General features: G+C 38.2%; 11 protein-coding genes and 1 pseudogene across 16 annotated transcripts in view; 4 read left to right on the top strand and 8 right to left on the bottom strand.

The window, feature by feature from the left end:
- Positions 1-12,107: 12,107 nt before the first annotated feature.
- Positions 12,108-21,178, bottom strand: txn2 (thioredoxin 2). The gene is made up of 4 exons (XM_056272382.1): positions 21,060-21,178; positions 19,432-19,679; positions 14,664-14,787; positions 12,108-12,545 (listed from the first exon to the last, which is right to left on the bottom strand). The coding sequence occupies exons 2-4, from the start codon at positions 19,677-19,679 to the stop codon at positions 12,429-12,431; spliced, it is 489 nt and encodes a 162-aa protein (XP_056128357.1). The 5' UTR covers positions 21,060-21,178; the 3' UTR covers positions 12,108-12,428.
- A 9,496-nt stretch (positions 21,179-30,674) lies between these two features.
- LOC130106308 (nuclear factor 7, ovary-like) lies at positions 30,675-45,701 on the bottom strand (annotated as a pseudogene).
- A 3,052-nt stretch (positions 45,702-48,753) lies between these two features.
- Positions 48,754-63,198, bottom strand: LOC130106309 (nuclear factor 7, ovary-like). Of its 2 annotated transcripts, XM_056272378.1 has the most exons (6): positions 62,677-63,198; positions 60,343-60,438; positions 59,637-59,867; positions 59,528-59,550; positions 59,334-59,452; positions 48,754-49,315 (listed from the first exon to the last, which is right to left on the bottom strand). In XM_056272378.1, the coding sequence occupies exons 1-6, from the start codon at positions 63,073-63,075 to the stop codon at positions 48,831-48,833; spliced, it is 1,353 nt and encodes a 450-aa protein (XP_056128353.1). In that variant the 5' UTR covers positions 63,076-63,198; the 3' UTR covers positions 48,754-48,830. The 2 variants fall into 2 exon arrangements, with proteins under 2 accessions (XP_056128353.1, XP_056128354.1); XM_056272379.1 differs by lacking the exon at positions 60,343-60,438 and having other exon boundaries at positions 48,755-49,315; positions 62,677-63,197.
- An 8,189-nt stretch (positions 63,199-71,387) lies between these two features.
- LOC130106310 (nuclear factor 7, ovary-like) lies at positions 71,388-84,030 on the bottom strand. The gene is made up of 6 exons (XM_056272380.1): positions 83,633-84,030; positions 83,428-83,523; positions 80,774-81,004; positions 80,657-80,679; positions 80,463-80,581; positions 71,388-71,884 (listed from the first exon to the last, which is right to left on the bottom strand). Exons 1-6 carry the CDS (start codon positions 84,026-84,028, stop codon positions 71,388-71,390), a joined length of 1,362 nt encoding a protein of 453 aa, XP_056128355.1. The 5' UTR covers positions 84,029-84,030.
- Positions 84,031-86,634: 2,604 nt separating this feature from the next.
- Positions 86,635-91,225, top strand: LOC130106307 (von Willebrand factor A domain-containing protein 7-like). Its single transcript, XM_056272377.1, has 5 exons — positions 86,635-86,694; positions 88,630-88,723; positions 88,789-88,905; positions 90,685-90,862; positions 91,079-91,225. Exons 1-5 carry the CDS (start codon positions 86,635-86,637, stop codon positions 91,191-91,193), a joined length of 564 nt encoding a protein of 187 aa, XP_056128352.1. The 3' UTR covers positions 91,194-91,225.
- A 12,692-nt stretch (positions 91,226-103,917) lies between these two features.
- si:ch211-106h11.3 (CCN family member 1) lies at positions 103,918-114,627 on the top strand. Of its 2 annotated transcripts, none has more exons than XM_056272400.1 (5): positions 103,918-104,157; positions 106,949-107,162; positions 108,868-109,272; positions 111,229-111,407; positions 113,659-114,627. In XM_056272400.1, the coding sequence occupies exons 1-5, from the start codon at positions 104,101-104,103 to the stop codon at positions 113,959-113,961; spliced, it is 1,158 nt and encodes a 385-aa protein (XP_056128375.1). In that variant the 5' UTR covers positions 103,918-104,100; the 3' UTR covers positions 113,962-114,627. The 2 variants fall into 2 exon arrangements, with proteins under 2 accessions (XP_056128375.1, XP_056128373.1); XM_056272398.1 differs by having other exon boundaries at positions 103,927-104,157; positions 113,656-114,627.
- A 3,157-nt stretch (positions 114,628-117,784) lies between these two features.
- Positions 117,785-131,700, bottom strand: ddx39ab (DEAD (Asp-Glu-Ala-Asp) box polypeptide 39Ab). The gene is made up of 10 exons (XM_056272395.1): positions 131,582-131,700; positions 130,147-130,355; positions 127,390-127,517; positions 123,154-123,430; positions 122,956-123,074; positions 120,816-120,947; positions 120,601-120,710; positions 118,617-118,761; positions 118,392-118,539; positions 117,785-118,004 (listed from the first exon to the last, which is right to left on the bottom strand). Exons 2-10 carry the CDS (start codon positions 130,352-130,354, stop codon positions 117,988-117,990), a joined length of 1,284 nt encoding a protein of 427 aa, XP_056128370.1. The 5' UTR covers position 130,355; positions 131,582-131,700; the 3' UTR covers positions 117,785-117,987.
- Positions 131,701-134,854: 3,154 nt separating this feature from the next.
- Positions 134,855-142,910, bottom strand: si:ch211-106h11.1 (volume-regulated anion channel subunit LRRC8D). Its single transcript, XM_056272403.1, has 5 exons — positions 142,702-142,910; positions 140,234-141,100; positions 137,779-138,029; positions 136,621-136,998; positions 134,855-136,081 (listed from the first exon to the last, which is right to left on the bottom strand). The coding sequence occupies exons 2-5, from the start codon at positions 141,098-141,100 to the stop codon at positions 134,974-134,976; spliced, it is 2,604 nt and encodes an 867-aa protein (XP_056128378.1). The 5' UTR covers positions 142,702-142,910; the 3' UTR covers positions 134,855-134,973.
- A 13,511-nt stretch (positions 142,911-156,421) lies between these two features.
- LOC130106306 (zinc finger protein Gfi-1b-like) lies at positions 156,422-162,524 on the top strand. The gene is made up of 5 exons (XM_056272376.1): positions 156,422-156,605; positions 158,286-158,440; positions 160,084-160,215; positions 160,933-161,098; positions 161,823-162,524. Exons 1-5 carry the CDS (start codon positions 156,422-156,424, stop codon positions 162,020-162,022), a joined length of 837 nt encoding a protein of 278 aa, XP_056128351.1. The 3' UTR covers positions 162,023-162,524.
- Positions 162,525-163,629: 1,105 nt separating this feature from the next.
- Positions 163,630-166,698, top strand: LOC130106305 (interleukin-7 receptor subunit alpha-like). The gene is made up of 6 exons (XM_056272375.1): positions 163,630-163,708; positions 165,009-165,120; positions 165,292-165,440; positions 165,526-165,657; positions 165,772-165,930; positions 166,619-166,698. The coding sequence occupies exons 1-6, from the start codon at positions 163,630-163,632 to the stop codon at positions 166,696-166,698; spliced, it is 711 nt and encodes a 236-aa protein (XP_056128350.1).
- Positions 166,699-168,894: 2,196 nt separating this feature from the next.
- engl (endoglin, like) lies at positions 168,895-184,370 on the bottom strand. Of its 2 annotated transcripts, none has more exons than XM_056272404.1 (16): positions 184,267-184,370; positions 182,969-183,129; positions 182,757-182,894; positions 180,350-180,524; positions 180,005-180,173; positions 178,562-178,706; positions 178,288-178,483; positions 176,892-177,013; positions 175,842-175,991; positions 175,276-175,365; positions 172,942-173,139; positions 171,616-172,167; positions 170,372-170,441; positions 170,228-170,269; positions 169,185-169,280; positions 168,895-169,096 (listed from the first exon to the last, which is right to left on the bottom strand). In XM_056272404.1, exons 1-16 carry the CDS (start codon positions 184,325-184,327, stop codon positions 169,017-169,019), a joined length of 2,445 nt encoding a protein of 814 aa, XP_056128379.1. In that variant the 5' UTR covers positions 184,328-184,370; the 3' UTR covers positions 168,895-169,016. The 2 variants fall into 2 exon arrangements, with proteins under 2 accessions (XP_056128379.1, XP_056128380.1); XM_056272405.1 differs by having other exon boundaries at positions 169,185-169,274.
- Positions 184,371-199,991: 15,621 nt separating this feature from the next.
- Positions 199,992-223,356, bottom strand: part of pkn1b (protein kinase N1b) — a 43,399-nt gene continuing 20,034 nt past the window's right edge. For 2 of the 3 annotated variants that reach the window (XM_056272386.1, XM_056272384.1), the window contains exons 2-22: positions 221,916-222,213; positions 220,209-220,354; positions 219,882-220,002; positions 215,105-215,253; positions 213,286-213,727; positions 212,715-212,900; positions 212,495-212,604; positions 212,024-212,167; positions 211,783-211,858; positions 208,038-208,167; positions 207,882-207,963; positions 206,942-207,036; positions 206,655-206,727; positions 205,539-205,630; positions 205,251-205,427; positions 204,830-204,892; positions 204,665-204,741; positions 203,811-203,953; positions 203,107-203,214; positions 202,911-202,991; positions 199,992-200,796 (exon numbers count right to left, since the gene is read on the bottom strand). In XM_056272386.1, coding sequence (XP_056128361.1) covers positions 200,593-200,796; positions 202,911-202,991; positions 203,107-203,214; positions 203,811-203,953; positions 204,665-204,741; positions 204,830-204,892; positions 205,251-205,427; positions 205,539-205,630; positions 206,655-206,727; positions 206,942-207,036; positions 207,882-207,963; positions 208,038-208,167; positions 211,783-211,858; positions 212,024-212,167; positions 212,495-212,604; positions 212,715-212,900; positions 213,286-213,727; positions 215,105-215,253; positions 219,882-220,002; positions 220,209-220,354; positions 221,916-222,213 — 2,997 coding nt within the window. In that variant the 3' untranslated portion in view covers positions 199,992-200,592. The remainder of the gene's footprint in view (positions 200,797-202,910; positions 202,992-203,106; positions 203,215-203,810; positions 203,954-204,664; positions 204,742-204,829; positions 204,893-205,250; positions 205,428-205,538; positions 205,631-206,654; positions 206,728-206,941; positions 207,037-207,881; positions 207,964-208,037; positions 208,168-211,782; positions 211,859-212,023; positions 212,168-212,494; positions 212,605-212,714; positions 212,901-213,285; positions 213,728-215,104; positions 215,254-219,881; positions 220,003-220,208; positions 220,355-221,915; positions 222,214-223,356) is intronic. The other variant, XM_056272385.1, reaches the window with a different exon arrangement.

Below are 223,356 nucleotides of genomic sequence, written 5' to 3'. Positions count from 1 at the left end.
ACACACAAACATTAATGATACTGATCGTTCGCTGAGATTTATGACAATATAGTTACAACAATATATTACATATACACATGTATAATAATGAATTTACAAATGCATTATAATTAATAAAATCATATTTTTATAATGTGCAAATCGTTGTTTTTTTACATATTAATAATACATCATACATGTGCATTATAATAAATAAAATAATCAAACCAATATTTTGTATGCAGATTAATTTATTAAGTATTAATTAATTTAATTTAAAAATACAGTTAATTAAATAATATACAATGAATAAAGTATTTATAGTTTAATGCATAGTTAATACATGTATCCATTACATTTTTAATAATAATACAATAAATAATGCATACACTAAATAATAAATATAAAAATGTATATTAAAATACTGACAATAAATAAAAAACGAATCTAGTTTATTACACATACATTTATTAATAATGATAAATTTGCATTAATTTATTATTTATACGAATGTAAATAAATCTACACATTTATAATTAACAATAAAATAATGACATGAATTTTTATTTCAACATTAAAATGTTTTATATTCATTCATATCAATAATAAATGAACATTCATTTATTTAAGAATAAAATTGTTTATAATTAACAAATAATTATTATATTTAATTAATAACAACAATGCATATAAATATATTACACAACAATACATATTAATATTTATGATTATTTTAAATATAATAACCAAAAAAAAATAAAAAAATATTTGTTATGTGCACATTAGTTGATTAATTTGGCAAATATTGGTTCGCATTTAACAGGTTTATTTACACTGTGGGGTTTATTTCGCAGTAATAATGACCTGAGATATATTTATTCGGTATATTATCCCCCAGATCTGTTTATCTCTATAGCTTTATAACATCAGGAGATGTTAATCTCTGGCGGGACTGGTCAATATTTACGAGTGTGTGTTTCATTGGCTGGTTCTGCATCTTATCTCACTCTTATCTGCGTTTGATGACGCCACACCCAATCAAATCAAAGCTCAAAGTCTACGAGCTCTGAACGGACCCTGACCCGTCCCGGACCGCGCCATCATTTCTGCAGCAGGAAGTGACATCGTGAGCCTGGCACTCAGCCAATCAGCAGGGGGGAATGAGTCTGCAGTGCATCATAATGCAGTCATGCAGCAAATCATGGACGGAGGAGGAACACATCATGTGAATGCGCTCCGCAAACAGCCGGGACGTGCAGCGCTGTGTTCGTCTGGACGGCAGCTCGTTTCCTGCGATTGTTGCGCTCTACGATTACGCAGGTGCATTGTGGGAGGGGATGCTCGATAGGAAAGAAAAGACAACCAAAAAAGGAAAAGGAGGATGAAGAGGAATTGTATGGACACTCCCGAGAGCCTGGAAACGACGACAGCGGTGGGACATGTAGAAAAACCAGACGGGCTTCACTGCGGAAACACTTTCCCCATTCATTTACATCAGGGACGACAAAACAAGACACAAGAATATGAATATGATATCGCATAAAGTGATCATTCTGGCATCATGCCCTCGTGTTGATCCATGGGCAAAAACACTGAGACATTCTTCAAAATATATTCTTTTGTGTTCAATTTAGTTAATAACAAATGTACATTATTCATTTATTTAGTTTTACATACATTTAAAATTATTTCTTATTAGTTTAATTTAAAATATTATTTATTTATTATATATTTCTTAATTTAATTTTAAATAAATTTATAATTTATTAATTTAATAAAACATTCATAATTTATTATATGTATTAATGGTATTTAATAATAATAAATTATAATACATAATATAAATCAATAATAATAAATATAACATGTATTATTATATTAAACTGTCAAAATCTGAAACAGACTGAAGAGTCTAATCAGCAAAAGACAAAACAAAAATAGATATGATCTCTGATATTTCTAAATAATAACGAACGATAAATGATAAACATAACAGAGAGAGACATTCTCCAAAATGTTCCACTGAAGTCATTTGTTTATTAATAATAAATGTCCATTAATTTATTTTAAAATTAAACATTTATTATTTAAAAAGACACATTTAAATTAAATTGTATTCATTTAATATATGTATAGTTTAATTTATTTATTCATTATTAATATATAATATTTTCAATCATTTATCAACAATTTACTTAATATTAATTTAGAAATAAATTAATATTTATTTACTACTAATAAAATACATATACATAATAATGAATACATATAAAATATATTATTATACTGAATGTAATAGTTAATAAAATAATCAAATTATTCAATATAATCAGCAAAGACCACACAGAATCAGGCATGATCTTATTTCTAAAAACAAACCATAATAAATAGCCATAAATATTAAAAAACAATTGACATTCTTCTAAAAATCTCCCTATGTGTTGAAAGAAAGTGACCCGAGGGTCAGAAAATGCTTCCCATGAAGCACTGCAAATGATGTAATCCCATAAAACAACAACGCTCTATGGAGAGAAACAATGGGATTGTGACTCCCAGAGTTCAAATGCAGACAGAAAACACAGAGGATTTCAGGATAAGACCAGAGGAAATGACATGAATCAGGTGGATGACATCATACAGGCGAGACGTTCACTCATCATCGGACCTCGCACCTGAACATGACCTCATCATCGCCATCAACCCTGCGGCGCCTCGCATACTTTACCCACAATGCCACGGGCTCTGAGCGCAGGGTAAACAACACCTGAAGCTGGATAAACCCTGCAGGTCCACACCTGTTCCTCCTCACACACTATTGTGCCTGTGGATTAACATCTATCCGCCGGCGGACATTTTCCCTCCGCTGATCCGGCAAAGCCAACAAAAACACCTTTTAAGCACGTAACGCTGCCATTAAGTTATGAAAACATCATTTCGGATTGATCTCTGAACGTTCAAAGTGTTTTAAAATGCTTTTTTCTCTGCGATTTGGAACGTTATGCGAACATTCCATTTTGCAAACATTATTGGAATGTTGCTTTTGAACATTCTAAAACAAATTTAGGGACGCACCATATATATCGGCCACCATATCGGTATCGGCCGATATATCTTCATTTTTAACGTTAGCGTTATCGGCCCGATAAGAACATTTGTCCGTTATATTAAAGCCGATAAATAATGTATTATTTCCTTCAGCTCCGCACTGTTCAACATGAGGGTTTTGAACAGCTTGAAATATGATTGGAATCACTTATAAATGGAAAATACAGTAAAGTGGAACATGAGCAGAGCAAGTCTGTCATATCGGCTACATAAAATTATAATTGTGTGTTTGGACATGAATTTGAATGGTGAGACTTTTGTTTTTGTAATCAGGCTCTTAAAAATAATATAAAAATGTGGATTAATAAATTTATTGCCCAATATATCGGTTATCGGCTTTCAAATATAAAGAATTATCGGTATCGGAAAATTTTCATATCTGTCACAAAATTCCAAATAAAACGTTTCCATGAATGAAGACCAGATAACATTGAACAGACGTTTTATTAATGTTACTGGAAGAGCGTTTGTTCATAACTTTGTCTTGCCAGAACGTTAGCTAAAGTTATGAGAGCGTTCCCTGTTCGCTGGGACATTTCTCAGGAAACACGGCTGTTTAACTCGCGAGTCTCCTGAGGATGCAGAAAGATGGCGGTAAAAGATCAACACAAAACTCTTTAAGAGATACACAACAGCCACAGAGGCGGAGTTCAATACAATTGGTGTTACTAATTAATGCAACGATTTATTTTATGAAAGAAAGCAACAAGTAACTCAAGTTACCGTGATGTTACCGCACTTTGCATTGGGACTAAGACCCTCAGCACACGGTGAAATCACTGCTTTTTTTCTGCAATAAAGCTGAAAATGTTTTAGTTTGTCACGTTACAATGATTCCAGTGGAGTATGGCTATTAGCTTACTTAATTAAGCTTATTTGTATTTCAAAATGTTCTAATCTATGAGTGTTTGATGAAATAATGAGTCATAAAGAGAGATAAATATGGTGAATGTTATTGCCTCTGGCTGTATATACTGTACATTTCGGAAAATATTTCCAGGTATTTCATGCGTATGGTTGTGTTTGAGTCCTCTTGGGAAGCTGGGAAGTCGTTATATTACAACATTGGGTGCGTTCAAAACACTTTTCAAAAAAAAAAAAAGTCATTGCAACAAATGTACTGTAGTTGCATCCAATTGTGTGCGTCCATCATATTTTCTCACTGGAAAACTGTTTCCCACTCGCAATTACGTTCAGCTAGTAAATATGATCTTTTGACAGAGCTTGCATACACTAGTAGTATTCCCAAACATAACAACATGTCAGGGTTAACAAACGGGAACAACTTAAACAAAATGCAGAATAAGACCAGCATGTGCTTTTAATGGGTCACAGCGTCCTAGACACACTCTCCCTCACAGGAAACCAGGTCACACACACACACACACACACCAGACGTCCTCTAAGAAAGCGAAACTGGTTAGTCCATGTTAATATTTGCAGATTTGTGTGATGTAAACTACACCACAACTAAATCAAAAGCAAATCAGTACATGAGCATTAAGCTGACGTCATCGCGTGAACTAACTGTCAATCACTCAATGCCTAACTTCAGTTCTTCATGAACATCCTGTTCATTTTCTGGTCGTCGTCGTGTAAACCATAAATATGTACATCCATGGTAAGTTATAATGAATAAAGTTAAAGTCCGTTATGCTATTTTACATACAACCTTCCTTAAAGTACAACACAAACCAATTTATTTTTAAAACTTAAGAGTTAAAACTGTACTGCAAAGTAGGCCTAAACAGCACGAGCTCGCGCAGCGCGCTCCCACGGACGCCCGTGTGCGCGCTTTACAAACATGAAAAATATAAAATAATATAAACTGTCAAATGTACGTTTCTTGCACAATCTAATATATTATACAGTTTAAGGTCGCGAGCGCGCGCACGCAAATACAGTAAATACGCTCATCGAAGTTTGAGAGCGCGCGCGCGCTCCGCGTAACCTATTTGTAACCGTCACTTGCCCAGAACCCCCTAAAAAGTGTCAAAAACCGTTCGGGACCTCCCTTGTGCACGTTAATGTTCCCACCCCGGTAATAATTCGTTAATTCAGCTTTATCCTGGAGCTCGTGCGGGAACGGAAAACGCACCGCTCGGCCCAGTCCAACGCGAGCGATGACGTAATGAGCGCCCGTGAAACGTCTCTCGTCATTATAAGTTACATCAAGCTCACTTCGCACTGCACAATAACGGTTTTATGTCCGGTTAACGCATTTCCGCGTGCCCGAAGACCCCGTTAAGGCCCGCGCGAGCCGGTGAGCACGAGCACTTCCTGAAACTCACCTCGCGTCTGTTGTGGCTGCATGATCTGATCTGACGCGGCGTCACAGGTTATCAGCTCCCACTCGCACAGAATAAAGAAGAAGCGTTATGATTTCTAGCTATATAAGTTTGAAAGTGCAGTGAAATCAGGTCGCGTCAGTGAGTGAGTGAGGTCGCGCGCTGCGCGCTTCCTGCTTCTGCGGAGCGAACGGTTACATTCAAACCGGTACCGTTTAGGAAGGTTTACCTGCTAATCAGATGCAGACGCTCGGAGTTCGGGAGGACGGTTGTCAAAAACTCCAGAGATTCAGTTTGGATTCGTGTCGCTGCGCTCCAAACTTCAATATTCAATCCACAGCAACTGCGCACAAGTTTTCTCTTTTTTTCCTCCTTTCTTTCTCTTCCCTCCCTCTTCCACTCGCTAGTTGAACTCCGTCCTGCTGTAATGGTTCGGGGTGCGGTCCCGGTTGGGGGCGTGGCCTGTACTGCGCGTCACCGCCCCTCGTCAAATCACAGCCCGCTCGCTCTGCATTCTCAAGGGCTTCGGCCAATCACAGGCGACGTGTGGGCGTGACGAAGCGGCAAAGTTCGCGTCAGAGGGTGAACTTGAAATAGTTGGAGCCGCAACCAGGGTCCCGTATGTGTGTTTAATGACTGAGGTATGTGCGCGACTTTGGGCTTTTGTGACCATATAAGTCGCCGGACCGTGTTTACACACACACACATACACACACACAAACACACACACATAAAGGAATGTCTGGAATCAGGAAATTTCTTCACAAAAAACTTTCTTTTAATAAGTAATGAGTGGCAGTGTTGACATGCATTCCACGATATGAAGCGTTTATTTTACTATTTTAAAAGTTTATTTTTTGTCTTGTCACAGATCTCTCTGTCTATCGTACATCTTATGGGTTTGTATGTATTTTTTTATTGAAACACAATTTAATATGTATAGTTCAATCTATTTAATATCTGTAATATATATATATATATATATATATATATATATATATATATATATTATATAAACATAACATAAATATATAATATATATTTAATAGGTTTTTGTTTTATTAGCATGTTATTAATTTTATTGTCGTATTCATTTCTGAATATTTTTTTATTTACTATATATGTGTGTGTGTGTGTGTGTGTGTGTGCGTGTATTTGTCTGTTTTATTATCATGATATTAATTTTATTGTCATATTAATTTCTGAATATTTAAACAGGGTGTATTGCCATCTCAGTGCTGTGGAATTCAAAAACAAATCGGAACTCATTCAAAACATCCCAATATAAAAGATAAAATCACGCAAACACGTAAAACCTGAATGATATCTGCACATCTCTGCAAATATGTACAAAAATAAATGCAGAAGCTTTGATCGGTTATCTGCTCTAGCTATTATATATATTGAGTGTTTTAAATATTATTGTCTAATTTATTTATTATTTGCATGTATTGTATTTGCAATATACAACACAACTGTTGTAAATGAACCATTGGAATATTTCTCATGTAAGTTGCTTTGAATACAAATTGAATACAAGCAAATTCAAATGTGTGTTTACAGGAATCAAAGCGGTGTAAAAGCGCATGCATGAATGATGGCACGCGGGAGTCTGGAGAGTCTCGCTTCACTGAAGTATCCGAGGAATGCGGGATGATGTCCAGGGAAAGGGACGCGGGACCTGCCGGGAGTCTTTATCAGCACGCCAGGAATGTTTGTGGAAGAGCCTCGCTCGCCCTGAATCATCGCTGACTCTCTCTCCGCTCGGGAGGATCTGTGCTGAGTCTCTCTGCTGATTGGCCAACTGGAGGAATCTCGAACGCAATGTCAAAGGTCTGTAACACACACACACACACACACAATCAGTCACACACACTTACTCACTCACACACACACACACACACTCGACTCATACACACACACACACACACACACACACACTCGACTCTCACACACACACACTCACACACACACACACACACACACACACACACACTCGACTCACACACACACTTACACACACACACACACACACACACACACACACACAGTCACACACACAGTCTCTCACACACACACACACACACGCTGAGCGATACCAGATGCAGAGAGACAGACAGAGAGAGAGAGACAGATTACCAAATAAGGTCACTTCTGACCTCTCTCTCTCTCTCTCTCTCTCTCTCTCTCTCTCTCTCTCTCTCTCTCTCTCCTGCAGATGTGTGTGTGCCGCCCTGTCTGGGTGTGTCCCGGCCGCTGGGTGTGTTTCCCTGTGAATGCATTCATGCAACGTCTGCAGTGTGTTTGCAACCTTTGTGCTTTTCTTTATTTCTGAGAGACGAGTTTTAATGTCTGTTGTAACGCGAGCTATTTGTGTGGCAGAGCTGTGTGTACGCCGCTCCCATGTTCCTTTCTCTGTGTGTGTGTGTTTCTGTGTGTGTGTTTCTGTGTTTGTCCTTAAGTGGCTCCAAAGAAAACCTCAGAATAATTAAAAACAGCAGCATCAACAGAAGAAGAGCAAGAGCAGGCCGACGCATCCTGATCTGTGTGTGTGTGTGTGTGTGTGTGTGTGTGTGTGTGTGTGTGTGTGTGTGTGTCCTCCCGCCCGCTCTCCTCCAATCAGAGCGCAGGAAGTACCGGTCGACCGGACGCTTGTTGACTCACTCGCATCGGGAATGTTTTTGAGAGGTTCCCTTTCTTGTGAAATTTGGCCCTTGCCGCCTCCCTCACAGTGAAATCACACATCACACACAGCGAAGAGAGAACAGTGTGCGGTCGAGCGAGTATCAGATGTAAGGAGTGTTTAAATGACAAATAATGCATATGCAAACAATATATTTTCTGTAAACACAGAGAGGAATTTAGTGTTTTGCACACACACACTCACACATACACACACTCTCACTAGCACACACAGACACACTTACTCACACACACACTCATACATACACACACTCACTAGCACACACAGACACACTTACTCACACACACACTGTAAAAATGATTGTGATTTTACTGGTAAAAGACGGTAAAAATGCTACTGTGAAAAACTGTTAATTTGGTTAACAGAAAGTTTATGTACTGTATATACGGTGAATAACTGTGATTTTACCGTTACATGTACAGTTTTTGGAAGAGAAAAAGAACAAGTCATTGTATAATTTACAGAGAAACCTGTAAATTGACATTCCGACGATTCCCTGCATGACACTTCACATTTCATGTATTTTTGTTGAAATTACTGTTTCTTCATAGTTTTTCTTGTTGTTAAATTAATGTTTAATGGTTGTCAGTGTATTTCAATGGTACAAAACAGATATAAATACTGCACTAGGTCGCTAAAATAACATTATATCAGATAAAAAATGTTTACTGTAAATAAGTCTGTAAAACCTAAAATGTTGCTAACTTATTTTTTTATGGTAGATTTCTGGCTTTTTTACCGTAAATTTACACTCACACTCACTCACTCACACACACACATCGCACACACACACACACAGACAGACACACATTCACACACACACACACACTTCGCTCAGCTAACATTATTTACTTTATTTATAGATCATTTATATATATTTTTGTCATCAATATTGAGAAAGATCTTATGATATTTTGTATTTATCTATATATATATATATACACACACACACAAACTTCTATGTTATATGCGATTTATGTTCATCGCTATTAATCGATTTGACAGTTTTTAAATAATAAAAAAACAAGAATCATAAACTTGTTGGTCCCAGATTTTATTTTCTGCAATGATCCAATGGGATAAATCCTATTGTCCACGTCACTGCAGCAATCATTGGCGGTTGTTCATTACTTCTCCTCAGTCTCTCCTGTGCACACTTACAGACTGGTCAGCTTCACACGAGTATGAGAAGAACTGTCGTAAAGTTGTCCAAGTGTTGAGTACTACTTGCCAAAATATAATATTAAGCTCAAATGGGACGGGCTTGAGTGCCTGCCAAAATATAATATTAATCTCAAATGGGACGGGCTTGAGTGCTGAACGTTGTTTTCAGCAAAACACACACACACACACACACACGTTATCACTAGCATCTGAGGTATGTAGCATAGCAAGAACAACGTGAATAAGCACACTTCTCCTTTCAAGCCAAATAGCCTGAGAGAGAGAAAAAATAATTATACGTGAGAAAGGGAAAAGTGACGGAGTGTGAAAGAAACGAGAGCGCGGAGGAATTCTGTTCATGCTCTGTGTTTTTGCCTTATATGGTCACAGAGAGAGAGAGAGAGAGAGAGAGAGAGAGAGAGAGAGAGAGAGAGAGAGAGAGAGAGAGAGAGAGAGAGAGAGAGGTGGAGAGAGAGAGAGAGAGAGGTGGAGGTGTGGTCTATTGTTTCAGAGCGGAAGAGTTATTGAGTTTCTCACTCTATTCCGTCATTCTTTGTGGTTGAATGACGGAATAGTTCACACTTCTGCCCTGTTGTTTGACGCTCGCGGACAACGCGTCTCAGTAACGCGAACAACGCGCGCCTCCCAGCACCTCATCTCTTCACAATCGTCCAGATACTGATCTGTGGCTTTATCCAGCACTTTCTACACTAAAGCGTCGGGTTAATCAGCTCTTCTAACCTTAATGATGTATTCATTGTTTCACCTCAAAATAAAAAGATAAAAACAATAAATAAGTCGCATATGTGTGACTAGTTTTGATCTTTTTTTTGTAGGCTAATTAGGCGCGAGTGTCGTTAACTAAAATACACAACTAAAATAAAAAAAATATTTAAAGAGATATATCAAAAACATATTAATTATAGCAACTAATTAAAATATGAATCACTTCACAGTCATCCAGGATAGGCTACTGTAGATGTGGAGTTCAGAGACTTTATCCAGCACTTTCTACACAAAAGCGTTGATCAGAAGATTGCTCCTCTAAGCTCATGGAGACCTAATGATGTATAAATTGTTTCACCTCAAAATCTAAAGATAAAAACAAGAATTTATGAATTATTGAATTAGAATTTTTTTACGCGCGAGCATTGTTAACTAAAATATCTATAAAACTAAATATATATATATATTATAGCAACTAATTAAAATCTATAACAGCATCTCAATGATAGGCTACTAAAATAACACTGAGCTCTTTGGAGAGGAAGTGCTCGTGGCGTGGCTGATGATGTGAGGTGATGATGTCATGTGCGGTCAGGTAATGGCAGGCTGTCATTGGTGGGCTGGAGTTCTGCTGGATGACGTCATGCGGCGAGATCGAAGAACCGCAGCGCAGATGTTCGAGGAAGACGGACACCGTGACGTCATGAGAGAGAGAGCTGCCTTAGCATGAAATATAAGTCACTTTTAAGAGCCCTAGAAGACCAAAATGTGGGTCTGGATGGAGTTTGAGTCATGAAAACGCTCCAGTTGTTGATGATGATGTAAGGGCAGCTGCTGCAGACCGTTATGAGTTAAACACACCTGTTGACTTGCATCATCACTGCTCTGCTGTTAGAGAACATGGCGTTTGGCTTCAGATGACAGACGGGTATATGAATTAACCCCACAGGCCACATGTATTTGGGTTATGAATCCTTCAGCTAAAAAGAGCCTCGGGCTGAACTAAAACAAGACCATTATCTCTCTCTCACACACACACACACACACACACGGGAAGATGCCACCTTCAGATCAATGTGGATTTACTTTTAAACAGTAACATATTTAGATACCAGTTTAGCATGTGTGCTAATGTGTTATTATAGGAAATTATTTGAAACATTTGCTAATTTAGTAGTTATTATAGCACAAAAGGGTGAGAAGCCCCAGGGCTAAAGTTTTACAGAATGTATAAATTACTTCTGATAGAATTCTTATTAATATTTATATATTTTCTAAAAGTGTAATTAATGTAAATGCTAAATCATCTGTATTTTGTCAATTTAGTTGATAATGATTTAATAATAACCGATGAATCTGACAAATCTGAATCCTAGTAAAAGATATTAATCTGAAAGGTAAAAATATTTTATGACATATGTACAGGCACATGGATATATACATATTTAATTGCCCATATTTTAATTGTAGATATGTAATAATAGCAACACTATGCAAATCTAATGAACTAGCCTAAAGGTTTTAATGAAAGTGAAGATGTCTGAAATGTACATCTAGTTCATAAAAATATTAAACAATAACCCCATTAATTGCAATGAGTATTCAATTTTAAAATAATAACACTAGTAACAAGATGCCGTTTGGGCCCTTCTGTGTGGCACATCTTACCCCACACCTCTAATTTGATCTTTTCACTTCAAAATAACAACGTTTACTCCACAAATCTTAAAACATTAATGTGTCCACAAATCCCTCATTAACAGACACATACAACTTAGATATTCAACATATTATAATGTCATAGATCACTATATTTTCCAGAGACACAAAATTAGATAAATTAACCTTCAAACTGTTTAGACAGACTAAATGTTGATATTCAGATGAAATCACCAAATAAAAAAATAGTGTTGCCATTCATCGAAAGTGCTGAGATGAGATTGTGTGTCATCTATGTTATATATATATATATATATTTAACACCAGCCATCAGTCCGAGTTAAATATTGTACAGTTGCTTTATTCATAATTTCAATTGACTAGTTGGTTATATTACAGTTTATTTGAGTTAAAGTCTAAACAAAACCATCATCAATCCCATGCATTCTGCACAAAATTCACAGTCATATCCCCCCAAAAAAGAAAGAAAAGCAAACAGAGACACACACACACGTCTGTAATCATCACACACTTTCACATTAGTAAGCCTTCAGGTGTGAAACGCTGGAAGGTCGCCCTCGTGTGGCCCGGATGAGTCGATCAGTTCTCCGACAACACTTTACTACACTTGTACCGCGGTGAACACGGTAAAAGCACATGACGACACAGACACAGTTAATGAAAGCAGGAGAGATGGTGAAGCGAAGATGGTCCAGGTTGCAGCAGTTGTCCGTGTTCGTGATCAGATGTAATGGCGTCTCCAGAGGGAGGTGGGCGGGGCTAGAGGAGCGTGATTGACAGCTTCACTGTCCAATCAGCTTCTTCACAAAGGAATCCAGCTGGTCCTCATCTTTGATGCCCACAAACTGGTCGATGACATCACCGCCCCGCATGGCGATCACCGTGGGAACGGCCGACACCTACACAGCACATCAGGAACAATCAGCATCCCATAATAATCGAGGAATCATTCCCGTGTGCTGTTGAGATACATTTATTTTTCCTTTTTGTTTGGCGTACGAGTCAAGAATCAGAAACATCTGACTGCCGTGATTGACCAATCAGAATCAAATATGCCAGAGATATTATAAAAGACATCTGGAAAAACACGGTAGTGTATTTCTATAAGAGAAGATTATCATGTGAAAAAACAATTAATCTATTTAGATTTTATTTCTGTGGTCTCTGAGAAACACTTATTTTTGTATCATTGAGACATTGATTTATAATTTATATTCATATTTAGATTTTCTGATTTCATTTTTATTTTACTTCAAGTTTTAGTCAATTTGGTTGTGTGATTTTGTCATTTGTCTATGTTTTTATTATGTATTTGGGGATCAGTTGTAGTTGGTTTAACTTGAACTAGAGTTACACTGCCTTGGCACTAGCTGAATGAAAATACTTACATGCATCATTTTGTTTGTAATGTTAGTAATGAAAGTGTGTGTTTTTTTCTGAGCTGCCAGTCTCATGCTAGTGTTATTATTAGTAATATTAATATACAAGGATATTCATATCTAAATAAATAAATAAAAAACTGTATATGCTGTATATATGATATATGCACTATATGTGAAACACCTGCAATTCAACTGACTGTAGTCCCGGGAATATAATAGAATATAATCTAGTGAGTGTAATGTTGTAAATAAGATAGAATAAAATAAAACGGTAAAAGATCTAATGAGTGTAATGTTGTAAAATAAAATAGAATAAAATAAAACAGTAAAAAAATCTAATGAGTGGAAATAAAATATAAAATAAAACAGTAAAAAATCTAATGAGTGGAAATAAAATATAAAATAAAACAGTAAAATATCTAATGAGTGGAAATAAAATAAAACAGTAAAAAAATCTAATGAGTGGAAATAAAATATAAAATAAACCAGTAAAAAATCTACTGAGTGGATATAAAATATAAAATAAACCAGTAAAAAATCTAATGAGTGGAAATAAAATATAAAATAAAACAGTAAAAAATCTAATGAGTGGAAATAAAATATAAAATAAAACAGTAAAATATCTAATGAGTGGAAATAAAATAAAACAGTAAAAAAATCTAATGAGTGGAAATAAAATATAAAATAAACCAGTAAAAAATCTACTGAGTGGATATAAAATATAAAATAAACCAGTAAAAAATCTAATGAATAAAATATAAAATAAACCAGTAAAAAATCTACTGAGTGGATATAAAATATAAAATAAACCAGTAAAAAATCTAATGAATAAAATATAAAATAAACCAGTAAAAAATCTAATGAGTGGAAATAAAATATAAAATAAAACAGTAAAAAATCTAATGAGTGGAAATAAAATATAAAATAAAACAGTAAAAAATCTAATGAGTGGAAATAAAATATAAAATAAAACAGTAAAAAATCTAATGAGTGTAAATAAAATATAAATAAAACAGTAAAAAATATACTGAGTGGATATAAAATATAAAATAAAACAGTAAAAAATCTAATGAGTGGAAATAAAATATAAAATAAAACAGTAAAAAATCTAATGAGTGGAAATAAAATATAAAATAAAACAGTAAAAAATCTAATGAGTGGAAATAAAATATAAAATAAAACAGTAAAAAATCTAATGAGTGGAAATAAAATAAAACAGTAAAAAATCTAATGAGTGGAAATAAAATATAAAATAAAACAGCAAAAACATCTAATGAGTGGAAATAAAAACAGTAAATAATCTAAGGAGTGAAATTTTGGAAACAGTAATATTAATACACTAAGAGTATACATAATGTTTTTTAATTCACTTTTATTTTTAATTTTAGCATAAAAGTCATTTGTTGTAAATTGTTTTGTGCTTTGGTCATTTTTATTATAATTTTTTTAAATATTAATAATAAATAAATAAAACAAGTGAAAAAACACAACAAAAAAATTCATGTTAAACTTCTTTCAGTAAGTCACCAAGGCAACATTTAGTTCAGTTTAAGTTTTTCTAACCTATATTTATTTTATTTTATCTCAGCTTTCACGAATGTGTTTTTAATGTGTGTTAATAACCGCGTGTCGTACCCCGTACTCGATGGCGAGGTCTGTGTGTTCATCGATGTCCACTTTGGCCATGGCGACTCGGCCCTCCTGTTTGGCGATGGCCTTCTCCAGCCGAGGGCCGAGGATTTTACAGGGGCCGCACCACCTAAACACACACACACAAGCAGTCAGATTATCTGACGCTTCCTACCACACACACTTTATATCTACAACTGCGAGAACTAGGGATGTCCCGATCAGGTTTTTTTGCCCTCGAGTCCGAGTCATTTGATTTTGAGTATCTACCGATACCGATACAGAGTCCCGATCCGATACTTATATAATACATAAAAAAAGAATAAAGAAGAGAGAAAAAACAGATTTTTATTTAATTCACCTTATTTTAACATTCAGCACTTCTGTGAGGTAGCTTGAACAATCAAGTAATAAATAACATAAAATCTTCACTTTTGGACTTTAGTGCAACAGTCAGTGTTGGGGAGTAGTTAACTACAAGTAGCGACGCTACTAACTTAACTACATTTTTCAGTAGCTTGGCAGTAGCTCAGTTGCTTTTTAAACAGTGTAGCTTTTCCAGTAGCTAACTACTTTTTGCAGCAAGTAGCGGTGTAGCGTGAGCAAAAGCTACATTGTGTTTTGTTGAGCCTGCGCGAATCAGCGCGATGCAAGGATATTCTTCTTCTTGTTAGATTACAAACTAATTTGTTTTGCCATTACCGCCACCTGTTGTTTATTCACGCATCTTGCGGCTAACGGTTCACTGACGTACAGAAGACCTCAAGCACAAATTTAAGGACGCACATACAGGTGATTAATGGCCATTTTAAAATGTATTAATTATCCTGCTTTATTGCTCTCTATGTTACATCAAACTTCTATTTCTGATTTAATTACAATGAACCCCCATGATCTGTCCGCGTTTGGTAATGAACATAAAAGACCACTAAACTAAAGTTTGCGCCATCGTGTTTCAGTTGAACAAAAATGTAATCTTAGTTTGTTTATCGCACGACAAAGGCTTTGATCTAATTAAATTGGTGTATAGATGTGTTGTGACTGGATCCGGAGCGAACCGAACTGTGCTCACAAGCAGCTTGTGATTCAGGTTCTTCTTTCACAGTAAATTCTGCGAGCTCCATCACTGCATGTGAGCGAGTTTAACGTGCATTGTCAGAGCCACATGTGAGCGGTTGTTCAATGTATTTTGCAATGTAAAATGCAACCATCTCACAGTCACAATCGGTATTTTTGAGAAAAAGTCTATACGTGCAATTTACGTTGGATGTATATTTTGTTCTTGCAATGTTGTATTTGTTACAATTTTGCACTTTTGACAAACAGTCTGAGATATTTGAGTGTTGTGTGTAATAAAACAATAAAAATCATAATTGTATTGCATTGTTTTAAATACTAAATATTTTACTTAAAACATTTCTCAGACACTTATTCAGTTATTTATAATATATGTTGTTCAAAAAAAGCAAAAGTAGTTTCAATGTAGCTAGCTACTTTTTGATCGTAACTTGTAGTGTAGCTAACTACTTTTCCAAAAGGGTAGCTTGACTGTAGTTTAACTACTTTAACTAACGAGTAGCTTGTAGCTTGTCAAACTACAGTTTCAAAGTAGCTTCCCCAACACTGGCAACAGTAAATATTCATTCACGGCACAATGTTTCTCCTGGTGTCCACGTCAGCGCTGTTTGATCTAATAGAGATCTACGGTTAATAACGGAGAAATTTGAATGCTTCTCACTAGATCTCGCAGCAATGTTATTACTTCAGTGGCGAATTCAAATGTTTTCTTCACTGGATCTCTTAGCACAGTGTCGCTTGATCTCGCGCTGCACAGATGTTGCTGGTCCGAACTGATAAACGGTCCGTGAAGCACAATATGATGAGTAGCGCAGTTTCGTTCCGCTTTCATTACGTTTGCCATTTGATGTTGCTCAACGTTGTGGTGATCGCGCCAGCGCGGATTTTGTCTGCAGGAAAAATGGTCCTAGGAATCGTTCAGTTTGTATGCGGACCGAACTGGAATACTCGTACCGAAACGGTTCAATAATTACGAATACATGTACCGTTACACCCCTAATTTACATATATCCGAGTCCTGATCGGGAGGTAACGTCCGATTCCGATCGAGTCTGAAACCATGTGATCGGGCCCGATTTCCAATCGTGTGATCGGATCGGGACATCCCTACCGAGAACTATCATCAGACTGAGGCTCGCAGAAACTGACCTGAGATCAGCTGACATGATCTCTGAATGAACACAAACCTGTGTTGTCATAACTCCATATAACTCCTCCTCATGACTGCTCCTCATAACTCCTCCTCATAACTCCATATAACTCCTCATAACTCCATATAACTCCAAATAAATCCATATAACTCCTCATAACTCCATATAACTCCATATAACTCCAAATAAATCCATATAACTCCAAATAAATCCATATAACTCCTCATAACTCCATATAACTCCAAATAAATCCATATAACTCCTCATAACTCCATATAACTCCTCATAACTCCATATAACTCCTCCTCATAACTCCTCCTCATAACTCCTCCTCATAACTCCATATAACTCCTCATAACTCCATATAACTCCAAATAAATCCATATAACTCCTCATAACTCCATATAACTCCAAATAAATCCATATAACTCCTCATAACTCCATATAACTCCAAATAAATCCATATAACTCCTCATAACTCCATATAACTCCTCATAACTCCATATAAATCCTCCTCATAACTCCTCCTCATAACTCCTCCTCATAACTCCATATAACTCCTCATAACTCCATATAACTCCAAATAAATCCATATAACTCCTCATAACTCCATATAACTCCAAATAAATCCATATAACTCCTCATAACTCCATATAACTCCTCCTCATAACTCCTCCTCATAACTCCTCATAACTCCATATAACTCCAAATAAATCCATATAACTCCTCATAACTCCATATAACTCCAAATAAATCCATATAACTCCTCATAACTCCATATAACTCCATATAACTCCTCCTCATAACTCCTCCTCATAACTCCTCCTCATAACTCCATATAACTCCTCATAACTCCATATAACTCCTCCTCATAACTCCATATAACTCCTCATAACTCCATATAACTCCTCCTCATAACTCCTCCTCATAACTCCTCCTCATAACTCCTCCTCATAACTCCTCCTCATAACTCCTCCTCATAACTCCATATAACTCCTCATAACTCCATATAACTCCTCCTCATAACTCCTCCTCATAACTCCTCCTCATAACTCCTCCTCATAACTCCATATAACTCCTCATAACTCCATATAACTCCTCCTCATAACTCCATATAACTCCTCATAACTCCATATAACTCCTCCTCATAACTCCTCCTCATAACTCCTCCTCATAACTCCATATAACTCCTCATAACTCCATATAACTCCAAATAAATCCATATAACTCCTCATAACTCCATATAACTCCAAATAAATCCATATAACTCCTCATAACTCCATATAACTCCTCATAACTCCATATAACTCCAAATAAATCCATATAACTCCTCATAACTCCATATAACTCCTCCTCATAACTCCTCCTCATAACTCCATATAACTCCTCATAACTCCATATAACTCCAAATAAATCCATATAACTCCTCATAACTCCATATAACTCCTCATAACTCCATATAACTCCAAATAAATCCATATAACTCCTCATAACTCCATATAACTCCTCATAACTCCATATAACTCCCAATAACTCCTCCTCCTCATAACTCCTCCTAACTCCTCCTCCTCCTCATAACTCACCCTCCTCCTCCCTCCTCCTCCTAACTCACTCCTCCTCCTCCTCATAACTCCTCCTCCTAACTCCTCCTCATAACTCACTCCTCCTCCTCCTAACTCACTCCTCCTCCTCATAACTCCTCCTCATAACTCACTCCTCCTCCTCCTAACTCCTCCTCATAACTCACTCCTCCTCCTCCTCATAACTCCTCCTCCTAACTCCTCCTCATAACTCACTCCTCCTCCTCATAACTCCTCCTCATAACTCACTCCTCCTCCTCCTAACTCCTCCTCATAACTCACTCCTCCTCCTCCTCATAACTCCTCCTCCTAACTCCTCCTCATAACTCACTCCTCCTCCTCCTAACTCACTCCTCCTCCTCATAACTCCTCCTCATAACTCACTCCTCCTCCTCATAACTCACTCCTCCTCCTCATAACTCACTCCTCCTCCTCATAACTCATAACTCCTCCTCCTCATAACTCATAACTCCTCCTCCTCATAACTCATAACTCCTCCTCCTCATAACTCATAACTCCTCCTCCTCATAACTCCTCCTCATAACTCACTCCTCCTCCTCCTAACTCACTCCTCCTCCTCATAACTCCTCCTCATAACTCACTCCTCCTCCTAACTCCTCCTCATAACTCACTCCTCCTCCTCATAACTCCTCCTCATAACTCACTCCTCCTCCTCATAACTCACTCCTCCTCCTCATAACTCCTCCTCATAACTCACTCCTCCTCCTCATAACTCCTCCTCATAACTCACTCCTCCTCCTCATAACTCACTCCTCCTCCTCATAACTCACTCCTCCTCATAACTCACTCCTCCTCATAACTCACTCCTCCTCATAACTCACTCCTCCTCATAACTCATAGACTCCTTTACGTGTGCAGTCCCTGAATCAGATTATCTCTCTCCATCAGAGTGTGTCTGTGTGTGTGTGTGTGTGTGTGTGTGTGTGTGTGTGTGTGTGTACGTACTGTGCGTGGAAGTCTACGAGGACGGGCAGCTGGCTGTTGATGACCCTCTCGGTGAAGTCGTCGTGGTCCTGCACGCTGAACGACACACTCCTGCGGGAGGAGAGAAGCGGGAGAGGCGGGAGCGAGCGGGAGAAGAGCGCAGGAGACGGGGTCAGACACGAGGAGAACGACGACACGCTGGCCGGCAGACGCTGGAGATCTCGCACAGACGCTCCACACACTCTCCGCACCAGGAGCCTGAACGCCATCTGACAACACCGGAGCACACATTCAACATATCACTTTACAATAACTGTTTTCTGTGTGAATATAGTTTATTCCTGTGATCAAAGCTGAATTTTCAGCATCATTACTCCAGTCTTCAGTGTCACATGATCTTTCAGAAATCACTCTAATATGATGATTTGATGCTCAAGAAACATTTATGATTCATTATTAGTGTTGAAAACAGTTGTGCTGGTTAATTTTTTTATGGAAATTGTGATACCATTCAAACATTTGTGGTAGAATTGTGAGAAATTAATACTTGTATTCATCAAGGACGCATTATAATGATCAATAGTGACAGTGATGACATTTATAATGTTACAAATAATTAAATAAATGTAATTAAAAAAATATTGTAAATGCAAATAAATGCTGTTCTTTTTAACTCTCTATTCATGAAAGAATCCTAAAAAAAAAGCATCAGCATTTCTGCATAAATATTAAAGCACAATTGCTTCTGGTAATAATCATAAATGTTTCTTGAGCAGAAGATCATCATATTAGAGTGATTTCTGAAGGATCATGTGACACTGAAGACTGGAGTAATGCTGAAAACACAGCTTTGATCGCAGGAATAAATTACATTTGAACATACATTAACATAAAAAACTTATTTTAAATAGTAATAATATTTCACAATATGATATTAATATTAAATTAAAATAATTTTATATTAAAATATTTCATAAGATTTTCATCAAATAAATGCAGCCATGGAGAGCAGCAGAGACTTCTTTCAAAAACATTAAAAACAAATATTTCCAAACTTTTGACAGGTATTGTGTATATATAGGCCTAGCCTACACATTTTATAGTGTATAATGTTATATTATAGGCTAATATTTGTATAATATGTCATATTATAATTGCGCAAAACACACACACACACACACACACAAAGAGAGAAGCACTAAACATTGAACCAAAACGATTTCCTTTCATACATACTACCAATTTAGCGTGTTTTGGACAAATATAATGTAGAAATTAGAAGCAAGTATAAATTCAATGTAACCTCGTGTGAGTGTTGTTATGAATGTTTCAGACACATTGTTGACAGTCTGACAGACACTGAGCCTTTATATATCCATCGCTCTTTCTGTGCGCGTATATTTGCGTCTGTTTGGTTTTCATGTTTTAACTGCGGTTGTGTAAATCTGTGTGTTTTTAACCTCCATGTGACTTTGAGTTTCTGATCTGTTACGTGTGTGTGTGTTATACAAAATCTAGTGAGTTTATGAACGCGTATGTAACGCGCCAAATCGGATTATTTCAGCTTCAATGTTGTGTTATGTGTTTATGATAGTTATGAGACATAAAATTTTGGAAATTTTATAATGTTATAAAATAAAAACTCTTACCGTGAGCTCTACAGTCCTCTGGTCACACGGACCACTGACGCACTTCCGCTCACGTGGAGGAGTGGATGCGTCACAGCGAAACCCCGCGGCGCGGAGACGAACTGCAGCAACCACGACCAACTACAGGATGATATGTGCATGCGATTAACCTGCAACTCTAATCTAATGAGTGTAATGTTGATTATTCGCTTATTTGAAATTATCCTTACGCGGTTAATGATCATTCCGTTTAGGATTTTAATTCAGTAGTCAATCAATCATGAATTCATAGTAGTGGTCTATGCAAATGTTACATTGAAATGAAATGAATGAGCATGTGTGTTGGCATTAGCTGTTGGATCGCAGGAGTTTATCCGAGGATATGTTACCATGGCAGTTCATATCCAGCGTGGTGTTTTGAAACCAGTGAAAATTGGAGGTTAGTAGCTACCATTCGGATTTTTTTATTTTAAATGATTAAACCTTGTTGTCACCCTTGTCAAAAAATCCTTGGAATGTTCTATTGGATCTTACTGTATTTAGATCTTAGAATCCTATTGGACATTCAGATTTAATTTCATGGAATTTCAGTTTGTCCTGTAGTATATATTTTTTAATTCTCTCTCTCTCTCTCTCTCTCTCTCTCTCTCTCTCTCTCTCTCTCTCTCTCTCTCTCTCTCTCTCTCTCTCTCTCTCTCTCTCTCTCTCTCTCTCTCTCTCTCACACACACAAACACACACATTATATTATTATAAACTTAATAATTATATTATATTATAAACATTTATTCAGCTAGATCATTTTAATCATTTCAATTCAGAAATTATATACATTTTAGATAGATTCATAAATAAAATAATATAAATAGGATATAATTTAGATAGAATGTCATATAGTTTTTAACTTTGCAAAGTTAGTATTGTGGCTTTATGTATTATTAGACACTTGTGGGTTGTCATGATATTACCTTTTTTCACTGACCAAAAATCAAGCTCAAATGGAGGTTTTTCACCATGCAGCGGATGTCAGAGATGTGTGTTTTGTCCGTCATTAGAGGCCGCAACTGCTTCACATTAAGTTCTTACAGGTTACAAAGGTTATTGTAGCTATGTGGGCACTCTGTTTTACTGTCTTTTAATATATTTGGCAAAAAGATTGTGTGAAGACAAAGTGTTACGCACAGGCTGTGTTGTCTATGACTAGACAGCAATTAGGCAAACTAAGACAGTCTTCTCTGCCACACAAATACATAAAACATTAGCCTTTACACACATTGTGTTTTCAATAAATAAAACGCTGTACTTATTTATATTGTATTATTATAATATTATATTTATTTACCCTTGCACTGCAGACTGTCTCCAAAAATGCATGTTGGATTAATTTACAAGTGGAGCTACTGTGTGAGGTTTTGGCAACAGTTTTAGGATACGCTTGAGTTACGGGGTTTAGGCAGACTGTGCGCGTACAACAGCGCATAAGCAAAGACAGAAGAGACAGAAGAGTCATAACAATAGTTATGCTCATCTGTGGTTGAGTATTTTGAAAGCTGTGCAGACACGGAAATTGAAGTACACCCGGTCTTCTGGAGGATTGGCTGGCTTGAGAACGTCTGGAGTGCCGGCTAGACTGACTTGCTGACGTCTGGAGTGTCGATTTCGGCAGACCTAATGAGACAATAAGACCAACAGAGAGTTCAAGGGCGACCAGCAAAGCTGTAACGAGGGAACTGTGACTGGAGCCAACACCGGAGCGGACTCGGGTGCTGGAGCCGATACCGGAGCGGATTCAGGGGCTGGAGTGGACTCAGGGGCTGGAGCCAACACCGGAGCGGACTCGGGTGCTGGAGCCGACACCAGAGCAGACTCAGGGGCTGGAGCCAACACCGGAGCGGACTCAGGGGCTGGAGCCAACACCGGAGCAGACTCAGGGGCTGGAGCCAACACCGGAGCGGACTCAGGGGCTGGAGCCGACACCGGAGCAGACTCAGGGGCTGGAGCCAACACCGGAGAGGACTCAGGGGCTGGAGCGGACTCAGGGGCTGGAGCCGACACCGGAGCGGACTCGGGCTGGAGCGGACTCAGGGGCAGGAGCCGACACCGGAGCGGACTCAGGGGCAGGAGCCGACACCGGAGCGGACTCAGGGTCTGGAGCGGACTCAGGGGCTGGAGCCAACACCAGAGCGGATTTAGGGGCTGGAGCCAACACCAGAGCGGACTCAGGGGCTGGAGCCAACACCAGAGCGGACTCAGGGGCTGGAGCCAACACCGGAGCGAACTCAGGGGCTGGAGCGGACTCAGGGGCTGGAGCCAACACCGGAGCGGACTCAGGGGCAGGAGCCGACACCGGAGCGAACTCAGGGGCTGGAGCCAACACCGGAGCGGACTCAGGGGCTGGAGCGGACTCAGGGGCTGGAGCCAACACCGGAGCGGACTCAGGGGCTGGAGCGGACTCAGGGAATGGAGCCAACACCGGAGCGGACTCAGGGGCTGACTCCGGTGCCCTGACATTTGTGCTTTTTTCAGTTGCTTATAAACATTACTGGCACAGGTGAAATTACACTCTATTTAGCACAAACAGGGCTACCATAATATGTGAGCAACATGTATGTACATGTTTGTATTTTTGAGAGAATATTGTTTATGCATGGTTATTGAAAAAACTAAAAATTAAAGTTTCTGAAATAAGGCCACAAATAAGGTTGCTTTAGTTGAGCTGGAATGATCCACACTGGGACTGGAATGATCCACAACTCCCAGGTGAGCTTGGACAGACTGGAAAGGGGAGCTTAAATTTCTATCACAGGTAACAGTCCCTTGGTGCTATAACGCCTCCTATATGGATAAATCAGATGTACGCCGTCGCCGGGAGATTCACGTTTTCAGTGATGCCTCTGAGAAGGCATATGGGCAGTCAATACCGAGGCTCGAGTCTGGAGGATGTGGAAGATTCTGGATTTTCCTTCTCTTGAACGGAATTTGGGATTTCTTTTTATGGAACGGACTCTTGAATCTCTTTTTCTGGAACGGACTCTGGACGTGGCACCTGAAGAGTGGAGTAATTTCTCAGGGCCACCCTAACGGACATGAGGGGAGGATCCGCACTGTTGGACACAGCCTTCCATGCCCGGGGAAAGGCTGGAGATGTTGCTTTCCTGGATTGGGGAATAGTGGGATACTCTTCGAGGCGGCCATAGCGGCTGGAGACTGGACGGGTGGAGACAAGGGAGCACACTGTAGTCTCAAAATGATGAAACCAAAGATTCAACTGTATATGATGCACCACAGTACGAGGTCCAATAATTGTGTCACACATCAGTTTTTCGCTCGCATCAGTTTGCATGCAGACATTGTCATCTAATCCATCTTGGAAGCAGTTGATAAGTATACGATCATCCCACACCCTCAGGTAACAGTACTTCAGGAATTCCTCCACATAATCATCTATCTCCCTGCCATTTTGCTACATTGTGCTGAGGAAAGACTCAGGTTCAAGTTAAACTCCAGCTGAGTCCATTTTTATTTGGTTCTGGTCGTCTGTCACTATCAGAAGAGGAGACAGCAGATTCAAAAGTTCTTTATTGAAACGTGCAAACACAAGGAATGAATCAGGTAAGCCAAGAGAGTCACCACTTAGCCGGTAATTGTAAGTCTCTCCCTAGCAGGTATAGATGAATGAAGATTGTCAATGCAAGGAAGATTAAAATAGTACATATATATAAAAAAAAAACTAATGAGTGTAATGTTATTATATAAAAAATAATACATGTAAAAGAAAATAGTGGGCAGTGACTGTTTTTAATTTTCTCTTTAATCTGTTCCTTGACTGAGATCATGTGGATGTCAGTCGGTAATCATGTGGATTTTGAGTGAGTTCACTGTGTTGGTCAGAGCTTCTGTCCTGCTGTCTGTTTCATAATTGATGTACAGACAGAGAGGCGAGCTGCACATGCTTCATGCTGGTGAAGGGCACGACATGAAAGAGAGACAGAGAGAGAAGGGAAGTTGAGAGATGCTGATTGGTCTTGCAGGACTCCATGGCAACAGATGCTGAGTGTGTTTGATAAGAGATGAAGCCGTCGGGCAACAGATGCTGAGTGTGTTTGATAAGAGATGAAGCCGTCAGACTGTAAGTGGCTCTTCATGCTGGTCTGTGTGTAAATCTGACCTCATCATCATCAGGTAGATGTTGGATTCTCATTCAGCTTCCCTTTCTAAACTAAACTATTTCTCTCTTGATTTCATTGTCATCTATTTCTGTGTCTCTCTGTTTACTGTTTGAACCTGCTTTATTTTTGTCATCATTGATGATGTTCTTCCAGAACAATTTAATTCAGAAATGTCACACCACTTTACTAAAAATGCATGGTAATACTATGTTTACTTTAATATATACCACAGTACTGTGTGGTTACCATATTTATATATCATTGTTTTTACATTATTACCATCAGAGTCTAAAAATGGCTTTAACATTGTATGACAAAAAAAAAAAAAACATTGAAACACCATGGTGCTTTTTTTTATAATTGCAAATAAAGACAATCTAAGAAAAGTCCTTTCCTTCTTTGTTAATCAGAAATAGAAATTTATTTAATAACAAATCTATTTTTTAAATGATAGTTTATGGATGTTGCAAACAGTTTGACCCAGGAGTTTTCAATATTTTAGATGCCAAACATGATCATCCTCGTGCGACGGACCCCCAAATTTAAAAGACATACTGTGTGTGTCAAGACCCAATTTATACTGTGAAAAATTTATATTATTGTCTCGATATTATATTGGTAAATATATTCATCATAGGGGTGGAACGGTACACAGAAGTCACGGTTCGGTTCATACCTCGGTTCAGACATCACGGTTCGGTACGATTTCGGTACAATGGAGGTAAAAGCAAAACAAAAATGCAGAAGGCATTGTATTTTTTAAATAAGTTTTATTATATAAAGGCATAGAACCAGTTTATTTGTAGTGCACTGACAATAGTTTTATATAATTAGTTTATTAATTAAATTAATGAAAAGACAAAAAGACCTTGCGATATGTTTGGTAATTGTACCTGAATTAATTTAAAATTAATTAGCTATATTTCAGATCAATATATTTGTTTTCCTTAATTTTAATTAACATTATTAATTAACAATGTAACATTATTCTCATCTGAATTATAAATAATTGATTTCTGTTAAAATAATACTACCATTAAAAACACATTCGATTTTCTTTTTTAATCAATGTAGAATGTGTAAGATTAGTGCTCCGAGGACAAGAAATGGAAACCAATGCAATATGATGAGTGTCCAAAAGATGGGACCAACAGACTGTTTTGAAATGGAGTCGGATAAATATGTTTTTCTTTTAAAACAGTGTGTGTGTGTGTGTGTGTGTGTGTGTGTGTGTGTGTGTGTGTGTGTGTGTGTGTGTGTGTGTGTGTGTGTGTGTGTGTGTGTGTGTGTGTGTGTGTGTGTGTGTGTGTGTGTGATTTTGGTTGAGTGACAGTTGTAGGTTACAGTTTGACAAGAGTTTACAGTGTGACAAAAGCACAATGTTGTGTTTTATTGCGAGTGTACACAAATATAAGTAAACACTTTGCAGGTTTAATGATCTGTATGAACAAAATTACGGAGTAGCCTATGTTTTTTTTTTATGTTTCCACTGTTCGGTCGCGCGGCTCTCTCTCTTTCTCTCTCTCTCTCTCTGTCTCACACACACACACACACACACACACACACAGTTCGATCTCGCCTCTCTCGCGCGCACACACACACAGACACAGTCCAGCATTGCAATCTTGACATCGCAGCCTTCATTATGCGGTCACACCAAACACGAATATCGCGTCTAGTACGACGCTAGTCCAAAGCGAATAGGACGCGCGTATAAAGCCAACGTTTGAAGTGAACGCGCGTGCAGAGCTAGCCGATGGTTATGTGTCCCTAAAGAACCCGCGTATCTAACAGTAGTTCCGCATTACATTAATTAATTTGCACGCGAGTTTTATTTATTTTTATACCGTGTATTCTCCGTGTAAATTCGTGCACCGAACCGTGACGCCCGTACCGTTTCGGTTCGATACGAATACATGTACCGTTCCACCCCTAATCATTACGCACTGTTATAGTACTGTACTTATTTATTAAGTACGTTTTTTATTTATATGTTTATTTTAGTCTAATGTTTGTGTATTTATCAATGTGTAACTCCTTTATGATAATATTCGTTTTAATTATTTATTTTACTTTTTTTCACTTTTTGTTTAAACATCACTCTAAAAAATGCTTAGTTAAAAACAACCATTTTTAGGATTATCTATATACACTCACCTAAAGGATTATTAGGAACACCATACTAATACTGTGTTTGACCCCCTTTCGCCTTCAGAACTGCCTTAATTCTACGTGGCATTGATTCAACAAGGTGCTGAAAGCATTCTTTAGAAATGTTGGCCCATATTGATAGGATAGCATCTTGCAGTTGATGGAGATTTGTGGGATGGACATCCAGGGCACGAAGCTCCCGTTCCACCACATCCCAAAGATGCTCTATTGGGTTGAGATCTGGTGACTGTGGGGGTCATTTTAGTACAGTGAACTCATTGTCATGTTCAAGAAACCAATTTGAAATGATTCGAGCTTTGTGACATGGTCCATTATCCTGCTGGAAGTAGCCATCAGAGGATGGGTACATGGTGGCCATAAAGGGATGGACATGGTCAGAAACAATGCTCAGGTAGGCCGTGGCATTTAAACGATGCCCAATTGGCACTAAGGGGCCTAAAGTGTGCCAAGAAAACATCCCCCACACCATTACACTACCACCACCACCACCAGCCTGCACAGTGGTAACAAGGACAATCCAATTTTGGTGAGCTCTTGCAAATTGTAGCCTCTTTTTCCTATTTGTAGTGTAGATGAGTGGTACCCGGTGGGGTCTTCTGCTGTTGTAGCCCATCCGCCTCAAGGTTGTGCGTGTTGTGGCTTCACAAATGCTTTGCTGCATACCTCAGTTGTAACGAGTGGTTATTTCAGTCAAAGTTGCTCTTCTATCAGCTTGAATCAGTCGGCCCATTCTCCTCTGACCTCTAGCATCAACAAGGCATTTTCGCCCACAGGACTGCCGCATACTGGATGTTTTTCCCTTTTCACACCATTCTTTGTAAACCCTAGAAATGGTTGTGCGTGAAAATCCCAGTAACTGAGCAGATTGTGAAATACTCAGACCGGCCCGTCTGGCACCAACAACCATGCCACGCTCAAAATTGCTTAAATCACCTTTCTTTCCCATTCTGACATCCAGTTTGGAGTTCAGGAGATTGTCTTGACCAGGACCACACCCCTAAATGAATTGAAGCAACTGCCATGTGATTGGTTGATTAGATAATTGCATTAATGAGAAATTGAACAGGTGTTCCGAATAATCCTTTAGGTGAGTGTATATAACCAGCACCTGGGTAAAAATATTAAAATAACCCAATTGTCACGCTGTTGCTGTAATAATCACACAATGCAGGAGAATCCAAAGAATTCTTTATTATTCTACAAAGTATGATCGCAGGAGCAAACTAACACACAACCACATTAAGCAAAGACAATACCGGACAATGAAACAAAGGAAACTGAGGACTCAAATACGGTCACCGTGATTTTGCCAAGTAAGACATGTTCCTGGATCAACATATTTTGTTGATACTGGATCAACATTCCTGTCCCAAAATGTAGTCCTTACCCAATCCCTACCCCTACCCATAACTTTTCCCTAAATTCAGAGGATAATGAAGGGTCAATAACACTGATGTTTAAGTACTTCACCCTGGTTCTAAGCCTAAACTTGACATAAACTGTAAACTTGTCCCTCAAATCTGATTGGTTGATTGGAAAGTTGGAACATGTGGTACTTGGTGATATCACGTTCACCGACTCAAATACACCAGGAAGGTAATCAACTGAACAGAAACAGGTGTGTGGAACTAATTAACAACCAAGGAAACTAACTAGGGAACACAGGCAGGCAAAATGGGGATAAAAAACTGTGAAATCAAAACCACACTGAGCATACACATAACAGCAATGAAATTATCATTTGGGTTAAAAAAAAATTAATACTGTTTTTGGCGCGAAGGAGAACCCCTATTTATTTTAATCTGAATAATTTTAATCTGTGAACATGAACTTTGTTGATTTGAAAATGTTGATCTCTGCTCTTCCTCCAGACTCCAGCATGGATGAAACAAGCGAGGACGGTGGAAAGCGTCACATGGTTAACCTCCGGCCCGCTCTGCTCTTCCGTACGGTGGGTCTGACGGGTCTGTCTGCTAGTTTACCACCCCATCGTCGCCTGCGTTCAGTCTTAAACACGACCCGAAACATATCGGGTCAATCTGTTGACCGTTCTGACCCGTTAACAGGTGGATCTCACCGAAACACACCCTTAAACGGACTCAAATGCATTCAGACACGAGACAGGCAATTACCTAAAATTTCACGTGCAAAACCTCAAAAAGATGATGAGACATCCATGAATAAACAGCCGCAAACAGTCAGCGTTCAGCGCTGGCATCATGACGGACGGTTAAACGCTACAGCGAGGACCCGCGGCAGAGACATTGGAATTAGGACTGAAAAGGAAGAGTACTTGTTTGAAGAAGTTTGGAGGGGACAGACACTGAAGATGACGAGAAAAAACAAAAATAAACTCGTAAAAATCAGAGATGAGGCATCAGAGCTCAGCCAGTGGATACACAGTTTAGAAATAACAGACAGGAAGAGGGAGCAAACCACAGAACAACACTGGAATGACTCTGGTGGGCGTGGCTTCAGGGCGGAGCCAGTATGTAAATGGGAGGAGCAAAAGAGGAGAGACCGACGCCCACACTTCCTGCCGCCCATCACTCAAAGCGACTGTTTGCTTAACGTCCCTCTGCTCCTTCCGGACAATTCCCCGCCCCCGACGCCCTGCTCTCCGTCAGACATCCTGTTCTTTCCTCTATCTATTCCTCTCATCCAGAGGAGAGGAGACGCACCAGCTCAACATCACTGACACTGTCTGTCACTTACTGCAAGTGGAATATATGACATAAACATACAGGCAAAAGTTTGGACACATCTTTTTGTTTTTTTATTATTACCACATTTTAAAATAATACTAATGCTAAGAAAACTCTTAAATCACACAAATGGAAGTCTGGGAATGATGTACGGATCAAGACATATGAGACAAATGTAAACTCTCTTATATATGAGTTTCTTTTTCATCTGGATTCTCACTCTAAACATTCACCAATCAAACTTCATAAACACTATTGGAGGAACATGTGTGATTAGCACTTCATGTTGCTTTATAATTCGTCCCCCCCCCCCCCCCCCCAAAAAAAAATAGCATGAAATAAAAATAAACTAAAAAAAAAGTTAATTACCAAAATTCTTCAAAATATATATTTTTATGTTCAACAGAAGAGAGAAACTCATAGATTGTAACAACATAAGAGTAAATGATTAAAAAGTAAAAAGTAAAGAGTAAGAGTAAAAAGATTTTAAATTTGGTGATAAATCCCTTTAAGAGCATTTCTGAGAAGTTTTACACATACAAATACTGGAAACATGAAGACTGTAAAAGATGAAAGCAGCTCAATCCAGACTTACAGGAGTAATTTTTACTCACTATTGACTGGTAAGATCCTCAGAGAGTCAATCCAACACCAAAAGAATGGAAAGAGTGTGTCAGTGAAGGTGGTTGTGAATGTGTGTAGATGTGTGTTAGTTACAGGATCAGAGAATAACACTGTTCCTCTGTCATAGTCCAGATCAACTCTCACACGCTCAAGCTTCTGTACAACACAAAAACCACGCGATAGTCCATACGGATCATACTCCAGACTCCAGACATCAGTGTTAAAGAAAACCCATCCCTTCCTCTGGTTTGATGCTGTAGTTACTCCAAGACTCCAGTATCGACTCTCTTTGACCTCCACATCCCAGCTGTGTGTTCCTGAGTTAAAACCCTCTGAACCCAGAACACAGTAATGCTCATCAAATCTCTCTGGATTATCAGGAAGAGGTTGTTTGTTCCTGCTGTCTCTCACACTGGTCAGATCATCAGACAGGACAAGACGTGGATGAGCCGAGTTTGGATCCAGAATCACAGGAGCTGATGAGACACAATCAAAAGATGCTTTTATTCTGATGTTCATTTATTGATCAAGAGTGAACCATACACAGATTATTATGAGTTATGACACTCGTCTTATTGATCAAACACATCAGACGTTTTCCTCTGATCACTGTCAGTGTTTTAAGTTTCACACAAATTTTTAATATCAGTGTTTATTAATGGGATTAGCGACGAACATTAAATGTGTGATTCAAATATTTGTGTCTCATCAAGTTAAAATCAGAAACAAACAATCAGAGCGCTTGAGATGAAAAACTATCTGTAAAAATTCTGATGATGTTAATGTTAATTAAATGTCTTAATGTGTGTGTATTTGTTTTAAATACTTTTAAATCAGAGTGATTGAACAGCGCTCTCTTCCTCTTCCTCTATCACTTGAACAAGGCACTTTAACCTCCAATCGCTCCTCGGGCGCAGCAAAAAGAAATCCAAAATGTGAGAATAAAGGAAAATGAGGATACGCTTAAAGCAAAATTGCAAGAAATACTGCAGCGTCATGAGGAAGTTTTTATGGAGGAATTAGGAACTCTCAAGGGGATGACAGCGACAATACATGTTAAACCTAGGGCGGTGCCAAAGTTTTATCATCCCAGATCTGTACATTTTGCTATGCGGTCTAAGATTGATGTGGCAATGAACAGACTGCTGAACGAAAACATAATCACCCCTGTGAAGTACTCAGAGTGGGCAGCGCCTGTCGTATCCTCAAGCCTGATGGTTCCATTAGATTATGAAGAGATTATAAACTCACTATAAACCAGGCTTCACCTTTGGAACAATATCCCATTCCACGTGTGGAAGACCTCTTCACAACCTTGTCTGGGTGCTCGTCTTTTTCAAAGCTGCATATGAGTCATGTCTACCAGCAGATTATAATGGGCGAAAACTCCAAGCAGTATCTCACCATTAAAACCCACAAGGGGATGTTTACATACAATCGTCTTCCATTTGGACTGGCTTCTGCACCAGCCATATTTCAAAGGACCACGGAAGGGTTACTGCAAGGATTAACTCATGTTGAAGTCTATCTTGATGACAAATAGGTCACAGAGCTAACTGATGAAAAGCACTTGCAAATCTTAGATGCCATGCTCACTCAGCTACGACATGCTGGGTTACGCCTTAAAAGGGACAAATGTGAATTCCTTCAAAAGGAAGTGCGTTATTTGGGTCTGTAAGAGATGGCCCACAGGTCAGAGGGATTCATTTTAAACAAGCTGGACAGAGGTTCAGTGGATCCCCAAAAGATGGTAAATTATGATGAAAATATATATATATATATATATATACACTCACCGGCCACTTTATTAGGTACCCCATGCTAGTAACGGGTTGGACCCCCTTTTGCCTTCAGAACTGCCTCAATTCTTCGTGGCATAGATTCAACAAGGTGCTGGAAGCATTCCTCAGGGACTTTGGTCCATATTGACATGATGGCATCACACAGTTGCCGCAGATTTGTCGGCTGCACATCCATGATGCGAATCTCCCGTTCCACCACATCCCAAAGATGCTCTATTGGGTTGAGATCTGGTGATTGTGGAGGCCATTTTAGTACAGTGAACTCATTGTCATGTTCAAGAAACCAATTTGAAATGATTAGAGCTTTGTGACATGGTGGAAGTAGCCATCAGAGGATGGGTACATGGTGGCCATAAAGGGAAGGACATGGTCAGAAACAATGCTCAGGTAGGCCGTGGCATTTAAACGATGCCCAATTGGCACTAAGGGGCCTAAAGTGTGCCAGGAAAACATCCCCCACACCATTACACCACCACCACCAGCCTGCACAGTGGTAACAAGGCATGATGGTTCCATGTTCTCATTCTGTTTACGCCAAATTCTGACTCTAACATCTGAATGTCTCAACAGAAATCGAGACTCATCAGACCAGGCAACATTTTTCCAGTCTTCAACTGTTCAATTTTGGTGAGCTCTTGCAAATTGTAGCCTCTTTTTCCTATTTGTAGTGGAGATGAGTGGTACCCGGTGGAGTCTTCTGCTGTTGTAGCCCATCCGCCTCAAGGTTGTGCGTGTTGTGGCTTCACAAATGCTTTGCTGCATACCTCGGTTGTAACGAGTGGTTATTTCAGTCACTGTTGCCCTTCTATCAGCTCGAACCAGTCTGGCCATTCTCCTCTGACCTCTGGCATCAACAAGGCATTTCCGCCCACAGAACTGCCGCTCACTGGATGTTTTTTCTTTTTCGGACCATTCTCTGTAAACCCTAGAGATGGTTGTGCGTGAAAATCCCAGTAGATTAGCAGTTTCTGAAATACTCAGACCAGCCCTTCTGGCACCAACAATCATGCCACGTTCAAAGTCACTCAAATCAACTTTCTTCCCCATACTGATGCTCGGTTTGAACTGCAGGAGATTGTCTTGACCATGTCTACATGCCTAAATGCACTGAGTTGCCGCCATGTGATTGGCTGCTTAGAAATTAAGTGTTAACGAGCAGTTGGACAGGTGTACCTAATAAAGTGGCCGGTGAGTGTATATACATGGTCACATACTAAAATACCTGACTTGATAAGCTCTATAGCTTCCTATTTATAAGGGCTAGCTACACCCTAGGCCTGTACCAAATGAACAAGCAGGGACCAAACATACAAAACATTATACACACATATACAAAAAATGAAACACTAAACATATAAACAAATAACATTGTGTAAACCCATGGGTACTTAACCACACACAAAATATAACAACAATAATTGTTTAGCTCCTATTCCCCCTCCCCCAGACAAAACTACAAATGGTTCAGTCCAATTAGGGGTATGCTAATGCTACAAAAAACTGTTTGATCCAGATGGACCTTTGATAGTGTAACATGAGACTGGAAGGCTAACAGCAATAACAAAAGGTTTTGGGGGATTCCTCACAATAAATAAAAGATAATTCTGACTGAAATTAAACTGGGTTGTGAAGTTTAAAAACAAAAAAGAGGAATAATTGAATTGAACAACAGGAAGGTAACAGACAAAAAATATATACCAGATTCCAAATAGAGAAAACAATTACACAACACCATTCTGGTTTAAAAGATGGTAAATGCCGGCATAATCAGGTAGTGATGTGTACATGTGTGTCAAGTCCATGTAGTTCCTTATTTGTCACCAAGCTTAGCTTTTGACATTTCTCCCCCTTTCTCCAGACACCTCATGAGGCGTCCATGAGAGGTAGTCAGCAGTACAGTTTTGGCTGCCTAAAGGACTTCAGAAATCAAATAGTTGAATAGCTAAAAACTATTGTGTATTTCTAGAATTAGTGTCTCTCATTTGAGAACAGGGACAGGATGCTCAACCAGGACAAGGCCCGATGCTCAGTTTCCAGCCTAAATTTGCGGCCCAGCAAATAATAACGTAGGGAGTCCAGGGCCCATTTGGCCAAACACTCCTTCTCAACCGTAGAGTATGTAGACTCAAGGGGAAGGAGCTTTCTACTAATGCAAGCTACTGGTCATAGTTGTCCTGACTCTCCCTGCAACAAAATGGCTCCAATACCGTGCTCGGAAGCATCGTTTTTTTACAGTAAAATCCTGTTCAAAATTAGGAATCTGCAGTATTGGCTCTTTGCAGAAAGTCTTTTAAGCCCTGAAAAGCAAGTTCACATTCATCAGTCCAGACCACCCTGTTTGGTTTGTCCTTTTTGGTAAGGTTGATCAGTGCAGCAGCTCGTGCAGAAATTTTGGTACAAACCGTCTATACCACCCACTTAGCACAAGGAAGGACCGCACTTGTTTCTTAGTCTGTGGCCTTCCAGCAGACTTAATAGCCTCAATTTTGCTGACTTGAGGCCGAATCACTCCATGAACCAAAACGAATCCCAGGTACTATGTTTCTCGCTTGGCGAAAAAGCACTTGTCAGGGCGAAGGGTGAGGCCTGCACTTTTAATCCTCCATAGAACATCCTTCAGGCAAAGCAGAAGTTCTTCCCATGACTGGCTATAGATGACAATGTCATCTAGATAGGCAGCTGCGTACCCCTCTGTACCTCCATCATGATCCATCATACATTGGAAGGTGGACGGCGCACCGTGGAGTCCAAAAGGTAGTACCTGGAAATGGAAGTGTCCAAACAGTGTTCGGAAGGCTGTGAATTCCTGACTTTCTGGGGTCAATGGGACCCGCCAATAGCCCTTACATAGGTCTAGGGTGCTGATGTACAATACTTAGCTCGTTCCACAAAGGTAATCTACCCTGGGCATGGGATAGGAGTCGAACTTACTGACGCTGTTTACCTTCTGAAAGTCCAAGCAGAAACAAAGGCTGCAATCCTTTTTGGGCACCAAGATGACTGGACTACTCCACTCACTGGCAGATGGCTATATGACCCCCAGACTCTGCATGGTTTCCAACAAGAGTCGATCTGGTATTCTGTAAACAGTTTGGCCGAATGGGTTTAGAACTGTGTAGGGTAATGTGGTTTAATACCATGTTGGTCAGACCAGGTGTCTCTTTAAATAGGGTCTCTCTTTAAACAGGTGTCTCTCGCGCATATTAATCAAAATCAATTGAGACAGGATAGTAAAAGGTCGGAAGACCGAAAGTTCACGTGGAGCATTCAGAGATCTTTTGTCCTGAATTACTGCGGGGTGTGAATTGTTCTAAAAAAAAAACGTTTACCTTATCTTCTCTAAAAAGCGTTCCGCACATTCAGCTGACATAAACCACAGTTTCAATAAACGAAATAACCTATCCAGTGATGAAATATTTCTGTGTTGAAACAAATCTTTTGCTATGTCCTAAACTGCTGGGATAATCACACATCGCGTGCCGTAGGCTACACGTTCATTAATGACACGTCTGATTCGCGAACTAATGACTCCTTTGAACTGATTCACTTTAATGAATGGTTAAAACAACTGATCTGTCCAACACTGAAGTCACGAGACGTCTGAATTGGTGTATAACAAATCGGTAACACTTTACAATAACGTTCCATTTATTAAACTCTAGTTAACTACATTAGTTAACATTTACTATTAATAAACTGCACTTCTACAGCATTGTTAATGTTAATTTCAACATTTAGGCTACTAATAGCCTACATTATTGAAATCAAAAGTTGTATTTGTTAACACAGGGGTGTCATTTTTGTTTAATGTAGACCCTACATGATTGTATAATGTAATTATATCAGCTCTAAAGGTTCCAGAGTGAAGAAATGTAGGCAGTCTTGAAATATAACACAGACTCAACCTTGATGACTCGACTTGGACTCGAACACTGGGGGCTCGAGACTCGACTCGGACTCGAACTCAGGTAATGGTGACTCAACTCAGACTCTTCTTTGGGAACTCGGACTTGAACACTGGGGACTTGAGACTCGACTCGCACTCGAACTCAGGTAATGGTGACTCGACTCAGACTCTTCTTTGGTGACACGGACTTGGACTCGGACTCGAACACTGGGGACTCGAGACTCGACTCCGACTCGAAAGTTGGTGACTTGACTACAACACTGCCTGGTGAAGGGTGTTGCTCATGAAATTTGGTCCTTGATCTGTTAGGACTTCTTTAGGTATGCCTACTTGAGTGAAAAGTCTGAGAATTGCAGTCGCTACTTGCTTAGCAGGAATTTCTCTGAGAGGATAAGCCTCAGGGTACCTAGTGGCATAGTCACAGATAACAAGAATGAATCTGTTCCCTGACTGGCTCCTTACTAGTGGACCTTAAATGCCAGCATAATCAGGTAGTGATGTGTACATCTGTGTCAAGTACATGTAGTTCCTTAATTGTCATCAAGCTTAGCTTCATCTTGTTGATGCCCAGGGTTTACAACCACTAAAAGACAAGGTGCAAGCTTTGACGGAGGCTCCGTGTCCCACTAATAACAAGGAACTGAAAGCCTACTTAGGATTGCCGAACTACTACAACAAGTTTTTACCCAATTTGTCCAATATCCTAGCTCCCCTCCACTGTCTGTTAAGAAAAGACACTAAATGGACCTGGGCTGTATCATAAATCAAAGCTTTCCAGAAATCAAAGGAACTCCTGCAATCCACAGATGTGTTGGAACACTATTCTTCAGAGAAAGACCTAATTCTCTCGATGATGCCTCTTCTTATGAAGTGGGAGCTGTGCTTTCACATCGAATGAAAGATAACACGGAGAAACCTCTAGGTTTCGCATTGCGTACCTTGACACCAGCTGAGCGACGAAATTCCCAATTGTACAAAGAAGCTTTAGCCATCAATTTTGGAGTTCAAAAGTTCCACAAGTATTTATATGGTCGCAAATGTACTATTTGCAAAGACCATAAACACAGCAAAATTCCCAGTGTTAAATTAACACTCTCGGTGTTCATATAGGTCCAACTACAGGGTGTTAAAAATGAACACTGAAGCAGTGTTGAAGTTAATGAGATAATTAAGTGATTAATTAACTGATGATTGGCCATTAGTGGTGACACCCGATGTTAATAAGCAGAATTATTGAAGGAAAGAGAAACAACAAGAACGAAAAAAAGAGAAACACAAGAACTACTGACTTCGAGCCTTTTCACATCATTGCACTTATTATTACCAGTGTGACTTTATTTCTGTCATACAAAAGTTATTGAGATTCAACAGAAGTTTAGACGGCAATGTTTTATGGAATTTTTCATTTCAAGCCACCATTATGGTGGTCAGTGTTTGCTTTAGTTGGGTTCTTGACCCTTTTCATTTTTTATTGTTAGTTTTTCTCTGGCTGCTCCAACATTGTGTTTATAAAGCACATTTGATATTGCACGAGAGAACATGCCAACAGTATGTTGTGATGATGACATTATCATCACGTAGTGACCTGATTCACTGATGTCATTCAGAGTCTAGATCTTTGACTATATGATTGATGTTGTGTTTTAGTATGGGTGATTGTAGCCCTGAGATTCTGCAGTTTGAGACCCAACAGCAATAATAACAATTTTGAAACTTTTTTGTGCACTGGAGCTCTTGTGTTTAGACACACAAACATCAAGAATCAGCATATGAATCACAACAATGGTGACAATAAACAAACTAGTGACACACAGATCAACTCTGAACATCACAAAACAAGCTATTAAAGTCATAACAAAACAATAGCAAAATAAAAACAAACAGGAAAAACAATGAAAATTACAGGACAATTCAGCTGCATAATTTATTCATACTGCAATGCATGATGGGAGCCATGGATGCATTTCGATTGGTGGCTCCCAGCATGCACTGCAACATGAATATTTTATGTGATTGTCACCATTGTTGAGATTCATATGTAGATTCTTGATATCTATGTGGTATTTTAAAACCTTCAGATTATTAAAGCACTGCTGGAATTAGTTACTTTAATTAATATGAATAGAAGCTTTGTATAATCATTTTATAATGCTGGTTGAGTGAATCAGGACACTACAGGATGGTAATCTCATCATTTAAACATAAATATCATGACCTGGGCTGTGTTTCCCAAAAGCATTTTAAACCTAACTTGATCGTAGAATAATTGCAACAAAATGTCTGTACAATCAAATTAGGCTTACGATGCTTTCGGAAACACAGCCCATGTCATGGTTTCTCCTGCAATAACACATGTGCTTTATAAACACAGAGTTGGAGCAACTAGAGAAAAACTAATGTTAAAAAGCAAAGGGTCAAGAGCCCAACTAAAGCAAACACTGATCGCCAGAATGGTGACAAGAAATGAAATATTCCATAAAACATTACCATCTAAACTTCTGTTCAATATAAATAAGAATGTGTGTAGATTTATGACAGAAATACACTGGTAATAATAAGTACAATAATGTGTAATGGCTCGAAGTCAGTAGTTCTTGTTGTTTCTCTTTCCTTCAATGATTCTTCTTATTAACATTAGCTGTCACCACTAATGGCCAATCATCACTTAATTATCTCATTAACTTCAACACTGCTTCAGTGTTAATTTTTAACACCCTGTAGTTGGACCTATATGTACACCGAGAGTGTTAATTTAACACTGGGAATTTTGCTGTGAACCCCTGATTTTCTCTTTGCAGAAAAGAAACCCATTCCGCAGATGGGTTCCCCTCGAGTGCAAAGATGGGCTCTGCTGATGAGTGCCTATGAATATACAATGGTGTGTATATATATAGGACAGATGCCTTAAGCAGACTACCCATTTTGGAAGTGGAACAAAATCAAAGTCATGTCAAATTTTGATGTTGGACATGCTGGAGTTGAACCAATCAGTGCTTCGCAACTCAAAAGTTGGACAAATAAAGATGCACTACTGTCTCAAGTTCGCAATTATGTGCTGAGGGGATGGCCAACTCGAGTGGATCCACAGTTCAACCCCTACCACAAAAGGAAACTGAAATTAAGTGTGCGTGATGAATGTGTACACTGGGGAGCCAGAGTAATTATGCCCAGTCAGGGTCGGGCAATGCTTTTGAAACTGTTACACCAATCTCTCGCAGGGATGGCAAAAATTAAAGGCTTGGCTCGATCGTATTTTTGGTGGCCTGGGATGGATATGGAGGTTTAGAAGGAGTCCCAACTTTGTGAAGAATGTATGAAGCACAGTAAAATGTGTCCTGTAGCGCCACTGCATCCATGGGAATGCCCCGAGACCCCTTGGTCCTGTATTCACGTGGATTATGCAGGCCCCTTCTTGGGAAAGATTTTTTTTGGTGATTGTAAATCACATTCTAAGTGGATAGAACCCATGAACTCATCAACATCGCAAGCTCTTATTGAGAAACTTCGCTAAAGTTTCAGTGTTTTCGAGTTACCTCAGATTTTAGTTTCTGACAATGGCTCCTGCTTTACAAGCATAGAATTAGAAAAATTCATGAAAAACAATGGGATTCGTCACTTGAGATCTGCACGCACCCTTCCACTCTTTTTTAGAACGGATTAGCTGAGCGAGCTGTCCAAACGTTCAAAGAAGGCATGAAGAAAGTGAAGGGGGACACCTTGGAAACTAGATTGTCACGATTCTTATTTAACTATCGTATCACCACAACAGGCGTGTCCCCGGCAAGGAAACGGATATCTCATTTCGATCTTCTCTTGTCAGACATTAAAGCCAAAGTGCAGCAAAAACAACGAGAGAGTCATGACAAAAATGCAAATTTGATAGTTTTCACAACTGGAGATGTCGTGTTACAGCGTAATTACAGTTTGGGTCCCAAGTGGATCCCTGCTGTCATTGTGAATTCCTTGGGTCCAGTTTCCTATACAGTAGCTGTTGGAAGAGGACAAATCCTGAAGCGGCATGTTGATCATATCCGAATTCGACATACGGACAAGTTTCAGGACTCCACCCAGTTAACAGTACCCTCTGACAAAGGGTCCCAACTGCCTGAGATTCCCTGTTCTACTGAAACAGAGACAGTTCCTGAAGTAGTAATTTCAAGCCAGAACACAACAGAGCCAGTTGCTGAGGATGAGCTTTACTCGCCTGACAAGTTAGACACACCAGCTGTACAGTTACGTCGTTCTACAAGGGAAAGACACACACCTAGTCATCTCCAGCACTATGTTAAATAGCTGAAAACATAGCTGTAACGAGTTATCAGAATATTTCTGAGAAGCTATTGCATTCTTATGTCTTGAAAAAAAACTGTTCTGTTCTGTTCTGAGGAAAATAATTTCCTCTTATTTCTCAAATAGTAAAGTTACTTCTGGTGGGTATTTTAGTTTAGTAATACTCTACCATCAAACCCTATCAAAATGGGAGAGGGAGGAGTAAATGTGGTATCCTTACTGCAATACTTTATATTGGAGTGCAGTTCACATAATGGCTACAACAGGGGAATATAATATTATAAGTGGGCTGTTTTATTTAGTTAGCTTACTCTTCTGAGTGAGTGCTAAACTGTAATCTTCTGTACACTGTAAAAAATATTTTAGCAATTTAGTTATTTCAACTTATTTTTTTGAGTAGAGATAACTAGATTGTCCAGACAACAAGAAATTTTAAGTTTTCTTGTTCTCAACTAGACTGAAAGTTGAATGAACAAGTCAAATTGTTATTTTAACTCAAAAATGTATGTTTAAACAACTGCACTAGATTTTCTGTTGAATTAACAAATATACTTGTTATTTTAACTTATAAATGTAAGTTGAAACAACTGCACTACATTTTCTACAGGTTTTACTTCAATTATACTCTAATGCTTTGATATTAAACTAAACTTAATTTATCTATCTATCTTGCTGTCTGGTAGACTGTATGGTCTTAAAACCTAAACTTCAAGCTTTTAAAACCGCTTCAAAAATAAATCCTCAACTTCAACAATGTTTTTACAATATGAGCACAGATTCATTAAATTACACAAAAAAAATTCTAGCCGCTTTAGTTTTTATTCATGGTCAGATTTAATCCATAATGGGCGGATTTGAGCGATTCGTTAAAATGAACCGCTCAAGATGATTCGCTGAATCATTTTTTTCTCTGAGAATTTTCGAGAGAAGCCAGTGGAAACCGGATGATTTTCCATGTTGGACCTTACATGTGTCTTCAGAAGAAATACACTGATACAGAGTAAGTGTGACATTTTATATTGTGAAAGTGATTGTTACGAGTTTTTAGTTCGTAATAAGCGTTTATAGTCTTGTGTTAACAAATAATATAAAAATAAATCATACATTAAATTCATAAGTGCAAATGAACATTAGTAAAATTATTTTTTTCAGAATTATTCACAGCAAAAACTCCACTGTTAAATGAACTCTCCTGGGAGTTTATATGGCTTGTTAAAGTTGGGAGTGTTAAAGTTAAAGAGCTAATTAAGTGATTAATTGAGTGATGATTGACCATTATTGAAGACACCTGATGTTAACAAGCAGAATCACCAAAGGAGAAAATCTATTTTTTAAGCCACCATTATGGCGATTAGTGTTTGCTTTAGTTGGTCTCGTGAGCCTTAAACTGTTAACATTATATTTTGTTTTGGCTGTTGTACTTGAGTTATAACTGCCAGATGATCGAAGAGAAAAGATGATCTGACGGTGTTGGTTATGTTTTGACATAATCATCACTTGACTTGCATCACAAAACTCATTTAGAGCCTAATCTCTGACTTTAAATGTATAATGTTGATTACAACATCACAGTGATTCTACAGTACAAGATCTAGAAATTTCTACACAATCCAAAAGTTTTCTTAAAAGTTGTTTTAATAAAAAAAAGAAAACATTTTGTGCCAAAAAGAAAACATTTTGTGCCTAAAAAAAACTTCTTTTTTTTTTAGGCACAGACATAAAGAATCAGTGTATTAATCTCAACAATGGTGACAAACTGAATATTTAATTAGGAAAAGGATATTACTAAGACATTTCAGATCATAATTTATTCATACCGCAATGCATGATGGGAGCCATGAGTGAGTTTTGATTGGTGGCACCCAAAATACACTGCAACATGCTTTATTATTGTCACCATTGTTGAGATTCACAGGCTGATTATTGATGTCAGTGTGTCTAAATAAAATGATTTTTCAGAGTGTTTTGATCAGAAAAACTTTTAAGAAATATTTTGGACTATATTGAAAATGCTGAAAAACGTTTGTTATAGAATCACAAAAAAATTCTCAAGTGATGATTATGTCAAAATATATCCAATACCATCGGAATCACCTTTTCTCTTTGATCATCTGCCAGTTATAACTCAGAAACAACTCCCAAATAAAATCTGATGTCAACAGTTTAAGGGTCACGAGCCCAACTAAAGCAAACACTCATCACCATAATGGTGGCTTAAAATTCGATTTTCAAAAAACACTTTAGTTGGCTGAACTTATTGGATGTAGTTTAGAAAACGTAACTTTAGTTGGCCGAACTTAGATTCAAAGTTTACTTAACTAAATTAAATCAGTTCATTGTACTTTATAATTTGTCAGGTAAACCTTTCCAAATTTGTCAGGTACACTTTTCGAAATAAGTTAGTTAAACTAAAAAAAAAACATGCAAAAAGATAACACAAAATAATGAGTTACGTCCACAAACATTTTTTACAGTGTATTCACTCTTTGAGATTAAAAGTTCCGTTTTTGTGGAGCACGACACCACAAGAATCACAAATGCTGCCTCAAGTATCGTTTCACTTTTAATCTTTTTAGTTTGTTCTGGACTTAAGGAGATGAAGAAAGAAGAAACATTCTTCTTTGAAAAACAAGTCATGAAAAACCTGCCCAGCCATGTGTGATTTCCAGTGTGTAACAGCACAGATCTTCTCCAGACTCACTGTTTTGGACGATGTCCTGCATCTTCTTCCAGACTCTGAACGGCAGGTTTCCCAAGTATCGTGACACATGAATCAAAGCTCCAGAAGCCATCTGTGGATCCAGCTGTAAGATCTGGACTCTGGAGGAACATTCAGGAGTCAGAACTGCAGTGGATCAGAACCAGAGAGACCAAAGACACCAGCAGATCACTCACCTTTCCATTGAGACTGGAAACTTCTGCAGAAAAAAACACAATTTATCATCAAGAATTCAATCAATCAATCAATCAATCAATCAATCAATCAATGATGTGAAATCAAACCTTCAGAAAGCAGACGTCATTGGCTTTCATCATCTCCTCCATGTATTTGATTGTGTGTGAAAGAGCTGAGATGTGTCTGTCCATCTCCTTCAGCTTCTCCTTCATCATCTGCTTCTTCTGATCCTCTTCCTCCCTCAGTGCAGTGATTGTAGCTTCTTCTTCATCTCTGAGGAACTGATGAAGCTTCTCAAACTGCTGTTTAATCTGATGCTCTGTGTGCTCAGCTTGAGACTGAAATCAAATCACATTCACTACAATCATCTCAAAAACACAACTGATTCTGGAGCAGCGTGAAGAGTGAGTGGGGAAATGTGGGGTTAGTTAAATACAACTTTAACTTTCTGAAGTACTAGCACGGTAGTAGTAGATGTGCTGTAGTGTGAAAATACACATTATCAATCAAATAATAAGGTAGAAGCATAATGTCAGCAGCTCAGTGACTGTTGTGCTCATGAATATTAATCATATTATCTGCATTCAATTAAACTGAATTCACATTTATTTGTTTAGCGCTTTTCACAATACACATTGTTTCAAAGCAGCTTTACAGAAATGCCACATTACCATTTAGAGTGGTCTGTTTTCAGAGGTAACTGTCTAAGTTATGTATTTCAGAAATGAACATAACAGTAAGCTAAAAATTATTTATTAATTTAAACAATGTAATAATTTAGTATGGAAACAATGAGCTCATTGAAGCAATGAATTCACCCAAACTAATTTGATCAAATGAAAATGTGGAAGGTGAGCGCTAGCCAATGGGATTAGGGCTGGAACATTAGTCCCGCCCACTGCTGAATAACCAGCTGACAGAGAGATAAAGATCATCTTTATACACAAACGGTTGTGTGTGTGTTTGTGTGTGTGTGTGTGTGTGTGTGTGTGTGTGTGTGTGTGTGTGTGTGTGTGTGTGTGTGTTTCAGTCAATAACGGAACATGTCGGACAAATCAATTCTGTTGTTCTAATCAAATTTGTAAATATGTCAAAAGAATCAAGCCGCACCTTGATGTGTTGAACGGTTTTCTTTCTTGTGAACTTGTCTTTAATGTTTTTATTGTGTTGAAGTTTCACTTGTAAGGACTTCAGTGCTGTATTGAGCTCCTCCTGGAATTTAAAGAGAAAATCTGTAAGACACCAGATATTTCTTTAATATGATCTTATATTTAATACATAAGCTTAAACAGGTGTTTATCCTCATCTTTAAATCCGTGTTACCTTATATGATGAAACCAATTCACCGATGGGTCTGAATGTGTGATTGAGGTGTTTCTGTGAATCTCTGCACACTAAACACACAGGCTGTTTGTCCTCCAGACAGAAGAGTTTGAGTTTCTCACTGTGTAAACTGCAGATCTCCTCAGACACTGATGAACGCCTCTCATTTCTCTCCTTCAAGAACGACTCACACAAGTTTTTAGCACAAGATTACATGGAGGATCATCTCTTGAGGATCTTCTCCTGCACACAGGACACTCCTGAGTGTTCTTGGTTCTCCAGAACTGTTGAAGACACTCTTTACAGAAACTGTTACTACATGAGAGAAGAACAGGAGCGTTGAAAATTGCATTACACATGCGACAAGAAAAATCGTCTTCAGATAGTGAAGCCATTTTCTGTCAAGGTCTCAAAATTAACGTTTTAAAAAATGAATAACCATGAGAATCACAAATATCTGTTATCTGTTCTGAAACAAACATAAATCCTGAAGAAGTTTTTGTTCCTCATTCTTTATTGACCACTGATTCTTTATTGCTTTTGTCAAGACAAAGTTAGTGACAGAAAGGAGAATTAAGAAGTCAGTCTCTTCCTTGTAAGTGTTGTAAGGGCCTGGAGTTTCTGATTATGTGAGTTTGTTTGCTTAATCTTTCCCCTCACACTGACTAGTTCCCTTTTCTTCTTAAAGTCCACCAAAATCACCACTATCATCCCTTTTCCACAGAAAGTCTCTTGTCTAAATGCCTGCCGACCCGCTGCGGTTCTCATGAAGTGTTTTGAAAGATTAATTAAGAAACAGAAGCCCCAAACCAGAATCCTTTGACTCACTACAGGTTGTCTACAGAACAAATACATCCACATAGGATGCTATTTAATTTACCATTTACTGAATTCTAACCCATTTAGTAATTAAGGAAAGTTATGCCCGATTACTTTTTTTTTTATAGTTTACAGTTTGGCATTTAACACTATCATGCCCTCAAAACTAATAACCAAGCTGCATAACCTGGGGCCACATAACCTTCTGCACTGTGTAACGGGATACTGAGCTTCCTCATGGCAGATCCCAACATGATCAGAAAACACTCCTCCAGCCCCCTTGTAATGAACAGAGGCGCACCTCAAGGCTCTGTACTTGGCCCTATGCTGTTCACTCTCTTCACACACAAGTAGGTTGCTGCCCAGCTGAGCAACATCATCATAAAGTTGACAGAGGACACCACAGTAATTTTTTTAATGATAGTTTATGGATGTTGCTGACAGTTTAACAGGAGTTTTCAATCTTTTGGACGCCAAACATGATTATTCTCTTGCGACGGACCCCCATCCTACAATTTAAAAGACATTTAGTTTTGTGTTTAAAGACCCAATTTATACTGTGAAAAATTCATATTATTAATATGTCTGAATATTGTTTGGTAAATATATTCATCATATCTTACTGTTATAGCACTGTACTTATTTATTTAGTTTTTTAAAATTATATGTTTATTTTTATATAATGTTTGTTTATTTATCAATGTGTAAATCATTTATAATCATCTTGGTTTTTATTATTCTTTTTTCACACTTTTTCTTTAAACATCACTAAAAAATGCTGGCTAAAAAACAAACATTTCTGGGTTATTTATATACCTGAGTAAAAATATTAAAACTAACTTAGTTGTCACGCTGTGGCTGTAATAATGGCACAACGCAGGATAATCCAAACAAACACATCTTTATTATTCCACAAATGAACATAAAGAAGATCGCAGGAGAAAACTAACACACAACCACATAAGACGATACTGGACAATGAAACAAAGGAAACTAGGACTCAAATACACGGGGAAGGTAATCAGCTCAATGGAAACAGGTGTGTGGAGCTAAATAACAACCAAGGAAACTAACTAGAGAAGCAGGCAAAACAGAGATAAAACACAGTAAAAACAAAAACAAACTGAACATACACTATATTGCCAAAAGTTTGGGGGACGTCTGCCTTTACATGCACATGAACTTTAATGACATCCCATTCTTTATCCGTAGGGTTTAATATGGAGTTGACCGACCCTTTGCAGCTATAACAGCTTCAACTCTTCTGGGAAGGCTTTCATCAAGGTTTAGGAGTGTGATTATGGGAATATTTTACCATTCTTCTAGAAGTGCATTTGTAAGGTCAAGCACTGATGTTGGACGAGAAGGCCTGGCTGCCAGTCTCCGCTCTAATTCATCCCAAAGGTGTTCTATCGGGTTGAGTTCAGGACTCTGTGCAGGACAGTCAAGTTCCTCCACACCAAACTCGCTCATCCATGCCTTTATGGACCTTGCTTTGTGCACTGGTTTGCATTCATAATGGAACAGGAAGGGGCCATCCCCAAACTGTTCCCATAAAGTTGGGAGCATAAAATTGTCCAAAATGTCTTTGTATGCTGAAGAGTTAAGAGTTCCTTTCACTGGAACTAAGGGGTCAAGCCCAACCGCGGAAAAAACAACCCCAAATGATAATCCCCCCTCCACCAACTTTACACTTGGCACAATGCAGTCAGGCAAGTCCTGTTCTCCTGGCAACCGCCAAACACAGATTCGTCCATCGGATTGCCAGATAGAGAAGCGTGATTCGTCACTCCAGAGATCACGTCTCCACTGCTCTAGAGTCCAGTGGCGGCTGCTTTACACCACTGCGTCAGACGCTTTGCATTGCACTTGGTGATGTAAGGCTTGGATGAAGCTGCTCGGCCACAGAAACCCATCCCATGAAGCTCTCTTCACACTGTTCTTGAGCTAATCTGAAGGGCACATGAAGTTTGGAGGTCTGTAGCTATTGACTCTGCAGAAAGTTGGCGACTTCTGCGCATTGTGCACCTCAGCATGCGCTGACCCCGCTCTGTGATTTTACGTGGTCTACCACTTCGTGGCTGAGTTGCTTTGTTCCCAATTGCTTCCACTTTGTTATAATACCACTAACAGTTGACCATGGAATATTTAGTAGTGAGGAGATTTCATGAATGGACTTTTTACACAGGTGCCAACCCATCAAGATACCACGCTTGAATTCACTGAGCCCCAGATAGCTTTCTTTCACAAATGTTTGTAGAAGCAGTCTTCATGCCTAGGTACTTGATTTTATACAACTGTGGCCATGGAAGTGATTGGAACACACCTGAATTCAATAATTTGGAGGGGTGTCTCAATACTTTTGCCAATATAGTGTATATGTAACACCAATGAAATGGCACAACAGGCTAAACCCATAATTTGGATTTGGATTAAAAAAATCATGTAGGATGGCTAAACACTACAGCGAGGACCCTACGGCAGGGACGTGGAAATTAGGACTGAAAAGGAAGAGTCCTTGTTTAAAGAAGTTTGGAGGGGACAGACGCCGAAGGTGACACGAAAAATCTAAAATAAACGTGTAAAAATCAGAGACGAGCATCAGAGCTCAGCCAGTGGATACAGAGTTTAGAAATAACAGACAGGAAGAGGGAGCAAACCACAGAACAACACTGGAATGACTCTGGTGGGTGTGGCTTTAGGGCGGAGCCAGTATGTAAATGGGAGGAGCAAAAGAGGAGAGACCGACGCCCACACTTCCTGCCGCCCATCACTCAAAGCGACTGTTTGCTTAACGTTCCTCTGCTCCTTCCGGACAATTCCCCGCCCCCGACGCCCTGTTCTTTCCTCTATCTATTCCTAACATCCAGAGGAGAGGAGACGCAAAAACATTTTTTTATCTTCAACAGAAGAAAGAAACTCATACAAGATTGGATCAACATGAGAGTAAATGATAAAATAATTTTCATTTTTGAATGAACAATCGCTTTAAGAGCATTTCTGAGAAGATTTACACATACAAATATTGGAAACATGATGAGTGTAAAAGATGAAAGAAACTCAATCCAGACCTACAGGTGAAACTTTTACTGACTTTTGACCGGTAAGATCCTTAAAGAGGAAGAACAACAGAAGAATGGAAGGAGTGTGTCAGTGAAGGTGGTTGTGAATGTGTGTAGATGTGTGTTAGTTACAGGATCAGAGAATGACACCGTTCCTCTGTCATAGTCCAGATCAACTCTCACACGCTCAAGATCCTGTTCAACAGGAAAACCAGACCCAGACAGTCCGTACCGTCCACACCAGACATCAGTGTTAAAGAAAACACGTCTCTTCCTCTGGTTTGATGCTGTAGTTACTCCAAGACACCAGTATGAACTCTCTTTGACCTCCACATCCCAGCTGTGTGTTCCTGAGTTAAAACCCTCTGAACCCAGAACACAGTGATACCAGTCAAATCTCTCTGGATTATCAGGAAGAGGTTGTTTGTTCTCGCTCCATCTCACACTGGTCAGATCATCAGACAGGATGAGAAATGGATTTGCAGTGTTTGGATCCAGAATCACAGGAGCTGATGAGACACAATCAATAGATGCTTTTATTCTGGTGTTCATATAATGATCAAGAGTGAACCATACACAGATTATTATGAATTATGACACTTGTCCTATTGATAAACCCCGTCAGACATTTTTCTCGGATCACTGACACTGTTTTTAGTTCCACACTAATTTTTATTAGCAGGGTTTAATGGCTTCAGCGACAAACATTAAATGTGTGATTGAAATATTTGTGTCTCATCAAGAGAATCTGATAAACTGGAAAAGTTAAAATCACAATCAAACAATCAGAGCTGTTGGGATGAAAAACTGTATCTGTAAAAATTCTGTTCAGCATCATCTTTCATGTTCATTAAACTGGGTCTTAATTTGTTTGTATTTGTTTTAAATAGTTTTAAATCAGAGTGAATGAACATCGCTCTCTTCCACTCTCACTTGGCTGTGTTCCGAGTGTGTGTTCCCAGTGTGTGTGTGTGTGTGTGTCCACTTGGATGGTGTCACTTTGAGTGTTTGTTTGTTTTGAGTTTGCTTTTTTTAATCTGTTTCCTTTCTTTGATTGTCTGTTTCTAGGTTAATTTGATCCCTTTCACCTGTTGTCTTGTTAATTACTCGTTAGTTAATTTGCCCCAGTTGGGTCTCGTTTCCCTGATCTATTCTGAGTATTTAAGCCCTGTGCTTAAGTCTGTTTCTTGGCTGTCGTCGCTGCATTTTAGTAGGTTGTTCTGTTCATGTTTCTTTTGATCCTGTTTATGAGTTTTTGAGTTTGTTTAAATAAACACTGCTGCAAATTAGATCCTGCATCCTTCCCTGCTTCAACATGCTTGTGACAGACGGGTGAAATAAAGAGCACAAATTCCAGGTACATGTCATGACACTTTCACTTTCTTAAATTCTCAAGTTCTCAAATATACCAATAACAACATCTTAAGAAATATTTTCTCATTATATCCCTTATCGAAAGAAAATATAAATGTATTTATGATCAATATATTAAATGGTTTAAATATTCAGAAAAATATTTAGAATCGTATATTGTGTTTAATATATTACAATATATTTAATACATAAGGAATTGCCTCTTTTCAACCAATTATGGTGCTTCGTGCCAGAGCCCGCCAGAATGGACGTGGCTACTGGTTATAAAAACGGGCCATTTTGCCATAGGAGTCAGGTTAAAATCGACTGAAGCGAAAGCACCTGTACCAAATGTAATCGCACAGCAGGGTACGCAATACTCGTTCCCTTACTCTTAGGGAACTGAGGTTACGTTAGTAGCATTACGTTCACTTTCGAGAAGGTCTCTCGTAGTGCGTAGCTATACGCTATGGGAACCCATTTCTAAAATGCAGTGCTATCAGCTTAACACTTCGTCCCTTAAACTATAACCTAGGGCTTGAAGAACGAGGTTAAATAGTAGAGCTAAAGTCAAAACCCCATGGGGCGAGACCATGTCGTGCCCAGCAGAGGGGTAATTAAAGGCTTGGGCTCCCCCAAGGCCAAGGACTTTATAAAGAAGGAACTCGAGCCTGCATCTCACAATTGTGGACGGTAAGGACCATCCGGCCGCTGCACAAATGTCTTCAATTGGTATACCACTGGACCAGGCCCAAGATGAGGCTATAACTATTGTGGAATGAGCTCTAATGCCAATAGGGCAAGGATGGCCCATAGAAGCGTAGACTAAGTGATAGCATCTACTATCCATTGAGTAGTCTCTGCTTGGTGACTGGAAGCCCTTTGGTGTGGCCGCCGAAGCATATGAAGAGGTGTTCTGACTGTCTGGATGTGGCAGAATGCTCTAAATAGACTCTAAGGGCCCTGACAGGGCAGAGTAGAGATACATCTCCATCGTTTTCCGAAGGTGGAAGAGCTAATAGAGAAATGACCTGAGCTCTGAACGGAGTCGAGAGCACTTTAGGAACATAGCCATGTCTTGGCCTGAGGACAACTTTAGAGTCGTTGGGCCTGAAATCAAGGCAGGAAGCACTCACAGAGAGTGCTTATAAATCACCAACTCGCTTGACCGATGCTAGGGCTAGCAGGAGTGCGGTCTTCAGCGAAAGAGGCTTTAGGTCAGCCGACTGAAGTGGCTCGAAAGAGGGTCCCTTCAGGGCCCTGAGGACCGTGCAAAGGTCCCAGGCCGGTATAGAAGGGGGTTGAGATGGGTTCAGCCTCCTGGCCCCTTTAAGGAAACGCACAACGAGGTCCCTATGGAACAAATAGGCACAAATAGGAAAAAGAGGCTACAATTTGCAAGAGCTCACCAAAATTGGACAGTTGAAGACTGGAAAAATGTTGCCTGGTCTGATGAGTCTCAATTTCTGTTGAGACATTCAGATGGTAGAGTCAGAATTTGGCGTAAACAGAATGAGAACATGGATCCATCATGCCTTGTTACCACTGTGCAGGCTGGTGGTGGTGGTGGTGTAATGTTGTCGGGGATGTTTTCTTGGCACACTTTAGGCCCCTTAGTGCCAATTGGGCATCTTTTAAATGCCACGGCCTACCTGAGCATTGTTTCTGACCATGTCCATCCCTTTATGGCCACCATGTACATCCTCTGATGGCTACTTCCAGCAGGATAATGCACCATGTCACAAAGCTCGAATCATTTCAAACTGGTTTCTTGAACATGACAATGAGTTCACTGTACTAAAATGGCCCCCACAGTCACCAGATCTCAACCCAATAGAGCATCTTTGGGATGTGGTGGAACGGGAGCTTCGTGCCCTGGATGTGCATCCCACAAATCTCCATCAACTGCAAGATGCTATCCAATCAATATGGGCCAACATTTCTAAAGAATGATTTCAGCACCTTGTTGAATCAATGCCACGTAGAATTAAAGGAGAACTCCGGCGCAAAATGAACCTTTGGTCTAATTACACATTGTTACCTAGTCAACCGTTATCTGAGATTTGTTTTCATGATTATCGAATGTAAATAGTTTTATCTCTACAAACAGTTTAGCCTATAAAGCTAGTATAACGCTAGTATATTGGGCATAGTGTAATGACAAATAAAAATCGCTTGTTAATACCACTAACAAGGCTCAAAATAGCCCCACACTAGCACGGTAGCATAATGAGGGTCCCTACCTTCAAACCGAAGCATTGAGAACTTTGTTAGTGTCCAGACAGTTTAACCCCTTAAGTGTCACGGGCCCACCGGTGGGCCCAAATTCTTTACATTTTTAAAACAGTAATATCCTATACTAAACCTAAACTAATCTTGACAAACTATATATCATTTGAAAGCTTACAATCTCTAGTTTCCATATTTGGTGATTGATTTTCAAAATAAATTACAGAGGAGCCGTAATTTATCAATTTGCAACAATAATATTTTCATACTCTTAGACCTTTATTTTGAAATAGTGATGAACATGAAAAATCATGAAAGAAGGGTAGAAACCTCAGTTTGTTTTCATTCCAAGAGTTCAAAAGATAGCATCCATTCAATTATTAAAAAAAAAAAGGTCTGAATTTTTTTTTTATATATAAAGAAAAAAATTATATGATGTGGCAGGAAGCTGAAACGCACATGCGTGTTCTTTTTATGTTTCTTAGAGGTTGAAATCATATCAAAATCTGCCAAACTTCTCATATTACTTCTGAATAGGATGTCTACTTCATAAATTGTATGAAAATTGTGGAAATAATGGTTCATATCACTCAAAACACATATGGAAATGGAGGGGCCCTTATATGGGCAGTGATGGAGTCTGGTTGTCATCTAGTGAAAAAGTTTGGTACTGCGCCCAAACAAAATCTTACTGAAAGCTCATTTTTTGAGATATCAACCTAAAATTTGAAACACAACTTGTTCAGATTTTTGGCTTTGATTTTTTTGCAGTTTTAGAGTCGCCCAGGTTTTGAAAATATATATTTTATATAAAATATGAATAATTAAAAATTTTACATTGTACATTTTCATAAACTCAAACTTCTATAACTTTTTTTCTGTTTCACTTTCTTAATTTATTTCACTTCTACAAGAATCTGCCAAATGTCTTCTTTAAAACAAGACCAATCTTACGTCTATATTCCAAAGCATTCTTGAATTACAACCATTTAAGTTCGAAATGTGCATTTTCATGTATATTCAAAAAAAGGGGGGTGACACTTAAAGGGTTAATAAGAAAAAGAAGATATTTTAAACATACAGTCAACTTCGTGTATACAGGCAGAAGCCATCTTTGAAATACCGTCTTTACCAGTCGATCTACGAACGCCGATCCAAGCCTGCTGTTCGCGCTCACCTTATCACAACTCATAGCTCGTTCACATCTCACCAGCGCACTTGAATCGGCGTTCGTAGATCGACTGGTAAAGACGGTATTTCAAAGATGGCTTCTGCCTGTATACGCGAAGTTGACTGTATGTTTAAAATATCTTCTTATTAAACTGTCTGGACACTGACAAAGTTCTCAATGCTTCGGTTTGAGAACTTTGTCAGTGTCCAGACAGTTTAATAAGAAGATATTTCTTCAAGGGATGGCCACTGACAAAGTTCTCAATGCTTCGGTTTGAAGGTAGGGACCCTCATTATGCTACCGTGTTAGTGTGGGGCTATTTTCAGCCTTGTTAGTGGTATTAACAAGCGATTTTTATTTGTCATTACACTATGCCCAATATACTAACGTTATACTAGCTTTATAGGCTAAACTGTTTTTAGAGATAAAACTATTTACATTCGATAATCATGAAACAAATCTCAGATAACGGTTGACTAGGTAACAATGTGTAATTAGACCAAAGGTTCATTTTGCGCCGGAGTTCTCCTTTAAGGCAGTTCTGAAGGCGAAAGGGGGTCAAACACAGTATTAGTATGGTGTTCCTAATAATCCTTTAGGTGAGTGTATTAATCCAGCGGTCCTCAACGAGTCCTCAGCGAGTTCCACTTTCCTGCAGAGTTTAGCTCTAACCCTAATCAAACACACCTGAACAAGCTATTCAAGTCTTCATGATTACTACAACGTTACGGGTACACAACAAAATCCCCAGTATTAAATCAACACTGCTCAGAGTACATATTGTCCCAATCTATAGAGTGTTAAAGTTAATGAGATAATTCAATTATTAATTAAGGGATGATTAAGCATTAGTGATGAAAACCTGCTGTTAACAAGCAGAATGACTAAAGAAAAGAGAAACACAAGAACTACAACTGACTTCAACCACACCCTTAGTTGAAATCAACTGAAGATAAAAGAAGACATTAGCCCTTTCACGCATAGTGGTCACTACAGTGGACAGCTATTTAAAAAGCATTTTCTTGAATTTGCAAGGGTTTTGATGGCAAATGTTGCACATCAATCTCTTCAGTGGAACCTGGTGCATCATACCATACATTGCAACCAAGTTGTAAGCCATTGTGTTTAGATTTTTTCCCCCTCCAAACCAAGATGGCCAATGGTCAGTAAGACATGCCAAGTTGCTCCGGAATACCCACCCATTCCTTCTATCCTAGGAGACTCTTGTAGGTAAAAAAAAATATTGCAGCATCAAGCAATATCTAATGAGTCATATCACAGTACAATTTTCCAAGTTTTGGATTGGGAGAAAAATCTGATGAATCACCTGTCCACTATAGTGGACCTCATGCATCAATGGCTATATTTCAGCTACATTTCATACATGTTTACGTAATGAATGTTGCTTGTAATGCATTTATTTATTCGTAACATCAAAAAATAATCTGATTACGTAATGCATGTTACTTGTAATGCATTACTTTACTTGTTAGATCAAAAAGTAATCTGATTTCGTAATGCACGTTATTGTAATGCGTTTCTTTACTCGTAGCATCAAAAAGTAATCTGATTACGTAATGCACATTACTTGTAATTAATTACTTGTTAGATCAAAAAGTAATCTGATTAGGTAATGCATGTTTCTTGTAATACATTTCTTTACTCATAACATTAAAACAAATCTGATTATGTAATGCATGTTACTTGTAACACATTACTTTTCTTGTAACATCAAAAAAGGTTTTCTCAGAAGAGGGCTATGCTAGAAATGTGTCCATCTTGAACATAATCAGAATTATCAGCTAATAAGGGTAAATTGACATAATCTGGCACACTGGAGGGAGCATCTGAGTGGTTTCCACAGTTGTACCTTGACAGGCTGTAGAAAATTCTGATGGAATCACGTCCTCATGTTCTGATATCAAAGATACACAAAGTGCAATTTGTATTAAGGTCAATTGCCTTTGCAATATTTCGGATTTATATATATTTTTATATATTTTATAGTTTTCACATGATTTGATATAATTGTATTGATTAGTTTGTTAAATACACATACTTTATCTGTTTGATTATTCTGTTATGTTTTATACAGTATCTCTTCAGTTTAAACCATAAATGCATGCTGTCCACTCAAGTGGACATCTGAAAATCTCTTTGAAAAATTTGTTTAAAAAAAAAAAATCAAATCTTGTTTTTCATGCCCAAAGAGCAATAAAAACACTAAAAAAATCATCATTGAGGTTATCATAATTCATGCATGAAAGGGTTAAATCTCTGAAGATCTCAGCAGAGGAGGATTAAACAACTCCACAAACAGCATTACCAGCTTCACTTATTACTAACCAGACTGACTTTATTTCAGTCACAAGTCAATGGAAATTATTGTTGAGAGTTGATGTTGATGTTTTAGTGATCAAAAAACGTATGCCACCATTATGCTTTAGTTGGGCCTGTGACCCATTTGTTTTTCTAAAGCAAGCTTCTTTAAGCATTTGCAATAATGTTTCATTATAAACACTTTGATAAACAAAAGGTTCAAAATGCAAATCAGCTTTAATGCTTGCAAGAGTTTTAAATGAAAATCATAAAGTGATCTTTGTTAATGGTCAATTGTCACTCAATTTTTTTTGTTTATAGACTGAGGTTCAGGTATAGCAAATCTGTAAAAAACAAACTAAAATAGTTATATTAAACAATTAATAGTTTTCTATCAAACAATTGTCAATGCTAAAAATTAACAACCACAACCTCTGAAAATATACACTTAGGGTGCTTTCACACTTGGGTCGTCCAAGCCCGAGCGCGTTTGTTCCCGGCACCCCCTGCAGCGTTGGTCTGGTTTTACACTCAACTTGATTCTATCGAACCCTGGTGCCTTTGCGTGCATTTTATGTCATCGCAAACGTGCACGGCACATGATAGAAAACAGATCGTGGGTCAACATAGTGTTTTTTATTTATTCTATGCTATTATGCACAGCTGAGTGAACAACACAGGTTTACTGTGTGTGTGTGTGTGTGTGTGTGTGTGTGTGTGTGTGTGTGTGTGTGTGTCGCATAAGGTTGCTTTCTGCTGCTTGCAAATGGACTCTTTTGAGGAGACTGTGGATTTCCATTAATGTGTTGCCCTGATCACCCGCTATATGCGAATACACTGCAGGCTCACTACGTATCCAAGGTAAATCATCAACACTATCATCCCTTACATGTGTTTTATTTAACTTAATGCATCATAATCAGCTAAAACGCATGCACAGGATACTTTTCTTTCTGAACAAGTGCACACCCCGAGTCCGTGTTGCTTTCACATTCACATGAATCGAGGTACAGTTCGGGAGCAACCGAACTGAGACCACCATTTTTGTAATATGGTGATACCCAGCATGCATTGCAGAATGAAACTTTTTGTTTATTGTCACCATTGTTGAGATTCATATGCTGATTTTTGATGCCTGTGTGTTTGGTTAAAACTGGAGATCAAAATCTTTTATGCACTACACAGTTTGAAAATTACACACGATAAATGATTGGTGCCAAACTTATTTCTCGTGCTGTAGTTTCATAGGGTAGGCAACGCAAAACCTCAAATCTATTAATGACAAAACATTGATTAGTGACTTTAGATGCAATAAGGCCAAGTTCCAATTATATGCTATAATAATAATAAAAAAACGAACATCTTCTGATTTTACTGCTAAACAACATCATATACATTGTTGCAGAGAAAATCTAATATATATTCAGGGTATATCTGAACAATATATTTTATAATATAACTATGATTTTATGAACATTCTTTTCAAGAAGTTTTGTCTTGAGAACAATCTTAAAAAAACACATGTAGTAACTTTTGGAATACAAAATATTCTTAACTTTTTACAAAATAAGTTACAAAATTAGAAGAAAATGATTGTACACATAATGTTTGTATCCTTGTACCCAGGGGCGGACTGGTCATCTGGAGCACCGGGACTTTTCCCGGTGGGCCGCTGGCCAATGTGGCCCGGTACACATAAAAAAAAAAATATATATATATATATAGCCTATATAAAAAATTACGGAATATTACATTTCTTTTCTATGCAAATGGATGAGGGAATCGATCGCGCGGGCGCGGCAGACAAGGAGTGTGTTTCGTGTGTGTGTATTGCCCTCCCTCCCTGTTAAGTTTGGTCTACTCCATTGTGTATCTTGAGAAACGCCCTCTTTCACGTCCTGGAAACACACCAAGCCAACGCCGATGAACTAGCGCAGATGAAAGCCGACTGTGTTGTCGCCTCGCCTCGCATCGCCGCGTCGCAGGAAAAAAACTGCACTTGAACACACCGAGAGAACTACTGCCGACTGTTAGCTAGAATGAGCGTTCTGCACCTGCGTGTAAATGAGACAACTGTCTATTTCTGAAGATATATTCGTCTATATTCGTCATACAAAAAGAGAAACCTGGCGGCTGCACACCGTAAACAAAGCAGTGCGTGCTTACCGTTCTGAAAATCAATCCTGCTAAACACTTTCTTTATTCCACTCCTCTCATGTTAAAATTTAAATATTCGCCAAGGTACACTCAGGTAAGATGACATAACATTAGAACAGCCTTCTATCTGTGCTGTTTTGACTTCTTTGCTCGCTGTTTTGCTATTATTCTCGTGCAGTGGACTGACTCGTTCACTATAAGCTGAACAGCCAATCAGAGTTCCCTCTTTCACCGACATGTCGAATCGACCGAAAAAAAGCCGGCGAGGACAAATTTCAGCCGACGGTGCGGAACAACTGAGAAAACTTAGTCGGCCGACGCACAAAAACTGGCCGATGGCAGACCGCCGGCTTGGTGTGTTCCGGGCTTAATTTACAGAGAGAGAGATTGATCCTTTACATCGAACTTCTCTGAGCAGATAATTAATAATAATTGTCCATGGATGAAAAGGGGAAGAAAAGAAAAGGTGGAGCTGAACAGTTATGCATTAAAAAAACATTAGAGGTAGATGCTGTGAAATGCTTCAAATTAACAGATTATACATTTGGCGCGAAGAGTAGCAGTTCAGCAGGCTCTGATGGCTCTAGCTCCCCCTGACTAGCTGATATGCTGTCTTTATAGTTTTGTATTAATAATGTTGTGTCTTAATGTTCTTCTTTTTGTTTCCCATTGGTTTTACAAATATGACCTAATATATGTTGTGTTACTTAAAAAAATTGTTTAAATATAATTTATTTTTGTATTGTGTTATTTATGCTATAAGGGGTGTTAAAAAAATATTCTGCACATTAATGGGCCAATGTGTTATGATTTGGAATGTGGTGGGCTGCTGTGGGCCAGAAAGTCCAGGGCCGCTTTTTGGTCCTAGTCCGCCCCTGCTTGTACCCTGTACCCTTTCTGAGGAGATTATAAAATTAATAATTTTCTTCATGAACTTGAGAGACTGTCAATAGTTCCTCTAGTAACACATTATAATATAAACTCTTTGAGGATCTTGAAATATATATTTAAGATCTTGAGTTCACAATATTATTTTGAGCTTCAGTGTTTCAGTCTGAAGAATCACAAATGAAGCCTCAAGTATCTTTTCACTTTTACTCTGTTGAGTTTGTTCTGGACTAGATGAAGAAAAGAGAAACATTCTCAAAAAAAGAGTTAATATTCATTATATGCCAGTAGTATGATCTTCATTTGCTACAAACTGAAATAATCTAGTGCTTTTGTGTCATAAACCCATGCCTGATTCCCAGTGTGTGTGTGTGTGTGTGTGTAACAGCACAGATCTCCTCCAGACTCACTGTTTTGGACGATGTCCTGCATCTTCTTCCAGACTCTGAACGGCAGGTTGCCCAAGTATCGTGGCACATGAATCAAAGCTCCAGAAGCCATCTGTGGATCCGGCTGTGAGATCTGGACTCTGGAGGAACATTCAGGAGTCAGAACTGCAGTGGATCAGAACCAGAGAGACCAGAGACACCAGCAGATCACTCACCTTTCCATTGAGACTGGAAACTCCTGCAGAACAAACACACCATTTATCATCAAGAAATCAATCAATCAATCAATCAATCAATCAATCAATCAATGATGTGAAATCAGACCTTCAGAAAGCAGACGTCATTGGCTTTCATCATCTCCTCCATGTCTTTGATTGTGTGTGAAAGATCTGAGATGTGTCTGTTCATCTCCTCCAGCTTCTCCTTCATCATCTGCTTCTTCTGCTCCTCTTCCTCCCTCAGTGCAGTGATTGTAGCTTCTTCTTCATCTCTGAGAAACTGATGAAGCTTCTCAAACTGCTGTTTAATCTGATGCTCTGTGTGCTCAGCGTGAGACTGAAATCAAAATCACATTCACTTTAATCATCTCAAAGACACAACTGATTCTGGAGCAGCATGAAGAGTGAGTGGGGAAATGTGGGTTAGTTAATTACAACTTTAACTTTCTGAAGTACTAGCACGGTAGTAGTAGATGATCTGTGTTTGTAGGGTGAAAATACACATCATCAATGAATCATCAGGTAAAAGCATAATGTCAGCAGCTCAGTGACTGTTGCAATAAAAGTTTGTTGCGCTCATGAATATTAATCACATTGTCTACATTCTCCCAAACTAGCCAATGGGATTTGTGCTTGAGCATTAGTCCCGCCCACTGCTGAATAACCAGCCGAGAGAGGCGTCTGCGCTTGATCATCTTTATACACAAACGGTTGTGTGTTTCAGTCAATAAAGGAACATGTAATTATGTCCGACAAATCAATTCAGTTGTTCTAATCAAACTTTTGCTTATGCCAAAAGAATAAATTCTCACCTTGATGTGTTGAACTGTTTTCTCAAACTCTTCTTTAATGTTTTTATTGTGTTTAAGTTTCTCTTGTAAGGACTTCAGTGCTGTATTAAGCTCCTCCTAGAATTTAAAAAGAAAATCTATAAGACACCAGAGATTTCTATAATATGATCTTAGATGTACCCACATAGTAATGTTTCTGGTTCAGCTCCAGTCCTCACAGGCCCTTTTCCCTCGGCCCACATGTTGCACAGATATGGGCTATAGACAAGGGCCACACATGAGCCATAAATAGCCCAAGTCTCAGCCAATTGCTGACCCATAACTGGGTCTGCACTGGGCCTGAATAGGTTTTAGTGTTGGTACCGATTTTCAGCCTTAAGTAAACCAGAAACCCCAAAACTGAGCCACACCTGAGCCTTATCTACACTGAGAAAAAGCTGTATTGACTGTCATTGACTGTCAGCTACGGCTGCCAAACAAAACACTTACAATTAAAGTAAAATATCCTAATTTAAAAAACACTGTTATTTTACAGATATTTCCTGAATTATTACTAACAAACATATTCACTGTAAAACGAGAATCTCTTGCAGTTAACATGCATGAATTAATCTAACTATTTGTCACTGCATCAGCAACTACACAATCACTGCATGTTAAATAAAGCAACATGCTGGAAGTAACATTATTCAAGAACCGCTATAACGCCAAAACAGTCTGTTACCTTAAATTATATGTTTATCTCTGTAAAGCTGCTTTGAAACAATTCATTGTTAAAAGCGCTATATAAATGAAGATGACTTGCAGCATAACACCAATGTTTTCTTGCCCATCCTGGACTGAAGCACAAGCTCTACTCTTCAACACAATGGTGACCCACACAACCTTCTAAATCAAAACATTAAACACTAACCGATCTCTCAAGATCTCAGCATCTTCACTTATTACAATCCAGACTTTATTTCTTTCATAGTAATGTTCTAATTGAGAATTGTTGATTGTTTTTGAGAGTTGATGTTTTATTGAAAATAATAAAGTTTGAAACCAGTGTTTGCTTTAGTTGGGCTCTTGACCCTTGACTTTAAAACATTAGTTTTTCTCTGGCTGCTGTAACTGTATGTTGGTCACTTTTTAGTGATGGTATAATCATCATTTAGTGGCTTGATTCACTGATCCTAGAGTCTAATCTCTGATTAAATAATTTGATATTAGTTGTTAGAAAACCAGATAATACTGATACTACAATATCAGAAGGATACTATAAATCATGTGAATTAAACCGTTAATGCACTCAGAGATTTGACTTTAAGTGATATCAGTAAATCAGGTTACTACATGATGATGACATCATCACCAATATGTGACCAACATCCTCTGATGAGATTTTCTCCTGAATTTTTTCCATAACAAACATGTATCAGAAACACACAGGTAAAGCAACAAAATAAAAACTAATGTTAAAAAGTCAAGGGTCAAGAGCCCAACTAAAGCACATACTGATCATCATAATGGTGACATCAACATCTAAACCTCTCAATAAGAACTTTAGTATGAAATAAATAATTTTGAATTTCAATAAATTTCCTTGTGCTCCCGAAAAGTGAAGATGCTGAGATCTTGAGAGATCTGTTAGTGTTTAATGTTCTGTTGCTGCCAGTAATTTTAATTTATTCGGGAAATACCTGTAAAATAGCATTTTTTTTTCTGTAAAACATTTAAGGAAAATTTGTGTTAACGTTTTTTGCACTTTATTTAAAATTAGGATATTTTACTTTATTTTTATGGTTTTTGTTTGGCAACAGACATTTGTCCGTTTTTTTCCCCGATCAGTAGTGAGAAAGGAAATAAATATCCAGCACATGAATAAAATACTGTGTATTTCATGACACCATATTAATAAAATGATGCCCCATGATAAACAAAATTAATGAAATATTGAATGATTGGTTAAATGATCACAGAAATCTTCAACTAAATATTTTAAACTGTAGTATTACTTAAAATTAAACTTTGAAATGCCAAGTCATAACAAATTAAACGTTATAATTTCAAATGAAGTAAATTGTAAGTCAGTTAAGTCAACTGCATTGAAATGGACTTAATTGGCCTAAGATCACAATCCTGATTTGGAGCAGATGATCACTGGATTGATCTGGGACACACTCCTCACACCAACAATCGGCCTCATGTTGTTTGCCGTGATCATGCTCTGCCATCATTGCCACACATGAACCAGATCTGGCTGACAGGAGGCCAACAGTGCCAGCGTGAGGACACATTCGAGCCAAGATCCAAGACGTGGGATAATACATAAGCTAAAACAAGTGTTTATCCTCATCTGTAAATCCGTCTTACCTTAAAAGCTGGAACAACTTCACCGATGGGTCTGAATGTGTGATTGAGGTGTTTCTGTGAATCTCTGCACACTAAACACACAGGCTGGTTGTCCTCCAGACAGAAGAGTTTGAGTTTCTCACTGTGTAAACTGCAGAGCTCCTCAGACACTGATGAACAACTCTTCTCATTTCTCTCCTTCAGGAACGACTCACACAAGTTCTTTAATGCAAGATTTAATGGAAGACGATCTTTTGAGGATCTTCTCCTGCAGACAGGACACTCCTGAATTTCCTTGATTCTCCAGAACTGTTGAAGACACTCTTTACAGACACTGTGACTACATGACAGAAGAACAGGAGCGTTGAAGATTTCACAACACACGGGACAAGAAATATCATCTTCAGATAGTGAACCCATTTTCACTCTTTGAGCTTCAGCAATATAAACGTTACTTTCACTTTGTGAACGATGGTTTCAAAAATTAATAACCACAAGAATCTCAAAATCTACTGTCTGTTCAGAAACAAACTTTGCAAAGATCCTGATTGAAAGAGTTTCTGCTGATTCTTGTTTGCCTTTGTTGAAAGAGAAGAGAGTCAGTATGACACACAGGTGAAATAAATCAGTCTTTTCCTGGTTAGTGTTGTAAGAGGGTGGAGTTTCTGATCACCTTTAAACAGGTCAGAAAGGAACATCAAGGTTTCTTCAGGTTAAATTTTAACAAAATGCATTCAAAGTTAACTCACATTGAAACTATCAAGTAATAAACACACGTCTGTTTATCATGCTGATTGTCAGTGTTTGGAGACACGAGCAGAGCTGAGTTGAGTAAACAAAAACTGTACTCAAGTAAAAGTAAGAACTTATAATTACTCAAGCAGAAGTAAAAATTGTAACGTCAATAACTTGAGTAAGAGTGAAAAAGTATCCAATGAAAAAAGCAAGATAATAATGATGGTGAATCAATGTATATCAATAATGTTGATACAAATTATCTTTTTTCATATTTTTTAATAATGCTTCAATTCCTTAAATCATCAATTGCAGAAAAGCAGTAATTTGTCTGATATTTAAACAGACTTGTTGATCTGCTTTATCAATACAGAAATATTCTCAAAAACACTTGCTGATAAATACCAACTTAATGAAAGTCAATGGTCAAGACCCCAACTAAAGCAAACACTGATCCCCATGATGGTGACCTCAAATGAAACATTTTCAATAAGACATCAACATCTAAACCTCTGTTAATTCTCAATAAGAAGAATTCTGTATGGATGTGACGTAAATAAAGTCAGTCTGGTTAGTAATAAACATAAAACTTAATTAAACTTCCATTTTTAATTTAATTTTCCTAACATAGAAATTTAGGTTTACAAAAAGTTTAAGGCAACCACCTTCAGAACTTTTTATAGTTTACTCAACCTCATTTGTATTGCTTTTACAAACTTAAAGTTGGTGTTAAAGTTCAACCAACCTATTAATTTCAGCAAAGAAATGCCAATCTAATATGAGTGAATTAATTTAATAAATGCTATTCAGTAGAATAACAACATTGGTTTCAGAACCAAGCTGCATGAATCATTTCTGAATAACTTTGAAAGTCCAAGTTACCTTCCACCTCTACATCTATGCTCCTTATGTTCGAATTGCAGTTAACTGTCGTCACATCGTCTTGAACAACAGTGGGCACACCAACTTTGAGTCAACTTTTAAAGTAAACTAGACATCAGCTTATATGATGTTCAAACTGTTTGATGTATAGTAGAAGAGCTCAGTTTTACTTTAAATAGCATCAATATAATTATAATTATATTTACTGTATTTAAATGTCATAAGTTTAAATATAGTGAAATTATTTAAAATTGCCCTTTCACATCAAACATGTATGATACAAACACAACAGGACATTAACAGAGCATTCTGGTCAGTTTCAAAATGCAACAAAAAAAATATTCTCTTTTGGTTAAACCATACTTCATGAAATCAGTCAATGAGACTTTTACATGATGATTACATCTTTATCATCAATAAGTAGGCAACATCGTCTTATCACATTTTGTCTGGCGTTTCTTGCCATAACAAACACAATTACAGCTGCCAGAGAAAAAAATACATTAAACTAAAGCAAACACTGGCCACCATAATGGCGACTTCGAACAGTGGCGAGTGGCCCACCCCATCAGAAGTTGGTAATTTTCCAAACTGATGTATAAAATAATTTCATAAACAACAATAATAATAGGAATAAGAATAAACATCTTATCACACTTTGTTAAAAGAAAGATTAAATGGATGTTTCGAAGTTTTCCCTCTCCCTATCGGCGCATACCATACACTTGTCAAAATAAAAAGGTGAATAGGCGGTACTAACAGAAACTGATGAATCAATGTTATCTTTATCACGTAAGGACAACTGAAAAAAGTGAAACTACTGTGTCGTTCATTTAAAGTGCATTTTTATATTGGCCTAAAGTGAAAATCACAATTTCTGATTTAAACCTGTTTTGTTCAGTTTTCCTTAAAGCAAATAACAAACACAAAAAATTATACTTTGGACCAACTTAAAAAAATTACTGTAATTTGTTACAGCTAAATGTATTAGTTTTTCTCAAGCTATATTTTTGATTTGGTTTAAACTTTAAATTTTAATTTAATATCAATCAAGTTATTCTGCTCAACAAAAAGTTAAAGTAACACCGAAGCAGTGTTAAAGTTAATGAGATAATTAATGAGATAATTAAGTGATTAATTGAGTCATGATTGAGCATTATTGAAGACACCTGATGTTAACAAGCAGAATCACTGAAGGAGAAAACCGGAATTTCTATGTCACCGTTATTGAGATCAGTCTATGTTTTAGTTGGGCTCTTGACTTTTAAATCATTAACTTTAGATGTTGTTTGCCTGCTGTACGTGAGTTAAAACAGCCGGAGGAACAACTAGAATAGGTGATCTGATGGTATTGGTTGTGTTTTAACAATCATTATTTCACAATCATTTGACCTGAATAACTGAACTCATATTGAGTCCAATTTAGGTTTACTTTATTAATTATAGCAGCATTGGCCTTGTAGAGCATAATATTTTTACCTTTTACAATGAAATCCAAAGATATTTTTTAAACATGTCTCATGTACAAAAAATAATTTATTGATTCTATTTCATTTTTAGACACACAGACATCAAGAATCACCCTGTGAATCTCATCAATGGTGACAATAATAAGCATGTTGCAGTGCATTCTGGGTGCCACCAATCAAAACTTCATGGCTCCCAGCATGCATTGCTGCATGAATAAATAATGAGCTTATGTTCAGAGGTGATCTGTTTCTCACCATTGCTGAGATTCATACGCTAATTATTGATGTCTGTGTGCGCCAACATAAGTGGTTTTGAAGTTTTCTTTTTATTGAATTGATAATTTGGATTTCATTGAAAAGGCTAAAAACATTATGCTGAACAAGGCCAGTGCTGCTATAATTAATAAAGTAAACCTAAATGGGACTCAATATGAGTTGATTCAGGTCAAATGATTGTGAAATAATGATTATGTTAAAACTCAACCAACACCATCAGATCACCTTTTCTAGTTTTTCATCTGGCTGTCAGCAGCCAAACAACATTAAAAGTTAATGATTTAAGGGTCAAGAGTCCAACTAAAACACACACTGATCACCATAACGGTGATTTAAAAAAAAAAATTTTCTCCTTCAGTGATTCTGCTTGTTAACATCAGGTGTCTTCAATAATGCTCAATCATCACTCAATTAATCACTTAATTATCTCATTAACTTTAACACTGCTTCAGAGTCATTTAACTTTTTGTTGAGCAGAATAACTATTTTGATTGCTATTAAATTAAAATTTAAAGTTTAAACCAAATCAAAAATATAGCTTGAGAAAGACTAATAAATTTAGTTGTAACAAATTACAGTAATTTTTTAGGTTGGTCCAAAGTATCATTTTTTTCAGTGTAGTAGGATTTGCGCGTTTGTAGATTTGAGTTTGAAAAATGGCAACGCAAATACCAATCAGTAGATTTTTTTAAGAAGCCTAAATTGGATATTTCAAGTGTACTACCTGAGGAAACCAAGTCTACCAATGAATTTGGGCAACCTACAAATAAAGCAAGACCACCTGCAGCTGAATCTGAATCTCCTCCTAATGAGCTTTGCACGTCACCATTAATTAAAGACCGGGCATCTGCTAATGAACCAACAGCGTCTACATCAAATGTTTCAAAAACCCCACCACATGACCTGTCTGACCTGGAAGAGCCCCCCATGCAACCCAAATTGCAACGATTTGGATCGACAAATCATGGAGCTGAACAGCTGTTCCATGACGACACCTATGGCTTCATGCGTGCTGCTGTTGACTTTTTACCTGGTACCCACACTTTTGGAGATATTGACTCACTAACAGTTGCATGCAAACATTTTAACATAGACATTGGTTATGCTGAGCTTATAATGTTCATGTAGCAACCAAAACGGTTGGCTGATACTCGACAGGGCTTCACATCACTCATGGACGTGTTGGATAACAGTCCTGAGGACATCTTTCCAAAAGGTAACAAAATGATCCGAGCACTGATTACTCTGACAATAACATCATGCAGTGTTGAAAGACTGTTCTCCACTAAAAAACACATAAAAACATGTCTATGCTCCTCAATGACTGTTAGACCTTATCAGTAATTTACGCTTAATTGTACATTTCTTTACTGTAATCCATGTAATCCAATCTTAACTGTAATCTAAATACTGAGACCATGCACTAAATCAAAGCTTGAGTCAACCGACTTCCTTAAAATGACCAACTGCAGTTTAAATTTATTAATTAATATTTATACTGCACTAATAATGTGAGCAAAGTATTTCTGAGAACTTATTTCGTTTGAGACCACTAAAAAATTATTTAAATAAAGAGATTTCCATTGGATCAGCAACTACATAATCACCTCCTCTTAAATAAAGCAAATCATCAATGTTTCTCGGTCTTCTCCTGGACTGAAGTACAGGCTATACTCTTTAGAAACACAGAGATATCAAAAATCAGCACATGAATCTCAACAATGGTGGCAATATATATATATTTTTATTCATGCTGCAGTGCATGCTGTGAGTTTTATCCTGGAACCCAGCATGCATTGCAACATTAAACTTTTGATTTTTACCATTGTTGAGATTCATATGCTGATTGTTGATGTCTGTGTGTGTCTGAGTCAAGAAGGAGTTCAAAATGTTTTAATGCATTATATGATTTCAATATCCTTTGGAATAACTGATTATAGAAACTAGGGTTGGTCAAATGAAGCTTCATGAAGCACTGATGCTTTCCCCTGAATGTTTCGGGCAAAAATTCAAAGCATCAAGAGTGTTGAAAACAGTCCCATCTTGTGGCAGGTCAAATTTATAGAAGCCATGTACATGAGCAGCTGAGTGCGCAGCGCAGTTGTTTTATCCATTACCCACAAATAAAAGCCTGATAACGCTACATGTTAATTTTTCTGATAATATAATTAACTTTTTAAAGTATGGCAATAAAATAAATGTAACAATTATATTAATACTAATTATAAAAATACCAACAGAGTTGCTTGATGCAAGTAAATATTGTTCTAAATATTTTATGGTTTCTATGTTGTTTATGTGTCAGAATATATGATCATGTAACATAGGCTATAGGCTTATTTATATATATATATTTTTTAAATTGTAGTGAATGGACTGAAACTTCCAAAAACCTGTAGAGTCTAGGTTTAAACATTCCGACACACAAAGTGAAGCATTCACGTGACTGGAAAGAAAGTGAGGCTTCGTTTTTCGTTGATCAGGTGTTTCTCTGAAAACAATACGCACTCTGGCACGGAGCTTCATGGGAAATTGCGCTGCGTACTTGATACACTCTTTGAAGCTTCAGTGTCAAATGTAACATCATTAACAGAAAGATTGCTATATCTCATGCTGTAGATTCTCAGATATATGATTAATACAATTTTAAACACCCATAAATTCAAAGCTTATACACAGGATGAGATCAGAGAATCAGACATGTCAAAGGCATTATCATTACAGCCAAAAGCACCTGATCAAATTCCTCTTGGTGTTTTCTTGCCATAATAAATGTGCTTTATAAACACACAGTCACAGCAGCCAGAGAGAAACTAATGTTATAAAGTCAAGGGTCAAGAGCTCAACTAAAGTATATACTGATCACCATAATGGTGACTTTATTATTTTCAATAAAATCTATGTAGTTTGATCAGGGGGCAGCGCTTGCAGGTTCACTACCTGGTCCGCAAAGGGAGTGGCAGGAACCTTGGGCACATATCCGAGCCGGGTCTCAATACAACGTGAGAAAAGGCCGGCCCGAACTCCAGGCACGATTCGTCGACCGAAAAAGTAAATCTCTGTTAATTCTCAACAAGTACTTTTGTACATGTATTAAATAAATCATGTTAAACTGGTTTGTAAACTGTTTTCACACTTAGTGTGGCTGGAAGTCAGTTGTAGTTCTCTTTTTGATTCTCCTTGACACTTGATTACGATGAGAACATCTCCGTTTTTAATCAAAAGCCCCGTCGTCTCAGACAATTGTAGGAGGACATGTAAAAGGTAAATGTACATGTAAATACAAACATTTTCTCAACGTTTTTAGTAAAGAAAATCTAAACATTAATTCATATAGGCAAATATTTATAGGCCTACTTGACAGAAAATAGGATGAGTATTGTGTTTGTTGAAGTGTATATATAGTGAGTATATATGTTGTTAATTGCTATTATTAAATGTTGTTATTTGCTGTTATGGAGTGTTATGCTGCTGCGTTGTATTTTTTTTGTTGGTGATTTGGCATGAAGTTTTCATAGGCTACACTGACCACCCTGTTTTATGGAGACCCACTTGAATATTTCTGGCCTCGCCACTGCTTCAAACCAAACTATTATTTAAAAAAAAAAAATCAACATCTAAACCTCTGTTAATTCTCAAAAAGTCTTAACTAGTTAGTAAAAAGTGAAGCTGGTAATGCGGTTTGTGGAGTTGTTTAATCCTCTGCTGAGATCATGCTAAATATTGAAATCTGTGCGTATATTGTTACAAATATAGAGGGATTGTCAACCCAATTTCACAAGGTGTGTATGACCTACATTTTAGCATTTTTTAAAAAAAAGATAATTTTTTAGGAAGTGTAAGAATTGAGAAATTAGAAAATGGCGGGCAGTCTGGTTGAGGAACGACCACTCCCTGAGAAGACAAAGGACCTTCCTGGAAATTAACATTTGACTCTCTCTTGAGAAACTAGCATACCCGAGTCAATCACCTCCCCTGTGTCATCTCAATCTCACACTGAGATCACCAGATATTCACCCAAAAATCGATATGGTTTAATGTGAATAATTATCATACGTTTTATACATGTTTGATATCATTTGAAATGTCTCAGTGCAACTGGTGCAAAGGTCTCATCCCCAAAGAAGTAAAACAAAAGGTAATAAAGTTCGGGTTTAAAGATAACTTGCACACAGAGGAGGGTGTGTCTTCCAGGCAAATGGCCTCCCGCTCCCAAAAGGTGTAAACTCTGAATGCAAATTCCCATTGTTAGCAAATGTTTCAATGTGAAAGAAGTTTCTGTCTGTCTGAGTACTTAAGGAAATGCAGCGAGAGGCTCAGGGTGATTCTGTAACTCAGATCAGCCCATAATGTTGAAGGACCTCAAAGACTTCAGCATCATGTATTTTCTAATGTCAGGTTCGATTCTTTTCTCTTTATTCCAGAGCATTTGATGTTTTGTATTTATTATCTTTGAACTGATTATGAAATTGGCATGATACATTTACCTGACATAAATTGTTACATTTGATTTTATTCTGACTGACTCTGAAATTTGTTTTCCCAAGCAGATTAAACCAATTCGTATGTTACCGCAAGACTGTGTCAGATTAGTGACGACTAATATTTGGCACTAATTCAAGTGCACTTGGTTTGCAAAGACAAGAAGTGAATTTCCGTTTAGGTCAGCAAAAATGTTGCTTGACCAACCTAAATTTGGGTGTGTCTTACCTCTGTTTAAATTAATGTTACTTTAGATAAGTGTACGTGGGAAACCACGGCATGGCCAATCCAAAGCTATTATAAGAGAAGTAAAGTTGGTTGACTTACATCTATAGTAGTGGTCATACCTCTGCCTGAAGCAAACGTTACCTTAAATTCAAGTGTATGCAATTCCATGGGGGCTACACCAAAGTATCTTTCATTGTGTAAGCGTGAATGCGACCATCTCAGGTATTTAGCCAATTACCTCTTTTTATTGACCGAAAACTGACGAGTTTGTGATCGTGAGACCCATGTTAAACAGAAGGCGTGAGGACCTCTGAGAGCGACATAGATTCCTAATGAACGAGTAAAATATAAAGTAAAGAGTTAAACAGAACAATCAAATGTATTACTAAACTATATAATTGACCAATAACCAATTGGCAATCTAACTTAAATTTGAGGTCATGATAAAATGGATTCAGATAAGTTTAATTGGAACTAAATTACTTTAAAGACAGTAACGCGCAGAGACCTTTGAACCCCGCCATTGGACAGATTTAGATAGGCTTACAGAAGAGATAGGAAGAGAATTAAAAAAAAATTAATGAAGTTCCAAGTGCCTAACCAAATGGAACACCAATCACCATAATGGTGAGTTCAAACTAAAATATTTTGGTGTGACCTTTACTGACTATTTACCGGTAAGATCCTCAGACGAGAAAACCAATCACAATTGAAGAATGGAAAGAGTGTGTCAGTGAAGGTGGTTATGAATGTGTGTAGAGGTGTGTTAGTTACAGGATCAGAGAATGACACTGTTCCTCTGTCATAGTCCAGATCAACTCTTAAACGCTCAAGATCCTGTTCAACATGAAAACCAGACCCAGTCAGTCCATTCTGATGGTACCACACACTCCAGACATCAGTGTTAAAGAAAACACCTCCCTTCCTCTGGTTTGATGCTGTAGTTACTCCAAGACACCAGTATGAACTCTCTTTGACCTCCACATCCCAGCTGTGTGTTCCTGAGTTAAAACCCTCTGAACCCAGAACAGAAAGAAAGTCAAATCTCTCTGGATTATCGGGAAGCGATTGTTTATCCCAGCTGTATCTCAAACTGGTCAGATCATCAGACAGGGCGAGAGATGGATGAGCAGTGTTTGGATCCAGAATCACAGGAGCTGATGAGACACAATCAACAGATGATTTTATTTTGATGTTCATATAAGGCCTAGGCGATAAAACGGTAAAAAATGATGTTCATGATGTTTTTTTTTTTTTTTTTTCCTTTATTTATTTCACCAGGAAATACCCATTGAGATTAAAAATCTCTTTTGCAAGGGAGACCTGGCCAAGATAGGCAGCAAAATTACATCACATCATTACATACGTACAAAGACACACAAATGAAATCCAATTATGCACTTACAATGAAATCTCAATGAAAACATTGACATGTGAGGGAGTCCAACTCAAAGCATCTCATTCTTAACTTAAAAACACTCAACGGAATCAATTTACTAAGTTTTATGTTCATGAAATGATTCAGAGAACTGCTCTTAAAAAAAAAAAAAAAATGTTATCTTAAGAACAATATTTGCCCTCTGGTCCTCTTCGTTTGGGGGTCAAACTTGGCATGTACAGAGGCTTTTACATTTTCTAATGTAAAAGCCTTGAAATTTTACTTTTTTTTTCAGGAAAACTAATGTAATATATTTTTGTTCAATAACATTTTTTTATTATTATTTAGAATTTAGAGAGGATTTTATGATACTATGCATATGCAATATTTATAAAAAATGTATATGCTACTTTTCCTCATTGAAAATTAGACATTTTTATTTGAGACATTTCATTTAATTTTTAGTTGAGAATTTTTTTTAGTTTTTAGTTGAAATGTAAAATAATTTTTCAATTAAAGCATTATTCCATGCACTCAAAAAAATTATATGTTGGCTTTAATTAACTTTTTTATGTAAACAGGTTCCACATAACGTCTCGGTTACGTATGGTAACCCTTTTTCCCTGAGTAGGGAACGGAGACGTCTCGTCGGAGGAGTTTCCAACGAATTGGGATCCCGCTAGGGAGACCAATTGCCTTCGAGTGAATTAAAACGAGCCAATGAACATTGGCATGCAAGACTTGCATTCCGCGCCCCGCCTGTCAGTGCGGGTATAAAGCGGAAGCAAGCGCATAGACAAAATGCTTTACGCTGAGGAGCCGAACGGAGTCCAGTCCTCCGCGAGGGTACAGCAAGCATGGCGACGGGACGAGACGTCTCCGTTCCCTACTCAGGGAACGAGGGTTACCATACGTAACCCAGACACGAGAGGTAGTAGACCTGGCGCCGGCGATCTGCCTCGCCTGGCGCCGGAGGGGTGATGGAGGAACTCACGAGGTTAACCGTTTGTTGGGGAACCAACGGAGCAAAAAAGACGCACGTATCCGGCCCCTGGGGCGGGAATGGCGTAGCAAGCCGACATACCTAATTCCTCGCGCTACTGGCCGTAGCGAGTACACGGGAGGAAACCGGTACAACACGGAGGCTATAAAATCTAGCGAACGTGTTAGGTGTCGCCCAGCCCGCAGCTCTACAGATGTCTGTCAGCGAGGCGCCTTGAGCCAAAGCCCAGGAAGCAGCAACACCTCTAGTAGAGTGAGCGCGCAACCTGGGAGGACAAGGCTCACCCAGAGACTCATACGCTCTGGTGATAGCATCCACTAGCCAGTGGGCTAACCTCTGCTTGGAGACGGCCTTCCCCTTCTGCTGGCCTCCGTAACAGACGAAGAGCTGATCTGAGGTTCTGAAGCTTTGCGTTCTGTCGATATAAACCCGCAGAGCGCGGACGGGACAGAGAAAAGCTAGGGCTGGGTCTGCCTCCTCCAGGGGCAGCGCTTGCAGGTTCACTACCTGGTCCGCAAAGGGAGTGATAGGAACCTTCGCCAGCAGGGCGTTGATCTCTTTCCTCAAGACAGGGGCATCGACGCTCCGCACACGGGTGAAGTGGATGCCCCTGTACCTGGGAGGCCAGCGGGCAAACTGAATTGCATAGCCGAGCCGGATGGTATGGATGAGCCAGCGGGACGGCCTCGGAAGCGCTAGCCAGGCTTCGAGAGACCGTACCAACAAGCCCACCCGGACCACCGGCGCACCCCCGGAGGGGCAGCGAGGTGGAAGACAGGGACCGGACTCCGGAGGCATTGCTGCGGCCGAGAGAGGGGTCTGAGTGTGCGGGGCGACACCAACCTGTTTCCACCGGGGGGCAGACAGCAGGGAAGGCCCGGAGGCGTTCGGCTGCTGGCTGACCCGAGGCGAAGGAAGGAGGGGAAACGAGGAGCGAGGCCCAGGGGCGTCGAGTCCTGGTTTCCGCACCTCCTTGCCCAGCGAGAGACGAGAGTGACGAGGCCGTAGCGGTGTCACTGACATCTGAGCGCTGGGGCGAGGGGAATGAGAGCGGCGAGGCAACGTGGCGGCGCACACTGTCATTCTCCTCTTGGACGGAGGAGACTGGGAGCGGCGAGGCAAATGAGCGTTGACCTGGACTGCCAGTCCCGCCCGTGAGTGACCCAGAGGAAGTAGAAACTGCTCTTTTATTGAAATTTTGGGTATCGCTGACCGACTGGCCAGCGGCGGAACAGAAAGAAAAGGAAAACAAAGATTCTCCACCCAGCCCTCCTACGGGGGAAGGAGATGTGCAGAGGCACCCTCCCGAAGAGCAGCTCCGACGTCCTCTGGGTCGCCCGTCTCAGGGTCGCTTACCTCTCCTCTTGCTGGGGGGCTTCGACGAACCCCGAGCGGGCTGGGCACCTCTCTTGCCAGCACGGGCCGCCCCGAGAAACCAATCGTCGAGCCGAGAAGGTTCGGGACGCGGTGGAGGGTTCCACACGAGCCCGACCTTCTCGGCCGCCCGGGCGAGCAAAAGGGTCATCTCCGGGTCCGGCTCGGACAACACTACCACACCCGAAGGGGGCAGTGCAGCCGGGTCGTCATCCCCAGAAAATGACCGATCTCCCTCCGATGCAGCGATCGACATCTGATCCTCCGGCGGAGCCCTGAAGGAAACGACCGGGACCACACGAGATGGCCCAGCGCGCTCCTCCCGGGGCTCCAATGGCAGCGATGCAGAGGAGTGGGAAGCCCGCGGGGGTCTTTCACCCGGCGGGTCATTCCTCACTGTAACCCTTAGACTACCAATGGGATTAGCCGAAGTAGCCTTCTTCTCGAGTGAACCAGAAGGAGAACTAGATCGGGGAATCTCCAAAGGGACTTCACCTCGTTGGAGGGCTCTTAGTCTCAGTCTCAACACCGCGATGGTCATGCTCCCACAGTGAGAACATGACTCATTCATAAACGCTGCCTCAGCGTGCGCGAGGCCCAAGCACGAGAGGCAGCGATCATGACCATCAACCAGAGGCAGAAGTTGACCGCACCCAGAAACACACGGATGAAACATCATCCTGAAAAGGACGCGATCTTCACCCGTGTTGCTCTTTCACAGAAAAACACTCTCTTAATTGTGCTGAAGCACACAGGGATAACCGCGGCAACACAGCGGGGAAACTGCAAGCCCGCTGTGCGCACTCAACCGAATACCAGCTGTGACAACAGCTCTTTGAAAAAAAGGCAGATCGCGTGAAGCAGCAGCTGGCACCCGGGAGATCGCGAAGATCGCTGAAGCGCCGTCACACCAACACAGAGAGGTCTCGGAGAAACAGCAGACTCGTTGAGCGTGAAGACAAACACAATCTTGAAGCTCATCACTCAGAGGACACTACCGGTCGACTCCGAAGGTAAAAGCATTTTGTCTATGCGCTTGCTTCCACTTTATACCCGCACTGACAGGCGGGGCGCGGAATGCAAGTCTTGCATGCCAATGTTCATTGGCTCGTTTTAATTCACTCAAAGGCAATTGGTCTCCCTAGCGTGATCCCAATTCGTTGGAAACTCCTCCGACGAGACGTAGGAGTTCCCTAACGAAAGGGAACTGGGTTACGTTAAAGGTGCTCTATGTAGCTTTTCTTCTAAAATGAATCCTTCTTTATTGCCTGTGTGTGAAGGGGTTGTAATCACACATTGCAATGATCCACTTGTCGGTTTTGCTATTACCTCTGAAGGCCAATATTCATATTTATATGTGAAGTCTCCGGGTCGGATTTACCGCGAAATCCAACGGATGTGACGTGCATGTGCGCTCCCGAGCCTCTCTCCTTATACAGTCTATGCGACCGACGGCACTTCAGCTAACGACACGGAGTCTGATAACACCCCAAAACGACCTGCCTCCAGCACAACACAGACTCCAACACAAACTCCACAAAAATATAAAAAACAAAAAAAAGTTTTATCTGCTGAAGCTCGTCAGGCCAAACGTGATTCTGATCGACTCAGGACGAAAACACGGATCAACATCGGCAGAGCTTTTGAATTATTAGTAAACTCTAATGAAATAGCAAGGTAAACTAAATGAGACATGAAATGAATGCAAAAGACTGTTCCAGGATAAGAAAAAGTAGGTGCTTTAGGATGTATACTTGTTTTATGTACTAGATCTACTGTCTAACGTTACTCTTCCCACTACTATCATATTGTTTATAATAAACATTTCCAGACACGTTCAGTACAGTAATGTTACTTCCTACTGTCTTACTGTTACACTGACATTGTTCAGTCTAGTTCACCGTTTTCGTTATCATATTATACATTCACCTATGTTGACATTGCTGATTGTGAAAGATACACGAATAGTTAGTGAAATGCCTTATGCTAGATAACATCACATGTCGGCTAAATGCAGTCAATGTAACGTTATCATGGTACGAGCATGGAGCATTAGTTCAACGTCAAGCTGATAAAAGTAGCCTATTATTGTAACGTTGCAGTGGGAGTTTACATGAGTTTCCAGCATGTTGTGAGATGCTTTCGCCGTTGCATTGAAAGTCTCCGTGTGGCCGGTAGTGAATGCTCGCTCTTGAGATCGCACACGCACACGCACACGAGCACGAGAGCTCTTGTTGCAATCTGAAACATCACCACTAGAGGCCGCTAAAAAGTACATAGAGCACCTTTAAACAAACATAATTTGTTCATGTAACTTCAACATAATGGAGTTAAGTAATTTTAAGCGACCCAATTAAACTCTGAGCAGAGTGTTAAATGAACACTGAAGCAGTGTTAAAGTTAATGAGATAATTAAGTGAATAATTGAGTGATGATTGAGCATTATTAGAGACACACCTGATGTTAACAAGCAGAATCACTGAAAACCGAAAAAATCGCCATTATGGTGATCAATGTGTGTTTTAGTTGGGCTCTTGACCCTCACATCATTTACAAAATTAATGGAATGCATAGCTGATATAAAAATTTGGATGGCTAGTAATTTCCTACTACTTAATTCTGAAAAAACTGAGATTCTAATTATTGGCCAAAAAACTTCCTCACTTAACCTAGAATACTGTCTAACACTTGATGGTTGCTCTGTCAAGTCTTTGTCGTCGGTCAGGAACCTGTGCTCTTTGATACCAATCTTTCATTTGAAAGACACATTTCTAGCATCTGTAAAACCGCATTCTTTCATCTTAAAAATATATCTAAATTACGACATATGCTTTCAATGAAAAATGCGGAACAATTAGTTCATGTGTTCATAACATCAAGGCTAGATTATTGTAATGCTCTACTGGGTGGTTTCCCTGAACACTTAATAAACAAACTACAGCTGGTCCAAAACGCAGCAGCTCGAGTTCTTACCAGAACCAGGAAGTATGACCATATTAGCCCGGTTCTGTAAACACTGCATTAGCTCCCTATTAAACATCGTATACATTTTAAAATATTGTTGATTACTTACAAAGCACTAAATGGTTTAGCTCCGCAGTACTTGAGCGAGCTCTTAAAGCATTATAGTCCTTCATGTCTATTGCGATCTCAAAATTCTGGCCAGTTGATAATACCTAAAATATCAAAATCAACTTCTGGCGGTAGATCATTTTCCCATTCAGCACATAAACTTTGGTACAGTCTCCCTAACATTGTCCGGGAAGCAGACACACTCTGTCAGTTTAAATCTAGACTAAAAACACATCTCTTTTACCTGGCAGTCACATAGAACATTATACATTTCTATTTTTCAAATCAGTTAAATGATTATTAGGCTGCATAGATTAGGTCAGCCGGAACCGGGGACACTTCCTACAACATCCAATGTACTCGTTACATCATAAGAAGAATGGCATCTACGGTAATGTTAGTCTTTCCATTTATTCCGAGGTTTACTGAAGTCAGCCGGATCCGGCCGTATCTAGAACAGACGGTGAACCTGCGCCTTGACACGACCACAACGCATCCCTGAAATGCCAGCCTCATCAGCCCTGTGAAGGCCTCATGGACACCTCAACAAACTCGGCTCCATACCGGCGTGATGACTCCAACCTCCAACCAGATGGAACCACCTCCAACCTTGCCACTGTTGCCTTGGCTTTTGGCTTGCTTAGTTGGGGACATTTAAAATTCAACAATATTATTGATCTGCATTACTTCAGGTGGACGATGACACAATTTTCTTCTAGGAACAAACTTGTTGTATTATTTTCATGTTACTGTGAAGCTGCTTTGATACAATCTGTATTGTAAAAAGCGCTATATAAATAAAGGTGACTTGACTTGACAATAGGTATAGCTCTATATAAAGTGGATAATAAATTCTCTAGTGGTTTTTGGACATAAATACTTATTTTTATTAAGCGGTTGATATGTATTTATACTTAGACATTCTCAAAGACCACTTGTTGTCAAGGTTTAGAATTTTTTTTTTTTGAAATGTTGATTTGAAGTCTCAATTTTTGCATTAATTTTACTAAAGTCAAACCTGAACACAGAGGAGGACATTTTGTTACACATAACATCACAATCCAATAAAATAAAATAAAAACAAGTATGCTTTATCATAGCTTAATCAATCTAGGTCTGTCACACCAGTTAATTTGTGTGTATAATAGTGTGTGTGTGTGTGTGTTAAATTACTGATTTTTTTTCACACATTTACAAAAATTTGCTTTGTGTTATAGTAGCTCTAGTTCATATTTTTTTATATATATATATATATATATATATATATATATATATATATATATATATATATATATATATATATATATATATATGTATGTGCGTGGGGGGCGTATTGTTCTGAGGATGAGGAAGGATGAACCCAATAGCAGACAGTAGTCAAGGCAACACGATTTATTAAACAAATAACCGGGAAAACAAAGCCCACGAGGGGGCAAACAAGACAGGACTATGAAGACTATTGGCGCTTTTCCATTACCAGTACCAGCTCGACTCCACTCGACTCGCCTTGGCTCGCCTCGACTCGGCTCGCTTTTCGCTCCGTTTTCCATTGCAGAAAGTACCGCCACAAATAGTACCCGGTCGTCATAGCGTCGCATTTCGTTCCTCGTTGCCCCATCAAGCTCTCGCTGGATCCTCTCTTCGGCAACCAAACAAAGGAATGTCTGCACCTCCTCGTTTGACCACGGCGTATTCTTCCGAGTTGCCATAATAATAGTAGTAAGTTTAGTAACTATCTCTGGCCAAACTTTTTAAAAATGGCGGGGTTATTCTGGATACTCCATCTGGCGCGTGCAATGATGACGCAGATTCTCTGTGACCAATCAGCAGTCGGCATTGTTTTCACGTCACATTTTAGTATCGGCTTAGCTCGCCTCAGCTCGCTTAGAACCTCGCCGGAGGTGGTACGAAAAAAAGTACCCGAAAGCAGGTACAGGTACAACTTTTACACAGTGGAAAACCAAACAAAGGCGAGTCGAGTCGAGCCGAGCCGAGCCGAGCCGAGCCGAGGCGAGCTGGTACTGTGTAGTGGAAAAGCGCCATAACTAGACTGAGACAGATAACTATAGGGACACAAATAACCTTTACAGGCAATAGCGCAACAGGACTAAAACTCTTGACGAGATACTCACAGACTCTGACAAAGGTTTGACAAGGATTAACACTCAGGTAACAATCACAATGAACCGACAAAAGACAGCAGATACAAGAGGATTAAATAGGGAACACTAATGACGAGGACAGGTGAAACTGACTAGACAATAATCACAAGACGAGGATAACAAGGGGGCGGGGTAACGAGACGAGACAACGCAAGCACATGGCCAAAACAAATGGCCATGTGCTGCACATGAAACATGGGTCTGCCATGATCCTGCCACAAGACCAGTGAAATCAAAGACAAGATGGCAGAATCATGACACGTATAATGTGTCTATTTTCATATTTTAGAGTGTCACCCCTTCATTGGTGTGCAGAACAAAAAAAAAAATTTTATACCACCAAAAGATTCTCTGAATTTATTTTATTTTATTTGTATGTCGGTCATTTTTGACCACGAAGAAGCCAAGTGTGACATTTTTTTTTTTTCACGACTCTTTAACATATCCGAATCATGTCCATGATTTTTTTGTGTGATCAAATAGCTAATGTGACAAGTCACCAAGTGTCAACCCAATTCGATTAAGCAAAAAAAATCTTAAGAATTGACTTTGGGAGACCAACATTTTCTTAGTAAATCATATTCATTAAATTCCTTGATCATATTCATGACATACCAGAAATATGATGATATTCACTTACTACAAATTATATTAAATAATCTAGTACTTTTGTGTCATAAAAAACCTGTCCACCTCTGCGTGATTTCCAGTGTGTGTGTAACAGCACAGATTTTCTGCAGACTCACTGTTTTGGACGATGTCCTGCATCTTCTTCCAGACTCTGAACGGCAGGTTGCCCAAGTATCGTGACACATGAATCAAAGCTCCAGAAGCCATCTGTGGATCCGGCTGTAAGATCTGGAATCTGGAGGAACATTCAGGAGTCAGAACTGCAGTGGATCAGAACCAGAGAGACCAGAGACACCAGCAGATCACTCACCTTTCCATTGAGACTGGAAACTTCTGCAGAACAAACACACCATTTATCATCAAGAACTCGATCAATCAATCAATCAATCAATCAATCAATCAATCAATCAATGATGTGAAATCAGACCTTCAGAAAGCAGACGTCATTGGCTCTCATCATCTCCTTCATGTCTTTGATTGCGTGTGAAAGATCTGAGATATGTCTGTCCATCTCCTCCAGCTTCTCCTTCATCATCTGCTTCTTCTGATCCTCTTCCTCCCTCAGTGCAGTGATTGTAGCTTCTTCTTCATCTCTGAGAAACTGATGAAGCTTCTCAAACTGCTGTTTAATCTGATGCTCTGTGTGCTCAGCGTGAGACTGAAATCAAAATCACTTTCACATTAACTTCAAGGGTCAGGGGTTAGTTTATTGTAACACTGGATTAATGGTAAAATACTGGCAACTACTGTTACTATTAGCCTACTATAAAATACTGTTGCCCAGCAATTTATTGTTAATAGTACAGTTCTTTACTGTAATCTACTTTACAGTATATGTTGTTGTAAATATGACACTAAATTAAAGTTAATTCATCCCATTTGCACACCGACTGCCTTAAAGCTGCAGTCCGCAGATTTTCCTCTGTCGCCATCTCTGTTCGAAATCTGCAATTGCAGTCAATCGCGGAATTATCAACTTTACGTGAGTTGTACCTCGGCACGGCACAGCGCGGATGAACACAATGTTTTGAGGAGAATGTGCAGCTGTCAGCCGCCCGCCGGGTGATACTGTCATTCGCAATCACAGATTCTACTTTTGGGAAGAATGACCAACATAAGAATTTTCACCCTAAAATGTCATCTGAACAAGTAAATAACATCGACTTTTGTTCTGACCAACTAACTGAAAAAAAAAAGCATTACAGTAAATCGCGCTGATTAAATCTAACGATCGTTTATCATATCACGTCAAACCGTGCAAATTATACTTTGTTCTCAAATTGTTAATGTTAACAACATCAGTATTGCGTGACTACATTTAATGTCCTTCCAATATCTATCCTTGTTTTCGCATGGGCCGGTTTCAGTCTCTTTTTCCAAACTGTCAGTCCAAAGTCTTTTGCATTTTACAGCGGGTGAATCTCTAGTTGTCACTGGTGATTGTCGTTTGAACCTTTCTGGATCCGCCATGAAATTAAAAAGTTGAATTATATTAAGTGCTGTGAGAAAAGGCAATAAATCTCCACCTCCAACATCCTCACACGCAATTTAGCCTACTAGCCGAGACTCTTCTTTATGTGTACAGATGTGACGTAATGATGCAAAGACATGCTCGAATCTCCCGCGGAAATAGTATAGCTAAGGCAAGCAGATAGTTTTGAACACTGGCTGGTAATGTACTTGCTCAAAAATTTATTTTGGATATTTTTAACCCAAAAAAAGTTACGGACTGGAGCTTTAAATTGATATTTATAATGTGCTAATAATGTGAACATAGTATTACTGTGAACTTATTTATTTTGAGTTCACTAAGAATACTTTAAGTAAAGAGATTTGCATTGCATCAGCAATTACACAATCACTGCCTGTTAAATAAAGCAACATGCAGCATAACATTAATGGTTCTTGGTCTTTTGCTGGACTGAAGCATAGGCTCTACTCTTCAAAACTATGGTGACACACAAAACTCAACAGAAACCCTTTAAAACCCAACAGAACATTAAACACTAACAGAACTCTTCTATGTGCAAAACATAAAATGACACTCCATTTCAGCATTTACTGTCATTTTATTGAGTTCAAATAAAAAAAAATCTACTAAGTGCAAGGAATATCTAAGTGAAATTAACTTGTTTTATTTCGTATATTTGACTCTTAGGGTTTTACAGTACATTAGTGTTCGTGGGTTTGTCGTTTTATCTTATACCTTTAACCCTTTCAACCCCACAGGAACATCCTGTAGTGTCCACACTACAAAGAGTAAAAGTATAATTTATGCAGTGTTTCAATGAGATAATAAATTGAATATGTAAGTGATTTTTGAGCATTAGTGATGAACACCTGCTGTTAACAAGCAGAATCGCTGAAGGAAAGAGGAACATAAGAACAGAAAAAGAGAAGAGACGAGCAGAAACAGAACTACTACAACTTACTTCAAGCCATTACACATTATTTAAACATAAGTTTGACTTAATTCTTCTCTTTTTTCTGTTCTTGTTTCTGTCCTTCAGTAATTCTGCGTGTCAAGTGTTCATCAGTGTCTGAATTCACTCACTTCTGTTTATTCACTATGTCAAGTGGATTCAATTAGTGTACTAGGGAACAGTGAATGAGGCTATAGGGTGTAATTTGGAACACAGCCACTGAGTGTCGACTTTGAGTGCTGTTAATTCACAGTATATTCCTGTAAGCTATTTTCTTGAAAACGACAAATATTACCAGAAATACATGGTTTTCTATGGTATATTACTGTTTTGATGGAAAATGGTATGTTATTGTCAGAATGTGGCCTTTTTTTGCAGCAAGGTTTTACATTGTACCTTTTGGCACAACCATTACTCCAACGTGCAACTATCCCTCAGATGAAAACACAGAAAGTGAGCACTAGCCAATGGGATTAGCACTGGCACATTAGTCCCACCCACTACTGAGTAACCATGCTGACAGAGGCATCCACGCTTGATCATTGTCATATGTGAATGACTGCGAACATGGGTGTGTGTGAATATATTTTGTTTCAATATAGAAATGCAATTATGTTAGTATCAAATTTGTGAATATGTTAAAAGAATCAATCCTCACCTTGATGTGGCAAACTGTTTTCTCCAACTCTCCTTTAATGTTTTCATTGTGTTTGAGTTTCTCTTGTAAGGACATCAGTGCAGTATTGAGCTCCTCCTAGAATTTAAAGAGAAAATCTATAAGATAACAGACTTTATTATGATCTTATACTATATAATACATAAGCTTTAACAAGTGTTTATCCTCATCTGTAAAACTGTCTTACCTTTAAAACTGGAAAAACTTCACAGATGGGTCTGAATGTGTGATTAACATGTGTCTGTGAATCTCTGCACACTAAACACACAGGCTGTTTGTCCTCCAGACAGAAGAGTTTGAGTTTCTCACTGTGTAAACTGCAGATCTCCTCAGACACTGATGAACGCCTCTCATCTCTCTCCTTCAGGAACGACTCACACAGGTTCTTTAACACAAGATTACATGGAGGATCATCTCTTGAGGATCTTCTCCTGCAGACAGGACACTCCTGAGTGTTCCTGGTTCTCCAGAACTGTTGAAGACACTCTTTACAGAAACTGTGACTACATGACAGAAGAACAGGAGCCATGAAGATTTTATTACACATGCGACAAGAAAAATCGTCTTCAGATAGTGAAGCCATTTTCTCTTAGATCTCCAGCAACCTTCACTTTCTGAATCAAGGTCTCAAAATTAACGTTTCAAAAATGAATAACCATGAGAATCACAAATATCTATGTTAAGAAACAAACATAAATCCTTGTTGAAAGTTTTTCTTCTTCATTCTTCAATGACTACTGCTTCTTTAATGCTTTTGTCAAGACAAAGTCAGTGACAGAAAGGAGAAATAAGAAGTCAATCTTTTCCTGGTAAGTGTTGTAAGAGCCTGGAGTTGCTCAATCTTTCCCCTCATACTGACAAGTTCCTTTTCTGCTTAAAGTCTACCACAATCATTCCTGTTCCACAGAAAGCCATGCTCTCTCATTCCCTTTTATGTTTACATGAGCAGGTACCCAGCATAATCTCACATCTATCCTAAGCTTCCACAGTCTAAATAAACTTTGATGAATTAACATTAAATCTTCTCTGTTAGATTTCATATTTTTAATACTGTATGAAGCTGCTAAAGGGTCAACACAACAAATCACTTTGTCTGGTTTCACTTCCTCCACCCCCTACAATAATCGCCATCATCTCTGCCGTATAAACTGATAATTGATCAGATAATCTTTTCCCAATACTTACATTAAATGTTGGTTGGTATGTATATTCCTATGCCTACCCTCTTTTCTTGCCCCATCATTTTTACCCAAAATCTTCTTTCTGATAAAAGTCTAGGACCCAATTATAAAACCTATCTCAAATTCCTATCTTATTTAAATTAATTAATAACATGGAGTCATATCATGGAGTCATACACAGTAAATTCCCCGGTGTTAAATTAACACCACTCTGTGTTTATATGGGAACCACCAGCAGGGTGTTAAAACAGTGTTAGAGTTAATGAGGACAGTACCTAAGAGTGTTACCGTTTTTTCTTTTTTTTTGCATTCTCAGTGTAGTTCAAAGAATTTCTTAAAAGTTGTTCTGATTCAAAAACTTTATTTCTTTCTTTTATTCAAACTCGTCACAGACATCAAGAATCAGCCTGTGAATCTCCACAATGGTGACAATTGTAAAACATGTTGCAGTGCATTATGGGTGGCACCAATCAAAACTCATTCATGGTTCCCATCATGCTTTGCTGCATGAATAAATAATGAGCTTAATTGTCTTAGTAATTTCCTTTATTCTTACTATTTTTTTTATTTTTGCTGTTTTACATGACTTTTTAGTAGCTTGTTTTCTTGTGTTCAGAGTTGATCTGTTTATCTAAAAATGCTGTTTGTCACCATTGCTGAGATTTATACGCTGAATCTTGATGTCTGTGTGTGCCTACATGAAAGATTTTGAAGTTATGTTTTTTTTTATCAGATTGACTTTAAAGAAATTCTGTGGAAAATTATAAACATTACTGTACAACAGGGGTGCCCAACCCTGCTCCTGCTGATCGACTGTCCTGCACAGTTCATCTCCAACCCTAATGAAACACCCCTGCCTTTAATTTTCAAGTGAATTTAGCATCCTTTTTTACACTTTCTATAGTCGTGTTCTCCTTCGAATTTAGCGCACCTTTGTCTCCATTTACATTGTTGTGCTGTTTGTCCCATTCTCTGACATTTTAGCGTTTGTGGAATATATATTCCCTAACTTTGTAGTTACTTCATCCCATTTGGACTTCAAAAGGCATTATCTTTTCAAAAACAAGTAGCACAGACAAGCAATCTGTTTTAACACCACTGTTGTTCGTTTGGAGTCTTTTAGCTTCTAGTACTTTTCTACCTTTTTATCTCATTCTTCACATCCTCTATGGACATTTCCAGCGGTACATGTGAAATCACTCTTCTTGATTTTGCAGCCATTCCTGGTATGTGCACTTTAATCTTTCCACCCCCAAGGTTATTAATTTGCAGAGTCATCTCCTGCTGCTTCTTATTTACTGTTGATATTAGAATTATTCTATTACTCAGCAATTTAGCATATATAATTTTTTCTCTTTTCCTCAGCGATTCTGCTTGTTATTATCAGGTGTCTTCAATAATCAAACAATCATCACTCAATTAATCAGTTAATTATCTAATTAACTCTTTAACACTCTGCTGGCGGCTCCCATATAAACACAAAGCAGTGTTAATTTAACACTGGGGATTTTGCTGTGTGAGGAAGAGTTGAGAATACTGTGTTGAGGTAAATATAAATACGCTTGAAATAATCTTTGTATTTTCACATTTTTCTGCACTGAAAAAAAAATTGAAGTACAAACCGCTTTAAGTCAGAAATTGCTAGTAGTTTTCGCAAATAATTACAATGAAACCACAAATAACATTGAAGTAAACACACTTTTTTTTAAAGTAGAAAGATTAAAATAGTATTTTATTGTAAAATGTTATCAAATCTTTGTTTTATCTACAACTTTTTACAATGTGTAAGGAGCACCAACAGTGTAAAATATAAATGAATGGATTAAAAAGAAAATTGTTTAAAAACCCCACCCACCATCAGTTGTTTTTCAGAACATCCGTGATATTGTGAATTGTTAATCAACTGAAAATGAGGAGCACATTTCTTCTGTTGAGTCTTCTGATTGGTGCTCAGACCTTTCATATTCTACAAATGCCAAACTCTAAAAGTCATCAGGACATCACAAGAATGGCCATCCTACGTGCGACTGAAAAGGTCTGCGAGAGTGTTGACACAGCCTTCAAACCGGTACGAATATATGTATATATTGTACAGAACAATGATTGTATTTTGTTTTTAAAGTTAAAATAGACATAAGCTTCTATCATAATATTCAAACTGTTTGATAGCAGAATAGGTCAGTTTTACTTTAAATTGCATCAATGTTATAATTCTATTTATGTAATATACTCCTGGTCACCTTTACTGTTTAAGACTGTTTAATGCCCTATTTAAGACAAGATTTCACAGAATCCCAACATGTTTGATTTGAATCATTTTGATTATCATCATCATCATCAAAAAAAGGGAATTATTTCAAAGACTATAGATATACAAAGATGGTGCACTCATGAATGGGAGAAAGTGCAACATGCAATATGGTGGAATAATGGTGCGTTCACGTGCTATGGAAAATATGATATTTTCCACTTGTGAACTGGTATTTACCAGTGTGTTGCGTTCAAGTGCTTTTGTTGTTGTAATGTGGTAAAAAGATGGAGATCCAGACCTGTTATTTAGCTAAAACTATTTTAGATTGCTTAAGTCATCTGCTACAGCAAGAAAATGATTTATCAAAACTCAAACGGTAAATAATATGCTGAATATTTTCTAGATCATGAATAGTACATGTTTTTACCATTCACGACTCTCGCGTTGCTCTCCGCCATTTTGAAAAGGTCAAAGGTTATCTCATCTCGTGCATCAAAATATTCTACAAGCTGCCCAGTGGAAAATACCACATGAGGGGGTGTTCATGTGCATTTTCCACGTCGGCTTTTGGTATTTACCATAATTACCATAGAAGGCTGGACTACTGGTGTGTTCACGTGCTAAGTAAAAGAGCCAATCACTGATTGGTAAAGTCACTGCAGCTGCCGTTAGAAGCTCTGGTTGCTATTGAAACAGTCAAGCTGCGTCCGAAATCTCGTACCTACTGTCCGAGTAGGTACTACATTTGTATTTGAACTTACTTTGTGGCAGTTAAAGTATGTTCTATATAGCATGAAAAGGTGAAGTATGAATGTAATCCGGATGCACTACATTCCGCCATGTTATTATTACGTGACATTATCATGTGACCTACCAGCGACAGTTGCGTCCTTTCACCTACATTTATAAATCCTCTCCTGTGGCCTCATAGGATAGTAAAGTGTCCATCGAATGCACACTTCAGAATCTCGCCGGAAGTAGTAGGTCATCCGGGGGCTTTAACCTAGTTTTTTTCAAATACTGACCTCCTACTTTCAAATATTTTGACCTCCTACTCTGTTGGCGTACTGTTTTTCACGCAGTGTTCTGAGACGCACGCTTGCGCATTAGCTTGGTCCAGTCTAAAAAATGCAATGTTTTGTTGTTTTTGTCATGATTTAAATGTTTGAGAGATTTCAGATAGTCAAGTTGTCAGATTTCATTGGTGATTTCAAATATGAAATTTGTTCATAAGCTTGGAGTAGGCAATGAACATATAGTAAGAATGTGTGTTTGTTTTACTTTCTTGAACACAGCCACATCCACTGGACTCAAAGACACTGGCAGAGGCCTGCAATCGAAAAGACTTTGCAAGTAACTTTGAAACAGCCATAAGAACGATCTCATATTACAATGTGATGAGAGATATAGCAAATATTCCTGGTAATCATCCGGAAGAACATTTTGACAATGAACTATTTCAGAAGGGAAAACAATCAATAACCAGTCGAATTAAGGCTATCACAAAATACATAGAAAAATATCAATTTGATGACGCAAGAGAGGAGCTTGGGAAAGTCCTCCATACTTTACAGGTGAGTGAAATCTGCATCATTGCAAATATGAAATAGAAGTATTAATTTATTCAATCAATATGACCAACAGATTTCAGTTAAACTGGAGAGATAAAGATTGATTTATACTAAATTGATCATATGAAATGAAATTTTGAACATCTATTTACTCACACTTGTGTTGTTTGATAAATGAAAGGATTTCTACAGTCACAGTGACTGGATTGAGCTGAATTACACCGATCCCTTCACTGCCCTGATCAATCCAGAAGAAAACATACCCAACGCTGCAAGTAAGTGTGTGCGTGTTTGCTTCTGAAACATGTAAAGCAATCAAACATTTTAATTTTTCTCCCAGAAGAGGACATGGAGACATGTGATGACTTTCCCAATGGACTTTCTGAAAATATTAAGGAAAGCATTATTAAGGGGAAGTTTCTGACATCAGGATACGCTCTAAAATCCAGACCAAAAGGTAAGACTTTTAAATTACAGGTGTAGAATCGAGTGACATTTACTGAATGAACTACACAGAGTGCAAAGTTTCACATTAAGCGTTTTCTTAAAGGGGTCATATAATGCCATTTTTGTACAAGTTAATATGAATCTTTAGGGTCTAAAATGAAAACATTGTAATATACTTTAATTCTCATTAGTATTGTAAGAAAACACTAATTTTACCTGGTCAAAAACAGCTCTGTTTTCAGCACGCCGTTTCAGTGCATATGACTTTAAATGATCATGAGCTTTGCTCAACCCGCCTCACTGTTCTGTGGGGCGTTTTGACCAACGCACGTGGAGTGTTGCCTTGACAACAGTTGAGGGTATATTTTGGAGAAAGAATGGCAGTGGGAGTCTCTGAGGACACATCTGTGCAACCGTATCAGTTTGAACCGGAGTCGGACCCGGAAAAAGATGACGGCCCGAAGAAGTTCGACAAGTAAGGCTCGAACAGGACGTTTCTGAATGGTTGGTTAACGTAATGTCACTTTGATCTATCTTTGTATGTACTGGCAGGATAGAGTAGTGAGATACGAACGCTAACTTATGTGTTTACTGATACGTTAGTTCATTGACAGATTGATGTTACAGCTACAACTTTTTTTCGCGATTTGCAAAGATTAATATAAAGGTTAATAAAACTTTACACTCACTTCTTCTGGAGGTGCAGCGGGGACACGAATAGTTGGTACCGATTCTTTTTTCAGGAGCAGCTTCTTAGCAAAACCAACTTTACACTGACCCTCTTATATAAAGCAGTCTGCTGAGAAATGATTCGCGCAAACATGAAAACAGTGACGTTGATCGTGGGGAATATTCCCTTCGAAAACAAACTCAGCCACTGCGTATTCAGCGGTTCGGATTTAGGAACATTAAAATGACTGTGTTCGTTATTACACCCAAGAACAGAACACCACAATCGCTTAGACGCCATTCTGCTCCAGCGCATCAACAATGACGGACTATGATGACAGCTCGCTCAGGGCGGGGGTGTGTTGAAACGCTGCTGTCAATCAACAATCGTGGGAGGGGCGTCCGACAGTGTGACATCACAAAATCGAACGGCTCAATTTGAGGGAGGGGAAAACATATAAGGAGATTAAAACAAAAACACTGGATGGATTTTTATCATTATATGATGGTTGTGTACAGGCACTGCCAACACACATTTCAGTACAATCAACTTGTAAAAGTGCATGTACCATTATATGACCCCTTTATATACCTCAATATACTTTGACTGTGTTCATATTCTGGGCTCATCTGCTTGTTTATACACATTAATTAATACCTTATTTACTATAAGGTCTATACTGAATATCACTGTCTTGATGTCACAATCTGTTGTGTTTTCAGTTTTATTTTCAAGGACTTTGTTTGTTCTTCATTTCCTGTGTTTGCCTTTTTTCATCCATTGCCATGGTTACTCATTGTTTCATTGATTACTCTTACCTGTTTCTCATCTGTTCTTGTCTATACATTCCCCTCAGGTTCAGTCCCTCGTTGTCTGTGCCAGTGCACACTGTTGTTGACTTTCTCTTGTTTAGATTACCTTTGCTGTCAGTTTATACTCTTTTGTTTTGTATAATAAAAAACAACGTTGCATTTTAGATCTGCTTTGCCTCGCATCATCTTCAACCTCAGCCCACTCGTGACACTTAATATCAAGGAACATTTACAATAATTTTTTTTTTTTTTTTTAAACAATGGGTTTCTATAGGAGGAAAAGGTTAACGTGATTTCATTTTGACAGGAAAGTGCAGCCATGGAGGTTTTGCTGATTATCCAGATGGTATAAATAAGGATTACAGTGATTCCAGTCACGGTTCACTCCATAATAAAGCTGCAAATGTTTCCATTAATGCCAGTGTGCAACTGCTGGGGAAGATCTGGAGGAGCTTGAAAAAGGACCCAGCTCTCAACTTCTTCAGGTGGAGGATTGATCAACTTTAAAGAGTTGAAATCTTTTAATGATGACAATTCAGGCATTCTGAGAAGTTCTCCTTAGAAACAGCCAATTAATGATTTAAAAAATGAAGTCTATTTACCTTTCTATCTACCTTTACGAAGTTAGTTACATTATATTAATTGACAATCTGTACAGACTTGTTACTTGTTACTGACTGTCTTTGTTTCTTCTTTCTCAGACTTATGGGGCTTCATTCAGAAAAGCCAAAGAGTGCATGGAAACCTCTAATTTCTTTCTTTGACTTCAAACTGAGATATCCGGATGCAAGTGAGGATGATTATGTAGAGGTTTAATGCCAGTGTGCGAAACGGCACATTTAACACGTGTGCATTAAATAATGTTTTCAAATCTCTGTTTCCTGTCATCCATCTTTTTCCTCGTGTGATCCGTGGGTAACACTTACAATAATAGTACATGAAGAATCATGTACTAATACCTGAATTAATAATTACTTTACTATTAACTAATCATGAGTTAAGACATGTAATGAGGAACTAACCTTAACTACGACATGCATGAGTCATATGAATTCCTGCTTGAATATACCATATTAACTACACGTTAGTACATGCTTGTTGTTAATTAATGTATTAATTAACATTTCGGGGTAAACTAAATCAAACTTGCTCTAGTCTAGACAATGGACACATTTTGTGGCCCAAAAGAAGAGCAAGAACCCTACTGACTAACATCCAACTCCATTATGATATAAAGATAGTGAGCCAACAGAGGTGGAAAGAGTAATAAAATATTCTACTCAAGTAAAAGTACTACTGCTTCAATGAAATTTTACTTAAGTACAAGTAAAATTACCGGTCTAAAAATCTACTCAAGTAAAAGCAAAAAGTAGCTCATTTAAAATTTACTCAGAGTAAAAGTTACTGAGTTAATTTTTTAACAGCGGGGGTGGGGGACTCTCCCGTGTAGGGTTGTAATGGTAGGAGATTTTTACAGTATGATAACGTCTCAGAAAATATCACGGTTTACAGTATTAATCAATTATTAAATAAACTGTATTATTAAATTATGGTTATTATTATTATTATTATTATTATTATCATCAGTTAAATTAATGAAACAGGGTTTTTTGGTTGAACAAATGCTTTTAATTATAACAAACTTGAAACCATTTGTTTGTTTTGTTTATTACAATTTCAATAAAACATGTCTAATCAATTCAATTCGATAATTGATAATGAATTAGATTAACAACTTATTTTTAACATTATTTATTACAATGTTCTAAACAATTCAAGTTTGTACTGTTGGGTTACTTTTGAAACATTTGATGAAACTGAAATTTAAAAAGAAAAAATGTAAATTAACAATTTTTTGCAAAGATAAAGGCCAAAATTAATTGCAGTTAAATGTTAACAAGGTCATACTCAGGTATATTTAGGCTAAAAACAAAAAAACAAGAGTAACACAAAAAATCTAGCTTGTATATTTTTGTTACTTTTGACCCACCCGTGAGTTACTTTTGTCCCAACTGACGGGGTCAAAAGTAACATGAGCAGTCTTAAGGCCTGTTCACACCGGGACGAATTTCACGCGCGATATTCGCCGACGTTTAACGCCTCGTGACTAAACAAAGGGCGCCAATGTGAGTGTGCACACCGACACGAAAAACGCCACGCGTAAAGCGTCATTTTTTTTAAAAACGCCTCGGGTTAGTTTTTTTAGTTTGACGCGTGTCTGGAGCTTCTGAAGTTACAGTAAAACAAAACTTGGGGGCGCTCAAACACAAAACGGTCTTGCCGAGCACACATACGTAACGGCGAAGAAGATATACGCCAAGATGCGTCTACACCAAGCGGCAACCTCCCTTGCTGCGTCCCAATTCGCATACTATCCGTCCTAAATAGTATTCGAAAATAGAATTAGTACGTCCCAAATCGTAGTATGTTGAAATGAGTGTCCCAAAGAGACCCGGATGGTCTACTATATCCGGTCAGAATCCGAAGTGCAGATCGATGCGCACTCTAACGGCTGATATTGCCCACAATCCCATCGCGCGTTGGACGAGGATTCGGTTAGAACTACAAACACGAATGAAAAGTGTTCAAAAACTACAGACATGGAGGACGCACGAGTCCGGCGGTTGTGTAGAGAGGTTTAGATAAAGGGGTTTGAGTGATTAATTATCAGTATCTAACCTGACGAAAATGTATTTATTCAATGTTGTCCACATTATATTGCATCTGCAGCAGCATTGTGAACTTTTGCAAAGATACGTTTAGCCATTAACTTTTAAATGCATTATTATATTCAAATTCCAAACACATGAGGGGAGTCTCCGCATGAAAGACCCATGACTGGCAGATGAACGTGCGACAACAATTCTCTCCGAAATGGTAAGAAGTTATATTAGATTGAATGGAGGATTTTAACTGTGACGAGATGATTGACAGGGCAGCGACAGATCTGTCCGTTAAAGATGACGAAGTAGTATGTCCCAAAGATTGCCTACTCTTTTGCTACACACTCAAAAGTATGTACTTTTTCTTCACAAAAAGAGTACATACTTTTAGGGCGTAGTATAAGTAGGCGAATTGGGACGCAGCACCTGTCTCTCTCTTGAAACCAACACGGAAGAGAATTAAACTGCAATTCATCAACTGACCGCTGGAGGCAGGCTGCAGAAGTGAGTCAAATCTGCATCTCCCCCATGTTAAAATGCCCAACTTTACAGCAGAAAAAAACATGTTTACAGCCTGGAGCAAAAAGTGGTTTTGGTCTTTATAGCTTATTTTGCCCTTCATGACAACTGTGAGGGGGGTGAATTTTTTTACAACTCATCCGTTTAAATTATATTAAGCCTGCTTAATTAAGGGCGTGGCCACTTGAGTGACAGGTGGATTGCGGCCGTTTGTCTCTGTCTGTTAACGTCACTCTCAGCTAATTCCAGCAGCTGCTGTACTTGCCATCTCTGCCGTGTTTGTGCTTTTTTCGGGATTATTTCATACAATTTAATACACACATTATACCTTCGCCCACGCCGTTGGATTCCGTTGTTGTCGTCGAGTATGGAGCATAGACTGGTATGGAGAGAACAACCAGCGCTGTATTTCCAGTTGTTTTCCTCGCATGCACTACGTTAATGAATGTCTGACAATTTCCTTGCTAAAAAAGTCTATAGATAGAGAGACCACACTCGTTATGCGGTACTGTTGCTCTCACGGAACAGATGCTTATTTTACTTTTTAGTGTTAAATAAAAAGTACCGTCAGATGAAATCCTGCAGGTGTCAGTGCTTTCTCTCCGTCCATGCAGTAGATGCACACCCTTGAATGAGCGCGGATTTCTAGTGCATTTACTTGAACTTCTGAGGTAATATCTTTGGTGTAACCCATTTGAGAAAATGAGAGGCGGCCAAAAGCAGATTTTAAAATGGACTGAATAAAGCTCTTTACGGACTTGACGTGCGATGCCATGCTGACTGACATGTATGCGCATGAATCACTGTCACACGCAAGCTCAGAGCAATATTGTAAGTTACTGCATGATAATACATTTTTATAGCAGAATAATAATACATCACGATACACAGTCTCTTTTAGTTATGTCTTTTAACTATTATAATATTTCAAAGGGCAAAAACATGAACTTTCACTATTGGCTTTACTTCAAACAGCTATCACTTTAGCGCGAGGCCAGTAGCATATAGCATTAGCACCTCAGCTCCACCCACGGCCCGCCTCTTTGCCCATTCTGTTATCCGGTAGTGACGAGAGGTGACGCGCTGCCAAGATGGCGACGGCCGGCCCCGCCCACTTTAGGCTTCAAAAACGCTCTTCAGAAACCTACGGATGACGTCACGGACACTACGTCCATATTTTTTTTTTTTTTTTTTTTTTTTTTTTTTTTTTTTTTTTTTTTGAACAATTATTCATGTACAAACAGTAAGGCAATAGTAACAATTCTTTACATAATACAAACAAATAATTACAGCACAGGTGCATGAAATAAAATAAACTTCAAATAAATAAATAAAATAAAAATAAAGTAGGGGCTAAGGTTTTTTTGTTAAATCATACTCTTCTATGACAGATAAAAGACTAATTGCATTTTTCTTTTTTATCACTTTGAGGGCTTTTGTAAAAGAAACAAATTCACCATGAAATGCACAGAACATTGGTTTCACCTTAAGGTATTTTGATTTGTGTACAAAAAATTTCCCCAGCATAAGGATATTATTAACCAGGAAGTTATCTTTGTTATTATTCATTAAACGTCCATAAATAATGTCCTTTTCAGTGAGGTCTTCGAGGTGAGGTATCTTTGGGTAGAGCCAGTCGTAAATATCAGACCATAAGGCCTCCACAAACACACAGTGAAAAAACAGATGCTCCAATATCATCACAAAATAAACATTTATTTGAGTCAAAACCAAATCTATGTCGCAAATATTCACTCGATGGATATATGCCATTTAAAATTTTAAAATGTACTTCTTTAACTTTGGGGGGTAACGGGAATTTTAAATACCCAGTTCTAAGTCTGTGAATGCTTGTCCATATTTTTTTACAGTCTATGGTCTACACTGCCGGGAAGAAATAAGACGAGGAAGATGCAAGGCAAGATGAATGTAGAGCTGCTGGTCTCGTTGGTGTCGGAACATAAAGAACTATATGACAAACGCGACAGCGACTACAAAAATCTTGATAAAAGAGAATGTTATGGAGTGGTATTGCAGAGCAAATGGGCGCCATCTAATGTCAGGGAATGAATTTGCATGTTCACTCGGCTCATCGTCAGCGAAAATCGCTTGGGTGTGAACACAAAAAACGCGTTGAAAAACGCTGCCGAATAACGCGCGCCGATATTCGTCCCTGTGTGTATGAGCCCTTAAGTTCAAAGTGAAATTATACTGAAGTTGTTCTACATTTTTACAAAATGCCACCTGGTATTGATAGACCACACTTGTGACTGACCACAGCAAAAATAGATCTCTGTCTAAACCATCATCTTTTAAAATTATGTTTTTCTGAAAAATGGTACTTTCGCCTCTGCTCTCCCTACTTTTCTTCTGAAAAAAAAAGAATACTGCTAACATTAATTGTGAACATTGTTATACGGTGCTGAAGGAGAAAATTAAGTAATATGTTGTTCATGCTGTTATTTAGCACGTTTTGAAATGCACTATTCAAACTTAAATGATTGCAATTCAAGAATGCTTTGGAATATAGACCTAATTTTGGTCTTGTTTTAAAGAAAACAGAAAGCACTTTAAAAAAATGAAAGTATGAAAAAGTTAAGGAAGTTTAAATCTTACATTAAATCAAATATACTGTACTTAATATTTATTATTTTTTATAAAATATGTATTTTACAAAATATTTTTTACTATAAAATTACTATAAAATCAAAGCCATATATCTAACCAAGTTGTGTTCCAAATTTGAAGTTGATATCACAAAAATTGAAGTTCCCGTGAGATTTTGTTTAGGCATAATACCAAAAATAGCCACCGGGTGACTTACATTAATTTAATTGTATGCATTCTGCCATAACAAATTAATAAAATTCTGTCTAAATATCACTTCTGTCACAAAATATGGAACCTTGAGACTCAGACCTTTCTGACCTTTTTGTGTTTTGTCAAGATTAGAAAAGGTTTTGATCATAAATTATGAAACATGACGATGCCCAAAAGGGGAGGAGCCCATTAAAAGAATTTAGAGGATCGTTTCTATGGTAACACAACGTCCAATTTCAAAACGCTTCACAGGCTGAATTTTGAGTTCGTAAGCTTTCGAATGATATGTAATTTGTCAACATTAGATCAGGTGAAGTATGGGATATAATTGTTTTAAACATACAGTGGCAGTAACAGTTAACAGATTAATGACTTGGTCCTTTTTTATAGCCTATTGTGATGTATTATATTAAAATACTTATACTTGGTAATTCAGCATCTTATTTCAAATAATATGGACTCACTAATTTATATGTTTTATTTATCTGTGTGAGACAGTATAATGTGGATAATTTAACATCTTATTTCATTTAATCCATATTTATATGATTATTTATATGCAATGCTTTTTATTTCTGAAAAAACCTACTTTGTGACATTTCATCTGATCAGGAAGATTTAAGAGTCTGTGTCATTATCCAGATAGACGCATAGCGATCGACTCATTAAGTTTAACACATGTTAAAACTTACTTTTAAATATATAATGAATGAAGTTTTATTTTATAAACTTTATTTGTTATCAATGCTATTTCTTTAAACTCATTTTGTTTCATTCTCTCCCACAGACAATATGGATGATGCTGTGCCGGCTGAAAATCATATCCGCGGATCCTCTGTTCATAATTTCAGCGTTCTGTGAACATTATCCTGATATAATAAAAAGTAAACTTTCCCTGAAAACATTCCAGTCACACCAAGCAGATCGGGGCGTCATAAACACACATCATAAACACACCGAAACCAAGCACGGCCAAAAGGTCACACAAACCACCTGATAGTCATAAAACCCTCCCCATCCTCAAATCCTGTCATAAAACAGCTGTCATAACCATAAATCAAGGGGGCCATAAATCATTTTTGACATAAGCTAAAGTATATTCACTACTCATAAGGCCCTAGAACTATGATATTCTATTCTATACTTTTACGAATTCTATTGAGAAATCATGAGAAAAAGGTGAATAAAGACTGAGGGCCCTATCTTGCACTCGGCGCAAATGACTTTGTTCACTGACGCATGTATCATTCCTATTTTGCACCCGCGCAAAGCGGACTTTTCCCTCCACAGACACACGTCGGTTAACTAAGAAATACACTTGCGCTCCCCGGGGCGGTTCAGCGCAAAGAGGAGGCGTGTTCCGGCGCAAACTTTCCCTCATGCTATTTTGCTGTTCTATAAAACAAATGCGCCACTGACCAGAAAAAAACCTAGTCTAAAGTCAGTGGCGCGTTGTGCGTTGTTCATTATGCTATTTTAAAGGGATACTCCACTTTTTTTGGAAATAGGCTCATTTTACAACTCCCTCAGAGTTAAACTGTTGAGTTTTACCGTTTTTGAATCCATTCAGCCGATCTCCGGTTCTGACGGTACCACTTTTAGCATAGCTTAGCATACATCATTGAAGTGGACGAGACCATTAGCAGTTCTCAAACAAAAATGACCAAAGAGTTTCGATATTTTTCCTATTTAAAACTTGACTCTTCTGTAGTTACATCGTGCACTAAGACCGACGGAAAATGTAAAGTTGCGATTTTCTAGGCTGATATGGCTAGGAACTATACTCTCATTCCTGCGTAGTAATCAAGAAACTTTACTGCCGTACCATGAGTGCAGCAGGCGTAATGATATGACGCAGCGCCTGAAAATAGTTCCGTTGTGTTGACGGAAGGTGGCCTATTTTCAGGCGCTGCGTCATATCATTACGCCTGCTGCACTCATGGTACGGCAGTGAAGTTTCTTGATTATTACGCAGGAATGAGAGTATAGTTCCTAGCCATATCAGCCTAGAAAATCGCAACTTTACATTTTCCGTCGGTCTTAGTGCACGATGTAACTACAGAAGAGTCAAGTTTTAAATAGGAAAAATGTCGAAACTCTTTGGTGATTTTTGTTTGAGAACTGCTAATGGTCTCGTCCACTTCAATGATGTATGCTAAGCTATGCTAAAAGTGGTACCGTCAGAACCGGAGATCGGCTGAATGGATTCAAAAACGGTAAAACTGAACAGTTTAACTCTGGGGGAGTTGTAAAATGAGCCTATTTCCAAAAAAAGTGGAGTATCCCTTTAAGGGCGCATGCTTGACCATAATCAATGTAGCGTATGCACAACGCGCATACACTCTGATTATCTCATCTAAGCAGCAGTTTTCATTTTTGCAAATCATACATTATTACGATAGATAGATAGATAGATAGATAGATAGATAGATAGATAGATAGATAGATAGATAGATAGATAGATAGATAGATAGATAGATAGATAGATAGATAGATAGATAGATAGACAATTTATTATAAAAGCATACATGTAGCTTACACATTTACCCAAATTATCATACGCCTGTTTAACAGAAGTTAATTTGGATGGGTTTCTCCATCCCCAATGTCACTTCTCTGTGTTTTACGGCCCTGACGAGAACGTTGCTCTCCTCGGCTGTGAACCGCTCCTGGCGCGCGCCTGGCAAATCCGCCCTTATAATAGGAATCCGCTTTAGAACAAGCGCGCCTGCTCTTAAAGGGAATGTGAGATGACGCTCTGATTGGTTTATTTCACGTTACGCCCAAACCACACCTATGAATAATGAAGCTACTTCAGACCAACCCCTTTTAGATTTGCGCCAGGCGCAAGAGGCATTTATCCCGGCAGGAAAATAGCAACAGCGCCGGGATCCGCCCACAAAGTTACTTGCGCTTTGCGCTTTGACACTTGCGTTTCAGATCGTTAAAATAGGGCCCTGAGAGTCAATGTTCAGAAATGACTAATTATTAATATGTTTTGAACTATGTTGTATAGATGTGTTTTCCTGTGTTTGTTGTCAGACACATAAATTTGTTTGTTTTTAATTATTAAAAAATGCCATTATTTTATATGAAAAAGGTAATAATTTTATTTTATTGAGAACATATTTTAGTTTGTTTGATTAGATCAGATAACATTTTAATATGTCATATCATATGGTCATGTTACAATGTACCCCACCTATGGGGCATGTTGTCACATGTCACATCCATTCTTTCGGGTATCAAGAAAAGAGTATTCTGTATTAATAAAACAAAACCACATAATTGTAGCCTACTAGACATGAGTGAAATTAATGTGGGGGGGGGGGGGGATACTCTGAACCCTAGATTTACACAAACTGAGAAAGTCAAAAAGCGTTAGACTACTTTGTGCCCCGCTCTCCCCTATATATCCTTTACTGGGGATTTAGAGGGGTAATTATCTGGCGGGGTCCAAATTCGGCACTACACCGCTTCACACAGTTGAGGTGTCAGTGAAGGATCTCTCAGCTCCAGCAGATGGCGCTGTGATGTTCTCCATCTCTCGGTGTGTGTGTGTGTGAAGCGTGTGTGTGTGAACAGAGCTGAAGTCTGTCCGCTTTACACACGGCTTCAGTTCTGAGGCGTTTCTTGTGTTTACGCGGCTCTCTGACGCGCTCACGCGCCTGCCAAACAAACACAGGTGCGGAAATAACAGGGATTTCTGGGATTTTTGTGGGCTACCGGTGGAAAGTCGGGAACAAGGCGGCTCTGTGACAACACCAGCCAAGAGTGTGTGTGACGGGATAAATAGATGCAGTGAGCGAGCGATCGGTCACTTCTGAGGGTGTGACTGTTGGAAGGTTTTACCTGTTAACCGTTAAAGACAGCGCTATCAACATGACCTTTGAACTTTAGCGATCTGGAAATAAGCGATTAGTTACTCAATTATCCTGTCAGCACTAATATTGCTATACCACACGGTAACAATGATTTTTTCGTAGTTGTAAATAAAGATTATTGGAGTACGTTTTACAAGAAAATAGTATTGAAAACTTTCTGTGAACATTATTGACCCCAGGTCAAGGTCTATAAATCTCCTTAAAAGATCATTATTTGACATATAGCATGACATTTCTGATTCAAAAATCACTAAAATGATTTTTAGCTTAAAAAAGTTTGAAAAATAATGATTCAGATTTGTTCACTGATGCATTGAAGAAAACTATGTTTGTAGCATGATAAAAATATAATAGAAAGTGGTTACAGTCATAAAGTAAAATTTTATGAAAATGTACTTAAATGTTTTTAAACCATATAGAAGCACCACAAGCATAAAGATTAAGTGTCTAATAACATGATTTTCAAAATGTTTTCCTCTTCATCTTCTCAGATCTTTGTGTTTGGCATTGACCCCTGAAGGGAGTCGGGATATAATAATCATCAGACCCTCACAGGTCATGTAACTGTCTCTGCAGAAACTGTGTGTGTGTATTAGGGTGTTTCCGGCGCTGTCAGGTGTGTGAGTGTGTGTGTTTAGGGAGTCAACACAGCAGTTCCTGTTCTGGGTTAAAAATAACCTCAGAGACTAAAATGTTTCTCTCCCTCCCTCCCTCCCCCCTCTCTCTCTCCCCCCTCTCTCTCTCCCCCCTCTCTCTCTCCCCCCTCTCTCTCTCTCTCTCTCCCTCCCTCCCTCCCTCCCCCCTCTCTCTCTCCCCCCCCTCTCTCTCTCTCTCTCCCTCCCTCCCCTCTCTCTCGTTTACAAAATAAAATGCTCCGAACCAACATATAATTCTCAGGCAAATATCAGCCGTTAAGCGACTGAACACCAGTGGGCGGGGCCTATGGTGTGATGATGTATAAGTATAACTATTGGCCAATGTCTTGCTCTGGAGGCGTGCATTTGCAAATGTGGTTGCCCGTGTGACATCACAGATCCCACAGTATCAAAACGAGCTGTTTTTGGAGTTTGATTAAATAAATGCTTTGTTTGAAATGAGGAGGACGATTTGAGGATGTTTTAATGGTATAAAGACCTCTTATGTCAAAAGATCAAGACAAATTAGATTTTGCATGTCATGACCCCTTTAAGAAAGTTAATATATATATATATATATATATATATATATATACACTCACCTAAAGGATTATTAGGAACACCATACTAATACTGTGTTTGACCCCCTTTCGCCTTCAGAACTGCCTTAATTCTACGTGGCATTGATTCAACAAGGTGCTGAAAGCATTCTTTAGAAATGTTGGCCCATATTCATAGGATAGCATCTTGCAGTTGATGGAGATTTGTGGGATGCACATCCAGGGCACGAAGCTCCCGTTCCACCACATCCCAAAGATGCTCTATTGGGTTGAGATCTGGTGACTGTGGGGGTCATTTTAGTACAGTGAACTCATTGTCATATTCAAGAAACCAATTTGAAATGATTTGAGCTTTGTGACATGGTGCATTATCCTGCTGGAAGTAGCCAGCAGAGGATGGGTACATGGTGGCCATAAAGGGATGGACATGGTCAGAAACAATGCTCACGTAGGCCGTGGCATTTAAACGATGCCCAATTGGCACTAAGGGGCCTAAAAGAAAACATTCCCCACACCATTACACCACCACCACCAGCCTGCACAGTGGTAACAAGGCATGATGGATCCATGTTCTCATTCTGTTTATGCCAAATTCAGACTCTACCATCTGAATGTCTCAACAGAAATCGAGACTCATCAGACCAGGCAACATTTTTCCAGTCTTCAACTGTCCAATTTTGGTGAGCTCTTGCAAATTGTAGCCTCTTTTTCCTATTTGTAGTGTAGATGAGTGGTACCCGGTGGGGTCTTCTGCTGTTGTAGCCCATCCGCCTCAAGGTTGTGTGTGTCGTGGCTTCACAAATGCTTTGCTGCATACCTCGGTTGTAACGAGTGGTTACAATATATATATAAGACATATGTACAGATTTGCACATAAAGTACTGTATAAATATAAATATGTGGCACTTCACAATAAGGTTAATTAGTTAACATTAGTTAATATATTAACTAACATAAACTAACAATGAGCAATACATTTGTTACAGTATTAGTTCATCTTTGTTAATGTTAGTTAAAAATACAGCTAGTGTTCATTGTTTGTTCATGTTAGTTCACTAATGTTAATGTTAACAAATACAACCTTTATTTTAATAACATAGTAAATGTTGAAATTAATATTAACCAAGATTAATAAATGCTGTAGAAGTATTGTTCATTCTCCTGTTAACTAGTTAACAAATGAACCTTATTGTGAAGTGTTACCATCTTTACCCATTAAGTATCTATTGCATTAGTATCAATGACTTCAGATAGTAAAATAGTGTTTGGTCTAAGTTTATTTGATGTGTTAATGTGATGACTACCCGTAAAGAAACATTTCAGACTCTTTCTTTCCCGTTAATGACCTTCAAAAGTCTGAATGTCTTTCTTTCTGTCGCTCTGTGTTTGTACCTTTGCTCAGTCTTTCCCTCCGGTTCTTACACTCAACCTTTGCCCTCCATCTCTCTCTCTCTCTCTCTCTCTCTCTCTCTCTCTCTCTCTCTCTCTCTCTCTCTCTCTCTCTCTCTCTCTCTCTCTCTCTCTCTCTCTCTCTCTCTCTCTCTCTCTCTCACCGGCGTGTTTTTGAGCGTTGTCTGTTTGATCTGGTCCTCACATTCCTCCACCCACACCTTTTTCCACATCACTCCATCCATCTCTCTCTCTCCATGTGTTAGTCATGCTGAGCTTTTCCACTCCTGAGGAAATTACTCAAAACACCACCTGACCTGAAATATCTGGAATACACTCAAATCTCAACCTTATTGCGGTTTATTTCTATTCAAATGTCTATTTTAAATTCTAGTCCAAGTATCCAAACATCAGCAAGGAATATTGTCCTCATGACAACACAAGTAAAAGAAAAATATATTGTCTTATTTTTTTATTTTTTTACTATAGCAACTTATTTTAATGTTTATTGTCCTTTGTTATTGGTATACATTTTTTCTTGTAAAGACTTGTTTTGTGCATAATAATATTGTATGTAAACACAATCGCAATCAATAAAGTACTTTTAAATTCAAACTGAAAATTGATAGAACTCACAAAAACATAGAAAGATGAAGTGAACGTGAGGAGGCGAAGGAAATAATGTGATGAATCAGGCTTCGCTGTGACTTCTGTTTAATGCATCTGATCCATCTCTCCATCAGTCTTCTCATGCAGGAAATCTGCTCTATTAATGCTGCAAACATCACACAGCTGAGTATATTTATCTTGCCTTGCACAAAGCGCACAGCGGACAGAGCTGTGCGTGTGAAAGAGACTTTAAAGCATCCATAATATTTTTATTAAAACTTAAGTCAATAAACAGCAGACAGCAGCTCTTCTCTGGAATGGAGAAGTTTTTATGAATGACTGCATTCATCGCTGGCCACGCCCACAATCCGCCCGGGTGGCTAAGCCACGCCCATTTATAAACGTATCCGCACAGCCGCGTTCTGATTGGCCGAGAGGGCGGGACTGCGATGATATCACAGCACAGCCGTATAAAGACTCGCTGCAGTGTGAAAACAAGTGTTAGAAACTTCTGTGCTCGACTCACTGTATCATGCTGGAATAAACGCGCCTGGCTGGATTATTAACGCTCGTCTGTGAGAGTTGAGCTGTTTTATTTCGGTTACAGTTTCACTACACCGTCCGTGGACATTGAATGGTTTATTATGAAGATGAGGGATTTAATGTGTCTGTTAGTGTTTGGACTGATCATCTGCACGTCGGTAAGTCAAAAGAGTTTAATGTCAACAATGTGTTCTGCAACAGTTCATTTCATCAAAAACATTATAAAATGAAGCATATATAGATAGATAGATAGATATAGATAGATATGTGTGTGTGTATGTATATATATATATATATATATAAACACACACACAAACAATATATATATATATATATATATATATATATATATATATATATATATATATATATATATATATATATATGCTTGTTGTGTGTATATATGTATGTATGTGTGTGTGTCTGTGATAGTAAAATAAAATGTATGTTTTTTTTATAAAACTTAATCAATTTGCATGGTCAAATATCGATTATTCGCATCTAACATAAAAGTTTTGTCTACGTACACACAGCCACATATGTTTGCATATGTATTCTCACACACACACACACACACACATATCATATATATATACATGCATATAATTTACAGATATATTATATAAACAAAGACTTGTATGTTAGATGCGATTAATCGATTTGACAAAACAAATATATATATATATATATATATATATATAATATTTGTTTTATTATTATTATTATACCGGCATTTCAACAATATTGTGTGAATATTGTTAGTTATATATAGACAAACAATTCACACATTATTTTATATAAAAATATTAATATTCACACAATAATGCATAATAAGATTAATCATATGTATAATGTCATTTACTATCAATATATAGATTGATATCTATTTTTAGTTCCCTTGTCATTTTTTTAGCCCATTTCAGTGCAAAATAAAGGCAGTTTAAAAGTCCCACTGAAGACACAGTCTGTGATCCATCATAATTAGAAAACATTTGGACTTGGATTAGTCTAGTTGTGTGTGTTTGAGGCTGGAGCTGTTGGCCACGATACAGACTATATTCTCTTTAGGGAGTATGAAAGCAGCACGATGTTAAATGTCCAATTTATTTATAAAGCACATATTAATACAACAACAGTTGACCACAGTGCTGTACCTGAAACAAAGCAAAATGATCATAAAATCACATTCAAATTCTATATCATTACAACACAGTCACAGATAAAACCGGAAAATCAGCAGGATGGCACCCAGGAGCCGCTCAGAAGTTAATGAGACTGAGATCTGCACACCTGAGAGACTGGAGTCCTCCCCATGGCTCCTGTGGAGCAGAAATAGACCAGCACAGGCTCAAAATAACCCAAGCACAACAACCCAGCCTCACATCCCGCTCCATTAGCCCCGGCTCCAGAACCGGCCCCGACTTATGCTTTGATCTCAGATCCACACATGGGTCTCGAGTGACTCAAGAGCTCCTCTCCTCTGGTTTTAAGATGCCGGGCGTTCTCAGAGGACTCGGCTGGGTATTTCACAGAGCCATCGGGATGCCGGGGAAACAGGTGCAGCGCTTTAGGAAGTGATCCAATGGAAATTGGCTTCAATGGAAAAACCCTTCGGAATGACGTGGATCCCGGACAGGGAAACACTCCTTTGAACCCGACTCACCTTGACTTTACGAGAGCCGATCGAATTTCTAGCAGCCGGCCATATCACAATATATGCTAATGCAAAAGAATTATACATTTAAATTCACTTTCATTAGTATATTTAAATGTATAAAATTACTTTAAATTTGCTAATGAAAATGTATTTAAAATTATATATTGCTGTTTTTATGTTAATACAAATGAATACTACATTTAAATACATTTTTATTATATTTCAATATATAAAATCATTCATTTTAAGTATGCAAATGAAAATTAAGTTAAATGTAAAAAATTATATTATATATTTAAAAAAATGTTTATATCTAAAGAAAATGTATTTAAATTAATAAGGTATATGTTTTTTTGCAAACTTAAATCAATTTGCATTATCATATATTGTGACACTATACAGTTATTCATTTTTTCTAAACAAAATTTAAATTAGTGCTGTCAAACCGATTAATCGCGTTTAATCGCATCTAATATAAGGGTAATGTATATACAAATAAAAATGTGTGTATGTTTATATATATATATATATATATATAAAACACATACTATAACAAACGTTTATGTTAGATGCATTTAATCACGATTAATTGATTTGACTAATTTAAATACATTTTCTTTAGCGTTAGTATCAATAATAATAATAACAATAATAATGCAAATAAATTATGCATTTAAATTAGTGCTCTCAAATCGATTAATCACGATTAATCGCATCTAACATAAGGGTATACACACACACACATATATATATATTTACAAACTTTTATGTTAGATGCGATTAATCGATTGGACAGCACTAATTTAAATAAATTTTCATTAGCGCTAGCATCATAAATACATTTTATATATGTAAATATATTTTACATGACAGCATTTGCTTTTGCAAATTAATTTAAATTAATTAAAATTTATAAAAATTTGCATTATCATACATTGTGACATACGCTAATGGAGATTTATAAGGAATCAAACGTTTTCTACATTTAAATGAACAGGCATCTTAACTTTACGAGAGGCGATTTCGATTTCACAGCTGTCAGCCATCCTGATGCATTTAATTCAGATTTTTTTTTACAAAAGTAATAAGAACCGATCATTAGATGTATGCAGAAGTTTTATGTGGCAATTCATTTTCACCGAACCAGATTAACCACAATTATATTCATGTATTTTTTTTACTAAAGTAAAGTAATAAGAACCGATAATTAGATGTACGCATAAGTTTCATGTAGTTGCATCATTCAGTTGCACCGAGCTCAATCTGAACCCCCTGTGTGTGTGTGTGTGCAGGTTTGTGCGAGGTGTCCTAAGGTGTGCCGGTGTCCGGGTGAGCGTGCCGCGTGCCCGCCGGGTGTGAGCGCGGTGCCCGACGGCTGCGGCTGCTGTACGGTCTGTGCCGCTCAGCTGAACGACGACTGCCACGACCACAGACCCTGCGACCATCACAAGGGCTTGCACTGTAACTATGGCAACGATGTGGCCAGTATCCACGGAATCTGCCGGGGTCAGTCAACAAAACAACACACACAAATATTTGATTTCTGGGGATTTCTTTAAAAATCATACATTTTATTCTTGTAAAAAATCACGATATATGCTAATATAAACTTACAATATATGCTAATACAAACTTTCAATTTTATACATTTAAATACATTTTATTTTAATATCTATCTACACATATATCACAATATAATGCTACTACCAATTAATGTAAATTCCTATAATGTATAATTTTTATAGACTAATATTTACTTAATGAAAATTTATTTTAATTAAAACACTCTATTCTAATTTTATGTTCATAAAATGTATTATTCCTGATATATATTTATTGAAAATGTGTACATTTATTCAAAGATTTGAATGCATTCACGTAATGTCCAAACTTGTCAATAACTATCATGAATAATTGATTTAAAGACTAATTTTTGAATAATTTAATTGTAATTGGTTTTATCTTTATTAAGACATGCACATTCATTTCCGCACATACAGAGCATATTTTGTGCACTGGGTAGTTGCTATATTAAGGTAGGTATTTGAGTTGGACTAAAGGGGGGTTTGAGGGGGCGTCTCAGCACACCCAAAGACTATCTGACGCTCGACGACATTGTAAACAAGTCAAAATTCCACTCGGCCCTAAACATAGAGCCTCTCTCATAAAAGCAAAGGATAGAGTGTCCATCTCTGTTTAACCCCGAACTGGCACTCAGTGCAGGTCATCTGCTTTCTGGACAATAACTCATCATTCAAGCTTGAACCCTAGGAGCTCAAAACAAATGCCAGTTGATCTAAAGGATATTTAGATATTTTTACTGGAAAACAACACACACTAAACTCCAGCTAACACACATATGCCCTAAGAATGTTTTGCTTATGTTCCCATTAAGTTATGTAAAAAAACAACAACAAAGTTATTTCTGAATGTTCTCTGAATGTTCAAAATGTACAGGATTTTTAATGTTTCTTGGTTATTCAAACTTTAGGGCAACATTCCATTTTATAATTCTTCCATCCCCAATTGGTAGATATTTTTTCTTGTTTAAAGCAAAAACTAAATTTAGAATTTATTTTCAGAATACGAGACTTAGGACCAGATTTACTAACAGCGCAAACCCTCTTTAGCCGTTTAATAAACTCCTGACACGCAGTGAAAAAAGAGCGTTGAAAAGGTGTGGACACGATTCTTTTTTAGCTGACCTTATTGCATTTGAATTTGTAGGAGTTTCCCTTTCAGATGCAAAATTTATGGGAGGAGAGTATTTAAATCATACCTGTCAACACTCCCGTTTTTCCGAGTTTCTACCGTTTTTTTAGCCCTATCTCTCGGAACCCTCCCGGTTTGTTATTTCTCCCGGGAAACTCCCGTAATTTGCATGGCCCAAACTCCTTTATGAATAATCGGACCAATATGTTTGTCTAATGTTGACCAATTGCCAGATCTTGTATTAAATGTATTATATTCACACAATCCACACACCATATACAATTTCAACCCGTTTGTCATCTCAACCTGGCAACCTATAACCCAGTTGCGCAGTCGCGGAAAGCTTAACCCGTAAGCAAGCACTTTATAATGGTAGGACTTTATAATAAGGTGTCATTTGTTAACATTAGTTACATTAGAACTAACAATACTTCTTGTTCTGGAGAGATTGGATGTAATTGTAACTTTCAGTTCCCTACTTTCCTTTCCCGTCTCTCAGCTAAACTGGAAGGTCGCTCTTGTGAATATAACGGCCGGATGTATCAGAACGGAGAGAACTTCCACGCGGGCTGCAAACACCAGTGCACCTGTATCGACGGGGCGGTGGGCTGCGTGCCCCTGTGTCCCACAGATATCCCCCTGGCGTCGCCGTCCTGTCCCGCACCTCGGCTGGTCAAAATCCCGGGCCAGTGCTGCCTCAGTGTGGACTGTCACGGCGAGTCCTCGGTCCTGCCGCCCGTGTTCAGACGCCCACGGCCGCCCCCATACCTGTTCCCGGACCTGCACGCCTTCAAGAAGCCCCGGCCCAAGCCGTACCCCTACAAGCCCAAAGACTCCCTGAGCAATGAGCTCACAGAGGTGGAGCACAAGTGGGACAAACCACGCAGTCGAAAACACCTGCCAGGTGAGGGCGCTGTTCTGTTCTGTGTCCCCAAGTTTTGTAACAAGCACTAGTTTCCTTGGTCAACAAGTGTCATTTGCATGTCAAAATCATGCTAGACTTACACCAGACCAGTAGCCTGGGAAAACCCAGACAACTTCCGGCAAATTTAGATTTGCTCTGAAAGTTAGTCTGGCAAAGAGCTCATTCAAGCTCATTTCCAATCCGCCGAAATTGCGGCACCAATCAGAAACGTTGGGGCGGGCTTTACGCGATGACGACAGCGCTGGGATTTTGAAGCAGATTTTGTAGCCTACATTACAAAGATGGATGCCGCCGTCGAACATCACTCGTTCGAATCAGCTATCGCGTCTGTTTTAAGCGATTTGAACGTTTCCTTTTTGTTAAAAACCGAGCAAAGAACAACACTCGGAGATGTTTCTCCACCGCTCTGCATACGCTATCTCCTTCATCGCTCTGATTGGGTTTAGGTCTATCCGCGACGTCCGTTGGTGACGCCCCTCTGGAAATTATTTGTCTATGACGCTTTGCCAGACCATAATAACTCCGTTATAACTGAGAATGGTCTGGTTTTAACCAGGCTACCAGACCAGCATAAAACAGTGTGGACCAGCATGCAAATGCATGCATATTTAAGAGGCCGATCTGTTAAGACGAGACATTACAGGCAAAACCATTGTTTGTTTTCATGCACTGGTCAGTTTTGATATTTGGTTTCCATAACTTATTTCAGACTAGTGAAAAGAAAACACATTTAAGTGTTTATTTTCACCGCTTTATCTATTTGTCTGTAGATTTCAATTACAGTACATATCTTATCTAAAGTTTGTGAGTTTTTCCCAGCACTTCAGCTGCACTTACACACACCAAACTTTACAGTTTTATTCCTGTCTATATTCTGAAGGTTTTTACTGAGGGGTTTCTTCATATATCATTCATCTGATTTTATACAACATTTTATTCCTAAAACATGATGAAAATGTATTTTCTTCTGTCCATTGACAGTATTTTCTGATTTATGGAGTGATAAAAAGAGATATCCAAAATCCCTTCTGTAAAAACCTTTAACACTAATAAGTTAACAAAATAAAACAAGAACTTTGAATCTGGCTTTATCCAGTGTTCAGATTAATCTCCTGGATTTTTTTGCGAATGAATGCAAAATTAATTAGAAAATGCCTCATGTACATATTTAAACATTTCAGAAAAATTGTTAAACAAAAACAATTTTCTTAATGAACTGTGATTAATCACGTATGGTGATAACTATTGGTTAAAATGTTTACCCTATTCACCTGTGGCTTCTTGCCTTAATTTCTTTTAACTTGACATGGTGCCTAATGGCTCAGGGTGTTATTCTAGTATCATTGAGGTACTATAATAGTTGTTTTAAATATTTATTTTTGCATTTTCCATTTTAATTTTATTTAATGTTTTAGTAATTTTATTTTATTTAGTTATTGTTTGTTAACTGTCTATAGTTTTTCATATTTTTATTTCAGTTTTTGTTTTATTTTATTATTATTGGTGTTATTTTAATACATCAATTTAATCTAAATGAAAAATGCTGTAAGTTTTTTTTACATTATATATATTTTATTTATTTTAATATAATAACCCTGGCTCAGGATGTAAGATGTATTGCTGTCGTCATAGACGTCTGCTTAGCATATGTTTACATAAACCAACAATTAAAAGTATTGCAGCAGAGTGCAAGAATGTGTTCTGTGTGGGTTTCGGTTCAATTAACAATCAGTCCCAATGTGAGCTGTGGCGGTTTCTTCTGCATGCACTTCTGTGTGAGTGTTTGTGTTTAGCAGCCCGCCGCTTCTTTCCCAGTAGATCCTTGTGAACCAGTCCCACACATGCTCCCTAATCACTTTCTCTGTGCGTCAGTGTTCCCTGTTGGGTGAATGGTGCCTGTGTACTAACTTACCCACTCTCTCTCTCTCTCCCTAGCGTGGAAGCAAGCGGGACGGCAATGTGTCGCTCAGACGACAAGCTGGACACCTTGTTCCCGCAGCTGCGGGATGGGCGTCTCGTCTCGGGTCACCAATGAGAACGCTCAGTGCAAACTGCTGAAGGAAACCAGACTCTGCAACATTCGTCCCTGTAGTTCTGTGGCTGTGCCTATAAAGGTAAAGATCTCAGAAAGTGTCTGCACATTTACCACACCATGATCCCGCTAAACAGACCAGTATATCTTTGCATAAAGAGCTTAAGAAATCTTCATTGCTTCACAAAGCACTGAGACCAATCAGCTTCTGAACAACATTTACACTGCAAACAAAGTATGTTGTCTTGTTTTTCAGTACAAATATCTCAAAGTTCTTAAATTAAGATACAATTACCTGAGACGCAAAATTATGTCGTTTTCTAAAAAAAGAACTTAAAGTTAGGTGACTTCAAACTTAAAACTAGTCTAGTTTTCAGTTTTCTAGTTTTAAGCATGAACTTACTTAATATTTAAAAAAACATTTTTCAAAAAACAAGACATAATATTTTAAAGCTGCAGGCCGTAACTTTGCAGTCCATTTAAAAATTATCCAAAATAAAACTGAGCAATTACATAACCAGCCAGTGTTCAAAACTATCTGCTTGCCTTAGCTCGCTTGTAATAATGTTTTTAATTCCAGTGGTACTGGTGGATTTCCGCGGGAAATTCGAGCATGTCTTTGCGTCATTACGCCACATCTGTACTCATAAAGAAGGAGTCTCGGCTAGTATAAGCTATATTGCGTGTAAGAATGTTGGAGGTGGAGATTTATAGCCTTTTCTCACAGGAATTTAAAATTAAACTTATCAATTTGATGGCGGATCCAGAAAGGTTCAAACGACAATCACCAGTGACAACTAGAGATTCACCCGTTGTAAAATGCAAAAGACTTCGGACTTTGGAGTGGCTACAGAAAAAAAGAGACTGCATCCGGACCCATGCGAAAACAAGGACAAATATCGGAAAGGGCATTACATGTGGTCACGCAATGCTGATGTTAACATTAACAATTTGAGAACAAAGTATAATTTGCACGGTTCGATGTGATATGATAAGCGAAGCGATCGTTATATTTAATCAGCCCGATTTAATGCAATTCTTTTATACTTACTTGTTCAGATGACATTTTCCGGTGAAAATCTTATATATAAGTTTATTAAATAGGATAAACCCCTTGAGATGAACCATCACGTTTTCGAGGGGGTCCTAATTTACAATACAACACAGAACAAGGGACAAATCAAACACATTTACAATGAAATAATGTTGGTCATGCTTCCAAAAGTATAATCTGTGATTGCGAATGCCAGTATCCACACCGACTGACAGCCGCACATTCTCCTCAAAACATCGGATTCATCCGCGCTGTGCCGTGCCGAATCACAACCCACGTAAAGTTGATAATTCTGTGAATAACTGCAATTGCAGATTTCGAACAGAGATGGCGACAAAGAGGAAAAACTACGGACTGCAGCTTTAAGTATTTTTGCTTCTCAAGTAAATGTATCTTGGTGTAAGAATGTTCAGATATTTGTACTGAAACCCAAGAGAAAAATACTGAGAAAGTAATTTATTTTTTGCAGTGTATCTTGGTTCACCACCTACAGCAACACAAAACATGTACTAACCAACTAAAAACATTAATTAAATTAAATCCATAAATCTAAACCATGCAATCATTATTTGGCCTTTGGCTCTTTCTTGTGGGAGAAGACCAAAACCAAAATCATAAACATCAGCTTAAAGTAGAAAAGGACGCCCAATAGTTGTTTACCGTCTTGAATCTAGTTGCCCCTGCAATTCTTCTTTTTCTAGTTATAGTATTCGTAACTATAGCACAGTCTCGCAATGGAAATGCTGCTCTTGCAACGTTTCACAGTGTGTAAGCAAAATGCTTCTCCACGATTATTTTGGAGGATTTTTTAAAAGCCTTACTTGTCTTTGAAAATGATTAGGAATCCGGTATTAGAAGGAACCAAAATACAACAGTTGTACAATAGTAATAATTAGCAGTACTTTAGCCCTAAAGTAAATAAACTGACTAGAGAAGCAACAAGTACAAGAAACAAGCTTCTATAGAGATTATATGTATTTTGTCATATGTTTGCAAATGAAGCACCACAATCACACACTGAACTGAGGCGCTTAAGTGTGTCCCATTGAGTCTTAAAACACTTGCCATCTTCACGGCCACATTGGCCGAACTCTGCATGCAAATGGAGAAGTGGTCAAGTGCGAAGACCACAAGTGTGGGTATTGGGACAGGCCCTTGGTGTTAAAAAAAACATAGTTCAAACTGATGTTTCCTCACGAAACCCATTGAAGTCATCACAGCACACTTGCTTTCCAGTGCAGATGTGAGTGTAACCTGCCTTGTGTTTGTCCAACAGAAGGGGAGGAAGTGTTCCCGTACCCAGAAGTCTCCCGAGCCTCTGCGTCTACGCTACGCCGGCTGCCGCAGCACGCGCCTCTATCGGCCCAACTACTGCGGGATGTGTCTGGACGGGCGATGCTGCTCCCCTCGCCGCACCCGAACGGCCCCCGTGCTCTTCGCCTGTCCCGACGGCGAGCGCTTCGAGAGGGCCGTCATGTTCGTGCAGTCCTGCAAGTGCAACGACGAATGCGGGCACCTGAACGACGCTGCGCTCCCGCCCCAGCGCTGGCTCTACGGGGACATGCACAAGTTCGTCGATTAACGGCTCGTTCCTCTGAAGACCTGCCCCTTTGTCCTTCCCCATCCAATAGAGTAGCGTTTCGAAGTGTAGACGCCAGGCCGAGGCCTCATTATAACGCAAATCCACGTGGAAAAAAAAGGTCCGATCCCTTGTACTAAGAGCCTTAGAGTAGATGCGCTTTCCCTGAGGATCCGGGACGGGACGTGTCCCTTGTCGTGAATATATACAAATACAAATGGATTTTCTGGTCCTCACCATGAACAGTGATGCATTATGGAGCACCTGCACAATCTAAATGAGACTTTAAGCAGGTTTGGAGAATTAAAAAAACCAAGATTAGACACTTAAACATGGTGGGACAGACTCTCAGCTTCACAAGGCCTGGTCTTTACTTCTTTTTGTAGTGATTGCTTTGCCTTGACGTTCAAAGAACCGCCGGCAAATACAAGGGAAACTCAACGGGAAGTCGTTTTAAGCTTTGGCTTGGCTGCTTGTGGACTCGACGCTGAGCCATTTTGTGAGCGCATGACTCCATCAACTCTCCGAGGGATACATGCCAAGCGCCGCAGCTCCCTGGCGTCAAAACGTCGGCTCCTCTGCTCCCAGCTAATTACAATCCTCTTCTATGGGGGCAGAAAGAAACCCAGTAACCCTCTGGTTTGCAATAAAAATATGTTTAAAACACCAGCATCTGATGTAAACATGTAATTTGAAAGTAATGGGTGGGACGGTTCTCTCAAACGCTGCTCTAGTCTGGTCTTTAATCTACCACGTGATGGCAGAGCCTCGTGCAAACGGCACTGTTGTCGGTGTGTTTTATGAAGCAGCGGTCTCTATTTTTGCCTGGCATTGGTGCATGAACTGACGGAGGTGACGTCGTGCCATCTGCCCTGAAGAACAAGGGTTTGAACAGGCTTTGAGACACAAATAACCAAACCTCTGAGGAAAAGCCATGTTGTCATATAATGATTGTGATCTTTTTTGCTAAGATATGTTTCCCAATCATAAACGTGTACCTCAATTAAGTAAAAAAAAAATAATAATTTACATTTTTACATGTCAGATACCATGTTCGTTTCAGCAGCATGAGAAGTGGAGGAAGCTGCTGACTGAATGAACTGCATAAAATTGGTGACAACAATATAGCTACCACATGTAAAGTGATGAAATTGAACCGGCTTTCTGTTGAACTATATTAATTGCTTCCTCGAATCTGCAACTGCACAACTAATTTGCACAACTTTTTACGGTGCGTAACATTTACCGTTCAGCGAATTTTCGCGGGCAAAATCCAATCAGGAATCTACGCGTTCGTGAATGGTAAAATATTTCCTCGCAGATTTTGCATAAGGTAAAGTTAATCACGTGTTAGCGCCCCTTGTTTTATACAGTGTATGGTTAACCCACAGAAATATTGTTGAACATGGTTCAAATGTATGGAAGCATATGGGTAGCAATATTCAATTTGAAATGTAATATGCAAAATGACAATGCAATATGTAAAATGGCATTGCATTCTGTATTTAAATTTACATTTTACATTACCATTCTAGCAACGTTTGGTGCAAAATGAAAAGGCAAATGTAAATTATGTTATTTCATTTTCAATTTCATACACTAGTTTTAATATGCATATTGAAACGCTTTATAAGTTGCAAAATTAAAATGAAAATGCATTACAGAAATGATTAGATATGTGTAGCATGTTCAAGCAAAAACTGTGGCAAAATGATCATTCAAATGTTATTTTTCTTAATTGCATTTACACTCACAGTCAAGACACTTGCAATTGCATTTTCATGAAATGTCCCGCAATGAATGTAGCAAAATTCAATGTGCACATTGAAAATGCATTCCGAGCCGATCACGCCCCCTCGTGCCCTGTCAATCACTGCATCAAGGCGGGGCTTAAGTTGTGTTGTTTCTCTCTATGGAACCAGGCACTTGGAAGCATGACGCCTCCAGAAGTGGTGGGACACGGGGTAAGTTCATGGGTAAGTTGGCAGAAAGAGAAGAGACAAGGGGTCGGTAGTGTGACCGCAGCCGCAGGTAAAGCCGGGTGTCACCCCTTTTTTTTTTTTTTTTTTTGGCTAAAACGAGCACTTTTCGTACATACAGACCCCCTTGTCTCTTCTCTTTCTGCCAACTTACCCCGTGTCCCACCACTTCGATCCGGAGGCGTCATGCTTAAGCTGGACGATGGTCTGGTCTTTCTGAAGGGCAGCATGTGCACTCTCGGAGTTCCATAGAGAGAAACAACACAACTTAAGCCCCTCCTTGATGCAGTGATTGACAGGGCACGAGGGGGCGTGATCGGCTCGGAATGCATTTTCAATGTGCACATTGAATTTTGCTACATTCATTGCGGGACATTTCATGAAAATGCGATCGCAAGTGTCTTGACTGTGAGTGTAAATGCAATTAAGAAAAATAACATTTGAATGATCATTTTGCCACAGTTTTTGCTTGAACATGCTACACATATCTAATCATTTCTGTAATGCATTTTCATTTTAATTTTGCAACTTATAAAGCGTTTCAATATGCATATTAAAACTAGTGTATGAAATTGAAAATGAAATTACATAATGCAAATTACATTTACATTTGCCTTTTCATTTTGCACCAAACGTTGCTAGAATGGTAATGTAAAATGTAAATTTAAATACAGAATGCAATGCCATTTTACATATTGCATTGTCATTTTGCATATTACATTTCAAATTGAATATTGCTACCCATATGCTTCCATACTATTTTGCATATTACATTTCAAATTGAATATTGCTACCCATATGCTTCCATACTAATGACGGAGGTGCAACCATCTGGATAATTTCTGCAATGCATCGTATTTAAGCAGCGATTGTTTTTTTTTAAATGTTTTATCGTCAAGCAGGAGAAAGTTGTAAGACGATTACAAACCAAGCATCATTGCAATCGATCTGATTTTAGCTGATGTTTGTATGCTTTTATTAAAACGTATTTTTGTACAACAACAAAAAAGTCTTTGATTTATATAATCATCAAATGTTACTGACAGAGTAGCCAATATGTGATTAAATGCTTCATAAGTGCCACATCCATCATGCTACACACTTTGATACTATTGAAAACAAGACTTGCCCAGGTTTGGCTCTGGTCTTGAGTTTTGCTCTAGGAAGTTCCTCTCGTTTGTGTTTTACCTCTGAAGAGAGGACAACCACTCACCCTGTATCAAATAAACTGGCTTGTAAAAACTCACTGCAGACATGTGATTATTTGTTCTAATTTGTTATATCGCAGACCAATTATAATAGTATAGTTTATTAGATTGCATAATAGCCTGAATTACATTTAAATTAAAAAGGGTAGTTTCTAAGTGAACAAGACATTAAAGAAAACTATTTAACGTGAAAAACAAAACAAAGTTGCATCTTATGGTCACCATAATAAATATGAATACATGTAAATATTATATAGAAATTACAAGGATTCTTCCGGATTTTAAGAGTAGTCCAGTCAGCCAATGATTGGATAGACATTGAAATCATCCTGTTAGGACAGGACACTATACAAAGATGACTGTTTGGAAAGAAGAAAGTTTCATTTTCTTTGCAAAAACATTGTTTTTATTTTGGGTTGACCTGACCCAGATACAATTAACAGGAGTAAAACAATCAGTTAACCTCAAATAAATGGAGGTTATGACACTGGCCTGCAAGTTTCACAACATCCAGATGAAATATTTCAGAGCAAGGCATTACTAGAAACATGTACTAAAGAAATTTGGAAACCCAATAAAAACCACCTAAAAAAAAAAAAAAAAAGACACTCCAGAAGACAAACTCAGCCAGCCAAGGTGTGGTATATAAAAAGTTTTAATTTCATTAAAACCCAAAACAAAAACATGATTTTATGACAAAATCAAAACAGACATCTCGCCCGATCCTCTGACGAGAAGCGGTAAAAACAACTGCGGGTTTGAGGTAAAAAGGAGGCTTTAAAAACAGAGGTTTGTCGTCCTGCCGCAATCCAACATCTGCGGTTCTGGAAACGCCAAGACCTTCATCTGGACTGTTCAACTGCACAGAGAAAGAGATAAACGTCAATTCAAATGCAAAACACCACATTCTTTCAACCAGTCACTGCATTTATGAGGGTTTGAGTAATTCAGAAGCATTTGCTAACGATGAAACGAATCAAACTGAGAAAGATAAACCAGTGAAACCAATATCTAGGATAACAGCTTGGTCTTAAATTGGACCGATCCACTGAAGAAAATCTTTATATTCTGGGAAACCAACAATACCAATAACCTCAAAATATCCAATTAACTATAGCCTCGCTTTAGCGTCCGCCAATATTACGGTTATCAATTCATCACACCGCTCAGGTTGCATTCAATTTGGAAGCAGATATTATCAGGGTTCATTCCTTCATGCTCAAAACACACAAGACCGAAGACTCACTGTAAGTGGAAATGTCGATCTCCTCGGGTAACTCGGCCACGTTGACCTCAAATCGGTCCTGCACGTCGTTCAGGATTTTGGCATCGGTTTCATCTGACACGAACGTGACGGCCAAACCCTTGGTGCCGAAGCGGCCGGCACGAGCCACCTGAGAACGAGACGAGACTGTGTGAGACGCGGGACTCCAGAGATCTGAAGCACTGATGCACGCGGTTGCATTCGTACCCTGTGGAGGTACGTGTCGGAGTCCTCTGGCATGTCGTAGTTGAAGACGATGTTGACTCTCTCGATATCCATTCCTCGACCGAACAGATTCGTGGCCACTAGGATCCTCCGCTGGAAGTCTTTGAACTGCTGATACCGAGACAACCTGCGAGCAGAGATTCAAACAGAAGCCTTTAAACATCCAGTCCTTGAAGAGTCCCAGCAGACCCTCGCAACTAAGTGGTTCATCTCATTTTAGGAGCTAAACGTCATTGCAACACTCATTATTAACCTCACTGAAGGAGGGCCGATCACAAACGTACAAGGAATTAGTACAGGAATTGTTGCTGAAAAAACAAGCTTGTATAAATAGAGATTTCTGTAATAATAGCAAGTATGCAATAATTATATAAAGAGCAATTAAACAATTAGAGGCATTTATTGGATGCGTTGTGTTTTTCAGGACTGACTTTAAAACAAGGATTTCAGAAAACGGGGGTTCATGAGTTCGTAAAGTAAAGCAAAAAAAACAAACAAAAAAAAACATAAAATTCAATGTATGGTTCTTAAACAGTTTGCCATGAAGGAAAAGAGACTGACAATGAGGTTATGTGGGCTCCAACCATGGACATTTGATAATTTGGCATTTAACATTTATATAATCTATATAAATAATTTTATGTAAATATTCTACAAATGTCACCTTTTGTGTCAAAAAAAAAAAAAAAAAAAAACTAGAACTGTTTTTCAATATATACAATGTAAATGTAACTTGTCAACGTCATAAGATTAATTAATTGGTGTGGGTTACAATATACTGTATTCAAATGAAAAAAAAAAAACGAAAATTAAGATACAAGTGAAGAGTTTGGTTCCAAAACGCAATAAATCCATTTAGATTAATTTGAGTAAAAATGTGTTTTCTTTACCAAGAAAGTGGAAAGATAAAAAGCACTATTTTCTGTTTCAAACTTTCACATAGCATTTGTAGGTCATAATAACAAAAAAAAACAAAAAATCCAGGTTTTGATTTTTAAAGATTTATTATAAAAACGGATCGTTTTTTCCCCCAAAATGCAATAAATCCATTTTTTTTCAAATTCAAAATGCAATTAATCCATTGAATCAATATATAAAAAAAAATTTCATATTGAAACTGTTGAAAATACTAAACAACGTAAGTTTATTAGTATAATATTTTTATTAAGAACTGTAAAGAAGATTGAAAACATTTTTCCTCCTCCCGAGTGCCTCATCTTCTTAATCTCCTCACGTAAATGATTCGATTTCGATGCCTTACGTTTCTTACCCACCACAGAAACAACCACAGGTTCATCAATGCCGTCAAAATTATTCATTTTTTTGTTTGTTGATCGAAAAGTACAAAATAGATAAGAAAACTAGGAAGCCGGGTGTATTTAAGGCGCTGCTGTTACTGTTTACATTGCGTGGAATGGTGCGTTGTGATTGGCTGAGAGCGGATATATCGCATTCTGCAGAGAAGAGAGACTGGCGTTTGTCGCGGTTTGGAAAGAAAGGGAGAAAACATGACAGAATAACACGGCGGATATCGCATTTTACTTAAAATTAAACATTGACTTTTCAATACCAACCAGATACAATACTGATTTTTGCAGTAACTAATTTTTTTTTAAAATGGCGTTTATCGCGTTTTGGAACCAAACTCTTCAAGTTATACTACACGAACTTTTTTAAAAAAAAATGGTTTTTGGTGTGTAAACTTAAACCTTAAAAAAATTGGGTGTTTTGAAATTATATTATAACCCACACAAAAAAAAAAAATATTTTTTAAATGCATTTCTTAATTGTATTGTTTGTTTTTATTTGTTTATTACATGTAAATGTAACTTGTTTCAATTTAACAATGAACATGAAATTTTAAAATATCTACTTTTAAAGATGTTTGGGCTGTCAAACGCTTGGGGATCTCTGGTTGCATGCATCAATAACCGCAGTGAATCAAAGCGCGCACACACACACACACCTCTCTTCCTGAGCCATTCCTCTGTGGATGGCGATGGCGGGGAAGTTCTGCTCCACCAGTAACTGTGAAAGAGCCACACAGCGCTGAACAGACTTCACGAAGATCACCACCTGCAGGACAAACACACAATCACCCTCAAGAACACCAAACCCCAACGCATCTCAGCTCAACACTTCTGCGTCTGCTAGATGAACACATGTGAAGACTGGACTCACCTGGTTGAACTCCAGGACGTCGAGCAGGTCGAAGAGCTTGCGGTTCTTCTCGCTGTCCTTCAGTTTGCAGTAGTACTGCTGCAGACCGTGAAGCGTCAGTTTCGTCTCGTCGTCCACAAACACCTCCATCGGCTGAACACACACCACAACACTTCAGACTATATGACGAGCGAAGAGCATCCGGGCTCAAGCAATAATCATCATACGGTCCAATGTAGTGACAAACACAGCTTATTAAACGCTAACACTTCAATATAATTACCACTGCACCCAAAAGGCTCAATTCTCAAAATACAAGAAACCAAATTGTGGTTATAATGGCATTTTAACTGGTGTTATTTTATATACTAGTTTAATATTTTTAATTGCATTTTTTAATACTGCAACAAATGTATTGCTCATTGTTAGTAAGGCATTAACATTAATGGAACTGTATTATATGTGTGAGCTTTTCTTCACACATGGTGAATGTTTGTACAAGTTGCTTCCTTGATTCAGTTAAAATGGTTTGGGGTTTTTTTATCATAAAATGGACAGTTCTGGTCCCTACATACAACTGTGACCTTGTTACATCAAATATTAAAATAAATATTTTTATGGACCATTTTATAACAGCAATAAACCCTGTGAAGCCGTGGCTTACAGTGAATTTCATATTGCTTTATTAAAGTGTCTATATAGTTTTAAGTTTGTTATATTAGTACTTTCAGCCAATTTCCACGGCAACATTTATTTTATTAGTTTAAGTACTAATATAACAAACTTGAATTGGTGAAAGGTGTCCATATAGTTAATTTTGTTATATTACTAAAAGGAATATAAGAAATGTTGCCTTGGAAATTAGCTGAAATAAGCACCAATATAACATACTTAAACTATATGGACACTACGCTTGCTACGGTATCACTTGTCCACCGCGACACCAAAAAAAAAAATATATATAGGCATATATTTATATATTTAACGCAATTATGCAGTATCCGTTTTTTCTGTCACCCGTTGACTACCGTTGTATGATCACGCTCTTATTAATGTGAACGATATTAAGCGCGACAAGACTAAAGAGACCGCGCTGTCCTGCCTACACACACACACACGCGCGCCCAACCCACAGAAAAGACGCGCGTCAGTATCGAGTTCTCTCTCGGGCTTGAACAAACCATAACACACACAAATTATGCCAAAATGTCAGTTTTGACGAGTGTCCTCATAAGAGCAGTCTTAAATGATTTAAATAAAGTCTTACATTAACGTAGAGATTTGTGAGAAAATGGGACGCGTGTCGATCGCGTCACTGTCAGCAGCTGGTCTTAAAGTGTCATTAAAGTTAATCAAAGAACAAAGGTAAAAGAGTAAATGACTCACTCAGACCCGGAGCCAGGAGGATTATTACACCGGCAGCCTAATAATCATGAATGCACTGCTATCTTTAACACATCTCCGGCGAACGGCTTCTTCATGCAAAAGAAAAACTCTTCATGAAGCGCAGTGAAATTCAGCGACCTATGGCGTTTCCTGATGGATCGAGGTTGTTCGTTAACTTAATTTTATACGTGCAACTCACGTAGCCATATGACACTGACAACGTGCTGACAGACAGGACCGAGCAGGTAATATTTAATATGAAACAAAGTCTCAACTTTCAAATTTGGTCAGTCAAATAAAATTAAACAATAGGCCTACCGTTTTGTGGCTCTAATGTGTCGTGAGAGATTGCCTCAGTTAAAGACAAGTTCAAATCCACCGACGCTAATGTATATAAGTGAAAGTGAAGTGCACACTGCTGCACCAGCTTTTTATAAGCGATGTAAAAAAAAAAAGTTAGTTTCGTTTTCAAATGAGCGGCAATTCAGCGCACAATAACAAAACAGTGTTGCTCCGCACGACCACCATTATGCATGCATGGCCATTTTACATGTGCCTTTAAATTAGCGATTTAAAAGCCCCCGCCGGTGATACCGGTGTCGTCACACGTCGATTAACCGGTGTGAAAAAATCCTCACCGTCACATCCCTAATGGACACAAAAACAACAACATTTGAACCATTTCAAGGAAGAAAATTGCGCAAACATTCACCATGTGAAAAGAGGAGATCACCAAACCAAAGTAATCTCACTGAAGCGGACAGACGTCACTCACGTCCTGCATGAACTTGCGGCAGACGGGGCGGATCTCTTTGCTGAGGGTGGCGCTGAACATCATGCACTGCTTCTCATGAGGCGTCAGTCTGAAGATGTCCTGTACGTCACGCCTCATATCTGACACAGAAACACACACATGAGAATCGTCACAGGCTCGCTACGACACACACAGCGCGCACTTCCAGCAGACGCTCACCGAGCTGCTCCAGCATCTTGTCACACTCGTCCAGGACAAAGTGCTTGACGTTCTTCAGGTTGAGGGTTTTGTTGCGCACCAGCGCGAGGATTCGGCCCGGCGTCCCGACCACGATGTGAGGGCAGCTCTTCTTCAGGACGTCCTCGTCCTTCTTGATGGACATGCCGCCGAAGAACACGGCCACCTTGACCGTGGGCATGTACTTGGAGAAGCGCTCGTACTCCTTGCTGATCTGAAAGGCCAGCTCACGCGTGTGACACATGACCAGCACCGACACCTGCACCACAGGGAACACAATCAGCTCAGAGTGTCATTTATCCTTTATTTTACCAGGATAGTCCCATTGAGATAAAAATCTCTTCTTCCAGGGAGTCCTGGCCAAAACGGCAGCACAAAAAGTTTGACATATACAATACAAACATAAAACTCAATCTTACTTATAATTTTACCCAGCACTCATAAAACGACAACTAAAGTTACTTTACAAAACACGCACACGTTTCCTTTAAATTGGTCGATAAGAGATTTTTAAAAACGTTTAACCCTCTGGGGTTGTTCGTTTAAGTCACACTTAGGGTGTTCGGGTCCAAATGGACCCAAAGGGCAGGATTCAAAATTATTATTTTTTTTCCACTTTTTTTCACTTGTTTTTTCTCTTTTTTTCTTTCGGTGTTTTGAGATTATGATTTATAATATATTATGCAATAATTATGATCCATTTTTTCCCATTGAACATAATATAATTTTTTTTTTTTTAAATTGTATCAAAGCTGTATTACATTTTAGAGTGAAGCCTAGGCCTCATGAAAGCAATTTTTGAAAAAAATATAGATGCCATCTGGTGGATACACTGAGCATTTTTATCACGCAATAGCACATTTTTACCACTAGTGGATTTACAGCTCTCTGTAGAAAGGCTTGGGGATTCTAGTGAATTTTGCAAATATATACCAATTTTTTTTTCAGGTTGATTTTTAAAATATAATAACAGATTCTCAAAGACTATTTTTGTCTTGTTTTTTGTTTGTTTGGTTTAAATGGTAATTTGAAGTGCCAGTTTTACTTTATAATACAGATTATTATAAATATATAATACAGTGTGTGTGTGTGTGTGTGTGTCTGTTTTGCACTCTTGATGTTTTAGAGATTCACCCCTTCACAGTTGAGTCATTTTTTCTGCATTCTGGCTGATTTGTATATTGTATGCACACAAAAAAATGTTTTCATATTTGACAATTTCCCATTCATTTCCAATGGGGGTCATTTGGCCCCGAAGGTCCTAAGTGTGAGGTTTTTTTTTTTTTTTTTAAACCACTTAGACTATTCAAATAGACTATCCTATTTGAATAGTCTGTGTTTTCATATTGAATAATTTGTGTTTTCATATTTTTGACAATTTCACATTAATTTCCTATGGGGGTCCATTTGAACCCGAAGGTCCTGAGTTTGACTATTTTTTTTACGACCACTTAGACTATTCAGATCCTGTCCCCATTTTTTTTTTGTGTTCACATACCTAATACCATAAAAGTCAACTAGTTTCGTAACATTCCGATGAAGCTGTGATTTTTAAAAATTCAAAACAGATTTATGTAATCTGAATATGTGTATAAAAGTGTGTTTGTGTGGATGTCTGTTTTGCACTCTTGATGTTTTATAGATTCACCCCTTCACTGTTGTGTGCTTTTTTTATGGATTGTGGCTGATTTGTAGATTGTACGCACCAAAAAAACTCAGTTTTCACATTTTTGCCAATTTCCCATTCATTTCCTATCCGGGTCCATTTGGACCCGAAGGTCCTGAGTGTGACTATTTTTTTTACAACCACTTAGACTGTTCACATCCTGTCCCCATTTTTTTTTGGGTGTTCAAATACCAAATACAAACAAAGTCACCAAATTTCGGACCATTCCGAAGAAGCTGTGATTTTTTAAAAAAAATTATTTGAATGATTCGGGTCCATTTGGGCCGAAAAACCCCAGAGGGTTAAAGAGGGGAGAGTTATTATTATACTCTTCCATATAACCATTCAATAACCCACGACGGTCTCGGGTTTTGCATGGTACACACCGGTGAACAGAACAGTAATTAGGGCCACTTGAACACCAGCATTAATGACTGTGCTGAACAGTTGTGAAATGTTAACAAACTTGTCAAACACTTTTCGGCCACCATGGACTTCCATATTTTTTTCCCTACTATGGAAGTCAATGGTGGCCGAAAAGTGTTTGGTGCCAAACGTTCTTCAAAATATCTTCCTTGTTCAACAACTTGAGGGTAAATAAATGACAGAATTGCCGTTTTCGGGGAACAGAACTGTCAACATGCAAGTGTTAAAGGAACAGTTTATCTGCATGTTTACTTGCACTAAAAAACTCTTTAATAAGGGTTTCATTTGGATGGTTTTGTCTTAAATATAAATAAGTATTAAAAATGATTTACTCCTTTTAATTTTGCATTATGATTAAAGTAACTTCACACCAGAAAAATCATGTTCACGGTTCTTCGTTGATTGTCACGGGAAAAAAAAAACTTTAGTAAAAAGTTTAAATATTTTAGATAAATTTTAAAATGACCAAATTACACAGATGTAATGAATATTTTAATAATTGAACAACAAATAACATGTTCAGTTTGTTGATTGTCACATGGAATTCATAAACAAAACTAAAAACAAAATTGAATATTAAAAGGACTTAAAAACAACGTAAAGTTAAAAATAATGCTTTTATTATTAGACATGTTCAAGGTTCTCTTTTTAAAGGGGGGGTGAAATGCTATTTCATGCATAGTGAGTTTTTTACACTGTTAAAGAGTTGGATTCCCATGCTTAACATGGACAAAGTTTCAAAAATTAAGTTGTACGTTTGATTGAGTATTTCTGTTCTCAAAATACCCCTTCCTGGTTGTCACAAGTTTCGGAAAGTTGTTTTCGAGTATGGGCGCGTATGACGTCAGATGCGCCGGAATTTCCTTATACGGTCCTAAGGGCACTTCTCTCGGAAGGGGCGCGCGCAGCTGTAGAGCGATAGCCGTAACCTATGCCCATCAAAGCGCTGTGCATCGGCTAAGCTGCAATATGTCACCAAAGAAGTGTGTTTTCGGTTGCCAAGGCAAGACAACACTGCACAGATTCCCAAAGAATCAAGCGTTAAGGGACCAGTTTGTTTTTCCAGAACATCAACACAGTTGTGCAAGTGTTCTTGTTTGTTCCATGCATTTCGAGGATGATTTTTTATAAACAAGGCCCAGTTCGAAGCCGGATTTAAATAGTTTAGTTCTCAAGGATGGAGCAGTCCCAACACTAAAGGTTAACGGTCTTGCGTTGGAACCGCAGGCGGTGAGTAGAACTGCTTCAAATATCTGTGTGTCTATCGGCGTGTAACTTAAGCACGGCAAGTAGGCTAAACAACATGATCACGAATAGTTAAGGTATCTATGGAGCATGCGATGTATGTTGTGTGTTTGTTTAAATACATTTGTTTAGGTGGCTACTGTAGGTGTCTGTTTGTTCATTGTAAAACCAAATCATGTCTTCATAAACCACGAGTAGACACACAAATGTTCTAAAACTTTGCGCGCTCGTGATTATTTAGCTCCGCCCACACGGCACGCCTCCACCCGCTCAGCTTTTTCCGGAAAAATTCGGTACGGCCCATCTTTCTTTTATAAATTTAATAAAACTAAAGACTTTTTGGAGATATGATGGATGCACTATTACTCTATAGGTACTCAAGATTAACATGAGATTGACTGAAACTGAGTGTTCCACCCCCCCTTTAAATGTGTTTTAATAAATGAATACATTGTCAGTTAAATGCACATTTTATAAAAATGTATTGTATTGAGTAAATATTTCAATAATTAATTCGCACAAGATGCAGGCAGACAAAAACATTTCATATGTAATATTTTACAACTAATTTTAAATTTCAATTTAGCATTTACACAATAATTTGTGATTTGATAACTGATGTTGCATTATTTAAATATGAAATCAAAGTTAGTCACATGTTCACAGCTATATGATGTCAAGTAAAGTTCATGTTATGCAGACTTTTTTCTAGTGAGTCTTAAAAAAAAAAATATATATATATATATATAATATATATATATATAAAATTACGAGTATTTTAATTGAAATGTTTTGATTTAAATCAGCTCCCCGAGTTGGTGACTTCAAACCCTGAGTGCTAATGTTTGATGCGTACACAGAAGCGTCACACACACACTAACCTGTCCTTCCACCGGCTCGATCTGCTGTAGGGTGGCGAGCACAAACACTGCCGTCTTGCCCATACCGGACTTGGCCTGACACAAGATATCCATGCCGAGGATGGCCTGCGGGATGCACTCGTGCTGCACTAAAAACACAAACACCACGTTTACTCTCCGGAATAATCAACGTACACATCCATGCTAACCGGGGCAAAAAAAGAGATTTTTCAATTAATCGTTTTTGAAAATGTGGTCGACTCAAATCGATTCTCAAAGGCAACAAATCTATTTTTTTCCATATTTATCCATCCCCCAAAAGCCAGTATTAGTTTTCCTCGACTCCTCATAGGCTGCAGCCTCCATGTTACAGCAAATGCTGAGAGATGTTATGTGTGTTTTATCTTAAACATAAAATAACCGGATCCTGTTTGATCAAGGCATGCGACTTTCAGCATCAATTATTCATCTTTCATCAAAATCCTGTTTATGGATTGTATGCATTTGAAATAGAGATGGGTTCTGTTTTAAAGGGTTAGTTCACCCAAAAATGAAAATGTCATTAATGACTCGCCCTCATGTCGTCCCTAGCCCGTAAGACCTCCGTTCAAGATATTTTAGATTTAGTCCGAGAGCTTTCTGTCCCTCCAGTGTAAATGTATGTACGGTATCCTGTCCTTGTCCAGAAAGGAAATAAAGACATCATCAAAGTAGTCCATGTGACATCAGTGGGTTAGTTAGAATGTTTTGAAGCATCGAAAATACATTTTGGTCCAAAAATAACAAAAACTACGACTTTATTCAGCATTGTATTGTCTTCCGGTTCTGTTGTGGATCCGCGTTCAGTGACGCTGATGACGTGTCTCCGGTGCGTCCGTGTATTCCGGTTCAAATAAATATGGCTGGGGGAAAAAAATGCAAGTCTTCCTCTGTGTCAAAATCCTTAGACATGTTTGTGAAGATTGTTTTGTTAACAGTGTGCGTCTCCCTCAGACTGTAAACGAAGCTCGGGCGCACCAGACACACGTCAGCAGCGTCACTGAAGCGGATCCACAACAGAACCGGAAGACAATACAATGCTGAATAAAGTCATAGTTTTTGTTTTTTTTGGACCAAAATGTATTTGATGCTTTAAAACACTCTAACTAACCCACTGATGTCACATGGACCAGGGCTCGACATTAACGCTTGTCCGCTTGTCCGGGACAAGTGGATTTTTGAAGGGACAAGTAAAAGAGAATTTTACTTGCCCGACCGGACAAGTAGCCTGATTAGAACATCAATTACAAAAATAAACAAATAACTAGGGAATCACTAAACCGAGAGAATGATTCAGATTTTATTAAATTTATTGTAAGTTGCGATCGATTGTGGATACTATTACTGACGGTAAGGTTGCGCTGTTGACGCTTGCGCAGCCTCTCGAGGAGAAATCTACACAAATGAGCGCATCACACACACACACACACAGACTCAGTTAACAACATACTGCCTATAAAAAAATCTAAATGTGGAGTTTTTATATTTTTAACATATGTTAAGCAACCTCTATTATTTTTCCTGAATACCATCACGACTGAAAATGTGACATTGATTTCCTACAACAGTTCAATAAACAGTTAAAATTAAGTCACTTACATTTTAGATGCAATATTGCCTGTTTTTGTTATGTTTCAGCAGCGAAAATAGTTCCAAACAAAAATCACAGCAGAACCACGGCGCATCTCACAGGAACACTCAACCTGTTTTCATTACTGAATGATTCAGCATTTTGAACGAATCGGTTGAGTCAAAGATTCAATGACCCATTCATAAACATCAGTCTCATTCTTGAATGAATCAGCCGTTTGAACGAATCGTTTGATTGAATGAATCAATGACTCACTCATTAAGACGGTCGCCTGCCGCCACCTACTGGCGGTTTAGTGTTATGTTTAAAAGTAGTATCATTCTTTCCAACGTTTCTTATTTGTATATTTAAATCAATTTCATAACATTATTTTATGCAATTGTAATTTTTCAGTGTAAATTATTTAATTTGATCAGCCTTATAGGGTAACAGCCTTATAGTGTCTTATTATTCTAAATAATTGAATTTATTGATCAAATATAGGAATTTAAAATGAAAGATGAAGCATACATTTAATAAGATTGGTGGAGGAGATGCCCTTTAAAGGTGCAGATATTACAATATGCCAATTTAAATATCAAAGCTGATTGAACACTGATGAGAATATTGCTTCAGAATAAATAAAAAAAAAAAAAAAAAATCCGGACAAGCAACTTTTTTACTCGGACAAGTGAATGACAGATTTACTTGTCCGAAGGACAAGCACATGAAAAGGCTTAATGTCGAGCCCTGCATGGACTACTTTGATGATGTCTTTATTTCCTTTCTGGACAAGGACAGTATACCGTACATGCATTTTCAATGGAGGGACAGAAAGCTCTCGGACTAAATCTAAAATATCTTAAACTGTGTTCTGAAGATGAACGGAGGTCTTACGGGCTTGGGACGACATGAGGGTGAGTCATTAATGACATCATTTTAATTTTTGGGTGAACTAACCCTTTAATGTACCCAAGTCTACCTAAAATAAAAAGAGTTAAATATACAGGTGTGTGGCTCTTAATTTCTTATTAACTACTTGTAAACTTGTGTTCACTGTTTTTTTTTATAAAGATAGGATTTGTATAAAAACTATATTCATGGAGTCGAATCGGGAATTGAATCAAGCGCTTGCACATCTAGCCAGCCCTAAGAAGCGCGTGTCTGACCTTCAGACGGATGCTCGAACCCGCAGTCCACGATGGCCCTCAGCAGCTCCGGCTTGAGCAGAAAGTCCCTGAAGCCCGAGCTGTGGATGGAGACGTACGAGCCCTTCACCTCCTTCTTGCCCACCGGAGCGACGCTCTCTGGGGCTCCTTGCGGCTCCTCGTCCTCTTCGTAATCCAGCAGCTCGTTTTCAACATCATTCTCAGCCATTCTGGAGACAAAAGCAGTGAGAAGACCCAATTATAAAGCAGCAGGACATTTAAATCACACCTCCACCAGATTCACACTTTCAGTTCAAAAGGAGCGAGCCATTAGGGAACACATGGAGAAAAGTTAGACGACTACGACATGAAATTAAGCCAAAATAAACCCACAGGACAGAAACCATGTAAACAAACCAGCCTGATCACTATTGAGTCAGGAACGTACACAACTGGGCGTTTTAAACGTTCACAAATAATGTCTTCACAGCTTAATGAGACCAAATGCTCGTGGAACATATTTTGGTAACACTATATTTTGAGGTGACGTAGTTACACGTTACTACTATAGCAAAAACGTGGAACTACTATAGTAATAACAGTTGTTTATTATGCATAATTAAAATGTAAAACCCTAACTCGTAATAAGTACACAGTTTAGTAATTACGTGTAACTACTATAGTAATAACAATAATTTATGCATAATTAAATGTAACGAACGCTAAACCGTAACTCTTTAGCACGTACACACAGTTAATTAGTATTAAACAGTACTTATTTGAGCAAGTAAAATGTAACTACGTCACATTAAAATAAAGTGTAACCCATATATTTTGTTAACCTAGTACATGGTTCATAGGCAAATAGAAAAAGTCAAAGCAGAGCAAAATAAACATCGCGATACCTATTGTTACTACGCAGCGAGTTCAGTGAAACTGGACCGGGCCCCGATTACAACCCTACGGCCTTTCACGTCAATGTTATGACGCTTTCATATGAAGTTATATGTAGATATTTAAAGCGATCACGGTTCACGCTATTGTGTTGCTGAGCACAAGAGAAATTCACTTTAGTCTAGATGTGAAACTCTTGTAACGAACGTTTCGTCGCGAACGCGCGGCGGACAATAGAGCGTCGTTTACTATGGTATATTAATGACGGAGACGCTTAAAAATGAACTAAATCTCACACACGGGCGTATGTTAAATGCAGTTTACCAGTATCGAAGCCGCGAAACACTGAAATATATTATAACAACAGAAAATAAATTCGCGCACGCGCTCTCTTCCTATCGTGCGCTGTTGTTAGCACGCGCAGCTAACGAGCTAATGACATAGCGCTTCGATCTCATAAGAAACGTCACTGTTAAATACAATACACAGGGGTATATGTACAATAAATCAAGTTATGAGGAAAAACCGTGCTAGGTTTAATTGAGAACTCATCTTACATTACCTGTAGGTGATGGTGCGCGAGGAATACGTATGAAGAAGCACTGCTGTCTCTAACCACACGCGAAGACAGGCCGCAGTTTATACTCCCGCCCGGATATCCCGCCTCCTGAAGAACAAGCGCGCTCATTGGCTGGCGAACGCGTCAGTTTCCCACGAATGAAAATAAACCGTGTAGTGATTGGATGTTGGAACTTGAACTTTGGGGCGTTGAAGTAGTGCTCGCGTTGGGCGCGTTTGAGGTAGGCGGGATTTTTGTAGCTCTCTTCTGAAGTTTCTGAAGGTGAATGAAACGTTTGATTATATTTGCTAGTAGTTTAGGAAGGAATATTAATATAAATGACTTAAAACAGTAAACTTATGCTATTAAATCATTTATATACTGCGCCATATTATGGAAACCCATTTCCGCTAACGTTACACAAAAACAATCATAATTGTGATATAAACGTCGAAATTATGACATACTAAAACGAAATTATGACTTAAAAGTCTTGATTAAGACTTTTTATTAAAGTATAAAATAAAAAGGTAGAACAAATTGCAACAGAAGCAAACTCAACTGATTTGTTTACAGTCTATGGTCCTGAGTAAGAGAAAAAAGCCCCGAAGAATCCCATTAGGGGAAAGTTTCGAAAAAGACCCAAATATAGCCTATTCATACGCCTATTCATTATTTTTCTCACCTGAATAGGGTAAAAGTTTGAACCTTTAGAAACAAAAAATGTATTACACATTGTTTTAAATTGTTTGTTAACATGGACAAACAGTGCATAATCTAATTACGTATGTGCTTATTTGCATAGATACCACAACAGATCTAAACATTGGGCCTAGCCAGGTGAAAATGTCTTGTTGAATCTTGTTGACATATAACTGAAACAAAAACTTGTAATACATTTTTTTTTGTATGGGCAATATGACTATTTTATTTGAATTCAACATCTAACAAACACGTAAAAAGGACATGTGGAAAGCAATCAGACGTGCATTATAGTTTGCGTTGAAGACATAATGCATCATAAATGAATATCTGTCAATATTTCTTTATATTTTAAACATTTTTAGTGACAAAACTAGAATGTGCATCACTATTTCATAAAAAAAAAGGTCTGAACTCGCCTTATGACTCCGCTTAGTTATCACAAATTAATAAAAAACAGTCACCAACTATGTAAACTAGAGTCGTAAGAGCTTTAAAATTACAGCCTATATAGTTTGTCAAGATTAGAAAGGTTTACAATGGGTTAATTGGGCCTCACACATTGGGTCAGTGACATCAACCTATTAATTAAGGTAAAATGTTTTTAATTTTGTCAGTCATCACATCAGTTTATCCATAGATGTTACATCAAAAGTCTTCTAGGGAAGAGATTGGCTCTTCCAGACTCAGTTTAGTAATATTATTATCATAATAATAATATAGGAATGGTATCATCTTAAAAGTGTATTTAAAAAAAATAAAAAAAGTACTTTCAGATATTATAATATTAATGAAATAAAAGGCCACTTAAGTGAGTGAAAAAGTAAATTTTCTTTAAGTACAGTTTAAAAAAAATGTTCACTTAGTAATAATGGCAAATTAAAAGTTTTAGTTCAAAGTACATTTTAAACCATTATGTTTTGATGATCTTGTCATGCTTTATCAAAGCACACTTATTATTTTGATTAACATAATTAAAACACAGGTAATGTACCTTTTAACTGTAGCGTGTTATTTGATATAACATTTAATAAGTTCATGTTTTTAACTTATGACATAAAAATATGACACACGTTTCAATAGAAATGACAATGAAATATTTTGGTTTACTATAAATGCTTTTCATTTAGCAGTACACTTTAAACATATTTCAAAGACAATAGAAAAATTGTTTCCTATAGGAACAATGGGTTTCTCTATAGAACTTTAGGGTTCTTGACCCAATTTCAAAGAAGCCTTTATGCCAAAAAGGTCCTATAGGGAGAAATGATTGCATAATTCTTTCATGTTTTACAGGTTATTTCAATTTTGCCTAGTGAAAAAGTATGTGTAAGAACTGTTTAATTCATAAAATGGAATGACAATTAAAAATGAATAAACAAATTAAAACATAATCTATAAAATTATGTCATGATAGGAACACATAAAAGGTTCCAACAATGATGCGCCTGACATAATCCTTCAAAGTTCCATATAGAACCTTTTCTTCTGAGTGCACACTCATTTCACACTTCTTTTAAAGAATATACTTGTTTAAGAATTTATTTGTTTTCTTAAAAGGCCGACTATGTCATTTTTCGCCACTAGAGGTCGTTTATTCAAAACAAAGGTGTTGATGAAGCCTTGATTTTGTGGAATCATAGGAGTTGTTGTCTTCACCTCTACAGAAGTCATATTCATTGATTACCGGTAATGTATTAAAGATTTATTAACGTTATGAAATCCGTTGGAAAGAAACAAGGCCGCTGGAGCAATTGCTAATGAGAGTCGAGCGCAACACACAACCGCTTCTGCTTCTTCTGGTCATGCGCATGTGGGGTAACGCAGCGCTGTTTTATCATATTAGATACATTTTAGTGTGTTGAAAGTTGTTATAATGCTACTTTGTGCATTCGCTCAACAGCTACTATATGAGACACTTGTTGCACACTGCAGTGAGCTAAATCCATATTAGGCATGGTAAATATGGCACTCGCGGAGTCGCGGTAAATAAAAAAAAACGAGATTTAAACAAAAAGACTAACTGTGTTGAGCTATATAACAATGATTAGTTTTCTGTCGGTGAATTTATCCAAATCGTTGCTTACCTGTCTAATAAACGCATATTAAAGCGTCTCAAATTAATAAAATATATAACATTGTTCTAGTGGTGTTTGAATATTTTGATCCAAAGATCTTACATAGTGTGCCTTTAAGAACTCTTTTTAAAGGTATACTAAAGTGTAAGTGAATCCAATTTATCATCAGCGCTTGGATTCGCTTCCATGGTGCTGTGAAATACGACTCGCAGGCTGTGAGGTAAACTAAACGCTATTGGCTATTTGAAAAGCGTCCTGTTTCAGTGGAAATTACGTCAACGCATCAAACAAAGGTGCGCGTTCCATGGCACTTCAGTGGGCCTTTAAGTATATTATTTTATGAAAGGAACAAATGAAAGGTTCCAAAAATGTAAAGGTTCCACAAATGATGCATCTGACATAATCCTTTAAAGTTCCATTTAGAACCTTTTCTTCTGAGTGCAGTGCACACTCATCTCACACTTAAGTATATTCTTTTTAAAGTACATAGTTTTCTTAAGAACTCTTTTTAAAGGTATACCAAAGTGTACTACTTTTCCCACAAGGGTTGTTAAAATATGGTTTATGAAAAAACAAACCCCAGAGTCCATAAGTTCACTTTGAAGCTATCGTTTTTTATATCCGAGATTCCAGTGCGGAGTGAAAGCTCCACTGCGCAGTCGAAAAGTTAGGAAAACAATCCGAATTGGGTCGTGACGGAGGTTCAGAAGAGCCGGTCTGCTGCAGGACGTCCCTGACCTGCGGAGGTAAGGTGTGCATCAGCCAGTTTTCCGCAAGAAACCCGCCTCCACGGAGCCCAAAACAGCTCCCCAGCTCGACGGGAAGCTCCTCCAGACTGTTTCCCCGCACATCCAGACGGGACAGCTGAGTCAAGCCGCCCAGACCCGCCGGCAAAGATCCCAGCGAGTTATTCGCAACGTTCAAGCTGCGAAGTTCTACGCAGCTTCCAAACAGCTCTTTGGGAAGGCGTTCGAGTCGGTTAGCGCTGAGGTCCAGTTCGCTAAGCAGCGTCAGAGCGCCGACCTCCGCCGGAAGCACTTCCAGAAGATTCCCGGCCAGCAGGAGGCGTCGCAGTCTGCGTAGTGTGAAGAGAGCCGACGGTAAGTTTCGCAGCTGATTTTGCGCTAAATCCAAGAGCTCTAGCGAGCGCAGCACTCCTACAGTAGCCGGAAGAGCCAAGACCTGATTACAAGCAAGTCGTAGACCGGACAAACGGCGCAGATGCTGCAATCCCAACAGCTCCTCTAAGGTACGCAGGCTATTGTGTTGCAGGTCTAAAATACGTAGACCTGTGAGCGCTAGCAGCGCTGATGGCAATCTTTCCAACTGGCATCCGTTCAGCTGCACCTCTGCTAATCCGGTTAAGCGCCTCAGTCCCGTAAGCACCAACAACCTAGTGCCCTCATTGTATATCTCCAGTTTTACCAGACTCCCGGCTAAATCACTGAGCTCCCCCGGGATTGTCTGGAGCGCGCCGCGCAGCACCAGGACGCGCAGGTGCCGCAGCTGTCGGAGGCTCATGAGGGCCCAGCCGCGCCCCATCCCGCCCTCGCTGCTCAACCTCCCGCTCAGGTGCAGCTCCTGCAGGCCGCGGAGGGAGTAGACCCAGGCCGGGATCTCGGAGGCGTGGGTGAAGGTGAGGTGCAGGGTCTCCAGGTGTTCCTGAAGGTGTTGCAGGGCTGCGGGCTCCACTGAGGCAGTGCAGTGGTAGAGGTGCAGCTCCCTGAGGAGAAGACACGCCTCATCAACTCATACAACAACCTCTGGTCTACAGGACATCTCAGAAACAGTTATGTGTCAGAGTCTTTAGTGCTCATGTCACATTGTGTGCAGTCTGTCTGTCTGTCTGTCTGTCTGTCTGTCTGTCTGTCTGTCTGTCTGTCTGTCTGTCTATCTATCTATCTATCTATCTATCTATCTATCTATCTATCTATCTATCTATCTATCTATCTATCTATCTATCTATCTATCTTTATATCTGTCTGTCTGTTGTTCTCGCTCTGTCCGTAAGGCCTATAAACTCTCTTTTTTTCTAGTTAAACTGTTAACTAGAAAATTTGAATTCTATATGAATTTAATTCCAGTTAATTTGAATTATACTTCCTTACATTCAAATTTGAAATGCAACTGGAATTTGAAAAGCATTCTCAATTCAATCAAGCAAACCCTAATATCAGCTTATGTATATGTGCACTTTTCTACCTTTACCTTGTTCTGTGCTTAAAGCTAAAGGCAGTCTTGTGTGTCGATGTGAACACCCACCTGAGTGCGGTCATGTTAGATATCTGTGCTGTGAGTTTGGCGTCTCCAATCAGCTCCAGCTTCAACACCTGTAACTGGCTGAGGGTGAAGAGGGCCGGCGGCAGGCGAGGAAGAGCCACGAGCTGCAGCAGAGATCGGCCCTGCGTGTCACTCGTGATCATCGACCGCAAGCGTTCGGCTCCCCAGCGCCGCTCCAGGCTCTCCTCCAGCAGGCGAGTCTCGCTGACCGGCGACAGGAACACAGACAGGCGCTGGGACAGCAGAGGGTCGTACTGGTCGGCCATGTGCAAGAGGAACGCCAGGTCATTGTGAAGGTCAGGTGCGTCTAGCATGGATCCTTTCTCACGTAGACTCTGGAAAGAGTACTGCCTCAAAGACCTGAGGATTAGGCATATTCAATAAGATTTCATCATAGTTTCATCTCAAACCATTGTAGATTACAACTGTCGGTTAAGTAAAAATTGTAAAAAGATTTGTAACATTGACTTAGGAACCTTTATGAGCCTGAGTTAACTTCTGTTGAAGCCCTATTTTAAAACTTTTTTAACTTGTTTAACAGAGGAATTCCTGGTGAAAAACTGTACATTACCCATAATGCTGTACAGAAAATTCCACCAATCAGAGAGTCACTGTGAGCAAATTACGCCAAAAGAACTTTGGTTCTTAATTCTTGATTAAAATATGTTGTATAATCTATTATAAACGCAAACATATTTTTGATAAAAGTTTGTAATGTTGTGATTCACCTCGTGGCTGGTTGGTTTTGTTAAAGCCTTATAACTTTTAGACTAAAGGTCCTTCGTATGCATTTTTTTCACACCTCAAAATGCGTGAAAAACGCAGAAAATCGAACCCGATACGAATTTGTTTAGGATGGATGAAAGTTTCGGAGACAGTGTTTAAATGTGATTGACATAACGTGAGGTCGTATTTATTTTTTATCTACGAAAATTTCGGACGAGAAATTTCTATGGAAAAAAAGGAGTGGAAAAAATATTTACGGAACCAATCCCGCTGAAAAGTGGGCGGGGCTAATGCAGGAAATTTTTTAGAACACAAAACGACACGTTGGTTCAGTCACTAGAATCTCTCGACACTCATACATGGAGACTACAGACTACATGGACACAGCGCTCTCGTGTCTCGGGACGCCCGTACTTGTGAAAGATCCAGAAGAGGGCGTAGACGCCCAGCAGGCCAAACAGAAACAGCAGCGAGATGTAGGCCTGCATCAGCTTGCGCAGGACGGAGGACAGCGAGTGACTGCACTGGAAGAGGCTGTAGCCGGTCAGAGCGTGAGAGTGAAGCTGGCAGACGTGACTGAAAGAGATGGAGCTCAGGAGAGGAGTAGTGTAGCTCACGATCAGGACGAACTTCAGGACCTTGAACACCGTCTGAGCAGTGTACACCTACAGGAGGAGGTGTTGAAACACATGTGAAGCACATTCTACTCTGTTCTATTCTATTCAGTATATAACAGTAGTTTTACCACACTATGTTAGTCATTGGGGACCAGCAACTGTCTGAATACCCACATTCTTCAAAATAACTTCTTTTGTGTTCAACAGAACAAAGAAACCACATTTGTGGCTGGAAACCAAAAGTTGCTGTTTTGAGTTTAACAATGACATGAAACTGAAACTAATTCCACCAGTGGTGACAAAGAAAGATTATGTTGTTCTCACCGTTTGCAACTTAAAACAGAAGACTTCTTATGCGTTTTGGTCGTTCATTGACACGACAACAGTGTTTTGGGCGGCTGAAAACGCAAACTTTTGAAAACGGGTTTCAAAGTGCAAGTTTTTGAAAGCAGTCTCTGTGTAAACAACAAAAACAAGAATCTCTGAAGACGATGACGTCATGACATGCACGTGCGTATTACGTGTTCAATGTATAGTGTTTCATCGCCATGGCGCCTTGCATGGCTGCCGTCGCCTGTCGGTGTATGAATGAGAGAGTGAATGGGTGAATGTGAGGCAAATTGTAAAGCGCTTTGGTGGCCATTGGGTCTGTGAAAGCGCTAAATAAATGCAGTCCATTTACCATTTACCATTTTGCCATCTAATGGACTGGCAGAAGAATACAGCGTTTTTAGTCGTTTTCGCGGATCTGTGTGAATGGCAATAGTTTTGACAATGGTGTCATCTGTACGTGGAAAACTCAAGGGAAAAACTTCTCAGTTTGTCGTTGTCGTGTAAACGTACCCGTAGTCTTCCGGGTTTTGACATCACACCTGCAGCACTCTATAGGTCCTATTTAAAGGGCATATTGCAGGTTAGAGGACCCAACGAGTCAATGTATAGAAAAATAGTGTAGGAACTAGATTTTCTTTAAAATATACTTATAAATACGCTACAGAAGCTTCTGGAGTCGTTTTTGTGAGAAAATTTTACTTCCGCGTCTGAAAATGGGCATGGCGGGTGTGACGTAACGGGCGGGAGAGCGGTCGATTCAAACAACAGGAAAACAATGAATCGCAATGACATTTCGAACGCTGAGGAAGTACTTACTCGTATGACGGACCACAGCCATACAATTATGAGCCTGCTATGCTGCCAAGAGAGCAGGGACAGGCCAGGACTAATGTCAGACAGAACGGTCAGAGACACCATGAGTTGTGGTGTGAGGAGAACCAGTGGAGAACAGGACAGGTGTCTTGGTGAGAGACGTGCTTATAGATATACACGTTCGCTAACGATATACACTGTGCTCACAATATTGTACAGATTATTACCATCGTATATCAGGCCAGCAGACATTAGTATTTTTAGGGTAGATTTATACTATTAAATGTATAAAAAACTATACTTGAGTATTTCTATTGTACTAAAAAACATACCCAAGTACATTTTTAATACAAATTTTTCACCTGGGTTATAACATAAACAGAAAATTAAAGATTTGAATATTTAAACAACCTGAGTAATTTTGTTTTTCAATTACAAGCCTCTATTTAGGGCATGACTACCTATATCACACTATTTCATGCCATTGGTACAGTATTAGACGATCAATATTTTTGCTTCGGCATCCCATGTTGAACTCCATCATATCGCCGGGATGATAATCCTCCGATCTGAAGTGAACGCTACACACGACCGCGGTTCTCGAAGCCGATGCGGAAGAGAAATCCTGTCTCTTCACCTGCACACACCGCACCAGGCACGAAAGATATACACCAACACCGTCCCTTTTCTTGTTATGGAAACCTGTGGACTCTATGTCCAGACAGGCCGGAGTTTTTGCAACCTCCACAAACAATAATTTACCATGACGATGATAAATTAAAATACAAAAACTACCGAAAACACACTGACTCACGGCCGCTCTCACTGAACACCAGCCTACTCTGCACTGAGGCTCCCTAGCGTGACGTAAAATGACGCGAGTTTGAAAAAAAAAAGCCGTTTTTACGAGCAGTCCAAGAAACGCTCACTTTATCTACTAAATTAGTGCCCTTATGTCGTTTTAAAACATTTTAAATCCTGCATTAACTTTTCATATGGTATTTTCATACAAGGTTATATATTAATTTAGTTTTTTTTTTAACCTGCAATATGCTCTTTAATAATAAGACAAAACTGTAAACCTGAAGAACTGACTTATAGGTTACCTTATAGATAACATCTGAACTCTCGCAGTGAGCGCGAAACCTGCGCACTCTCTCGAACAGCGCTCTGGCCTGCTCCCTGTCGCTGCGGTCCAATGTGGCTCCCGGTCTGGACCCGTCCGGGACGACTTGCGCCGGCAGAAGCGGCTCCTTGAGCGACCGAGCGGAGAGCGTGGAGCAGTGGGATAAAGTGGAGGGACATGGAGAGGGTTGTGTCGTAGTGGATGCACTATCAGTTCCCGCCAGCAGAGGGCTGTCCGTTCCCGAGTCCAAACTCGACTTGCGCATTTTGTACGAAGATGTTACCTGAACTTTGGGTCGCATTACTTGCTCCGCCTCCGAAAAGCGAGTGTCCAGTTTGGCCGTGTGCGAAAGCGCTCTTGTCGTCCAGGGTGATTCGCAACATTTGGCGAGGAGCGACAGGAAGTGCTCGATACGAGCGGACGTGAGCGGGAAGTGGAACCAGAAGCAGCCGCTAGCCAGCAGAACCAGCGTGTGGAGCAGCGTCACGTACGGTAGAAAGCGCGAGAACCAGGGCAGCGCCTCGTGATAGCAAACCTGGCTGATGTAGACGTACTGCTGGAAGTCCAAGTTGGTACGTCGCCCCTTTGCTGGACTCCCGAGAGACTGTTTGGCACCTGTGTAAACGAAATCAGACATGGGCTCCATAGTAGAGCTGTAGTTGGTGGAGAAGGAGTGAACGGGGACGCACACGACTCCGTCCCGGGACAGCAGAAGAGTCCCGGCGAGGATAGACACCATTAGCATTAGCACCAGCAAGTAGTCCATGAAGACTTCCCACCACGGCTTCAGAAGCTTATAACTGCCCTGACGCTCGCCGCCCGACCACAGCTCAGACAGAGTGAACATCTACAGTCGGAGAGAGAGGAGAAACCACATTCAATCAATTCAACACTGCATCAGATCTAAGAATCTAAAAGCAAACAGCAACTGTTTGTTTGATGTTCTGGGAGTTTGTTAGTTACATTGCTATGCGGTTACTAAGGTGTTAGTGCGTTGCTATGTGGTTACTAGGGTGTTGGTGTGTTGCTATGTAGTTGCTTCAGTGTTCTGGGTAGTTCCTATTGCATTGCTTCATGGTTACTAGGGTGTTATTGCTTAGTAGTTTCTTTGATATTCTGGGTGGTTACTAGGCTGTTAATGTCTCGCTATTTGTGTTTCTTCAGGATTTTGGGTGGTTGTTGTTAGTGCATTGCTATGCGGTTACTGGGGTGTTGGTGTGTTGCTATGTAGTTGCTACAATGTTCTGGGTGGTTGTTACGTTGCTGTGCAGTTGCCAGGGTGTTCTAATTGGTTGTTAGTGTGTTGCTATGTGGTTACTAGGGTGTTTGTATGTTGCTGTGCATTTGCTTCAATGGTCTGAGTGGTTGTTATAACGTTGCTGTGCAGTGTGTTAATGTGTTTCTTTGCAGTTGCTTTGATGTTCTGGGTGCTTTTTAGTGTGTTGCTTTGTGGTTGCTAGGGTGTTGTTAGTGTGTCTCTATTCAGTTATTTCAATGTTTTGGGTGGTTGTTAGTGCATTGCTATGCAGTTACTGGGTGTTAGTGTGTTACTGAGTGGTTACTAGGGTGTTAGTGTGTTGCTATGTAGTTGCTTCGATGTTCTGGTTGGCTGTTATTACATTGCTAGGCGGTTGCCAGGGTGTTTCGATTGGTTGTTAGTTTTTGCTATGTGGTTACTATGGTGTTAGTGCTTTGCTATGCAGTTGCTTCAATGTTCTGGGTTGTTGTTATGCCACATAACACACGGTTGTTAGTGCGTTGCTATGTGGTTACTAGGGTGCTAGTGTGTTGCTATGAAGTTGCTTAGATGTTCTGGGTAGTTGTTTGTGCGTTGCTATGTGGTTAGTAGTGTGTTAGTGTGTTGCTATGTGGTTGCCAGGGTGTTCCGATTGGTTGTTAGTGTGTTGCTATATGGGTACTAGGGTGTTAGTTGCCATGCAGTTGCTTCAATGTTCCGGGTGGTTGTTATTATATTGTTATGCAGTTGCCAGGGTGTTCTGATTGGGTGTTAGTGTGTTACTATGCGGTTGCTTCAATGTTTTGGGTGGTTGTTAGTGCGCTGCTATGTGGTTATATGGTGATAATGGGATTTTATGTTCTATATGTTGGTCTAAATGAGTCTTTAATGTGTGTCTGTGGGTTTTTCCAGCTGTTTTCTGGTCCAGCAGGTGAAAATACAGCGTCTGATCACTCAGTAACAGCAGGACACTAGTGATTTAACTCAGTAAACATCTCTAAAGGAGCTTCTAAAGTTATGTTTAGTTATGTAGTTTGCTGTAGACTATTGAAATGAAAATGTTTTCTGCTAATGCATCTATAATGAGATCTGATTCGGCACATAAAGCTGAGCGCATGAATCCAGAAACCCAAGTACTGCAGAATCTCATCACACTACATCATCTATATGCAAAAATACTAAAAGTTAGAGAAATGCACTTACTGTGATACACTGTAACGTCGTCAGAACCGAAGCCACACTTCATGCAGTGTTGAAAGCCCCGGTCCGGTGCGGGCTGGTTTGTTCTCGTACACTAACTCTTCCCTATTCTCACACACACGGGCCCCAAAGCAGCTTTCAGGTCTCCATGGCAACCTGGACATAATGGGCTCATTCACATTACAACACGACAGAGAGCCGCTGGATTCACAGGCAATACACAGAAATAACAACATGAAATATATATGTGAATGTCAGGTTTTCTGTGTTTACTCAGGACTCTTCTTCAGGTCTTCGAGAACAAACACGTTCCTCTCAAAGCAGTGCAGCAAATGTGAACAGCAGGCGGCGCTCACGAGTCACTTTACATGAGTTTAGACACGCCAAAGCTTTGAGAAATTCATTTACTGTAGTTTTATGATTTTGTTTGGAAAGCAAAAATTATGTCCTGGATTATGTTTAGTCAAATTGACTTAAAATGATAGATCTTTGTGTATAATTTCAATCACAAGGCCACTTTTTGAAAGTTAAACTTACATGTTTGTAGAAGCAACTTGAAAACTGAAAATAAAAAAAGAAAGAAATATAGAATTAAATACATTTTATTAAATAATATATTTCATTAAAAATGTATATGCAAATAATGTAGTTGTGCAGGAAACCCCTGTTTCCCCGAATATCATCTTGTCACACATTTTTAGTTTTCTCGCACCGGGGATTTACAAAAAGCCCACACATCAGATTGAGACGCACGCGGAAAGATTTATGTGAAAACTAAAAGGATTTTCATCAAATATTTCAGAAAAAGATTGATGCCGTTTTGTCAATAATCAATTAACATTTTTAGAAGGGAATGCAAACCTTGTTCTTTAAATTAAAGAGAAAGATACAAAGAAATGGAGGTGGATGCTGCAGAACACAGTGTCATATTTCATAAATAGAACAAACATACTTAAATTAAAGGATAATTTTATATTTGATGAGCTCACGTGAATGGTGGAAACACTTGTGAATTGTTTGAGCTTTTTCTATTTAGTTCTTAAACTCTTTTATAAAAGGTTCTATATGGAACCTTAAAGGTTTCGTCAGATGCATCATGAACCTTTGGGGTTCCATCATGGGATCATCTTTTTATGGATTCATTTATTTAAATTAATTAATGTATATAAAGTTATATAACAAATTTTTAATTTTAATTACATTTAATGAATTAAGCAGCTCATAAACACTTGAACATTGCTTTTTGCATTTTTAATATGCTGCCACAGAAACACAATTCTATTTTTCACTTGTTTGGTTTTTTGAAGTAGACTATCTAAACTTAAGCACTAGAATTTCAACTTTCTTATTGCTTTATCAATATATACTCATTACAGATACATCACTTCAAATTGAGTTATGTTATTAAAAATCTATCATGCAATCTGATCGCCATAACTTGAAACGGATGTGCCAAAGGCCTGAGTTGACAAGCTGTTGAGTTTGGTGAGAGTTCAACTTTTTTTTTTACCTTTGTTGCTATTGGCTTTTGGCTTGCTCAGTTAGGGACATTAAATGTATCATTTAATTTAATGTTCAACAATATTATTGATCTGCCTGCATTGACACCATTATATGAGAACTGAACTGGACGATGACATCACGGTTTTCTCCAGAGTGGCTATATATAAATGAACTAAATTAATAACTTGTTTACAACAAAAATGAAACATCACGGAACTTACTCAAGCTGGACTGTGACGCTATTTTCTTCTGGAAACAAACTTTGTTGCATTATATTCCTGTTATCTCTGTAAAGCTCACTGTAAAAAATTTATTGTCAAAATAACAGTAACTTATAGGCAACAATTACCCAGTAGCAAAATTTTGTGTAGTGTTTTTCTCGGTCAATTTGCACTGCTGTATTTAGATTTACAGTAACTGATAATTTCCCAGAATGCATTGAAAATCTACAGTAACAACAGAAATCATTTACAGTCAGCGCTGCTTTGAAACAATCGGTATTGTAAAAAGCGCTATATAAATAAAGGTGACTTCAGCACAGATTCACGCAGCCTGAACTATATATGTTTCAGCATTAATGTTCTCGTGTGTATAAATGCGTATCTGTGAGAAATCCTGTGCTGCGCGCGTTCATCTCGAGCAGCCCGTGTTTATGTGACAGAAAAAGCGTCCATCTCCGCGCCTCTCGGACGTGTGGTTTGACACCTCTCGACTCTCTGAACCAGCAGGGTGTGTGTGTGTGAATGGGCAGGACTGCACACACCCTGTTCTTCACCAGGCCTCTATATGCGGCTTTTAGAAGAAGCTTCTGGCCTGCATGCGGTTTCCCCGAAAAACCTGCGTCCAAGCGCCCCGCCTGAGATTCACAGCAATCCTGCATTTAGAGGCTCGGTAAAAAACTATTGAGATTTGTGCTTGTGTGTCCAGACCATCTTTTGGCTGTGACGCTTTGAAGAACTTAAACTCCCAATCAGACACAGCAAGACTCATGAATTTACCAATGACCGTTTAGTGTTCATTGTTCATTCAGCTCGTGATTTCAGTGCGTTTGATAGGCTACTTTTATCTGTTTTCTGAAGGTTTTCTATACTTTCAATTGCCTGACATTTTTTTGCACACATTTAATTTAATTTAAAAGAAAACATTTTTAATTAAAACGTGCATGATACATTTAGAGTTTGATCACTAGAAATTACATATTTTAATTTAAATGGCTTTATTTTATTTTTTATATTATTATATTTATACTCTCTTTTATTTCTTTATTGGTTGGATTTGAGGAGATGCAAAAAACAAACAAAAAAAAACATGAAACAATTACATTTTATTTCAGCTAGTTGGCAAAGCAACATTTCTCATTTTCATTTAGTTTAACTTTATGTAAAATAACTAAAACTACAACTGAAATAAAAAAAAAATGTAATTATAAAATTTGTGCTTGTGTGTGATTTTATATATATAGTCCATGCATGCATGTATTTGTGTGTATATATATATATATATATATGTAGAGAATTATTATAGTGTTTATTTATATATATATACTCCACTCTAAACAAAAATGGTGCTAAATAGCACTAAAAGTGGTTCATTGGCTTGTAATCATAGGGGAACCACTTTAAGTGCCATATAGCACTTATCTTTGTCAAATGGTGCTATGTAGAACCTTGAGAGGTGCCACTGAAGAACCGCTGAAGAACCAAATTGGGCTTAACAGGTTCTTTAAATGGTAGTGGTGCTATATAGCACCATGACCACCGCAAAGAACCCCTGAAGAACTGCTGAAGAACCATTTTTTTTATACATACATATACAGTGTTATTTTATTTTAACATTAAGATTGAGACTTATTATAATGATCATATATATATATATAAACAAATAAGTCTTAAACTGGAATAATATAATCTTAAATCTTAATGATAAAATAAAATAACACTGTTACAGTGATTTTTTTTCTCAGCTTATCATAAATGTATCATATTATGTAAATGATCTAAAATGTCTAGGAATGAATCATCTTCATTCTTAGTGTTTGTTTGGTTTCATCACGCAACATGATCACACCTGAAGTGGAAATGTCTCGAAGATCTTCTGTCTTGAGCTTCAGTAGAAGCTGTCTGATGTGACTCTCTGCAAACACAGCGCCAGATTTCCATCTTATAGATGAAACGGAGAGACAAAGAGTCTGTGATGCCTGATGATGTCATCGCCCGGTGCCCGCAGTGAAACTGTGAGTATCTTGAGTACGGTCGAGCAGCGCGATTCACACACCTCCATACACACCTACTCTAGTTCACTCGACAGACAACAGAAAGCCCAAAAAGATGAGAGCAAATGGTGCCAGGCCGAGGAGGTCGTGGGTCATGGAAAGGCCATTCAGATACAGTCATTCTGACTCCATGACACGCCGAAAACGCGTTGAGGGGTTTTCAGACGGTCTTATGAAAATGTTCTCATGCTATATGACATCTTTCATTCCATTCACCAAGTTATCGTCTGCTTTTATTTGATCAAAATACATGTTTTATATATGTGTCATGACACTGAAACCCATGAAGCTGAAACTGAACACTGACAAACTGAAAGTGCATGAAGTCAATTCATCTTCGATTCGGTCTTCATGTTCAATATCTATTGTTTTAGCACTTAAAACCAACACATGGTTCGCTTGTAAAGTGTGTTTGTGCTTCTTTTTGTTCACTGTAAATTACACTTCCAGTAATGAAATGTGCCATTGTAGGACTGCTATCATCTGATTATCATTCTCTGCATCTGTGTTTAAAGGCTGACGTTTAGTCAACACACACTATAGGCCAGCGATGGGTTTCTTAAAACTCAAAAAAGGATTTGAGAGGTGGGTCGTGAGAAAGTGACACGTTTGTTTGTCACCCTTCCTCTTCATTTTCTCACTGCAACCACAAACAGGTTGTAATGCAGAGCAATAGAGATAATGAGGGAATGATGTCAAGAAGGGTCAAGTTTTTTGGACGAATTTCTATCTGTAACTTTCGCAGTTTGGTGAGGTTAAACATGATTTGATTTTGTGCTAATGAAAATTGCGGTTCACTTTAATGCCTGTTTGACAAAGACAGCAGCCAGAAAAGACAAAAGATATAAGAGTTTAGAGGCCAACTAATGGAAACACTGATCACCATTGTGGTGATTTCAAATGAAACACAATAGAGTTAAACCTCTGTTATTTCTCAATAAGAACTTCTGTAGATGTCTGACAGAAATAAAGTAAATCTGGTCAGTAATAAGTGAAGCTGGTAATGCTGTTTGTGGAGTTGTTTAATCCTCCTCTGCTGAGATCTTCACAGATTTAATGTCTCCTTTTCTCTTCAGTTGATTTCATCTAAGACTGTGGCTGAAGTCAGTTGTAGTTCTTGTGTTTCTGCTCGTCTCTTTTTCTGTTCTCTTCTTTCCTTCAGTGATTCTGCTTGTTAACAGGCTTATTACAGCTGATATGGCTTCATATTTACATTTAGATTTTGTGGCTCAGATAAGGTCCAGTTCTGGCTTATTTCTTTGCTCTGGCTGACCATGTGGCATTGCTATGGCCTGCTTGTGGCCCAGATCTGGCAAACAGGTGCTGTCCGCCCAAGTGCCATCATTACACATGTGGGCCGGATCTGGGCTGACACAATGTTGCTATGTGGGATGCATCTATATGCATGTTCAATTGTTCATTATAAAAATGATGATAATTATAGGATGATAACAATAACTATAAATAGGCTATTTACGCGTCCACCACAACGGCAGACAATAACTATGATGATAACAATAACTTTAAGACTAGCGTCCGCAGCTGAGGTGTTTTTTTCCCGTTTTTTACATTTTTTATAAGTCTGTCGCTTTAAATCCTCGCGCTCTTTCAAGTCAGATGGATTTTGATTGGCTGTCAATGTTGTCATCGTTCATAAACTGAAAATAAATGGCTCTGACTGTGGTTCCAACAATATTGTTCATGCTGTAAATCCGAATAAGTTGGCAAATTTTTTTTTTTAAAAATGAAGAAATCAGTTACATGATTACTAAGCTCATGCTCCACTCGTCACCACATGATGGTAACTCCCACATTTCAATGGGAAATGAATCCATGCGATCGAGATTACCCGTATGGACGGGAGATTTTCCACACTGATTTCGCTTGTATTCAAGTTCACGCTGATTCTCTATTGTTGGACCATTAGCCCGCGAAATTTGGCTAATGTGCCGGCACACTTTACCGATTAACAAAACTCGTTATTTATTGTTGTAGCCTAGTTATCGTCCTTGATGTGGAGTTTATGTAGGTCATTTTAATTTGTATTTTACACAGGTGTTTCAAAATCATTTGAGATCATAAATGACTTGTTAAGCGCTGTGTGTTTTTCTTTCCTGACCCGCACAGCTGGTGAATCTCACTCAGATGAAGCTGAACTAGATGAATTTCCAGTGTTCAAATCCCCCGAGCCACAAACCCTCAGAGACTCGAGATGCTTATCGCGACTCACTCGTTCCCTCGGCGGGCGCGTCAGGAGCGTCGCTCTGCGGTGAGCGCGGCACGTCTGCAGGCGCAGCAGGTGAAGCGGTGGGCTTGTGGTGGGTAAAGATGAGCAGGAGCTCCAGGGGGAGATGGAGGGACTGGTGGGCTTCTTTGTGCGCATTGATCTCTTCGTTTTTCAACATTGTCTTCTTTGCATCTTTCTAGGAACTCGACAGAGCACGCTTTGTGAGCTTTCTTGAAAGTGGCTTTTGGTAGGAAAGTGTCTGCAAGTGAAAACGAATGTAAAGTGAGGTGAAGGAACATCTTTACACTGTATTATGATGTTTTAAAGTTCCCCTCTCGCACTTTGCATTATATTAGGCCTTTATGAAGTTGGTTTTAAACGCCATTTTGAAAGGTGCGAGTTTAGGCAAGTATAACCAATAAGGTTCATTAGTTAACATGAACTAAGAATGAACAATTCTTCTTCAGCATTTATTAAGTTCATATTAATTCCAACATTTACTAATACATCATAAAAATCAAAGGTTGTATTTGTTAACATTAGTTAAAGCTGCAGTCCGTAGTTTTTCCTCTTTGTCCCCATCTCTTTTCGAAATCAGAAATCGAATGCAGTTGTTTGCGGGATTATCAACTTTACGTGGGTTGTGATTCGACACGGCACAGCACGGATGAATCCGATGTTTTGAGGAGAATGTCCGGCTGTCAGTCACTGCGCCGGTGTGGATACTTGCATTCGCAATCACAGATTATACTTTTGGGAAGTATGACCAACATAAGAATTTTCACCGGAAAATGTCATCTGAACAAGTAAGTTACATCCACTTTTGTTCTGACCAAAAAAAAAAAGCATTGCAGTAAATCGCACTGATTAAATCTAACGATCACGTCAAACCGTGCAAATTATACTTTGTTCTCAAATTGTTAATGCTAACAACATCCGCATTGCGTGACTACATTTAATTTTGTATAAGGGCTACCTGTAGTTCCGTTTCCATTTCTGTGCAGTCTAATTTCTAATTGTCATACCAACAAATTAATGTTTTTATTTATTTATTTACCAGGACAGAGCATATTAACAACAGTACACCTGTAACATGCCAGAATTAGCCAAGGGCTAGTTTTCATCAGTAGTCCCGCTGGCCAGTTGTTCAGTGGCACCATATAGGTAAAGCATAAAACCTTGGACAATGGACTACTATATAAGAACAACTGTAGTAGTACAGCTGTGTTTGTCCGCTACAGAGTGGCTGCAGAAGAGGAACAATATGAACGTGTTGAAACTCAGTAAAATTAGTTCTGAAAAACACACAGGCAGAAACAGCAAAGAATTTGGTAAAGGCGTAAAAACCGCAATCTAAGTATCATGCACTGTCAGTAAAGCAGGGTAAAACATTAGATGAGATCGAAAGAGGCTATATGTGTTGATGTCTCTGATTGTTACTGGAATGGCCTTCTCTGTTCCCTAACAGAGAAGGCGGACTGACTAAAAGCACTTTTTCTGAGTGAAATGATGCTTAGAAAATCTCCTCTCGTGATTCTATGTGCGGTTGTTCTGAGATTGACAAAATCAGCAAGGGGTGGTGCGCCATCCCATGTAAGATTGTGTAAACCTGACATGAATTGGTGTACTTAATTCGATTTTCCCAGCTTAGAATATTGTATTTTAATAAAATGGCGCAGTGATGAAAATGCTTTGGTTTCTTATGGAGTACCTTAAGTGTCTGTTTGTATAAAGACTGTAGTGGTTTCAGAGTGGGGGAGTTAGACTGGGACCAGCTCGTTAAACAGTAGGTAAAATGAGAGATGATTATTGAGTGCATGAACGTTTTGGCAGGTTGAATGGACATTGAATTTCTAACAAATCGGAAATTAGCTGTATTAAATTAGATTTTTTTTAGAGGTTTGCTTTACATGTGATCTAAAATTGAGTTTGGAGTCCAGATGAATGCCGAGGTATTTGTATTCTTGGACATTTTGTATTTTTTTCTCCTGACACTAGAATATCTGCATCTTTGGTTACCTCATGTGATTTGGTGAAAAACATACCTACAGTTTTAGACACATTGAGTTGTGACAGCATTGATTCAATGTTGTAACTTTGACCATCACATTTGTGAGTTTGTCAGCTAAATACGAACACTTAGTAATCATTGAGAAAGACATGAGTTTATCCATTTTAATACATTGTCTGAGAGTTTAAAAGAGGATAATTTTTCTAAAAATGTATAATAAAAAAAATTAAAACAAGAATAAAAGAGAAAAATGCTAATAAGATTATACAGTGCATGATAAAGATAATATTTAGCCTATAGTTGTTAAAACTCAGGGTTGTTTCAACTCATGTTTGGGTCAAATATGGACCCAACCATTGGTTTATTTAATTTATTAAACTAAAATTTGAAACCCAACTAGGTTTGCCCATACTTCACCCAATGGGTTGAAACAACCAAGTACTTTTTTTATTGTAGTCTAACAACAAAAACAATCTGATGGTTTCTGCACTGTAAAAGATCATATGATCAATAAGTTATGACACATGTCTTTACATTGCTTTAACAAGTTATACAAGATTCAACTCATTTATTAAGTCAGTTTAATGCAATTTAAGTTGAATTTACTTAAAAATCCAAGTTGATTGAACTTAAAAATTGAAGGCAGGCACATTTTATTTTACAGTGTGCTGTTCTTCAATTTTCTTCCTGTTTGGTAGTTTGTCTTCTTAAATCTGCAAAATAGTAAAACTACAATGGCTTTGTCCCTCGGCATGCTGGGTAATGTCCCTCAGCTGTACACACTGAAATCACAAACCAAATCACACAGTGGGTCGTTGTGGGCGCAGCGTTTCACGTCTCTGTGGTCTCATGAACGTTTCTTTAACCCAGCGTCTCTCGCAGCTGCTAAATATTCAGTGTGTTTTTATCATCTGATCGGTCATATAAGTACATGGAGCAGTTGAAGCTCGTATGAAGTCAAATGATCTCCCAGAAGAACACGGTTAACAGAGGTTAGTCTTTCATCTCAATGGTGTTTTAGTATCAGATGTTTGTTTTTTCCTCAAAATGACCAAATAGGCTACACTCTAAAACATGCTGGGTTGTTTTAACCCAATTTTGGGTCAAATATGGACAAACTCAAACGTGTGGTTAAAAATGTAAATTAAAAATTTAACCCAACGGCTGGGTTTGTCCATATTTGAACCAAATTTGGGTTGAAACAACTCAGCATTTTTTTTAGACAATAGTTAAGAGCTGTAAAATAAACGTGTCTCAGATCAGGTTTGCACTCATACTAACTGCAACAAGTGCTTTTTTTTTTTGGTCTTGTTTGCATGTTTTAACATCCTATAATCAAGATGCATTTACTTGAGGTGTAAAATGACAAAATAAGAAGTCTTGTTTTCTAAAAAAATGATCAACATGAGTTTATGCTCAAAACCAGAAGAAATATCTGCTAGTGGGGTCAGAAAAAGAAACTTAATTCAAAGGGATAACAAGTTTTCTTTCTTTTTGATCCGACTTGGTGGATATTTTTTCACATTTTAAGCATTCAATTTTGATAGTATTTTCTTATAATCGGTCATGTTGCATCTCATGTAAATGTACACTCTGGAAAATAAAGGTTCTTTAGTGGCATTGAAGGTTCCATAAAGAACCTTTACAGTATACATGGAATCTTTCCATTCCACAAAAGGTTATTTACAGTGGAACAAAATTCTTTAGATTTTTACGTAAATGTTCTTCACAATAAGAAAAAATGGTTCTTTTAGGAACCAAAAAATGGTTCTTCCATGGCATCGCTGTGAAAACCACCTTTTTGAACCTTTATTTTTAAGAGTGCATCTAAGGACGTTTCAACAAAAAAAAACAAGACAACAAAACTTAGAAAGAACATCTCTTGAAAAGTCAATTTGAAATGATCTGAGCTTCTCTTCACACTCATTTTTACAGCTGTAGACTCTTAGTGGCTTGTTTGAGTCGGGTTTAATTCTCCTGAGGAATTTTTGGAGAAACTTCTGATACTTTGAAATATAACAGAGAACATCTCCAACTACATCATGAGACTCGCTCAGTTATGATGCCGTATGAATTTGACATGGATTGGCACATTCTGCTCTTTTATCCTGGATGGCCGTGATGCAGAACGAGCAGATTTACCAGGCGTCCTGATTTGAAGTCTTGTGAGGACACATCAGAAAACGTTCACACTTCCTGTGAGACCGTTCCTCCCGCCCGAGTCTGGAGAAGCTTCACAACTGAATCACAACTCAATCAAGCAGACACGTCTTCATCATCGCCCCGGCCGGTGAGTCTGACACCGACACACAGCTAAATACTCACAGAAAGACCAAAAGAAATTTAACATGGTTGCTCATCTAAATTCTTTTGATTTTAAAGTGAATTTTAAAATCTCTTTAAAATCAAGAAGAGATTTGCAATTAATGCTCAAGGTGTCACATGCATTAGTGCATAAAAAGCAACTTTTAGTTGGTGCTGTCAATCGATTAAAAAAAATGAACTAGATTAATCACGTTTTTTTCTGTGATTAACCGTGATTAATCGCAATTAAAAAAACACGTTTTTATACGTTTTTAATATATTTTATAATGTAATAATTTCACAGTTAATCTCCAAATTATTGTAGAAACAACATAAAGACATGTTTATTATTTTATATACTCTTGTCGTTCTCGTTGTTTGCGGTTAATACGGAAGGCGTCGCATGCATTAGTCTTTAATTTGTGGCTCGCATGGCGGTAAATAATACGGTGATGTGATGATCATGCAGTCACTACAGATATTTCATTAAAAACATTAAAAACAGCAGGGCTATAACATAACACAATAAAAACGCAAAGCTTCAGCTTTATTACAAATCATTTCGATCGGATTGAAAGGGGGGGGTGTATCGAGAGAATATGTAAACACTTGATCGATTCAAAACCGAAACTGAAAGGACGACGTATGACACGCTGAACGAGCTGTTCTCCTGATGAATAAAGTGTCATATAAATGAGTGTCCCGTCACTCTATAGGCTAATCCTCCTTTCACTGTGTCTGTGAAGTGGAGCAGGACAACGTCCCACCAGTCCTGGTTTCAGACTCATCCACAGACGACTTTGGGGCATTTTTACTGCGTGATCAATACAAACAGCGCGGCACAACGGTTCATATGTTCATAGTCTCCAAATTATTACCAGAATTGGATAAATATTAAGTCTGCTGTTTAAAAAAAAATAAAAAACCAATGTAGGAGAATGGTTATTCAGCGACAACAGCGGAAAACTGTTTATATTTTGCAGTGTGCGCATGTCAAAAAAAAAAAAAAAAAACGATTCCGATTTGAATCTTTTGACTTGTAAACGCGCACATTAACCGGATCATGTTTCACATCACGATGTTTAGCGTTCATGTAAACTACAATACATTCAGATTCATCAGTCGGAATGAATTCAGTCCGATTGAAACAAAAGTTGTGCATGTAAACATTTCCAGCTCTAACGAGAATGTGCTCTTGGAGGGACAGTAGGCTATGATGGGCTAATATAGAAAAAAAATAACTTAAGGTCATTCTGGGATGAATATATTCTGGAAATCCTTCTTTTTTGTCATTGTTAAGGGAAATCTATTGTCTCAGTTACAAATTTGACTGGTAAATCATGAAGAATGTTTTTTTTCCCCACCCTTTATTTATTGCATTGCATATTGCACATTCAGGGATGACAGATTGATATGCAGACATGGTATTTATGACTGGATGTAACTTTTTTATACTTTGCGGTAAAAATGGCTCTTTTACTGACTTTGTCCTATCAGTGCGGCTCTCGTGACAACAATAGTGAAGACCACTGGGTTAGTGCATCAAAAACAACTTTTAATATGTGCTTATTGGTTTAGTTTAGTATAGTTTTATCATAAATCATATCATATAATATATATTTTTTTGTCATGAGGGGTCCGTGGTTTTCTTTATGTTCATGATTTTTGGACAAACACAAACTGTCTGTGAGTTGCTTTGCAATTACAGATGGAAATTACATTGAAATAAACGTGAGTTTTAATTTAATGCATCCCGAGAGTGTTTATTTGGTCCAGAAACAGTATAAATTGTCTGAATGAGACCTTAAATGATGTGGAAAATATGTCCACATTTGAGCTAGTTTTTAACCTTGAACGTCTATATCAGACGTGCAGAACACGTCTAAAAGAGACGTCATAAAAACGTTCATTCTGGCTCCTCAGTGGACGTCTTTTCAAAATACGACTTTTGTGACAAAGACCTTGAAAAGACGTCTTTTAGACATCATTTCTTTTGAATATAATTTTGCTTAGTTGGTAAGATTAAATGAATGCATTTAAACACTAAGGCACTAAAGGTGAGTTTGAGGTATTAATGAGATGTAAGTTTAATAAGTTGTATGGAGGGGTTTCAGTAAGTCATAAAGTGTATGATATTGAGCTGCAGGTGAGCGAGCCGGCGCAGGTGTTTCGCGTCTCTAAACCTCAGATTCTGTGGTCTTCAACTGAACTCACTCTATAACAGCTGCAACACAGCAACCACACACACACACACACACACACACCGAACACTCAATCTGGTTCACTAGATTATACCTGTCACAGCAACACTAGCTTCACATACAAGCCGTACGTCTATATCAGGATCTATGTTCATATTCTCACAATAATTCAGGATTTATTGGTTCATGTTTACTGTTTATTTGGAGAATTTACCAAAATGATATGCTGATACTAATTATTATATATGAATAAATGTATATATTATATTCTGACAGTTTCTAAATAATCATACTTTATTATAAATAATATATAAGTATCAATACATATAGTATTTACTTTCATTTATTGGATCATTTATCTATGATTTGGAGAATTAAGCAAAATAACCATACTGATACTGAATGTGTTTTAGATTGTTCATTATGATAATTTCTATATATTCATATTTATCTTTACATATTTTTGTCTCCATTATATATTATAATTTCTAGATATCCATATAGTATATCAATATGTTTTATATTTTATGATGTGGATGATTAAGCAACATAACAATACTAATTATTATATTATATGTAAAAAAAAGTATTTTGTTTTTTATGATACCTTCTAGATAAGGATCATTTATATTCATATATTAACATTTTTATATGTATTATATTATACTATATTTTTTATAGTATTTACCTTCATTTATTGGTTCATTTATCTTCTGATGTGGAGAATTAATCAAAATAACAGTACTGCTATTAATTAATACATCATATTTTTAATAAATGTATATTATAATATGTTTAATATTATTTTTCCAATGATTATTTTAAAGTATTTACCTTCATTTACTTTTTGACAATATAACAATACAAAAAATACTGATGCTAATTATTATATTATATTATGAATAAATGTATACTAAGCCTATATTATATTATAATATTATAAAATATTATATATTATATTATATATATAGACTCTTATATATTTACCTTTATTTATATAGCACTTTTTACGATACAGATTGTTTTAAAGCAGCTTTACAGTAATAACAGGGAAATAATGCAATGCACAGTCTGTTTCAGTATAACTATCTTATATTGAACTAATTAACTTATTAATAATGTATTCATAATAAGAAAACATTTAGGATTTGTTGTGCTTTCATTTCAGATTGTAATCAGACCTTGCCGTCGTGGATTCATTCCCACTGATGAAATGCCTCGATCGTTTTTAGTGAAAAGCAAGAGGGCGGGGCATCACTCCACTCGCTCCGCCCACTCTCAGCGTCCTGACCAATCACAGGCTCTGGAGCTGCTGCCCGGCTCCTCCTCCCCCGACAGCAGCCGGCCGCCCGTGTGCTGGACCGATAACAGCACTGATGGAGCTGAACACACACCAGGTACACACACACCAGACACACACCAGCAGTGACTGCAATAGGCAACGATATGAAACACTTGCATTGTGGGAGTTTCTCATCACACCTAAAGACACTCATAATGAAAATAGTGTCTGAATTACAACTGTTAATCATGAGAACATGAGCACTCGCAGCTCATGGTACTTATCATGAAACAAATCTCCCATAAATGACTCCCATGAATTGATACAATCATGACAACTTGGATGAGTCATTATGATCTTGTTTTCATTAGCCGAATTAAATACCTTATCACTAATATTCTTTTCTATTGGGAATAATTACACCATGTCTCAGCGTGACGACTTGATATTATGCTGTTCATCTTTAAGAAAACATTTCCCATAATGCTTTGCGGAGAGAATTAAAGTAACACCAAGGATTTTTTCCTCTGCGGTCGCCCTACAGGTTGGAAGCGGAATTGTCCATTACCGCTGTCCTAAATAATTTAGGCTACCGCAGCCTACTGTCGCACGCGCACGCTCGCTGTTTATCCAGCACCGGCTTTGGAATCAACAATGGCAGACATCCCAACCTGCAAGAAGTCATTTCAGGGAGGTATATCTTGGTGACTGGATTGTTGACGGGGGGCGACGGGTGGCGGGTTGACTAGCTTTCGTGAGGCACACTCGCAAGGTCTCTCGCTCTCTCCCTCTCTGCCGTCCTCGCGCTATGTATGTTGTGCGCGCAGTATGTTTTGTCTCGCATGCGCGCTCTAGATTCCGGGAGATTTGAACTAATTTTCGGGCATCAGGGAGATGCTATCATTATGCGGGAGACTCCCGGTAGACTTGGGATGTCTGCAATAGCCACAGACAAGTTGAGGAAGTGGTGGGGGAAGTGACGTATGCCGTAAAGCAGTCGAATTTTGTAGTTCTTTTTGTGCACGGGTTCCTACCCGAAACCCGAAGTTACATAGTGCCAGTAAAAGCGATACAGACCACGTCAGGCTATGGCAGACGTGTCATTTAACTTATTTTAAGTCGATGTACCACAAGGGTCTTGGAAATATATTATGAAGGTTGAAAAACTACTTAGTGTTACTTTAATAGGGAAGACGACTGAGTGAGTGATTCAATGAATGCACTGCAGAAATGATAAAATCCTTGTCTAATACTGCGCGAGAGTTCGGGAAACGGGAGAAACCAAGCTTTTGGAAACTGGATTAATTGAACTATTGTTTCCAAGCGCTCTAAACACCACAGGCTGGCGCCACCTGCTGGTCAAAACAGTGTAAATGCAACAAACACATGTATAATCTCACCTCTTTCAAACAATTGCACATTTTCATGAAAGTAATCTATTAAATGTCATGCAATTAAATATGATAGTTCTGTAACATTATTATTGTTATTATTATTATTATTATTATTATTATGTAGTGCTTGTTTTGTCTGTTATAAGGCGGGGCTTGGCAAACCAAGGTTCGGACCAAATGACGTAACGAAGCCTTGTTTGCTGAAATCCCGTGACTTGGCGAGTGTAAAGCAAGCTCTGAAACACTGATTAAAAGCAGATTTCTAAAAGTTTTGAGGCTTCAAGAAGCAGTGTTTCGAAAGCACCCATCACCTGGATAGTAACATTGTTTTATTTTAATTCATCATGATTGCACACTGAGAAGAAAACACATCTTCTGTTCTGTAGTGTGTGTGATGGCAGGGAACCAGCCTGGTGTTTATTCGCCGGACCTGTCGTTGTCTTCTGCTGCTGTGGAGAGACCGAGCGATCTTGAGCGTCTGATTCAGGCTTTACTCTGTCACCATCCGACGACCAACGTCCAGACGCCGCTGTGCGAGTGTCCGCTCTGTGCGAAGGTGAGGAACTCAGTCCTGGTCCTGCACGTGTGTGTGTGTGTGTCCTTTATTTTTACACACCTGATGGAAATCATCAGCTCGTCAGCAGAGCACTAATCTATTCCGGGAACGTTTACATGCCAATGTTCTACTAAGGGTACGTTTACACGACAACAATATGCTTAAAACTTTAAAATATGTTTCCCGCATACAGACGACACCATTGTCAAAAAGATTGTCACACGGATCCGCGAAAACGACTAAAAATGCTGTATTCTGCTGCCAGGCCACTAGATGGCGATGAAACACTATACACTTAACACGTAATACGCATGTGGATGACGTCATCGTCTTCAGAGATTCACTTTTTTGTTGTTTACACGAAGACCGTGTTCAAAACTTGCACTTTGAAACCTGTTTTCAAAACTTTGCGTTTTTAAGCACCTAAAACGCCGTTGTCGTTTAAATTAACAGTCAAAACGCATAAATAGTTTTTATGTATTGGTTGAAAACGGTGTCGTGTAAACAGCCCCTAAAACTGATTTTTTTTCCCTTTGCGTGTTTGAGAAGTTTTGCGTACAGGCGACAACGTTGTCAAAACGATCCCGTTCACACGGACCTGTGAAAACGAGTAAAAGCGCTGTATTCTGCCAGGCCAGTAGATGGCGATCTATCTTTATAAAGAAACACTACGCACCTGTAGACTGAGCATGTAATATGCATGCGCATGACGTCATCGCTTTCACAAATTCACGTTTTTGTATTTTACTTTTTATGTGTTTTGGCCGTTCAGTTACACAGCAATGGCGTTTTGGGGGCCTGAAAACGCAAACTTAAAAAAAAAAAAAAACAGGTTTCAAAGTGTACCTTTTTGAAAACGACACCGTTATCAAAAAATGTGAAATTTGTGAAAACGGTGATGTCATGCGCTTGTGTAGGTGTTCGGTCTATGTAGGTGCGTAGTAATCTGCTACTTCTTTTAGCTAAATTTAGTATTCATATATGTACATTTGGAGGAAATAAGCCTGTATTTTTAATTTATTTTAAGATTAAAAGTTCAACAATACCTAAACACAACTTTGTGTTTAAAAAATAAGAAAGCTGCAAAGTGTGTTTCAATTTGTAAACATTTTCACATTTTTATTTAACTTTTAAGTTTGTCACTGTTTCTTTATATATGTATTTTTTTTGTTTTGTTTACTCAACTGAAGTTGTAATTCTTTAAAATCAATAAAAAAATAAAAATAAAAAAATAAAAATGCAGGTGCTTAGTGTTTCTGTACAAAGTGACATCGCCATCTACTGGCCTGGCATGAATATTCGGTTTGACAACGTTGTCGTCTGTACGCGAAACTTGTCAAAAACGCAAAGGAAAAACATCGTCGTCAAATAAATGTACCCAAAAAATGTACCCAATTACCCTTGAGATAGTCTTGATCTGATCACCTGACATGATTTTCACACATTTACTTACATCACATGTGGGTTTTTGTGTGGTTTTTAAACATTTCATGTGCACATACACGTTTCAAACCTCAAATGGGATTTGCATATGAACACATGAGATTGAGTCGCATTGTTCTGATGTGTGTTTTTGATCAATGCCATTTCCATCACTGATGATATGTGATGTATTAATATTACTATTACTATGTCTTCTGTAGGTCCTTTCCTCTGCTGTCGGTTTGACATCTCGCTTGTGCAAGTCACATGTCAACAGGGCTGCTCTCCCATTGGCCGGCTCCACGAGCCACGCCCAGCAGCACTATGGGTACAGACATCCAGGAATCCTCAGGGTGAGAAGAAGTCCTACAGAAACTTATTTTAAAACTTATTTTACTTCAGCTAGTTACCCAGGAAACATATGTCATTCATTTTGTGGAGCTAAAACTGAAACACAAAATACATATACATACTACTTCATTTTGTGTTTTAGTATATATATATATATATATATACTAAAATATATATACTTGACACTGTTGCCTTGGCTTTTGGCTTGCTTTGTTGGGGACATTTAATATTCAATAATATTATTGATCTGCCTTACTTAGGTGGACGTTGACGCAATTTTCTTTTAGAAACAAACTTTGTTATATTGTTATATTGTTTTTGTTATATTGTTTTCATGTTATCACTGTGAAGCGCTTTGATACAATCTGTATTGTAAAAAGCGCTATATAAATAAAGGTGAATTGAATTGAATATATAAACACAAAATGAAGTAGTGTATATATACATGTATACATAGGCTAAATTTAAGTAACAAAAACTAATAAAAATGCCAAAAACACAACAAAATTAATAAAGTTTTAACTAAATTTAATATGAAAATATATACTACATACTATTTTGTTTAAAGTACATGATTTAGTATGCGTTTAATTCAGTGAGTGGCATCTGGTTATCATCTCTGAAATAAAAAATAATAAGCTAGCTATTTATTTTTAATACCGTATACTGCATAAATAAACATAAAGAGCAGAATGTGAGCGCGTGTGTGTGTGTTTCAGGAGAGGAGTTTTGGCTGTAAGGTTTGTGGGAAGGTGTTCAAGAGGTCGTCGACTCTGTCCACACACCTGCTCATACACTCGGACACGCGGCCGTTCCCCTGTCCCTTCTGCGGGAAGAGATTCCACCAGAAATCTGACATGAAGAAACACACCTTCATACACACTGGTAAAATACACACATAATGAGCTTTCTAATGTTTTTACTCTAAGCTAATGATATTTTCTTTTTAACCGAATATTGTTTACACCATGTCCCAACCAGACGCGACGCAGCGATACGATAAAGGGCATTTTTCATCAGTTTTCTCGATACGCGCGACTATTTTATTTTAGAAACGGGTATTTCTGCGACGTCGCACTGAAACCACAACAACAATAACAACATATGACGTAGGCAGGCTACAACAATTATCTAAAGGTATGATTGTGTGCTTTACTTAATGCTCATAAGAATATATTTTGTGAGTTTGAATATCATTTTGTGTGACCTACTGAACGCCACAATGGAAAACTCACCTAACTCATCTCGAAAATGTTCAATGTTCACAAACAAGTGTATTCTACGACAGATATCGTTTCAGACACTCAGTAATAATGTTAAAACGATGTAATAATTATATATTTTATTACCTATTTATTTAGTTGCAGAGAGGCCCCGCCCACACTCACTTCTGATTGGCTGCAATTTTCTTTTAAATATTTTGTTGCATCTGTTGTAGACATACATATTTCTTGTCGCTGGCTGGATCTTATCTCATCGCGTCTGGTTACGTCATGGATGTTAGCAATTAGCTGCATGTGTAGAAAGTAGACAGTAAGGCAGAGCTAATCTGTGTGTGTGTGTGTGTGTGTGTGTGTGTGTGTGTGTGTGTGTGTGTGTGATCTCTCAGGTGAGAAGCCTCATGTGTGTGTGGTGTGCGGTAAAGCGTTCAGTCAGAGCTCTAATCTGATCACACACTGCAGAAAACACAGCAGCTTCCAGCCGTTCAGCTGCCCGCACTGCTCACTCAGCTTCCAGAGGAGAATGGACCTACAGCGCCACCTACAGACTCACTCAGAGAACCACAGCGGACTGTATCACGGGAGCTGAGCAGCACACACACACACACACCTGGTGTAGGGGGTCATGTTTTTTTAGTTGCTAAAGTTCTCTGTCTAATGTTGTTGTAGCCTACAAAACATTTGCTTTTGTGTAACTGCACATGTTGTTGCATTGTGAAATGAGTCTGAATAATTCGTTCACATCACATACTGTATAGCTTTAAGACCTGTTATAATGGGCTCTTCATGTGTCATGTGGTGTGTTCGTGGTTGTGACGTCATAATCATGGGGATTCATGAGGACATTTTTAAATTAAAATCACCGATTTCAAATGAAATGTTGTTTTTCATGTTTTATGGGGACTTTATGTCGAATGATTTTTATACTGTACAAACTGCATATTCTGTCCTCTTACACTAAATCTACCCCTAAACATACCCATCACACAACTTTCTGCAGTTTTTCAAAAAAACATCACTTAATATGATTTATTATGGGGACCAAAAAATGTTCCGCCAAGGATTTTGGGTAGGTTACTTTGTGGGGACATTTTGTTTCCATAATGTAAGGCTTACCAGACCCCCCGATTGATTGAATAATGATTGAGCATTATTGATCAAGCAGAATCACTGAAGGAAAGAGAAACACAAGAGCTACTTCCAGACACAGCCTTAGATGAAATCAACTGAAGATAAAATACAGAAAATCTCTCAAGATCTGATTAAACAACTCCACAAACAGCATTACCAGCTTCACTTATTACTAACCAGGTTGACTTTATTTCTGGTAGAAGTCTACAGAAGTTCTTATTGAGAATTAACAGAGGTTAAGATGTTGATGATTTATTGAAAATAATAGTTTGGTTTGATGTCACCATTATGGTGATCAGTATGTGCTTTAGTTGGTCTCTTGATTTTTTAACATTAGTTTTTCTCTGCTCAGTTGCATCTTATTGTTATGTTGATAACAGCAAAAGAAAATGCAATCAGATGCTATAAAGTGTGCTAGTGTGTGTGTGTGATCTCTCAGGTGAGAAGCCTCGTGTGTGCGGTAAAGCGTTCAGTCAGAGCTCTAATCTGATCACACACAGCAGCCTCCAGCCGTTTAGCTGCCCGCACTGCTCACTCAGCTTCCAGAGGAGAATGGACCTACAGCGCCACCTACAGACTTACTCAGAGAACCTGTGTGTTGCTGCAGAGACCATAGACTGTAAAAAAAAAGAGACTCACAACAACCAGCAACATGCTTCGTTTGGAACCATTTTTGTTAGCGAAACATTTCTTTTTTTATTATCTTGTTTATTGAATTGTTGCCCTGACACGAAAAGTTGTAGATGTGAGAGAGAGCAAATCTGCGGTTCTAATATAAATAATTTGAATGAAAACTCAGTGAGGAAGCGTACAAGGCTTTACTGAAAACATTCGGGGCTCCCGCCCCTTTAGCCCACCCCTATCGCCGCCCCTGGTCGGTTGAAATATTATTTTATGTTATTTGTTTATTTTCTTCTGACGAAGCATATTTTGGAGAAAAACTTCCCCTCCCGACATTTTCAGTCAGTCTCACTTCCACTGTAACTTTACTTCTTCCATAGCCTAATCTGTTCTCGAAACAACTCTGCAACCCTATAATTGTAACCATCTCTCAGCTGCTGAGACATGGCGGGTGTTTTATGGATGCTTTTTGTTGTTTTCTGTCCTTTGGTTCTGTCTGAGAGTGGAGAATCTGGAGATTATGGTAAGTTATTTGAGACTGTACGAGTCATTTGGGTGTGGGTCATGTTTTTGCCAGGGTCATTGTCCCTCCACTTTTTGACTAATCAAGATTTGTTCTCAAACGGGCACTGCTGTTCTCCTGTCACTGTCGGTAATGACATGAATATTGTCAGCCAGAAATCCAAATCAGGATTGAGAACTTGAGCCGATTAAGTGGCTTCAATGCAGTTGACTTTGACTGATTTACAATTTACTTCATTTGAAATTATAACGTTTCATCTGTTAATCTCAAAGATTAATTTCAAATGCAATAATTTATTTTGTTTATCATGGGTCATAATTGTAGTAGCCTAATAATCCAAATTTTCGGGATGTGATTTACATCACGGGATGTGTTGAAATATTTGCATACCAATTTTAAATCTCACTCTACAACAGTTCCTCATACAAATGTATGAGGAACTGTTGTAGAGTGAGATTTAAAATTGGTATGTAAATATTTATGATAATCTATCTAATGCAGTTGAATTTATTTTAAAAAAGCAGCAAAGAAGCTGTTGTTTGTGGATCCAGCTTTGATTTGCTTGATTGAACTGCTTGCTGTTGAATTCACTCAGTTATCAAGTTATATGAAGTTATAAGTTATCAGAGGAACAGATCCAAATTCAAACATTAATTCAGGGATAGTTATCTCCTTCCTCAGTGCGGCTGCCAAAAAAAAAAAAAAACGAATATAAAATATAAATGGCAAAAAAAAAAAAAAAAAAACGGAATTAATTTAAACGACTAGGAGCAACTGAACATTAAACACTATAACAGATCTCTCAGGATCTTCATCTTCACAGCATCTTCGCTTATTACAATACAGTTTGACTTTGAGAGGTTTAGAAGTTTTAGATGTCTTATTGAAAAAAAAAATGTTTGTAGTCACCATTATGGTGATCAGTATTTGCTTTAGTTGGGCTTTTGACACTTACATTTGTTTTCCTTTTTCTTTCTTGTTTTATGCTTTAACTGTGTGTTTCTGATACACATTTGTTATGGCAAAAAATTGCTAGATAATTGCATGGTCATGTTGGTCATGTATTGGTGATGATTAAAGCAATCATCAATCTGCGCGGTGCCTCACAACGCTCCTTAGCTGTTCTAAATTCACTTTAAATAATGGCTTCAAGGGGCTTATTGCTTTTATAAAACTTATATTACTCCATAAAAATATTAATTTTAATAATTTTATTCATAAAATAAACACCAACAACAAAAAATATAACTATAATATAGAAAATGTAGGTTTATGTTTTTCTCCTTTGAATTCATTTCAGATTGGCCTGAGAAAGAAGTGACCTGCACATCCACTTTGACCTTCAAGCAGAATAACCTCACCTGTTCGCTAAATGATGAACCCAAAGAGGAGGTCAAAATCGCAATACTCTGGTATTTCATTAGACGCATTTACTATAAATGGATGTGGAATATATATCAGTAACTGAATATTTAAAAATGTAAAAAATAAATAAATTTTTGTTTGATTGTAATGTGAATCAATGTTTGCTCTAAGCACTGATGTTGAACAGGAGATAACAGGTTTTTTTCTTTCCTGTTTAGCCCAATTATTGAAATAAAACGTTGTGAACATGCTACTTTAGGACCACAAGACTTTACTTTTGAGAATTTGGGGATTTCGAATACATACAAGCTCCAAGTAAATATAGGAGACAAGGTTATTAAAAAAGACATCGACCTGAGGAAAATCGGCAAGTCTATCTATCCATCCATCCATCCATGCATCCATCCATCCATCAAAAACATTGTCCATCTAATCTGTCTTTGTCCTAGCAGTCAAAATCCCAGCTCCTGAGATAAAGCTTGCCACATATATGAACGACATAGAAGAAGTTATCATATGGTCTGAACACAGTCATGAATATGTTACCAACCCTGCCTTTCAAGTGGAAATCTGGGGGGACAAACATACAAACAAGGTGTTTCTCCCAACAATTCGTTTTTTACACTTTTTAAAAATTTGGATGGAATCATTTGGAGTTCATTTAAAAAATAAACAACACATTTGTTTTCTTTCTTTACAGTCCATCAGGGATGTTATTAATTATAAGTACTTCAGTATCAGCAAGAACACACTTGGTGGAGATGGTGTTTACTATACACGTGTTAGAGCAAAACCTGTAAATTACTTTGAAGGCAATTGGAGTGAGTGGAGTTCAACGGCCAGTTTCACCATAAAAAGTGAGTGGATCATTGTCAAATGTCAGTTACGTGAGAGTATACATAAAAAAATAGGCCAATAGTGTTATGAGTGAATGCTGTATAAACACCTAAGAGGACTTTATCTTGAGGAGCAAAGAAACCTTGTTGGGCTTTTTAACACACATTATTGGGTAGGCGAAGAATCAAATAGCTTTGGGATTGAGAAAATGTGGAAAAACACAAATTAACCATTATTCATCACGATGATGTAAATGATGACACATGTTCTACATTTACCATCAAAGCAAAGAGTACTTCACTATCATCACTTCACATCACCATCATCGGCTGCTCTGTCTTTCTGGTGCTCATCATTATTATGGGCGTCTTGCTATGGAGAATGCAGTGAGTGTTTTTTTATCTCATAGAAAAACCCACAATAAGCTATTCTATTGTTTTTTTCTAACCAATATGCTAATTGTTTTCTCACCTAGTGTAAAAGGCTACTTCACACCAAAACATCCCGCACCTGAAAGCAACTCTCGCACAAATGCACAGGGCAAAAGAGGTAATCTAATGTGTCCCGTGTCTCATTGCTTCACTTGACGTTCTGCAAGATTACACATGCGAGAAATGTCCTGTGTGCGACTACTGTCATCATCCATGATCCTAAAAAAGTCCTAAACACATCAAACTGTTGTAAGATATATGCACTTTTGTCTTAAAGAAGAAACACACATCTTGCACACCCAGTGCCTTGATGCCTGCGGACCCTCGTGCCAAACGCTGGAGCTTCAGGCGCTGTGAACAAGAGGTGACGACTGACGAGAGTGATTATTCAGCTTATATATATATATATATATATATATATATATATATATATATATATATATATATATATATATATATATATATATATATATATATATATATATATATAGGAGAGTTTATATCTTAGAAAAGTAATGGTACCCAGCCAGCAAACCATAGCACAAGAATAGACTAGTCATCAATTAGATAAATAAATTAAATGAGTGAAGAAATGAAACCAAACACCTTGTAATCACTGTTTACTTTGCTTACATGATGGAATATCATACATATTGCAAACTATTTTGGCAAAAACGACTTTTACCAAATTCAAGGTTATTTTGTCTAGAGGTGTTACTCATAGCCGGACCATATCGGGTCTATAGTAAACCTAGACGGTGAAATGACGGCTATTGCTTGCTGGGGAACCAGATCTTTTCAGGAAGTTTTCACCATTTTTCTTTTTTCTTTTTTTTCGCTTGCTCCTTTTTAAATGGTGTAGTGTTATAAATGAATTTTAAATTAACAAATATTCCACATAGCTCATAAAAACTGCATGCATTGTAATTACACTATACAATTATATTGCTGAGACCTGCTATATAAAAATCCATTGTTAGCTCAATGTGAAGAGGTCATATTTTTTTTAGCTAAAGTTCAGACTAATGTTGCTGTACACTGTAAAGAAAAATCCCGTTGTTTTTACGGAAAAAAACTGGCAGCTGTGGTTACCAGAACTTTACCGTCAAAAATACGGTATCAACGTTTTTAGTTTTACAGTCTTAAAGTAAAATTTACAGTATTAAACCATAATTCATTATCTGATATAATGATAATTTACCAACCTATTGAAGTATTAACATCTGTTTTGTACCATTGTAATACACTGACAACCATCACAGCAGTGAGGAGAATCATATGATAAATCAAAGCTCATCACAAGCAATCTTCCATAAGAGAGTTAATACTATTATATTGAAGCTGCACAGTGTTATTCGCACAAACATTAAACACCATCATGGTAACACACATGAAATTTTAAAAATGCAATAAACATTAATTTAACAACATTAAATGTAACATAAAACCCTAATGTACATAACTGATTAGAAAAGAACTAAGAAAACTAAGAAGAAACATAGTTATTTCAACAAAAATAAATCAAATGTGAAGTGTCATGCAGGGAATTGTGGGAATGTCAATTTACGTCTTTTCACTGTAAATTATACAATGAGTTGTTCTTTTCACTTTCAAAAACTGTAAATTTAACGGTATTTTACAGTAAAATTACATTAAATGTACCGTTAGATCTATCACAGTTATTTACCGTATATAATAAGGAAACTTTCTGTTAACCAATTAACAGTTTTGCACTGTAGCATTTTTACAGTCTTTTACCGTTAAAATCACGATCATTTTTTACAGTGTACCCTACAAAATGTTTCTTCTGTCGGACTGCACACTTTGTTGCAATGTGAAATGTGTCTGAATACTTTGTTCACATCACATATATACATCACATAGCTTTAAGACCTATTATAATTGTCTCTTCATGTGTCATGTTGTGTTCATGGTTGTGACGTCATAATCATGAGGAAACTCTGATTTCAAATGATTAAGAATCATCCCGATATCCATGATATGACTTTTAATAACAAATACAGTAATGCAACTAGGCTTATAAGAACATCAACTGTAAAATTTCAGCTTTGTGACAGTACCTCAGGTGTTTCTGTATTCTCACGCTCTCAGCAGAAGTTTATATTTAGTTTTGTAAGTGAGAACTGCCCAAGTACAAATGATAATTAAGATCCTTCCCAACCCTTACTGTCCCGAGATTATTTCTTTAATACTGACACTTAAAAACATATGTAAGGACTACAAAACACTACAATAAAAACAATTAAAGGAGTGAAAATTAAATAAAGAACATTTAAGGTGCACAAGATCGTTTCACATAATGTGTTACTTTAGCAGCAAAACAAAAGCAGCAAGTAAAATCATTACGCCTACATATGAAACCTGTTTCCGCCACGAAATATAAAAAGGTAATTGCGATTTTTATATCTCTCAATTCTGACTCTTCCCTCACAATCCCGAGTTTATTTATCAACAGAACTGTGAGATAAAAAGTCACAATTACCTTTTTTTATTGTTTTATTCCGTGTCAGACACAAGTTTCCACCGTTAGGCTACAAGCTCCCCAGAACATTGATACACAAATTCAGCTGTTAACAAAAGCAGAAATCACATGAGAGCGCTTTATTTCACATTGGCGGTTTTGTTGGCCTGGTGGAAACTGCTGGTTTGCTCCATCAGTGTCGGCGTGTTTCTGAAGCCGTGTTCTGTCCCGGTGTCTCTATAATACCGTCTCTCTGGGTCAAATCACGCCTCCCTGACAGTGACAACCAACAAGCGTGTTTTTAATGGCCAGCCGTCATGTAGGAAAACGTTAGACGATCATTTTGTGTGAGGGAGGGTACCAGTCTGAGTGTAGATGCACCACAGCGCCCCCATCAGGAACAAACCCAGCAGAAACGCTGCGAACACGACCGCCAGCACAGGACCCTCCTCTGCACCTGCACACAAACCACAGCGTAAGACATTCGGTGTGAAACACAAGTGCACGAGACGTCTGTGTATCTTCAAAATCAAAATTCAGAAAGTCTGATCTGTTGCAAGAAAGTATTGTTGGTGAATATAATCCATTAATAGCAAATAGCCACTTTTGGTCAGGGATAAGATTAGTGAGTTATTTTACATTATGATGATGAAAACTATATCACCTGATCATCTTTGTTTCTGGCTTCCTTTGCAACAAATTATGCATTTTGGAAAACACTGTTACAAAGACCATAAACTCCCATAAAAAACCAAGAGTCAAACTGACCAACTAAAGGAAACACTGATCACCATAATGACGACCAGTGAATATTTTCACTAAGACATCAACATCTAAACCTCTGCTAATTCTCAAAAAGAACTTCTGTAGAGGAATGACAGAAATAAAGTCAGTCTGGATAAGTAATAAGCGAAGCTGGTAATGCTGTTTGCTGAGATCTTGAGAGATTTATTTTGGTTTCTTTAAGTCAGTTGTAGTTGTTGTGTTTCATTTTCTGAGAGTGCAAGCATGATGTTGAAGCAACATCACATTGTAACATTGATTCAATACCATTACCATTGATTTTTTGTTGAAATTTCAACATATTTTCAACAATAATTGCGGGGACCAAAGTGATGTTGATTCAATGCAGTTTACATTGACACAATAATATTGATTTAACATTGTTTTTCGATGCTTGCTTGCTATCTGGGATTTCTGGTTCCCAAAAAATATTAGTGAAAAGTTCTTAAAAGAACCTTCTTTTTTTTCCAAATCTAAAGAACCCTTTTCCAATATAAAGAACCTTTTGTGCGTTTAAAAAAGACTCCATGGATATCCAAAGATCTTCATGGAACGAGAGATGCCAATACAGAACCTTATTTTTAAGAGTGCAAGTAACAGAATAAAGGAGGTGTAACGCACCGCTGTGTGTGGGAGTTTGTCTCGACATCTCAGTGAGTTTACCTGAAACACACACACACACACACACACAGAACAAACACAAGTGTTAGTAATGCAAAACATTTGTATGAATGGAAGTTCAACGCTGCATTGATGTGTACAGACCAGCAGGGGGAGCCAGAAACCCCACAGGATACGTCACCAATACGGGCCGAGACAGATTTCTGTCCTCACACTGTAAGAGAAAGGTGAAAGATAAGAATTATACAGATTTTAATAGTTCTGGTTCCAGTGTCATTCCATTCTTTTAGTAAATTTGACATATATTTGGTATATATATATATATATATATACAGTAAACCCAAAATTTATTCAGACACCTTCAACATTTCTCACATTATCACAGTCTATTCGGTATAGTTTATAGAAAATGGTAATAAAATATGACAAGAACTCAGAGTTATCAGATCAGTTGATATTTCACTGGTTTTGTCCGTCCTTCTGATAGACTGAACACAGATGAATTATGTTGAATATCTGTCAGCTGTTGAATTTAACTACACAATTAGATAATACCAGTTTAGCTCAACCAGTGATCAAGCAATGCTTCATTCTGTTCAGTCTGTGTGTAAAAAGGTGCATTAGCAGTTAAAGAAAAAACACTTCAGCAAAACATGGTCCGGTCAAAGTGTCTGAATAATTTTTGGTCCCGAATGTTTATAAATTTTACAGATGGTCCACTGTATGAAGAGTTTTTGGGTATAATATGTCACAGTTTACTTTATTTTGCTATCCTCACTTACATAAATGAACTATTGTAGCCACTAGTAAAAATATATAAAAAATGGTATCTGGTGTCTGAATAATTTTTGGTTTGACTGTATATATATAAATGTGATACACCTTTAAGCCCAATTTATACTTCTGCGTCGACCTCCCGCCGTAGCTACGTCGTAGGCTGTGTGTAGCGCGCGTACCCTTAAGCGTACCCTGACGTGCACCTACGCGTCAACAACGCGTCAATTCTACGCGGACGCAAGCGCTGTGATTGGCCTGTCAGAACCGCTCCCTCGGGTCTCACATGCGCCCTCTGCGTGTGTAATTGCGCGACGACGCAGTATAAATATAATTAATTTAAGTATAAATGAAAACCAACGCGTAGTCTATAGCGTAGAGGCGTAGGTCCGACGCAGAAGTATAAATCAGCCTTTACACTCAAGGTATTTAAAGTTTCTGGAACTCATTACAAACACGCTATGTTTTAATATATCAGATAATAATGTTTAATCTAGTTATTAATATAATACGAACTATATTATGATCTATACATAATATTTGATCTAGTATGATATAAGATATAGTTGACAGTTATTAAAAATATGACCTCTGGGTAATGACACCAACAGTACCTGTTGAGAAGCAGGCGTGTGTGTGAGAGCAGGAATCCGCGGCCCCTGAGCACAGACCCGAGCGCCGGCCCCTGAGGGCCCCTCGTCCGCCGCACACAGACGCAGCCGGCAGTGCAGGAACTGAATGGAGTTATTATAGACCGGCCGCAGGATGAAACTGAAGCGCAGTGTGTGTGCGCCCTCGCGCTCATCATCCCTCCTCCTCCGCCTGCGCTCCTCAGGCTTCCTGGCTCTGACTCTGTCGGGTCTCTTGTCTTTAAACCGCCTGGCCCTGTCGTCTCCGCCGCGGGCCCCTGTGTGTCTCCGGCGAGGGGTCGGCCGTCTGTCGTCCTTCCTCTCGAGCTTCTCCTCGTCCTCCTCGTCTCCGTCGCTCTCGCTCTCTGGGCTGTCTGTTGGTTCCTGGGCTTCTCCGTCGGGAAGTGTGAAGGACGGGTCTGACGGGCAGGAGTCTGTAATGATGGACCAGCCGCTGTGAGCCTGCGGGTCTGAGAGAGGAGAAACCAGACACGACTGGAGCTCCACAGCCTCCGCAGCGCCGGACGCCACCGAGATCTGACAGACACACAGATAACTGTTAATCGAACACTGCTCCCTATAAACCACTCATAACACTCCAGCAACCACATAGCAACAGCCTAGTACCACCCGGAACACCCCAGCAACCACATAGCAACAGCCTAGTAACCACCCGGAACACCCCAGCAACCACATAGCAACAGCCTAGTACCACCCAGAACACCCCAGCAACCACATAGCAACAGCCTAGTAACCACACGGAACACCCCATCAACCACATAGCAACAGCTTAGTAACCACCCAGACCACCCCAGCAACCACATAGCAACAGCCAAGCAAACTCCCAGAGCACCCCAGCAACCACATAGCAACAGCCTAGCAACCTCCCAGAGCACCCCAGCAACCACATAGCAAATGCCTCTTAACCCCCCAAACCACTGCAAAAACCAGATAGAAACAAGTCTAGCAACCTCCCAGAAGATCCAAGTTTGGGTCAAATATGGACAAACCCAACCGCTGGTTTAAATGTTTTACTACAATTTTTAAACCCAACGCTTGGGTTTGTCCACATTTAACCCAAACATGGGTTGAAACAACCCAGAATTTTATAGAGTGTATCATTTGACTTCACATGAGTTTCCTGATATAAACTCAGCTACACACACACACACACACGAGCGTGTCGATCAGTGGCCTTGACTGTAAACTCCGCATGGCGACAGGCGTCTGGGGCCCTTGAGTGACTTTAATCCCTGTTATCGACTCCAGCGCCATCTATCAGCAGCTCTGGCCTTCAGCGACGGCACTGACCTGCACGTAGAGCCGGTCGTACGCGCTGATCACGCAGGGCCCCACGGGCCTCCTCTCCAGGGCCTCGCTCACGAACAGCCCCATGGACAGCAGCGGGACCCAGGGAGGAGCCGCTGCCAGACTGAGGCGCAGAGCTTCCTCGGGACGGGCCGACGGAGTCACGTCTGATGGACTCACCAGAGTCGAATCACAGCTGATCTGAGCACACACACACACCAGAGGAAACCGCATCATACACACATTTACAGCAGCATTCAGTTGATCAAAAACGAGAGTAAAGACAGTCACAAACAGTGAATCACAATTCAGTACAAATATCAAAAACATTCTTGAATCAAGATACATTTACTTGAAAAGAAAAAAAAGAAAAAAAAAGAGTTTAAAGGTACAATAAGGTTCATTAGTTAACAAACTTAGTTAACATGAACTAAGAATGAAAAATACTTCTTCAGCATTTATTAATCTTAGTTCATATTAATTTCAACATTTACTAATACTTTATTCAAATCAAAGGTTGTAATTGTTAACATTAGTTAATGCACTGTGAACGAACATGAACAAACAATGAACAGCCGTATTTGTATTAACTAACACTAACACAGATTAATAAATACTGTAACAAATGTATTGCTCATTGTTAGTTTATGTTAGTTAATACATTAACTAATGTTAACTAATGAACCTTATTGTAAAGTGTTATCAGTTTAAGTTTAAAACAAAAAAATGGTGTCAGAAAAATAAACTTAATTTAAAGAGAAAACTAGTTTATTTTTCTGACTCCAGTGGCAGATATTGTTTTTCTTGTTTTAAACTTAAACTCACTTCAGAAAAAAAAGACTGTAATTTTGCTTCTCAAGTTCATGTATCTTGACTCAATAATGTTTAGATATCTGTCCTAGAAAACAAGACAAAAATACTAAGAAGCGAAAGATTTCTAATAAATAGATTTAACCCTTTCATGCATGAGTTATTAAAACCTCATTCAGGATTTTTTTCCTATTTGTTTTTATTGCTCCTAGGGCATGAAAAACAAGGTCAATTTTTTTAAACATATTTTTCAAAGAGATTTTCAGATGGACGGTATGCATTTCTGGTTTTAACTGAAGAGATACTGTATTAAACACAATACAGTGAAAACAGAATAATACTGTGTGTATTTATCAAACCAATGAATACAATGATATAAAATCATGTGAAAACTATTAAATATATATAAAAAAAACATAATACAGCTTCAATTATTACAAACGCAATAATCAGATAATTTTTAGCAAATTTAGGCCCCATCCACACTACTGCGTTTTAGTTTAGAAACGAAGAATTAAAACGACGCATTAAAAGCAGAATTAAAAGCAACGCATTACACATAACATGCATTACACAATCAGATTACTTTTTTGAACTGCAAATTACGTTCTAATAACACACATTTATTTATTTTACATTTATTCACAACCAAAAAAGATACTGCATTTTAAGTATTTTCACAAACAACAGTCACAGTAGTAGAATGAAATGAAGCTGAAATATAGCTAGTGATGCATGATGTCCAATTTAGAATAATTATAATTAATCAGAATTTCCTTCCAATCTAAAATCAACACTTGGAAAATGTATCAATGATATGACTCCTTACATGTTACTTGATGTTGCAACGTAGTTTTTTTTTTTTTTGTCTCCTAGGATAGAAGGAATGGATGGATATTTTGGAGTAACTTGGCATTTCTGACTTGTCCTATATAGCCAAAAAAAAAAAAAAAAAAAAATCCAGATACAAAGGCTTACCACCTGATGGCAGTGTATATGATGATGCACTAGTGTCCACTGGAGTGGTTGATGTGCAATTGTACAATGAAAACCCATGCATATGCAAGAAATGGCTTTTTTGAATAGCTGTCCACTACAGTGAAAGGGTTAAAATAAAAATATGTCAAAGAATACTGAAAAAAAATATTTTTGTGAAAACCGTGTTACAATTTAAGCAGCACAATGCATTTTATTACATATGCATTTTATATTTACAGTACTTAACCTGGTGACTTCATTATTCTTTAATAAATCTGTCATGAAAAGAAGTTACTACAGGCATCGTTTAAATTAACATATCTGAAGTGAAAAATACATTTCGGTGCATCAATAGAATTCAATAAATAAATAAAAAGTCTAATGTTAATAGAACTATACAAAAAAACTATTTTAAAATAAGCTTTCGTCCCAGAATCCCGATCTTACTGACCCAAAACATTTGATAAAAATAATTCTGTGCTCATAAAATCAGTTATGAGGTTCGAGTTTCCATCACAGTTAGTGCACTAGGGTTCGAAACACACTCACATGAACAGCCAGCAGACTCGTCCCATCCAAACCCTCCCAGTCCGTCTCATTGTTCAAACCCTCCGATGGTTTTTGTTTCCACAGGAACACCTTCAAAACACAATTAAAGTGTATTCAAGTAAGAAATGGACCATTCTTCCCTTTTGTCCTTTGAAGATGTTCCCATCTCCAAACCTGATAATTCTCTGCTGGGTTCGGTGCAGAGTGACCCGGGTCATCTGTTTTTGGTGTGTGGTTACAGCTGACACGTGTATGCCTTCATATGCAACCACACAAACAAACCCAGTGACAGCGAGACGACGTGACCCAGGTCAGATTTAGTTGTTGCACTACAGAAATAATCATAATGAAATGCTATTTTATGATAATTTGATGGACCTTGACAAATCAGTAGTCACTATGAACTTATGCTGCATTAAACTGAATTACACTTTTTCTGTTGTATAACAGAATGTTGTGCTGAAAACAATAGAATTACATGGTATATTAATATTACAATAATTTTTAAATTAATTTAACCATATTTAATTATAATTATGTTTATTATGTCTCTCTCTCTCACTCACCGTGTTTGTGTAATGAACTCTTTCATTCGCTACATCCATTTCTCCCTCCGTCCCACAGGAAATGACTGGGAAAACCAACAGGAAATGGCTTCCGTTAAATTCGGCCTTGCAGTGACGATCCCGCAGGGTCACTGTCGTCACTGGCGAAATCTGTGCGTGTTCAAACAATCCAATTAGTCAAACATGGTGATATGAGTAATCTTGAATAATACAACTGTTAAAAAATGTAGGGGTCAAAAAAATATTTTTTTAATTTTTTTAAAAGAAGTCTCTTCTGCTCACCAAGGCTGCATTTATTTGATAAAAAATACAGTAAACTTTTATGACAAGTGTAAAATAGCTGTTTTCCGTGTGCAAATGTAATTTATTCCTGTGATCAAAGCTGAATTTTCAGCATCATTACTCCAATAAATTGTCAGTCACATGATCCTTCAGAAATCAAAGATTTACAGTTGTGCTCCTTCATATTTTTTTTTTCGGAAACCATAATACATTTTCAAAATATTTACATGAATAGAAAGTTCAAAAGAACAGCATTTATGTGGAATAGAAATCTACACATTATAAAAGTCTTTACTAGGAAAACTAGGTTTCCACCACAGAAGAAAAATAAATGTTAATTGAGCTTTTGTCAGAATTTGCAGATATAAACTTAGAATTGCAAGATATAAACGGCGAAATTATGAAGTAGCATCTCGTAAATAAAATAAAATATTTTTTTATAATTTTTTTTAAAAATATAATTTTTATTATTATTCCATGGCGGAAACAGGCTTCCAAAGTTTCCTGTCACTTTTGCTCAATTTAATGGATCCTTGATGAAAAAATAAATAAATAAATAAATACAATTTATATATATATATATATATATATATATATATATATATATATATATATATATATGTATATGTATATATATATATATATATATATATATATATATATCTTACTGACCTCAAATACTTTAAACATGTTTTTCTGGCACTAGTACTTCTCTCACTTTTAAGCATAAAGAAAGGAAGACTATTTTGGTCAGTGTGTGTTGTTCACCTGCAGCAAGTGTGTGTCCACCGCAACAGAAAGAGCTCCGCCCTCACACTGCCATGTGAACGCCTCTCTGCTTCTATCCGTCACGATGACCCCTTCCTCGTCTGAGGGCCTCGTCTCAGAGCCTGAGTGTCACGACAAAACCAGTGAGACACTGAGCTGTCTACATAGTAGCTAAAGACTTCTAGACAAATAATCTGTGAATGTGCTGGCAATATGTGATGATAAATGCTTAAAACAGTAGTATGCCACATTAATGTCACGTGAGCTCATTATGTTAATTAGAAATAATAGTTTTGCATTTGAATATGACTTTTTGTTTAGAAACTCTGATCGAATAATCTGAGTCAGAAGAAAAATGGTGGTTCATGCATCCCACTGGAAATAAAATAACAAATTAAAGATATTTCAGGTGAATAAGGTTACACAATTAGCTAATAGACATCACTATACATCCGCAGTCGATTGATTATATTAAGAATTGCAAAAAAAAAAAAAAATTGTATTACAAGTTTTCTGATAAGTTATGTTTAAATACGCAAATGAACCATTTTCTAATTTCCTATGTGCTAATTTGCATACATTTCCAGAAGATAAATCTGAACATTGGACAAAGCCAGGATCAAAATTCTTACTTGATTTTGTTGACATATTATAGTTAAAGGTTTTTATAGAAGGGATTTTGAATATCTTTTTTGTATCACTCTATAAATCAGAAAATACCATCAACAGACAGAAAAAAAAACACTTTTCAGCATGTTTTTAGGAATAAAATGTTATATAAATCAGTGAGAATGATATATGAACAAACCCCTCAGTAAAAGGCTTCGGAATATAGACAGGAATAACACTGTAAAGTTTGGTGTGTGTAAGTGCTGCTGAAGTGCTGGGGAAAAACTCACAACCTTTAAAAACAACAATAAATCAAATCTACTAAAATAAACACTTAAATGTATTTTGGATGTTTTCTTAGCACTAGTCGGAAACAACACGTTATGAAATGGCAAATAACACGAAATCTCAAAATTGACCAGTGCATGAAAAAACAATGGCTTTGCCTTCATGCATTGCATTGTGGGATACAGTCTCATAAAGTGTGATATCAAGGAAAGTCTGTTCAATCCTGACTTCTTAAAAACTACTTGCAGAATTCACAATTAAATTAATTATTTCAAATCAGCAACAAAATCTGACATGAACTGTCCAATAAATGTTGTTTCTTATGCTCAAATAGCGTTAAAAAAGTGTATTGCGCGTTGCAGTTTCGCCCATTCATAAGTAAAAGGAGTGAACCGTCTTTCTTTATCTATAGTCTTTGACTATACTGCACATTTTTTAGCATTTTATGTTCATATGATCAGATAATGCACATGTTGCACACATTAAAAATGTCACTCACCTTTTCCACCTTCTCTTAACTTGATCATGAAGCGATTGGCCAGATCAGCCTCGGTGTATGAGGTCACTTTGGGAAAGCCGTTCTGATTGGCCCATTGTAGAAGGTCGGGGGTGCTGTGGAGGTCAGAGGTCACGGTGCTGGTCACGCTGAGGTCGGGGGCCTGAGTTCTGTACGGTAGACTAACGCTGTTGGACGACTGAAAGAAACACAACTTTAGAAAGTGTTTGGACAAGCGCACAGGTTAGAGATACAGATGGATGAAGTTCTGCCTTACATAGACCCTGACGTGACCTCTGACCTCTGGAGCCACCAGAGCCCAGTTGACTGAAACCGCACTGCTGAGGATCAGAACAATCCTGTGGTAACCTGAACGAGCCACAGGGGGCAGCAGAGAGACCGACACCTCCACCTGCAAAGACCTGAGACAGAGATTACTTTATTTTCTTGTTTTCATCACTTTATTTTCCACAGCATCTGTGATGGGTTGTCAATTATGACAGAGAAAACATTGCGAGTTTGTTAAATAATAACGGAAAACAGCAGTGCTGTTATGATGGAGCACTGGTCGGGAATTAAACGGTTTAAATGCAGTAAAATGAAGCTTGCTTTTTATTCCAATGAATAGAAATGCAATGCATTATTTGGGTTATTACAATAAAACATTTATTTGATTATTATCATTTTTATGTATGCCTTTAATTTTCATTTCCCCTTTCATTTCAATACATTTATCTATTTCTTCAATTTTTATTTATTACTTTTTATTGTTATTTATTTATTTCTAATGTACCTTTTTTTAAAAGTTTATGTAATTTTACATTAAATATTTATATATTTATATCATTACATAACATAATTTTGTCAATTTATTATGAAAAAATACTTTGAATTACCATCATGTTAAAGGTGTTATATATATATATATATATATATATATATATATATAATTTTATTAAAACATTTATTTTATTATTATTGTCATTTTTATGTATGCCTTTTATTTTCATTTCCCCTTTCATTTTAATACATTTATCAATTTCTTTCATTTTTATTTCTTAAAGTTTATTGTTATTTACTTATTTCTATTAATGTACCTTTTTATGAGTATTTGAAATAATATTTATCTAATTTTACATTAAATATTTATGTATTTTATGTGTTCATTACATGACATAATTTTGTCAATTTATTATGTAAAGTACTTTGAATTACCATCATGTTAAATGTGATAAATTATATAGGAAATATTAGGGAATAGGAAACGGATCTGCTCGAGCGCGAGGTTAAAGCACAAGCAGAACATCTATGGGACAAAGTGTACAGACGCATATTACTAACACGCTCTTTAAATCCTGCACCGGCTATATATATATATATATATATATATATATATATATATACATTAAATATAAATAAATATAATACAAATATAAATAATTATATAAATTAAATGTATTAAAACATTTATTTTATTATTATTGTCCTTTTTATGTAAGCCTCTTATTTTCCTCTTATTTTGTGTATTATTTCATTTTAATAAATATGTATGTATTATATATACATACAGTATATGAATATCTTCAATATTCCTTATGTACTTTATGAATACTATTTATGTGCATTTCACATTAAAAATCTTTAAATCTTCACTCTTTTAGTGTCTGCGTCTCGTCTCAGTTTGAGAGTTTTCCCCCTCGGGTTGGAGAGCTGAACTGACCCGCACAGGCTGGAGCCCGAGGACCACAGCCGGATGATGTGCACCTCCGTCTCCACCGGCTCCGCTGACGGCATGCAGCCGTGAACCTCCTGATCCTGAATCTCTGAGGACAGATAGTTCTGCGACAGAAACAGAGACTGCAGGCGGCACTGGCTCGGCATGCTGGGATCTGCAGGCGGATGGGAACTGCATTAGGATGTATAGTCAAATTACTCTATACCAAAGTGTTTTTGAACCATATGGTAACTTATGGTAATTTTACTATAATATACTATAGTATTTTTTCATGTGGGTGGGTGAATACCATCACAAAGTACCATCCTGCATGTGTGTGTTTGTTCTCACCCTCTCCCAGATGAAGGTACACGCGGTTTGCGCGCACAGTGTGTGTGAGCGACGAGAGGGTGGCGTGTCTCTGGAGGATCCAGCGCAGCAGGACCCGAGGACGCCGCGGCAGAGACCGAACCTGAGCCACGCGGATCGACAGACTCGGAGACTCGACCGTGGAGTTCAGAGACACCTGGGACAGCAGTGTTGGGAAAAGTTACTTTTAAAAGTTCAATATTACGTTACTCCCTTAATAAATGGAAAGCAATGCGTTACTTTCGCGTAGCTTTTTCTCACCTGCTTTTTCTCTCGCTTGCTTGTGTTTTAAAAAAACAGATAAAAACAAAAGTTCTGTTTTTGGCAAATGTAAAGACCTTTCACACTGAGGGCCCTATCACACACCCGGAGCAATACAGCTCAAGGCGCGACGCAAGTGTGTTTTGCTAGTTTCAGCCCTACGCAGTTATCATTTTCACATCCATTGTTTTAAAGGGGTCATATAATGCCATTTTTGTACAAGCTAATATGATTCTTTAGGGTCTAAATTAAAAGTTTGTTATATACTTTAATTAAAAATTCTCATTAGTATTGTAAGAAAACACTTATTTTACCTGGTCAAAAACAGCTCTGTTTTCAGCACGCCGTTTCAGTGCATATGCCTTTAAATGATCATGAGCTGCGCTCACTCCGCCCCTCTGTTCTGTGCATACACCGTTTGTAACACAATAACACAATAACCATAACGCGTTGTTCAGTATAAACGTGGAATTATGAATTTATATTGAGAACGTCATACATAGAAAACATGCCGTAATGTACCCTGACTGAGTGTAAACCTTAGATGCATTCATTGTGAAGCGTGCAGCTAGCGATTTGCAAAGATTAATATATTAATATAAAGTTTAATAAAACGTTTCACTCACTTCCGTTCTTCTGGAGGTTCAGCAGGAACACGAATATCTGGTACCGATCCTTTTTAGCAAAGCTTCTTAGCAAATCCAGCTTTATACTGACCCTCGTTTATAAAGCAGTCTGGTGTGTGAAATGATTCGCGCAAACATGAAAGCATTGACGTTGCTCGTGGGGAATATTCCCTTCGAAAACAAACTCAGCCACTGCGTCTTCAGCGGTTCGGATTTAGGAACATTAAAATGACTGTGTTCGTTATTACACCCAAGAACAGAACACCACAATCGCTTCGACGCCATTCTGCTCATAGACAGTGCTCCAGCATATCAACAATGACCGCGCCGGTCCGCGCCGCGCATACTATGATTGACAGCTACCTCATGTGCGAGGGCGGGTCTGTGTTGAACGCTCCCGTCAATCAACAATCGTGGGAGGGGCGTCCGTTTTATTGACGTCACAAAAACGAACGGCTCGATTTGAGGCAGGGGAAAACATATAAGGAGATTAAAACAAAAACACTGGATGGATTTTTATCATTATATGATGTTTGTGTACAGGCACTGCCAACACACATTTCAGTACAATCAACTTGTAAAAGTGCATGTACCATTATATGACCCCTTTAATAGCAAATGCATTTGTGCCCATTTGTGCGCCATGGGCTGCTGGTCTGAAAACCAGGTGTGTTCAGGCGCATTGTTGGCGCGTTGCTATACTTAGAGGCAACTGAAATAGACTGCGAAATAGGAAATATTAGGGAATAGGAAACGGATCTGCTCGAGCGCGAGGTTAAAGCGCAAGCACAACATCTACGGGACAAAGTGTACAGACGCATATTACTACCGCGCTCTTTAAATAGGCTAACAATAGAAATAAACGTGACTTGACCTGACACGGTAATAAACAGGAAAATAACATCAATTGCAAAATCCATCAACTATGAAATGACTTGAATTTCAGCTATTAAGCAGCTTTACAGAAGAAAAGTGTCATTATTCAGCTCAAATCAGTTCAATGTTGATTCAATTCAGTTCAATAACAGTGTACAATCATGAATTTGATTTCAGATATAAAACAGCTCCATCTCTGTTTTAGAAACAATCTGCACTCAGAAATAACTAGTAAATTATACAATTAACTACCACTAAGAAATGCAGAAACACATTAAATTAAACGTGAAATTTTGTAAGTAGAAAGACTTAAATAGTATTTTCTTGCAAAAGAAGAGCAAGCCAGATTGACAAAATTACATCCAATTAAAACATATTTAATAAACTAAAAATATGAATACAAATAGCACAAATAATAAATAGTATTAGCAATAAATACTAATACTGTCAATATTCAGTTTAAATTTTGTTCTCATCCGATAGTGTCAGCAAGTCAAATCAACAATTTACAAAATGACACCCAATCAAAACATATTTATGTAATAATAAAATTAATAAACAGTAAAAATATGAATACAAATAGCATAAATAATAAACAGTTATGTGATCGAGTAAATCACACGCACCTGCACCAGTACGTTGATGTCCTGCGGGAGTCCCTCGTTCTCCAACACCCAGCGCACGGCATGCTGGGAGCTCAGCACCAGAATCACCGGGCGGTTGACGGGCCGCGAGAGGGTCAAAGGTCTCAGCACCACCGTCACCTGTGGACAGGACACCTGAGCGGGACGTGTGCACATCGACGGGACCAACTAGCGGACAGACGGAGGTCTCATACCTGTGTATTGGAGGCTTTGCCTACAGAAATCACATGGGTCTCTTTAGCTCCGCCCTCTCTGGCGGCACAGCCCGTTCCCGCCTCGAAGCGCTCCAGCTGAGCCTGGACCGGGTGCAGCGCCTCCACAGGCCACATGGAGCACTGCAGCTCCCTGCTGGACACTGACACACAGACCAAGTTTATTTATATAACAGAAAGGAGGCCATGATTGGCGACGCATGTGGCTAGGACACCGGGGTTACACCCCTACTCTTTACGAGAAGTGCCATGGGATCTTTAATGACCACAGAGAGTCAGGACCTCGGTTTAACGTCTCATCCGAAACACGGAATTTTGTGGTTGAAATTGAAAAAAGTAACAAATCCTTCGCTCGCGGGTCAATTTGACCCCCTTAGGAATGAATGGAATGCGAGGAATGCTTCAGGACACATAGAAGAACCTAAAAATACTAAGAATAACTGACTTTAGGACCCAGAGGAACAGTTCATTTGCTCCATATAGAGCTATATAAGGCCATCTAGTGGCAATAGTCATGAAATATCATGTTATATTATTATTTTTCCAGAAGAGGTCGGCAAAGACACCCAGTGTAAGATGTGAATTTTGAGTTATTTTGAATTTAAGTTGAAAGAATGTGAGGAATGTGCTTAAATTACTATTTATTTCTTATTTATCGATCAAATCTAGTAATTTAAATGTAAAATAAATAAATAAATAAATAAAAATATATAGGCCTATAAAAAATCGCATTAAAAAAAGAGAAAAAACATGATCAAAATGAAATAAAATAAGCTTTCTGGACAAAAAAACAAAACAAAAAACAAAACACGAGGGAAGGATGAGGGTTAGATATCCTAATTGAAGGCATAATCCTGGTTTAATAAGCTCTGCTTGTGAAACCAAGCCTGAATTAATTAAAAACACAAAACATTTCTGGTGCTGTATTTTCTTTCACTGAAACCAGGGAATTTGCTATCATTGGCATTCTTACAATAGAGTACAATGACGTCATTATTAATGTGATAATTCATGGTACCACCACTGTACTCCAAAACACACGCCCTAATAGTCACTCACACTTATTTAACATAACAGCTTACGTCCAACTCGCAAATGAAACTCACAGGCCCGTCATACACACACACACACACAATCACCACACGTCTGCTCAAGCTTTCACATGCACCCTTGAGAAATGTGTCTGGCTGCTCTCTCTTTCACCTGCATCGCAGAAATAATCTCATCTTTATAATCTCTTGTTCTCGGTGTTACAGAGGGCATTTCAAAGTGTGTTTTACCTGCAGTTCCCACCACAGCCTGAAGGAGGCAGAGTAGAGCGCAGACCGTCCAGGGCATCATCCTTCAGCTCTTCACAGAGTCAGACAAAGAAGAGTCTTACTTCGGTACTGAGAGATAAATGAAGAGAGAGAAAGAGAGAGAGAGAGAGAGAGAGAGAGAGAGAGAGAGAGAGAGAGAGAGAGAGAGAGAGAGAGAGGAGGGGGGGGGGGGGGGGGCAAACGCAGAAAATTATTAAAGCCCACAACGCCATATTCAGATTTAGTTTAGTAACTACTTCAATTTCTCTTTTTTTTTTAAATCATAAGCTCATAATAGTCATAAATTAGCCTAAAGACTTTTCAGTATAGCAAAACAAAGTGAAACAGATGCAAAACAAGAAATTATTACAGCCTGTACCTCAATGTTAAATAACTCAAAGTGTCAGTTCACCCAAAAATTGTAATTCTGTCATCATTTATTCACCCTCATGTTGTTCCAAACTTGCATGAGTTTCTTCTTGAACACAAAAGAAGGTATTTTGAAGAATAAGAAACCCAAGCGTTTATAGGCCGCATTCACTTCCATGCTGTATTTCTTTTTTTGTTTGGTTATACCGTCATTCTTCAAAATATCTTATGTTGTATTCAGCAGAAGAAAGAAATCATGCAGGGTTGGAACTAATTAAGGGCGAGTAAATGATAACTGAAATTTAATTTTTGGATTAACCTTTATTTTCTTCAAATATGAGCTAAAATAAAGCGTTTTTCAGTATTGTAACACATTGTCCCCTATTTTGTGCCCACCACCTGTTATGCAGATGAATTGTATCCCATTACAGAACTGCAAAAAAACTGACAAGAAAAACTTTAAGATAAAATACATGATGAATTTATATATAAATAATTTGTTTAAAAAACAACAACTCTAAGCACAACACTATAAAATAATCTGAATACGTCAGCAAAATACATTTACATTAAACCTTTCTGATTCATAGTTTTATATAGGCTAGGTTTATATAAGATAAGATTGTTTTATTTAAAGCCATGTCAGCATCTAAGGCTATTTTTATGGCAAAAATCAAATGACAAAAATACAAATATCATATACAATAAAAAACCAAACAAACAAACACAAGTCATATTATACAAAAATTTTTTTTTAAATTAGCATATGATTAAAAAAAATCCAAAACCTTGTATTATACCCAGGAGGACAGTCCAATAAAATATGTTTCTAGTTTTATATATTTTCGCATGACTAAATAAACGCTAATAAATGCAAAAGCTCACCTGCAGCAAGTCTGGGACCTGAAGGACATCACCGAGGCGCTCACCCGTGGTACCCCCAGCAGAGGACAGGACAGGACAGGACAGCCGACCCTTGAATGGACCGTCAAGCCGCGCAGAAGAGCTCGTATAGGTGGATCCGTGTCTTCTGATCGGGTGAGAAAAGTTCGGGTCAGCTGATGTAGTGTGGAGGGGGCGGCGCCAAGACGCGCGCGCGCGAGGGAGAGCTGATTAACTGTCTGAGGGGGAGCCACAGATTAAAAAGATGCGAGCGTCGAAGAACAGGTATAAAGACACAGAACGATTCAGTTTACCGAGACTTTAAACAAATTATAAGTTTTTTTCTGTGAATAGGACAACTTATAAACCAAAAGTGAGACGGGTTTTCCCTGAAAATCGCAATGGACCGTTTCCACAGACTGTGATGACGCGTTTTAACGGTCAACAGCATCGTAAAAACTGCAACGGTGTTTATATTTTCATTTAAAATAACATACTTTACATTATGTGAAGTCTTCCCTTTTTTTTTTCTCTCTATGAAAGTTGTGAAAACAATATTGTGGAGTTTTTCTTTTGCCATTTTTGTAAATGGGAACACACAATATAGATTATTTAATTTAGTCTCTCATTCACCGCTATTGAAGTTTCCCCAACTACTATGACGAGAAACCCGGAAATGTGAAAAGGGTCAATGACATTTTTTGATACCCAAAACATCATGGTAATGGTAACTTTTGGTGTTTTGTTAAATATATCAACCATTATTTATTTTAGCTAGGCCTAATTGTTCCAGTTAATTATGCGCATACTATGATGAATAAACACACACACACACACACACACACACACACACACACACACACACACACACACACACACACACACACATATATATATATATATATATATATATATATATATTATTATTAATTCATAATTAAATTGGTTTCAAGGAAACACTTAGGCTCAATCATCTTTTTTGGTTTCTTGACACAAGTTGACAGGAAGAAATAAATTGACTTGGCAATGGACTTTCAAATTTAAAGTCCCCGTGAACCGGAAGTTGCAAACGACTTTTCTCCAGTGTTGTGACGTATTTCCGAGAGAAACGGAATACTAAATGAGGCAAAATAGTGGGCGTGGCTTTTTTCCCAACTAGCACCTGATTGGATCTAAAAAAGTAGGTGTTTTCATTCAGCCTGTCTACTGTCAGTTGGAGGGGCGTGGTTACGGATGTTAAGAAGACGCCCAAACCGTCAAACCTACGTCATCAGGGAAGGTCCTCCAACGCAGAGGGGAGGGGAAATTTCTGATTTTGATTAAAGATTACGAAGGCAAAAAAATTTTTTGTGTGGATTGACTTGCATGGATGAATTGTTTACCACAAAACGATCAATTTAGGCAAACAAAGTAAGTATGGTCAATTTTGAATTCATGGGGACTTTAAACAGTGTTTTTAGTCTTTTTGTAATTTTGTTTTTGGTCATAGTGCCCTACTTCTTTGGATTGTTGTTTGTTTCACAGAAGAGCAGGTGAGGTTCGGGCCACTAAAGTTTCCCAAAGTGAACCTTTTTCCAAAACATTGCCTGCCCTTGTCTCCATGGTAACTGTATAAAACTGAAGCACTGCCTTAGCAATAACTCAATGTTGGTTCCACATTCGGTTTCCAAAAAGCACTATAAAAGCCTTTACCAAATAAATGTAATCACAATCATGTCCGTCATGAAACATTACAGTAAAACATTACAGTAACAGCAAAAGCCTGTTCTGTTTGAACCCTTTCAAGGCCCATTTTAGTAACTTAAAACATGCAGTATGCTCAGTGTATCAGATTAATGCTTCTTGTTTTTTCCTTATCATATGGCAACAGATTATAAAAAAATGTTTTTAACTTGATAACATGCATTTATCTCCTCAAATAAAGGTTTAATTCTGATTGGGGACAGACACCAATATAAAACATAAATTACAATGCATTGTATTTCCATTTTTTTCATGCTAAGATAAGATTGATTGATTCAAACACTAGATATTCACAAAACCACATTACTAAACAACACATATCTACTTTGTGAGACAAACTGATGGCTAAAGTTGTAATAATATCTGCTTACTGCGTTTGGGTTTTTTTAATCAGAGGAACAAATTAAATGAATCTGAGGGGAAGATAAGAGGTTTATTGAAAATTACTATGACTATTTTCACTTGCACATTCTCTGAGATTGTGGGACCCCGAAAATATAAAACAGCTTATTTTAAAGTAGAACTAAAGGGAATTTTTTGTCCCTGGGAGTCTTTCCAAAATGAAAATAGTGAAAAAATGCCACCAGACAAGGAAATATCCCACTAAGTTGTTGGAAGTTATTAGACAATACTGAATATAGAGGCAGAAATATGAGTTTTGTATAACAAAAGTTTTTCTAAGAACAGAAATGGTAATTTGGGTATGGTAAAGCTTTGTGAAGAAAGTCTTCTCTGTTTTCACCTACAGACATAAAGAAACACTGATGTTCGTTTTACACACACACATCTTTGTGATGTTTCAACTAAGAAAAGCTGGCTATTTTCAAATTTGGAGATTTTTCACATCTCTTTCTGTCTCTCTATTGTTTTTCATGTCTGAGTCTGAATGCAGGAAAAACATCACTATGGGTTTCATTCTGGGAAAGCATCACCGACGTCATGGAAATATAAGGTACTGTCTGTGTTTTATGTGTTTTCAGAGATCTCATCCAAACTGGGTATTGGGGGGGGGGGGGGGGGGGGTAAATTGCATCATACCTGTGTTTGCTCACTCGTTATATTTGTGTTTTACAATAGGGTAATTTTGTTGCTCAAGAGTTTACACAAAGTAGCACCAATAAATACAATAGAATAAAGATATGAAGTTAAAAAAAGAGTAACGTTTTCAGGTAGGTCTAACACTATAGTATTCAGGTACAGAAATACTACAGAAACTGATTAAAAAGTAATTAAATTAATGTAAAAGAACACTGGATAGGCCTTTTAGTCCTGTGTAAATTAAATACATAAGATAAATCCTTTTTTAAACAACTTTTGTTGTTTTATCAACATTAAAGACAGACACATATTAGGCTGCTGTCACTTTAAGAGGTAGTGCACGGATCCATTATACTGTTGCACATGCGTTTTCTTTCTCAACTGTTGTTTATTTAAGACTAAACCAACTGTGTTTACAAGGATACTCGCAGAGACGAGAATTTTGACATAATTTTGTGTATTTTTGACCATTAAATCGCTATAATCTGTAAAAAAGAACTCAGTTTTGTTACTCGCGAGCGGTTTGTGAGGCGGCGAGAACAGCAGAATCTCTCGGAGAGCGTGCAAGTACTGAATAGTTTAAAATGGCTTGAATGTTTAAATTAGTAACACCTAAAAAGACATGCAAATGATAAACGTTAGTGAAGATGCAACACTGGCCCAAATGTGCAAGCGACACTTTCCATCAACTGTCCCGACTCCCAAACCGTCTCGAGGCTTGAATCACTCACTGTTTGTAAAATCACATTTTGCAGAAAGTTTTAAAATGACTGTTTTGATCTTATAATATGTGTGGATTAAATTACTCATATAACCTACATGCTAAAGTGAATAGATGTTTGCGGGAACGTACCGCATTATAAGCGCGAGACCTGCAGGAATTATTAAAATTATGCGCAATACCCACGCTGAAATTCCAGCCCTGGATTCTGATTGCCTGTGATTTGCGATCAATTGAATTTTATAACACAGTTTGTCTTGTTAAATGGAAACGGCCATCGCTTGTCGCCACACTCTTAAAAATAAAGGTTACAAAAGGTGGGGATTTCATAGTGATGCAATAGAAGAACCATTTTTTGGGTTTCCCAAAGAACCTTTAAGTGGACAGTTCCTAAAAGAACCTTCTAATAATCTAAAGAATCTCTTTCCACCATACAGAACTTTTGTGGATTTGAAAGATTCCATTGATGTTCTTGGAAGTTCTTAATGGAACCATCGATGCCAGTAAAGAACCTTTATTTTGAATAAATGGAATACTGGATAAGACACTAAGAACTCAATCGACTTTAGTCATGTTCATTAACTAACTGAATTATAAACCCAGTGTTCTAAATGCAGAATCACAGAGATTTTACAATGTTAAGAAAATGTGAAATGGTTTCCAGGGAGAGTGTTTTACCTTTAGATTAGGCCGCAGTTATCTAGGATCATGGCCACAGTTTCTCCCTGAAGTCAACAGTCTGAGGGAATCTGATTTCTGATTGGCTTTGGAGGACTCAATCTACAAGTTAAAGACAAATGATGTACACACACACACACACACACACACACACACACACACACACACACACACACACACACACACACACACAAGACACTAACAGAAAGAGATATTTTGAGGAGTGTAAACAAATATACCAGATATAATAAAACGGGTCATTTTTTGGGAGTCAGTGAAAGACAGTCATATCTGTTATCTTCACCTTGGGCAAGAAACAAGAGAGTATATGATGGGAACAGTGCGCTCCCGTCTGCAGATGAACAGATTACTCTACCGTTAAGAGACACTCGAATCAAACATCTTGATTGTCAAAAACTCAAACACACATTGTTTTGAAAAGCATCTCAAGGAAAAACAGTGTTTGCTAAAACACGAAAACAAGTATATGAACAAACCATTAATTCAATTCAAGTCACATTTATTTGTATACACTGTAAAAATGAATACGCTATATCTAATCAATAAAATTGTGGCAACAGATTACAAGCAATATTATTAATTAATTTTAACAAATTAGAATCGAGTAATAAATAATCAAATTAATTCCTTAAAAGTTAACCATTTAAAATGAATAAAATTGACACAAATTATTTTTTAAACAAAAAATATCTGAATAACAGACAGACGTCATAGATAAATTAAGAACTCTTTATTTATATTGCCAACATTGAAGACACCTGATGTTAACAAGCAGAATCACTGAAGGAGAAAAACGTAATTTAAGTCACCATTATGGTGATCAGTATTTGTTTTAGTTGGGCTCTTGACCCTTAAGTCATTGACTTTAGATTTTGTTTGGCTGCTCTAAATGAGTTATATAAGCCAGATGAACAAATAGAAAAGGTGATCTGATGGTGTTGGTTGTGTTTTAACATAATCACCATGTCACAATCATTTGACCTGAATCACTGAACTCATATAGAGCCCAATTTCTGAGTTAAGTTTACTTTATTAATTATAGCAGCACTGTCCTTGTACAGCATCATATTTGTAACTTTTACAATGTAATCCAAACAATTTCTAAAAAGTTTCTCTTATACAAAAAAGTGACACACAGTCTCTTTTTTTTCACAATACACATCGTTTCAAAGCAGCTTTAGAGAAAATACACTAGTCCACATTACAATTCAGAGTCTGTTATCAGAGGAAACAGTCTAAGTTATGCATTTCAGAAATGTGCATATACAAAATCACAACAATGTAATGATTTAACCCTTTAAGTGTCACCCCCCTTTTTTTGAATATACATGAAAATGCACATTTCGAACTTAAATGGTTGTAATTCAAGAATGCTTTGGAATATAGACGTAAGATTGGTCTTGTTTTAAAGAAGACATTTGGCAGATTCTTGTAGAAGTGAAATAAATTAAGAAAGTGAAACAGAAAAAAAGTTATAGAAGTTTGTGTTTATGAAAATGTACAATGTAAAATTTTTAATTATTCATATTTTATATAAAATATATATTTTCAAAACCTGGGCGACTCTAAAACTGCAAAAAAATCAAAGCCAAAAATCTGAACAAGTTGTGTTTCAAATTTTAGGTTGATATCTCAAAAAATGAGCTTTCAGTAAGATTTTGTTTGTGCGCAGTACCAAACTTTTTCACTAGATGACAACCAGACTCCATCACTGCCCATATAAGGGCGCCTCCATTTCCATATGTGTTTTGAGTGATATGAACCATTATTTCCACAATTTTCATACAATTTATGAAGTAGACATCCTATTCAGAAGTAATATGAGAAGTTTGGCAGATTTTGATATGATTTCAACCTCTAAGAAACATAAAAAGAACACGCATGTGCGTTTTAGCTTCCTGCCACATCATATAATTTTTTTCTTTATATAAAAAAAAAATTCAGACCTTTTTTTTTTTTAATAATTGAATGGATGCTATCTTTTGAACTCTTGGAATGAAAACAAACTGAGGTTTCTACCCTTCTTTCATGATTTTTCATGTTCATCACTATTTCAAAATAAAGGTCTAAGAGTATGAAAATATTATTGTTGCAAATTGATAAATAACGGCTCCTCTGTAATTTATTTTGAAAATCAATCACCAAATATGGAAACTAGAGATTGTAAGCTTTCAAATGATATATAGTTTGTCAAGATTAGTTTAGGTTTAGTATAGGATATTACTGTTTTAAAAATGTAAAGAATTTGGGCCCACCGGTGGGCCCGTGACACTTAAGGGGTTAAAGGGATACTTCACCTCTGGAAAGATGAATGTGTATTTAAAATGGGACATTTATGTAGAAGAAATGTGAAATTATTTTTTAATTTGGAGCTTTCTAGACTGAGAAAAGCCAGAAAATGTATTTTTGGCTTATTTGGATCAAAGACAACAACTCCCAGAATGGACTTGCTTCGCTGCCCTAGGAGGCCACGCCTACCGGTAACAGAGCGCAGTAGTTAAACAACAAGTCTAGGCTACTAGTGAGTCTCCGTGATGAGTCTGCCCGAAAATGTGTTTCGAGATCGCCCAAAATGTCCGGGATTCGGCTTTTGCGTTCTACAGTCGCCATTCATTATGTTTACTGTGGTGAGCAGGACGAGGCTAGGGCCGCGGCCCGCGGGAGAACGGCGCGAGGCCGGTGGCGTGATTACCGATGAGCGGCCGACACCTGTGAGACGCACCGGTCTCGTATCTCTCACGGAGGAGCGGGAATTTTCTTAGCAATGTTAAAACGCACATCAACCGATCACTTGTTTAGCGTTCATGTAAACACTACATTCAGATTCACCAATCGGAATGAATTCAGTTAGATTGAAACAAAAGGTGTGCATGTAAACAATGAATGGCGACTGCAGAAAGCAAAAGCTGAATCCCGGACATCGACGGCTGGACATGTCCGGGAAAAAGAGCTTCCAAAAAAAGATGGCTGACACCATGTGCACATTCTGTGAGTGAGATCCCGCCCTCTATGGGCGGGTTGAGAACATGCGGGACAGCCCCTATGTTGTAGTCTTTAGCCTCTGACCAAAAAATCCTCTGATGACGCAAAATGACGATTTTTGCGTCATCGGAGGATTTTTTCCAGACAAAAAATACATAAATCTCTCGTCTCAGGGGGATATGAGGGTGGAAAGCATGGTAATTCGAAAATACTACAGGTTTTCTACTAATACAAAGCTTAATGCTAAATCCTGAAGTATCCCTTTAAGGCAGAAAAGATGAGCTCATTGAAGTAATGAATACTTGTTTGTTAACAAATGATTATGACATTTAGGATAATGTACCATTAAGCCTAATCTACACTCTTAGAAATTAATATCTTTTATTAGCGCTGATGATATGAAGAAACTTTAGCACACCACGTGGAACCTTACAAATGCACAAAAGCTTCTTTATAGTGGAAAATGGTTCTTCAGATTATTCAAATGAGGAAAAAAATGGTGATCTTCACTGAAAAGTTCTTTGGAGAACCAAAAATGGTTCTTCTATGGCATTGCTGCTAAAACCCCCTTATGAAACCGTTATTTTTAAAAGCGTAGTTCCAAACATTAAAGTACAAGAATTTGTTCAGACAAAGAGTACAATGTTTGTAACGAGTTCATCAAAGATACTCTCATTCAATCAGGGATCAATAGTGTGGAAAAAGTTCAGCTCTATAAAACGTTGTATGAGATGAGACCAGAACACACCTGAGCCTTGTGAATGAGCCCGACCCACGTGACCCCGTGCATCTGAACCAGCTGGTGCAATCAATGAGAGATGCTCTAAAGAAAACATGCGGTTTAATTACTTCTAGTCTGGGCTGATGATGTTCAATTATTGCATGTCAGATGTTTTGGTTCGGCTGGAGCGAGATCATTTGGACTGGGCTTTTTTCCTTCTGTCTGAGTGGCTTTCTCTGCATTCTCTTCATTGTAAACTACCTGGAAAAACACAGAGTGGAAAGTTGAAAGATATTATCTTTCTACTCTCGCATTCTCTACAAGGCTTATCAAACTTTATTCATAACCCTGTTCTGTTGTACATCAGTGCTTCTCAACTTTAAACTATCTATTTTCTAAATGCATGTAATTTGGATGTACATCAAATTATGGAAGAAAATATGTTCCGTTGTACAGCGACTTTAAAATTGTTTAAATTAAAAAAATATTGTTAACCCTTTAGAACCTGAAGCTAAAATAGGTGTTTTTCACACGTTTTGACTGTAAAAGTCTAAAACAATGTGCTTTCTTCATGTGCAAGGTGTCATCTTTTTCAGAAAAAGATTAGCTTTCAACAAATTACAGTTGACCATTATTGTGTGTGGTGAGTTTGTAAATAGAATTTAAATAGACAGAAAAAAAAAAAAAAAAAAAACCCCAAGAATAAATTTACTGATTTTTATTTAAAAAGAGAAAAATCACGAACGAAAGAAACTAACACTTTAAAGTTGAAAAATGAACACTAATACATATATACAAGTCTTTTTTTGTGACATTGGGTTGCACAGTTTTCATTTAGGACACTTTTTTTCATACACAAATGCATGCATTCATAGGTACGCACACATACACCATGTATTTATTCGTTTCTTTTAGTATTTTATGCAATCCAAAACACTCTAAGCGTGGCAGGCGCTTCGTATCTCTCTGTTCAAATCCTTCTTTCCCGCTGTGCCAGAAAGCTGCTGTCATTTGCTGATAGAAAGCATGAAATTACCGCAATAAGCCGGATATTGCCGTATATTGTACAAATATTACAAAATAATATTAAATTATTATTATTTTTTTTACACAGTTTTTAGTATTTCTGGAACATATCAACCCTCCTAGTTTCTGTTGATAAAAAAGTTGGAAAACGCGAAACACTAGAGGAAAATATCTTACCCCATGTATTGGGGCCTTATTTATAATATTGTGTCGGACAAAGGTTGAGAACCACTGCTAAAGATGAAGATTCATGCTGGCCAAGACAGTCCTATACCTATATTAATGGGGAAAATGGACTTCCAGATGCAGGATCTGAAGAGTTCAAAATCACATTTACACAGTTTATTTGTTGGATAATCCTATCACAAGTGGTCAGTCGAGACTAGTTTATTAAGCAAACTCAAATAACTCTCCATTGTCCATTTGCGTTTGTATTTCATAGAGATTTTCTAGGGAAGGGACCCTGATTTTGTGACTACAAATAAACTCTTAAGACTGGTATTGTGATTGAAATAACCTCGGATAGCTTCACTGTTCCACTTTTGTCCAACATCCTGCAATTATTATATGAACACGAGCATCAGGATGCATTAGTTGTCAAATGAGACGTGGCCTTTATGCATCACTGACTACCTGCATAGTTTGAGTAATCAAATCAAAAATACCTTTAAGATGATGAACTGGAACCTGCTTTAGATTCATCTTGTTAAAAAAACTGAAATGAATGCACTGTTGGCCATACAAATACATGTTACTAGAGTTTAGTGCAGTGTGACTTGCTTGGAAAAGGCCAAATTATGGACAAACAAAGCACAGGAGCAATGTCAAGATCAGATAAACAGTCAGTCATTGAGGCCATGTTCAGACTGACAGCAAAAATCAGATTTGTTTTTGCATATCCAGATTTTATCCAGATGAGTTTGTGAAAGTCTGGAAAAGACTTTTTCAAATATGATTTAACCCTCATCCTTCCCTCGCACTTTGTAACACATCTTTCCCTCACGGGCCAAAAAATAACGTTTTATTTTTTATTTTTTGTCAAGGAAGCTTATTTTGTTTCATTTTGATAATAGTTTATCTTTTTTATCTATTCATCTAGTTTATCTATTTTTTAATTACATTTTTTGGCGATTTTTTTGTTATTTCAATTTTATATAGGTTACCTTTAAATTACTAGATTTGATCAATAAATAATAAATAAATAGTAATTTAAACACACTCCTCACATTCTTTCAACTTAAATTCAAAATAACTCACAATTTCATGCATAAGCCTTTTAATTCAGCTCAAAATATCTTACATTGTGTCTTTGCCGACCTCTTCTGGGAAAAAAAAAATATATATAACATGATATTTGATAACTCTAGCCACTAGCTCTATATGGAGCTTATAGCTCTATATGGAGCAAACGAGCTGAGCTACTTTTTAGCATTTTTAGGTTTTTCTATGTGTACTGAAGCATTCCTCGCATTCCTAAGGGGGTCAAATTGACCCGCGAGCGAAGTATTGTTACTTTTTTAAATTTCAACCACAAAAATTTAATCCATAAATTTTTTTCGTGTGTATTCGTGCTTGAAGTGTGACAAAAGTCCTAGGGTCTTGGACTCCTCTGATGAACATTAGATAAAAAAATAAAATAAAAAACCCCCCTTAATTTCGGTTCAAAATGACCTGACCATGAAATGCAATTCCAATATGATTTTTACAGGTGCGTCTCAAATCGGATTTCAATCTGTCTTTTGCGTCACTCTTAAAGCGACGCACAACGATAACATTAAAACTGGTGACGGAAATGCCCGAAGTATTCATACAGTGTTCAAATGATATGTCCAAAGATCTGCACCACGACTAGACAGGGCGCATTTTTCCTGAAAGCCTCCGTCGTTACCAATGCAACCCATGCTGATAGGGTTGTTATAAGACATAGAAGTGTAGTTTGTTCACAGGACATCATGACCCTTTTTTTAACAGCTCCATCTTTTGGTCTCCATGGATACTTTCTTCTTTGGGCAATGATGAGACATTATCTCAAACCATCCCTCCGTCATGTTTTAAGCAGTGAGGTTCATCACAACACTGTTTCAGGACTGTCTGCTTTACTCTTATCCGCACTGCCATGATAGATCATGAGTGTTCACATCGACTTTCACATTTACATTTATTTATTTAACAGACGTTTTTATCCAAAGTGACTTACAAATACAACAAGCGATTCATCTTAAGGAGGCAATCTCTTAACTTCTGTTCATTTTCATAATCATGAAAACGTCAACACAATCTCATAATCATTTGTTAACAGACGTATTCATAATTTCAATGATCTCATTGTTTCTGCCTTAAATTATTACATTGTTTAAATGAATACTTTTTTCGCTAACTGTGATTTTGTATATGTACATTTCTGAAATGCATAACTTAGACAGTTTCCTCTGATAACAGACTCTGAATTGTAATGTGGACTCGATGTGAAATGATGTGTATTGTAAGAAAAGCGCTATACAAATAAATGTGAATTGAATTGAATTTTCATCCTGCGCCGCTCATAAACTTCAGGTTTTGTCCTGCTTAATTTAGGTCACTTTCCCACTTTAATAAGATTATATTCCTCAGATCAGTAATCTGTTCATTTTTGTTTAATTATATAAAGAAAATTTATTTTATCAGGAAAATAAATCGTCCAACCTCCATTGTGATTTAAAATGTCAAAACGTTAAATGTATTCACATTAAAATTAAACCTAATCTCTTATATGGAACGTGCATGTGTAGAGGAATATTAATCCCCAAAAGAGTTGAGTTGTTTAATATAGTCATTTTCAGGCATAGCATTTCCACAATTAGTCAAGTTTCAGTGAGAAAAAAACAAAAAAAAACAGCTAAAATAATCTCTAAAAATACAAATATAGCAGTCGATGATGCCGCAGACTCTCATTTCATTACTGGACATGCTCATACTGACACGGTAACAGTGTTTTCACAGCTCTTTCAAACTCTCTGGCGCCCCTGTGTGGTTAAAGTGAGTGTATTACAGAAGTAAACAGTCTCTGGACCATGTGTGATATACAGATACAATGGTAGAAAAAGAAGACGAAGGGGGAATTCAGCGAGTCCTTTCCCTGGGGGGGGTCAGTGCCATGAAACTGGACTCTGCTAGTTAACACACTCCCAAAAAGCACTGCATTGATGATGATGCATTTTTGTAGTTTAAATCACCCTGGTTCCCTCCACAAAACCTCGATAGGATTTTTCCATGGGCTTTTAGATTATTGCAGAAAATAAGCTCTGCGACCAACAACAAGTTTATGATTCTTCCACGTTTTGTTCATTATGATAACCTTCACAAAATGAACAACTTTTGAAGCCTGAATTCACTCGGCAGAAATAAAAAGCTAAACGTAGGTTAGTAAAAAACTGCCCCACTGTCACATGACTTACGACATCACCATTAACTCTCCCCGCCATTGACGAGATTAGCCGACATTTATGACACACACCATAGAACAGTTTTTCCGGGAATCCATGTTTTCACTAGCCGCTTTATTACAGATTTGAGCAAAACGTTGTTATTTTTTCCCTAAATGTCGATAAAAAACAATTGCTAAACGACAATAGTCCATTAACTGATGTTATGCGACTAAAACGTCTTTTTTTCCTCTCGCGATAAGTCCTTCCAAAAATCATGGCAACGGATGTCATGGTTTTGCCTGCTTATCTGTGTATTTTCCTAGTATTGTGGCAGGACCATGACAGACCCATGTTTTGTGTACAAGCGCATGGCCAATCGTCAGGGCCATGTGCTTGTGTTGTCTTATTACCAGTTCCCGCCCCCCTTGTTATCCCTGTCTTGTCATCATTGAATAGTTGTTATCACCTGTCTTGCTCATTAGTGGTTCCCTATGTAATCCCCGTGTTCTCTCTGTCTTTTGTCGGTTCATTGTTTAAACACTGTCTGATGTCTAACCTTGTTGGTTCTTTGTCTATTGAGATTACTCCGTGAAACCTTTGTCATCCGTGTCTTGATCCTTGTCTGTCGTTCGAGTTGTGAGTTCCTGTATTATCAGTTTATCCTGTCCTGTTTTGCCCCATCGTGGGTTTTACTTTCTGTTTTGTCGTCATTAAACCTTGTTTGAGTTACTCGCTGTCTGCATTTGGGTTCGTTCCTCACCACATCATAACAACGGATGTTGGTAGGTTTAAGAATATATCGCAGCCACCGCACTAGCCATTATTTTTAATGGAAGGAGACGTAGGCGTGTTTATTCAAGCATTAATGGCAAGAAAAGCCCCTTAAACTGGGAGCTGTTTTCACGTATTAGCTGTTTCTCACTCATATCTGCTTCAAGCTCTTGATAAATTGTGGCATTTCTTTGTTGTATTTTAAGAGTTTAATAAAGAACTGTCTCGTCTTCTGTGCCAGACATACTGCGCCATCTTTAAAGAATAGTCATGTGACTTTTACGTACGTCAGGTGACCTGTAAATGCGAAAAAAGCCATTGCAGTTTTGTGAAATATTCCTTTTTTGAATTGCCTGGAAAACCACCTCATGTGAGCGGAAAACCTTTTTGCGACACATGGGAGTTTTTGCTAAATGGACAATTGAGTTTCCATTGGGCGTATTTTCAATTCGCAATTTCGATTTGAGCAATTTAAAGAGTAATGGAAACACGGCTACTGTTATACGCTAGGGGTAAATGACGCATCTTCTGAAAGAGTGCACAATCTCTGGATCCGAAAACAAACGAAGAAGCAGTAAAAGTAAACTAACGCGATCATCAAACATATAAATCAAAACTAGGTTACACTTTATTTTAGGCTTTTCTTTTTACAGTGCATTACGGTGTAATAATAATTAACTACACGTACTTACTATAGGGTGAGGGTTAGGATTGGGTTTGGTTTAGGGTTAGTTGAATGTAATTATGCATAATTTATAGTTATTAATACAGTAACTACATGTGTAACAAGGGCACTGTAAAATAAAGCATTACCCAAAACTACATAACGTTACCGAATGAAAGTCGCCCCATAAAGAGGAACAGGACAGTGACTCGATCTACTCCATCTGTGTTTTTGATCATCGTTCTGAATCCGATCTGACGTAGTCTTTGACAAAAACGGGATTTTCTCAGCTTTTTGTTAATAATGTTCATTTGTTTATGAAACTTGCCCACATTCAAGTGTTGATAAAAATGTATAAAGGTAAAATAAAATGCTTTTTTGGTTTAAAAGCAGAGGCTCTGTTCTTTCTTTTGATATATTGTGTGTTCAGATATTCATACACAACTAAATATTCTGGGGGCCATGAAAAGTTTTGTGAAAATGATCAAAAACGCTGGCGGTGACTGGCAACTTTTTAATAAAGCTAGCAGGGAAAGAAAGAGTTACGCTTTCGACAACTCCTTCAGTCTTCATTTAACAAACATTTTCCCTGAAAGTTTGAGTTGGAATAGTTTGCAAGAGCGTGATTATAAAACTAGATGAGTTTTCCTGTTCGACATTATGTTTAATGTCCCGACAGCCTCTGTAGTCCGATTAACGCTTGTTAGCAAATGCTTTATTTGAAGACGAAAAAAAAAAAATCATATTATGTATTATACATTATTGATGTACTATATGCCGCACCATAAAAAGTGAAAATATCGTTGAAGCTTGTGTTCACCACAGACCTTATTTCAGGCAAAACCCATTTAAAAAACCCATTGACTTCAGGGTGATGGAACTGAACGTGCTAAAAGGCTTGTTTCTGGGTTTAGGACCACAAAAATACATCATCCCTGCAGCAGTCTAGTAATGAGATCCCAGTCGACTACTTGAGCGTCTGGTACTGATTTGGGGAAATGTCATGAACAAGCCTGACTGACCATCTGAAAATCCTGCCAAAATAGGATGAGAAAACATCCTGGCCACTAGCTTTCAGATACACCGCAGAGCTTCACATTATCTGGATTCTTGAATCTCTTCATGTTTGATGTGCCTTCTACAGTCATCAGAGGCGTTTAGCCTGTCAGCGTCCCTGTTTCTCTGAGTGAATCCTCAGGATACGCACCCTTGATGGGAACTAAGGTGCGAGAACCACGCTAGGACGTTATCTCCCACACCTAGCAGCCTCAGTTTGCACCCTTGTGCCCTAGCAGAAGTCCGAGACATAGTCGAAGTCCCTGAAGTAGTCCTGGTCTTTGCGCGAGAGGTTCCGGCGCTCACGAGGAGGTGTCAGCGTCGGAGCCTCGTTGGTGAACTCGGAGTCGAAGTTACTGACGTCTTCTTTTCCTGTCAAGGCGGGAACGAACGGAGGAGGAACTCGCCGCTGCAAAAGCGCATCCCAGTCCATATTCTGCAGAGAAAGAGAGAAGATGGAGCCACACTGTCACTAAGATCGCAACTTTGGCTTTATAGACCCCTTTTCAGTTAGTAAACATGTGGCGGTTTTTGTGGGCGGAGCTTAGGTGGAGGCAGAACGATTCCCCTGGCCACTTCACCAATGCTAGCTAGCAAGTTTTGTTAGCTTGTAGCAATGACTGGAGAAAATCCAATTTTATCTGAATTTGTAAGATCACTCACTGTCGCGAAATCTTGTTATCTGGAAAAGTTAACTAACGGACAGAGCCAGATTGGCCGACCAGTAACGTTACACGCTCACACAATGGATGGAGGATCTGACAGGATTACCTCCACTTATGGCAACTGAAGAAAAGGAGATGACACAAACAGTTCCTTTTATGTTTAGTCTCTGGTCGTTAGCTAGCAGTTATCTAACTGCAAGTTGTACGACTAACAAAGTTAGCTAACTTATGCACTAAACAAGTTAACATTACGTGAGAAATCACTTAACTTTCTAATGGTATCTCTAGGTGGCCATGCATGGGGAATCTTTAGACACGTAACCAAACCATAATCCATACCAACAAAAGACAATAGCTTATTGAAATGAAGTGTGCGCTTAAAAAACGCGAGCATTTTTTAATGATCGTTTCTGCCCAGTCCGTTCGTTTTACTGCGTTTAGCCACAGCTGTCGTCTGTTTTTTTTTTTCAGGCAAAATGTGATAAAATTTCAAATTGGAGCCTGTACTCCGTCGATTCTGGCACCCAACAACACAGCAAGATGACATTTTAAGCTTCTAATGTAGCCGACTATAAATATTAATGGCTGACGAACTAGCTGATTTGTATTGGCTGCCTCCAGTTTTCCCTTTGTTTTGCCTCCAGCTAACGCCGTGACGTAATTGTGACGTCGGCACAAAAAGGGTCTATTGTACGGAGCCCATAAAGGCGATGGAGAAAAATGCAAGGAAAAAGTAATGCTTTTGCGTTCTCTCGCAAAACTTTTGCATTCCCCAAATAAGATTGCATTCTCTCACAAAAGTATTGCATTCCTTTGAGAAACTTGCACTGAAATACAGTTTGAAATAGTTTTTGAAAAGCACAATTTTTGTAAAAGAAGGCAAATGTTTTGCGAGTGAATGCAGTTTCTTTGGGGAATGTAATAGTTTTGCAAAAGAGAAAATATTTTGTAACAGAACACAAACACAAATTTAAAGTTTTTTGGGGAGAAAGTCAGTAATTTTGTGAGCGAACGCAAGTGTTTTTTAAAGGAACTGTAGAAGTTTCTATGGGGAACGCAATAGTTTTGAGGGAGAACACAAATGTTTTGCGAGAAACACAACGTTTCTGTAACGGTTCCACTGACGCGGAGTCAGTTTTCTGAGCCCAAATACAGTTAATTCCACAGTGGTGTATCAACAAAGCAATAACTTGGAAATCAACATACTTTGACTAAGTAAAGCATGGCATGGAAACACAAAGCAGTGGATTACAGCATCAAAAGATGTCAAAGCTAGACAAACACGCATGGCAAACTCAGGGATATATATACACAGACTAATGAGCAACACCTGAATGTAATGAAACCAATAAACCAATGAGAACAACACAAATGAAAACAAAAACACATGTGGGGATCACATGACACATCAAAACAAAGAGCCCAACCAAACACCACTGTTTCACTGGGGAACGCAATAGTTTTGAAAGAGAACACAAATGTTTTTTGATAAAAAAAAAGGGGAACGCTGTAGTCTTTCAAAAGAATGCAGATGTTTTGCAAGCAAATGCTAAGATTTTTTGGGGAATGTGTGACAGATTTGTGGGCAAACACACCTTTTGCAAGCAAACACTAATGGTTAGTTTTGCAAGCGGACGCAAATATTTATTGAGCGAATGCAAAGTTTGTAATGTGAAATGCAATATTTTTACGAGATAACGTATATATTTTGTGAGCAAACTCAAATTCTCGGGGGAACACAATAGTTTTGAAAGTGAGCACAAAAGTATTGAAATATAATTTTTTACTCCCATCTAATTTTTTTTGTTTTACCATCACCATGTTCCTCTAGGGGCTCCATATTATTGTATCAAGTCAAGCCAAAAAGTCAAAGAACTCTTCATACTCTAAAGAACGGTTGTTTCCGTATGTCCTCTGCGTCTTTTTCCCCGGAGCCCAGGCGTCTCTCGGGATTACGCCTCAGCAGCTGCCAATGGGAAACAAGGAAACAGTTACATTATAGTTTACGTTAAAACCCTGCAAGTCAAATACATAACTCTTAAATTAAGACCGAAATATTTAACTTGAGTGAACAGACTTACTCGTCTCATGATGCCAATGGCCTCGGTGGAGAGGAATCTTGGGTAACGTACTTCATCGTTTACAATGCTGTCAAACACCTCCTCCTCATCGTCACCTGGGAACGGTGACTGAACACAGATCATGTATCAGGATTGTGTCTGATACTTAAGTCTTAACTTAAGAAGTATAACTGTACAAGATATTATATGTGATAAGCGTATTTTCTGGAAAATTGGTTTCTCGTTTTACACACACATTTTGGTCTTGTTTTCCGGTATATTTATCTAAACATTCTTAAATCAAGATGCATTTACTTGAGATACTTGAGATGACATAGGATATGATGTCTTGTTTTTGGAGAAATTGCTCAAAATTAAATGAGTTTTTGCTTAAATGAAGAAAAAATTACCAATAGTATTAGAAAAATAAACAATTCCAAGTGTAGTTGGCATTTTTTCCCCCTCATATTAAACAAACACACTTCATATCTCAGAAAACAAGACTTATTTTATGCCATTTTGCATCTCAAGCAAATGTATCTTGATTTAAGAACGTTTAGATAATTGTACTGAAAAAAAAAACAAGACAAAAATACTAAGGAAGAAAATCAGATTTTGAAGTGAACTTTACCAAATTTTGTTAGATTTATGCTTAAAGCAAGAAAAAAACTATTTTACTGGGAAATAATATACAAATTCTAAGCAAAAAGTACACACACACACACCTCTCCGACCAGCATCTCGTAAATGAGCACGCCGAGACCCCACCAGTCCACGGCTCTCGTGTAGGACGTGTCAGTCAAAACCTCAGGAGCAAGAAACTCTGGAGTGCCACAAAATGTGCTGGTTCTGTCCCCATGACCCATTCCTACAGGACAGAGAGAGGGGGACAAAAACAAGGCGTTGGGTAGACAGAAAGAGAGAAAGAGAGAGCACAAAGTACATTATGCCAACTTTTTTGTAGGGATTTTTAGATTTCTTGGATAAAAATTGTCTCAAAATGCAAAAGAACCGGTTTTCTGTTCAAAGAAATGAATGTTTTTATTCAGCAAGGACGCATTAAATTGATCAGAAGTGACAGTACAGTACATTTATAATGTTACAAAAAATGCCAATTTTAAATAAATGCTGTTCTTTTGAACTGTGTATTTATGAAAGAATCCTGAGAAATAAAATATATCACGGTTTCCACAAAAATATGAAGCAGTTCAATTGTTTTCAACATTGATGATGATAATCATAAATGTTTATTGATCATCAAATCATCATATTAGAGTGATTTCTGAAGGATCATGTGACACTGAAGACTGGAGTAATGATGCTGAAAATTCAGCTTTGATCACAGGAATAAATTACATTCATATTTCACAATTTTTTACTGTTTTTGATCAAATAAATGCAGCCTGGGTGAGCATAAGAAACTTCTTGTGTACTGTTAAAAATAGTGCGCATTATGCTTGTAATCTGTTCTGCTGACAAGCTGTCATTTCCAGATCGCTCTGATCCAGCAGTGAACAAACATCATGTTCTGACTCCGTTAACTCCATCAACGTCAGGACAGTCTGTGACTGTGACTCACCCTCTTTACAGAGACCGAAGTCTGCGATTTTCACATAGCCTTCAGTATCCAGCAGCAGGTTATCCAGCTTCAGATCTCTAACACACACATAGATGCAAGAAGGAACTTACTTAATTACAGTTTTTGAAGTTTGTAGATTTATGCTGTAATTGTGCGTGTACTCACCGATACACAATCTTATTATCATGAAGAAACTGAAGCCCCAAAACAACACAGGCAGAATAAAACCTGCATAACACACAAACACACGTATATGAAGACTACAGTAAAATGCCCACCATACACTCTTAAAAACCAATGGTTCCATGAAGAACCCTTTCACATTCATGGAATCTTTCCATTCCACAAAAGGTTCTTTAGAATTTTAAAATGAATTTAGAATTTCATTTTAAAAAATGGTTATTTTAAGAACTCTTCACTTAAAGGTTCTCTGGGGAGCAACAAACGGTTCTTCTATTGCATCGCTGTGAAAAAACCCTTTTGGAACCTGTACTTTTTAACACGTAATTCCAGGAAAAACACATCCAAAACGCACACTTAACAACTATAGCGTCGCACATTAACTGGATGAATTACAAACACTTACACGGAGCGTGTTTCCGAGAAGACGTCGGCGTGTATGTGCATCATCAGGTCACCGCCGGCCGTGTACTCCATGACGAAACACACGTGTTCCGGCGTCTGAAAACATGCAAACAGGTTCACCAGGAACGGATGCTGCGCGCTGTTCACCGCCTCGAAGATGCGCTTCTCGCACATTAAACTGGGGGGGAGAGAGAGAGAGGGAGAGAGAGAGAGAGGTTTAGGGTTTAACTGAAGTTTTCATTTCATGCAATGTTTGTAAGGAAAAATACATCCTGAAGTGAACGCTGACCTCTCGACCTCGTCCCGCGCCACAATGTCCCCTTTCTTCAGGGCTTTGATGGCGTACATCTTTCCTGAGTGTCTGTATTCAGACAGAAGGACCTGGAAACACACACACACACAAGTGTGCACACGAGTCTTAATTCACAAACTGGTGTGTGTCTCGAATAAAGGGAAGAGAAAACACTTCTCATAGCTTGTGTTGTTAATTCAATGTAAAACCGGAGTTCAGAAGCAAAACCACTGCTTTTAAACATGAGTTTTCCAGTAGAACGCACGAGCGGTGTTGTTATTGTTAGCTAAAAATATTAAGAAGCATTTCTGATATCTGAAATAAAATATAAATATTAGATTGAAAACTTAAAGTGTTTCCTTGACAACTAACTGAAATAAAAAAGGTTTAAGTGTGAAGTACTAACATCAAAATGAAATAAAAACTAAAACTGAAAAAAGATATAAATTTAAGCTAGAAACTGTAATGTTAAAAAACAAAACAAATAAAAAAGACTTAAACGTAAATAAAAAAGAAATCTGAAAATATTCCAAATAAAGTAAATATTCTAAATATAATCAAATAAAAACATTTCAATTTTAAACAAAATTGTTAATGCAATGTAAAATCTGAGTTCAGAAGCAAAACTGCTTTAAAACGTTTGTTTTGATTTGGACTTGTTATTGTCGTTGTTGTTTTTTTTGTAAACTTTATTTAGTTTTCTAATATGACATTTGTTTTTTCTAAACAAAGATCCAAAAAAGAAACAATAGCACGGTATACCAAATGTGTAAGAATAAGGGAAATCTAGTTACAGATAAATATCTCTGATACATAAAATAAAAGTGTTTCATACATATCACAGCGGTAACATCAGAAGGGTGTGGAGAAAAAAGAAATATAGAAGAAAAATAATAATGTTATTGTCGTTGTTGTTAATTAAAACTATTAAAATACATTTTTGTCAATTGAAATGAAACTGAAATAAAATAAAATACAAATATTAGATAAAAAAAAAAAAAGCTTAAATGAAACAGAAATGTTGCCGTGGGTGCAGGACGTTCTCAGTGTGTGTCGATTCTGTCTGATTAGTGGCTGCAGTTTTTTATTTAAGACTGAACTTGTTCCAGTTACCTTGCCAAAATGTCCCCGGCCGAGCACTGCGATCATTCGGAAATCCTGAAGACACAGGGGGCTTTTGGACGACCTGCGCACACACACACACACACACACACACACACACACACACACAAACACACACACAGGCCGGATGTAATTAGAAGGTATAATTACTGAAGGTAAGAGCTGGTGTGAGGTCCGAAACTACATGAGTGTGAGTGTGTGTGAGTGTGTGTGTGTGTGTGTCACGCTGTCTCTTGGCCCGGTCTGGAAGTCATATGTTGTGCTGGTAGGACGTGTACCTGCGCTGGGAGTTATAGGAAGTGATCCTGACATTCCTCTCAGGAGGAGCGGGATCAGGAGGAGAGACCGGCTCCGGCACCAGCCCAATGTCCACCTGACAAATTATTATCATCAACACATTATTATTAAACACTAAACACATTATTATTCCCTCTTGTGTTACATTCATTCATTACTATTATCTTAGTTTATTTTGCATGTATTATTTTACTGCAATTGCTAATATTCCTTGTTTTACTTGTACTGTTTTGCCATTGTAAACAGCAAATACTGTCAACACAAATGTACGGTTCATGCCAATAAAGCCCATTATAATTAGAACCGAGAGCAAGTTTTCATTCATTGCAAATAGATTTCCCTCAAAATAAATAAAATCAGTGCAGGTCATATTGTGCTGCTACACTTAAAAATACAGAAGATAAAATATCAAATTGGATATTAAAGAAATTTGTTTGCAAAATCAATTATTTAAAGACGTAAAATTAAACCTGTGGTGTAATCTTTGATATATAATATTTAAAAAATGTTTAATTGAGTTTTTGAGTGATGATATCATTATATCATTGTATATTTTAATTTCAGTTTTACTTGGTCGTACAAAAGGAAAAGTTACTGCATAAAATGATGCATAAAACATTAAGACTAAGCAGAAGCTTCTACAAACCATTTGTAAGCTGTAAATGTAGTATAACTAGCAGCCAGAATTAATTAAGCAAGATTGATTAAGAATTATGTTTATGGCTACAATTACACAGTATTTGGGATTGAAATATTGAGGATCATATCGTCCTGTTTGTCACAATATCCGCTCAATTATTAACTGATATGATGTATGAACTAGTAACTTCATAGATTTTCCACTCCTGTTAAAGATCCATATATTAAATATGTTATTAAATATTATTGTCATACATATATTAGAGCGTGTTTCTGATTTACCGTCTCGGACCCCTGTGTGTTTTTCCTGGTCACAGACGGGGGAGAGTCGTCGTCCAGCTGGATCTTCTGAATGGAAATCTCGCTGTGGAGAAACACTCAGAGTCGGTCATGTTGGTCAGGAGGATCACAGGTGTGTGTGTGTGTGCGGTGTGTTACCTGCTGTTGTGTGTGTGGCTGTGTTGTGTGTAGCTGTGTGTGGACGAGCTCATGGGAATGGCATTCTTCAGCAGCCGGACCCACGTGGCCATGTCTACGTTCATCTGTTTAGCGCGCAGGAACGCTTTCCCTGAGTCACAACAAACAGGACAACAGTTAAATACTGTGAAAACACGTCACAATATTATATCATGTCAAATATACTCCCGTCCCGTGCTGTTTAGAAACAGTTTTTTTGAGGACTAAAATAGATGAACTCTCTATTGACCTCAGGCTAATTAAAAAGCACTTTTAAATAATTGTTGTAATCATTGTGAATTGTATTATATATCTATCTATGTTTTCACAATGAACTGATTTTATGCTGATTCTAAGCAGTTTGAAAAAATGCATTTTAAAGTCCCCCTGTGGTGAAAATCAAGCTTTAAATGTTGTTTTTATGTCTATGTGGTGTTTTTAATACGCTTTAAGACAAACCATGTGCACATTCATAAGTCGACAGCATTGCTGAGTATTTTCTGCTTAAAACTGCAGAGAATCAAAGACAGTCTCAAAAACACGGCTTGAAATCGCTGGTGTTTCTGACGTCACACACTACCTTGTAACCAATCAGATCAACATGTGATCGCCAACGAGTGGATCTCTGAGCTGTGTGAGTGAGTGGAGGTGGGGATCATTTGCATATTCATAGAGCCACATATACTAAATGAGGCTAAAAGATATTTTGAAGCATGAAGACATTTTTTTCAAGGAAAAAACTTTTAAATGTCATTTTGGTGATCAAAGATGAGTTTTAAGGGATAAAATTATTGACTACAGGACGATTTTATAAAATATGATAATTTAAATGAAATCAAATAGGTGCATATAGTTTATAATACACTATACCATGATTTTTTGAGGGCAGAAATCTGACCCGTTTATAACTGACAAATATGCATCACTTAAGATTATTACATTATTAAAACTACGTAATCCAAATGAATAGACAAATTTATATGTAATACAATTACATGTATTTATGCCAAAATATTTTTTGGGGTGTATAGTGACAAATTATAAACAAGCTCCAATGTTTACATTAGGCATAATTTATAAATCTGGGACATTAACATCCACAGAATCCCAATTTTCATACTATAATTCTTTCATAGTATGCAATATTAGTGCAACTCTTTGCGAATATTGCCCTGTGTACTATTTCATCTTGAGTATAAATCCATATCAAACTTCAGACTGAAGTTAAACTTGCATACTTTACTGCCACCAGTGCATTTAGCATTAGATCCAGTGTTCCCTTTCGAGGGAACTAGCGCTGCATCGATGACGCTTTGGGAACGCCCCTGCGTGATTGCGTCTGAAGCACATGTGTCAACTAGTCCAATGGCGAGAGTGAACGTCACGGGCGGGTGACGTCACGACCAGGAAAGGATAAAAGCACAACTGATCTGACTGGCGTTAGCTTCTGTGCCTCAGCAAGTGCTCTGTGTTACAAACTGTCTGTCATATTTATTGTTGTCTGACACGAAATCATACAGCTACAATCACATATATATATAATGGCGTCCAATCATTCAAGTTGTTTGCTTCTCCCTCCCCTCGTTATCTTAGGGGTGGGGATACACTCAAACTTTGTGTGATGCGTTTGGGAGCGGAGCATGCTCTGTCAGCCTTCGAGAGAGTGTGTTCAGATGAGCGTTCCCTGCGGTTCGGGCCCCGCTGCTGCCAAGGCAGCACAGGAGCTCTTAACGTGGGGATCGCAAATGGATCTCACGGCGGGGTTTGAGACGGGCCCCACCCTTTCTCAGCCTTTACCCGTAGGATCCAGTGCTCTCTCTCCGGAGTTGGAAGCCCGTCCCGAAACAAGGCGCTTGTCCCAAAAGTCTATTAGACAGAGCAGCCCCAGCCGTCAAGCTCCTCATACCGAGCGCAACAGAAGGAGAGTATCGCCTCTGTGCTCTCGCCTGCCAGTGTCGCCTCGATCCTCACAGTTTAAAAGAGGTAAAGCTAAGCCAGTCACTCACTGTAAAACAGTTTCAAAGGTGTTGGGCCTGATGCCAGCCACGTCCAACATCATACCATTCGGCCTGCTGTACATGAGGCTCAAGACTAAGGGGAACCCACTCCGTACAATCAAGATAACACGGCAATGTCTCTGTGCCTTGGTTATATGGAGGAAACCTTGGTTTCTATCCCAAGGTCCAGTGTAAGGAGCTCTTTGCCATCGAGTTTCGCTCTCGACAGATGCTTCCCTCACTGGCTGGGGAGCGGTGATGGAAGGCCACTCAGCTCAGGGTCTGTGGAGGATTCATTATCTTTCGTGGCACATAAACTGCCTGGAGATGATGGTGGTCTTCAAGCGTTGAGACACTTCCTTTCAGTCCTGAGGGGCCATCATTCGAGACATTTAACCTGTGGGTCTGGCCTCTAAGGGGCCCAACTCATAGTATCTGGTCTTTTTCTGGTCCAGAGTTTTTACCTTTTGGTGTAATCTACGACAATGGGGTCCAGTTAATTGGACTGTTGGTTCAATACTTGAGTTCCTGCAAGATCGTTTTGCTTCAGGGTTATCTCCTTCCACACTGAAGGTTTATGTTGCGGCCATTGTTTACCATGCCCCTCTGGGGGGTTTATCTATTGAAAGAGATCCTCTTATAATACGTTTCCTTCATGGCACCCTGAGGCTGAGGCCTGCAATTCGTACTAGACTTCCAGCTTGGGATCTGGCTCTTGTTCTAGAAGGTGTATCTGCCGCTCTCTCCGAGCCTCTTGATTCTGTCTCAGAAAAGTTTGACCCTCAAAACTGTGTTCCTTCCAGCGATTTCCTCACTAAAAAGAGTAGGAGATCTTCAGGCCCTATCGGTATCTTCTCCGTGCCTTGAGTTAGCACCCGGGATGGTCAAAGTGTTCCTCTATCCAAAACCTGGATATGTACCTAAGGGTCTAACCAATGTTCCACGTCCTATCGTACTGCAGGCGTTCTGTCCTCCTCTCTTTAAAGATCAAGACCAGGAGAAATTGAACCTCATCTCTCCAGTGAGAGCACTGGACACTTACGTCCACAGAGCTGCCCTGTGGAGAAAGTCTGATCACCTGCTGGTATGCTTTGGGCCCCCTAAAAAAGGCCTTCCTGCATCCAAACAGACGGATAGCAAATGGATAGTCAAGGCTATCTCTCTTGCATATTAGGTTTCGGGCCAGCCTTCACCTTTGGCCACTAGAGCCCATTCTACTAGGGGTATGGCGGCCTCCAAGGCCCTAATTTCTGGGGTGTCCCTTCAAGAAGTTTGTGACGCAGCTGGCTGGTCTTCACCCCTCACGTTTGTCAGATTTTATGACCTAGACATGGATACCCCTGGGTCTAGAGTTCTCACGTCGTGACAGTTTTAACACGACAGGTTCTTGGCCGTATGGCATTAGGACATTCTCGTTCCCAAAAGCGTCATCAATGCAGCGCGAGTTCCCTTGAAAGGGAACGTCTCAGGTCACCCTAGTTCCCTGAGTAGGGAATGAGACGCTGCGTCACTTTGTCATACATCCTACATCCCTGTGATCGGGATGTACTTTTATCCTTTCCTGGTCATGACGTAACCCGCCCGTGACATTTACTCTCGCCATTATACTAGTTGACCCAATGTGCTCCTGACGCAATCACGCAGGGGCGTTCCCAAAGCAGCGTCTTGTTCCCTACTCAGGGAACTTGGGTTACAGTCGTAAGAAGAAGCTAACAGGTAGTGAGTCTTACCCTGCTGTTTAGAAAACACCTTCCTCTGGCGCTGCAGACGTGGACCTCTCTCGATCACAGGGTTGATGAACATCACCTGTAACACAAACCAAATTTTCTTTCAAATCTAAATTTCTATCAAAATCAGGATTTGCACACATTTTCTGGTCATATTAGTTCAAAATGACAAGTGAGATGAATGCTAAAACATGGCAGTATGCAAATGAACATCACGTTATGAGTGTTTCTGTGTGATTGGCACCTCGGCCAGCAGAAGTCCCTGTGGCTCCAGCTCCAGCTGTATCCGGTGTCTCTGGTTATCCAGGAAATCCTCCAGCTTTAGATACTTCAGAGCGCAGAGCGAGCGATAGTCCCTCCAGTACACCGCAATCTCCATCTCTCGGGACTGAACACAGCGCATTAGAGCATTAGTGTGTGTGTTTGTGTGTGTGTGTGTGTGTGTGTGAGAACGAGCGATAGTCCCTCCAGTACACCGCGATCTCCATCTCTCGGGACTGAACACAGAGCATTAGAGCATTAGTGTGTGTGTTTGTGTGTGTGTGTGTGTGTGTGTGTGTGTGTGTGTGTGTGTTTGAGTGTGAGTGTGTCTGAATGTGTTAGTGAGTGTGTTTGAGTGCGTGTTTGAGTGTGTGTGTGTGTGTGCGTTTGTGTGTGAGTGTGTGTGTGAGTGCGTGTGTGTGTGAGTGTGTGTGTGTGTGTGTGTGTGACTCACTCTCTCCAGCTCCAGAGTGAAGCTCTGATTCCAGGTCTGTTCACCAACACTCTTCCAGCTCGTCTGTCCCACCACACAGTTCTCCAGCTTCAACACAGCGCTCACCTCCCCTACACACACACACACAACATCAGACCAGTGTGAGAATACCACACAAACATTACAGTTAAATAACATCCCCACTCGTGAGGTTCAGAGTGTGTTTAGAGAGTGAACTGACCGGACAGGTCTTCACTCTTGCTGGGGATCTTCAGGCTGAAGCTGCTGGTTCTGCTGCTCAGAGTGAGTTTGAAGGGGCGCGCGTCTCCTGGACTGAAGTGAGGCAGGACGAGCGGGGACGAGCGACTGCGACCCGGGACGAGCTCCAGGAGCCCCACACACCCCAGCAGACGCACCTGCAGTGTCCCTGATACACAACAACAACACTCATATCTGGCTCGGTGACAACACACTGAAACTACAGCCTCAAAAACACATTCATGCTCATTTCACCCAAATCAAAACGATGTAGTAGGCGCTGTGACGAGAGCTGAAGGCCGAGGACGTGTGTGTGTGTGTGTGTGTCTGGCGTACCGGTAAGCGGCGAGGGTTTGCAGATGGTGCTATACTGGTTGTGGACGTAGGGGGCGCTGTGACGGGAGCTGAAGGCCGAGGACGTGTGTGTGTGTCTGGCGTACCGGTAAGCGGCGAGGGTTTGCAGATGGTGCTGTACTGGTTGTGGATGTAGTAGGCGCTGTGACGAGAGCTGAAGGCCGAGGACGTGTGTGTGTGTGTGTGTGTGTCTGGCGTACCGGTGAGCGGCGAGGGTTTGCAGATGGTGCTGTACTGGTTGTGGACGTAGGGGACGCTGTGACGGGAGCTGAAGGCCGAGGACGTGTGTGTGTGTGTGTGTGTGTGTCTGGCGTACCGGTGAGCGGCGAGGGTTTGCAGATGGTGCTGTACTGGTTGTGGACGTAGTAGGCGCTGTGACGAGAGCTGAAGGCCGAGGACGTGTGTGTGTGTGTGTGTGTCTGGCGTACCGGTGAGCGGCGAGGGTTTGCAGATGGTGCTGTACTGGTTGTGGACGTAGGGGGCGCTGTGACGAGAGCTGAAGGCCGAGGACGACGCCAGCACCAGCTCCTCTTTAATCAGACAGGCTTTCGGGTGTTCCTCCGGCAGATCCCCCAAGCGCTGCTCCAATGACACCCGCAGCAGATCCAACCGCTGGGACGCTTCACTCAGACGACTCTGAGCCTAGACACAAACAAACACTTTACAAACAAACCTCAAAGAGCAAGCAAAAGCAAACTTTTTTTAGAGTGTCGAAGCATTTAACATCCTTCTCTTCTACACTTAGACTGCAGTCCCACCTTTTCTATGAAGAGACAATATTTGCCCCATTAAATAGATTTTCTAGTGCATTTTTTACCTTTATTTTACCTTATAAAAGGCAAGGTTTTTATAACCCTATTAAATGTATGTCATGGTTTATAACAAATTCTAAAAAATTCCTTTAATTTAATGATCATTATAATTAATAAATAAATAGGGATGCACGATATATCGGCCACATATCGGTATCGGCAGATATACGTTCATTTGAAATGTTATCGTTATCGGCGATAAGAAGATTTGTCCGATATATTAAAGCTGATAAATAATACATTATATCCTTCAGCTGAGACTCTTCAGATGCGCACTGTTCAACATAAAGGTTTTGAACTGCTTGAAATATGATTGGAATCACTTCAAAAAAGGAAAATACAGTAAAGTGCAACACGTGCAGCGCAAGTCTGTCATATCAGCTACATAAAATTATAATGAGAACATTATAATTGTGTGTTTGGGACATGGCTTTAATGATGACACTTTTGTTTTTGTAATCAGCCTCTCAAAAGTTATATTAAAATTCAGATTTAGATTTATCGGACAATATATCGGTTATCGGCTTTCAAACATACAGAATTATCGGTATCAGCCAAAATTTTTACATCGGTGCATCCCTATAAAGCAATAAAGCTGACGTCACAAACTACCTTGTAACCAATCAGATCAACGTGTGATCGTCAACGAGTGGATCTCTGAGCTGTGTGAGTGAGTGGAGGCGGGGCTCATTTGCATATTCATAGAACTACAAATACTAAATGAAGCAAGAGTGTCGAGTTACATTCAAGCTATTTTAAGGCATGAAGATTTTTTTCAAGGAATTTTTTTTTAAATATGTCATTTTGGTGATCAAAGATAAGTTTTAAAGGATAAAATGATTGACTACAGGGGGGCTTTAAATAAATCTCTATATTTGTTCTTCATGCTAGTAAATGCTAAATCCCCACTTTTTTTTTTACAATGGTACATCGTGGAGAACGGCAGTAATGTAGTGTGATTTAGCATATACTCTGCACCCATTATATGCTTCCTGCTTGTGTAGATGCAGTCAGTTTTGACCACAAAAGATGTGGTAATTTGATTGGATGTCATGTATTTGACCTTTTACCACACTACCATGTTCCTGTTTATTTATTAGAGGCAGTATTTTGCCTGTCAGAAATACTTGCGCAGTTTTAATGTTGGCGTACCCCCCTCTGTCACCTCCTCACGTACCCCAGTTTGGGAACCATATGTTTCTCACACCTCAGCAATGGCTTTCTTGTCCTGTGCTTTCCCAGCTCCCATGAGTCTCAGCATGTTTTTGGCTCCCTCGGCCATGGCGTGTTCCACACGGTAATGATGCCAGAGCTCCTCAATACGCAGCTCCATCCCACACAGATCCGGCTTACCTGCTGACATACACACATACACACACGGGTTAGATCCTTCCGAGCGTGCTATACATAGATGGACAAACACACACACATACACTCGCACACACGTTAGATCCTTCCAGGTGATGCCATACATAGGCACACACACATACTCACTATCAAACACACACACACACACACATACTCACTATCACACACACACACACACTCTCGCTCACATACACAAACACACACACACTCACACTATTTACAAGTCCTCCATCACTGAGTGAAAATCTGTGATGAGTTTATGTTTGTTTGATTGTAATTAGGAATGTTAAATAACTTTAACTTTTGAACATGAACGGTCTGAAGACACAATCAGCTCACTCAATATCTACGTTATTTGAAATAAACAAAAAACCCTAAACTTATTTAATTTCAATTAGTTGTCTAGGCAACATTTCTAATTTTCATTTAGTTTAAGTAAAAATTACATTAAAAAACTACAACAAAAACATAATAAAATCACTAAAATTAAGATTATCATTAATTGAAATTAAATAAAATGTAATACAGAACTAAAATTACTAAAACTAAACTGAAACTGAAATAAAAAATACACATAAAAAAATGACACTAAAACTTACACTAAAATTAAAATAAATGTTAACTGTAATAAAATAAGATATAAAGAAGGACTAAAGAGAAGAACTAGAATTAAAAAAAAAACGTTAACTGTAATAAAATAAGATAATAAAGAACTGAAGAGAAGAACTAAAATGACTAAAACGTAAGTCCTTAAATCCCCTCACAGGATGTCAGACGTCACTCCCAGGAGCGTCCCGTGGATCTCAGTGATGGCCGAGGGCGGAGTCACATTAATAAATCTATTCTTAACCCTCTGGCCTCGGGACACGAGACATCAGCGCCGAAACACACCATTAGAGTCCATTAGACCCGCAGATTCAGCTCGCCCTCCATTTCCTCACTCTCCATCTCTCATCTTTCTTCAAATCTGTCTCTTTCACTCTCTGCATTCAGATGTAGTTTTATTAAAGGACAGTTTATCCAAAAGTTTAAATTCTGTCATTATTACTCACCCTTCTCATGTCGTTTCAAACACGTTTGCTGTTATTTTTTGTGGAACACAAAGGAGATTTTTTGCACATCTTTTATATACAACGATCAAAAGGAACTTCAAATATCAAGCTCCAAAAAGCACAGGAAGCACTATAAAATACCATAAATCAGTCCATAGGACTCCATATGCACTATATTATAAGTCTTCTGAATTCATATACTGAAACTACAAGCCTTTTGACAGACAAACAGCAGGAAAGAAAGATGCGTGTCTCACTGGACAGATTTAGACTGTCTGACGAAACAACCACAGACACCAGTTCTGTTTATGAACCAACCATTTCACACAAACATCCACAACCGCATCATCCCTGGTATTCAAAACATGCCATAAGAGTTCATGTCCTCGCTATATGAAATGTTACACTTACAATTTGTAAGGATGGACCCAGCCAGCACAGCCATGTGGGGCCCACATGGGTTTGACCTGGGCTATCTAACTGGGACCCAGACAGTTTTGTCCACGGTTTCCATGTAGGCCCCACATGGGTTTGCCCAGATGAAATGAACACTGCTCAGTGTGCACACTACAGGCTGTTAAATGTAACACATATCAGTGTTGGAGTTAATGAGATAATTAATTGTTTAACCCTCTGGGGACCAGAAACGCGCGGGCGCGTTTTGCTCGTTTTTTTTCACATAGCAGAAAAATAGACTTAAAGTACTACCATCATTTCTGTTCATATAGAGTTAAGAAATATGAGAAAATAATCTGTTAAATGTCTACTTTTTTATGTGCCCACATACAATCGAAATAAAATATTGTGCTTTTGTAAAATAAAGAAAATAAACAGGGTGTGCGTTCTGCCTCTCGGTCACCGTGAACTTTTTTTCTGGAGCACGTCTCTAATCTTCAACACAACTCAGCTAATATTATTCACCCAGCCATAAGCAATATATCTTTTAAATCGTTTGAGTTTGTACTTTTAAATGATCCGATTCAAAACTAAAATTATTATTCTCCGTTTATGTCATCTATATAAAAAGAGAGACGTGTCAGCCCGTCTCATTATCGTTCTCTCAGCTGATTATCTCTGGTAATGTGACACGCCCACGGAGAGCACGCGCTAATCAAACGCAAATATGTGAAGCAACACATTGAGACGCGTTAACGCCCATAAACTCTGAAAACACACATTATTTTTTAGTCAGATTAATCTACTGTCGTCTTACGCGGCTATATGTGGAACAATCCTGGGACATTTACCACTGGGTGTATTTTCACTGCGAGGATGAACAGATTCAGCTGAGAAGTAAGTGTTTTTTGCAAGTGCTTTGTTCTAATCGCGTTATAGAATAACGTAGTGTCTGTAAACGGAAAAATAGCGTACTGTTAAATGTGAATCATGTTTGTGTGTGTGTGTGTGTGTGTGTGAATGAATGAATGAATGAATGAATGAACGCACAGATACGCACTGTTACAGACTAAATAACATTTCGTTGACTCGTTTTGGATAAAGTTTTTACTCTAAAATAGACATCAAATAAGCTTTTTTTTAGGAGTTTCTGCTCATATGTTAGTATGTTATAATATAGTATGTTTTGTCAATAAACTAATCAACTAAGATGTTATAGTGTTTGTTCAAGCTATATCAAAATAATGAATCCTCAACTTTGAAATATGTATGATCAAACTAAGACATTTATGGAGAAAGACAATTTTCTTTTCAAGATGTTTCCAACTCTAACTTTGAACTTTGAACTGAAATAAAACCATGTCTATATGGTGAAGGGTGTGTGATAGAAGTGTCCAGACTTATGCACCCTGTATTTTCCTTATATAAATCCAAACAATCTAAAAGCCATTCTTTTTTAAATCTCCTCATTCTTTGTGCAAGGCTCCTGTAATGATATGGCCTGATAGCACCTAATAGGGCCATTATGGGGAGGGTCTTTGTCTTTCTCAGGTGTGAAATTCCACACATATTAATGAGAGACCACGCCTCCTGCATAAAGCTTTCTCAAACAAAACACGTCATTAAAAATGTAAAAGACTTTATTGACTTATCTGAATGAGTAGTCAGGATGATTCTCACATAGTTTTGGAGCAAATATTCTAGGCTATGTGATACAATTTTCAAAAGTCTTGTGAAGAAATAATCAATATGTGTTTTGTGGTCTTATTTCAGCAACTTTCATTTTTATTTTTGTCAATAACCACGCATAAACATTATTCTATTAAAAATACAAACATGTACATACATGTTGCTCACTCATCATGGTAGCCAAGTTTGTGCTATATAGAGTGAATGTACCCCTTTGCCATTAACATGTTTATAAATAACTGAAAAAAGCACAAATGTCAGTGCATGTCAAAACATCCCAAGGGCCCCAAAAACACTCTGGTCCCCAGAGGGTTAAATAATGATTGAGCATTATTGTTAACAAGCAGAATCACTGAAGGAAAGAGAAACACAATAACTACTTCCAGTCACAGCCTTAGATGAAATCAACTGAAGATAAAATACACGAAATCTTTCAAAATCTGATTAAACAACTCCACAAACAGCATTACCGGCTTCACTTATTACTAACCAGGTTGACTTTATTTCTGGTAGACGTCTACAGAAGTTCTTATTGAGAATTAACAGAGGTTAAGATGGTGATGATTTATTGAAAATAATAGTTTGGTTTGATGTCACCATTATGGTGATAAGTGTTTGCTTTAGTTGGGCTCTTGACTTTTTAACATTAGTTTTTCTCTGTTCAGTTGTACAAGTGAACCTGAGTTGCAGTGTGCACAGGACTAATGCTGATGAGGTCTGAGATAAGACTTCCTCCATAGAGTCAAACAGGGACCCAGCAAACACAGTACGTCAATGAGACGTCAGGAAGACGTCGGACTCAAACTAATCAAACTCGGTAGTTTGAATCTTTAACACTTCTTGGTGCTCAATCCCTCAGATTAAACTGCTGGACAATCACAGGACTATTCCAATCAATAATTTGAAATAAAAGACATGATATCTAAACAAAGAATAGACTCTGAATATGATCATGTAAACACTACATGATGATCATTTCTTTATCATCATCAAGTAGTCAACATCATCTGTACATAATTTCTCTTGCAGTTCTTGCCATAACAAACACAATAACAGCAGCAATTGAAAAACTAATGTTAAAAGTCAAGAGTCAAACTACACAGCTAACGAACCATTTTCAATAAAACATCAACATCTAAACCTCTGTTATTTCTAATCAGCAGACGTTGCTGCTACGCTTAGGATTGTGGGTAGTGTAGTTTTTTTTAATAAGATCGCGGATAAAACACGTTTTTCTTAAAACAAGGTTGATTTCATATGAACTTATAGCTTCTACAGGAGCAAAAACCTTCGTTTCACAACCTCATAGCTCGTGGTCAGTCTACCTCGGATGGTTTAGACATTATGGCAGGAAACAGGAAGTGTGACATAGGCCTATGCTGTTATTAAGCCGTTTAAGGATATCTATGATGATGTTAAGTGGGTAAACGCTCATTTCTATGAGACAGAGTATGTTAGTAGCACTAGCACATTCAGTACCCTGAGTGTCGTCGGTCTGTTCGGTGGCCTGCACGCCTTTCCGGATCTGCATTCGGATGATGTCGATCTTCGTCTTACTGTCCTGCAGCATCTGCTGAGCCGACTGGAGCATCTTCTTATCCTGAAGGACCGAGAGATGGACAGATGGAGATAGTCAGATTGATGGATGGAGGGATGGATAGACAGACATATATATAGATAGATAGAACGAAAGACAGACAGATAGAATGATATATAGATAGAACGGCATATAGATGGATAGATGACGGATAGGTAGATGGATAGGTACGTATATAGATAGATGACAGATAGATAGACGTTCATTACCTTGGTAACCCCATTGGCGTAGATGGGGATCATGTTCTCTGCCCCCTGTTTGACCTTCAGTTCGATGTTGAGCTGTCGCTCCAGAGCCTTAATCCTGTCCTGATTGGCTGAGGAGCGACTCGGCGACCCGAGAGACTGAAGGTCATCTGGGGGTCAAAGACAGGGTCAAACATTCATCCAGGGTCACGGTCTAACAGAATTATGAGGGCTTTAAATATATACATCAGTTTCTTGTATGCTCACAACCAAACACATCACCCCAGAAGATTCATATACACTCATTAATAATGAGATTTTTTTTTCGATTCGATTAATCGTTATTTAAAATGTGGTCGATTCAAAACTGATTCTCAAAGGCCATGAATCGATTTTTTTTCCATATTTATTTCTCCATCACCCAAAAGCCAGTATTAGTTTTCCATAAAATAACCGGATCCTTTTTGATCAAGGCATGCGACTGTTCTGACTTGTCCAATTTTCAGCATCAATTTCATCTGGCATCAAAATCCTGTCTATTCATTGCATGCATTGAAATATAGAGTTCTGTTTTAATGTACCCAAGTTTACCTAAAATAAAAAGAGTTTAATATACAGGTTTGTTGCTCTTAATTTCTTTTTATTAATTAACCACTTGTAAACTTGTGTTCACTGTTCTTTTTTTTAATAAATATAGGATTTGTATTAAATCTATATTCATTGAGTCGAAGCGGGAATCGAAATCGAATTTAGAATCGAAAATTGAATCGAATTGGAAGATCTGAATCTATACCCAGCCCTAGAATATAATAATATTCCTTAAAGGTCCCATATTGTACACCTTTCTGGAGTTTTATTTTAGGTTTTGATGTCCTTAAGAATAGCGGTATAAGTACCAAAAACCATCCCAATATATTTGTACAGCTCCTTTCTCAGGAGCTCTGCTAAGAACAGGTCGATTTTGGCCTGTCTAATTAATATTTATGAGCCTCTCTTCTGATTGGCCTGTTGTTTTCTGAGTGACGCACGGCCAGGCCAACCACAGGTAGGGTCTTGGATTTCTGTAGCTTGGTGATGCTCACAAGTAAGGTAAATAAAACACCTGTTATGATGGACATTGCTGAGGGAAATGTTATCCGTTAGTGTTGCATATCCGTTTACAAACTATAATTTCAGACTATGCTGGCTCCATATTGTAACATAAAATGTGTTAGAAGTTTATTTACGGGTTGCGAATTTGAGGTCGGACCCAACAGTGTAGGACTTCAGCATCTTTGATGAGTAGCTTCTTTGAAAAACCCGGCATTGAACTGTGCCTGATTGACGAAGCAGTCACTTGTGGACTGTGCAGAACAGACGGTTAAGGTCGAACTAAATTGCTGTGGTATTTCCGAATAAATAAACATTAGCCACTGCTATCTTATATGAATGTTGTTCGGGAGCCTGAGTAATGACGCTGGGCAGTGCTCTGGTTAGTGACTGAAGGCGCTGACTGAGTTTTGACGTCACATTCATACCGAAGTCACAGCGGCTCGTGGAAAGGCACAGCTACTTTATGCAGGCTGTGTGCATTTGTCTGTGGATTGACTGTTTTGAAACTTATGTGGTAGTTACATCGCCCCTAGACCTCTGCTATCACGAAAAAAGCCAGGAAATTTCAGTTTTGACAATATGGGACCTTTAAGCATTGGCTGTGCCTGTAAAGGTGAGATGATAAGCTTGACCCCTGACCTTTGCTGTCGTCGTGGCCCTTGATGACGATGTGTGCGTCCAGCTCCTGCAGTTGAGTGTGCAGCGAGTCCAGTTTGCGTGTGGAGCTGCGTAACTGGCTCTCCACCTGCTGGGCGTTGCGTTTGTCAGTCGTGGCCCGCCGCAGGTTCTCCGCCCCCGCTTTGATCTTCAGCTCTTTCCGGATCTCCCTCCGGATCCTCTCGCGCTGCTCGTCCAGTCGCTGCTGAACACTGGAGTCTGACAGATCTGAGTTCTGGTCCAAACCCAGCTGCTCCAGCACCGACAGGCCGTCTGAATCCTGGCACACACAGGTCAGGGGTCAGTGATGGATGGATAGACAGATGGATAGATTGACATATAAAACAACAGACAGAAAATTACAGACAGATAGATAGACAGATTTATAGATAGATAGATAGAACAACAAAATGACAGATAGATAGATAGATAGATAGATAGATAGATAGAACAAAACAACAGATAGATAGACAGACAGACACAGATAGATAGACAGATACACAGATAGATAGATAGATAGACAGACAGACAGACAGACAGACAGACAGACAGACAGATAGATAGATAGATAGATAGACAGATAGATAGATAGATACACTCAAAAAAATGATATGTTGGCTTTACTTAACTTTTTTATGTAAACAGGTTCCACCGGTTCCACATAACAATGTTTCGTTAAACAAACATAATGGTCATGTAACTTCAACATCATGGAATTTGGTCATTTTAAGCGACCCAATTAAACTCTGAGCTAAAGAGTTAATTAAGTGAATAATTGAGTGATGATTGAGCATTATTGAAGACACCTGATGTTAACAAGCAGAATCTCTGAAGGAGAAAACCGGAATGTTTAAGTCACCATTATGGAGATAAGTGTGTGTTTTAGTTGGGCTCTTGACCATTAACTTAGATAGATAGATAGATAACTTATTAACTTTAGATTTTGTTTGGTTGCTGTACATGATTTATAACAGCCGGATGAACAATAAACAAAGGTCATCTGATGGTGTTGGTTGTGTTTTAACATAATCATTATTTCACAATCATTTGCCCTGAGTCACTGAACTTATATTAAACCGAATTTCTGAGTTAAGTTAACCTTTCGAATAATAGCAGCATTGTCATTGTAGAGCATACTATTTTTAGTCTTTTCAGTGAAATTCAAATGATCAAATCAATTAATAAAAAAGAAACTTCCTAAAAAATATTTTGAGTAGGCACGCACAGACATCAAGAATCAGCCTGTGAATCTCAACAATGGTGACAATTATAAAGCATGTTGCAGTGCATTCTGGGTGCCACCAATCAAAACTCACTCATGGCTCCCATCATGCATTTCTTGATTTGATCATTTGAATTTCATTGAAAAGCCTAAAAATAGTATGCTCTACAATGACAGTAAGGTTAACTTAACTCAGAAATT

This window comes from Rhinichthys klamathensis, unplaced genomic scaffold (genome assembly GCF_029890125.1).
Source record: "Rhinichthys klamathensis goyatoka isolate OS25496 unplaced genomic scaffold, OSU_Roscu_1.1 h1tg000336l_1, whole genome shotgun sequence".
In the NCBI taxonomy this organism is placed as follows: domain Eukaryota; kingdom Metazoa; phylum Chordata; class Actinopteri; order Cypriniformes; family Leuciscidae; genus Rhinichthys; species Rhinichthys klamathensis.
Note: the sequence above shows the minus strand (reverse complement) of the source record. Positions and strands in the feature narration are given on the sequence as shown.

Coding starts and splice junctions, on each gene's coding strand:
- si:ch211-106h11.3 (XM_056272398.1), top strand. CDS start 104,101: ATGAAGATGAGGGATTTAATGTGTCTGTTAGTGTTTGGACTGATCATC. Junction 104,158..106,948: donor GACTGATCATCTGCACGTCG/GTAAGTCAAAAG, acceptor GTGTGTGTGCAG/GTTTGTGCGAGGTGTCCTAA. Junction 111,408..113,655: donor CTGTGGCTGTGCCTATAAAG/GTAAAGATCTCA, acceptor TTTGTCCAACAG/AAGGGGAGGAAGTGTTCCCG.
- LOC130106309 (XM_056272378.1), bottom strand. CDS start 63,075: ATGGGTTCACTATCTGAAGATGATATTTCTTGTCCCGTGTGTTGTGAA. Junction 59,551..59,636: donor ATGACGTCTGCTTTCTGAAG/GTCTGATTTCAC, acceptor TTTGTTCTGCAG/GAGTTTCCAGTCTCAATGGA. Junction 49,316..59,333: donor GCAGGACATCGTCCAAAACA/GTGAGTCTGGAG, acceptor GTGTCTCATCAG/CTCCTGTGATTCTGGATCCA.
- LOC130106306 (XM_056272376.1), top strand. CDS start 156,422: ATGCCTCGATCGTTTTTAGTGAAAAGCAAGAGGGCGGGGCATCACTCC. Junction 156,606..158,285: donor TGGAGCTGAACACACACCAG/GTACACACACAC, acceptor GTGTGATGGCAG/GGAACCAGCCTGGTGTTTAT. Junction 160,216..160,932: donor GACATCCAGGAATCCTCAGG/GTGAGAAGAAGT, acceptor TGTGTGTTTCAG/GAGAGGAGTTTTGGCTGTAA.
- si:ch211-106h11.1 (XM_056272403.1), bottom strand. CDS start 141,100: ATGTTCACTCTGTCTGAGCTGTGGTCGGGCGGCGAGCGTCAGGGCAGT. Junction 138,030..140,233: donor GTTCAGATGTTATCTATAAG/GTAACCTATAAG, acceptor CTCCTCCTGTAG/GTGTACACTGCTCAGACGGT. Junction 136,999..137,778: donor CTCTTCTGGATCTTTCACAA/GTACGGGCGTCC, acceptor CCTAATCCTCAG/GTCTTTGAGGCAGTACTCTT.
- engl (XM_056272404.1), bottom strand. CDS start 184,327: ATGATGCCCTGGACGGTCTGCGCTCTACTCTGCCTCCTTCAGGCTGTG. Junction 180,525..182,756: donor ACATCAACGTACTGGTGCAG/GTGCGTGTGATT, acceptor CTGCTGTCCCAG/GTGTCTCTGAACTCCACGGT. Junction 172,168..172,941: donor ACGACCGGCTCTACGTGCAG/GTCAGTGCCGTC, acceptor TGTGTCTGTCAG/ATCTCGGTGGCGTCCGGCGC.
- txn2 (XM_056272382.1), bottom strand. CDS start 19,679: ATGGCGTTCAGGCTCCTGGTGCGGAGAGTGTGTGGAGCGTCTGTGCGA. Junction 14,788..19,431: donor CTCGTAGACTTCCACGCACA/GTACGTACACAC, acceptor GTGTGTGTTTAG/GTGGTGCGGCCCCTGTAAAA. Junction 12,546..14,663: donor ACCTCGCCATCGAGTACGGG/GTACGACACGCG, acceptor TGTGCTGTGTAG/GTGTCGGCCGTTCCCACGGT.
- LOC130106305 (XM_056272375.1), top strand. CDS start 163,630: ATGGCGGGTGTTTTATGGATGCTTTTTGTTGTTTTCTGTCCTTTGGTT. Junction 163,709..165,008: donor TGGAGAATCTGGAGATTATG/GTAAGTTATTTG, acceptor AATTCATTTCAG/ATTGGCCTGAGAAAGAAGTG. Junction 165,441..165,525: donor CATCGACCTGAGGAAAATCG/GCAAGTCTATCT, acceptor TTGTCCTAGCAG/TCAAAATCCCAGCTCCTGAG.
- LOC130106310 (XM_056272380.1), bottom strand. CDS start 84,028: ATGGCTTCACTATCTGAAGACGATTTTTCTTGTCGCATGTGTAATAAA. Junction 80,680..80,773: donor ATGACGTCTGCTTTCTGAAG/GTCTGATTTCAC, acceptor TTTGTTCTGCAG/AAGTTTCCAGTCTCAATGGA. Junction 71,885..80,462: donor GCAGGACATCGTCCAAAACA/GTGAGTCTGCAG, acceptor GTGTCTCATCAG/CTCCTGTGATTCTGGATCCA.
- LOC130106307 (XM_056272377.1), top strand. CDS start 86,635: ATGGCCATCCTACGTGCGACTGAAAAGGTCTGCGAGAGTGTTGACACA. Junction 86,695..88,629: donor TTGACACAGCCTTCAAACCG/GTACGAATATAT, acceptor GATAAATGAAAG/GATTTCTACAGTCACAGTGA. Junction 90,863..91,078: donor CCAGCTCTCAACTTCTTCAG/GTGGAGGATTGA, acceptor CTTCTTTCTCAG/ACTTATGGGGCTTCATTCAG.
- ddx39ab (XM_056272395.1), bottom strand. CDS start 130,354: ATGGCTGAGAATGATGTTGAAAACGAGCTGCTGGATTACGAAGAGGAC. Junction 127,518..130,146: donor GTTCGAGCATCCGTCTGAAG/GTCAGACACGCG, acceptor TTGTGTTTTTAG/TGCAGCACGAGTGCATCCCG. Junction 118,762..120,600: donor GGAATGGCTCAGGAAGAGAG/GTGTGTGTGTGT, acceptor CTCTGCTCGCAG/GTTGTCTCGGTATCAGCAGT.